This window comes from Rhinolophus sinicus, chromosome 14 (assembly GCF_057876585.1).
Source record: "Rhinolophus sinicus isolate RSI-liver-muscle chromosome 14, RSI-T2T, whole genome shotgun sequence".
Taxonomy (NCBI): Eukaryota; Metazoa; Chordata; class Mammalia; order Chiroptera; family Rhinolophidae; genus Rhinolophus; species Rhinolophus sinicus.
Genome location: NC_142514.1, coordinates 178,512,062 through 178,800,419, shown reverse-complemented (window position 1 = coordinate 178,800,419; position 288,358 = coordinate 178,512,062). Strand labels below are relative to the sequence as shown.

Here is a 288,358-nt window from a genome sequence, read left to right as displayed (position 1 = left end):
TGTGCCTTGGAAAAGGCCTGTTGGGGTTGAGGTAATTAGGTGTTGTATTTGCTTCTTGGATCCGAGGATCCAGTTCTTTCCAAAGTTTGGGAAATTCTCATTGACTATTTGTTTGAATATACTCTCTGTTCCCTTCTCTCTTTCTTCTCCTTCTCATATGCCCATTATTCTTATATTGCTCTTTCTGATGGAGTCAGAAAGTTCTTGAAGAGTTATTTCATTTCTTTTAAGTCTCAAGTCTCTTTCTTCTTCCATCGTGTCATTTCCAGATTTCTATCTTTGATGTCACTGATTCTTGCCTCCATCTGGTCAACTCTACTACCTAAGCTGGCTATTTCAATATTTATTTCTTTTATTGAGTTCTTAATCTCCAGAAATTCTATTTCTTTTTAAAAATTTCAATCTCTTTGGTAAATGTTCATTTTGTTCTTTGATTGTGTTTCTGAGTTCATTAAACTGCCTGTCTATTTTCTTGCATCTTGTTGAGATCTTTAAGAACTGTAATATTCAATTCTCTGTGGTTTAACTCACACATTTCCATGTCGTTAAGTTCATTTTCTGAAGAGTTTTCATTTTCTTCCTGAGCTGTCTTGTTACCTTGGTTATTCATGGCAATTAATGATTTATTATTTCTGTTCCTAGACATCTACAGGGGTGGGTTCTGCAACAGGTTGATAGAAAGAAGTCTTTCTTTTGTTTTCCAGTAGGTGTTGGTAGAAATGTTTTACTTTCTCTCTGACTGCAGCCTTTTATTCTCTCTCACACTGCAGTGTTATATTTTCTCTGCACTGTTTCAGTTTCTCATGTAATGGGGGTGGGGTTCCCTGGAAGGTGGGCTTCTCCTCTGTGAGCAGTTCGCCTGGATCAAAGGGTGTCTCCTCCATAGGGGGATGTGGAGAGCTTCTGACATTCCAAAGCTCTTCCTGCACCATATTCAGAGCCTGTGTGTTTCAGCAGCTCTGTTTATTCCTGCAGGGATCCACCCAGATAGGCGAGGACAGGGGTGGGACGGGTTGTGAGAGGTGGCCCAGAGCAATGGCAGCAACCACCACCACAGCCAGTCCTGCTTCCACATCTCCCTCTCCTTTGCCAGAACTAGTTGGGCTGCGAGTCTGTATCTGGGGACCACACTTCTCAGAACTGCAAATATTCTGTTCTTTTTATCTGACACAGCTACTGTTCCACTTCTAGCACTGGGTAGGTGGGGGTGGGGCAAGCTCTAGGAAGGTAGGGAGGGGGTGGCTATTTCAGAGCCTAAGGCTTCCATTCTCTGTGGTAGTGAGGGCTTAAAGCACCATTTTCAGCCTTCTTCCCTCAGTCTTTGCTCCGAGGTCTCTGCCATGAGCGTTGGATTCAGCCGTGTTATATGCTGTCCCCTCAGCCCTGTGAGCCATAAGCAGAGCCCTAGAAGCCTGAGTTCTTCCCTCTCCCACAGCTGCGGTAGTTCTGGAATGTAGCAAGCTCAGAGCACCAAGCTATAGCTGAGTCCTTCGCCTGCGCGGCTCTGTCTCTGCCATTCTCCCTTCCCTCCTCCCCCACTCGCACAATTTGCCCACCTTTAGATGATTTCAGTAGTGCGCTTCTTAGTCTTGCATGTCTGCTGTGCAGGGAGTCCTTTGTGGAGTTACAGTTATTCAATTTGTTGTAAATTCCAGAGACAATTTCATGAGGCTCACCTCATGCCGCCGTTTTCATGACATCATCTCAGGAGATTTCTAATCAGTAAAACTTCACTACATCTTTACTCAGTCCTAAATCCCTCAAGTTATTTGGTGTTGGGAGGGTCACTGTGAGATTGCCATATAACGCAGTAGCACAGAAACTCAATTTGGAAGTTTTGGCTACAAAAATCTCCTTTAGGCATCAAGAAACTAGAGAAATTAGAGAATATCTCTCTTTCTTTTATCAAAATTTAAAGATGATTATTTGGAACCTTCACCTAGACCCCCACACTACTATATTAGTGCAGTCCAATAGAACTTTCTATGATGATAGAAATGCAATATCCATGCTTCCCAATATAGTAGTCATGTGTGGCTATGGATAAATTGAAATGTAGCTAGTCCTATTGAGGAAGTGAATTTTAAATTTTAGTTTAGTTTACTTTAAATCTAAGAAGCCCATGTGACCAGTGACCACCATATTAAGTAGTATAATACAAGAATAATGTTTATAGGTTTTCAGGGGATCATATGGGCTTCTTACTCTAGAGAAGAATAAAGCACAGTGAACATGGCAGGAAGCTCAAAGATGAGGTCTTACGTGGGCTCTGACTCAGCAGCATCATCTATGCTGTAGTGAACTCTACTGTCATGAAACATCATAGCAGTCCTTTTTTGAGGTTGAAGAAGTGTGTTTTCCCAGAACAAATCTACATTATTCTAGGAAATATATACTCCAGGCATCATGACTGTTGCTGGCTATCAGGAGGCCCAGAAGCATGTACTTTAGTCATTATCTTGGGGAGTTAAGGTTTGAAAGAGTAAAATGCCCTGTCTATCTTCTACTGTGCCCCAAAGTTCCAACTGCTGAGACCCTAAAAGAAAAGGGGTCTAAATAGGGTTAGGTAGTGTTCTAATTTATAGCTATTGGGTGTGCCCTGGACCACACATGTCTATAACTACAGAAGGTCTTAATTCCCCCTTCTGTGAGTTGGGGTAGAAGGAAAGCCATTTATGAGATTAGTTTATTCATTCTCCTCACTTCATAAGTGAAGAAATGAGACCCAGAGTGGGAAATGGAGGAACTGAGTACCCAAGAAACCTGAGATCATCAAAGGCAAAGCTAGTACTGTGACCGTGGTTTTCTGACATCCAGGCCAGACCTCTTCCTTCTCCCTCACGTTGTCACTCACATATACCACCCTCTGAGTCTATAACTCTGTCTACAGCCATCTATATGTGGCCCTGGACATGGCCAACCAGAGCTGTCAAGACACAGGGCCCACCTGAGACTGAGAACTATGTCCCCGTACTCATCTGTGTGTGTGTGTGTGTGTGTGTGTGTGTGTGTGTGTGTATTTAAGAGAGGTTGTGTGCAAGGAAGAGTGAGTTGCTTCACCTACCTTCTCTGTGTGACTGATGCTTCCACAAGGGGTTTCTGAGTGAGCTGGAGGAGCAAGAAACCACATCTGCCTTTGGCCACACTCTCTTGGGGATTTTGCAGGCATAGCCTCATAGAGCCTTGCTGTCCTCCAGAGTAAAGAATGTAGGAGGGTCGGCCGGGTGGCTCGGGTGGTTGGAGCTCCATGCTTCTGACTTTGAAGGCTGCCAGTTCGATTCCCACATGGGCCAGTGGGCTCTCAACCACAAGGTTGCCGGTTGGGCTCCTCGAGTCCCACAAGGGATGGTGGGCTCGACTCCCTGCGGCTGGGGTTGAACACGGCACCTTGAGCTGAGCTGCCTCGCAGATGGCTCGGTTGGTTGGAGCACGGGCTCTGAACCGCGGGGTTGCCAGTTCAATTCCTCGACTCCTGCAGGGGATGGTGGGCAGTGCCCCCTGTAGCTAGAAAAAACAGCAACTGGACCTGGAGCTGAGCTGCGCCCTCCACAACTAAGACTGAAAGGACAACAACTTGACTTGGAAAAAAGGCCTGAAAGTACACACTGTTCCCCAATGAAGTCCTGTTCCCCTTCTCCAAAAAAATCTTAAAAAAAAAAAAAAGAAGAAGAATTTAGGAGAGCAATAGTCTCTGCCACCCTACTGAAGTCATGCCTAGGGAGAACATTTTGTTGATTCATTCACTTAGCCAAGCTTTCCCTTCTAGATTCAGAAATGTTGCTAGGCACTGGGGAGACATACAGGTTTAGGTCTATCAATTTTAGACCTTCTTAAGGGACACAGAGAGTACACATTTTTGCAATGCATTGACAAAGAGGGTTAAGAGACATTTGTTGCTTGTTAGGAGTGAGACTTACTCAGCATTTCTCTTTCAGGTTCAGAGCAGCCTGGCTGCAAACATTCTGAGCATTCTAGCTGCTCTAGTGGGTTTCCTTCTTCTCTCTGTCAACATGGCCACTTTGAGTCCTGCCTTACAGATGTGTTACTTGAACCACGAGAATGTATCATCGGAACACCATAGTTTTTACTACTATGATTCTATCACAGATGACTCTTACAGGTCCTGCCCCATTATCATCAGTCTTCTGGCTGTAAGTATTTTTAGATGGGATGTTCCAATCTTATGAGGTTTCTTAAAGACTTGACTTCTTGTTACCCCTTCTTTCGAAAATTTCTCTAATTCTTTCTGATTTGGGTATCTGGGGGAAGGCCAAGTCTGTGTAAAGTAGAGGGAACTACATAACTGAGACAAAAGGGGTAGGCTATGGGATTACCCACTAATAGAGTAGAATTAAAGAGTAAATGTTAAATAAGACTGATGATGAAAAACTAAAACTTATTGTTGCTAGAGTTTCTTACTACTCAAACTGATTCTATTGTTAGAGGCATAAAATATGAGTTCGTCAAACTGAAAATCTTGGTTCATGGAGTAGTGAATTTAAAAAGGCAAAATAACAGAAAGACCCAAGTGATCAGGAAATGCCAACAAGGAAATATGGTATGTTTGTGTGGTGGGTAGAGTATTAACTTGCTCTGAGCAGACATCAGGCCCAGCGCTGAGAAATGGAGAATAGGAAATACGGGACTTGAAGGTGAGGGCTTCTCCTCCTCCCACTGGTTACACTGATGAGTGGTATTGATCAGGTCTAAAGGCGACATCATTATTGTTTTTCTTACCACATACAGAGGCGGGATTTATTAAATTAAAAATATAGGAAGATGGAGGATGTTAACTAATAATGATTGTCATTATTGGAAGAAGAAAAGCAATGAAGTGTGGCTAACAGAAACAATGTGTCTTAAGTTGGAACATTAAGGGACATATATATAGGTCAGCAGCACATTAAAGAAAAAAACAGGTGACATAAAAATAAAGAGGATGCAGAATATTTATTGTCCTGCAATCATAAAAGTGAGTTAAGACAAGGACAGAGTGGAGGATGACCAGATAAAAGCAGAGCTGGTTAAGTTGGCCCCACGTTAATGATATAATTTAAAAAGTACATGCAAATGAGGTTGATAGTAATTGATAGAAACCAACATCTGGCAAAGCCAACTCCACCTTGGAAAATTTGCAGAGAAGTTTGGGAGGGATTTGTGTTGTAAAGCATGAATTAATTATGGTATAATTTTACATTGTAAATAAAAGAGATTATATTGAGCTTGCTTGTTAGGAAAATTTCTAGGTAATATAGACAAGTTATATTTCCTCTTTAATTGTGTATAAATAAACTAGAGTTTTCTGCAATCATGTTTTCTCTTCTGTTCTATCAAGTGGTCAGTTCTGCGTGAATGATGCCTCAGGACAAAAATGGTAGCACTTACCTTCTTGGTACAGTACCTTTGTTGAGTTGTTTTGAGTTGTTAGCAAATATGGCAGTTTACTATCTTGATTATTCTAACTTTTACTTCATTCAAGAAAGGCTAAGGAAACCCATCCCAAAGGGTTCAAATAGATAAAAGAGGGTGTTAATATTGAATTTTACAAACGGCTTGTATAGTCAAAACCTCACTGATTTTCACAAATCTCTGAGAAGGAATTATCATTATGCACATTTGATAAATGAGGAAATGGAAGCTAGAGAAGTAGAGACTTGTTCAGGCTCACTGACACAGCTGCTGTGTTTCCCTGAAAATAAGACCTAGCCAGACAATCAGTTCTAATGTGTCTTTTGGAGCAAAAATCAATATAAGGCCCAGTATTATTATATTATATTATATTATTTTGTCTTTTGGAACAAAAATTAATATAAGACCCAGTCTTATAGTATTTATAGTAAAATAAGAATGGGTCTTATATTAATTTTTGTTCCAAAAGACGCATTAGAGCTAATGGTCCTGGTAGGTCTTACTTTTGGGGAAACACAGTATTAAGCGGTAGAGATGCAGCTAGATTGGGAGCTTGCCTTTTCAGTCTTGGGTGTTATTTCACCAGTCTTCTTTTTCACTGAGTGAACAGCATAGTCAGATTTAGCTGTGTCTCAGAGAGGTAAAAAACAAGTTTATAAAGTGCATGAGTTGACTGAGTTACTGCCCAGCTTTCCTGCTCCTCTCAAGGAAATAAATGAGCAAAGGGATTAAATTGAGCCAATTATTAGGCTTGGAAGGAGCAGTGTTCTCTTCCTGATGGTGTCCTCAATCATTCTTTGGTGATTGAGGCAACCTTTGTGGCTACAGTCACCTCCCAACAAGGCAAGAAAGCTTCTGTGACTTAAGCACCACCAATCTCGTATTTCCTGTATTTTAGGGAATGCTGTCCATGACGATGATTTGTACAGTGCTGGAGCTGTGCTTAGCTGTGCTTGTGGCTGGGATTTGGTGGAAACAGGCTCACTCTGACTTCCCTGATGTGAGTGTGATTGCCGGCCTCCCTGAGTCATGCCTGCTGTATTTCTGTTTCTGGGTAGTATTGAGCTATGTCAGCAAGAGTGGCAGAAGGCTCAATCAGTTGCTGGTCATGAGATACACATGGGAGGTGGTTTGATGGTGAGGGATGACTGTTAGATAACAAAAGCAGATTGCAATTCAGTCGCTGACCAGCTAAGGATTCACTGCATGGGAAGATAGTTGAATCTAAGAAATCAACCGGTTTGATCTTCCTGTTTTGTAAATGCAGAAACCTGGGATGTTAAATGATTTGTCAAGCATTGTGCTATGAGTTTGTGCCTGTGCTCATGTCACTAGAACATGTCATTTGCCTCTCTTCTGGGCAGGAACACTTTTTGCCACAGCCAATAGTCTCTTTAACAGTCTTGACTTGGTAAAGGGCATTTGGTCCTATGGCTGGATTCAGTAAATGTCCTATTTACTGCTCTGATTATCCCTTTCTGTCATTTTAATTTTTTCCTCCCTAAAAGATATTTTTAAAAATTATTGGCTCAAATCCATGGGATACCACCCTACCACCACCAAGGATCCATGGCTTTATTTAACTGAATTAAAAACTTTTGATCTATCCAAAATTTTATTATAGAAAGTAGAATGAATAGTAAGCTGATGAATAGCAGTTATTTAAAGAACTTAATAACATGGTTTACCAATCCTGGAATACCTGAGAGTTCTATGTATAAAGTTTGAAGGAGACGGCATCAAGATAAATATATGCATTAAGCTGAATCCTAGTGAAACCTGAAAAACTAACATATTTTGTTTCTTCTAGAGTGTGCGTTTTCTGACTCTGAGTCATAAGAATAAACCTGGCATGATCACAAAGGCAACTTTCGACTCTGGATATGAAGAACTATTGACTTCTTAGGGGGAAAATATTCATCAGAAATTTGGTCTTCATGATAATGTATGAAAATCAACCAAAGAAATCCAACCGAAGAAAGCAAAGTTGGAGTTCCCTGAAATGTAGTTTTATGTAATAAACATAAAAAATAAAAAAATGAAAAACACCAATATTTGTTTCCTTGCCATTGAATATATATGTTCAATGGGGTGGGGGCTGAGACGTCTCTCCATTTGCCAGACATTGACTTTAGCAAAAGCCCAGAACTGTAAGTTACCATTGATTAAATCGGTCAAATAGACATTTCCCAGAAAACTAGGCAGAATGGTGATTCAGTAAATAATGGGGAAGTAAAGCAGACAACTTTTTCTTGTACCCCTTTATTGCCAATAGCAGTTAACTGATTTATTGTGGTGTTCAGACTCTTTTATAGTAGACACTAGTGTTTCATCATATGTATTTTACTCATTAGTGCATGCAAACAAGCCCTCTATAATTAAGTCTCAGAACCTATGTAAGTAATTAGCTTCCAACTGAAATCTCTATTTAATTACTATGATGTGTGTGTGGTTTTGTTTTTGCTTTTGTTTTTTTCCCCACCACCCAGAAATTAACTGGATTCTGACACTATCTACCTGGAGGTAGCACCAAATCCCACAGGTTAAGGGCTCAGTCCTACAAACTCCCCCCATCCCTTCCAATCCTCCAACCCCCCAGTACAAATGCCCATTAATAGGCAACTTGATGAAGTTGTGGTACACGCACACAATGGAATATTACTCTGTACACACAACAATATGGATGACCATCAAAATAAGTTTGCTGAGTAAAAGAAGCCAAATAAAAAAAGAGTACATACTCATTATACGAGATCGGACAATTAAGTTTGCGAACTTGTTGCAATGATGTTGCTAAGCTTTTTTGATATGAGGGATTATTCATTATGAATTTGTACCAACTGGACAAACAGTTATCCAAGTTTACTATTTGGAAGTGCTGAAAAGCCTGCATGAAAAGGTTAGACAAAAACGACCTGAACTTTTCACCAACAATTCATGGCTCTTGCATCACGACAATGCACCAGCTCACACGGCACTGTCTATGAGGGAGTTTTAGCCAGTAAACAAATAACTGTATAGGAACACCCTCCCTACTCACCTGATCTGGCCCCCAATTACTTCTTTCTTTACCCAAAGATAAAGGAAACATTGAAAAGAAGACATTTTGATGACATTCAGGACATCAAGGGTAATACAACGACAGCTCTGATGGCCATTCCAGAAAGAATTCCAAAATTGCTTTGAAGGGTGGGCTAGGCACTGGCATCAGTGCATAGCTTCCCAAGGGGAGTACTTGGAAGGTGACCATAGTGATATCCAGCAATGAGGTATGTAGCACTTTTTCTAGAATGAGTTTGTGAATGTGATTGTCAGACTTCATATCTTATCACACTATGACTGGGAAAGGAAGAAAGCCAAAAAAGATAATGTTTTGCAAAGAGGTTCCTCTTTCTGAAATAATCTACAAGGTCACCTTTTCCCACACAGGAAATGGAATTATCTCCAACACCATCGTTGAGAACATAAAGAAACAACATTTAAAAATAACAAAGAGTAAAGATTTTATATTTAGTGAGCAAGTCTACTCTCCCAGGTGCAAAATTTGGGCCAGACATTACGTAAAGCACTATAGATCCATAAATATAGTTGAACATTTTCATAATGACATGGAAGAAAGACAATCTTGTACCTATAGCTTATAGTGTTTACTTGCACATATACTTAACCCCTCAGTGTTAGTTCTGGAGAGTCATCTCTGGTGACAGACATCTGCTTTTACCCTAGCACCTTGTTCCAACTTAAACTTTCTTCTTCCTGGTAAAAGAGAATATAAATTCCTTTAGAGGGAAGGGAATGGGTATATAGGTTAGCACCAAGCATTTAATGAAGTTATCTTGAATATATAAGTTGGGTTTGTTTGTTTTTTTATGAAAACCAGATGAGCCCTTCTCATTTCATATTCTACTTTGAGTAAAAGGGGTTATAAGACTGGAGTCAATACTTCCCAGATGCCTTTGGTGCCAGGGTTCTGGATGCAGTTTATACCCTGCCAGTGCTATGTACTAGAATCACATTTGGTAGGAAAAGAGTTACAAATCATTATCCTATAATTAAATTCTCTCTTTGCCTTTGATTTTGGACAGTTTCATTATCATGTGTCTTGGAGAAGGTTGTTTTGCAGGGAGATTATAGGGTGATTCATTATCTTTGTGAACTTCGATGTAAAGGTCTCTCCCCAGGTTTGGGAAGTTCTTTGCTATTACTTTCTTAAACAGACTTTTTGCATTCCTTCCCCCCTTTCTCTTTCTGGAACTCCAGTTATTCTAACATTTGTATGTTTCATGGTGTCCCATAAATCATGTAGGCTTTCTTTGCTCCTTTTACTATTTTTTCTTCGTTTTCCTGGGACTGAGTTATTTCAAATTTCCTGTCTTCTAGATCACAGATCCCATCTTCTGTTTGATCTATTGTGCTGTAATAAATGCTCTCTATTGCATTTTTTATTTGTTCATTAAATTCTCCAGGTCCAGAATTTCCATTCAGATCTTTTTTAGGATTTCTATCTCTTTATTAAATATCTCATTTGGTTCATAAGTTGTTTTCCTGGATTTCATTAATTATATTTCTGCGTTTTCTTGTAGCTCATTGAGTTTCCTCAACACAGCTGGTTTGAATTCTTTATCAGCCAAATCTCAAAATTCTGTGTCTCTGAATTCAGCTGGAGGGTTATTCTTATCTTACGGTGGCAATATGTTGTCTTGATTCTTCATGTTCCTTTGATTTTGTTTTACTATTTTCACATTTGAATCAACAGACACCTCCTAACATCTCTTTGCCATATCTAGTGGGAGGTATTTTTTGTTGGTGCTGCTTATGTCTGATATTTTCTCCAACATTAGATGGATACACCTGCTCCACATTGCTTACTCTTTCCTGTGGCAAGATTCTTAAGCTTGTATATCTTTTCTGGTTCTCACATCTCACCAGGCTGGCTGCTGGAAACCTCTTTTGTTTTCTCAGAAGGTGGCTCAAGTTTGTGGTTTCTCCGCTGTTTACTGAGGCTGGTCCCTCCCTGTTACACTCAGGAGCATGCCGAAGGACCCAGCCGCAGAGTGGGGAAGGTGTGAGTTTGGCACCTGCGTTGGGGTGCCCACATGCCACGTGGGAGATGTCAGGTGAAGTTCTCCCAGCAGCTCGTGGGTGGGCTTCCTGCCAGAGTCCTAAAACCCATCAGCAGGAACCATGTTCCTTTAGGCCTTTAATATTTTTATCTATCTCTTTCTTAAAATCTTCCCACCCCCAAGTCATGGAGAGATCTCTTCCCACCCTCAGCTCTTGCCTTCATACTCAGGGTGCTACAGGAGAAAACAGGCTTCTACAGTAGTGTCCCTCACAGCTGTGGTGGCCCAGAGTCACTCTCCTCTCCCTTTCCCAAAGGACAGGTGGCCACTGGCTATTTCAGCCCCCTGTTGTGTCACCTCAAAGATGGGATGTCACTGACAAAGTTCCTTGTACCCTCTCCAATGTGTCCTAAGCTTGTGTTTTGTTTTGTTTTTCTCAAACTGAGTGCTAGAATCTCTTTGAGAGGGCTGCATTTCTACAAGGTCTCTTTTATCTGTGGGTGTCTGCCCATGTCAGCACTCTCTTGGTTTTCCCTTACTGGGGTGGATTGGGCTGTGGCCAGTTAACAAGCTCCTGCTTATTCCACAGTCTCTGTGGAGGTCTGTCTACCTATTATCCACTGCACAGGTAGGCAAGACACCTCCTGGGTCCCTTGATGTATGGTTCTGAATCCCACAGCCCACATAGAGGTACTTTGGTTCATGGATGGATGAAGAATTAATTGTTTAAAATGGGAGACAAAAAGGAGGAATGTCTTATGCTACCATGTTGCTGTTGTCACTCTTAACACTCCGTGTTTCTATATCAGGAGCAAATAAACAATCACTTGGAAGATGTGTAAACAGAAAGATCAGGTGGGAATCTTTTGTTCTGAACTGCTCATTTTCAGATGGAAAACCTGAGATCACAAAGGGAAAAGACTGTGCCAAGTTCACATAGCGAATAAATTACAGTCAGGACCAACTTGTAAAATGTGACTCATAGTCCAGTGTCATTTTAGCTTCATCCCATCATTTATCGACAAGAGATGGCTGACGATTGTCCTTACACCTGTTTTTCTCTCTGTGGGGTTATTTATAGATGTGCCATTTGATAAAGCATTAATAAAATGGAGGACTCCAGAAATGGTTCTTGGTCCTTTGTATCATTGAATTAATGCTTTCATTCTATTATTCTTGATCAGTCTCTCTCTCTCTCTCTCTCTCTCTCTCTCTCTCTCTTTCTCTCTCTCTCACACACACACACACGCACGCACACACACACACACACACACACACACAAGAAACCAACCTTAATGATTCCAATTTATTGCACAAATACAGTGATTGAGGATACATCAAGGAGATCACAAGTAGGCTAACAATAAATGATAATATACTACATCATGAGGTAAAGTGGCTATAAAGCAAGAATGAAGGCTGGATGAAAGGTGTGCATTAGGCAGTCTTCTTGGAGAAGATGAGCTTTAAGTTGAAAGTCTTAGAAAGATAATTTGGAACAAGGAATGTGTGAAGAGCATGCCAGTTGTGTGCTCAGTGTATGCCTGAAATAGGCATGTGATAAAAGACAGGCAGGGGCAGAACAACTATCAGAATGGTCTTGATACAAAAATTGTGTTGTGTACATAGAAAATATACAGTCAACAATGTGGTTACAATATAAATGGAGAGAAACTTACTTTGAAAATTTTGCTTTAATTGCAGTGTACCCACCCAACTTTTTGAGAACAGCTGAATTAAGAGGGTTTTTAATTCAACTGTGAATTTCACTTATCCAAACTGCTACTTTGCTGCTACGGCCAGTAGGAATCTTTCTCATTTGGACTAGATGTCAAGCTTGTTTTTCCTCCAAGGCAGGTAATCAGAGAATTAAACTGGGGCCTGATTAAAGTGGGCTCTTTGGGGAAAAAATGAATTGAATGAATGAAAGAATGTTGTACACTATTATACAATTGTAATGATAGACTGGGTCCATTTCTAGAGGTCCTGGTAGACCAGGCTTTAGTGTTTGGAGGTGAGTACATCTGCCATGCAAGTGATGTGATTAAAACCTATGGATGCTCAACAATGGAGATACAGCTTAGCAAGTTACACAGTGAAAGGGCATATTTTCATTCTGCTGTCAAATTTTGAGAAACAAAATTTTATTTCAGAAAAATGAAAATAGACTGCCTGAGATCCTGAGATTAGATAGGCACACCAAGTCACTTAATCATTTGCTGTATAGTTACGTGATCATGGTTATAATCTGGGGAAATTACCATCTACTTAATCACTTTTTAATTTTGGCATCCTAAATACATAAAATGCAATTAATTATTTTATTAATGAATTGTGAATAATATCCAAAACTGATTTTCCTGTCCCTCCACAGGACTGAAAGCCTAAAGATTTGAACTCCTTTTTCCTTCTCTTAATAATAAAAACCTCAACAGCAGCAAAATTATTTTGCTTATTTTTCTTCACTGCTTTCTATTCACAGTCTACTCTCATTTCTCACATCACATATACCCCCATTCTCTCTCTCTCTAAATGCCTCTGTAGATGTTTTATTCATTTACTCATCACCATAACCATTTTTAATTTCTCTGCACCTTTTCCAGTCATTCACCATTGCTATTTGCTATGGCCTGTCTCCATGCCTTACCTGGAGTTGATTTATCACGATAGACTTTTCTCTTGCTCAAGCCTGCAGAGCCTGTCTCTGAGGGTTATCTTTCCTCTTTGTCTAATTGCTCTCTACTTCAGGGTACCTGCTGTCTACTCTTTCACAATGTACTTTTCTGAATAAGTCTTGTATCTTTTACCCTGGATTTTTTTCCTTCTATTTTCCCTCTGATTATAGACATGCGAGGGTTAACTTGGCTTCGTTTTTATCTCAATATAATTCTCTTGGACTGTTAATTAATACTTCACTTAATAATGAGCTCTCTTATAATGACACTAAATCTGTCACCACATTTCAGCTGTACCAGAACTCTACAGAGGATGCCATCAGACCCTCTCCGGTTGCATTTCTCTTTGGTCTCCTAAAATTGATAATATAAAGCTGATTTAGGTCTTTCTGGTCTCTTCCCTTATCAATTCATATTTCTGACTCCCCATCGTTTCTTTCAACATTTCCAGGTGCTCTCCACGGGTCTTAGACTCAAATATTTAATGTGTTAATCAACCAACTGCTTGTCTAAGTTTATCCTTTAATTCAGCTTATTAACAAGAAGACCAATTAGTCTTTCTCTCTGTGTGTTAGATATGACTATTTCTATCCATTCCCACTGATTTCATTTTAGCTCAGGTCTTCATTAATTTATTCTTTTTTTCATTTCAAATTTCACCTTAAATAAACTTTCCACTTATGGTTTCCTTTTTACCAGATACCGAGTAGCTTAAACTCCCCATTGCCCATTCATCCGTCTGCAAACATTATTGAACAATATTGTGTCAGTGAATGTGCTGATGATTTAGGCAATATACAGATTTTTATGAGATTCTGCATATGAGATTCACAAAAAAATGTGTGATCACTGAGGGAACGTAAAATTTTGCATTTAGAAAGTTATATATAGTGTAAGAGTGTGTGTGTGTGTGTGTGTTTGAAAAATTCATCGTCTCAAGAGAGGAGCAATCTTGACTAGAAAATCTCAAAGAATGAGGTGAGATTTAAAATAGGCATTAAAGAAAGAAGAAACAAGCAAGCACAGAAGAGGGGACTGAACATTTCAAGCCAGGGTGCTGATGTGAAGTAGTCAAGCACAAAGCATAACAAAGAGAAAGTTCAAGTGGATTAGAGAGTGGGGCTTTAGAGGTTAAGTATAAAATGAACCTAGATTTTATATCATTGGAAATTAATAAGATTTGGAGATTGCATATACATATATATCTACATATATATATGAATTAAATCATTTATATAATAACATTTTTCTCTTTTAGAGCAGTGTGTGTATGTGTGTGTGTGTGTGTGTATGTGTGTGTGTGTTTGCACAACACACCTTTAGTGCTGGCAGGTAAGTTATTCCTAATATTTTAATTTTACAGATGAGGTAACCCAGGTTAAATAAATGGTTAAGTGATTAGCCACAACTCACTCAAATAATAAGCAATAGGCCTGGGATTCCAACACAGACTCCCTGCGTTTATAAGACCAATGACCCTTCTAACACACCATGTTGTTTTCTCCATATAATAAAATCAAACATAAGCAGGAAACATCATTACTAATCAGATATGGATCCACAAAATATTTAATACATGCTTGCAGAATGTCTATTCACATCTCCATCTGACTATCCTCCTAACTCTACGGCTACAAATTTGGTCTCCTTATCGCTTCCAAATTCACTTCAGAATCATTTCTTTCTCCTTTTCCATTCTACTGCTGGCCTGACCTGGTGGGATCTCCTCCCTAAACCTATACCCATCCACTCCACAAATACACTCTGAACACCCACCCTGTGTGAAATACTGGGATACATAATGTGAAAGAGACGAGTGTGGGAAACTTCAAACTCTTAAATGTTTCTCAGGATATGTTTGCTAAGTGGATTTTGCCCTCACGATGCTTACAGTCTAATAGGGGGACATATATCATGCACATCTGTAGTTCTTGTGAACTCTAAAAACGGTTGAAAACCAAACTGCTAAAGTTTAACTCAACTCTCAACCAGCCTCCCTCTTGTTTTTCCTATTTGCACAGTTATAGGCACACAGTAAATGCTTACTACATGTTGACTGCCCAGAAGAGATGGGTGTGAAATAGCAATAGAAAACAAGGGAAACGGGAGTCTATCGTATGTACAAATGGGGGTGGGGGGAGCATTTAGGTTCTACAGAAACAACAGGAACAGAGTGCTGCCGTCTGGAGAATGAATGCATCACAGTGTACAATGGGCAGATCATAGAGAGAACTGAGATTTTACCAGCAGATCCTTCAACAAATATCTTGGCTTACTGGACCATTTGCTATGAATGAGAATGTTCTGAACACACGATGCTTATGAATCAGTGGGAGAAGCTGTCTCCCCTCTTTCTTCCAACTCACTGTAAATCGGTGAATATATGTTTAATTCTTCATAAAGAACATCTTCTGGAATCTGGTAAGGGAAAAAGTATTGAATATCAATCACCCAGAATTTTCTACCATTAGAAGACTTGTTCAAGAGACACAGGTCATCATTTCCTTTCGTCTCTCCGAATCTCACACTGTCTCCCATCATGCTCTAATTTTTCCCTCCACCTCCAACAAACCCAGCCAGATTGGCTGGCCAAGTGGGACCAAAAGAAATCATGCCAGTCAATAACAAGTTGGTAGATGTTTCTGAACTTTGGTATATCTGCTGTCTCATTGGTCTTTGGAGGAAACTGATCCAAACAGGCAGCCAGACTTGAATGCTTCAGGCAAGTGAACAGAGGGAGAATGAGTTTCATCTGGAAGATGTGAGTAAGCATATGTGCATCAGCTACTGGCAATTCTTTTTCGGATGTCAAAGGTGTAATGGATGGGTAAAGCAAGTAGAAATGCAGGTGCTACTTGTGAATTAGGGAGGAAAGAAAATTGAGGCTTCAGAGCAAGTGGGAAGGTGAAAGCCAAGAAAAGAGAGAACAGGAACAAATATAAGGGAGCTGTTCTGGGAGAGAAAATAAGGCCAGATATCTGAGTGGTTCCATTACATGCTACCTGCACATTCATCTGTCATGCTCGACACATTTCAAAGTATCTGCATTTCATGAAATGATGAAGGTCCTGTTTTCCTAACCCTCTGTCCCAGGGACATCCTATGATATGTGTGCTACTTATGAGTGGAATGTGGTTTAAAACATGCGAATTGAAAACCAAAAAACTGAAACTTGGTGAAATCATTTTCTGGATAAAATGTTCCAGAAAATCTAGGCCATGTGTTTCAGCAATTAAGCTCAACCTCTCTAGCCTGTCATTCAGGATTTAGTATCAGGCCTCTGCCTACCTTTCCTTTGAATAATTCTCCAACTCTGTAGAGCGTGAGTAACACAGCGACGCCAAACCCCAGAATAGTGAGAAACAGAATCATCGCCACAATTTCCTGTTGAACAACCGAGAACAACCAAAAAGACAAGTAGAGTCCCAAGGTAAGTGACCCCAAGGTGCGTCCCCTTACAGCAGCTCCTGTTTTCATCACCCACCCCCACCCCCGGGCTCAGTCTCTATAAAGTGACACATGCACGGGAAAACCAGGAGATGGTTACTCAAGGCAGATGACTCCAACCTTGCAGAATTCGGCTGGGGTGTGGGGAGAGGCAGCCAGCAACTCCGTGCATGAACCCACAGAAGACCACATCATGTGACAGAGGTTGCAAAAAAGGACTGTGTTCATGGAAAAGGAGATGAGGGCTTCTTACTTAGATTAGGACCCAGAATCTTAGCTTTCCCACAAGAAATACATACAATGGAAAAACAAGCCGCTACGCAGAATTCATCCTCATAATCTTTCTGGCAAAAGTGGGTATACGCCAAGCAGCTCTTTAGGTTGATGACCAGAATAACGATTCCTGTTCCCGCCGCGATGCTGCTGACCAAGCTGGCTCCCAGGCTTCCTCGCATCTGATGATAAAAAACACTTAGACCCCGTCCTGTGACTGCCCTTGCACTCAATTAACCCCCTGGCGTGTCAGGCCTGGATGTACCCAGCACACTCTGCACTTACTCAAAATAGAGATTAAAAAGGGGAAATCTTGAAAATGTACTCGTTTAATAAGGATTTACAAGCTTCTTGCTAGGACTGCATTCATGAAGACCCATATGGACACACAACCTCTCTCCTCCATAGTCTCCTTAATTGGAAACAAATCATTTATTTGATCATATGTCTATACTTACAAGGACAAGGCTGGTGTGAGAATATTTTTTAAACAAGTGTCAAGGTAATTACACTTTCTTGTTTTTAAAAGACACAATTGATATTTCAATGATTATATGTTAATGGTTATATTTAACACAAAATAGACTGGGAAAAAAATCACATATCACCTTATTTTATAATATAAGAGACAATGACATGGCTCCTTCAAGACTCCTAAATTTGACCTTTCTTACCTTCTCAAGGATGAACAAAGACTTGCAACTCACCAGATATGTTGCATCTTTCTTTTCAGTCATAATTGACAAAACTCCGGAAATCGTAAACTGTCCAAAAGGGGGAGGGAAGCACAGTGAGTCTCTGCTTTTCTCTATGTCCCTTTCACCTCCTCTTCCAAATATAAGGTAAAGTTGTGGGTACTCTGTAAAGCCATCCTTTCATGTCCCCCTTGAGCTCACTGTTTTCTTATTCTTACTGCCTACAGCATGTTTCTCAAAATTAAATGTACATATGAACTATGTGAGGGTCTTGCTAAAATGCAGATTCTTACTCACTAGGTCCTGGATGGGGCTTGAGATTCCTCATTTCTCCCAGGCTCCCCAGGTGATGCTGACCCTGACAGGCCCTGGGTAGCAAGGTCCAACAATAGCTGGGGCATGATTCTGTTCTAACACTACTCTCACTGTAATTATTTGTATGTGCACCCTGTGTGTTAGACCGTCAGTTCCTTTGAGCAAGAAGCATGTGTTTGTGGCATGTATATCTCCAGAGTCTGACATGTATCAGTATAGACATGTAGTAATTATGAAAATGTACGTGGTGAAAACAGAAATCAATAGCATAAATTCAAAACAATTTCAAAGATTCAGATTGTATGATGCGTTGAGAGACACTAATAAGCTAAGTGGGGAATGAAAAGATAGAAAATTTTCAAATTAAAAATTGACAAGATTCAAGGAGAATTCTGAACAAGTGCTCTGGTCCTAAGTATTTAGCAGAGTGCCAAACCAATGTGATATTTGTTAGAGTTAAAATACATCCTGTGAATGACGTGTAGATACAAAAAAATAACATGGATTAATTGAAAATAAGTATGCTGAGTGAAGGAAGCCGGACAGTAGAGAGAACAGGTTGTGTAACTCCATTTACATAAAACTCTAGAAAAGGTGAACTAATCTATAGTGACAGAAAGCAGAACAGTGATTGCTTGAGGATGGGAAGACGGAATAGAGGGAAGGAAGAACTACCAAGGTGCATAAGGAAACTTTTGGAGGTGATTGATATGTTTATTATATTGATGTGGTAATGTTTTCACATGTCAAAATTTATCAAATTGCATACCTTAAATATGTGCAATTTAGTGTATGTCAATTATACCTCAATAAAGCTATATATCTTTGTAATCTCATTCAGTCATCTAGTCTCTAAACAGTACAATAATTAAAAGAGATACAATGAGAAAGCCTCTGGAAAAGGTTTCTAGGGCATAGTAGAAGTTCATTAAATGCCTTTGACCTTCTTCTCCTCACCTCAGTAATCTCTTTTTCCTCCCTTCACTCAAATAATGTTATTGATGAACAGTGTTAGGGACATTTTTTTTCTGGAATTGGATTCTGAAAGTTTAGGTTCTAGTTATATTGGCTAAATGTCCCTTGAGCAATTCATTTAGCTTTTATAATGTCAGGTTTCTCATCTGATAAAAATGTGTTAATGTGTTTAACTCAAAGTATTTTATAAACTGCAAATATATTTTTATACAAATAAGTATGTACAAATACATATAATATAAATATAATTATATATATATATATATACATTCTGAATACTGAACATAAACAGTTGGTTAGATCTAATCTAAATTAGAGAAAAGCTAATATGTACAGTATTATTTCACAGACAATTATAGATATATACTCACAAGTAGTGCTCCCCAGAATGGGAAGCCTGCTTTAAATGATGAAAATAAATCTCTCTCAAATTCTGAAATCTTGAGCATGGAGAAGACAAATGTTCCAAAACAAAGACATATCAACCCAATTAGAATTTGTGTTACCTGTAGAAAAATGCATAACTTTTGTGAAATGAAAAGATATTTTCCTAAAATTGCATCAATTTCCTTATAATTGAGGCCAAACATGAGAAACTGCCTTGGTGTCTTAGGCAGTCCTGAGACAGGATTAAATTGCATTATTTTCCAGTATTCTCTGGCCACTCTAAGAATTGATACAGACTGACTTAATGTAGGAGTAACCAATACATTTCTCACGTGTGTTTACTTAGATAATCATGGTGGACATCAATAATTGTCCTTTCCATCCAAGTGAAGATAAAAATTATAAATCCTTCACAACAAGATACTACATTAACCCACCAGCAACTGACAAGGGTTGGCATATCTTGTCACTCTTATCCTAGTCTTCATGAGAAAATGCTTCTCTTTACCCAGTGGTAATGCAACCAAGTATTCTTTCCTAGAGCCAGTCCTTGCTTTAATTGAGGTTGGAGGAGGCCCACTTACCCCCAGGAATTCCAGCTCTCTCTTCAAAAATGTCCGCCATGTTTGGGGCGGTGGGGGTGGGGCAGGCTTCTCCAACAGGGCGCTATCATGGAAAGGTGCTTCTGCAAGTTCAATTTCAGATACACTGTGAAGTTTAAACAGAAATTCAGTCGTGAGAAAATTCTCTAACTTCCTGTGCAATGTCCTGAACTCACAGAAAGGGGAGTTTATTTTTTCAAAACAATCCTATAATTAAAATTTTCATTGCAATGAATGAAAAATTGAGACTCAGAGGGTCCAAGTAACTGGCTAAGATCACTATCTAATCAGTGATTAGAGGAGACAAAATGGGACAAAAACTGTGTCAAGTCTTATTCTTAATTCAGGATTGATATATGAATTAATCCAAGTTCCTTCCCATTGATTTAAGCGCATGAGTGAAAATAAAAACAATCAAACACATTTACCTATGCATCTCTCAGTCCTTTTAACATAAAAATGTATCTAAAATGTATTTTAATGACACACCCAATTTCGTATGCACAAAGGAATGGCTTTGACAGGTTACTTGAATCTCTATTCCTATTTTCATCTTCAGAGGTGGTTAACTGGAAATGCTGTCCTTTCTAAACATTTGGAATATACTTAACATTTTGCAATGATATTCAATCTGATATTGATTCCCAAAACTCTGTCTTAAGCCTCTCCTAAAACTTTTAAAAGGAAAATCTTAACATGTGGTCATTTTGGGTATTCAAATGAAAACTAAATTATCCACCTCTATCACGGACTTTACTCCAAGAACATTTCTCCTCTAAACAGTGGAGCCAGATCCCGCAGCTTAAGGTTCACAAAGACTAAATTGGAAGAATCCCAAGGTCATTTTTAATAACTTCTGTCCTTTAACACACATCAGACAGAAAGGCAAAAGATCTCTGTGGATAGTATGAACTCCCTACCTCATACTCAGAATCTGAGCCTCTTTCATTAGAAAAATTAAGTTATTTCCAGTTCACAAGCTGAATAAAACCCTTCCTCCCCATAAACCAGAGACCTACTGGGGAAGTAGAGCAAATAGCTCCCTTATAGTGGGTATTTTAATGAAACCAGATGAGTCCATGCCTGGGTCCATGAATTGACGTCTCCCCAGCACTGTGACCATCTATGGCCCACTAAGTGACTGCGAATAGGAAAAAAAAATAGCTGGTACTTACTTGGATGGTTCTTGAGGGGATGGGAGAGCAAGACCTGCTCTGCCTCTACTTTCTGTGTCCATTTTTTCATTAAGCGAGCTATCCAGTGATGAAGAATATTGTTGACCAGCCTTAGTGGGTTTCCTCCCAGGGGTGCTCTGGGTGGGCAGTTAAGAGGCCCGGCTCAGGACATTGATGACTATCTCCATACTTAAGACATTTGTCAGACAGATAAGTTTACCGGCTGATTAAGATCAGCTGGGGTTGTTACAATGAAGACCAAAATTGAGTCCCTACTGAATAGGGACTAGTGTGAAATGAGGGAATTTGAGACTCCAGGAGACTAATTCTGCTGGAGACCAGCAGAATTGACAGAACCTAAAAATGAAACCATTTAATGGAGATTGAGAAGGTAAGGAAAAAACTGCAAAACAGAAAGAGATGTCCTTCTCTTCTGGAGCCTTCTCTACTTGTGTTGCAATTCAGCCATTTCTGTGCCAGAAGTTCTCCAACTGTATGTACCTTTGAAAAGCCTGTCTTCCCAGTTGCAGGCATACTGGGCTTCACATGTAAGCTAAGGCTGAAGCACTGTTTGCAAGTAGGAGTGTGTCTTATCGTCTGCATCTCTGCGTTCGCTCTGACTTCAATATTACTGTCTTTCTCTCTCTTCTCTTTTGGACACTCTTTATTTGTATGGCTCTTTGCAGCACATGGTCTCAGAAATTGGATAGGCCGAGTTCTAACTGCTGTGAACCTTTCCTGATAGACTGTGAAAGCTGAGAAGTTTTCACACTAGACACTCCATTGTCTGCGAAGACTTTAGATTGTCTGCTGCTTTTGTTCTGGGAGTCTCGGTTCTTCTTGCCTACGCACAGAAGAGTCCAAGGTCAGAGCTGATTAATATGCAAGCAGCGTTTATTAGTGATACATTCTCAGGAAAGAGAATTGGCCTAGCCAAGGTGGGAGAGAGGGAGGGGAAAGGGGGGGGGGTCTTATTCCCAAGAGCTTATAGTTTGCTGTCTGGAGTGAGAGAATTACACATTGATTGGGCAGAAAAAGGTGGTGCATGCTCTTCCACGGGAGTGCGCGACCTCCTAAGCTGGGTGGAGGTCCATTGACTCAGACACTTACCTTGCTCCAAACCACCTCTTGTCACCTGTTGTTGTAAAACCAGATACCTGGCTGGAGGCAGTTAATCAAAGCTGTTTAGAGCCTTCCCTGTAGGTACTATGGACCCCCTCCCACTCCTCCTCCTTCTCCTACATTTTCTAACCCTTTGACTTTGATGGCGATGATGGGACAGTGGAAACAGTGAGGGACATGAACTTGATGGCAATTCCTGTGAGTAGCTCTCAGAAGTATTGGGCCGAGCAGTAAGCTTCAATTAGGGTTAGAGCTAACCTAATGTGTTCATTCTAAATGCACAACTAGCTGGACCATAGCAAGGGAATATACAGGTGAGATTCACAGATTTGGGACACTTTTATTTCAACTTAATTATATAATGACCTTGAATGGCTCTTCATTAAACTGGAAGATATGACAAATTATACCTTTAATCCTCTGGACTGTCTCTCTGGGACGTGATAAAGTCTCTCCTTGTTCTCCAGGAAACAAAGATAATTGTATGAACAGACACTAAAAGATGCATTAACATCCCTTTCATAACAAAATTTATTAACCCACGTGCCATTGTCATGCAGGGTGGCATGGGGGTGGTCTCAGCTCCCGCTCCCCACACAAGAACGCAGGACATGGTGAGGCCAAAAAGGAACACCCACGGAGCCTTAGATAGGGGAGTCATATTACTATATTCTCGCTGGCGGCTGGGTTGGAGACACAGGGAGCAAATATCTGTCAGTACCCCAACAAGGGGTCTTCCTATACCCCAGTCTCGCTAGCGGCTGGGCGAGACAAACACGGGAAGTAGGATACATACACGATCTGCAATCTGCCATCCGTTTTTCTGCCTACCACCCAACCAACCAACCAACATAGCCACAACAGCTATACTAGTGGCTAATTGGCTAACTGGCTACAGCTGATGTTCATCCACCACCCGAGCCAACACCTTTCCATTTGAGGCCGAGAGCCTGGAAACTGTTCTCTGGGACTCTGTTCCCTCAACCGTGATCCCAGCCCTTGTCCAACTCAAAATCCAGCAGTGTAGACCAAAGATAAATGATATAAAAATACCAAGATGTCAGAGGCTGCTGGAACATACCAGAGGACCTATCGATTCTACCTGATAAGGGGTATGTAGAATTCAAGGAAGAGATTCCCAGGAAAAAGAATGTTTGAGCCAGGACTTAAAATCATAGCCTCAGGTGATTTCATTCCTTGCTCTCCTTCAGTGAAATTACAGCAACCTCTGCTGGGGAAAGAGTTGAAGAAATGCCTGTTTACCCTGTTAACTGGGAGTATATAATATAGTTCATTACATGTGCAGCAAATGATTAGAAATTAATCTTGAGATTTAGACAGGAAACAAATGGAGGATGGTTTTCGGTGTTTGGACATATAGCTCTTTTGTGAGAATTTTCAACAGCATCTTGAAAAATGCAAACCATAAGCCTCCAAATTGTTTCAGATCTCAATTTTCACCAGCATCTTCTTCCTACTCCCTTCTGAGATATGTATCATCTTCCGTGTCCACGATGTGGGTGCTTACAGCCATGCTCTTTCATCTTTCACAATAGTTGAAACATATGACAAAATTATTATTAATTTTTTTTTGGTGGGGGCAAAATTATCAAGATGAGTTTTAATCATGTGTCTGCCTGGAAGTAAGAGATAATTGAGCTAACATTTCTCCCCTACCACTTATATTTCCGCCTTCTGGCAACACGCACAAGTTTTCATCAACCACCACCAGCCCTCGCGCAACCTGGCTTCCTCTTTGACAAGCAAAGGTTCTTCTCTGTTACATTTATTTTCCCAAACTCAAAAGAAATTTGCTTTCAGATCTCACCTGAACAATTGTTTTCTCAAACTGAATGCTCAAATTCCTTAAATAAGTATGCATGAATTTGCATGTTACACATTGGAAGTGTGCTATCTATTAAGGGGTATTTTCTGATACTCCCAAAGGAAATTCTCGCTCTAACTTTCTGTCAGCCCAGAGTCAAGTATGGGTTACATAAATATGATTAAGAGCCCAAGACCAAGGGAGACTCAGACTGATACCAAGCTCTCAATGTTCCACGAGAAATTTAGCTATAAAAATGAAGGAAATGAAAAAATAGCGTTCACAGAACAAGATGGCTGGTTGTAAAATGCCTAGCACTGAGTTCAAACTTGGAAACTTTTGTCTCTTCATTTGCATGACTTCAGAAATGCAAAGAGAAAAATTTACATAGAATACCCAGGTACTTAACATTTCTTTGAACCCTTTCTGAAATTGGAGTTTATCGGTTGCATCCTCTGGGCCACTTAACCACCAAGCACTGAGGTCCTGTATGTGTTAATTCTTTATCTGCTTACACCCCTTCTGTCGCCCAAAATGACACTGTTCCCAGGGCAAATTAGAAGTGTGGAATATATTTGTTCTCTTGCAACCAAGAACATGTGCTTAATGTGGAGAATTCTGAGACACTCAGAATCGTACACAAGGTGCAGACATCAGCTGTTCTGTCCCTATTATGGATGATGAGCATGTTAATTTTCTTTAACCCAATCTTCCTTTCAACCATCCTCCTAATACAACTACATTTGAATGTTTGCTTAAATCCGTTTTTACTATTTTCAGCATTATATCAAACTTTTAATAATTTCCTATTCTTTACTGGCTTATTTTTGAAAACATAATTTTTTCCTCCAATACCTTACAAGCGTTGTATAAATTGCCTGTCAATCTTTCCTCACATTGCAAAGAATGATGCATCACATAGTTTTTCTGGAGTCACCTGTGTCACCTCATGTTTCAGTCTAAACCAGTTGCTTCTGAGCATGCCACACAGCTATCACCCTGGGACTTCCCATTGCCCTGTTTTATGTTGAATTCCCTATATCCTTGATCCCCCATTTTTCTCTTTCTTAGTGTATTACTACATGTTGGTAGAACAAATTCTCCAAAAACGTGCTGAAAAAGGGTATCTGGGAGATTCTAGTTTTTGAGACTTTTCTCTTCTGAACATCTACTTTTTTATATCGTTGTATTAATTGAATTCTAGAGGGGTGTGGAGTTTGAACTGGAAAATACTCATTCAGTCTATTTTCTTCTAGCATCTAGAGTTTGTTTTCAGAATCCAATGTAACTTTTAATTCCAAATATTTGTATGTGTCATGTATTTTTATCTCTGGAAACTTTTATAATTTATTTTAATCCCTAGAGGTAAGAAATACATGACGCTAAGATTTAATGTAAATCCCATACATTCATTTTACTGGACTGTCAGTAGCCATATTCAAACTAGAACAGTCCTGTGTACTTTGTTCTAAAATTTTTTCCATGTATTTTTTTAATTTAATTTTTTATATTAGTTTCAAGTGCACAAAACATTTAACCCCTCACAAAGTGATAACACCCCCCAAGTCTACTACCCCTCTGACATCATATATAGCTATTACAATACCATTGACTATATTCCCTATGTTGTACTTTACATCCTGTGAATATATCTATATCTTATCTCTATCTACCTATCTATCTATATATTATATATAATCTATATAGATCTATAGATATATAATTATTGTTGACATTCAATATTACTCTACATCAGCTTCAGGAGTACAGCACAGTGGTCAGGCATCTATACAATTTATGAAGTGACCCCCGCCCCGTAAGTCCAGTACCTACCTGATACCCTATATACCCATAGTCTTTACAACATTATTGATTATATTCCCCATACTGTATTTCACATTCTCATGACTATTTTGTGACTACCAATTTGTACTTTCTAATCCCTTCACCTTCTCCCCGATCCCCCAACCCCCTCCCATCTAGCAACCATCAGTGTTGTTTTTTTATACAATGGTTTTGGTTGGGTTTTTTTTAAGCTTTAACAGTTTATTTTATTTATTTATTTATTTTTTATTGGGGAAGGGGAACAGGATTTTACTGGGGAACAGTGTGTACTTCCAGAACTTTTCTCCAAGTCAAGTTGTCCTTTTAATCTTAGTTGTGGAGGGCGCAGCTCAGCTCCAGGTCCAGTTGCTGTTGTTAGTTGCAGGGGACGGAGCCCACCATCCCTTGCGTGACTCGAGTTGTTGAACCGGCAACCTTGTGGTTGAGAGCCCACTGGCCCATGTGGGAATCCAACCGACAGCCTTCGGAGTTAGGAGCACGGAGCTCTAACCGCCTGAGCCACCGGGCCGGCCCTAACCATCAGTTTTTTCTCCAACCACTCTGAGACACACTGTGCACTACTGCCCTGGCCCCAGCCTACCTCAAATAAAACCTGGGCTTGACTGAAGGATTTTTGCAAACCTCAGTGGAGAAAAGATAAGTAGAATCACTTTGCAACCTATAAAATAATCATTTAAAAATTTTGAGTTTTATTGTATTCAGATCCAAATTGAATATGAACCTATACATTATTAACTGTATGATTATATGATTATGAGTAAATTTCTTTCTTTCTCTGTCTCTGATCTTCCCTTTAAAATGGGAGTCATAATGCCTACTTGTAAGGGTTGTTATGATTAAATAAGATAAACATGTAACTAGCACAGAGTGAAAACTCATGGCTTCAAAGTCAATCTTAACTCCTTCCTCCAACCTCTCCTGACTTTTTATCAAATCTTAATGGTATTCTGAGGGTCAAATTAAACTGGATATTAAATGCAACACACCTAACAAAGAGCCTGAGGCATAGTACATATTCAATAAATGTTAATCTCCTTCCTTTGTGAGCTTAGGTTTTATTACTGTAAAGCTGTGTGACTCTCACTGTGCCACACTGTTTCTATAAAGAGTGACAGAAGGGAATGCTTTGTCAGAGGGATTCTAAACTAAGGATCATGTACTTTATATCACAAAAAATAGTGAAGGGCAGAATGTGGCTCCCTGTAAGAAAACAATTCCCCTGTATCCTTTTTTTCCTGAAGAAGGAGGAGGAGGAGGAGGAAGAAGAGGAGAAGAAAGAAAGAAGAAAAAAATCAACCAGGATGAAATATGAACTGTGAAAAGTGAATTAAACCATATTACAAAATGCGTGGAAATGTTCCTGAAAGAGGCAGGGGTTAAAAGCAGCTGACCTAAGTAACTGAAAAGCCACCCTTTGACAGTGTGCCTTAAGGCTAAAGATAAAAAAGAACTGTACGTATAATAAATGCCACACACTAGTAGGTAAATTTATTTCTTACAAGAATACTGGTTAGCAATTCTGGAACAACTTTCATGTACACTAAAATTAAACAGACAAGTAAATAAAATTTGGACAATTGTTACCAGGTTTCTTACATTCAGGAAATGGGTTATAAATAAGCATGATGGGAGAGGTGAGTGGTAGAATGAATCCTGTGGGGCTTTCTAAATATAGTTCAAAAGAAAGAAAGAAAAAGAAGAAATCAGGGCTCTCTGTAGAAATTAAAATTCTAGGTCTGCAACAGTGAATGAGCCTGGAGTACCTTACCGTTCTGGGAAATAAGAAAGTGCTAAAAACGGCAAGGGAGGGTTAGGGCATGTGAAAACTACAGAGGAGCCAACTCAGCTCTCAATGGCCAAAGATGGAAAAAATTTGAGCAACAAAATAAATATTTGTCATATCCCAAGAGTAATGTAAATGTTTATGAGTCCATACTGATATGAATGGATGATTTAGTAACTAAATAATGAGAGAGAAGGGACAAATCTTTTTTAAAAGAAGACTTCAAAAACTCAATGAAGAAGAAATGAGGAAAATGGAAAATCATCTTTTGAACATCACAGTAGTAATTACTGCAGGCCAATTCTACACATGAATGTTAAAATTAAGGGGTGAAACTTTAAGGAGAAATAGGGTACTTGCTTAGCCTCAAAATATTTATTACTGTGGTGGCTTTAACACAGGTCCACATTTGTTTTTATCTTCTTTTCTCCAGGAAGTGGAGCTCGTATCTCCTCCCCTTGAATGCGGACTGAAGTTATGAACTCACTTCTAATGAATAGAGAATTGAAAAGAGAAAATAGTAACTTTACAGAGGACACCCCTGGCAGACACACCCTTAATCAAGAAATCATGGTTAATCTCACCAATGATGTCATGCTGATATCATGAGTGCACCAGGTGTCCTGATAGGATGTGATAAGATCGCTTTATCTGTATGGAATTCTTCCTGAAAACCCACAAAGCTGGTCTAATCATGGGATAATATCAAACAAACCCAAACTAAGGGGACAATCTACCAAAGAACCAAACAATGCTTTTCAAAAATGTCAAAGTCATGAAAAATAAGGGTAGTCTAAGAAACCATCGTAAGTGATAAGAGACTAAGGAAACATGACAACTAAGTACAACGTGGTATCCTGGATTGAATCCTGGAACAAAACTGGGCATTAATGGAAAAACTAGTGAGACTCTAATAAAATCTGTGGTTTAGTTAATGTTGCACGAATGATAATTCCACAGTTTTGATAAATGGACTATGTTTGTAAGACGTTAGTATTAGGGGAAGATGAATAGTCTATATGGGAACACTATACTATCTTTACAACTCTCCTGTAAATCTGAAAATGTTACAAAACATGTTGGAAAGTCAGTTTAGTACTTACCAGCACGTTCCTAGGTTGGAGGGTGGGGGTGGGGTGGAATGGGGTGGAGTAGGTGGGTTGGGGGTGGGGTGGGAATGTGAACTTTGGCTTTTGCCAATCTCTGTGGTATAAACCCTCCCACTACAGCCAATTTCAAATTCCCAAAATTGACTTGTGCTCCCTGAAAATTTAAAATCAACTCTCACAAGCCAATAAAAGCCCATTCAACACCACTGCATAAATTTTCAATTGCCTCTTAAGACTCAGAGTTGCTTCTCTTACCATCTCCTCTAATGTCTACAGTTCTCTCTCCAAATTATACCTCGCCATCTGCCCCTCACACATCAAAGTTAGATACACTAGACTCTCTTGTCTGTCCCCTGAATACCCTAAGTTCTCCCTCGTTAGAGTCTTTTGCATGGATCTCCTTCTGTCTCTTCCCCTTCATCATGCTAACTCCCTGTCTTCTTTAAGACTTCAGTCTAGAAGAAAAATCTTCTGAAAGATTGCCACTGACGTGGCCCCTAACCTGGGTTAGAAATTCTTCCTACGTGCTTCCCAAGATTCGTAATCTCTCCCTATTATGGCCCTTGTTGCTCCAGGTTGTAGTTATATGTTTCTGTGGCTCAGTATGTTCCACTATGAGCAACTGCAGAGCAGGGACTGTGGGTCAGTCTCTACTGTAGGCCAAACTCCTAACAAAGCACGTGGCACATAGTAGGTACTCCCTAAATGACCATTGAATGTATTAAAACAGAAATAATTTGTATATACATATACGTATTCTGAAGAAGAGAGGCAAGAATTAGTAAAAAGTGTGGGAGAATCTTTGCAAATATGGTAAACAAGGAGCTAAGAGTAACGTGTGTGTGTGTGTGTGTGTGTGTGTGTGTGTGTAAACTAAAGACAGTGTAGACGACTCAGTTCAGTATCAAGAGAGGAAAATTAGTTTATAAATCAGATATACAAGTACTTCAGCAGTAGATTTATAAATCAGGAACCAGGCACAGCTCCAGCGTCCAACTGCCACCTTAAAAGGGAGCCACTGAAGTCGTTGGAGGGTATAGGAGGAGCCAGAGTGGAAGTGTGAGGGTTTGTGCACATCTGACCACAATCCAACCTCAGCCTCAACAATCCCAACAAACCAACAATGACAGCAAGTTCGTTGTCAAGTAGTTGTGATGCTGTTCCAAGTTTGCTTTACTTTTGTTTAACCCTCATAACAACTGATGAGATAATTGATACTACCAATAAGGAAAAATAGGTCAGGGAGGTTAAGTAACTTGCTCAAATTCACACAGGCAATCAGTGACAGTATCAGAATTTGAACCCATATCTGTGGGATTTTAAACTTTTATTTATTTTAAGCATGTTTTTTCCAGGACCCATCAGCTCCAAGTCACATAGCTGTTTCAATCTAGTTGTGGAGGGTGCAGCTCACAGTGGTCCATGTGGGGACTGAACCGGCAACCTTGTTGTTAAGAGTTCCGCGCTCTAACCAACTGAGCTAATTGTCTGCCCCCATATCTGTGGGATTTTAAAGCCCTATTCTTTGTTTTGTTTGTTTTACACTTCATCACCTTGCTTGAAGAATAAGTGTTGATCTTGCTCTCAATGTCCCTGACCTAAACCATTATTTCTGTACCAGGGTGTAAATGAACCTCAGCAGCTGATTGAAATAAAATCTTGAGGCTTGACCCTCCCACCTCAAATATAGTTAAAATTTGTCTTAATGATAACGATAATGATCTTTTTTTTTATTTGACAGTTTTTGCAATGCTGATGTCAGCTAAAATCAAGAAACGTTTTTCTGCAAAGAACAAAAATCTGACTCATTTTTCTTCTCATTGGCTGGATGACTGTTGGATTTTAGAGAGAATGCATGAGGTAAAGATTATTCTCCCTGCCTCCTTTATACTACCTTGTAAAGCAATGGAGTAGATGGGTAAGAAGAAAAAGAACCGATTTCTGGGAACAACTTTGGCGTGGTGGTCATAGAAGGTACGAGGCCAAGAACACCTCAAGAAGGATGTTTGTCCTTCAGTACCAGGACACACAAATGGGATTTATAGTTAGCACAGCAAGGATTGAGCGAATGTCCAAGCTTCTCATGACTGGTGCCATGATAGCAGGAATATGTTTCACAGCCTCGTGTTCTCTTGAGTTCTGGAATGGAGCTCTAACTCATGGAGATTTGGGGTTGAATTTCTTTGCTCTCAGACCTACTTTAATGAGGATGTGCTCCTGACTCCACAGAATAGGGAGGTGAGGAAATTACTTGCAAAATAAAACATCAATCTCCAAGAATAGCCTCATCCCTTCCCTCTCCTATCCCTTCCTGTTCTCATCATGATCGTCACCAATAATAGTCCCTCACTGATTATCGCTGTGCTAAGGTGTTATGTACATAGTCCTTACAACAAACATCAGAAATAAACAAAAACGTTTTCATATCACAGTTAAGATACCAAAAATCTAGAAGCAATTTGTGATTTTTTCCCCCTGCGTATACAACTAAAAAGGGACAAGTTACAAGAAAATAATACCTTAATTCTATCTGTATAAAAAATGTGTGCTCTTAGGTATGAAATAACACTGTTTCCTCTTGCATTTACACCAGAATTCTTTTCCAGGCTTTATTCCATCTCTAACATTCAACCATCTGTAACTCCAAGAACCCCACAGATTATTATCACACAGAAGTCTCTTTCCAATTTCAAGAGTCAGAGACAACCTCAAACCCTAGAGGGAGGTTGCAAACCATGTGAATCAGTAGTCATGGAAACAAACCTACCTCTCCTGAATGACAGCAGTTTGCTTTGCACCCACGGCTGAGATGGAGATGGTTAGGCACAATTCCAGCAAGGTAAGGATTAGCATTAGAGACACAAGGTCCTAGGGGATATGATACCTACTGAGTTTGATAGCTCACATCAAACTCAGTAGAAACATTCAGAGGAAAAAAAATGTTAGCAGGAAACCAAACTACAACATTTCCCTCCCATAAAATGGAAATGCGTAAACCATAAATTAGGTTTAATACACAGTCACACACCAACACTCTCTAAGAGACCCAATATCAATCTAAAAGCATGGAAATATTTTTCCTGGAAAGAGAGATACAGTGTATTTCTGTATCAAGGGATGGGAAGTAGTCATGGGGGAAAGAAGTTGCAGAGGCAAAATTCTGACACCATCACTACCATCTACCAGCTGGAAGAGGAGCAAACTAAGAAGGTGAGTAGGCAGTTTTTTAAAAATGCACCAAAAATGACCCCTCAACCATTTCATTAGTTGTACTTCCTATAGGTTCAGGCATTTTACACTATTTCTAAAAACTAAAACACTGAGCTAAAATATTAAATAAAAAATTACTTCTTTTATTACTGAGGCACCTAGAAGAAGCAAATACAAAATTGCTCTGGAGGGAAAATAACACAAAATCCACAGAAAAATATAATATATACATATAAACTGAGATCAATAAAATATAATGAAGAAATATAATGAAGAAAAACGAGGTCTCTAACGTCCATGAGTAGCATCAGTAAAGAGGAGAATTAGGAGTAAGTTAGGAAATAATAGTTCATATCATCAAGGGGAAATGGATGGATTTGAAGGAAAATATTAATTTCTAAGTTGACCTCAGAAAAGGGAGAATGCCTAAACACAAACGAAAAAATACTTATTTGGAAAGGTTATTAAAGATCTTTTCCTTTGAAAATATCATACTCAAATAAATTCAAAATTGAAATCATCCAAATTTTCAATAAGTCATTATTTGAAAATCCCAGACCACAAAGAAAATTATTAGGCTCCCAATTAAGTTTTAGGAAGCAAGATGGGGAATGAAAAAAAAGTTCTTAATTTAATCTCTCTGAGGATTTTAATAACAGTGGTGGTAGTAATATGGATAATAATGCAACAGTGTTCTATACACTGTTTTAATGGCTTATCAAATATTAACTTATTTAGTCCTTGTACCAACCATGTGAGATTGATACTGTTACTATTCTCACTTTAAAGATGAGAAAATTGAAATGCAGAGGTTACCTAATTTGCCCTTCATTGCAGTGCCAATAAATGGCTGAGCTGAGATTCAAATCAAGGCAGAATGGTAACTGGTATATTATTTTTCTGTATACTTTAGGTTGTTTGAAATATTTTATAATGAATCATAATGTTTTAAAACATACGTTTGATGCGGCACCCGTGTAAATGCATAAGTCCGGTAACGATGAAGACTGACAGCTCTTGAATGACAGGCTGTTAACTGCTAAATTTATTGATAGAAAAATAAACCCCACTAGTGCAATTGTAGCACTGGCAATGTTCATCCCGAAGCTGCTTTGCATCTAAAAAGCAATGATTTTCAATTAATATAGGCAGCACAATTCATTTAAATAAACATCAATTGAATGTTGTTTACACAACCAGCAATATCCTAGATGCTGGGTAAACTAAATGAACAAAGATACAAAGGTCCCCACCCTTGTGGAGCTTACATTCTACAAGCAATGATAAAGAAAACAACCAAGTATACTAATAGGTAAATTATATAGTATTTTTAAAAGAAATTAAGTGCTATGGGATAACAGAGTGGAGTAAAGAAGATGTGGAAATCCAGAGAGAGGAGTGGAGGTTTATGATATTAAATAGGGAGAGGCATTGAAGAGCTGAGGGAGGTAGCTTTGAGGATATCTGAAGGGATGTCCTCTAGTCAAGGAAATACTCAGTTCTAAGCCCTGAGGCTAGAGTGTCCCAGGTACATTCTAGGGAAGCAAGGCTGGCAAGGTGGTTGGAGGGGGAGTGACCAAATGTAAACAATGTCTGGAAAAGAAGAAAGGGAGTGACCAGATAGCAGATCAGGTAGGGAGGGACCTTCAGGTCATGGAAAAGGTTTTGGTTCTTACTCTGAGAAAAACAGGTACTTTAGAACACTATGTGCAAAGGGGAAAGACAATTAGATTTCTTTTTTTTTTTTTTTTTTTTAAGGGAACACTCAAGTGAGACTAGTTTAGATAGGGCCAAGTTTGGAAGGAAGGAGCTGATTAAGAGAGCGATGGTAGATTAGATGAGGTGTTATCAGTAGAAAGATGAGAAATGGTCAAAATTAGATATAGCTTGAACGTAGGGTCAACAGGATTTGCTGACAAATTAGATTCAAGATTGTTCAAGAAAGAAGAATAAGGGATAATTCTAAGGATTGGGACCTGGAAATCGGGAAGGACGGATCCAGTTCCCATCCACTGACATGAGGGGGACAGTGGATGGAGAAGGTTTTTGGAGGAAGATTAGGAGTTGAGTTTTGGACCTTTGGAACTCTAAGTAGATGCGATCAGATATGGAGCAGTCTTGTGCTCAGAAGAGAGATCTAGGCTAGAAGTATTAATTTCAGAGTTGTGGGCATACAGATGTCATTCAAAGCCATGAGGATGAATGAGATTGCCAAAGGAGTGAGTAGAGCAGGTGACAAAGAATTCAGCTTCGGGATACCCCAACATTAAAAGGTAGAAGAGAAGAAAAGGAACTAGGAAAGGAGATTGAAAAGGAGAAACTAAAAACATAGGAGGAAAACCAGCCAATCAATCAAGGTGCCCTTGGAAGCAAGTGAAGAAATCATTGGAAGGAGTGAGTGATGAACTGTGTGCTAAATGTTGCTCATGGGTCGAGTTCAATGGCGATTGAGAATTGACCTTTGTCCTACCGTTGTAGAAGTCTCCAGTGAGCTTATGGAGAGCAGTTACAGAGGTGTGACGGGAAAGAAAATAAAGCCTTATTGGAGTGGGTTTAATTTAAACGGGTTAGATAGGAATTGGAGCCAAAGTACAGAGAATTCCTTTAAGGAGTTTAGCTAGAAAGGGACAAATTGTGCTTGTGGCTAGCAGGAGAAAACAAGGTTGAGATATTTTTCTTTCAAGAGCGGTAAGTGGATGCTTATAGGCCAATTAAAAAGATCTAGTAGAAAGAGAATTGGAGTGTGGGGAAAAAAGGAACAAAATCAAGGATTCAAGTAGGGGTACTGGCTTTGAAGAAAATCACAGAGGTCACTGATGGTAAGAGGAAAGAATGAAAAAAATATACTGGTATGGATCTGGTCAATGAGGTAGATATTATAGTGTGGGTCTGGAAATGCTGATGGCTTTAGTTTCTCAGAATATAGGAAGCAAGGTCATCACCAGAAAGTAAAGATGAGAGAAAAAGGGTTGGTGTTTGAGGAGAAAATATAAAGGACAAATAGCCATCTAGGAAGGAGGGAGAGTGAATGGACTAAGAAAGTAATATAAATAGGTAGATGATTTAGTTAGAACATATAATAAAGACCTAGTAATTGTTTAATAGCTCATCAAAGGAATAAAATTTTTGGCTTTCAGTTGTGGTGGGAGAGTTTATACTCAAAATAATTAGAATTGCTCAAATTTAACAATACACAAAAATCAAGAAGGTTTTTCTAAGCTTCAGATTCATCAAATACTCATTAACCATCCCACTAATCATATTCACAATCTGTATGATTTTCTGATGATCTACTATGTGAATGCCTTAAGAAAATTAATTTTCTTGTGCATTAAAGAGACCCAGTGTCTCTGCTGGATTTACCAACCTCTACTCTCCTACTATTAATGGAGAACATTTCTACTCCTGTGGCCATAGGGAAAGAGGAAGAAGAACTGCTACTTACCGATGTTCTTGTGGGTTTTTCTCCCAGCTGCAACAGATATGGATCCTGAACTAATAAACTGTTTGAAAAGAGGAAATGAATCAGATAAAAAAATATTAAGCCTCAACTAGTTTTTCTAGTTCCTCCCATGATTAGCAAATATCTAGCAAGTGACAAAAAAACTTTTTAAAATTCACGTCCAGAACACAAAATTATACTTGATGTTGCTCATCATGTTATATGAATAAAATTTTAAATTAGTTTAAATTTTGAGTAAATTTATAATATTTTCATTTTGTTTTAAGTCTGGCTTTTTACAGGTTTATGTGGGTGTGCATACTTTAAAAACATAAAATAAATATATAGATATAGATATTTACTGCAATGTATTTACCTTTATGCTTATATTTATTTTAAATGTAAATAATATTTATTTACATATACATGTGTATATATATGTAATATCATTCTCACATTCTTACCCAAGCTTCAGATAAGGGTTTGATTTATTGGACTAGATGTTCTAAAAAATCTTTTACAAATATTTGAGTGTCTATATTGATGTATCCACTACTTTTTAAATTATTATTTTGCTATGCTATTGTTTCCATGACTCTACTTTTGATAAATTGAATTCTCCACATGTTCATGGTTTTCTCAAAACCTCATTGTATTTTTTACCTCAAATCTCACAACCATTTACCAATGGTTTACCACTCCTATGGTCTGAGGGGAAAGTTGCCAAAATCATGCAGAGCAAAGGCTTGCTACCTACAGTTCAATTATTGAATTCTGGCCAAACATGAAGGAACAGGCTTTGAATTCTATTTCAAATAACGCAGCGGTTATCACAGGAACCTCCTGAGTCACTGCAGCTTTGTGCTTAAGAGCGTATGCTCAGTGTTCTGATCCCATCTTCAGCTCATGTTCATTCTGTAACCTTAGAATAATTATCAAACCCTTCTTTGATTCAGTTTATTTTTCTGTAAAATAGAGAGGTGCATGTCCCCATGTTAATATTACTTACCTTATAGCTACGTGGGGATAAAATGAAATATAACAACACATAGTCAGGGTTATATATGTGCCAAGCACGCAGAAAGCACTCAAATTATTAACAATCGCTAAGGTTTTTATACACATTTTTCCATTTAATTTCACAGTGACCCAAAGAGAAGGTCCTCATATTATTTCTACCTTCCTAGTGAAGAAACTGAAGGGTGAGAGTTTCCAAAGTCACATAGTTGATAAGGATGAACAAGAAAAAGACTGGAGAAGGGAAGGAATCACACAGTCGATATATACAGCAGGGCATGTATACAGAGGGAAGGGGAGCGAGACGAGGGCTTAGTTGAAGGTAAGGCCAGATCTGAAGGGTTTTGTGCCATGTTGTGGACCTTAGACTCTGCTCTGTAGGTGAGACAGCGCCAGAAAGAAGCTTCTAGCAATGGGAATCCAATGGTCAGATTTGTATCTTAGTGTTGATGCTAAAAGAGTGCAACTCTGGCTCTTTCTTTCTTCTTTCTTCTTCTTCTTCTTCTTCTTCTTCTTCTTCTTCTTCTTCTTCTTCTTCTTCTTCTTCTTCTTCTTCTTCTTCTCTCTTTTGATAAACTGACCTCATTTTTTGGGAAAAGAAAATTCTTTTCTGGTTGAGTAATTTAAACATTTTATTATTCTTTTTTCTACAATACGGAAAATTTCCATTCAGGTAACCAGAATTCATTATGCAAAACAAATGTGTACCCTGGCTTTTCTCGAAAAATTCAGATTCTAACTATTCCATCAAAATGATATTAACTATCTAAAATTTTCAGAAATATAAAATCCAAATTACACATTTTGAACTGTATCCAGAAATAGCAGATAATCTTTTGTCAGAATATGAGATCCGATTTGGGCCAATAAATTTTAGCCAAATTATAAGCAATTTCTTTTTAAAGGAGATCAGAAGGTCAGTGATTTTCAAAAAATAAAAACATGAATAAATTAAGAGCCCAAGACTTGTTATACATTTCTTTCTTTTTCATTTGCCAATTACAGGTTCTATTCACTATTTTCAACTAAACTTTCCCATCTTAGATTTTATGGTAGCATTTTTGTTTTCATGTTTACTCAAAGACTGAACATGTATAAATTCTCAAGGTTCTAGCACCGGAACAAACAAGCAAAACAAACAAGCAAAACCAAAAAAACCATCTGGTAAGTGATAATCAAATGACAAAGCTGAATAAATAAATTTTTAAATCACCCAGATTTTAAAAAATCACCTAGCTTATTTTCACTGGTTATATTTTGACCCAAACAGGGGATATCACTCTTCTGATTTTCAGACAGTAATCAGCAGGTAAATTTCTTATCTCCCAAACCAGGACTCTCTGGATGTACTACACAAGCCAATTCATCAATACTCATTTTTCATTCAATTTTATTAGTATCCACAAATTGAATACATGGGTAGTAAACTAATGTTTGGGACTTAAATTGTTCTCAGCAAATGTAATTTCTTTTAATCAGAAAGAAAGATGTTTTTGTTTTTAAAACTTGTTTGTGTCAAGAATTACAAATCAAACCTACAGCATGTAACCTTCAAATTACCTAAGAACAATACTTCAATAATCAAACACATTGCTAGCCATGGTATCTAAGAAATGATCTATGGTCAGCGTATTTGAATACTCACAAATACAGCACCCCATATCAGATAGCCTGTGTAGAAGGTAAAAAGAAAAAAAGAAGTGCCTGAAGAGATGGGATAAGGTTTGTAAGGAACCCAGAAAAACTCCCAGAGCCAGAATTATTGCTCCATTCAGGATCTGGATGGCCTGTAAGAAGGAAAAGAAAAAAAAGCAGAATGGTCATATACTGGTGTATACTGAGAAGAGACCGTTTAAATTTTCCTCAGAAAGGAGATATCAGGAGGTCAAATATATGGTGATGGAAGGAGAACTGACTCCCACCACTTCCATTGGCAACCCTACATCTTTACCTTCTTCCCTACTTCTGTTCAATCTCGCAAACACTTTTTGAAAGTGGCAGAACAACAGATATACGGGAAAATGCTCAACTTCACTAGCTATTAGGGAATACAAATCAAAACCACAATAAGCTGTTAGAATGGCTATCATCAACAAGACAAGTAATAAAAAATGTTGGAGATGTTGTGGAGAAAAAGAGCCTTCATACACTGCTAGTGGGAATATAAATTGGTACAGACACTAGAGAAAACAGTATTGCGATTCCTCAAAAAATTAAGGATAGGATTACCAGATGACCCAGCAATCCCTCTTCTGGGTATCTACCCAGAAAATCTGAAAAGATTTACTTGTAAACATATGTGTACCACTGTGTTCACCGCAGCATTATTCACGGTGGCAAAGACATGGAAATGTCCTTCAATAGATTGGATAAAGAAGATGTGGTACATATACACAATGGAATATTACTCGGCCATAAGGAAAGATGAAATACTGCCATTTGCGACAATGTGGATGGATGTTGAGATTATCATGCTAAGTGAAATAAGTCAGACCTAAAAAATCTTAGACTTCACTCATATGTGGGATATAAAACTGAAAGCAACAAAGAAACAAGACAAGCAAACAAAGAAACAAAAACTCATAGACACAGACACCGGTTTAGCGGTTACCAGAGGGTAAGGGGGAGGGAGAGTGATAGAAGAGTGAAAAGTTGGTCAAATCTATGGTGATGGAAGGAGAACTGACTCTGAGTGGTGAACACACAATACAATATGTAAATGGTGTATTATAGAAATGTACACTTGAAACCTATATAATTTTACTAACCAATGTCATCCCTATAGATTTAATAAATATTTAAAAGGTCAAAAAAAGACATACATATGTATAATAAAAAACAAAGGAAGTAGCAGAAGAGTAAAAGAGATAACTGATAACATAAATTGAGTCGAACTATCTTCTCTGCATGTTTTGGGGTCATAATATGATGAGGGCAGATAGGCATTAAGCAACATTTTACTCAATCTTTCCCTCAATCCAATTTTTAAATTTAAAATACAGAACATGAGTTCATAGAATTCAGCCTCTTGATATAGATGGTCAGACTGGAGTCCACTGTTCAATGTTGATAGGATGTTTCTATCATGAGATTATGCCTCTACATTTCTTTTTTTCTTTTCCCTGGTTGAGGCAGTTCGTCTCCAATTGTCGGTTGGCGGCTCACAGCAGCTCATGGCGGCTCTCGCGAGCCCGTGGCTGCTGCCCCCGGCAGCTCACACTAACCTCCCGCTGCTCACGGCAGCATAGCTCCAGGGAGACCCATTGTCCACAATCTTAGCTGGAGAGGGTGCAGCTCACTAGGTGGGAATCGAACCCATGACCTCCGTGTTAGGAGCACTGCGCTCCAACCACCTGAGCCACCGGGCCGGCCTGCCTCTGCCATTCTATTCCCAGGTCTAAAATATGCAGCAGTCTTTTATTAAAGGAGCAATGCTATTGATGGCATGTTGAATAACTCAGAAATTCCTCCGTATGAGCATGAATAAGGTTTTCCATGTGATAGTTATTAATATTTTCTTTCATCTTAAGGCAATTTCTAAAATAAGGCTGACTTACCCAAGAGCTTGTAGTTCCTCTTTCTGGTAATTTTGTGATCTATCAGTGAGTTGGTAAACAGAATTATTCGCCACCTCTGGTTCCACCCGGCTTCCTGGGGTACCACCTGCTGAGGCTGTGCCCAGCTCTGTATTAACTACTTCTTGGGAAGCCATATAGGATTGGTAATTGCTGTAATAGGAAAGAGCCCCTAAAGCTTTATGTTTTCCCTTTTACCACTAGCTAATAATATTTTTGTGTGTAATAGAAAAGTTCGATTCTGGTCATACATCAAAATGAATTTCCATGAATGGGGCAGGAGGGCAGAATAACAGAGTTTTTTACATTGTCTAGTGCCATTTTGTCTTGGAGCAGTAGACATCATTAAATCATTGTAGTAGACATGGGTACTTCACTTTGGAACAGTAAGGAGCAATTCCTTTCTCATTTTTACATGCACTTATATATTATATAGTCCCTGCCTGTCTTCAAATCAATCCTGGACAACCAGACATATGGTTTCATTGAGCAGTGATCTCTTATGTGAGAAAGATGGCTTTAGTCACATTCCAGTAACAGTAATAGGTATCATTTATTGAGTACTTACTGCTATGTGCCAGGCACTGTCTAATTGCTGTGCATGTGTTAATATAGTTAATCCTCCCAACAACTCTGTGTTGCAATATTATTCCCATTCTAAAAATGAGAAAATTGAGGCATAGACAGGTTGACCAATTTACCCAAATTTACACAGCTCATATTCTAACAGAGACCTTCTACTTTAAGGTTTGACATTTTGAAAAATCATTATCCTATAGAGTACTATATGGAAGATACCTTTCTGCTTAGCAGTATAGCAGTGGAAAGAGTTTAAGCACTATGAGAGAGCCAAGTTCAAACCCAAGTATGTCCACTTATTAGTCGTATGATCTAGTAGTGGAAACCGCAGTTTTCACATCTGTAAAATGAAAACACTCTTAATTTCATATTAACACTGCAAGGGGAAACTTTGGTAATGTATGAAGTCCCTAATCTAGTAAAGAGCTGGTAACTGTGACTTTTAACTTATACTCTGCCTTGTGTCAAAAAGGACTTAAAGTATTGTATATAGAGCCACCAAACTACTCACTCATTATAGCAAAAAAATACATATCCCTAAAATATACACAGTATGTTTAATCTTGAACAATGTAACTTCCTGGTATGCAGTGTCCTTCAAGACAAAATAATTACAAAATGCTTTTACCACTGATGAAGTGGATTTTGTGAGATTAACCACAAACCCATGAAGCACTGATGAATTCTGTCAAAACTATTGACTTTGAGTTTAGAATAGTATCTTAATTTCCACTTTTCTCTGGAAATTACATGGCAGATCCAATTTCCTAATAGCGTTACTCATTTCTGTCAAAATAAACCCATGTCACTTCCTTTCAGGAAAATGTTTACCTTTCTGGTTCTTTATTGTAGGGGGTATATGTCACGCTTATTCAATCATCGAGGCACTAAAGAGGTGAAGGTCAGAACCCATTCTAACTTTATCATATTGGTAATTGCTATTTTACGCCTCCCAAAAGTTTCCTGCCAATACTGATTTTCATGCCAGCATTAAGGTAAAGGCTCTGTTTAAGCACCGGTGAATGTAAAACGACAGGAGCTCGTACCTCCCATACTCAATTCTGGGCACAGAGTCTAGGAATAAGGGAAGATCAAAACAGTTCACAACAAGCCCTATTTTACTGAATGCCCGATGTATTCTGTATTAGATGTATAATAATAAGAATGGCCAGCAGCAGAAAATCGTCTTTAAATCCTTCGCCCATCTATGTTAAACATCATCTTGCAAAGCCCAGCCTTAAACTATATCTGCTGGGAACTATGTATATATTTTAGCTGAAGTATCAAATACACTAAAATGTATGTAAGGTGGGGAGCACGGCTCCTTCATAGTCAGAGGTTACTTGACTGCTTCTCCAGCTTCCTTCCTCACCCCTCGCTATCTCACAGCTCAGTCCAGCCTTCTGTATTTCTTTCAGACTTCCCATGTGTCAAGAGCTCAAACGTCTTGAACTTTTCTCAGTGCTACGCCCCTCCTCCTGAAACATACTTCTCAGACTCCACTTGGATTATTTCCGCTCTTTTTCCAGACTGACCCTCAGCCACACATGATACTTTAATGGATCACGCACCCCGTTCAGTGACTCTCAGAATCCCCTCTGCCTCCCTTCTCATTCTGCTTACCAGTCTCAATTGACTGGTACTTATTTGTACCTCCCTGTCTTGTCACCGTAGGAACTCCAGTGCCTGGCTCGGTATCTGTCATATGGTGGACATTCGGCTACCACGTTTAATGTATCAGTGAATTTTTGGTCTGGCCTGATGTCGCCGTGACTTCCAGATGGATGATAATGAAAAATACATTGGCAAGGATTGGAACCTCTCACGCTGAAAAATTCCAGAGCAGTCCCGGACGGAGGAAATCTATTCTAACCACATTATTTAACTTGAGTTTAAAAAAAACTAAATATCAGGGAGAATTGTTAGCCTTCAGGTAAAATAAACGATGTTCTATAGCTTAGCTTTTTTTTTAATGGATAAAATGTAGATTTCCTAAGAACCCACCAGTTAGGTTCACTTATCTAGTTTTTAGTGCATGTCAGGCATTGTTCTAAGTGTTTTACTCACGTTAACTAATCTAGTTCTCACCACACCCGTAAGAAAAGGTAAGACTGCTATGATCTCCATTTTACAGATGAGGAAGCTGAGCATCAGAGGAGTTAAGGAACTTGCCCAAGGCCACGTAGCCAGCAATTTGAGGAGCTAGGGATCAGAAACTGGCTGCCTCTGGAGTATCATTACCCTATACTGTCCCCCTGAGTTTATACAGAAACTCACTCACCAAATCCCCTACCTCAGGAATGTCCAGACCATCCCTCATGACCAGAGCTGGCCGCCATTTAATATGAGTGCAGGATTTAATATACCTAAGGGGTATACATCTGCGTGTATGTGAGCCCACACCTACATTTCTCCAAATGCATAACTACATAATTATACCTAACATTTTTTACCACGGCACCAGAGTAATAATCAAATTTTAAAGGAAACTATCCTTCTAGCTCGATGTTCCATATCCCTACAAGCAACCGAGCAGAAAACTTTGCAGACATCCTCAGTTGCCCACTTGGGTGACACCTTTAAGAGACAATAAAGAAAGGGGCGAGGGACTCTGTAGGGTTTACCTTGGGGGCTTCAGAACTTGACAGACGTCTTTCCTCTCAAGCCCTCTTGTTGTGAGCAGGAGACGGTAATGATTGCTACAGTGTCTTTTCCAGAAAAGGGCAGCCTCTAACTCAGGCTTAACGTATCATTGCCTTATGCAACACTTTAGAGGGGTCAGTGAAAATGTTTTGTGGGGGGACTGACGAGTGTGCTAACTACATGTGTGTCTGAGGCTTCTCGGCTTTCACTGTGCTTTCCTGAAGGTGCAGTGTTGATTAGAAAACTGGTGCCAGGAGAAACTGTCTTCTGGCTTTGAGACATTGCCTTAGCATATTGTTGGAACAAGAAATAGAAGCAGAAAATATGGGTAGCGGGGTAGGAAAGGGCGCTGGAATGGAGGAAGAACAGTTATTGGCATAGAGAGAAGACAAAGTCAGATAGCAAGCATAATGTCTGGAGGACAGAGGAGGTCACCTGTTATCACACTCAATTCTCACCAGCGTGGAGAGGTTAATTAATCTGCCAATATCATAGATATGAAAATGATGCAAATAGTAGCTTAAATTCATTGACTGCTTACTATGTCCCAGTCACCATTTTAAATGCTTTCCACGTATTAACTCATTTCATCCTCACAATAACCCAAGACATAGGGACAACTATTAACCTGATTCCACAGAAGAAAAAACTGTGGCATTGAAATCTTAACCAGCTTTCCCAACATCACACAGTGACTGGGCAAGCTGTGTGCAAAACTTAGGTTCTGGGTCGAGTGAATCAGAGGTGTGCCTGCTGCCCCAGTGTGATTTTAATAACGCCTCCTCTCACTTTTAAAAGTGTACCAGTTTAGATGATAAATTATATAATCATTCTAAATAAATATGTGTCCTGAAATAGTTGGTGGGCAGATCAGAGCCGAGAGACAGAGAGAGTAAGGAAATATAGAACACCTGAAGATTCAAATGACAGTCCTTTAGAAGGGCACGGGGCAGGGCCTGAGAAAGAAGAAATGTTCACAACACACTGGGTGAGGGCCCAGTTTTGGAAACTGGAGCATACGTGGGGACTTGGCCACAGGAAAAGAGAGGGCCAGATACCATGACCGAAGCACAACTTGGGGAGGGGAGACTGTGAACTCTGGGGCACTGAGTACAAAGTGAGCAGGGGCCCAGCAGCCAGGAAAACTCACTGCACTGGCTCTCTGCGGCCAGGGCTGGGACCTGAGCCTGGAGCAGAGTCTCTGAAGAAGGGGCCGAGGACAGAAAAAACCTAAACAGAAGCCATGAAGAAATAGCTGGAGGATGTGGTAAGAGATGATTCTCTTGCCTCATTTTAGCCAGAGCCATTGCAAATGGAATACTGAAGAAGAAAAGGACAGAAAGTACCTTAAAAGAAAGAGGGGAAGAAATATGAGGAAGTGAAAAATAAGAGCTATCCATTCAACATACTAGTTTTTAATTTAGACTTGCAGAAAGAGCTCTGCAAGGAAATAACTTAAACCCTAAGACTTCAGTTATCGCATTTGTCAATTTAAACTCATCGTACCCACCTTCGAGAATAGTGCAAAGATTAAATGACAGAATGCCTGTAATGGTCTTAGCAACTAAGACCTTTACACAAATAGCAATACATAACTCTGTGGGTTATTAGGATTAAATAAGTTGTCACAACATGCTGGTAGTATTGCTTGACATACTCGCACATTAAGCCATACAGAAGTGTCACCTCTTAGTGTATTAACTGCAAAGGCAGATGCCCGTTATGACAACGTTTAAGTTCTTTGTTTGACTAGTAAACAGCCATAAGCAGCATTTTATTGAAAATGATAAGACAGCATTTTTAAAAACGTAATGACAAATATCTTGGCAAAATCCATTTCCAGAGGCATGTAGCATCCGAAACGTACATTCATCCGAAATGTACTGAATAATTAATACCATCATTTAATTATCATAACATATAAGAAATCTCCTCCAAGCCAGAAGTGATTTTCTGGTGTATTACATGGACAGACTCCCTCTTGAGTGAAAAGAAGGTGGCACAAGTAGGTGATAAAATGATCATCTAATGAATAACTTGTAAGTGGCAGGATGAGGCTATGCTTGACCCCCATTAGTCAATTATTTCAAGTACAGAAGAATCACATCAGGGACAAAGGAAAGCCTGACATCAAATTTCAGTTAAGAGAGTGGTTCTTAAATTCTAGAATGTAAATTTAATTTCTTCTGCAACAATTATTCAAATATGATATACATTAAGTTATTTTTAGGACCCAACTTTACTGTTTAATTAGGAGAGCACACACAAGTTAGAGTGCTTCACATAAAGGAGTTTGTCTTTCCTGGGAGTTAATATATCAAATTTTAATTTCTGCACAAATTTTAGTTTCTGGCACATTTATATACCTCTCTTTTTTAATTCTTACTAAAAAATATTTATTTTGGAGGTTCACGTCAAATAGATCAAACTAACGTCATTGAGAACATATTGCTGCTGAATTTATTATATAGGACAGAAAATAAAATTTAAGTGGGTAATATAAAGCATCTAACAGTTAACATTAAATTAATAAGCCATATCCCTAATGAATAATATCTAAAAACACATCTTCACTGAAACAGGACCTTCACTGAATTAGGGTTTTTTAGGGATCAGATACCTAAAAAAAGATCTATATCCATTATTTTTTGGTACAAAAAAATTATTTTTCCAACAAAATTCTCGATAGTAATTCCAAGTTTCCATTTTTCCTTAAGGAGGAACTCAGTTTAATTAGAACTTAATAATCCTAACTCTACACAACAGAGTGGGCCATTAGGGGTCAATCTTATAATTCTGCTTATCACATCTTTCCCTCCTGCAATATTTGTACTTTTTAATCCCTCTCCTTGGCAATCTCTCCCTGATTTTTCTGATGACTCCTTCGCTTTCTTTATTCAGATTTCTATGTATCACCACCTTAGACTAGTCTTCTCTGAAAATAGCCCCTCACCAATTTTCAGTTCCGTTAGCTATTTTTTTTCAAATGGCTCTTTTCACTATATGTCATGCTTGTGTAATTCTTCGCTTATTGTTTTTATCCCACACTATAAAGGAAGCTCCACAAGGGAGGTAACATTGCTGGTTTATCTGCCACTATGCATGCCCCAGCAGCTAGACTATTGCTTCATACTTAGGAGATGCCCAAAATCTATTTGATGGAAAAATGAATAAAAAAATTATTCTTTATCAGCCAAAAGAACAGCTGATTTCTGGACTTTGTAAGACAGCTGTTGGCAGCACGTGGCATGGTATCTAAAAAGGATGAGCTAAAAGTTTTGAACAAGAGAAAATCTGCGTGTCAGGTTTCATTTTAAAATAAACCATTAAGTCTCCTTTGGGCTCGACTGATCGCTGTACACCCTACTTTGATGGTAGTAGGAGGAAAAGCCACCACCACCGCCACCCTGCCCCTACTTGACATGTTTTTAGGAATAACACCATTAAGAGTCTCCCCACCCCCACCCAACACCCTCCCATTGGGGAACCTATTCCCCAACACAGAGAATGTTAGCTCTGATAGCCTCATGCAGAAGTTCCCAAAGACAAATCTCACGAGCATAAAGCTGGAGTCCTAGATCTTTTAAATTTTCCATTCATAAAATACATACTAGAACACTAAATTTGTTGTTTCATTGATCCTTAAGGGATAAAAAGTTTAGTAAGTTTTCCCAAAAACCATACGGTCATGGTATATATATTAAACAAGCACCCTAATTTCTTTTTAAAAAACCAACTTTTTTCAATCCAATAATGCCCATTCAAGCGTACAGGATTTATGAAAATTACCAAAAATAGAAAACATTAGGTCTTGTATAGAATAAAGAATTACACAGTGTAGGTCAGGATTAATTTTTTTAAGTGTTAGACCTTAAAGAGTGAATATTGAATGCTTTTGCTACCAGTCCTATTTCTCCAAGCATCTCCTGATCTTCAGAGCAGCAGCAAAATGGGAAGGCGTGTTTAGGTCCTGACTTGCTATCTCCTAACTACATAATATTGAGCATTTCAACCTCTGAGCTCCATTAATCCATTTTACTGTGTGAGTTAGGTTCCCCAAAAGCAAAATCTGACAAGATACAGGTGATTTACTCTAGAAGTGCTCCCAGTAAGGCAACGTGGGGAGCAGGAGAGGAAGATGATGGTAACAAAAGTGTGCTATTTCAGACAAACTCCTAGCCTCAGCAGAATCTGCAAGAGAGCTCCAAAGTCAAATCCTGCCTCAAAGTTTGTCCTAGAAGCAGGCAACAGAGCCAGGCTTTCATACTCCACACAATCGTGGCGGTGGAGGGAACTCTGTAAACTCCCAGGTCCAGGTAGGGTCACTAAAGGTCAAACTACACAAGCAAGGTGAGTGGCACACAGAAATGGTGAGGGCAACCCAAGGGGATCTGGGCAGAGCATCTGCAATGACCAAATGACACGGATGAGTATTTCATTGGACAGAGGAACTATGCAAACCAGCGTCATTCCAGGTCTCAAACCCAGCTGAGCTTCACTTTCCAAACACTTTACTTTCAACAAGTAGTTCTTAGAAAGTAAACTGAACTAGCTGGTCCATTACACTCACCTGGAAACAATACATATTAGAGGAATTTTTCCAGTGACCCCTTTGTACATTATGGTATAGTAGAGAGCGGGGGGAAAAAATCACTCCATAGGAGAAAACCTAATGAAACAAAAAGACCTTTCAATGCCATCACACACAGGAGTTTTAATGAAACTAAACAAGAGACAGATCAAGTCAAGATGTGAGATCTTTATACTAAAGTCTCCACGGGACTCTAAAGAGACGATTGCCATGGAGACCACTACGGAAACAATAAGTCAGGCTCTGGATCATCAGTGTAACTAGTTAGCATTTGTGGAAACTGAAATCATGAATTGCCAGGCTAGTAACAAGGGCCAAAACTTCTACTTAATAAATTTATCTGGCATTTGGCCTTCAAATGTTACCACAGTGCTAGGTCCCAGGTCTCTGGAAAGAGTAGACAGAGGCACTTTTATTTAAAACCATAATTGGAGATTTGTGTTTTCTGAATACATGCTTCTTGTGGAGACATTCAAAAACACTGTGTAATGGCAAACTGAAAATCTCCATCATCCAAACACAGGGATAACATCTGTAAACACATTTAGATGTACATTTTTCTATTACTTATTGTTTAAAAATGTCAGACTGGATACCATTTTCAACCTGTTAATTTAAATATTCTCATGTAAATAAAATGTTTCCAAGGTCATTTAATAGAAATATAACATTCATTAACATGGTTATTTATCCATTGTATTGGTATTGATTGTTATTTTAGTCAAGAGTCTATAAGTTGTATATAAAGTGTGGATATAGACACTATACCAGCATGCTCCTTACTTCTCATATTCAATAGTAATTTCCAATATGGCAGAGTAAGAATCACCAAAAATCCACTTCCAGGGGAAAAATAAAAAGAAAAGAAAAAGAAAAACAAGAAAACTAGCAGAAACTGTCAAATTCAACTGTTTCAAAATTCTAGAAATTAACCTAAGGCTTTGTCATGTGGGGGACCCTGCTCGCTGCGCTATTTGTCATGGGAGATGGCCTGCGGGGTCTCAGCTCCCGCTACCCACATAAGAAAGCAGGATATGGCTAGGCCAAAAAGGAACACCCATGAAGCCATAGATAGCGGAGTCATGCCACTATAGTCTCACTGTAGGCACTATAGTCTCACTAGAGGCAGGATCCACATGACCTGCAACCTGCTGTCCGCTTCTCTGCCTGCCGACCAACCGACTGACCGACTGACCAACCAACGCAGCTGTGGCAATTATATCAGTGGCTAACTGGCTAACTGGTTACAGCTGACGGCCAACTAGCCACAGCTGACGGTCATCTACTACCTGAGCCAGCACCTTTCCATGTGAGGCCGAGAGCCTGGAAACTGCTCTCTGGGACTCTATCCCCACAGGCTTGCAACAATCCAAGGAGCATGTATTCAAGAAAAATCGTGAAATTTCAGTGAGAACAATGAGCTTTGTGACATTTTAACTTGCTCTGTACCAATTCCCATCTCCCCAGCTCCACACTAGCCACAAAAACCAACAGTCTTGCAAACCCAAAGGGAATAGAATAGTTTGGAGCTGTCCAAAAGCCCCATCTCCAGAGATTTGTTATTATTTGAGCTGTCTGGCAGGTTTTCTGAAATACTGGTCTTTATTTGACTTGACTCAGAGTGTGCTCAATCTGAATTGACCTATAACAAGTAAAAAAATTGAATTAATAATTAAACACTACCCACAAAGAAAAACCCAGGTCCAGAAGTCTTCACTGCTGAATTCTACCAAACATTTAAAAAATTAATACCAATGCTTCACAAACTCTTCCAAGAACTAGAAGATAGAACATTACTCATTCTATGAAGGCAGTATTACCTTGATACAAAAACCAAAGACATAACATAAAGAACTACACAGACCAATATACCTTATGAATACAGACACAAAATTCTTTAATAAAATACTTGCAAAGTGACATACAGATCAATGGAACAGAATAGAGAAAGCCCCAAAATAAACCCATACGTATATGGTCAATTAATTTACAACAAAGGAGCCAAGAATATATAACAGAGAAATAAATGGTGCTGGGAAAGTTGACAACCACATGCAACAGAATGAAACTGGACCACTGTAGTACACCATACACAAAATTAACTCAAAATGGATCAAAGACTTGAATATAAGACCAAAACTCCTATAAGAAAATATAGGCAGTAAGCTTCTTGACATTGTTCTTAGCGATGATTTTTTGGATTTGACGCCAAAAGCAAAGGCAACAAAAGCCAAAATAAAGAAGTGGGATGACCTCAAACAAAAAAGCTTCAGCACAGCAAAGGAAGTCATTGACACAATGAAAAGGCAACCAACTGACTGGAAGCAAATATTTGCAAATCATATGTCTGATAATGGGTTAATATCCAAAATATATTAAGAACTCATACAATTCAATAGCAGAAACATAAACAATCTGAAATCCCATTGCCTCTTCTTCAAAGGAAGAATGTCAATCTCTACCAATATCTAAGTTTCAGTCCTTCTTCTGTTGGACAGCTGCATGACCTGTGGTAAATTGTTAGCCTTTTTAGCTCCAGTTACTTAATATGAAAATTAGAAACAATACCTTCTTTCTAGTGTTTCTAGATTTTAGAAGATATAGGAGTACAGAAGATTTGCAAGTGCTTGTAAAGTCATAATAATATATACATCATATAGTCTCCCCTAATGGGTCATGGGCTCTTCAAGGTCAATTCCTGGGTTCCATTGGTCTTTTTATCCTAAAAGTACCAAACTCAGGTATCATAGAAATGAGCAGGTTCTCCATCTATGGCCTTGGCTGCACCTATCTCGCACTGGCCCTAAGCACAGTGCCACTGCAATAAGATCAGGAGATTAGTTTATTATCTGAAATGGTCACAGTTCTTACCTCCTTCTGAATCCCACACTCGGTGATGAGATACTTAAACTCATATCCCTTCTCAGTTATTTTGGTTGCAGGACAGCCAAGTCCCAGAGACACTCCATCAGAATGCAAAAAGTGAGCATGGCCAAGTAGAGTCGGTTCAACCACAGCCCAGAACATAGAAGAAGTACATCCTACGGAGACTGTTGAAAGAACCCCAAAAAGAAATAGTCAGAGAGGACTTTTTGTCCTAGAAGACACTCAGAGGAAATTTGAGCATGGCCTCTTAACAAAAATAAATAAATAAGCAAACACCCCCTGGAGCACCCTTGAGAGATGCAACGTGATCATGCCGATGAAGCCGTGAAAGTTGTGCAGGAAAAGTTAACATCAGGTCAGCTTCACGGAGGCCTGTCTGGGGAAATCTCCATCTCCTCCTCCCAGCACCATTTCCTTCAAAGCTTCAGATGCAGGTGGGATGCTGTCTCTGCCTCGCTTGCTGTGTGGGCCTGTCCCTGGATTTGGGGGAGCCTCAAGCTGGTGTGCCGACTTTGGATCTACATGGCAAGACCAGTATAAATGATGGGTGCAACATGGAAGCCGCAGCCTCTCTGTGGCTTCTGGCTGCCATCCACAGTGGCCAAACACACCTTCTGAGGGTGAAGGGACAAAGAAAACCGTATACGAGAGCAGCTGCTGGTTCTGCCAATGAATGGAGATCTGTACCTGCTGTGTCTCCTGCCCTGTATCTTTCTAGAAAACAAAATGAAGGTTGTCTTAGATGAAAGCCTAGTCATGTCATTATCCACAGTTCTGGTGACCCATTAATTCTACCACCAGGAATAAATTCTAAGTTTTCAGATAGATGTGCAAAGGTCTGTCCTGCAGATAAAGCTATCCATCACTACATTTTCACAATAGGGAAATATTAGAAACAAGAAAATGCTGCGTGTACTTTCTGTGTTGTACTTCTGTCCATTTTTTTAATAAAGAAAAAAAATTAATGGTTTAGGTGAGAAAAGATTAATGTATAATAAGCCACAAGTAGGATGCATGGACAAAGTAAATGAGTTGCAAATAAAACAATAGATATTAAAAGATAACTTCATGACTCAAGACAAATAAAAAGTGAGAAGAGAAAGAATGAAGAGCTTTGTTTCCACCCCGATTTAGAACCAACACACGCTCACTTAGAACAAAGGTGATGACCAGAGGCAGATGCTGGCTTAGGAGTAGATCACGGTGGGATAGGAAGAGCAGTCTGAAACATTAAGTAGGGAAATCTTTTTCCCCAGGTGGGGTGATGGTTGTTGGGGGGTGGGGGGGACAGCCACACAGTGGGAAATACCTACCTCTAGAAGGAAGAATAAAAAATAGCTCTCTCCCAAACATAAGGATAAGCTAGATAAATCGCTTGCTTTGGGGGAAGGTAGAGGACAAAAGAGAGAAAGCATCGTGACTACAGAAGTCAGAAAAATAGAATGGCAAGTCATTTCTACTGAAAGCAGCAACCAATAACAGAGCCAGCAATATCTGAGACTCCACACCTTCAAACAACAAAACACGTACCTGACTGTTGCTCAGAAAAAGCCAGAATCATGCACAAAAGTAAAGATGATTGTAACCCCACAAAACTCTTCATGATGTCAGCTCTTGACCGATGACCCTTGGAAAACCCAGGAAATTGAAAACTCCTGACCTGCTTTGGGTCATTTTATAGCCAATGCCACCCCCAGCTGACAGCATTTACAAATCGCTTTTTGCTGATTGCTTTTATTTTTCAGGAATATGCATTGTGGTCTTCCTGATCCAAATTGCTTAATATGAGGAAAATATGGAAAGTACTAGAACAAAATAAAAACTCTTTGTCAGAGCTGCCATTTTTTACATTCTGAGAAAGACTTCTTTCCCCCTTCTGTCCTGAGTGATCAGGCCGTTGTCAGCTGGGAACTGTCCTGCTCACTCCAGTACTGAAATCATGGGTACAAAGAAAGTCGTCAGTGAGTCTTTGAGAACAGTCACTTCTCCAGGCCCCCCGAAGTTACTGGGGAACAACATGTTTGGGGAGTGCCAGTGGCTGTTTGCTGAATTGTTGGGAAATGACACTGGTGGGGGGTGGGGGGGACAGAGTCCCAAAGAGCAGTTTCCAGGCTCTCGGCCTCACGGGGAAAGGTGGAAAGGTGCTGGCTCAGGTAGTAGATGGCCATCAGCTGTGACTAGTCGGCCATCAGCTGTAACCAGTTAGCCATTGGCCACTGATATAACTGCTGTGGCTGAGCTAGCAAACGGGGATTGCAGTTAGCAAGTGAGGTTGGTTGGCAGAGAAGCGGACGGCAGATTGCGGACAGTGTGGCTCCTGCTTCCTGCGTCTCCAACCCAGCCACCAGTGAGACTATAGTGGTATGACTCCCCTATCTATGGCTCCGTGGGTGTTCCTTTTGGCCTCACCATGTCCTGCATTCTTATGCAGGGAGCGGGACCAGAGACCCCGCAGGACACCCCACATGACACAGGGAGATATTTGAAGCCTGTGGTTTTCAAACTTTAGGAGAATCAGGTCTTGTTAAAACCCAGGCTGTGCCCTGGGGATTCTTACTCAGGGCGGGCGGAGCCTGAGAACTTGCATTTCTGACACTTGCCGGGTGATGCTGATGCTGCTGGTGCCACTGACTCAGCTACTGTGCCCTTAGAGAGCACCTGTTCAGTGGTGCCCCGATTTTAGGATGATTATCAAAATTACCTGGAGCGCTATTTAAAAATACAGCTATTTTAGCCTCACGCCAGTCCAATGGGACCTGTTGTGGCTGGAAACTTTAGATTGAGTACATATGAAACACTGCAGTTTCTTGTCCAAAATGTAAATTCCTAGAGTCTAACCCAGAGGGAAGGGCCCAGGAATATGCATCTTTAACAGTTGCCCCCGCTGATTCAGGGAGGCTCCCCTTTCAAGAAACCCAGCAGAGATCCTCAGGACTGCTAACAAGGGAGGAAGCAAGGCTGGCCTCCAGTTCTCCTCCAGCTGTGTGCATTTCACCTCCGACTGTTTCCTATCAGAGACTTTTTTGGTAAACCACCAACATTATAAGCCCTCTGTGCCCTTTGATTTGAAGTCCAAGATCATGATTTTAAATAAGAAATCAGATGTGCCTAGAGGCTCCTCGATGCTCGTCATTTTTGATGAATCAATGAGGAATAAATAAATAAATCCAAATCTCACTTCTCCTCCTATATTCTCTTGGTAATTCCAAATTCTGCATGATATAAACACTGTGAAACATCTATGTTATTTGTGCTAGTAGTCATGGCCTTGGAAGGATCTGGAAAGACGTAGAGGAACAGAGAGACCAATCCAACTGGCATGACAATGGGACAAATTCCAGAATCAGCAGCCTGAACAAAGCCTCGCTGTTTTAGCTTCTTCTAGACATCCGCATATTATAACAGGAAGAAAGAGATGGGATAAATTAGCTGCCACCGTGCCATTTTGCATCACCCTCCCATGTGGAAAGAAAGAACCTTTGCTCAGGGATCCATGCTTCAGAGGCCTTCTCCACTACCTTCTCCACTTGGGGAAAAAGATGTGGTGGACCAACAGGACAAGCCCCCAGAATGCCCTGCCCGCACGGCCCAGAGCTCACATCCAAGGCCCGCATGAGACCCTTCCCTGAGTCTGTCTCCCAGGTGTGTGTCCCCTGCATCCAGTGGGTGGTCAGGGGGCAGTTGCCACTAGAAATATGAACAGAACTTGGATGTGTCATCTGTAGCATTCACTTCCTGTGTGGGAGGCCCCTTACAATGCAGGTCGTAGTGGGGTTGGAAAGAGAGGAGAAATTGGGCCATGGGCTGTGAGTAGGGGAGTGAAGTGGAGTGGAGATGGATGGTGGCTCTTACCACATTGCCATGTTCCAGCATGGAAGGACTCTGAGACTTCTAAATTAAAGTCTTCCCTTCTATCTCATTAGGAAAGTTGGTTTGTAAAAATAGGAGGGCAGAACATATCTTATACAATAGTTTATTCAATTGATTTATAACTTGTACACAGATATATGGTACACAAGATCTGACAATTAAGTTTGTGAACTTGTTGCAACGATGCTGCTAACCTTTTTTGATATCAGAGGGATTATTCATTATGAATTTGTATCAACAGAACAAACAGTTAACCAAGTTTACTATTTGGAAGTGCTGAAAGGTTGCACGAAAAAGTTAGACGACCTGAACTTTTCACCAACAATTCATGGCTCTTGCATCACAGTGCACCAGCTCACAGGGCACTGTCTGTGAGGGAGTTTTCAGCCAGTAAACAAATAACTGTATTGGAACACCCTCCCTACTCACCTGATCTGGCCCCTAATGACTTCTTTCTTTACCCGAAGATAAAGGAAATATAGAAAGGAAGACATTTTGATGACATTCAGGACATCAAGGGTAATATGATGACAACTCTGATGGCCATTCCAGAAATAGAGTTCCAAAATTGCTTTGAGGGGTAGACTAGGTGCTGGCATCAGTGCATAGCTTCCCAAGGGGAGTACTTCGAAGGTGACCGTAGTGATATTCAGCAATGAGGTGTGTAGTGCTTTTTCTAGGATGAGTTCGTGAATTTAGTTGTCCTACCTCGTATATGCCTCCACACGTCCCCTTGCTTCAGTCCCCATACATACTCGGCAGGAGCAAACCGTAGGCCATTTGTGCTTAGTTCAGAGTAACTTGTTCTGGGCCGTATCTCCTGATCGCCCTGGGAGCTCTTAGGACCTTATCTTGCTCCGCTAGAAGGACTTGGGTGTTACTAGACGTTTTGGTACTTGGCTCACTCTTTAATACTCACTGTCAGTAAGTCACACAAATAACCAGAATTACATAAATCTTGTTTATCAGCATGGAGAGAGGTGAAAGAAAAGGAGTGGAGATTATCTCAAAGTGGATCTGCTCGATTAGATAAGGAAATGTTGAGTAGATGACTGTAACATACTTGGGTGACCTTGACTCTAAAACCCCAGATGCTTAAATCCCAAATTCTGTCACAATCCTAATTGAAGCCACCTCAATCGTTTACTTCTATTTTCTAGTTTGCTCCTGTATAAACTTCTAATATTTATTTCAGTGAGATTATCTACCAATACGTGTTATTAACTTATCACTTGGCTCTGGATCTGAGGTGGTTTCTTTCAGCAAATATTTGACAACCTCTTACGTAGTAGGCATTTTGCATGGTGCAGTAGGAGATACAACACTGAATGAGAAAGACTTTCCCTTGTCTTCAAGGAACTCAGAGTCTGGCAGGAAGACACACATTAAACAAACACAGTTAAGAAATAATTCTGCAACTAACTAATTGCAATTCTGACATGTGCTACAAAGGAAAGTACAGAGTGTGAAGGAAGTAGATAACAGGGGGACATAACCAGGTCTGGGGGGTGCAGAGAGAGCATCCCTGAGGAAGTGGTATTTAAGCTGAACCATCTGAGAAAGCAAGCATTCAAGAGAGGAAAAACCACCCATGCAAATAATCCTTGAGGCAGGAAGGAACTTGGCACAAAAGAAGAACTGAAAAAAATGAGTCTGGAGCCAAATGTACAAGAGAGTGAGATAATGGGGGAGAGACAGGCAAGGGTCAAAAGTACAGATTCTTAGAGATCTCATTTAAAACGTTGAGTTTTAGTCAAAGTGCAGTGGGAGCCTTCAAGGTTTTAACTAGGAAGCAAATAATCAGAATTACGGTCTGGAAGACCACTGTAGATGCGAAACTGAATACTCAGAGCCCAAAGAGTCACAGACACATTTTCAATTCTCTGAGGATTTGAATAACTTTTTAAAAATATTACTAGGACAATAAAATATCTCTTCTGCAGGAAAAATTCAAAACTGACTTTTTCATAGATTAAAAGTCCTAGGGTACTGTAGGTCAAACTGTGTTCCTTGAGAAGTCCTTTTCTTTAGATGGGGTCTATGTATTTATCAAGTCTGGGAAATGCTGCTCCAGGACTTGGATGGAGAATGACTTGGAGGGAGACACAAGAAATTACAGTGAGTTTGACCAGAGTAATGGCAGTAAAGGCAGAGAAAAGCAGGCTGGTTCCAGAAGGTAGAATGTGTGACACTGGTGGTTGACTAGATCAGTGATTGAGGGAGACAGGTATCAGGATTAACAAGCAGACTTTAGGTAGATACAATTGAACTGATGGTTATTAGTGAAATAATTAGGGTTAACAGTCATAGACTGCCTATTATGTACTAGATATTATTCTCAGCACCCTTATGGTAACTCATCAAATTCTCACAAAATCTTAAGAGAGAAGAACTATTATTATCTGCATTTTACTGATAAGGAAACTGAGAGTCGCAGAGGTTAAGGGACTTACCTAAGGCTGTTCGCAGATCTGTAGCCAGGGCTGTGGCCAGTGAGCCTGCCTTCTCAGGACACAACAGGGGAGATGACAGGCCAGGAAGAAAAATGAGAGAAGGCTGATTCTGTGCTTCAGCCTGTATGGATCCAAGTCTCTTCACTGGTGGGCCTTCTCAATGCAGCCCTCCTCAGCAGCTCCGCTGGGGTTTCGCAACCTCCTACCTGGAACCCAAAGCTCCCACAAAGGAACTTTTGTCCCTGGATAGCTGCTAAAATTATTGTTTCTGTGGGGGAATGTGAGCGAGGCACCTCCAATTCTGCCATCTTGCTGGACCAGAGCAAACATCTTGAAGCTATATTGATAGTATTCTCTAATAGTTCTTGGAAGAACCATGATAAACAGTACTTCTCACATGTAGCATCTTTCCTTGCATGGCAATGTTTTGACCGCAGTTGATGTATATCTCTGTGGTTTTCCCCCTGGGTTAGGTAACTCTCAGGGCATCTATCTTAGGAGAAAACCATAGGTCAAAACCACTCTGCCGAAGACCAGGCTGCCCTCTCCTGCCTGCTCCAATTTCAGACTTAGAACTTCTGCTTCCATTTTTATATGTTGTAAGCCCTGGCTCCATCAAATCTAACCTCTTAGGAGACATAAATAAAACATAACCAAAGTGGAGTGGAAGAGAGGGAAACATTGCTTAAAATAGTCATTTACCTAATTTATTCTCATTGGGCTGAAGGCAAGAAATGTGAATCCTGAAGGTTTTGGCTAGAATACAAAGAAAAATTATTTCCTCATTCTCCCTGACCATACCTTGCAAGTCTTCTTCCTGGTTTATCATACTTGGACAAATACACTTGACCACACCTCCTGATATTGCTCAATATTTGCTTGAGTGAAAGAAACCAAGGCAAGCTGAAGGAGGAGCTCTCATTACCTTCTGTCCATCACCCAATAAATAGCCAGACCAGCCAAGTTCTCACCATTCCAATACCCTGCTGGAGAAATGAGACAATCACACCAGCTGCCCCTAGTGGGGTTCCTATTGTTTTCTCTTATTCCAAGCCAACTATGCACAATCTGCGGTGAGTATGCTTTGAGCTGAAATTACTCTAGTGTGATAGTCTCCTGACAGCTACTGACAGGGGCCTTTGTATAGAGTTACCTTAGAAAAGGCCCAATTTCAGTTCTATATATGGTTGGACTCTATAAGTAATGTAAAGGGTGGCAGGCGATGGTAGGGAAAGTTCCACAATGTATGTTGTTTTAAGAGGGATCATGGATTCAGTGTTAACTTGCTTAAGTGTTCTTTCTATGATCAGATGCACTCTACCACAGCAACACTACCAAGTACTGTCTAGTCTTGTTCATTTTCAGTGATAGAAAATTCATGATCCCAGAAAGTTTTCAAGATGGAAAGTTATCTTTTGATTCTGCGATGCAGTATATTTTTCTGAAGTTCAACCCATTGGTTTTGGGTTAACCTCTTGTAACTACACAGAAAAAAATAATGTTTATAATCTCTTTTAAATAATGAAGACTGCTCTCTTGTCACTGTCGATTTTAGATGTTCCAAGCCACACATCTCCCACCCTTCAACTTTTCCCCAAGGGACATGGGTACAGACCCCATCACCTCTCCTCTGGGTGTAGGCTCCAATGATTATGTGATTCTATTAAAAAATAGTAAGTAAGAGAAAAAACAGCTGGGTTTTGGTCTTGTACGACCCCTTAGTGGATGAATGATCCAATGTTTCTGGATTTCTTTAACTTCATTCCTAAATGGAGGATAATGGGGAAGGGTATTCAAAGCCCTATGGAGGCTTTGAAGTTCAATTCATTGTACAAATTAATTAACTTTGTCTTTAGTGGTCAAGGAAGCTGATTTGAGTTGTTGACCAGGAACTAAAAAGTCTGTTTCAGTGCCAGAAAATCTGCTGAACTGGATGCTTCCACAAAATATCGGATATAACTCACAATTGTCCAATTGTGCCTATAATAAACCATGACCTTTCTATAATCACTTGATTCAGATATTCCTGACTCTCTGTTTTAAAGGGAAGAAAGGTCGGCAAGGGAAATCGCATGTCCTGGATTCTCTAAGTATAGGAATAGAAGCTCCAGTTGAGCTAAAAGTAATTACATGTACAGTATTTTACAGTTTATTAAGTGATTACTTGTCCCATATCTATGAAGTAGGTGTTAATATCCACAATTTTAAAATGAGGAAACTGGAGGTCAGGAAAGTTACATAATTTACTCAAAATCATAAGTGAAGGAGCACAGAATCCAGCCAATGTCTGGCAGGATTCGGGGCTCCTGCTCTTCTCACTCTCCCACTAACCCACGAGATAACCAGGAGATGGGAAGGATTATGGACAAAACATGTTTAGAAATGTTTTCAGTGGTAACTAACTCTTCTTGTTCTCCCCCAGTTCTTGTGGGACTCTAGACTCTCTTTTTCACTTCCACGGTATAATGTGACTCCCTCTATTCTCCCCCTGGGGTTAGACAGATTATAAGCTAAAACTGGAGGGTTTCCCAAAGCGTGCCTACCGCTGAATAATGATTTTGATACCTGGCCAGTTAGAGAATCACACAATTCAGCTTTGGAGGTCAATCACCAACGTAACACAGCAGTTTTGCCTTCCCTCTCTCAGTAGTAACTGAATTGAATTAGAAGAAGATGGAGAAGAAAAGAACTCAATCCAGGAAGTAGAAAGGGCTATAGACTGGGAGTCAGAAGACGTGTATTCTAGTCTCAGCTAAGTCTCTGATTACAAAGGTTTCTTTAAAAACACCCTCTCTAAGTATCATATCCAAAGTTAGGGAATGGTAATAAATCTCCCAGGCAGAACTGATATTCTGCCAGTACACAGTGGTAAGGCTGAACCAGTTGTTACAATATTAAAACCCATTCCATGCTGGTTGGTAAAGAAGCAATACCTGCCATAGCAGGGACTCCAGAACCACCTTTTATTGTTCCAGCAACATAACCAGTGACCACTGAATTGGTCTATGTCTGGGCCATATATATTACTAAGTATTTTACTATCACCCCTGTTCCTAGCCTTACTATTTTCTGAGTATGTGTTTCTTATTTCATCCTTTCCCTGCCACAGAGGTAAGCAAAGAAAACTACTCCCGTCTAAATCCTCTAATAAACACAATGATCGATTCAAAATATAGCAAAGGCATCCAAGCTGCCAATGTCCTGTTGTCCCTCAAACTTGTTGGGATCCAGAACCAAAGCATAGAACAACAGCTGATCCAACAAGTCCACGACAATGAGGAAAATAAAGGTGAGTGCCTAAATTCTCAGCAATGTTAAGGATAACAGTTACCTATCTACTAAGATTATCTCCAATGGGTCCTAAAACTTGTGTGTCCAAGGAGGTATCCCTGCTACATCTATCGTAGCTATATAAAATTTTAGGTGACAGAAAGGTGCCTCAAAATATCAATCCCCTGCCACTTACTCTAGAGCTAGGCCTTACTTCTGGATTTTCCTTCAAGATGTCACAAGGAAAAGCAAAATAAATTATAGAGTCTTAACCGGTATCCATTAATACTGCTCTATAAGCTACCTGAGTTCACAACCAGATAGGGGTGTAGACCACAACTAAGAAAGCTGATAATAGAGAGCCAACCACAGAGCAATAGAGATGTGGCCTGGGTTCAAGTCCAGGCTCCACCTTGAGCCTTTCATGTCACTACTGAGCCTCAGCGTTCTAATTAATATAAGGAGGAAATGAAGTGACCCCTATCTACCTCTTATTGTAAGAATTATGAAAAGCCTGAGAGTTTTCATACTCTATAAGGCAGAACAGAAAAGTCAATTATTACTATCCTGGCAAGATGACACACACACACACACACACACACACACACACACACACACACAGAGGAAAATCCCAAGGTTTTATTATTTATCTATTTTTCTTCTTTTTTATTTTCATAAGGATTGCCTTATTCCAAAAAGATTCTGTGATTTCATGGGAAGGACTAAGGTCTCGCTTGCCTTTATACAATACTGCTAGAAAAGGCTCTGCTTGGGGGATAAAGGAGAGAACAATAAAATATTAGCATAGAGTGGAAAAAAAGAAAGAAATGACAGGCAACATAAGTCACAAGAAGACAGGAGGCCAAAAACGTCACGAGCATGGACCTTCTTAAACTTGAATACTTTTCTTCTTCGGATCAGATTTAACCTCGGGACAGCTCGCCTTGCTTATTCTGGCTTTGGGAGCATGTCAGAACTCTGATGAAACATTTGCATATTCTCACCTGGTCAGCCAACTAGAAAAGAAATTCCGAGAAGAAATTAAAAACATGGGTAAGAATCAAATGTTCAGAGACCCTGGATAACCTTGTCTTCTCCTCCCCTGATTCAGAACTACATGAAGTTTCCCTCCACTGTGTCCCTCTTCTCCTCGTTCTGTTCATCCCACTCTAGCTTTGTAGATCACCTTCCCTTCTTCCCTCTTTCAATTTGCGTCTTGAATTTTCTTTTCAAGTATGTTCCACTGAGCATTGGCCCTACATCAAGCCTTACCTTATATATGATAATAAACACACAGACACACAGACACACAGACACACACACAGACACACACACACACACACACACACACACACACACACACACGACACAGTTCTCTAGTCCTCCAGAAGCTTGGCTTTTAGACAAATAATGAATTACACCAGAAATAGCTGAGCAATACAAGACACTGTGTCATAAGCACCAAAGCATGCAATACTAGTATAAGAGCTAAAGATGGTCCATCCAAAGTACTTTATCACTGAGAAAAATAGGTCGGTCATGATGGCTGCTAGTGAGGTGCATTGTTGTTATTTCAACTCCTACCCAATATTCTATTATTCATTAGCTCTCTCCAATCCCATTTTCCTTTGAGATGACCTCTGTTTCTTCCACTTCTACTTGGAGTTTCAACACATCACTATTGAAAGTACAAGAGGCTTGGTGGTGGGAAATCTGTATTCCAGAATTAGCTCTGTAACCACCTGAATATCAGGATAGTATTTTAATCTCTTTCATGCTGGGTCTCCTCGGTGATAAAATGAAAGGAGTTGAGTTGAATTTGGTGGCCCTCGAGAGCCTTTAAATTTCTCAAGTTTGCTGATTCTGTGAGCGATCTCCCCTTTCCATTCCTCACCTCTCCTTAAATGTAAAGAAACGGGAATGAAGTAAGTAGGAATAGGTTGCAAATGTATTTATTACTCCAGTACCACATCCATGAGTAAGTTATTTCTTTTCTCTCTGCCAGAAGTACACCATGGCAATCCACTGACTAACTACTACCAGCTCAGCCTGGACGTTTTGGCCTTGTGTCTGTTCAATGGAAACTACTCAATCACCGAACTTACTAACCTCTTTACTCCTGAAAATAAAAACTTCTATTTTGGTGGCCAGTTCTCAGTAGGTGAGTCATTAAACCAATTCCCCTGATAGAGAAGACACCATTAGCAGTAGGTTTTGCCCTGGGAGTTTTTCTACCAGTAAGTACTTAGATTTTTTTCCTATCCTGTCTACCCTAGTCTCTTCAGAGAGAGGAGAAGAATGGATACTGGGTGGCTGTTAGGTCTCTTTCTAGATGCGCAGTGTAGTAGAAAGACCTGGTTCCTAGCCCAGCTCTTCTTTGGGTTACATAACCAATGGATGCTAACTCTTGACTTTATTTTTCCCATGTGTAAAATGAGCATAGATCATGAAACTCTTCATGTAACATTATTTTAGGAAGTATAACTGTTAGAGAAAGGGAATGTCCTGGAATTCATTTATCTTATCCCAGCCTCTTTCTCCAGTTTATTGGGATTTTGAACAACACGATCTCTCCAGGAGACGAGGCCCAATATTTTGATCTATAAAGTGTGTATTTACAATGGAGAAGGACCAGATATTTTCCACTGGGTCAGTTTAATCCAAAAAGAAGTTCCCTCTAAATAGCTACTATGGGTGCTCAGCCCCTGTGGATCCAGATGTACAAGCTCATCTTTCTCCAAGAAGCTCAATGAAAATCATCCAGTATCTCTAAGTAGTGAGGAGAATATGAGATTTCTCATACTCCTTTTCCTATGTGAGAGGGACGCCACCACACCTGCGGAACTTAGGAGGAACAAAATAACAAGTGAGAAAAAAAGACCTTAACCTCCCTTCTTCCAGTCTCTTGCCTCATGCCCTTCCCAAAAGGGGTTTATTGGAAAACAATTCTCTTAAGTGCTATTTTCTAATCAGTCTAACGAAAACCTTGGAATGTTTCCAAGACATATTTTGTTTGGTGTATCACCCTTCGTTTATTCAATTCCTTTGCCAATATGGCTGAAAGATTAAAAAAATGAAAAAACAAAAAAAATAAAACAAGATGTAAAAGTAGAAGACTGTTCATGTGTTTTTATGACCAAGAGGGATGATTGCTGTATCTTAAAGTCCTTCTCTCCCATCATTGACTAGCATAACCACCATCCCAGTTTGCCCAGATCGCTTCCTCTTTTAGCACTGAAAGTCCCACATACCGGGAAACCCATCAATTATGGGCAAACTGGGATCGTTGGTCACCCTGTCACCAAGGCTTTTCTTTTCTGACAGATACTGGTGCAATGGCTGTCCTGGCTCTGACCTGTGTGAAGAGAAGGGTAGTAAATGGACAGACTGAAACAGATGAAGAAAATTTCAAGCATCTCAATAATCATGCAAAGTCACTGGTAAAAAAGCTTCTGTCTGAGAAAAAAGAAAATGGTCTCATTGGAAACATATTTAGCACAGGAGAAGCTATGCAGGTAAGTCAAAGGATAAAAGAGGAGACAGAGAAGAGAGTCATGGAGGAAAGCAATATTGTTGTCCTTTTTTATTGGCCTCCTAAGATCTTATCATCTATTTTCCTCCCTTATACTACTTTTGATTTTACTCAGATAATTCCTCTCTCCTGCTTGAAATGTATTCTCCTCACCTTCAATCTTTACCTTTCCATATCCAATGCTTCTATGAAGCTTTTCCTGACTGCAAATTTATTTAAGAAATTCTAGAGTTTACTACAACTACAACCTATCTTGTTCTTTACCATATACCGCTGTTTAGTGCTTTCATCTAACCTCCCAGATGACATTAGGGTTGTAGAAGTGGTAGTGGCAGTAACAGGAACTAGTGTTTGTTGACATTAACTCATTAATGCACACATTATGAGGAAAGAATTATTACCTCTGTTTCCTATGATAAGAGCATGAGTCACGCAATATCAGTAACTTGACAAATATTACAAAGGCAGAAAGTGATGCAAACAGGGACGGGACCTACACAGCTGGAAACTCACACTCAGCCCCTGCACTGTCCTGTGTATGTTCCTTGACGTCCAGGACTTTATTCCTGCATGGATTTGCTCAACTCTAAGGGATCAATACGTGAGATCAAGGAAGGTTTAAAGAAAAAAAATTTTTCACTTAGTCTTTGGTATGCATAGGGGTTTGCCAGGCTGACTCGGGATGAGAGGACCTTCAAAGGGACAGAGGACAGCAAGGACAAAGACCAAAGGCACCAAAGAACATTACACATTTTAGGAAGGTCAAGGTGTTTGGCACGGTCAGTGTAGGGTCCTTGGGGAAAATTACCAGACAAGGCTGGTGCTGTGAGCTGGGCTCCAACCTTGAGGCTGTTTGAATTCTTCATACTATGTGTTGTCTGCCTTGCTAAGTTTGCGTTTAATAGAAAACAGTGGCTTCCCATTCTGGCTGCACTGTTGAATCACCTGGGGGAACTTTTAGAAAACACTCATATTTAGGTTCCACACCAGCCAGTTAACACAGAAACTTAGGGGTGGAGCATCGGCCTTGGTCTTGTTTAAAAGCCCCACCTACAAGTGATACTAATTCACAGCAGGATCAAGGGCTTCCTGCCTACAAGGTAGTTTTTAAGAGGAGATGTCATGTGATCGGTTTTGCTTCTCTTTAACATCCCACAAACGCTTGTTGACTAGCTGGGTAACTTTAAGTGTCTTCAAGAAAAGATGAAAGGGGGGGACTGCTCTTCCCTGAGAAACTATAGAGCAGCATCTTCAAGTGCGACCCGTTTTACTGCTGGAGTTGCTTGCTCTAATACCCTCCTAACTATTCTCGCCCCGTAATTCTGCCCCTTCAATCCAGTTTACATCTGCTGCCTAGATAGTTCCTGCTCAAGCACCTCCTATACTTCCCACTGTCAAGTACATAGTGTCAGACACCTCTCCCTGAAACTCAAGGGTCTACCAATCTGGCCCCAGCCTTCTCCAGGTTGGTCTTCCACAATTGCCCTGAGTGTTCCCTACGAACCAGTCTTTCCAGACCAGGAGAAATCCTCTGGGATTTTGCTAAAATGCAGATGCTCTCATCACAAGCAGACCATGCCCCGGCCACTCCTACGTTAGCAACTTTGGTCATGCTGTTGCCTCTGGGTACAGTGCACCCCTCTTTATGTCACCTACTGAAATGCTGTCATATCGTAAGTCCTACCTCAAGTACCGCCTTCTCCAGCAAGCCTTCCTCAGCCCCCCTAAATGTTTAGAGCTCTTCCTCTCTTGAAAGTCCTTGCCACTAGGTGCTTCTCCTAGAGCAGCCACCGCAGGGGCTCCTTCTCCACAGTTTGTGAGCAGGACTTATTGGGTGCCTCCTACATGACAATATTATTCCAATGCTTGCACCCAGGGACAGGACACAAGAGTGAGTATGGCAGAGAAAGTCTGTTCTTATTGGTACTATTACAGTTTTTAATATTAAGCAATTCTCTACCTCCCCACCCAAATAGTTTATAAGCTTCTTGATAGCAGGAAAATTATCTTAGTTGCCTAAGTTGCTGCCTATGTAGTTAATGTCCAATAAATACTTACTGAATTAGTTAGATGTAGGCTTTCCCCTAATTTGAAGTTTCTCATTCGTTCTCATGTTCTCTCTCTCTCTCTCTCTCTCTCTCTCTCTCTCTCTCTCTCTCTGTCTTTCTCTTTCTCATTAGGCTCTCTTTGTCTCATCAAATTATTACAAAGAAAATGAATGGAATTGCCAACAAACTCTGGGAACAGTGCTCAAGGAAATTCCTCGGGGAACATTCCGTATTCCAACTGCTGCAGCCCAGATCTTACCTGCTTTGGTGGGAAAGACCTATTTGGATGTTACCAAACACTCTTCTTGTGTCAGTGGTTCAGGTATATCACTAAAAAGCAAATTATTTTGCCTTCCAGCGTAACACCCAAAGCGCATGAGATTTAGGTGTCCTTAAGGCACCAAAAGGGACCAGATAAACCTCTAAAGCATAACACTTTCCAGATAGAACTCAGTCCTTGATATGCCATCAGAGATTATAACCACCTGAGGATTTGTTCTTAACAGGGTAATAGATGTCGTTCTTGGTTCCAAGACTGATGGACAAGGCAGACTTGATTAGATGATGTCTGTCTCCAAAGGGATGTTTTCTGATTGCTGGATACGGAGGGAGGGTCTGAGTATCATCTGCGTCCTAAACAAAGTGTGTGTCTCTGACTTTCCATTATGCACAGTGAGTGATCCCTCGGGGAAATAAGACATCTGTGTGGATGGAAAATGGCAGTACTGTAAGAAATTGCATCATCAATCACTGATTCAGACCAACGATTGTGCAACAAGGCAGAAGGAAAGGAGACTTTTCCTTCTATGTCATTCATTCCTGGCTCAGCCACTGACAGATTTAGGGACCTTGGACAAAATGTTTAACCTCTAAGTTTCAGTTTTCTAATATAAGCAATGCAAATGATAACGGTATCTAGCATAGGTTTTTGTAAGGACTGAATGAAATAGTTCATGTAAAATGACTAGTACAGTGCCTGCACATAGTATTTTTTCAATAAATGTTAAGAACTGAAAAGGTAAAAATAAAAAAGGACACATTATTGTATGCTGTACCAAGGGGTAGGGGATGAGGAGCCTCTGTGAGAAATGGGAGAGGGGGCAACTGAATCGCTTAAACGGCTGGGAGTTGAGCTGAACACAAGCATTCACACGGTGGTGAGTGTCTGGTTTTCATTTCTGATTTAGTCACATGAGAGATATGCCCCTAGACTGATGACAGTTGCTCCCAGTAGCAAATCCCCTTCTGCATAAAGGAGTCCACAGGAAGGGGTTGGATAGGCATGCAACTCTAACATTGTTTTGGTTAGTCCGAATCATAATTCTCCTCTGCTTTTTTGTCTGTGCCAGGTAACTTCAACATCTCCACTCAGGAGCCTGTATCTGTGGCACCTACTAGTTCACCCTCACATATCTTAGTCCATTATTCTGTGCAAATCAATGAAACATATTCCACCGATGTCACTGTACCAAAAGGTTCTGTCTTCCTAGATGTGATGGAGGAAGCTCAGAAAATAAATGAGACTGCATTTCGGTATGTCTGTACATAACCTAAAGTTACGGTATTTAGTGTGGCATTAAAACACATCTGCATGTGCCTACAAAGTACATTTAAAACACTTCTCAATCAGTGCCTTTGCTGTCCATTTACGTCTCACAGCAGGGGTTAAAAAATGGAGGTGAGAACTTAATGGATCAATAAGTCCCAGGGATCTCTGTTCTGTCAGTAAATCTCCTTCAATTAATACAACTTCTTAAGTCAGACATTTTGTGTCTAGAACAGTGGTTCTTCATGATCTTTGAATCACTGACCCCTTTGAAAATCAGACGAGTGGGATGCTCATCCCAGAAAAACAAACATACACACAAAAAACATCCTTTCGGTCAGAGGTTTCACAAACGCCCGGAAGCTTGTCCATGTCCCCCACCTTTGAGGAGAATTCATGGACCCCTAGATTTAAGTTCCCTGGCCTAGAGACGTCAAATACTAAAATTAAGATATTGACTTTGTCTCTGAAAAATATGGTTGATTTGGCTTCTGAAACCTAATTGGCAATTGTTTATTGTGTCTAGTAACATGATGTAAGCTGGTACAGAGAAAATCACACATATGAAAATATCTACGTAGGTATATATATTTTGTACTATCAATATATGTATATAATTAGAAAGGTCCCTATCAAGTGTCCCAGGAAGGTAGAGAAATGTGACTAAAGAATGTGAAACAGACATTGATCATATCACTTTTTAATAAGCAAACATGAAATATCATTTTTCCCTGTTTCTCTTTCTGAAGAGAAAACCCACTAAATTATGACTTATGGTGCCTCTAGGACAACAGGTTAATGCTTCCATCTATCGTTTTAGTGTCTTTGGCAGTTACCACCTTGGGGGAGATTAGATGTTGCTGACTGCAAAGTGTCCCCATGGCAGGAGGAAGGGGTAGGAACCCTGGGCATCATTTTTCTAATTTAGCATGGATTGTGGAATGCCTACCTCAGAATCACCTGGAATGCTTATAAAACGTGCAGATTCCTGGTCCCGGCCTTACAGAATCAAAGGATAGGGCCAGGAAATCTGCATTTGGGGGGAATATCTTCAAGATTTGTAGGTACATTAAAGTTTTATAAATGCCCTATAGAGTTGTCTTTGAAAATTGTAAGTTTCTGTAACCCATTCACTGTCCCCAGTTTCACAGTGGTGGAGAGCTCATGGGGTCCCTACATCACCTCTGTTCAGGGCTTGAAAGCCAACAATAACCACAGAACCTACTGGGAACTTCTGAGTGACAGCAAACCAGTGAGCCAAGGTAAGCGAGAGTGTGCCCAAAGCCCCACAGCGGAAGCGCCCAGAGCACTTGGATGTGAGGGTGTGAGCTTCTGTGGGAAACGAGCCCAGCAGTTGGGAGAGTGACATCCACTATTTAGTGATTTGGTGGTCAGATCCATTGACCCACTTCTTCTTCTTCCTTTGCAGGAGTTGGTAGTTATGTGGTCCAAAATGGCGAAAAGTTGGAGGTTCGTTGGAGCAAATACTAATAAACTCAAACCTTCCTGAGCTGGATCTAATTCTTTTTGCAGTGGCATTCCATGTGGAAATTGGCCTCGTGCCTTTCTTTTCATTTATCTCAATCGCAATAGGAGAGTCAATAACCTCCCTTTCTCCCTTCTCATGTTCAATAAATATCAACAACTATACAAAAAGAGCATGTTCTAATCATTTCATTTTAAAAGGGGATTATTATTAGAGGGAAGACCATCTCAAGAAGAAGTGAAGTGAAAGAGACTGCACCACATATCTAATAAGCTGAGTTCTACTCAAGGCTCCCCTGCTAACTATTTGTGTGACCTTGGGCAACTGGGGGACATGGAGATAAGGCTCTAGGTCAGATGTTGCAGCCACAAGCAGTGAGATCAAGCAGAGAGTTTGTAGGGAGACTGAGCTCTCTGAGACCCAGACGAAAGAGACACATGGAGCAGACATATGGCTCGTTTGGGCAGTGGATGGAGGAAACTATTGCTCTGCTCAAAGGGGGAAATGTGAGGTTTATACATGAAAAGTCAATCAATAAAGTTCGAGGAAAAATATCATCCCCTCCTCCAGCTGCCTCCCTTGGGTCCCACTTATTCTTCTCACATGTTTTCTTTTTTTCCTTTTACTTCCCCCATAAAAATCACCCTGATATTCATTTCATTAAAATACCCATATACAAAAAAAAAAAAGTCATCTCTGATGTTTATTTCAGAATTCACATTTTTTTAAAAAAAAGTTGACTCATGTCTCAGCAGCATGAGCTGGGTTGTACCTTATACTGAGGATGTGAGCCACACACACGTCCGGTCAGGAACCAGACATGCCTTTAAGATGTCAAAGGGCAAGAGGTGCTTCAGATAAAGCGTAAAGTCACCCATTTAAAGCGACCCCCAAAATGAAAACGCCATCAGGCAGAATTAGTTAAATTATTTTAGCAGACCCTCCCTTGTTCCTCCTCTGCTTTCTTCATGGAAATATTAGTTTCTTCCCCTTCACCAGCAACCCTGCATCATGGGTTTGAACCCTCTCCACACACTGCTTTCTGGTTCTCATCCATGACTCTCAGGTTCAACTCTGCCTGGACCTCCATTAATTGGGTGTGATAGATGCCCTCACAACTAGACAGCAACACATTCTACCCTCTTGGGTCTGTGCTGCAGACGGCAGGGGAGCGGGGGCTGGGGGTTATCTCTTCCAGGACTCCATAGTGCTGTTAGCATGGGCAGCAGTTGTCAGATCTGTTTGTAGACTATACAATCTCTGGGAAATTGAAGGATAATAGCTTAAGGTGACAAAATATGCAAAATGCTAGAGTTGGTATTACTGTCCATAATCAAATGTGTGGCCATACAGTTTCTCATCCAACCACAACACTGTGAAGAACGAAAGTGAGCATTGTTAATGATTACATTTGAAAAAACAGATTAAGAACTGGGCCTATCCTGGGAAAACCAATACACATGGTCAGTTTTGTCCATAAGAAAAAATAAGACAGCTCAAGTAAAAAACATAACACAAACATGTCAAAGTAACAGACCATATTGACCCTGCAATTGACCAATGAAATTAAATCTTAATATAACAAGGTTGGAATACTGTAGGTTCCTTTGAGATCTCTCTCTCTCTCACTGTCTCTCTCTCTCTCTCTCTCTCTCTCTCTCTCTCTCTCTCTCTCTCTTTCTGTCTCTCTGCTTCTAGCTCACTTTCAATAATATTTAGTTAATACCAGTAAAGCACCCAATTTGTCTTAGACCTATCTTCCCAAATGTGGTTTTAGAATAATAAGAGATTATTCTAATTGGTACACTGACATGGAATCAAATAAGCTGCCATCACAGCATTAAAAAGTCATTTTCAGGGTGCCCACAGGTCTCAGTTGGTTAGAACGCAAGCTCTAAACAACAGTGTTGTCAGTTCAATTCCCACATGGGCAATGAGCTGCACCCTCCACAACTAGATTGAAGACAATGAGCTGCCAATGAGCTTCTGGAGGGGCGGCCGGATGGCTCAGTTGGTTAGAGCGTGAGCTCTCAACAACAAGGTTGCCGCTTCAATTCCGACATGGGATAGTGGGCTGCGCCCCCTACATCTAAAAATTGAAAATGGCAACTGGACTTGGAGCTGAGCTGAGCCCTCTACAACTAGATTGAAGGACAACAACTTGGAGCTGATGGGCCCTGGAGAAACACACTGTTCCCCATAAATCTTTTTTTTTTAAGTCATTTTCTTTGCAATTCTTATTTAAATTCTTCTGATTGGATCAAGCATCAAATCTCACTTGATGCCACTGTTTCCTAAAACTTCCCTATAGCACAACTAGCTTCCATTTTTAATGGAGACAGCTGAGTTTCTCCCAGCCAGCGGTCTCTAAGTAGAATGTAGTAACACTGCCATCTGATAGAAATGTCATTAATCTCAGAGATAGACATGAAGGTGAATGGAATCACAGTCCCTTAGCGTTCCACTAACACGGGCCCATAAAACCCAGCTCCGGCCACACTTGCAGTCTGAGAAGCTCCTAAGGCTTGGAATTATTACAAAACCCACACGGAGTCTGAGGCATGAAACTTCCATCTGCTGCTACAGCAAATAATCAACACAAACCTTTCAGATGTCCAGAGAGAGAGTCTGGGTGCTTTGATACCAGAAAAGTAGGCACCGGAAAAAACAAGCAAGCGAGCAAGGAAAAAGAAAAAACAAACCAATCAATCAGTCAACAAGCCCAGTCAATAGTTAGCCAAGGACTGTCAAAATCTATTATGCAGTTAAGAAACACATGGCCTGCATGGTTCCGGTTCTGCAAGCGATTTGCTAACTGAAACAATTGTGTCATAATCAGTCTTGCAGCAACCATGACCGTAAGTGGTAAGTTACAAGGAAGTGTATGTTTAAACAGCAGGGAAAACCAAGGTGTATTGATTCTCTCAGGATGGTCGTGAATAGGCTCTGGAACCCAAGGTCGACACCACGCTAGGTTCCTATTCCTGTATTAGATTCTTACTGCTGCTGGGACGGACTGCCACAGATTTACTGGCTTAAAACACATGTATTATCATACAGTTCTGGAGGTCAAAAGTCTGAAATGGATCTCACTGGGCTGAAATCAAGGTGTGGAAAGGGCTATAGAGGTTCTAGGGGAGAACCAATGTCCTTGCCTTTTCCAGCTTCTGGAAGATGCCTACACTCCTAGGCTCATGGCCTCCTCTGTCTTCAAAGCCAGCAATCATATCACTCTGACCTCTGCTTCCATCACCACCTCACCTTCGCCAACTCTAACTGCCCTGCCTCCCTCTTCCGCATATAAGGACCCCTGTGATTACATTGGTTCCACTCAGATAATCCAAGATAATCTTCCTATCTTAAAGTCAGTTTATTAGCAACCTTAATTCCATGTGACACCTTCAGTCCCTTTACCACATAAATTAACACACTCACCAGTTCCAGGGATTAGGACATGGGCATCTTGGGGGGCTGTTATTCTGCCTACCACTCCTTTACATGGCATATACCCCTCCACCATGCAGACACAAACTGTCGTCTTTCTGGTCTCACCTCCCATCAGGTGCCATGTGTCAGTTATATGTTGCTGCAGAATAAGTTACCCTAAAACTTCAATGGCTTAAAACAACAACATTTATTATCTCACAGTTTCTGTGGGTCAGGAACCCAGGGATGGCTTAACTGGGTGGTCTGGCTCAGGGTCTCTCACGAGGCTTCAGTCAAAATGTCATGTCAGTGGGTGCTGCTTTCATCTCAAAGCTCAACTGGGGAAGGATCTGCTTTCAAGTTCATTTGCATGGTCGTGGGCAGGATTCCTACCCCCTGCCCCCAACGGTTGGCTGGAGGCTGCTCTCAGTTCTTTGCCACATGGGTTTCTGCATTAGGCAGCTCACCATATGGCAGCTGGTTTATCAGCGCAAAAAGGGACAAGAGCTAAAGAGACACTACAAGCAAGAGGGAAGTTGGTCTTTTGTAATGTCATCTCCTCACTTTTGCTGTACATATTCATGAGCAGTGAGGCCAGCCCACAGCCTAGAGAAGGAGACTATGTGAGGGTAAGAATACCAGGAGGTGGGAACACGGGCCATGTTAGAAGCTGTCTAGCACGTCCCAGCACCTACCCTGTGTTCTCACCTCACAAAACCACCGACATTCCCCAAGAAAGAAAAGAACGCTTTATAACCCAGGTCTTATGTTTGTCCATTAATTCACTCATTCAAACAGCATTCAAGTGACACCTACTGTGAGCTAGGTAGGATCTCAAGTGCTGGGAGCAGAGCAGTGAACAAAACAGACAAAGCCCCTTCTCCCTTGGAGCAGACATTCTAGTGGGGAAAGACACAGACAAGAAATGAACTACACAGGTGTGTGACGGCCAGCAGGTGAGGAGCTACAGCAGGTAATGGGCTCAGTGGGGGGCGGTGGGGGGTGAGCCTGTCTTATACACCACCATCTGGGAAGGCCTCTCTAAAAGCTGACCTCTGAGCAGAGACAGGAATGAGGTGAGGGAGCCACCGTGAGAATACCTGGAGGAAGAGAGTCCTGGGCAGAGGGGACAGCAAGCGCAAACGTGGCTGAGCAACAAGAAGTTCAATATGGCTGGAGCAGAGAGAGCGTGGGCGAAAGTGGATGGAGGTGAGATCCGAAAGGAAACCAGAAGCCAGGTCTTACAGGGCCTTGGAGGTCATCAAAAGAACTTTGACTTTTATTTTCAGGTGGGAGCCACTGAAGAATGTCCCCTTAAAAGGAGCTGCTTTTACAGAGAACAAAGTGATGGTCATAGGTGGTGGTGGTAGGGGGTGGTGGGGGGTGGTTGGGTGAAAAAGATACAGGGATTCAGAAGTACAACTTGGCAGTTACAAAGCAGTCACGGGGATGTGAAGTACAGCATAGGGAACACAGTCAGTAATATTGTGACAACTGTGTACGGTGTTGGCGGATACGGGACTCATTGAGGGGATCACTTCGTAAGTTATATAAATGTCTAATCACTATGCTGTACGCCTGAAACTAATAGAATGCTGAATGTCAATTGTAATTTAAAAATAAAAATTTAATAAAAAGTAAAAAGAGTTGCTTAAAATCCAGTAATTAGAAAAAAAATTAGCCCCTCCTCATAATCTCGACATTATTTCCAGCTCTCTGTTATAGGGGGTATGCTTTGCTTTATAGAATAATATTTAACTACATTTCTAAAATATATGTATATACTTAACACTTAATGCAGTTCATCAATCCTGCATTTTCTAATTACTTAATTTTTTTGTATTTTTATTAGTTTCAGGTGTACAAAACAATGTAATAATTAGAGATTTTCACCCCTCACAAAGTGATAACCTCCCCCTAACCTACTACCCCTCTGACATCGTATGTAGCTGTTACAATTCCATTGACTCTATTCCCTATGCTGTACTTCACATCCCCTGATCATATATACATACATATGTACATCTAAGGACATTCAATATTACTCTACTTCAGCTTCAGGTGTACAGCTCAGTGGTCAGGCATCTACACAGTCTATGAAGTGACCCCCCTGATAAGTCCAGTGCCCATCTGACACCCTACATAATGTTTACAACATTATTGATTATATTCCCCATACTGCATTTCATATCTCTGTGAGTATTTGGTGACTACCAATTTGTACTTTCTAATCCCTTCACCTTCTCCCCCTCCCATCTAGCAACCTCAGTTTTTCTTCTATAGCTCTGAGTCTAATTACTTACTTTAAAAGATAGTATCTTTTAAAAGCCTGGGGTGTTTGAAACTGCTTTCACCCCTAGATAAGGAAAGAAAAATCAAACAAAACAATTTCTGGGAAACTGGTCCATTGCCTGCCTAAAGTTAAACAACTTCAAAGAGCCTAGGCTGGAACCCAAGTCATGTCAACTTAATTAACTGCATATCACCTGGCAGATCCTCACCTGAGAGCCCAAAGGGGCATATGGTAAAGCTCAGCCCTTGAACCATAAAATGAGGTAGTGCCTTAGGAATCACCCAAACAGCAACGAAGCGATTGCTGATAAATGGAAGTTGTCTGGGTGTAAAATGGCCTCGGAGGAAGTCTCGTTTATACTCACACATTCACCAAACCGCCCGATGTAACGACCCAGGATTTTGGTAAAGGGCACTTTATCATCGTTGCCTGCACTGATACCCAGCCCAAGTTTCTCATATGATTGTGTTGCCTAAAAGTCACCTTCAGTCACCTTGGAGGGTCTTTAGTAGGTACACTTAGATAAGCAAATGAAAATTAGTAATGTCAGGGACAGAGAGGTCAGCACAGCGGTTAGGACTGGCTGGGAGCAGGGAGGAGGGCAGACTGCTCCACAAAGAGAAGCATATATAAGGGACAGAAGAGGGATATTCCACTTGCAAACACTGGGATTTGTGGATGGGACACGTGCACAGGACAAGAGAGAGAGGAATGGCCTGGTTTACCCTTTACCTCCTGAACCTTCTCTGGGCTATGGCTGGGACCAGCACCCACGCCCGAAGCTCATGCTGTGAGTATGGTGTGTTTCCCAAGCAGCTCAGGGAAGCAGAAAGCCCCGACACTGGGGTCTGCTGATGAGTGAGGAGTTAAAAATAGCAGTCACCGGAGGAGTTCCAAAATGGGTGAGTCAGGCTGCGAGTGTCTATGGTTCATCTTTCCTGACTTAATAGCATAAATTTTTTGCGAGGCAAGTCTATGTTTTTTTGTTTGTTTTGTTTTTTGGGTTTTTTAGTGTGTGTGTTTTTACAAACAAAAGGAATGTACTCTCTCACAGTTTGGGAGGCCAGAAGTTTGACACCAAGTTGTCAGTTAGCAAGCTTGGTTCCTTCTTGGGGACTCTGAGGGAGAAGAGGTCTCCATGCTCTTAGCTTTGGTGATTGCTGGCCATCCTTAGTGTCCCATGGCTTGTGGCAGCATCACTCCAATCTCTGCCTCTGTCGACACATGGCATGCTCCCTGTATCTATGCATTTTATATTGAGTGATTGAAATACTGGTACAGGAATGATGGTGGATGATACACAGACAGACACTCAGTGGTTGTTCTGACCAGGTACCGCTACCAGTGGGAGTTTGGGGTACTCACTGAGGACAGGACATGTCCCAAATCTTTAATATTCATCATGTAAGAGAGAGAGAAAAAATGGATGCAAGGCAATCAGTGATTTCTAGGAATGTGCTAGAAATAACATGAACTGTGAGCCATAGTGCTTGAAATTGTTAAACGAGAAATCACTTTCTTAAAGATAAGGGTTATTTGAGAAGATGTAGGGACTAACTGGCCTCAAAAGCAAATCTCAGCGTTTTCTCCATTTCCCTTTAGTCATCGTCCCTAGAGGGGACATCCCCGGGGGGGACAGCAATGCTAACCTTGTCTCCTCCTAGAAGACCCAGCAAATGTGTTTCTGAGAAGAGGGATTGAGGGGTCTTGTAAATGGCTGTCTCTTCGCAGCTGTTCCCCCAGCGCAGAAGGCCTTAGTTAATGGTTTACAAGTGCTTATGGAGAGCTCGGTGACCCACTCAGCCTACCCCAACCCCAGCGTCCTGATCGCCATGAACCTGGCCGGAGCCTACAACTTGGAGACTCAGAAGCTCCTGACTTACAAGCTCATGGCCAGTGACACAGCTGGTAAGGACCCAGACCCCTCCCTGCACATGCTTCCTGAGTCTTGTCCACCCCCAGATCCCAACTCCCTGCACCCCCACCCCCGTGCTGCCTCTGGTCACACCTCAATCACCCAAACACCTCGGCCGACATTTCTGGAAAACACCTGGAAAGAAATATGTGTGAAGTCAGGTCATTCATAGAGGAGGGTGGTAACATACAAAGAGCTCTAGACTCGATGTGAAAAGAATGGGCTTCCGGTTCTCGCTCTGCCACTTAACCCCGTGACCTTGAACAGGTCTCTTGGTCCCACTCAACCTCATTTCCCTCATTTGCAAAATGCAGATGATTCTAATAACAATAACGCTAAACGTAATAATACCAAGGATAATAATAATCATCAAATCCCTGTCCTGCCTACCTCACAGGAGGTGACTTGAAGCTCAAGTTAGATAATAAAGTTGAAATCATCTTGCAACTGTGAATTTTCATATATGAATTTGTATGGGTGTTCTTGCTGCTTTTCTAAACAAACACCAGGGATTCTTGGGGGAGTCGTCAAGTCACACAGCGGCCACTAGATTCAATGGCTTCCTGAATATTTCAATACTCCTATTGAATCTAGTATTGAATACTAGATTCAATACTCCTGAAGTATTTCTCCATACTTCTTTCCTTAAGAAGTCTGATCAAAAAATGATCTAATCACATTATTAAAAAACCAAAATGATCTGGAAAGAAGCAGAGAGCTCAGCCTTGGTCCCTGGTGCTCTCTTCCCTGAAAATACCTTTAACTATTTTGTTCTCTGCTCTACAGACCTGACCATTGGTCAGCTAGCCCTCACCATTATGGCTCTCACCTCCTCCTGCCGAGACCCTGGGAATAAAGTATCAATTCTACAGAGACAAATGGAGAACTGGGCACCTTCAAGTAAGAGCTCATTGGAAGGGAAGGGAGAGTGAGGCAAATGCTCCTTCCTGAGACTTTTAAACCTGAAAGAAGAGGATGGGAGAGTGGAAAGTTAGGGAAGAGACACAAGGTCTCTTCCACTCAGGTTCCCTAAGCTAAGCCCCCATGGGAGATATTCACTTCCAATTGAAAATACACTAGAGAGGTGGCCGGATGGCTCAGTTAGTTAGAGCGCGGTGCTCATAACACCACCGTCACCGGATCAATTCCCACATGGGCCAGTGAGATGCACCCTCCACAACTACACTGAAAACAACGACTTGACTTGGAACTGAAGGGTCCTGGAAAAACACACTGTTCCCCAATTTAAAAAAGAAAAGAAACGAAACTAGAAAAGACCACTAGCCTAGGGCCAGAAACTTACCATGGCATCACCTGCCTGAAGACAGCGTCATCCCTTTTATTCCATTCTCATGTCAGATGTTTTTATTCTGAGAAATATTGATAGTATCTTTAGCCTGGACAGGTTTTCTAGCAATGTCTATTCAAAAGGTTTGGCGTTTCTTTTTGTGCAAATGTCCTCACTATGGGAAGTGTTAGTCTTATGAAGGCCCTCTGTCCCCTTCCAAGGCCCCAATGCCGAGGCTTCAAGTTTCTATGGACCCAGCCTGGCAGTCTTGGCACTGTGCCAGAAGAACCCTGAGACCACCTTACCGATAGCAGCCCGTTTTGCCAAGACCCTACTGGCCAATTCCTCTCCCTTCAATATAGGTGAGTATATAGGTCACCACTTTCAAACAGCCCTGAGCTGACAACGTCAAGGGCACTGAATGATGGAGCTGGTGGGGGAAGTGGGAGTGGGGAGGAGGCGGAGAGCACGAAAATGTCTGTAGAGGGGAGCTATTTAACAAATGTTTGTTGAACACATGAATTCAGGAATAAATGAAAGGGAGATAGTAAAACATAGGCACCAGAACAATACATGTCTGGCAGGTACAGAATCTCTACTGGGGACAAGAAACATGTTACCAAGTCAGTTCTTCCCAGGCAAATTATTAAATTATTAAATCAATGTCTAGACTCAGCCCTACCTGAACCCTCTCTTTTATCACTTCTGATGCTTCCACGCTATTCTTCTCAATGCTTCTCCTTAGAGCGTCCAAATATTCTGTATTAAGCAGCTACTCTCTGAACACTAAGCCCATCAGTCTCCCCTTCCAGGAACCACTGGAGCCATCCTGTTCCTTCATTCTGCAAGGATATGGAGGCTTTTTCCTCTACAACACCACGCCCTTCCTGCATCTACTGATCCTTTCTCTGTATAACCCCCTCATTCATGGTCCCCGTTTCTCCTCCATCACTCTCTAAGCAGTAACGTCTTCTCAGGTTCCCCCCCCCATACGTGCCTCATCAGCAACCTCTCTCACTTTAGGCGTGTTCAGGACAAGTAGGTACATATTTACTTGAGTACCTTCCCTGTGGGTCAACAACAGACTGGCCTCTGTTTCCCATCTGGGGCATCTCTGCCACTTCAGGGAAATTTGCACATTTCTTACAACACTGGTATCAACAATTCTGTCACTTTTCATGAAGCCATGCAACTTTCAGATAGAGATTGCGGTGGGGAAGGGAAGATCAATGAAAGAAAAGATGCCGCCTGGCAAGCCTTTCACTTGTTCTGGTCTTGTTATGCCAGAGTTGGCGCATTCAGCCCACACATGTTCTCCCATGCAAATAGTGGAAAGGCCCCTGTGCTGGGTACTATGGGGGATGCAAAGTTTGCACCATCCAGGAGTTCACAGAGCACAGTAACACAAACAGCAGAGAGTGCCAAGATTGCACACAGGTACAAACAGCAGATGCTACAGGAGTTCAGAAAAGAGACTGCACCTGTTGTGCTGGGATGGCCAGGGAAAGCTTCTCTGACAGGTGGTGACGGCTGAGCCTTCTGGAACCAGTGACATTTTGAAAGATAAACACTGGGACAAGAGAAATGGGATTAAATATACTGCCTGTCTATGTTAATTAAAAGCATGAACCATGCAGTCCTACAGATCTGGGTCTATTCAGGTCCTGGCACTGCTACTTACTAGCTGTGTGGCCTTGGGCAGTTACTTAACCTCTCTGAGCCTCCATTTTCTCATCCCTTATTTGGAGATAATTATAGGTCCTATTTCACAGGTTGTCCTGAAGAGTAAAAGAGATAATGTACCTGGAACACAATAAATGTTAGTTGTTCATATCATTGGTGGTGGTTGTCTTATCCCCCTGTGATTCACAGACACGGGAGCAATGGCGACCTTGGCTCTGACTTGTATGTACAACAAGATCCCTGTAGGATCAGAGGCAGGTTACAGAATGCTGTTTGGGCAGGTACTAAAGGATACTGTGGAGAATATCAGCATGAGGATCAAAGACAGCGGCATCATCGGGGACATCTACAGTACTGGCCTCGCCATGCAGGTAAACACGTCACTGAGGCTCCTCGCTGGCTCCGTGCCAGTAAGACTGGGTTGTGGGCTCAAGAGACCAGGCTTCTGAGATCTCTGCGAAAGACCAGCTGGTGTACTTGAGGTAGATTCCTTGTGTCTCCTGTGCCTTGATTTCCCTACTGGTAAAATATAAGTAAGTGTTAATTCCTTCCTACCTCATAGGTAAAGTGTGAAAAGAAATCTACATGAACTCTTCCCCTTCCTTGGGAAAAAAAAAAGAAAGAAATCCAAAAATGTATTGGTTTACTATTAATACTGACCAGTTTGTTCATAAAAAATATAGACGAATGAAAGTTTGGTATATAAAAATTAAGGATATTAAAGTAGGTCCTCAAAAAAAATATTGAATTGTCTGATTCCATCTTACTGGTCAGGTATTCTTTTTTCAGCCCTTTATCTTGATCCAAAAAAGAAGGGGCTTGAATTCAAAATGCTTTATGAAAATCATCTAAAGCTGACTGGACATCTAATCTTCATCAATCTCTGTTTCAGTCTTGACCTCATTTCAACCTCACAAGGAACCCTAATAAATGGCAGAGCCAGGTGTGCCTGGGAGCCAAGTCCGTACTCACCCTGCTTTTCCTTAGTGTAGCTTCCCAGGCTTGGATTCTATAAGATGCTGCTTCATACAGCTCCAAATACATCCCCCCGCTGCCCCCCGCACTGATTAGGGTTGATGAGGGCAGCAGTCTCCAGGGAAGACACACCAATGATAGTGGGAAGAGATAACCAACTAGAATCAGAGACTAAAGGGTCATTGTGGCCCTTCCAAGCTAAGAAAGTATTTGTGCTCCAAAGTCTCAAAATGTCCCATGAGATTAATAGCAAAACTACATCATGACCTTCTCAACTCAGAAAGCCCAGGAAATAGAGACTCATGGAGTTACAATGCCAGCCTTAAACCTAACATAGCTCTGGACTAATGTTATTAATAGGAAAAAAAAATCCTTTTGGGGGGGGTGTGGGGGAGGAGGGTGGATGGAGACTCATATTTATATTCCACACGTTAAAAATTAGCAAAAGGTATAAATGGACTAAAAATTAGTTCATGCTAAACATAAGAAAATACAAACTCCCCACTCCAATGTGCCATGTGTAGGAGCAACTAATGAGAACAAAGTCAGTTTCTATGTCGTGTGATGGTCAATGAAATTTTGCCTTGGAGCAAAACTCTTTTGTTACGATGGCTGAATCATACACGATTCATGTCCCAGGGCTCAGGTCTAGAAAGCTTTGTGGAGGAACAAAGGCAGTCTGAAAGGGACATCAGACAGGTTGTAGTTATGACTCAATTAAAATAACCTTGCTTCACCTCAGCGCAAGACAGAGAATTGTTTGCTTTGGCTGATTTGGTTTGTGGATTCTGTCCAGGTTTTTATCACCTGCAAGATACACTCTGATAAGCTGTTCATGAAAATTAAAGCTTTGCCTATGAAAAGGCAGGACCTTATCCATATCCAGATATCATAGGCTATGTGGATTTCTTGTCAGTTACAACACAAAGCCTCTCCCTAACCTCTTACGGCCCATATTCAGAGTTTACCCAGGCAGCCTAAAGTCTGAAACTACCCAATGTCTAATATATAACCTTTTTCTAATCTAAATGTTCTGGTGTAGAAAAGCAAATGGCTCTGGAGCTATAACAACTTGAGTTTGAATCCCAGATCTGCACCATCTTAGGCAAACATTGAATTTATTTTAATTTCATTTCCCCTGTAGGAACAAGGTTGCAAAGACATAAATCAAATCACAGGCACAATGTGGTGCTCAATCATTGTTCACGGCCTCTCCCAGTAGAGTGGTGACATTAACCTTGAATGTCAGTCTTCATTCATCCTCTTCCAGGATGCGTAGGTCTTCACGTGGCCTAGACCACCCACATTGCTTCCCAAAGGCATGCATGCAGTATTTCCTCTGTTCCAGGATTTCTCCTGTTTTTCCATCAATAGTACCATGTATTCACGGTTCCTCTAATAGGAACTTGGAAAGGGGCCTGATAAACGTCTTTATGAGAAGTTACTAACGACTTCTCACAGCTTTATGTGTCACTCCTCTTTAGTGTTGGTGTTGGTAGTGTTACCCCAAGGGGGTACATCTCACTCAGTGGGACTTGGGAGGTGGGTATGGCAAGTGGACAAGATATGGTAGCTGACGCCCCTAAACCAAAGTGCCCTGTAAAGTGTCCTCTGACAAGAGCCATGGTTCATGGCTGCCAAGGTAACAGTGATGGCTGTGCCCATCCGCAGGGTCCAGCTGCTCACAGCACTGCCTCTGCCGCACAGCGCCATTTCTGACTCCCCCTCTCCCTTCTTCCACTTCCCATCTCCAGCTCCAGAGAAACTGGTCATCAGCAATCTCAGCCCATTAATATGCACTGGGGGCCGTGGCCAGCACAACCCTCCCAGGAGGGAGGTGAGGACCACATCTTACATATCACACATTACAAAACGATTTTGCACACCATCCCATGTGAACCTCAAATGACACCCCCCAAAAGTGGGCAGAAATTATTATTTCTATTTTACCTATGAGACATAAAACTCAGCAGAGTGAATTCCCTGTGTACTAACCAAGTCTCATTTTGCAAATAACAGAAACCCAAATAATTTTTGCTTAAGAAAAATGGAGACTTACTATTTTACATAAACTGGGGTGTCCAGGGCTAGATTAAGTAATTTCAGGATTAATCAGGAAAAAGGGCTCAAAGCACGATATTAGGACCACTCTCGATTTCATCTCTCGGGCCTGGTTTTCCTCATTCCCTCCTGCTCCACGCCTTCTTCAAAGTGGCTGAGGAAGATGGTCACAAGGAGCTCAATGCTGACTCAGATGGTCCCAGCTGAGTAACCCCCGCAGGGAGGGGGATGCTTCTCTCGCCCCATGTCCGTATATCAGGGAAGGACTCTATTAGTACGTGTGCCCACCAGTCACTGTCACCAAGAGGATGGCACTCCGTGATTATCCAGTCTGTCCACCTGTGGCCAGAGATGTGGAGCCTCTGGCTGACAGTCTTGACACGATCACCAAGTATGGGAGGAGCCCACCAAAGGGAGTGCGGGACGATGCAAACGATGGCCAGGATGTGCTAGGCCAAAGCTCCCCGGAGCTCGCTTTGCCCCGCTCTCATCCTCATTCTCCAGCCAAGGACTCTTATTAACACAGCAGCCCTAACAGTGTTCCCTGACTCTGAGCGCTGCACAGGTATTTGTTGCGTCACTGCACGGAGCTAGGCGGTGGGGATGCCGCAGAGAACAGGACTGCGTTGTACCGATGCAGCTGCAGGTTGGACTCTGGGTGATCGAGTCGACACCTTAGAAGGCATGTGAAGGCCAACTCTCAGCTACGCCGCATTCCTTCTCTCTCCCCAGGCTCTCTCTGTGACTCCTGAGCAACCTAACAAGGAGTGGAACTGCAAGAAGACTGTGGATACAATACTTAATGAGATTAAGCAGGGGAAATTCCACAACCCCATGTCCATTGCCCAAATCCTCCCTTCGCTGGAAGGCAAGACATACCTAGATGTGCCGCACGTGTCTTGCAGCCCTGGTAAGAACTCTTAACCTCTGTCTCTCCTTATGTCATAAAGTGGCAACTTATGCCAGGAATGATCTGTGGGTCAATTTTACGTGGCATATAGGTTTTCTTATGTCTGTTACATCCATTGTAGGCAGAGCCACATCTGACTTCCAATCCCCAAGAATTGTGGGCTAACACACAGCCATACCGTCCTGCCCTCAGAATGCAGGCCTCATGTCTAGTTCATTCAGGACACATTCACTGAGCACCTGCTACAGGTAAAGCATTTTACGGGATGCTGATGGAGAGGGAAGACCCATGGTCCTAACAATCAAATAACGTGTAACTTCATTCATTCATTTAACAAATGTACCAAACATAGTACATTATTTTATGATATCTGCTCTTTACAAAGTCAGGAGACATAGATGTAGGCAAAACTCACAATATTTGGAAGAATGAAATAAGTATTAAATAGAAATAAAAGCCGTATACAGTGCAAAAGCAAAGGAAATGTGAGCAATCGTTCAGATTGCCCGGGAGGCTTAGGAGAAGAAGAGCCGACTTTTCAGTCAAGCCTTGAAGACCTAACTATGAAGCCTTGGTGCTTGCAGAGCACCACAGGGATGGGGTGGAATCCTGGCGCACAACCTTTTTATTTGAAATATCTTTATTTTACCCAATTGAAAATATAACTGAGACTCTTAAAATTCAAACATTGCACAAATATGCATTTCAAAAGTGGGAATCCTGCGTAAAACCTTTCTCATGTCAGAGATAACTTGTCTTTGGTATAGATTCCTCCAACTCTTCTTTCTAATCAAATACTACTGTAAAGTATTACCTGCCTTACGTTGCGCGGACTTCCTAAGACAAGCGGAGATGAAGGAGCTCCTTGCCTGCCTCAGAGCAGCATCCACAAAGACCACTAGCAACCTGCTCCCAGTCATACCAGGCACGGCCACATCACCTAACTCCTTAGGCAGCTTCCCAGGGATTGCCCAACTTTAAGCAGGTGGCCACGGGGTCCTTCCTAGGAAGCTACAATAGTGGCCTAGGCGCTTTGTCACATGGTTGGTAACTTACTACCTTTGCTTCCAGATTCTTAGGGGAAGCAAAGGAAATGTTCGTTGTAAAACTAGCTGTCAGTTCTTCAGCTACGATCAGTTGTCTAGACTGGTAATGAGAGCTCCAGTTCCGCAGAGTGAGCCACAAAACACCAAAACGCATTGCTACTTCTTGAAATGTTTCTGGGATGGGTTGCCAACAACAGACACTACAAAGAAGCTTCTACACTATTGATAATCTTTAACAAATTGGGTCTCTTTGCTCTTCACAGATCATGAGGTGCAACCAACTCTACCCAACTCTCCTAGTCCTGTCCCCCCCTCTGCAGCCAACATCACTGTCATTTACACCATAAACAACCAGCTGAGGGGGGTGGAGCTGCTCTTCAACGTGACCATCAATGTCAGTGTGAAAAGCGGATCAGTGCTACTTGTTGTCCTAGAAGAAGCACAACGCAAAAATCCCATGTTCAAGTGCGTGCTACAAGTGGCATTAGCATTCTCCCCAAGCCTAACCTCAATTCCCATTTTCTTTCTCTCCTTCCTTCATTTACTTACCTTTTTTTCTTCTTATGACTTAACCGATATCTTGTATGTAATAGTCCCTTAAGAGCCTGCAATCTCTTATGAAAAATGAAATCATACAAGTCAATACGTGATATAGTTTTAAAAATAGGAACTCAAAGAAGAGAGCCCACTGTGGATTTGAATAGTCAAAGAAGGCTTGTGGCTTTGGACCATCTTCAAAGCATAGGTACTATACAGGAAAATATGAGAGGGTGGTATCTAGGAAGAGGGAAAAGCTAGAACAAAGCATTCAAGACAGGAATGAGCAAGGAATTCCAGATCAGGGAGTCAGCCAGAAAAGAGACTAGAGAAGAGAACGCAGGATTTAAGGAAGTGAGTAATTTCTGGAAGGACAGGTTGGGTGATATTGTAGAAAGCTGGAAGTACCAGGCTAATATTGCAGGAAAGCTCTGCAAGTTTTTGAATAAGACACGTTATGCTGTAAAATGTTGCTTGGGTTTGAGAACGGGAGACAGGAAAAGAGCTAGACAGGAGAAATGACCACAGTGGTGAAGCTGTGACGTGATGAGGACTTCACCCAGGAGAAAAGGGCTCGTGCCAGGGAAGATGTGCCCAGGTGTGAGCACTGGATGGGGGGGTCAAGACAAAGAAGCTGCAACACTATAGATAAGCACGTCAGGAACAGAGAATGTCTTTTAGAGAAGACAACATAATTCCTCTAGACATGTTTGATTGTGGGTATTTGGAAGAGAAATGTTAGGAGCTTTTAGAGGTAAAACGGGAGTCCTAGAAAAGACATCAGGACAGGCAAAAGAGACTGGACCGTCGTCTGATAAAGGTGAGGATCAAAGTAAAGGGACTGTGCAGAAGGTGGCAGATACAGTGCCCCCAACAAAAGCAGGAGACACGTCTAGTTATTCCAACTTTACAGACAGAACCACGTAGGTCCAAAGACGTTAGGTAATATTCCTAAGGTCACATAATGTGTAACTAATAGAGTTGAGATAATTAATAGGTTTGAATGACTCTGAAGCTCATGTTTTCCACTGCCCTGTTGGGAAAGGGCAGAATACAGAAATAAATAACAGAGAAAGTTAAACTTTGGGGACTGTCTATAGTTTGCAAAAAGAGGAAGCAGTAGAGAAGTATGGAGAAAACTAAACTATAGGAGTACAGGGAAAATGCTAGCTCATGGAAAGAAAAAGAGAAGGTACTTTCAAAGGAAAGATGACAGGACCCAAATTCTGTAGAGAGATGTCAGGAGAAAGATTGACAAAGGCCAAGGAATTGACAATTGAGTGACACGTGGGATCTATTCCACAGGGATAGGTTAAGTCACATGTCTGCTGCCCACAGCCCCGCTCCATAACTTCCCTAATTTCTTTAGACAGGTCAGGATAAAAGTCGCATTTCAAGAATACATAATTTGCAAATAACCCTCTCAGTATACTTTCCTTCTTCTTGAGCTTAGCTTTAATTTTGCCTGATTTTTCTTTTTCTGACTGGAATGTAACAATATACATAGTAGAAATGTTGAGGGGGAAAAAGCATAAAGAAGAAAACAAAGCCTCTATAATCCATCCACAATATAATCACTATTGCTATCTTTTATCATTTTGTAGGTGTTCTCTCTGTATTACAACTAGTTATGATCTATCATACACATGGGATAGAGAGGTTTCATAAAATTTGTATCCCACATTTTTGCTTAACATTATTGCATAAGCCTTTTCCCATGTCACTGAAAATTGTTGAAAAATAGGATTTTCATAACTGCAAAATATTCAGTGTTGGATATTCATTCCATCACTCACCTAATTATTTGCCCATTGTTAGACATTTACATTTTTTAAATTTGCTTATTGACAGTTTTCTTCTAAATTAATGCATTTTAATTTTATTTAATTCCATGTGATTTCAGATTTATTAGTCATTTGCTTTGTCTCTTTTAAGCATGATTTTATTGGATCTTTAAAGCATTTAAATGTCCCTGTCCCTTTATCTTAACTCTTTATTGCCTGACCTAAAGTGACATATTAATCATATATGATTTTATTCTTACAGATTTGAAACCACAATGACATCTTGGGGCCTTGTCATCTCTTCTATCAACAATATAGCTGAAAATGTGAATCACAAGACGTATTGGCAGTTCCTTAGTGGCAACACACCTTTGAATGAAGGTAAGAGAAGAAAAGCAATGTGGGCATTTCCTCCATAGTCTGAAGGCTACATTCTTCTGTTTCCTTATTTCATTTGTTCATTCATTTGATAAATAAATAATTGTGAGATTGTATGTGTATATATACAATGGCTACATATATATACATACACAAATATATTATAAATATATACAGTGATTAGATAGATGATAAATGATTGATAAATGACAGATAGGTAAAGATAGACAAATAGATTATAGATACATAGATAGATACATAGATACATAGAATGTATGGGGAGCTATCTAAAATACCTTTTTTTTTTCAAATCAAGAATCCTGACTTCACTCTGAGCCAGTAGGAAAATATCCAGTGAACAACAAAAGTGGATTGATTTACTTAAAACAATAATGCTTAAAGAAGCAAAAAGCAGATAATGAAAGAGAGACAAAAAAAAACAGACAGAAAAGTTAGTATGTGAGCTAAGAAGATGGCCAGGTTGGGGTTAAAAAATTAAATGTGTAAAACAAAAGCACAGTGAATTCATAGCCAGTGGGAAAACAAATGTGAGGGATAAGAATAGCTATTTGTGTAGTGCTGTTATGTTTTATTCCATATATCAACTCTGTAGATAATAGTAACTCTCTTTATACAGAGAAAGAAACTAAGCCTTAGAGACATAAAAGGGACTTGTACAAGACACACATCTAGCGTGTGACAGAGCAGATAGACAAGCCCAGGATGAGAGAGTTTTCTATCACAGCCTCACTCTGTTCATTCTTCACCTTCTTGTGTTGTACATTCTTCAAAGAGAGGAATGTTTGTACGTGCATTTTGTGTGGGGAAAATGGGAAGAATAAATCTCAGAGTTCAGGAAAACTAACATTCTTTAAAATTTTTGCACAAAAACTAAACTATCCTCCGACATAAAGGCCAATGGCATATGGTTTTGGCTAAGGATGGTGTTACCTAATTAATCTGATGTTAATTGTCACCAAGCAGAGAGATATGAAGCCAAAGAAAGTCACAGCAGAGCCAAGACTGTGGCTTTGTAAAGATGCTTCAATAACCAGATTACAATGGGAGAGAAGTTTTTCTTAGAGTCTACATGTATTTAACAAATTCTGGCCAGTCAGAAGTTGTGGAATTGCATCATATAAGGACCTTGCAGTCACATGGGCCTTGGTTAGAAGCTCCTTGTCTTATTTACTAGTTGCATTAGGCAAGTAATGATTCTTCTCTGAGTCAGTTTACATTGCATGGGTTATTGCGAGGATTAGAAATAATGTGTTTAAAATGAGTAAGTACAATGTCTGACGCATATATAGCATTTGTTCAAAAATGCTATTCATTATTATTAGTTCTTCTACTGCCTTCATCTCAAAAATTGCTTTGGGAACTTACAAGTAAATCAGGCTTATTCTCATGTCTGCCAATTACTTTTATTTTCTGAAGGAAGGAATGGTAAACAGAAAGGCCTCTGAGATCCAAAAAGATCTGGAACTGGCATTGTCATTTTTCTGACGCCTGGTGACTTGCAAGCTGGTCACCAATACTACCACCGTCTATCTTTCCTGCCCTGAAAAGACAAGCATTTTCAACCCACTGCCCTTCCTTATTTCTTACAAAATCTTCAAAAGTGAACACGAGCTCCTGCCTTGAACGCTCTAACATTGGCTTAAACAAGCCATTTTAACAATAACCATCATTTATTGCACATTTATTATGTGTCAGGTACTGTATTAAGCAGCTGGCAGTCTTTATTTCTAATCCTGAAAATAATTCTTTGGGATAAATATCATTAGAGCAATTGTACTCACATATATGAGGAAAAGGAGGCTCACACAATTTAAGGGGCTCACCCAAGACACGCTCCACGTGGCCACCTCGAGCCTGGAAACAAGGACTCCCTAAATCTCAATCACGTGCTCCTTCCATACTCACCAAGCTGCACACTCCATGATCACTTAACTCCTGTAACGATGGGCTGATCCTGTGGGAAGTGGGGGTGCTCATATGTACCATGGTCACCTCGTGTTTCTCTGCTTGTTTCCAGGAGTTGCTGACTATATCCCTTTCAACCATGAGCACATCACAGCCAATTTCACACAGTACTAGGGACGAGGGGGCCGGTTTCTGGTGAACTTCTCCAAAGGATGGCTGGAATTTTTCATCATTTCAAATCTATGCAGAACAGTGGACATCTACAGTGGTACCAAACTCCTGGTAAAAACATGGAAACCCCTGTGTTGAATAAATGATGTAAACTTCTCCAGAGTCTCAACATCTGTGACCCACCCATGAAAAAAAAGTCTGGCTCCTCAAGGCAATGACTGCCAGTCGTCACTTAAACTGAGGGTGACGGGAGATGGGAGAGCCAGGTTGATGTTTTTGGAGAGCGTTCTGATCTTCTCAATTAATTAACCAACATACTCCTTTATTTCTACAAATGAAATATTTTAAAAACTCCCATTTTTGTTTCTTATACCAAGCACTTCTTTTCAAATCACTTAGTTAAACATATATACTTACATATATACATGAAATGGCCAGTATTACTTCATATGAGACCCACAGATCGTTCAGGACTTGGTAAATGATGTTATGCCATAACTCTCCCCTTCCATTTCCAATATTCGTTCTGGGTAAAATCAAGTTTAAAATGTATACTTTATATAACATATATAAACATATATTTAATATATAAATATAATTTGTATTTAATACGTAATATAAATATTAATATATTTTACATACTAAATTTTTTATATATCGAATATAGATCTAGATCTACAAACCCACTAATAATGTATAAGTGACAATTTTAAGCTAATAATGTATAAATGACAACTCTAATCTCTGTTAGTAGGAGTCAACACTGGTACGAACCTTCTAGGGAAGGATACGGAAATTTGTATTAAAATACCTAAAATACACTCAACTTTGACCCCCTAAAAGCCCCAATTCTGAAAGTTATACAAAGGGAAGAATCCTATGAGGACATATAAGAATCAAAGATATATAAGAATCAAAACGTCCGCTGGTGCAACATACAGATGATGTATTATAGAATTGTACACTTGAAACCTGTATAATTTTATTAACAGTGTCACCCAATAAATTTTTACAAAAAAAGAAAAAATACGTCTGCTGGGACAATTAGAGAATGAACCTTAGATACGCAGCCTCAATACACTTCCTAATGAACCCCAGAAGCAGACCAACTTAACTGCCCTGTCACAGGTTGCGCCTTCTGGCATCTCAGAGCAGGAACCAGCTCTCTGGTAACAGTCTGGCTTCCAGAAGAAAGAGTTGTGAACCACACAGGCCCAGGTTCCCATCCCAAACATACCTATTGTACCCTAGAAAAAGGCCAGGACTGTTACAGTAGTGGAAGGAACCCTTAGGGCGTGGTGAGTGCTCTCTCATAATGTTTATAACACAGAAAAATGGAAAGAATCTATATGTCCAACAGGAGAGCAATGGATAGGTAGACCCTGGTGGACGCATATGATGGGGTATTTAAAAGTCACCAAAATTCATGTTGAAGATAAACACTTGCTGACATGAAGAGACATTCATGTGAAGGAAGCAAACAACAAAACTTTGTAATGTCACCCACACCAGAGTGTTATAGTGACTCTAATAATATGTTTATAAAGGCCAGAAGTAGGGATCTAACAATCTACCTCTGCATGATAGAATTATTGGTGACTGATTTTGTTTGTTCACTTCTGTTTTCCAAGTTTTCTCCATTAGATACATAATCATTGAGCAACTTGGTAATGGGAAAAAAGCTATTTTAAACAAAAATAATTTTTTCTTATTTAACATAAATTGGGCAATGAAAGGGGTGTGTGTGTGTGTGTGTGTGCGTGTGTGTGTGTGTGTGTGTGTGTAAAAGAATCCCACCCCCAAGTTTTGCTCTAATGATAGAAATTAGAGGAATGAGAGCTCCGTGGAAGACAGTAAAGAGAGGGAACCACAGGGTGGTTTCATGTATGAAAACCTCAGTTTAGCTACCTGCCTAGTAATTAACTGTGTGTATTCATTTGTATTGGCAGGCTTGGGGGGCAGAGACATGAGGCTGACATTAGATCTGCTATGACAAATTGCAATTCCGCTTTGAGTGTAGTCTGTCTCTTTATTACATAACACTCAAAACTGCATTGGGTTAAGGTTTCAGTGACTATAATAAGCACTTTTGTGACCTCTACTGGCCATGGCTGGTAAAGCCTAAATTTTCAGGGGCGTGTCAATTATGCAAATTTATGAAAATGTAGGGAAGATTAATACCAACTACTTTTCTTCCATTTAAAAATTGTGTGCGATTGTACTTGCATTTAACCAGACAGATGAATGACCTATAGTAAGTACATGATTGAAGAGAACATGATTGATAATGAAGTGGAACTGAATACATAATTCCTATAGCCCCTTCCAACTGAGACCCTATAATTCTTTGAAATAGCAAAGAATTTAGCTCAGAAGTGCAAATGGCTATGAGAATTAAAAGAAGAACAAGAATCCTGGCTGAGAAAATAAAAATGGAAAAAGAGAAAGAATGAAACTTAACGAAATGATTCTAAACCTTGAAGACCAAACACAAAACATAACAATGATTTCTTTTTGTAAAGTGAACTTGACCAACATATACAAAAATATGTAATAAAGTGACAATAATTAAAACAGTATAGCACTGGTTTCAGATTAGGAAGAACACAGGAATGAAATAAAATGTCAAAAGTTACCAAAACAACTGTGTGGGAATTTAGTACATTATAAAGTCACATATTAAATGAGAACTTTCAACTTGGAAAAAGAATTATGTTGGATTCCTACTTCTGGTCTTTATACGCATATTATCAAAGTCAAAAACTCTTAAGGAAATTAGTGGCAGATTTTACTACATAATAAGTGGTCAGACCTCCAAAAAATGAAAGAACATATTGATTTATTGCGGTGGAACCATTCATAAGAATACCATGGATATATATAGTCTGTGAATGCCAAGACAAAAACAAGAACAACAGTTGACACTGTTCCTTCTTCTTGGCCAAACAATTAAGAAGTTGATCCATTCTTTGTGCCCATTGACTTACTCAATGAGAAATGCTGGAAATAGCTCTCCTGTAATACTAAGTCCCCATGTTAGGGCTAAATCTAAGTTAGCTTTAAAGCTCTGGAATATGTATAGACACATTAATTTTTCTCATGGTAGTAAAGTTGACGCTCAATAGATATTTGTTGAATGAGTGAAGACTTTTTTGTTCGTCATGTTCACCACTATTATCTATAAAATAGGACTCAAATAAGATAATCTATGTGTTCATGAAGGCCCTTTGTTAACAGCAAATCACTTTAATAGTTAATTATTAATATGTATTAGAGGTGTTTTTTGTTGTGGAAAAACATATGATACCATTGTCCTTTTATAAATGCTCTACACCATATGGAGGCTAAACTGATGAAGAAAGTAATATTATCTAGCCCCTTAAGAAGGTTTTGTGAGCTTCCTGGGGCAAGGAAGTTCCATGGTGATTTATTACAATATGATATTATAATTACCGTGTTTCCCCGAAAATAAGACCTAGCCTGACAATCAACTCTAATGCGTCTTTTGGAGCAAAAATTAACATAAAACTCGGTCCTATTTTACTATACTATAACATAATACCAGGTCCTATATTAATTTTGCTCCAAAAGATGCATTAGAGCTTTTGGATTGTCTGGCTAGGTCTTATTTTCGGGGGAAACAGGATGGGATCTGATAAACAAAACCCCAATCTGTTAATTAAAATGAGATGGCACTCACCCGTGTGTGCACGCACGTGCCATTTATGTCAACAGCCAGACCTGGAACTAGACCACAGGTTTAACTCTGGATTTTAAACTAAGAAAGATTTAAAAGTGAGGTGCTAGGTAATTTTTACATAGATGGAAAAAAACATAAATCCCAGTGGATGTAGGCCTGAATTTCCAGAAACAATACCTTGTACTTATACTCAACTCACTAAAATTTCAAGGTGCTCAGAGCTGATTGTCAAACTTGAACAGGCATTGGAGTAACCTGCGGAACTAGTTCACAAGAGGAATTAGCCTCACTATGCTGGTTTATTTGTACCTATAGAAAGTCCTTCCTTCTATTCATGCAATTAATTATTCCCCTTCCCTTTCTCATAAACACCCCTTGTCTTCACCACCTAATCGTTACACTATGTGGGTTTCTTCATGAATCACTGCTTCCTAGAATTACACTTCTTTTTGGATCTCAAATAAAGGTTTGTTGCCTCTTACCTTGACATTTTTATTTTTAGGTTAACAGAACTAAGTAGCTACGTGACTCCTGCCTGCCTCAGCATCTACTCCGCGGAGAAAACTTCCCCGCCTGCCGCCGTCACCTAGGTAAAAACTCCAGATCGGACGCGGTCGCCAGAGGGCCGACGGAGCGCCTGGCGGACGCGCAGGAACGGGCACCGGAACCCAAGCGCAGAGGCTCGGGTTTCTTCCGCTTCCGTCGGACTCTGAAGTGCGCCGGCGTAAACGCAACTTCCGGCTCTGACGGCCTAGTCCAGCAGGGCTCTAGGGCGCCACACGCCTACCTGCATCAAGGTAACCTCCGTAGCGCCGTGGGGAGCCCCGCTGGACACACGTGACCATGTGGCGCTTGCTGGCTCGCGCCAGTGCGCCCCTCCTGCGAGTGCCTTTATCAGGTCAGGAGTCCCCTTGGTCCCTCAAGGCCTTCACGTTTATCCTCCCCGCCCCCAATCTTACGTCTCGCAAACTCAAAGAAGGCTCCGCGTATGGCTGCTGAAGGACTCATAGGGGCTGCGCTTTGCTACCGCCCCTCCCGCCGTAAGAGAAGATTTGTGCAAAAGGGCCACAGCCGCCTATGAGGGCTGCGCCCAGAGACCCCGGCCGGTCTCTTTCGGGGGAGGGAGGATGGCTTAAGCTTGTGAGCCCATTTAATGGAACCCTCGTCCCACCCCTCAAGACACCTCTGTTAGGAGTATGTTTGGCCCAGAGTGTACCAGTCCCTGGTCTGTCGCCTTCCTCGTTTCACAGGATTTGTCTTTGTAGATTCTTGGGCAGCCCCGCCCGCCAGTGCTGGTCTAAAGACGCTGCTCCCGGTGCCAACTTTTGAGGGTGAGAGCTTATTTGTCGTTGTCATGTTTGTAAGTCTTTTCTCTGATGGAACCCAGCAGAGGGTAGGTGAAGATATAAGAGTGTTCTTGTGCTTGCTTCCTGTCCCCATTCGCTCATTCAGTAAATGTGTATCGGGAACATACTATATGCCAAGCAGTTCTCTGAACACTAGAGATAAATCAAAGAACAAGAGACCCAGAAAGGTCCCTGCTTTTTTGGAACAAGTGTGTAGTCGGATTGCCACCCTCTGGCCTACCACTGGTGTGTGGTCTATGGTCCACCTGCAGCTATGGCTAATTGGCTTCCCATTTAGACTTTTGATGTTCTCTTCAAATGAGGTTATATATAGAGGGTGCCAAAAAAATGTATACGCATTTTAAGAAAGGAAAAAACTGTATTAAAATTACACTGATGGTAACCACTTTGAGAACCTCTTATAATTGCAGAAGTCAAACGTGACTTGTATTCATCTTTTGTTATCGGTATATATTGAGTATTACAATTTTAATACAGTTTTTCTTCTTAAAATGTGTATACATTTTTTGGCACCCTCTGTATATGTCGTCATTTAACAATATTATGTGAAAAGCATTAATTTGTTAAATGTAAACATTTAAGGTAAGCCACAAGTTTATAAATCTAACTTACCATTTCTTTTTTTCTTAATATATTGGAAATCTCAACAAAGTGAAAGGGGACCTTGACCTCAGAGCCTTGTCTTCTACAAATAATTGTGAAACTACTATATGCTCCAGAAGTATATATGGACTTGTATGCTAGAGAAACCATTACTAAGTTTCTCTGTAGCTGCTTATAAAAATGGGGGCAAGGGGCAGTTTCTGTAACCGAATAGCCCATTAATAATTTGATATTTCCTTGAAGTCCCCTGTTTTATATTTGACTCCATTGTGGAGCCATGCTTGTTTTACTTCAGAAACATCTTAGATAACTTACAGGTTAATTTTTTTCCAAATTGTCAACATATCAGACGTGATAAAGATGTAGCGTGTCTGACCTGCATTTCAGCCCACCCACCCTCACCCAGCAAGCTGTTGCAGACTGTAGGATATGTGAGGTCTCAACATGAAAAGCCCCTATATATGTAAAGGAAAGCACTGATCAAAAGAGTCCTAGGTTGGAATTTTTCCCAACAAGAATGAGGCAGAGCAGAACTTAGATATTTTCATGTAAAATACAGTTTTCTTTCTACTACCACCATTAACCTCCAGAGAGGCAGTGTAGCTTTTAAGTGTCATACTGTCTGGCTGTGTTTTAACTGGATGGCCCAGACCGAATTATAAAATGTCTCTAGGCCTCAAATTCCTCTTCTATAAAACTGAGATTAAAACTGTTTACCTACCTCATGTTCTGTTTCTTGATCTGGGTGATAGTTATGTGGGTGTGTTTATGCATTCACTTTGTGATAATTCACTGAGTGGCACATTTTTTTATTTGGCCCTTTGATATGTGTAAAACTTCTAAAAGTTCAAAAAATTTTTAAAAGAATCCCTAAAAAAATACCAAGGCTATAAAGTTGTTTTCAAGAGTAAATGAGATAATTCATGTAAAGCAGTCAGCTCAATTCCAGCACTTAGTAAAAATTCCAAACGGGGGGGAAAATGTTAGCTAGTGTTATTCTATGACAGTCTTATATCTTTACCATCCCAAACTGTTCCTTTTATAGTGTTATGCACAGGGTAAGCATTTAATAAATGCATTTTGGTTTGAAGGTTAAAACTTTGCTATCTTCAAAGGTTCAAAAACATTTGCATTAACATTGTCATAACCAGAGGATTCCAACATCAATAAAAGCATCGACAAGAAAAACCTAACATACTTTTACAACTATTGTTCAGTGGTAACTTTTATGTAAGACTTTCACCTGATTGCTACAAATCTTTCAAGGAAGAAAATGAATCCTTTAAGATGTGTAGTTTCACTTATTCTTGGTTGTCCATGCTCCTTTTAGATGTTTCCATTCCTGAAAGGCCCAAGCTTAGATTTGTCGAGAGGGTACCACTTGTGCCAAAAGTAAGAAGAGAACATAAAAACTTGAAAGACATACGGGGACCCTCCACTGAAGCGACTGAGTTCACAGAAGGCAATTTTGCAATCTTGGTGAGTAAGTTCAGTTTCAAGCAGCTACACAATAGAAGCCGTGGATTAACATAATCTCATATTCATTGAATTAATTCTAGTTTCTTCCTTCACAGGTATCATTAAAACTGCCACCAGTTGCTCTTTAAACTGATGTGCATTACCCAAGTAAACATTTGAGTTATGTATCTTTTCCATTTATATGTAGAATGAAAGTAATGTAAAAGCGGGGGAAGGGAGAGGCTACCTAATTTACCCCATAATCAGAGTCCGAGATGTCAAGCCTCTGAAAAAATAAAACTGTCCAGCTGTTTCCTTACTCATTGAGTAGCTTCCATGAAGACTTGATGTCAGTAGCTACACAAATGGGCGTGGACGGGGGTTTATTTCCCATCAGCAGCCATTGTGATGTTTTCAAGTCCTTCCCACAGCCTGCATGAGCCGGTCTGCTTCTCAGAGCCTCATGTCCCCCCGTTCCTCACTCTACTCCAGCCACACTGACTTCTGCTCAAACTCACCAAGCCTTCACCTATGCTATTCCTCTACCTGGAACACTTGTCTCTTTTCCTTTGCCTCGTTCGTACTGTACTGGCCTCAGCTTTAAATGTCACCTCCTCAAAAAGGCCTTTCCACTGGCTGTCCATTGAAGTGGATCCACCCTTGTTCTTATTTATTACTCTGCCCTAGGCGTTTCTTCTGTGGTACTTATTAGAACTCTTATTTTCATGTGTATTGTTGAACTAAATCCCCATATTTCTAATTCTTCCATTCACTTAGGCACTGGGTGGTGGTTACCTCCGCTGGGGCCATTTTGAAATGATGCGCCTGACAATCAACCGCTCTATGGACCCCAAGAACATGTTTGCCTTATGGCGAGTACCAGCCCCTTTCAAGCCTATCACCCGCAAGGGTATGGGCCAGCGCATGGGGGGAGGCAAAGGGGCCATTGATCACTACGTGACTCCTGTGAAGGCTGGCCGCCTCATAGTAGAGGTGGGTGGACGTTGTGAATTCAAAGAGGTACAAGGTTTCCTTGACCAGGTTGCCCACAAGTTGCCCTTCCCAGCAAAGGCTGTGAGCCGTGAGACTCTAGAGAAGATGCGGAAAGATGAAGAGGAACGAGAACGTAACAACCAAAACCCCTGGACCTTCGAGCGCATAGCCACTGCCAACATGCTGGGGATACGCAAAGTACTGAGCCCATATGACCTGACCCAGAAGGGGCGATACTGGGGCAAGTTCTACATGCCTGAACGTGTGTAGTGAGAATGTGAGAAAGAAATGTGCAAGGCGATTGAGGGGGAAGGAATCTACATTGTTGTTCCCCAACCCACCCTCTGATGTCAACCAAGGAGCAGCATGAGTGCTGCAGATCATTTCTGAAAAATGACGATATCTGTTGATTTTTTAAGTGCATTATATTTATATTAAATAAAGTTTGAGTACCACTTCCGGATGTAACTTCTTATTGGTCACTCTTAATCCCTTAAATGATTAAGGAAATGGCTCGATTGACTCTTGGAGGCTCTGGTCCTGCTTGGCTATAAGATGAAGCAAATGTTTGCATCTCCCACCTCTGATGCAAGGCAGACTTAACACCTTTCAAATGTACACACTTCAGGATCTAGTTTCTATCACATTTCACTAGGTAACAAATGCAAACAAACATGTTTGGAAAAGCAAAGGAAAAAATGACAGTACATAGATAAATTAATTCAACAGATATTTATGTCCAGCTACCCATCTTCTCTCAATCTTGGAAGTGGGGATGTTGGACAATATGGCAAGGAACATACCCTTGCCTTGTAGCAAAAGGAACTGATTAAAACAAAAGTTGAAATTGTGTGGTCTTTCCCAGGTCTGAAATTCTTTGAGGAAGAAGAGTGTCTGGCTCTATCTTTGTGTCCCAGCAGGTTCTAGTGCAATGTAGAACCTGTAGAACACAGCACTTAAATAGTTATTGGGGGACAAATGAGGGCCCCGTAGTTCCAGCTCCCCATTTGCACCTAACAAGGTTAATCTATTCTTCAGAGGCTAGCTCACAGTAGTTTCCTATCCCTTGTTCAAACTAAAGGAAATGAAATAGAGAAGTATTAAAACATTCGCTTTTTTTTTTTTTTTAAGATTTTATTGGGGAAGAGGAACGGGACTTTATTGGGGAACAGTGTGTACTTCCAGGACTTTTTTCCAAGTCAAGTTGTCCTTTTAATCTTAGTTGTGGAGGGTGCCGTTCAGCTTCAAGCTGTTGTCCTTTCAGTCTTAGTTGTGGAGGGTGCAACTCAGCTCCAGGTCCAGTTGCCATTGCTAGTTGCACGGGGCACAGCCCACCATCCCTTGCGGGAGTCGAACCGGCAACCTTGTGGTTGAGAGCCCGTGCTCCAACCAACAGCCATCCAGGAGGCAGCTCAAGGTGCCTTGTCAATATTAGTTGCAGGGGGCACTGCCCCCCATCCCTTGCGGGACTCGAGGAGTTGAACGTTGTGGTTGAGAGCTTTCTGGCCCATGTGGGAATCAAACCGCCAGCCTTCGGAGTTAGGAGCACGGAGCTCCAACTGCCTGAGCCACCAGGCCGGCCCTAAACCATTCACTTGAAAATGGGAAGTGGCTAGAAAGCACACTGACTAAAATGTCCAATTTTTTTATCCCACTTTCTTAAAAAGTAAGATCTCCAGCAAAGAAAGTAATTTACTTTCAAAAATACAAATTTATCTGAACAGTTGTGTGGTCCTCAAAAGCTACGTACTATTTTTAATGTATTTTTAGTGAATGTCCTGTAGTACAACTAATCACTAAATTGCATTGGAACAAACCTGAACCTTGAATTGGGGATAGTATTTGGAACACTTTTTTGTACAGACATTGCTGGCCAACAGTTTCAACTAGCAACATGAATCGGGTAAGAAGGGAAGTGATAGCCTCATGTCACCTTTCTGACCTAACATCTTCATCTTCGTTACGGTTCGTAGAGCATGGTATTGATGATGGTTAGGAGTGCAATCACAGTATAAACCTGTTACTTTCGGATCCATGTTTAGTTACTGACCCACCATCCTGGGGCCAGCCATCTGAGAGTGAGAGGCTGTTCATAGAACTCCACCATCATCACCCATAGAGAAAGGACTAAGGTGTAAGTTGTAATGGGGGAGGGAGGGCTGTTGTATTTTTGCGTAAGTGGATTAACTCTCTTCAGGCATTTTACATAGCTTCTGATACTAACAAGCCATTTTCCACTAATGCCTTAAAGGGTTTGAGTCAAATGCCTGTGACCAAGCACCTGTGAGTGGCACAGCAGTGAGCAAGACATGCATGGTGCCTACCATGAGACACACCACTTGAAGACTAGTGGAGCTCACGGGAAGGACGTAGACGTAGGGTTGGTCAAAGGTGAGCCCTAGAAGAACCTGAAGAGCAGAGGTAACAGGTGCCCGACTGGTAACTTACAGCAGTTACAATAAGATCTGATGAACGGTGTGCTACAATATCTGCCTTGATTTACTGAACAGGCACCTGTTACGCCTTCTTCTCAACCCTGCAGTCCATTCCTTTAAACCATCTTCCTGACCGGCTATGTTTCTGTACCGCTGGTCCTTCACCTCTGCCCGCCACCCTGTTCTGTATTGTCATAAGTCTCCCTTTGCACAGCTTCGGTAGGTAACTGATTGGTGCCCTTTGTCATAAGAGGTTTCATAATGGAAAGAGTATCTGTTGTGGAATCTGTAGTGGAGAAGTGATGGCACCAGAGGTGGGAGCAGGATTAAAAATGCCCGTCGAGGATCCATCTGTAAGGGCTAAAGGAGATAATAGACAAATGGAGGGGAAATCAAAGATTATACAGCAGGACCTTTCAAGGTCACGGTTACTAATCCCTCTTCTGCAGGGGTAAGGGACTATTCACAGGCTACGTTAATTTGTCCTGACCTTGTAAAGGAGAATATTTACCTCAGGTTTACTGTGTGGCTCTGTTCCAAAGAGTTCAGGGCGCTTCTAATGCAAAAACTAACTCTCCTTATGCCATTCCCAGGTGCCAGGACCCAAATGTTGCTGCAGGAGGTCAACACCTTTACACAAAGCATTCTGACCCACACATTTGCTACCTGACCTGGGATGGAACAGAGGAGCGTCTCTGTCTCCCTACCTGCTCCTACAGATTCATTCCACACTCACTTTTCTCACTATGAAACATCTCTTTCCTTAGTTTCCTCCAACATTTAACCATTCCAATACCTAATGCCACCCAGATTAGGGCACCAGGTGACAATGAATGCCTTTGGGACACAAGAGTTTCAGGTAAGTAGCAGGCCTGACCCTCCCCACACATGGCTCACCTTTTTCAGGCAAATATGCCCCCAATGGTAGAAGCTAAGATGATTGCAAAGATAACACAGCAGATCATGATCAGGATCTTCTTCTGCTCATCCAGACAAGGAAAGAAAAGGCACATGAGAAACATCACTGCAGAGAGTCCCAAAGAAAGGGAGACGAGTGCATGTGGACGGGGAAGAGGATGCGCAGGAAAAGGGAGATGGATCTGGCTTCTCGATACCCAGAGTGTTATCAGAAATGTTCCTTCTGCGTGAGAGACTCAAACTTGGATCAACAGCTATCTCGGAGGACGTTTATTACGCTCTTCTGCCTTCTAGACCCCATCACAGCCCATGTACCCCATTTCTTCCTACAGCCGGTACTCAATGAGTGAACCAAATTCTTTTGTGGGCAGCACCTCAAATCTGAAACGCAAATACAGTTACATTGTATTCCTTGAGAGTTAAACTATTTCCAAAAATTAGAGCTTCTGATCCATGTGATCCAGCACACGTTTGAGAAGATTTTAATCCCTTTCCAAACCCTAACCAAAAACCACCACATGGTGGCACCCAGTCACTGTGTTTTGCAGAGAAATAGAGCCAGAACTGTTTCACAATCAATATAAAGTCATTTATTTTTTAAATAGCAATAAAATAATCAAGTTTACATTAAAAAAATACAAACAACAACAACAACAAAACCCTTCACTTGTATTCCAAACTACAAGCCCCAGGCCTCAATCTCAGGAGAGCAAAAGCCTATGATTAGAGCTTGTCTGGCCTTACGGCTGGAGTCAGTCCACTGTCAACTTCACAGCCATGGGCAAGAGGGCCTCCCCTAGGCTCCGTGTGAGTGTGGCGATGACCGGAGTAAGTAGCCTTTGCGCAGGAAGCCAATGGGCAGTGCCTGGACTAGGGTGCTCACCCTATCCTAAAAAGCGTGAAAACCAAAGGCTGAAATAAAAATCAGGCAGACTGGCAGAGACGGGCAGGGAATCGGAGAGGCTCACCAGACGCTCAGCACAGTCCTGCACTTGAAAGTTGATCAGCCATGACTTCCTCCATGACAAGAATTGGAGGAAACAAAGAACCTGTCAAGCTCATTAACCTGGTAGAAGAGAGAGCTACTCAGTGGTCCCTGGTGTCCCCCAGCTGACTCAGCCCTGGAGACAGCATTCCAAAGGTCACACAAATGATATCAAGTTGCCGTGGGACGGTCTCAGGACAAGCCTAGCCAAGGCAGCAGGGGGGGTGGGGGCGGGAGGTCAAAACTTGTCACGCCTGTCTGCTAAGCAGAAATCCTTAATGGAGATCAACTTATCCTCACCCAAAAGATCTACGATTCTCCCAGTACTCATCCCGAAACGGCAGGTTTCTCGATGACATGGGAAGATCATATTTCTATGATTCATTTGCAGGTAAGCAAATGTCTCTCACTTAAGTATTAGCCTAGCTCAAGGTTATTTTTCTGAGGTTGTAATATCCTCCACTTCTAGCTTCCTACTTCATGAGAGACACACATATATATGTACATATATCTCACACACAATTATAAAAATTCATCTGGAACACATGAGATGGGTGAATGCTCGCACCAGTCTGAGACATTTCCAGTGCCTGAGACTCAAGCACCTTGCCCCTGGCCCAACTTTAAGTACTTGGTTATTTCTGGCCTCAAGGCAATTGCTTCCTAAAGCGTCACTCGAACAGTGAGCAACAAGTTTCCAAGACTCAGCCATGAAGACAAATATTCCATACGCTCCACCTTCACAAATGGTAACCTCAGGTGACTGTATCATGCCGGCACCTCCTTAAGTAAACATGAGAGAATACAGCACAAATATCGAAGACAAATATCGAAGTTGGCCACGAAGCTGAACACACTAAGAGCTTAATTTAAGGCTGAACATCAAACAAGTCAGCTTCCCAGACCAAAATGACATCTGCCAATCCCTCATATTTTCAGGAGTTGGGGACAACAAACTGTGAGGACCGGGATCCTGCCAGGGAGAAGACCCAGGTCCAAGCCTTATTGTGGTCAAACCTGGAAGAATCCTTTTGCTTTGTTAAAGAACCGCGCCCCCCCCTTAAAAAAATGCATTGCAATTTCTGGGAGAAGAATACTCCATGAGGTAGAAAATACAGCACCTTGGGGAGGTCTCAGATAGGCTTTCCAAGGTGCGAGGCAAAATTTGACACATCAGAGGGAAGCAAGAGAAGCTGGGTTGGTTCAGACATTCCAGGAGGGAAGGTACTTCAGAGCTGGTGGGTAGGGAAGGTTTTGAGGAAAACTCAAAGTTGTATCAGGCAGATGAGATTCCTCCAGGACCAGATGGTTTGCTGGGTCAGGTCCAAGGATGGTTACAAGGAAACAAAGGAATGGGTCCCAGTCTGTCTCAGGAAGGCCATTCAAACTCCGTTCCCATCTGAAGACAAGGTGGCCACACCAGGCTGCAGGAAAATCGGGTTCTAAGGGAGGCAGGGGAAGGAGGAGCTGATCAGTGCACAGGATGACGGTGGAGAACAACATTCAGGATCAGCCACAATCCTAGAAGGTGGAGAGGAAAGTCAGAGACACCTGGAAAAGGAGACTGATGGGGAAGTCAACGCTATGCCTGAGAAATCCAATATATGTACCTGGAATATCCCACGGTACAAGAAACAAAGCCCTACTAGGAGAGGGCAGAGATTTTACATCTCTGGGCCTTTTATAACCTTCACACAGGCTGTCACACACCCAAGGAAGGACTTGTGAGTGGGAGACACAATCACTAGAAAACACCTGTACTATCTGGCATCGTCACCTTTCAAACACACGCTTCAGAAGCATTCTGGTACTCAGATCTCCATTCCACCCCCACCCCTCGCCCCCATTTCTCTTAAAAGACAGAAAAGCACAGTGAAGAGAATATGGAAAAGTTCAGGGGTCATATTATGGCTCCTCCACCTTATGAGCTGTGCAGCCTTGGGCAAGTTTCTTAATTTCATTGCGCTTCAAAGAGCTTTCCTATCTGAAAATGGGGATAACGTTATGCTCTTAGAACAATAACTGCCACACAAGTGGAAAGGATAAATGTAGGTTGTTCTCCTCCCCTCCTGTTCAGAGACCTCTCTCCCTCGGGTCACATGGAGGGAGAGGGGAGTCCAGATCTGAGTAACAATCAGTCCCGATGTTATAGGGAATATGGAATACACTACAGTAAGCAACTCAACAAATGTTCAGCATCTTAGCATCTTAGCGATTGGATAAGTCAACTAAAAACAATATATTAATTAGTCTCCTCATTAAAAAAACATGATTCATTTACATTTGAAATACCTAGAATTAGGAATGGTAAGGGACGTTATGAATTTGCAAAACATCTTTCATCTAAGGATATGGAAAGGTTTCAACTATTATACCTTTGCTCAATTGTAAGATCCTTTCCAATGAGAGTTAAGAGTCAGAACAAAACTTGAACTTTGCAAGCAAAATAAATATCAAGGACTAGACCCCAAATACCAGAAAAGAAAAAAAAAGAGCCAATCGATTAATTACTTATGACAAGTGAATCACCTCATTGCTGCTTCTCTCTAAAGAGAAGGTGAGTGTTTAGTGCTGTGATCTGACTTTCAGACCTTCTAGTCACGTGGAAAGAGGAGGAAGGAAGAAGACACACACTGAAGCAAAATAAAGGATCGCTCTGGATAGCAACATGGCCGAATGTACCAAGTCTTACAGATATTTCTATTACCTCAGTAACCCAATTTCTGTAAATTTATAATAAAGAGAAAATAGAAACGAGAAAACTATTATGTAAGTCAGTCATACTGTTAGTAATAGCCAAACAATAACAAACCTCCAACACTGGGGAAATGTTAAATAATTGAGAGTATATTCACCATCTTGTGTTGCAAATTAGATCTACCAAGAGATTTCAGTGATGTGGAATGATGCTTATGATTTGGTGACTGGGTACAAAACTATAAATAACACAGTCTGAACTATGTAAAACGACATCTGTGTGTGTGTGAACATGCCACAAAGTGATCAGCAATAATACTAAAAGTCCATCCTGTTTATGTTTTCTGTATTTTATAGGTTTTTGTAACAATACATACTATATTTTATTCAGAAAAATCATATTTAAGAAGTCACGGACTTAACAGTTTGACATTTTAACTAGCTCATTCTTGTCATGCTACTGCTACACACAGGAAACCCTGAATCAGGGCTCAACTCTTCTTACCAGAGTGTAAAGAAATTGACAGCCTAAATTTTAAAGTCACGATCCTTTAAGGTTCTCTAGACTTTGTAGACAATGATAAATGGCTACCTTGTTTACAAAGAGAAACTGAGATGTAGTGAAGAACTCTCCTAGGTCTACCGTTAGCTGTGTGTTTGAACTTGGCCCTGTTACTTCACTTCTCTTTAATAAAGCCAGAGTGTCTTCATCTGTAAAGTGTGGATAATCACAGCACCTGTCTTATAAGGGTGTTGTGAGGATTCAATTGTATGTGTATAAGGTGCTTAGTACATTGTCTGGCAAAACTCAACATTCAAACATGTTAGCTACTATAACATTTGTGATCCAACCACAGACAAAACCCTACAGACCCAAATCCCAGTGCAAAGCTTCATTTACATTGAAAAGGAGACGAAAGCAAAGCCCAACGTCCAGTCAGAATTCGGAAGACAAATCGCAGATCCAGAACATAGATTGTACCCAGCTTAGGAGCATACTTGCTGGGTAAGGGAAGTGAAAATGAGGTGCTCAGAATGGCCAGGAATGGTGGTGAAACATTACCAGACAAAGAGCAGGGACAGAATCCACAGGATAGGAACAAACAGGAGACCCAACCCATGGATTGCAGCCAGAACCCAAGAATAGAATTGTAAAGAGATGAAAGAATTCACAGGCTACTGAAAGCTCAGCGTGTCCAAAGACAATCACAAGGGGGAAAACATGGAATTTGAAATCCCAGGCTAATTTCTCAAGAGGGAGCCAAAAGAGTCCCGAGAGCCTTCCGTTTACTTACATTTCAGTGCAGCAGCCTCTCAGGCCACCCTTATCACAGCCCAACGGAAAGTCCAATAATCAATGCTAAAATGGCCAGCAACACAACTACTACCACAATGATAATTATCAATTTCTGGAGAGAGGGATGAGAGAAACAAAAACAAGTCATTATTACAAACAACCAAAAAGCAATAATAACTCAGGCAAAACCCAACCCCTCTCACCTCTACATAGAAAGTATCTTATCAATTCAGATTAAAAAAACCTACATCTCCACATGAAGACATTCTATTAGGATATTTGTTAAATTACTTCTTGACTGGCAATGTATTCCAGATGGAAATACGGAGTTTCATTCAGCTCTTAGCTCACATTGCAGTCTTGCATACGTGGACAGACATAAGAGCAACCATCACGGGCTCTCCAAGCAGCAATAGACCAAGATACAGAGCGACTGATTTTTTCCGTTTCAAGCAGTGTAAAGACATTTCTGACATAGTCCTAACTTCAAACTCCTGTCCACCTCTTCCCTACAGTACACCCCCACCTGTCAGCCCCAGTCGGTGACTGGGGATCAGAAAGCGTGATTAAGGTCCTGTTGTGAACCCGCCTGGATTCATCATGTAAAACAACTCCCCAGCTACCTAATTCCCTGTGCAAGCAATAGGTAAAGTGGGAAGAAAAACAAGGAAATGAAGAACAAAAATCCCAGAGCCCAGGAGAAACAGTCAGAAGAGAACAGTCTAAAAAGCACAATCCACAGAGCTGGCTACCAGTCGGTGGGCAAAGATGCTCGAAGGCCTCAAGCAAACAGGGCACCAGAAGGAAGAGGGCTGGTGGCGGGGGGGGGGCTGGCATGATGGGAAGAGCATGGTTACAGTCTGAATTTGAATCCCAGTTCCTATTGCTTACTAGGTGGCCTGAAGCCAATTACTTTACCGCTGACCCTCAACTGTTTCATCTTTGAAGTAGAAATAATAGGTGCTCCTTAAGATATGAGATAATGTTTACTACATAGCAATCGACATAGCACTGGGTTTGTGGCAGAGAAAAGGGGGGCCACGGGGCAGGGCGTGGGCTCCTGGAGTGGAAGATGATGAAGAGAAGGTTTCTGAAGACAGAGGAGTCAAGTGTAACTTCTAAGAGGGTCATGAGCTCTGTCCCGGAGAAGGGTAGCAGCAACACCCAGGCAATACACCCATCCTACACAACTGCCTCCAAGTGTGTGTTCTTGGGTAGAGAGCACTGAGCCAGATCCATGCAAGGCACACCTGGGAAGGAAGGGCAGCGTCTCTAGGAAAGGCTGACAGGTACTAGATGAGGCCAGGACTGAGAAGGAAGGCACTGGCTCAAGGACACAGGTGGGGATGACCAGAGAGGAGAAGCAAGGAAGACTGGCTGGGACGAAGGCGCTCACCCTCCGAGCTTCACTCTGATACTTGACGGCCTTTTTGGTATCGGCCACGGCCCGTTCCACGAAACCCACTGACTGGTCCATGTTGTTCTCAATACGGTCAATCATGGCTCCCTTTCCCCAGATGCAAGAGGTGGTGGCAGGAAAAGAGACATGGAGAGGAAAGAGAGGACGGGCAGAGACAGCACACTAAATGGACCCTTCTCTGAAGGGAGCAGGACAGTCTCACCTTCCGGGCCTGACCCTGGTATTTCACGGCTCTTTTAGTTTCATCTCGTGCCTTCTCCACATGGTCCACTGTGTGCATGACATTCAACTCTATGTTGTCTAACATCTCACCCTGCAAAGAACAGACACTAGTCACACTCACTAACCACCCACCCCCTCAGGACAGTCCTAGCTATCCCCACATTATAATCTTCAATGCCAAGAGGGATGTCCAGAAACCCTGACATGCAGCCTTCCCGAAGGCACATTTTCACCTTTCCACGGGATCTACCCACAGTTCCCCAATCCTTGGTGGTCGCTCATTCAAGAAACAGTCACTGAGTTACTTCTCTGTGATGGCACTGTCTATATACCTGGTAACGACATGTTCTGACGGATCCTACCAGCACCGTGTTTTTTTAAATAAGCATGTGAGGAGAGGAACCCAAATCGGACTATCTCATGTACTTAGGGCCTTACCAGGACCGTGGCCCCTTCCTGCTCATTCGGACCTGAGCTGAGTGTGTTCACTACTAATAGAATGGTGCCTGGCACACATCTCAGGCGGGGAACATGTGCTTCCTCTAAGAGACATTCCCAGGCCCCTTAAGTGCCAGACTGGGTTTCCCGAAGCTATTCAGCAAAGAGACAGTGGTCTCCTGACAAGACTCCCAACCCTTTCCCAGCTATTACTTCCTGACGGCAAGTTCTGTCATTCCAGTTAACATCTGGGCTTCTTAGGATGGGCACGCCCCTCACCTACCCAGGCCTTCCTCAAGCCGACCCACCACTTTATGGCAGTCTGTAAACAGAGAAAAGCACTTACCACCACTTGAATCTCAAACCAGTTCCTCGGCAAGGCAGTGTGGGGGGAAAAAAGAAGAATGGGCATGGAAGGACTAGAGAAATGACTCAAAGGCCAGGAAGGGGGTGCCCTGAGCAGGGAACTGATGTCACAACCAGTGACCAGTGCTCGGGCTTCAGTTAGGTTTTGCAGTCCTTCCCCAAGTGGCAGAGCCGCTGGTGGGTCACAGTACTAGTGACACAAGCCGTGGCACTGGTGTATCTGAGGCACTAGGAGCCATCTGACTATGTGAAACTAACCCCATGTGCAGGTGGTAGAGACTCACGTCCCTGAGAAGTGTCCCCAGGGACGAAACAAGCTGTCAAATTAAGCACCACGCGTGTTTCAAGTGTTTCTGTAAATATTATTTTGCTATTCCTTCACTCATTTTGTTGTCTGCTCTTGCTCCTGAGCAAAAAATGTCAATGTTTTGGAAAAATACCAAAAAAAAAAAAAAAAAAAAAAATTGAAACCTCTGTTAAACCTAACTTTTTGCTGTGAGCTATGTTTTCAATGTCACCAGGGAAATAGTTCATATCAGGAGACTGTTTAAAGGCATCATCGTCATTAAGAAACCATATCTCTCATTTTAAAAGACAAATAAAAAGATCCTCAAGCCAGAGGGAACTAGGTACTTGACAGAGCACATGAAACCTCGTGTTAATGAGAAATGACTGCAGCCTAAGTACCAGGCAGGAATGACAAGGCTGAGGCTGCCCCAAGCGTCAGCGTTCAAGGTGCATGGTCCCTGGGAGGCTGGGGTTCTGTTTCTCCGTTAGGCACATTCCCAATGACTGTCCCGCCGCACCTGGCTTCCAGCATTCCCTTCCTCAGGGCTCTCAGGGGAACCTGAGCTTTCCTCTCCTCCCCCCAGTGCTCGGACCACTGCCGGTTACCTGATTCTCCACCAGCATGGCGATGTCCATAAACATGTCATGGAGCTCCTTGATGCTGCTCTCCAGCCTCACGATGTCCTTGTGCCGTCCCTCGATCTCACTGAGGGCTTGCTTGGAGATCTGGGAGTCAATGATCTACGAGAGGCCACACAAGCCCCGCCGTCAGCCACCATCCCGCTGCAGCCCTCACACACCCTCCTGCCCAGCTCCTTGCTGCTGCCCCACACTTGCAGCCCACCCTCCACTCGCCACCTGCTGCCCGACTGGAGCTCCCCAGTGGCTTCCCTCCTCTGTGGAGGGGCGTGCGTCCCAGCTCCCGGGTCACTCACCCCGGAAGTGAAGATGGCAGGGTTCCCACTCTCCAACATCTCCTCCAGCTCCTCATCTGTTGTCTTTTTGCCGGCTTTATAACAAAAGAAGGAAAGCATCAACTACAAGATCAAAGCACACCATTTCACACGTTCCCTGGAAATTAGGAATGCGGTCAGTTCACCATAGCACGGTGGCCCTCACAACACTCCCCCAACAGCCTCCCGCCTCCTTGGAGGTCTTCTGATTTCTCCCCTAACCCAGCCTTGCTTAACATGATCAGCAATTACCTTTCTGAAGCACATACCTGATCCCGTTCTTCCTAGTCAGAATGTTTACTGGCCCCATCACCCCACCATGGAGTCCAAGGCCCTCAGGGCCAGGAGCCGTTTCCTGAGAGAGCCCCTTCTCCACCCCGCTTAGCCTCACACTGTTACTTCCAGATGCACCCTTTCCCAGGCCCTGCACAACCTTGTACTGAATACACTTGCTTTCTTCTGATCCGTCCTGTTCCTACATTCCCCCACTGACAGAGCTTCCCATCCTGCGACGCCCTGCCTTCCACGTTACTAAATCCCTAAAGGGCACGGCTTTATTCATTTCCTTCCTCCTCACAGCAGTTAGCAACACGCCTTTGATTTCATAAATGCTCTTTGCTGTCACAAAGATGTCCTGAGTCCCCAGGAGGGCAGATGTTGAGCAAGTGCCTCCCCTCCATGTAGAGGAAATGCTGGCCCTCACGAGAACAAAATCACTGGGGCCTGGGAAACACGGTGCCACCTTTCAGCCCAAGACGTAGGAAATGCCGGTGCTGTAACGCCTGCCCTGGGCTTGGACACAATATGAGACCGAAGCCACGAGCCACGCTGCTGCTCCTTCCCCCCAGGTCTCACAACGGGGACGGACAACCACGTGTCAGGAAAAGGTGAAGCGGCGCCGCGGAGCCTCAGACACGTACTGATTTCGAGCTGCCGCTGGATTCGCCCTTTGCTGCGTTCCCGGAAGTCCACCTGGGCCTCATTGTATTTGGTCATCACCTCCACAAACTTCCGGGACAGGACGGAGTGCTGCGGGAACAATGTCCAGTGCAGTGAGGCCCCAGGAGGTGAGGTGAGGGAGGTGGTGGAACCCCCCCTCAGCCCGCCCCCACATAGCCTCCTCTACAGCAGCCCTAAAAGACCAGGTGTCATACTCAACTTTTTGGTTTCCTAGCTTTACGCCACCCGGAGAGTCCATGGGCCTTTCCAAAGCATGTATCTGGCACCTGCTTACCTGCACTGCTGACCTCAGATGGTCATTGTGAAGCCAGACGAGGTCACCTCTGTGAATCTCACAGCTCTGCCTTCACACAGATGAGGAGCATTTTTCTGGCACAACCCTTGCCTGGCTTTCTAGAGCTGCCAGACTCCCTTCCTATGTCCACTACCTGCCATGAGTTCTTACCCAAACTGAGCTCCCTGACTGCTCTTGCTTCTAACTACATGCATTCACTCCACAGCCATCAATCACTACTGGTTTTGAAAAGTTCCTGGTATTGATTGTTGTTTTTTTTTCAAACCCGCTACCACCATGCAAATTCAGAAAGAAAATCACTGCAAAAATCCAACCAGAGAGCCACCTGCCCTTTGCCTTTTCCCCACTCTGATCCAGCCTCCAAGTGGCTACCAGATTCTCTTCCCGACAGACTGTGGCCTGAAGTAAATGCATGTGGGCCACTCGATCATCATCAAATGCCCTGCACAAGTAGGCAGAGACCTCTGGAATACGGCACCACATTCTCTACCAAGACTCAGCATCCACTATCCCACAACAAACGTTTTTCTCCAAAAGGGCTGTTCTTTTCATGCCTGCCCTTCCTCCCCACCCCCACCCCATCACCACCACTGCCACACACACACACACACACACACACACACACACACACGCACTCCCACCTCCTCGCCTCTTAGGAGAACCTCTTTCTTCCCCTGAGCCTGTCCATGTGGGCACCTTTGCCCGGCCAAGGCCCAGCCTCCGCTGGCCACCCCCATTCTTCCTGAGATCTTTTAATGCTGAGAGCACATGCATTTGATTAGGTCTTCTCGCGCTGCCCTGCTGTTGGGTTTCACATACTAGTTTCCTTACACTTGAATATCATGCTAGTTCTCTAAGGACAGGACCGTATCTTTGATGACCACCACAGAGCCTAACTCCAAACTGGACATCTAATGACAAACAATCTTTAGAGAGAAGACTTCAATTCCTCACCTATAAAACAAGGAGGCATACAAAACCCTAAGCTGTGTTCTGAGGAGCCCTAGGAAGTTCTTCAAGGGCATATTTGGAAAAGGAGCGTGTGAGAGAGGGGCCCAGCGTGCTGGACCCTGGCCCTGTCCTCTGCTTTTACCTGGGCAGCTCCCCCTTACCACCTCTTCAACTGAGTTCCAAATAAGAATTGCATTTAAAAAGAAAAAAGAAAAAAAGAATCCTCAGCCAAGGGGGGAGAGAATGAAAAGATTGAACGTCCTACCTGGGATTTCCGAATGCGGAGGTCTGCTGACGAGCGGACCTCGTCTTCCTCAATGTGCCTCTCCATGCCTGGAGACGAGAGTCAGGTAGGTTATTCTAGCGACACATCGCTGCTCTCTTCCAAGAAACGCACACCTCGCTCATTCTTACACACGCCGCTCAGATACAATCTCAAAAGGTCATCTCACGTGTGAGCCACAGACGTGCATTCCACACCCTTCCCTACTTCTGCGTCTTCTCTGAAAACATCTTAGCACAGCGGCGAATAGCGAGAGTCTTTGTCACCAAGAAAATTAGCCTCAAGTCCTTGTCCTGCCACTTACTAGTTGTGTGACTTTAGGAAAGACACTCCACCTCTCTTGGTGGTCCTGTTCCTTCATCTGTAGGATGGAATAAATAATAGTACCTCCCTCACAATCCTGGTGTGGAGAGTGAGTGAGAACACACACCGAGCACTTGGCACAGGGGCAGGCACTCTGTCATTGCTATTGTTGGAAGCTGCGACTCACGAAAACAGGTGTTAAAATTTGTTTTGGGGGAAGAAATGATAAACTGGGCTGAGCAATGCTGCTTTCACTTTCTGACCAATAAGCATTCACTGAACACACTGCGCAAGAATGCAGACCACAGCCATGGAACTGAGAGACCTTCTGGGTCCCCGAGGAACGGAACTGAATCCATGACAATGGCTTCACTGAACAATGCTTAAACTGAGGGGCTGGAGCTGGGGTAACGGGAAAGTGACATACCTGAACCCCCAAGAAATGTCTATAGACTGAATAGTATATTTTGCATCTATATATCTCTACCATTACTATTCACACATACGTAGGTGCCGAGGAAACAGGACCAGCAAGAGAAAAGTCGAGGAACTAAGTTAAAGGACCAGGTCACACAACTACGCAGCAGCTGAGAGCACACGTCAGTTCCCACCTCCTACTTCAATTCTGCCCTCGTTCAACTACAGGCATGACCAAGAATAGGTAAAATGTCTGGGGCTATAATAGGTCATTTCAGGGACCAAACCACAAGCAAAGATGGGACAAGTGATGTCACTTCCATGAGGATTTGTTCCAGAAGAGGTAGACCCTGCGGACGTGAGACAGATGGTAGTGGGGGCTGGCTTGTTCCCTTTGTTCCTTTCTTACTCTTCAGTTTGTTCCGGACGTTGTTGGCCCTTTTCTTGATCTCAGTTGTGAGTTGCTCTAGGTCATCTTTGGTTTCTGAGTAAACAAAGGCAGGGAGAATCAGTTACAAAAGACTAATTGCTTTGTGAGATAAAACATCACCAGAGGAGGGTGGGGGCTTTCTCAGGCGCCCATCACCCAGAGCAGTATTTATCCAAGAACAGCTGACTGTGGCTGGGCGGGGTGAGCTCAGATGGGGCAAAGGAGAAAGGAAGATGATATAACACGTACACTGGTGTCATGTAGTGCCACTGACTCAGCCCTAATGCCAAGGGTCATTGCTGGCTGACTCAGTTCTGAGTAAACACTCACTCGGCTCTGGAATTGGCGCAGACAGGATGATACTGTAGAGTTTCTTAGCCTCCTCCACATGCTCCGAGATCTTGTCAATGTTGAGCCGAGTTTCCTCGATCTATAACGAGAGACAACAGCTTTTGTCATCACAGGAAGGCTATATCCATGCCCGATGTAAAAGCTTAGCAGAGCTCCCTGGTGGAAGTTGCCGACCTTCTGGGTTTGTGAAGATGATAATGACTAAATGTCTCCTCTGCCCAGTGAGTCCCCTTTCTATAGTCAGATAATTAATGTCCACAGAGCAGTCACTGAAAATCCGTAGCCATTTCTCCCTGCAAGGAATGTATTTACCCACCTTGGGTGGGAGCGCTCAGGCCAGAGTCAAGGAGAGCCAAGCAAAGCCAAGAAGAAGAATCAGAGGGAAGGGTCACACAGCTGATCAGGCAGGTCCTTGAGCCCCTGACCCCAAAAGTGAGAACAGAAGAGAGTGAGGATGGGAGAGAAGGAAAAAGAAAGGAGGAAAGAAGTGAAAGGGAGAGAACAAACCTAGAGAGTGAAAAACAAAGAGAGAAGAATGAAAAGAATAGCAAGACAGAAAAGAAGAACAAAACAAAAAAAGAGAGAGAGAACAAACAGCGACCATCTCAGGAGATAGCCCGAGCTTCTCTCCGACACGTGTTCTGGAGAAAGGCCTCTTACGACCTTGTTCCTCAGATGATCAAGACCCAGCAGCTCGAGCCACGACTGTTCCTGCCCATTTCTAACGTTCCTGGTTGTACAAGGTGTGTATCATTACAAACATCCCATCAGCACTTATTCCCAGATAGAACACCATCACGAGACACAGGCGCGTGAGCATCAAGGCAGCTTCAGCTCTGTCTCCAGCAGCACCCCCGGCCCCGGCGGCACCCCGGCCCCTGCTGCAGCAAAGCAGCATATGCCAGGAGACCTGCAAACACACTGCGTCCATCTGCCTCCCTTCCAAAACGAGGGGCACATCAACACCGCAATGATTCACAAACAGAAATCTCGTCAAGTGCCATACAGGAGAATCTGGACATCTAGATGCAACAGAAATACCACACGATATGCAGCTTCCAGCATCCCTTGGTCTACAAATTCACGTATTTTAACAAGCCATGGACCTTAGATTTTGCAAGTTCGATGGATTGGATGTTTTAGAAAATAGATTCTGGAATATTATTTCATAAACTGAAGAGCATGGTGACCCAAAGTTTGGTTATTGGTAGAAAAAAAAAAAAAAAAGAGATAGGAAGCTGCTAGGATGAGACAGCTGGGCATCAAGCTCAGAGCTGCTCCAGACAGGTGGAAACTGGATGGCAGGTGGCTCCACCGGCCCTGCGGTCTGGAGAACTGGGCCCGGGGTGCCCCATCGTCAACCTGCCTGCAGGACTTCCGGGCGCAGGGAGCATGTGCCCCCACTCCCAACTCCAGTCATGCTCCAGGGGTTGCAGCTGTTCTCCTTCCGCTTCCTCAGAAGCCTCAGCTTTTGGAGGCACTGCAGAAACTGACTTCGTCATTTATTTAGTCAGTTCACCAAATCATCACCCTTTAGGACTTCCGGATGGGCAACTAGCCGGTCACAAAGCTTTCATTTTTTGAACTGTGTGTCTGTTTTTTCTTGGAAGTGTTGGTTTTCCTCAGAGGTGACTTTCTGAGTATTTCATGGTGGCAGCTACATACAATTAATTTCCTTTTGTGCATTTTCCAGATAACCAAGGAACAAGGGAGGGTCGGGGGAGGTTGCACAGGAACCAGGAACCTAGGAGGAAATCTGCAAGCGCTGAATCAAAAAGCTCAAGGCTATTGTCTGCATGGTTGTTTGCAGTTGTTTTGAGCATACTGATATGACCTGCACAATAACATATTTAGGAACTAAAATTGATTTAACATATACCTGTATCAGAAACAAGGCCTTTCACAGTCTGTCTAGAAAGACACCATCACATCACCCTTTCATGCATGAGAAAACTGCTGCTCAAAGCAGAAATTCAGTCAAGGTCATAATGCAGAAAGGTGAGATCCAGCTTTGAACCCCAGAAACTGTTAGACATCAACGATGTCTCCCGAACCAGGTAAAGGGTGCAATGGGAGGCTCCCGTCCTTTCCCCTACCTTCTCTCCCAGGTCCATGCAGAATCAGCCTGTTACGTGCATGTTCAGCTCACTGTTCTGTGACAATAACTTAGTGGCCTTTCACTGAGATCATGTGTGTATTTCTTTGTTCTCTAACCAAGGCTCCCTATAGAGAGCTTTTCATACAAGGAGTGCTCAAGAAATGCTGATTGAAGGAACCAACCCAAAAGACTTTTTTAATCACCACGCTAAATTGGCAGCGAACGTATCCTCGATACCTGCTTATTGTGTGTTACTTTTTAAAGTGTATTTTTCAATGATTTGTCAGCCATGTGGCAAGCCAGATAGTACAGTTTAAGAAAATCAGTTAGAATCGAACAGACCAGGTTCAAGTTTCGGCTCCACCTCTTAGCTGTTTTATGACCTTGAACAAGCCACTTACCACGCCCACCCCCACCCCCACCACAGGCCCCAGTTCTCTCATCTGTGAAATAAGGTTTATCATAGTTCCCACTTCCTAGAGATTTTGTGGGAATTAAATGAGATAATACACGCCAGATGCTTAACACAAAGTACATGCTCAATAAACGTTCAATGATGATAATGATAAATACTGTCTTTCCCTGAAAATAAGACTGGGTCTTATACCATATTTCCCTGAAAATAAGACCAGGTTTATATTAATTTTTGCTCCAAAAGATGTATTAGGGCGTATTTTCAGGGGATATCTTATTTTTTCATGTACAACAAGTTACATTTATTCAAATACAGTCATGTCATCTTCTTTCGGAACATCGTCATAACCTACTAAATGCGTCTGTCTGGCTGATGATCTTAACTGGGGCTTATTTTCGGGGCAGCTCTTATTTTTGAGGAAACATGGTACAGACTTAGCCAGCAGTTACTGCACATTTATTATACACCAGGGACCATGCTGTGCCTTTACACGCACATCTGATTCAATTGTCACAGCAATCCTAATGTTAACACACGCTCTGTGATGTCATCAGAAGCCATTCGAGGAAATCAAGCAAGGATAGCAGGTCAACTGCTCTTCACATTGGGCGTCTGTGTCATGGAACAAATTACAATGACCACAGTACACTAATCACCAACATCTTACCAAAAGGAGGGAGTTATTTTCCAGGCAAGGATGGCCTCTTCCCTCTGGATCTAAGTAGCCAGCGGAACTGAGGTAGACAATGAAAGCAGAGAAAGTACTGCCTTGGAGAACCAGTGGCTATCACGTAGGGTAGAAGGCTTTGTCCACTCTATCAGGTTGGTGCGAAAGTAACTGCAGTTTAAAGGGCTAAAAACAATTGCAAAAACCGCAATTACGTTTGCACCAACCTAATACCTAAAACGTCTCTGCCTCCCCTAAGTTTCTATGTACCTTGTGTCTCTAGTTAGGTATTAGTTCCTGCATATTTATTTATTGAAAACATATTATGTGCCACCCCTTTAAGGTGACAAAAGTAATGGGGTTATAAGAGTCAAACGAATGACTCCTCCTTTTCACAATTCATACACCCTTCCTTTCCCCCAAAAATAGCATAATCCAAAACAGTCCTTATATTAGAAGTTCTCAGTCCAGTCCTCTTTGTTTGCTTCCTTGCTTTGGAAAATAAACATTGATGAGAAGGGACGGAGAGAGGTCTCAGTCAGCCAAGTGACAGAAGTTAACCTCAGGGGTTTTATCAAAGCTGGGACTAGTGTTTCAACTCTCCTCTTCGGAATGAAAAGCAATGAATGATCTCAGAGTTATCCTGACCATTGAGAACCAGTATTCTTAGGCAATAATCTCAAAGCAATTCAGTGTATTTGGGCTTCGTATCACTCAAAATTTAGTCAGGAAAACAAAAATCTATCTAGTTATTTTAATTGAAGTAGAACATAGGGAATTCTTTACAGAGATGGAAGGGCCAAGAAGCCAGAGGATGGTGAGACACTCTGGAACTTAGCAACAGCAGGTTGGAGGGACAAAAAAGGAGGGCAGGGTCAGCAGAGCCCCTCTGAGGGGGGCCAGGCCATGGTGGAGTTGACCAGCAGAACGGGACCGTGGAGTGAAAGTTGAGGCATGGAGGAGACTTGTCTGGGGAGGAGAAGCAGGGCCATTTACCTCCTCTCTTAGTCTCTTAGTCTTCCCCAAGGTCCAACACACCGAAAGCCCAGTTGGCAAGTGGAATCTGGGAAATGAGTTCCCTGCGATGCAGCGCAGAGCACAGGAAGGACGGGAATGGACCTGAGAGCAAACATGCAAATGACTGGCAAGGGCTTCCTGTCCGCCTACTGAAGAGCCGGAAATGCAGAACCTACCAGCTCTCCTGGTCATCCAAACAGTCTATGGAAAGAAAGACTCAAAAGGGTATTTCACCTGCTAGATGTGACTTAATGCCTAGCTTTCCAAGTTGCATTCACTTCGAGGTTGTTCGTTATAACAAAAGTCAAGCTGACCTGGCAAATCCCTCTGCTTTCATGACTGCCCACCTCCCAGTTCCTGTAACCAGGTGCTGCTCCACCCTCCAAAGCTCCACAGCACTGTGGCCCACACCCCATCCACTCTCTTCCCCCAGGCCTGACTCAGATCTCCGCAAGGGCTGGGCCTGTCTTGTCCCTCATAGACAACGTGGTATCCATCATTGTGCTAAGCACGTGGTGTCCCTTTGTAGAAGTTTATTCAATGAATAAATAAATGGATACAAGTAACCTCAGGAGACAAGCATGCGTCATGCACCACTGCAGAATTGTCTCAGGCTTTTGTTAAAGCACATCCGAAAAAAGAAAACGTTATACTAGCGTTTTCCAAAATGTAATCACTCATCCTTGTTAAGAGAAGTTACATGTCAGAAAGGGTTCTATGAAAAAATAATAGGCAACTTCAGCGGGTTTCTGTATTAGAGAACTTCTTGAAGCTTTTAATAACATGCATTATAAATCCCTGTAGGAGAAAAGAGTAGAAAGCATTTCTCAAACATATTTGATCCAGAAGTCCTTTAGCACCTATACTGCCACCCATGACCAGCACTCGCGCCACCATCCCCGCCTGCCCCTGCGGCTCCTTGTGAACAGAACTCTGATTGTGCACGGGCAGGGACGCTGCCAGCCCAGAGGATGGAGCATGATCGGTTCTATGGCAACTCTGCCCATCCTGGCCCTTTGCGAAGTGCTCGCTCTCCTGGTCTCCCTTCCAGCTGAGAGCTGCCATGACCACGTTATCCACTGCTGGCCAAGGGGCCACAAGGGGAAGTCAGCTTGGAGCATTTGGATAGTTTCCTGCCCTGACAAAAGGATTTATGAATCTTTCCAGCTGCCCCCTTTCTTATTGCTTGTGATGCTGGCGTAGGGTGATGACATAGGGAGCTGTGACTAGGGTTTCCAGGCGGGAATTCCTGCCCGTTCTGAGAAATTCTTTTCGCTTTCCCGTTCCCGAATCCCGAGATATAAACCGTTTTCTGTTCTCCACGATGAATCGTTTCCACAAAGTGACAGCTGATACTACCAACCACCTGGGTTCAAGGAGCCAATTTCCTGAATTTCCCAGCCAACTTTTCTCGGGATTTGGGAACAGAAAAGTGAAAAGAAATCCCAAAATGGGTGGGAATTCCCACCCGGAAACCCTAGTGATAAATAGAAAAAATGTCTAAGAGATACATTGTGAGTAGTACGTTTATTTCCCGTTGTGGGTATTACTGGGTTCAAGGAGCCGATTTCCCCAATTTTCTGACCAATTTTTCTCGGGATTCAGGAATGGGACAGCAAAAGAAATTCCTGAGAATAGGCGGGAATTCCCGCCTGGAAACCCTAGCTGTGACTCTGTGGTGGTTTTAAAACACGGCACAAATCCTTTAATGCTCTTCCCATTGAAAGATGGTGTCTGTGTATATTGCCCTCTTGACTCTGGCAGGCCTGCAACTGCTTCGACAACAGAATACGGCAGAACTAACTGATGGCTGTGTGACTGCCATAGCGGGAACACTTGCCTTGGAGCCCTGAGTCTCCGTGTACCAAACCGACACCCCTGACTTGGTCACGCTGAGATGCCCAAGCCACAGAAAGAGGTCAAGTGTAAGCGGTGCAACTGACAGTTTCCGCTGAGCTTTCCTGAGTCGCTGGAGTCCAGGCACCAATGTTAGAACACAGAAGTCTCTAAGATTCCAGCCTCTGGCTGTTCACATCTTCCCACCTGCACTGTGCCTTGTCTGAAATCCTACTCCACAGAATCTGTCAATATCGCCCAAGGGTTGCTCACACCACTAACTGTTAGGGTGATTTGCTATATAGCGACAATCAGAATTGACTCTCTCAATCGCAAGGGAGAAGCCCAGGGGATCAGAGCGATGCTGACCTAGAACCCCAACACCTCTAGCCCGCAGCACCACCCCTCATGCTGGACTTCTTCGTATGTGAAATAATCACATATCTTTATTGCTTACGCCACAGTTACTCGAAAGCATCCCTACGTGATGTGCCATGTGGCCACTCAGAGACCCAGATGAAACTCAGAGCTCTGATCCTTTTCACACGGGTCGCTGCATCAGCCAACATACTGATCTTGTCATTTCTGGCCTCTCCCACCTTCCACACACGCCATACAGAACAATTTTTCTGTACCATACTCTGATCCCACCATTTCCTTGCTTAAAACCTTCAAAGGCTCCCCATCACTTTGCAGAAGGGCAGGAGGCAACAGAGTCATCTGGAAGAACTTTATAAAAATCCAGAAGTCTGAGCCATTCCAGGCCCTCTGAATCAGGCGTGTGTCTGTGCCAACGCTGCCCGGGGATGCTGATGGGCAAATCCAGTGAAGAACCACTGAAGCCTTCTCTCACCAACCTCGCTCTCCCTCCCTCCAGACGGCACATAAAGCTTCCTCTTCTGTGTTCCCACAGGACTGCTTTGTTGACATTTCTACTATCATGTGACTTTTAAAATGTCCTATCACCCTCACCAGACAAGGAGACAGCAGAGGGCAAGGCCCCTGTCACACAGACCCTGTGTCCCCCAGCACCTGACACATGTCTGGAAAACACTGAGCCCTCATGGAATTCAGTGACTGGATGAATAAACATGGGACAACGAACTCTTCATGTTTCTGCCTTCTCAGCTAGGTTCTGTTTCCTCTGAAACTTTGCTCTCTCTGCCAACTGAGCAAACAAACCAGGGAAAATACAGACAACAGCAAATTAGACACAAGTCTGAGGTTTATCATTTACTAGACCCTGGCTTAACCGGTCGAGGAGGCCTGAAAACCCAAGGGCCAATTCTTTTCGCTAACAATCGAGAAGCTGGAGAAATTAAGAGTTTTACAGAGCAAAGCACATTTTGAAACCATGCTGGCCTGTGACTTCACCTACACCTTGCAAATGCCTTTCTGACCATGCTGTGATTCGTCCCACTGGTCCTCAGCAAACAACCAAGGGCGACCTACTGGCTGGAACAAGTCCAAACAGCAGGTTTTAGCACAACAGTGCCTTCCCAAGAAACCAACTTAGCTATATCCTGCAGGATGTACTGGATGTGTTTCCGCAGTCGCAAACAGCGGGAAACCAAACCCCGCATTTCCCCAACCACCCTTACCTGGGATGTACTTTATCCCATGGTCAAGGATATTTCTGTAAAACCAACTCTGGGGTCTACTTCATCACAAACACACTGGGGAACACCACAGTGAGGAGGGCTAGCTTAGAGCAGACATACTTAGTGTCTGCCAGGCGCTGGGCTATGTACATCACACACTCTCTCATTTCACATGTACAACAACCAGCAGGTAATATCACTAGTCCTGTTTTAGAGGAAACTGGGACAGTTAGACGACTTTTCCAAAGTTATACGGGGAGTAGTGGCAGAGCTGAGGTTCAGACCAGGAAGGAGGGGCGGAGCCTGCATGATCTCGGTCATGGGCCCCTCCCTCTTGCCTTGCTGCACCCCAATACTTACCCTCTCTGTGCTCTAGCAGGTGAGAAACAAGGAAAGTAACCTTTTCCTAAGCCTACACTAAACACTTTCTCAACGTTAGCTCCTTTAATCCCCAGCCAATATGGGAGGTGAATATTTCTCTCCCCGTTTCATAGAAACCCACTGAGACTCAGAGAAGTTACGGAATGTCCCCAAGATCACAGTTAGTGGCAGGTAAGGAATTAACAAAGACCGTGCTCTTTCCACCCCACCTTGCTGTCCCCTTCTCCACCCCAAATATGATAGGGCTTTTCTGTTTTCCTTAAATGACAGATAAGCATATAACAAAGAGGAACTAATAAGAAAAGCAGCAGCTCTTGAGTTCTTAAGTCTCCAAAAATAACTAGCATCCATCCAGTGCTTCTCTGCTTAGATAACGCTTTCCAGATGTGTGAGCCTCACTACAACCTTCAAAGGTTAAGTACTAACAGTCCTGGTTTCCAGAGCGGGAGTTAAAGCCCAGATGGGTTAAATAAGTGCCTTCATCAACGTCAACTGCTATTCAGTGCTTGCGGACGGACTCAGACCACGTCTTGGAAGCTGAAGGCCACCATCTCCCCCGCCACACCCTACAAGGAGCACTGCCTCTCAGGGCCCCTCCTAGTGGTTTAAGAAAAGAGGTAGAAAGAACACTGTTGTGGGAGAAGATTCCTTAACTCCTTGGATTAAGTTCTTTAATGTATCTGGCTCTCCAAGGCAAGCTCAGAGCGACAAGCTACAATGATGTCCACGTCTCCTTAAGTCCACCCCTCCGCTGAACAGACAGACATTTTCCTTCCGTGACCCACACTTGGAGCGGCACTAGACTCACAAAACTCAAATGTCTGACCACACCCTGACTCCTGACCAAAAGGACAGAGCCACCCCCGGGGAAGGAGGGGATCTGTGGACCGTTCATGGCCAATCAGGCAGCACACACTCAAGTTCGCTCTGAAAGCCGCTTATCACTCTAACGGGTGAACGGGCCTGGCCGGCAAGCCTCGCTCCACTCCGTTTAGACCACAACTAGAGGGTGACTTCTCCGCATCCATGAGCGAGAGGGCATTCTCCCTGCAAAAAGAATGCGATGCCGCTTGTCTTCTTTCCAAAAATAATAAAAAAATCATAGGATGGTGGCAAAAATGTCAGCGGCTGAACTTTCTGTGGTTTTGTTTCGTTTTTTTTTGAAGTGTCGTTCACTGAGCACATACATCTCAGATGCGACACTGAATGTTTTAGAAACATCATCCCATTTAATCTTCACAATAACCCTCTAGGGAATTATATTACAATCCCAATTTACAGATAAGGAAACCAAGCGTGCTAAGTAACGTTCATAAGAGCAACAGTTGGTCGGAAGCAGGGCTGAGATTTGAACCCAAGTTTGCCTGGCTCCTAAGCCTGGGTTTCGGTCCATCACACACCACCCCCGGCAAGCTTCCCACCACTCACTGTCGACCTTAGCACCTTCCCCATTTCCAAACCAAAAGGCATGTGCACGTATAGATAGAGGCAGCCCACCTTTGTCACCTGTTCAACTTCAAAAATATAAATTGGTGGTTTCTTAGTTTCTCCATTATCCTTGGAATTAAGTCAAAAGGACTGAATTTTTGGAAATAAATCTATGTGAATCATAGGCCTAATGATACAGTGTGTTTTCTACGCATGGCTGGACCCCATGGGTTGATTCTGTATTCAAGTTATGTTATTTAGGCAGGAAGGGATATCATTAAAATGTTGTCATGTCGCCTAAGACTTTAATTATGTATAATTTACTTTCTGCTGACTTTCTCCATAAGATTAAAAACCTACATCCTCTCAAGCTAAGTGTCGGAGAGACTCTCCCTGTAACTTCTTGGTCTGGCCAGCCCACCCCAGCAAAAGATTGACTTTCCTCTGCGACCCTCACAAGAGCTGAGGCTTTATCTTTATAAGGAAGCTGTTTCCTGACGTACATTCAGGAAAAGGTACCAGAAGGCCCTACCTCAGAGAAGAACTCGTCCATGAAAGCTGTGTTGTCAATGGCGATCTCGACCTCACTGGAGTCGTCATCCTGTGTCAGCTGCTTCTAGGAGACAAAAGGAGCAGGTGAGACCCAGAGCACAAGAAACAACTGCTGACAACATCCAATGCCCTGTGGGGACCAGGCGCTGTATCCGTCTTAAGCATTTCACACACATAATCCCCTTTAACGCTCAGAACAGCTCAGTGATGTGTCAAAGTCTGCTGTTACACTGTTGGAATTTAAATCCTAGTTCTACCACTTACTGATTTTTTGTGGCGTGGGGGAGGGGTGGGCAAGTCACTATCCTCTCTGTGCCTCTGCTTCCGTATCTGTGAAACGCTAATAATAACACTACCTGCTTCATTGGGTTGTTCAAAACATCGATGAGAAAATGAATATTAAACACTTCTGCACAGTGTCTGGCACACTGTAAGTACTCAATAAAGTGCTAGGTTTGGGTGGTGGTGGTTGGGATTGGTGACATTACTGTAACTCATACCAGTCAGAGAATCAAAAACAGAGAGGTTAAGTAACTTGGCCAAAGTCACATAGCTAAAATGTGGCGATGGGCAGATTCTAGCTAGTCTTCTGGATTTGGAGCCCACGTTCCAGCCCCTTCTCCACACTGTTCAAATGCAGGATCCACCCGACCAGGGATCCATCCATATTAGAACAGATTCCAGCTATAATTCATCCAAAACACTAGCTTCCAATCCTCACCGACTTTCCTGTTTTCAGAAACCACCTATTGCAAAGGAAACAGCACTGTGTGATGTTCCCTGTCGCAGTTCATGTTTATAAGGAAAAGGAACCTCTCCCCCACCACCTCCGGGGACCCCAGCTTTCTTAACCTCATTCAACTTCCTCTGCAAAATCACCAAGTGACTGTCCAAAGGAAGGGCTTCCCTCCGGCCGAACACAAAGGCCTCAGCTGTTTGGACGTTCTTCCACACCCTCTTCACAGGCCACTGCTGCACTGCACACGCCCCATTTTGAAGCACAGAGGGAGAACTGGTTGTTGGCGTGAAGGTGGGGAGAGGTAAACCCCCTACGCCTGCTTCTTCACAACCTTCAGTGGCCTATGGCCTTCTCAGCCAAGACACACCTGTCTCAAACACCCAGAACACCACGGGCCATGAAAGCCACCAGGGACCTCTTTTCTTCACCTGCTGCCATCCCCCTGATCCGCAACACAAGATAGAGTTACTGGGAATTCCCACTGAAATTTGGGGCTCTCCCTCCTTTCGACTGGCACCCCCATCATCTCCTTCTCTGGTTTGTCTGGAACTGTCGGCCACCCAAGCTTAAAAGACACATTCCAAGGAGTTGAACTTGAGGGAACCGCGACAGCCCCCATAATCATCTTCCTAAAATTTAAAACTGATCAGGTCCTTCTGCCACTTAAAGTCCTTCAATGACAGCTCACCTCCTAGGACTGAAAGCCCCAATGCCTACGAGCCTGTGGGGCCCTTTAAGGTCAGACCCCACATTTCCCTATGACCAGACTCTTGGAACTCCTGGCCTTTCCTGGACACACCATTATTTCATATTGCTGAACTGTCACATGAGGACTTCCTCCTGAAATGCATTTGTCCAGCTGGCAAAATTTTACTTAGCCTTTAAAATTCAATCTCGAACAACCTTGTCTGTCAACCTTACTCAATTGACACTTCCCTGCCTGCAAAGTTTAAAACCTCCCTATGCTCCCAATGCCTTTTGTGCAAACTTCCATAGCAGCCATCACAGCCTGCTATTCATGACCCCGTCGTCTATCCTTCCCTCACAGGCTATTCGCTCCTGGAGAGCAGCGTGGCTTTATATATCAACTAGAGTAGCTCCTTCGAGTGTGTGCCTGCCTGAACACCTTCCTTTGTGGAGACACCTCCTCACCTTCCCCATGTGAGCCCAGGAAGGTTCTCCATCACGACCCAAGCCCCCTGAAGAATCTGAAATGTGACATGAACAGAGCTGAGTCTGCTGCGGCAGCACCCACCAGAAATCTGCTAAATCCCCAGAGCTGTGCTCGTTTCTGTCCTTCCTAGGCCAGACCTGGCTCAGAGCAGGTTCTGCAGACCTTCCCCAGTATTCTCTCAGTGAGTGGAACAGTATCCTAATATATTGCCATTCATTTAGCCAGAATCAGCTTTTGTCGCTTGGTATTAAAATTACCTGTGCTTGTCATTAATTCATTTATTCCACACGTATACTGAGCACTTACCATGTACTAGATATATTACAGAAATTCAGTCAATTTTAGATGAATAAATAACTAGCTTCCAGAGAGTCTGGCAGCCTACACTCACCCAGCAGTTTCTAAAGTGTGAGACAAAAGGCTCCCTTTATCAACTGTCATGCCCGCTTGGGCCTCTCAGTGGCCTCCAGAGGCTGTTTTGCCAAGAAGGCTTTCCGTGATCCTCACTAGAAACAGGAACCCATCTTCCTTTAGGAAGCGTGTGTTGCAAGTTTCCTGACTTCGAAGATCTCCTCGAGACCCACCCTGAGGGGAGAGACCCCATGAGTGCGTGTGCACCCACAGACACACACGAGTGTGAGCTCAGCTTTCTTCACACAGGCACACGTGCTAAGGAAGTGGGATGAGGCTACCACCACCATGAGATGGACTAAGCGTAGTTTCCGGAAGCTGGGGACAAGTGTCCTGGGCGTGGGAGGCAGACACCTAGCTCTGCAGCATGTCACAAATTTGTGAGACCCCTGGAATTTGTCCAGGGAGTCCCGTTGACAGAGCCAGCTCTTGGCTTCCAGCAGGCTCTGGCGGGGCAGCCTGGTCCATCTCCAGGGAGACAATGCGTGAATGGGGGCGGGGAAGTGTCTGGCAACTCGCAGCGTAGGTCCAAAACTTGTTACAGTTACTGGCTGAGACCCCCGTCGCGTCCCTTACTGCTCTGAGTGTTTAACCTGTAAATGGTCCAACACCACACACCTTATCACTCTCAGGAGGACTGGGAGAGATCACGTATGGAAAGCTTCTAGCACAATCCTGGGCACACACCGGGGCCTCATAAATGTCAGTTTCCTCATCATCTGGCCACAAAGATGTGAAACCTAAAGGTGAGATCTCCTCCACAAGTTCCCACACTAAAGGCTAAGATCAATTCTACAGCGTCATTGACGACCAGGGTTCTAGAACGTGCACTATCCCGTACTAGTCACTGAGGATCTGGTTTAACGTCTCTGAGCGTCCATTTCCTTATCTACAAAGCAGGAACAATAGTGCCTACTGGGGCCGTTGTGAGGGTTATACAAGATAACCTTTTAAAGTTCCTTATGCAATGAATAGCACACAGTAACAACTTGATAAAACAGCTATCTATACGATCTTGCCAGTCAATGTCTCTATAGCTTTAACCTGAGTCTAAGTACTTTTAAATAGGAAGGGGGAGGGCGAGATACAGGACGTGTAGAGCTGCATGCAACCTTACAGATTTTATCACTAAATCCTCTCACGTAGAGATGGGCAAACCAAGGCCCAAGACCGAATAATGAGTTACTTATATTATACAGCCAGGACTAGAACCCCGGTTTCCTGATTCCCATCTTCCATGCAGTTTCTCCTACAGTAGTGTGCTGCTTCCAAAAATATAAACCAACAACATCAATAACAACAATACACTGTAGATCAGAAAATTCAAGGCAGAGGCCATTATCGCAGGTTATCTCGATAATGCGGTTATCTGGAGTCACGTGACACTGGAACGGCCAGGCTTCTCCAAAAGGGGTCTAACAGATCCCAGGGCCAGGGTGCTCTTACACCCTGAGGTCTCTCGAGCCTCAGGGACCCCGGGGCTAAGGGAAGCACACAGGGCCCTTGATCTTCAGCCCACATGTCTGAGCGCAGCCAAAAAGAGAACTTCAGCATCTTTATCAAAGAATCAAGGTGTGTGGTAATAGGAACGTTATAGTAGCGGCAACAGCAGCCACAATAAAAACGTGTGTGAGAACCACAAGCTCAGCCACCGGCTTCCTCTCCCCATGCCCCCACCCCAGCCTCCTGCTGCCCCTCCCACCAGGAGATGGAAGATTTGGCCAATGACTCAGGCAGCATTGAGCTAGAACCGAGGGCGGGTGTATCACCAACTCCCACCTCTCAAATGTGCCCCCAGATTCAGTGAGAGCAGCCAGGGCTACAACCATCTCTCTGGACAAAGAGTGGAAAGAGTTCAGGGGCCCAGAACTCAGTATAAAGTGACTTGACCTGCAATTCCTCTCACTCAAGCTCACTGCCTTTCTTTCAATTGCCTTCTCTGTCATCCTTCGTCTATTTTATTGTGGGTCCCTCTTCATAAGCTCCCTTAATAAAAACATTTGCCACCTATAGAGTCCCTACTAGGTGCTAGGTGGCCACAACACTCTAGCGGCTTCGCATACACTATATCAATGAAACCCACCTAGATTTTGAGAACCTGCAGGTCAGAGAAGTTCTGAGTTATTCAAGGTCTTCCCCTATTGATTTTCAGACGCGGGGCTCAAGCGTCGGCTGTCCGTCCTAAGCCCTTGCTTACTGCACTGCACGCTGTCACACAGCCCATCACTGAGAGCAGCCTGGAGCCAAGCAGAGCAGCAGCCCAGGCCTGCAGGACGCACACAGGCTGGGAGAGAGGGCCTGGAGGCTCTGGGCACAGCACTTGTCTCCTTTAGGCTTTGGTTTTCCCACCAAATAAGGAGCTCAGCTTTCCAATGAGGCTTCCTGGAACCCCACTCAGGGAAGTCAGGGAAGTGGGAGTCAAGCAGGTGGGTCAGTCTGCCCAGCTTCACTTTTATCTGCTTTATACACTTAAATAACATTTCATTTTAAGAAAGAGTCCTGTTGTCAAGAGAGGAAAGAAGGGGGCGGGGGGGAAGAAGAAGGAAGGAAGCAGGCAAGTTTGGCTACCTAGCTGGAAAACCACTCAAGTCAATGGATGATGGATGGCTTCTATAGAAAAGAGGGACAATAGGGAGTGCCCTCACTCCTTTCCAAAACATGGCTGCAAACAGGTTATAATCATCAGCAATTCCATAATAAGGGGCATTACAAATCAGAATAGCAACACAGCAGGAAAGGACAAAGAAGGAAAAGGAAACTATCCCAAAGGAAGAGATGCCATTCGCTGGCTCCCTGATTCTCTCCCTGCCACAGATACCACACCCCAGGGAAGACCAGCGGGTCCCAGGACAAGACAGAAGGTCCAGGAGCTCTCTGCAAAGTTTCGAGGTGAGGGAAATAAAAACAGAAGGGAAGGAACCAGCAGTCTGGACTGGAAAGGGACATCTGGTCCTTAACTTCCCACGGCAGGGGTATTAAAGAACTGTGGCTGGTGGGGGCAGGGCCTCCTGGCACAAGCAGGTGACCACACATTCTTACACCTCATCTGGCCTCTCCACATTTAAACAGCTCTTTGCTCTGGAGATACATACTCTTCTTTATAAACCCAGATTGGTTACCAATACATTTGATTCAAAGAGACAATGATGTGATTTTTCTTGCCCCGCCTGCTCACTTCCCCCATCTGCCTCCCTCTAGGATGAGGTCTGTGGATTCCCAAAGACGAATACCACCATTTCCAGAACTTCCACTCACATAAACATACCAGCGACACACAGAGCTGCCCAACATCTGGTTTTTCCAGTCCCTCTTCTTTGAGTAAAAGAAGGCAGAAATTCTGAGTAAGCCTGGCAGCTCTCAATAGGCACAGTGCTCTCTGTTCCCCATTTAAAGAGTCGGACGGCCCGTCTCCAATGCCAGCTCCCCCTCCTCCTGTGTGTTACCCTTCCCGTGAAACCCTCCCACAGGGAACACTTCCCCTTTCTGCTGAACTGCATCTTCCCCAACACTCTTGTCAGATGAATCAAGAGGAAATACACGGCTGAAGATAACCTCGGTGAGCCTCACACTTTTACTTTCAAGACGTTATTCTCGCTGAACAATCTGAGGCAAGAATTGGCCCTATTTGGAAGATGAAGACGCTGAGGAATAAACTCGCTTCCAAATTAGCCCAAGGCCAGCGAGTTGGTGTGAAATGGGGCCCAGTTGGCAGCCCCATAGTGGAGGCCTCTCCACGTCCCTGGCCTCACCTTTCCTTGACCTACCTACAGTTTAACAGTAGATCATCCCCCTGCTTCTTGAGCTTGGAATATCCCTTGTCCCACCCAGTTCCCTTTTTTAGGATATTACCCAGAAACTTATGATTAACATCCTTAGGCTTTTGACCACAATCTCTATGGTCTAGCATTCTTTCCAGGCTCCACCAGAGAATCAGTGGCCAGAGGGAAGGCTCCTTGCAGACCCCCTCACAACCACCACACAGCCTTTGGAGGAACGCCCAGATTTTCCCTTAAATACCCCAAGCCAGATTGATAATGTTAAGGCAGATTTTGGAGGTGTTAACCCTCTGCCTTCTCAGACCACCAGTGCTCCGATAATAAACATCTGTTCTATGACCCAACTCCTGTGTCGGTTTATTGGCTGAGCAGTGCAGGCAGCATGAGTCCCGGAGTCGTCTGGCCTCCGGTTTCACGTGGACGACTGGACAAGAGCCAAAGTTCATGATGACCCCACTCCATGCTTTTTGCCGTAACAAACATACTACTAATAGATAATATGTGTGTATTTCGTTGCAAGCACTCATGTGGTTTCAAATATATTATTTGATTCTCACATCAACTCTAGGAGGGACAAATATTACTTTCCCCATTTACAGATGAGGCAACTACTTAATTGGGTTAAATAACTCGTCCGAAGTGATTCAGCTAATAATGGTATCCTTAGGACTCAAAAGCAGGTCTGTGAGAGCCTGGGCCTGTGTTCTTACCCTCTACACTTCAACTGAAGATGCCCTTCCACTCTGCTTGGTACACGGTAAGTAGCAGAGATGTGAGAAGACGACATGATTGTATTTGAATAAATGTAGATTGTTGTACATGAAAAGAATAAGACATCCCCTGAAAATATGCCCTAATGTGTCTTTTGGAGCAAAAATTAATATAAGACCGGTTTTATTTTCAGGGAAATTCGGCATAAGACCCGGTCTTATTTTCGGGGAAATACGGTAGTAGCTGTATGATCTTAAACAAGTTACTTAATCTCTCAGTGCCACAGTTTCCTAATTTGAAACATGAATAATCTATTCACAGAACTGTTGTGAAGATTAGTTAATGTATGTGAAATGTTTAGATCAATGCTGGGTACATATCAAATGCCCAAGCCCAGGCCATCTAAAGCAGAGATCAGGCCTTGTTTTCTCTAAAGAGAGTTTTTGCTAAAGATGCAACTCTAAAGTCAATTCTCAGAAGGTGACAGCGGGTCCCTCAGAATGAACTGAAATTTAGTTCATTTATTTGAATGAAGTAATTTCTCTACTATATGCATTTTAAAAAATAAAGCTCCCTGTGAATTCTGCTACATTTCTCACAAATTTTGTTATTTACAACTCTCATTATTATTCGTTTCTACATAGTTTGTCATTTCCATTTTGTTCTCTTTTTAACACTCTTTTATTTAGAAAGGGTGTTTTTAAATTTCCAAAGCAGGAATACCAGAGAAGGACTATTATTATATTGTTAATTTCTAATTTTTATTATGTCTTCATCAGGGAACATGGCCTATATTTATTGAGACAGGTTAGTTAGTATGATTGCTATTGGGGGAAGGGGGTGGACTGATGAAATAAACAAACAAACAAAAAAAACAGCCATAGCCTGAAACTGGAGTATCTCCTTCACTCCAGGACAGAGAAATGAGAATATGCCTTGAGGTTAATAATCTGGCCGGACAAAGGAGCAGATCTGACAGATAGGAATGGGTTGGTTCGTTAATCCCTTCAGGATGAGCAAACAGGACAAACCTGATAGAAGAATTCCATTAGAAGGCTCCAGCCCCCTTCCCTAAGCAGGCAGGGGAAGGTATAAAAGTAAGAGCTTTTGCCTCAGTCATTGGGCTTCCCAGTTTCGGGTACCCCTCCTGCTGGGAGCTGCAACCTCTTCTCCTGCTTCTAATAAACCATCTTCCTTTACAACTTTTTGCCTCTCCCTGGTCGTGTGTCTATTCTTCGGCTTCAGGAGACACGATCCCGGCCCCCACCCAGACACTGTCGGCAGATCCAACCAACATCATTTACATCATTTGGGGACTAACAGGAAAAATATTCTGGCTTCAATATGACTTCACATTCTGTGGAATTTGACATTTTCTTGTGTCCTAATACATAGTCAATATTTTTAAATCTTCTATGTGTATCTGAAAAGATCTTGCATTCATTTGCTGGATATAAAAATCATCGAAGTTTCACCCCCACGTGCCAAGTTAATTCCTACCCAAGTTAATTCCTACCTGTTTTTGCTTCAGGATCTGCGCTAGGTCTAGAGAACAAGCAATGAGTGAAAAGGGATGGAAGTTCACCTAAATAAAGGAAGGAGCAAAAAAACAAAAATGCCCGCCGGGTTGGCGTTATCTATACTGAAGAGTAATCTGTGGATAGGTAGGTTAATTCATCCAGAATCACACAGCTTGTAAGGAGTAGGGTTTCCAGGTGGGAATTCCCGCCTGTTCTCAGGAATTTTTTTCACTTTCCCGTTCCCAAATCCTGAGAAAAGTTAGTGGGGAAGTCGGGAATTGGCTCCTTGAACCCAGGTGGTTGGTAGTATCGGCCGTCACTTTGTGGAAACGATTCATCATGGAGAACAGAAAACAGTTTGTATCTCGGGATTCCGAAACGGGAAAGCTTAAAAAATTCCTGAGAACGTGTGGGAATTCCCACCTGGAAACCCTAGTAAGAAGCAAAGCCAGGACTAACTGCTTGGTCCAATAGTGCACACTGTTCACAGTGCATTAACTTAGAGAAGGATCTTGGGGTCTTATAATCGACCACGACACCCTTCTCCTTCTCACTACAACGTCCCATCCAGAGTAACAGATTCATTTGTTCATTCATTCACCAGGCAGCATTTATTACACATCTATCCTTTGCCAAGCAGTAGTACAGACCCTAGAGATACACAGACCCAACTCAGCAGCCCCTGCTCTCCCAGGACCACACACTCTCAGATGGGCAGCAGACAGGCACACAGGTCATTATAGTTTCCCACGTGAGTGATGATGACACTTGTACAGGAACCGTATACCCAGGAGCAGATGGGGTGCCCAGCATGACCTGAATTCAAAGCAGAGCCTGGGGAAGACGGAAGCCTATTAAAGAATGTGTGCTGTGACTCCTTGGGGAAATATCGAAGGTTGAGCGGATTTACCAAAGAATACCTACAGGAGGAGGGTCATTGGGGTGAGAAGACCGTATCTTTCTCTCTCCTCCCAGTGCCGTCTCCAACGCCAGCTCTCCCTCCTCCTGTGTTACCCTTCCCGTGAAACCCTCCCACAGGGAACACTTCCCCTTTCTGCTGAACTGCATCTTCCCCACACTCTTGAAAGATGAATCAAGAGGAAATACACGGCTGAAGATAACCTCGGTGAGCCTCACACTTTTACTTTCAAGACGTTATTCTCGCTGAACAATCTGAGGCAAGAATTGGCCCTATTTGGAAGATGAAGACACTGAGGAATAAACTCACTACCAAATTAGCCCAAGGCCAGCGAGTTGGTGTGAAACAGGAGAGCTCAAGTCCCCTTTCATTCCTTCCTCCCCTACCCGAGCCTTCTTCACCCTTTTCCGACTTCCTCCTCTACACCTCTCTCCCCCACCCCCCAACACCCCCAAAACATCGGAGTCTCCAGGATACAGAAAGGAGGCAGGAACTAATAATGCCTTCTCTCGTCCATCCTCACTCAGCCTTCTCCTCAACCCTTCCTTTCAGCCTGTCCCACCAGGCCCCGCCCCATCCTGATCCTTGGAGGACACTTCATTAACAGGTCAATAGATAACATTTTGCAAGCACCCCACACGTGCTGAGGACTCTTCTAAGACATTCTTCTCTGCTCTATATTTACCAAACCATTTAATCTCACAACAATCTTCCGGGGACGCTCCCCATCTGACAGCTGAGAAAACTAAACATAAAGATGACGAGTAGCCTGCTGAGATCACACAGCCAGCCGGCCGGTGACTGAGCCCCGAGGGCCGGCGTCACAGGCTTTGTTCTCAACCCCGGCGGAGCGAAGCCTCCTGACGGCCACGCCCACCCCGCTGGAGCAAGCCCGTCCGCCGCGGGAAAGGCTCTCCCGAAGCGCTGCGGGAAAAGCAGATGCCGCGAGCACAAGGCCATGAAAAGCAAGCAAGGAGCTGTCCCGACCAGAGGCGGCTAAGGAAGCGTGACAACTAACTGCAATGTGGTGTTCTAGGCTGGATCCTAGAACAGAAAAAAGAACATGCGTGGAAAAACTAGTGAAATCCCAATAAAGTGTGGAGGTTAGTGACTAGCAACCTACCAGTATCAGTTTCTCAGTTTTGACAAATAGAGGAAACCGGGAGACAGGAACTCTCTGTACTGTCTTTGTAACTTTTCTGTAAATCTGAAATTAGTCTAGAATAAAAAGTTTGTTTAAAAGAAAGTTAAATCTGATGCCACACCAAATTGCCGTAACCCAGACAGCTAAACATACCCAGACAGTATACGGTCCACTAATCTCTTTATATGGGGTTGAACTTCACTCTGTCTCCAGACTGGGGACGGGGAACGTTGCTGTGGAAACGGCTCAGTGCCAGAAAACAGGCTGACCTGACCGTGGAGATGGTGGTGAGGGGAGGATGTCGCTGGCAGAGGGGCCTAATAGAAAAGTGGCTGGAGACAAGGCCACTCGGGGCCTACAGTCTCCAGGTAAATTCATTTGCAGAATGCCCCCATTCACCCACTGATGGTATACGGTTTACAGCTTTCCTGGCTGTGGGCTGGGAAGTGAAAATGCAGGGGGAGAGGGATGCAGGTTCTGCGCTGTCTCAGAGAGCAGGATATAACAGGACAGGTAGCTTCTGAAATTATAACCTTATGTGTCTGCTTTTACATATCAACGAAAATAAAGAGCCTGTGGAAGTCCCAGGGAAGGCAGAGTGAATGCTGTCAGCTCAGGATCTGGACGTTTCCTTGCAATGACGACCTTGGAACTGAGCCTTAATCGATGTGTGAGATATTACCAGGAGGAACTGGGGCTGCTAGATTGTCACTGTGATATCCACATCTTCTCCTTCATTTTCTTTCTGAATAAGGGCAGCCTTCCATGATGCATTGGGCTGGGGGTTTGGGGAGCCTTGGCACGCATCCATCCCTGTCCTTGAGGGTGAAACCAGTGACCTCTGGCTTCTCTAGCACATGTATGGGTTCCCTGAGTTAATGTTGCACTTCAGACTGGTAAAGATTCGCCAACCCACAAGGAATGGGAGTGGGAAAAGTCAGTCATAATAATGAATAAGGGACGTGTAAGAGTCAAGCTGTTGTTGATTAGTCAATAGACAAATGTTTAACAGGTAACTGACTGCCACGCAGAGTGCTGGCTAGGCCCAGGGGCCCCAGAGGAATGTCCAGTCTGCCACTGCATCAAGGAGCACACAATGTGTGTGGGGAGATGACCAAATACAGTGTCGGGTGGTAAAAAAAAAGCAAGAAAGATATGCTCCATTCTTGATCCCATCACTTCCCAGCTGGAGATCTCAACCAACTCTGAGCCTCAATCCCCTTACCTGTAACATGGGAATCATATGTAACAGCCTTGTAGGGTTGAGAGGATTCAAGACAAGGTATGTAAGGCACCTAACACAAGTCCCATCCAATAGTAAGTAGCTGCTCAATAAATGATCATTGTTACTGTAGCTGAAATGGTGATAACAATTAGTAATAGAACCATTGATCTTAAAGACAATAGGACCTAGGACACAGAGTCCATCTCATAAAAAAAACAAATGGGAGGTGGTTTCAAGCCCACTCCATGTTAACAAAAAAAACCCACTGACTTATTAGAAGAATGGTATTCCTCTACAAAGAAATATGCAGCCCATGCGGGTGGGGGGAATGGAGGAAGAACATTCTAGGCTGCAGTTCGAGAGCATTACCTGTAAAAAATGAGCTTTGGAAGATGGGTAGGAATTTTGACAAAAGGGGAAAGGAACACTGAAAGGGAGAGAGGACACGTGAACAGCTCACGCCAGTCCCCCAGCCTCCCCTTCACCCACAGGAATAAAAATAAAACTAATCCCCTTCTCTCATCCAAGCATTTTCTCTTCTGGCCTCTGGCTGATGGGTCTGTAATCCCTACTAAGTCTCTACGGCTCTCATCTCAGCTCTGCTTCTCCTCTGCTCACAGCAGCAGCTGTGCCAGGGAGAGAGAGGAGCTAAGGAAGAACTCACTGGCTGGTAGAAATCTTAACCACTGAAGGATGGAATCTCAGTGAAGAGATTCTCCAGTCAGGGTGTGAAGATGTGGTTGTGACCCAAAGCACCTGGCACACAGCAGGGGCTCTCGGTGTATTTATAGAATGAATTAAGCTTTAAAGCAACATGGTCCCCAGGAACTCTGATCCTGCAGACACACTAGAACTTCAAATGGGGAAGGAGGCCAAAGACGAGACCTTTATTTAGGACACAAGACAGAACAAAAAGAGCAAAAAGTAAGGCGGGCCCCTAGAGCCCCAGGAGGTCAATTTCATGAGGTGCTGGCCTGGGAGGGGCCAGTACATCTCAAGTTGTTTCCAGTCCTCCATAGATCAATCACCCACAGGGTTGAGGGTCCTTCACCTCTATTCATACATCAGAGGCTTGTCTATTATCATTATCTACCTTTGATTGGGGGGGGGTCTCTTTTCATGAAATACAGCCTTTGTTTTCCCCATGTGACCATTTACCCTTTAAGACCAGGGCTTTGCATAATAATCCTGCCTAACACCATGCCCAGGAGGCTGAGGTCAAAAAGAATGAGGAAGAGCATGCCTGCCACACAGAGGTCAAACAACACTGGTCGAGGTGTGTACGTGACGCACAAAATCCAGGATCCTTGCCTTTCTTCTCAGGGGACTTTACATGCCCCTGATTTTAACCAGGACTTGAAGAGGGACCTGAGGTCAATCGTCACTTCTGAGAAGTGCCCCCACTCCCTAATGCCCTGTCCCCACCGCCCCGAGGCCGGCCAACAGGGTCTTCCTCCAACTGCTTCTCTCATAGGGATGGTAGCATTGTGTCTGTTTCTTGTGTGTCTCCTGATCTGACAGGGAACTTAACACCCAGGAAAATGCGTTAATCACCATTACACCCCAGCCCCATCCCAGGGCCTGGGACATAGCAGGTGCTCAGTAAATGCTGAATGAAAAGAGGGCCAGGTACAAGCTTCCTGGACAGGTGTTACCCGGACTCGGTGGATCCAAAGTTCAGCGAGTGAGAAACAAGCAAGAACCGCCTAGTGAGACAGAGTGGGTGTAGGCGCTGCACATTCCTGGCTGGCCTGTCCGAGCCACTGAAGAAGCGGGCTTCTGAGACAGCCCCCGGGAGAAGCACGCAAGAGATGGGTCAGGTCTTGTGACCATGGCCTCGGGAAGGTATGCCCTAGGGCGTGGATGCTACTCCCAGCAGGTCAAGTTTGGGGAACTCACATTTACTGTGGTGGGTGATTATTCCGGATTATCTCATTTCACCCTCTCAATGACCTTAGGGGAAAGGTATGCGATCCACGTCACAGGTGCAACTCTGAGACCTCAATCCTATGGACTCCAGAGCCTAATGGGTGCTCGGTCCAGCCTCACAATGAAACAGTCTATACAACCACATGTACTCAGGGTTGATGGAGGCCTTAACCCTCCTCATCTGCCTTCCCCCACGCCCCCACCTCTCAACGAGATTCTCAGATCCCTACAACATCCAACATCTCAACAAGCTTCTTGTTTCCCTCCCACACTTGAGAGTTCACAACCACCCACGCCCATCCTTGGGCAGCTCTGACCACTAAAAATGCTTCCTCCCCATCACCTTCACATCTTCTCGTGGTATCTACGCAGAGCAAAATTAATCTGCACATGACAGCCCTCCAGCTATCAGGAGGCAGTTATCACCTCGCCTCCCCCAGGGTTTAGAAAGATGCCGCAGAAAGAGATTGCACAGGCTGCTCAGTGTGAAATTGGTCTCATGCAGATTAACAAGTGTCTTTCCTTGATAAAAGGAATCAGAGAGAAAAGACAGTTATCTTGTTGCAGTGAGAGCTATCTATCTATCTCCAGTGGCAGGGAAGGAACTGGACTAGAAACCAAAATTTATATAGACCTTAGCAATAGTGTTCACCCAAAACATTACCATTGCCAGAAGGGGCTTCTGAGATCAACCAAACTCCTTGTTTTATGGAGGAGGAACAGAGAAGCAGAGAGGGAAAGTGACACAAAGGAACACAGCTATTAATTAAGTGGCAGGGCCACAATTAGTTAGAACCCTCTGAACCTGCAGCCCAGCCCTCTTTGCACCGAGTCACCACCTGTCTCCTGTTCCAAAACACTGGGGCACCCTGCTTTCAGAATAGCACTCTCATAATGACAGCACTCTCACAATACTGTACAATTTACAGTCTCACTTTCACCACAACCCCAAAAGGTAAAGGGAGGAAAGCCAGCATTAGCTCCATGTCACAGAGGGTAACAAGGAAGCTTGGAGAAGCAAAGGGACTTGATTGAGCTCCCAGGCTAACTGATTTTATACTTGGAATTCAAAGCTCAGGTAAGGCTCTTTGCTGTTTATTGAAAGGGGCCGTGGGGTATCTTCCTCTAGAAATGGATCCCTAACTAAGGGAACAGCTGCTTCTGCCTGCTGTTCAGTTTTGCATTGTTTATGACTGCTGGGTGTGCTGGCAGGGGAAGACCTTTAAAACCATCTCTCTTCCCTTTCTGCCTCCCCAACCAGCGTGCATCAGAGAAAGCGCACGGGGAAAGAGGTCTGGAGCCTGGGCGCCTCTCCTGGTGGGGCCCTGACCAGCTCTGTGGCCTGTGACATCCCCCCTGCCCAGGCTGAGCTCTAGTTTCCTCATCTACAAAAACAGGGGCAATACATTCTGCCCTGCTGGTCACTGGGATGTTGCAAAGCTCAGACAACAAAGAGCAAGTAGGAGGCAGGGAGCCTCACTCCTACAACAGTTCCTTGGCTCCTCTCACTTCCCCATTGCCCTGCCTCCTCTGCAATCCTTCCACCCCGAGCCGGTGAAACGGTCACGAAGGTCTCACCCAAGACAAGGGAGGAGAAAGAAAAACAATTGTGACATCCTCCTAGCAGTCTCTCACACTTGTATGAAGTCTCTATTTTTCCAAAACGGTTTAACAGTTCATAGCATTATATTTACCACTTATTAGTCCTCGATATGCCATGCACCACACAAAGGGCTCTGCATGCTCTCTTGGGGTTAATCCTCACAACCACTGGTGTTACAGATGACAAAACTTCGCCTCAGAGATTAAGGGATAGCTAGTAAGCAGTGGGGCCACGTACGAGGTTCCTGGACAGGTATCTGGACTCAGCCCCAGTGCTGTCCAGGCCCTGCTTCCCAAACGTTAATGTGTTCATGAATCACCAGGGAAGATGTGTGAATAATAAGATTCTGATTCTGTAGGTCCAGACTAGGGTTAGGCTTCTGCACATCTAACAAGCTCCCAAGTCAATAGACTACTTTGTGTCAAGGGCTAGATTTTAAATTCCATTAAGGTAGAGCCTGTGTCACCCAGTCCCCGGGGCTTAGTACTGGGCCTTCCCCTAGACTGCACTCAATAATTATTTGTTCAATGAGTCAATGAAGATCTGACTCAAAAACCTATGGAGGCTTTAACACGTATCTATTTAAGTCTCATTATGTCATCCGATCTCTTAACAATCTCCAAGGTATAATCACCCCCATTTGACAGATAAGGCAACAGGTCCAAAAGAGCCTGTAGGTTTTACAGCCTCCGTGCAGCAGGGCTGGAGGCAGGCTACCCTCAGATCCTTTGCCCCGACCACAGCTGTCCTGAGGACGCAGGGGAAATTAATAATTATAGCCTGCTGGATGAAAAGGAGTTGGACCCATCCTGGCACATAACTAGCGCACAGCTCGCGAGGTCACCGAGGAGCCCTGAGCTGCTCCCCGGGATAGGGGGCAGCCGGCTCGGCTTCCCGCAGGAGGGAAACAAGGAGGGTAAGAGGCAGCGGGGGCAGGTGGCGAGGTGACCCCGACCTCACAGAGAGCTCCTCTGGGCCCAAGCACACCCCGCCGATCCCAGCTCTGGACTCGCGCTGTCCAGCTTGGGGGTGGAAGAGGGAGGGGAGGCTAAAGGCATCCAGGGAAATCGCAGCCCAGCGATGAATCACAGGCACATGACCTGGGTGGCGAGGGGAGGGTGCGGAACCGGCGCGGGATGCGGCTGGGGCTTGGGCAGCGCAGGCCTCGCGCCCGGCCCCCCTCCAGCCTGGATGTGCGGAGGGATGGGAAGCCCCTCTCCCGCGCAGCTCCGCCCCCCGCAGCCCCGGCCCGCCGGGTTCCTGGGGGCAGCAGGACTCACAGCCTTCAGCTGCTCCAGCCGGTCCTTCATTCTGCTGCCCAGGCGCCCTGAGGCAGGTGACCGCGTCGCAGGTGAGCGGCCGGAAGTGGCGACCGGGCCCCGCCGGGGCGAACCAGCTACAGGCCCAGGTGGAGGCGGGCGGCGGCGGCCGGCTAGGAGCAGCGTCCGTGGCCAAGGGAGGCTCCGCCGCGCCGCCCCTCAGGCCCCGCCGGCGCTGCGCGCTCCAAATCCGGCTCCCGGGCGGGCGCCGGCGCGCAGCGCTGATCCTCCCGCGGACCCGCCCCTTACCTGGGCCGCGCCCCGCGCTCCTCCTTAAAGGGGCCTTGCCCCGCTGCCGCCGGCCCACCCACTACGTCTCACACTCCACCTGCCCTAGCTCCGGGTCCCTCCAGGGATCCGAGGAGTCCCAGGACAGGGCCGAGTACTGGTAGATCCCCCGCAAGGCCCACGAAGTGCGAGTGGGTGTGTTTGACCTCAATTCCATCCTTTCCATTCCACAGCCATTCGCTACCTGTGCCAGGCTCTGTGCTACCTTTCAGCCCTCGACAGACTCATTCACCGCGAGGCGGGACGACGTTCCACACGGAAGTCTAAGACAATGTGATGTGTGCTAGGAGGGAGAGGGAGCAACTAATTCCGCCTGGGGGAAAGGGCACCCCCAACACGGAGTTTGCACAGGCTAGGGGACTGATAGAGGGTGTTCCTAGAGGAAATAACGAGATGAGGCGGGAGAGGGCCGGCTCAGGTGAAGCGTTCGGATTTCACGCTGCTGGCAGTCGGGATGGTTCAGAGAAATACAAGCAGTTCAACGTTGAAGTCAGGACACCTGCCACTAACCATTTGTATAACTTTGGGAAAGTCATTGTTTCCCTAAGGGACTGTTTTCGTATCTATAAATCAGCGATAACAGTTTGCTGTGAGGCCTGTGTGACAGAGGAGGTATGGTATGACTGATTCCTAAGGCATCGGTTCTAAGATACAGATGTTTGTATTGGAAATCTTAAGCCGAATCTCGATGTGGTGTAGAGATGCCCAGGTGGGTTGTATCTTCTGAAAAGGTGGGCGGCTTCTTCGCACTGCCCCTCCTTCTTCGATCCCCTCTCCTCCCCCCACCCCCAGCCTCTCTACCCTCATTCCTATTGGTGATCTTTCTTGGAAACAAACGATACACCCAGCAGAGAGTGGTGCTCAATACACGATGGGACTGACAACCCGAAAATTCAATTCTCAAGTCAGGAAAAAAATCTGCTCTATGCTTTCAGGTTAAAGGGCTGTAAATACTTTTCGTCATTCTAGCAGACCTTTGCCCTCTTCTGCGATCCTAGGGCGTGCTTCAAGCTGACTTCATCGCCTGTTATAAAGATACGGTCTGCACGCGGCCGGCTGTTTCAACTCTGCGATTCTCAGCCCTGATCCCCCCTCTCTGGTCCTAAACACTTCCGTCTACCGCAGGCGTTCGCTAGGTGGAGTTTTCCTCTAGCACAAGGAACGCGTCTGCGCCCCCTGGTGGTCATAAGTGGAAAAGGCGAGTAATTCAAAAATACATATACCAGATCCTTCTCTTAACAAATTTTTGTTGGGATAGCTCGGTCCTCGCGGTCCGGGAAAAGAGGGTCTCCTGAAGAAGACAGATATGTGAACAACTCTTTACAATAGAAGTTTGAAAAGGACCATAGAAAACCAATTGCACCGCCACCAGAAAAAAATTCATTTCATCTCTATGGACAAAAATCTTTTGCGTTACTATCAGTTTTCTACAATTTACAGAATTGTAAAATAGCTGCAAGACCATAAAAGACAAAGACTATTATAAAATCAGATAACCCAGAAACGTGCATTAGACAAGGACTAGCGTGCCGGTAATTTTTTTTTTCCATTTAAATTTTTTGAGTTTTTCCAGACACTCCCAAGGAAGCATCTTCCCTGAATGAACAGTTCCAATTGTTGCTTAAATATTTGTTACACAGAATTAAAATTTTCCTCCCTGAAAATTCCACCACTGTTTCTTGCTCATTTCCTTTGTCCAAACACTTAAGAAATTTAATCTGTCCTTCGCAAGATGGGCTTTCCACACAGAAAAAGTTATGGGGCAGTAGAACAGTTGCTGACACATAGCCCGGAGGCGTAAGCTCTAGACAGAGTTGCTGCCACAAAACAGCTGTCAGCTGTCACACAGTCTATTTTCTCACTTTTCAAATAAGGGGGAGGATCAAAACTAATGATACCCAAACTTTTCAAGATCGAGGATATCATATACTCATATTCTTTATTTTCACTTGCACATTTTGAAAGATTTCATATCCCTAACAAAATATATTTACTAGGTAACAAGAAAGTTGGTTTCCTCAAGCTCATAGATACGGAGAACAGACTGGTGGTTTATAGAGGTGGGGTGGGGGCAAAATGGGTGAAGGAGGTCGAAAGGTATAAACTTCCAGTTATAAGATGAGTAAGTTCTGGGGATATAATGTACAGCATGGTGACTATAGTTAACAATACTGTGTTGTATATTTGAAAGATGTTAAGAGAATAGATCTTAAAAGTTCTCATCATAAGAAAAAATTGTAACCATGTGAGGTGATGGATGTTAACTAAATTTATGTAGTCATTTCACAATATATACATAAATCATTATGTTGTGAACCTTAACCTAATACAGTGTTATACATCATTTATATCTCAATAAAACTGAGGGGTGTAGGATTTGGTTTCTAGGAGACGATGTTGTCATGAAGAAAAAAGATGACCTTTTGGTTAACCTATGTGGCCATACAGAAATGACTACACGATTTCCTTATTTTTTCAAACACTGAAAACAGTGTTTAAACAGAAAGGGCCCGCTTAACTGAAATTGGAGTCCAGAAATCCAGGAAGGGAAGCATCAGCAGAGTTTTTATTGTGTCATTCTATTTGATGGTAGTTGTTATAGACTTCCAGCCTTCTTTAAAACTACTAGTAGGTATGAACCCTATTTTGTTCATTTTATATTAACATTATTAGTATTTGCTCTTTCCTGACAGGCAGAAGTCTGGATTCCACCTGCTAGTTGGGTACAAGAAATAAAAAAAAGTCAAGTAACTGCTAGACATGGGACTTGAGCAAGGGGAGTCCCTGGGCAGGTGAGGAAAACTTGATATTGAGCCCAAGTGGACTATAGGGTCTCCATGTGGGTGGCCAGTGACTTATGGTTCCAGGTTCAGTAGGGGTCCCTATTTCTAATGTAGCTTCACTTTTCTACCCCACAGTGGTACTCGGTGTCCCACCCACCAGATCTTAGTGTAGTGTCTTCCCCATTAAACAGGGTCAGGATTAATTCAAGTGTTTGCATTTGGGTTATAAATAAGTCAGCCAACACTTAATTTTTACCTTTATAAACAAACCAAAGATAGAATCCTGGGACTTGGGGTTCCTCTTCCCTCTCTCTCCTCCCTCTAAGTTTACTGCATTCCCACTGGAGAGAAAGACTGAGCCTTAACCCATCTTGACCTCCAGAGCCTGTTGTGTAACAGGTGAGACCACTCTCTGGCTGGTGTACCTTGAGGCGGTGTCTCCAAGGTGTGGTGTTCAATAGAAAGAGATAAGAGGAGCTAGAGAATTAACTGGAAGATTCTTTCTATTTCCCCATACCAACTCTTCCCCGCTGCAGGAAGGATGGAGAATAACCAGGATGGAGAATAAAATTCCTGACTTTTAGTTTTCGCCCCCTTATAGTTTGTATTAGTTATTTATGGCTGCGTAACAAATTGCCCTAAAACCTAGCAGCTTAAAACAACAAACTATTATCCTATAGTTTCTGTGATCCAGGAATCCAGGTGCAGCTTAGCTGGGTGCCTCTGTGTCAAGATCTTTCACAAGACTGCAGTTAAGGTGTTGGCTGGGCCTATAGTCTCATTTCCTGGCTTTCCTGGGGAAAGATCTGCTTCGAAGGTCACTCAAATGGTTGTTGGACTGAAGTTCTCTGTTCCTCCCTGGCTGTTGGCTGGAGGCTATCCTCAGTTCCTTCCATGTGGCCTTCCCTTGGGGCAGCCCACAGCATGGCAGCTGGCTTCCATTAGAGCAAGCAGGTGAGAGAGAGAGAGAGAGAATGAGAAAGAGTAAGATGGATGGAAGCCACATTGTTTTTGTCACCTAATCTCAGATGTAATATCCCATCACTTTTGCCGTAGTCTATTCATTAGAAGTGAGTCACTAGGTTCAACCTGCACTCAAGGCAAAGGCAGGAAGACCAGGAGCCATCTAGGTGGCTGCCTGGTACATAATTCAAATCCCAGTTAATGCCAGTTATGCTGTTTCACCTCGCAGAGATCTCCTCCCCCATATCCGACCGGGAAAACTCTAACCCATCCTCCAGGCCTCACCCTCAGGACTGACAAGTTCCCTCGAGCGTACCTCTGTGACACCTTGGACTTCTCCATCATAGTTGCCACCACACCAATTACCTGGCCACAGGTCTATTTCCTGCCCCTTCTGTAAGTTCTGTAAGGGCAGCAGCCTTGCCTCCTCACTGATGTGGACCCAGACCCAAGCATAGGGCCAAAAATGTACTAGGCCTTCAGTATATGTTTACGGAATTATTAACTGAATGTTCTTATAATACGACTCCGTTAATGTCTTTCTTCTCATTACAAAGAGTAGGGAGTCCACATTTTCCTTAGAATGGCATTCAAACCCTTGCCCAATCTGGCCTCAGTTCCACGTACTGTCTGTCACTCCCTGACACACACAGCCCCACCATCAGCCTCACCAAATACCCACCTCTTCTCTGAACCTAACGTGCCCAGGACTTGTCACCTACCTCTGCCTGCGACGACGTGCTTTTCCCATTTCAGGGCTGGCAAATCCTGACGCCTCCTCACCCAAGACTGAAGCCATCTCCAGTTCACTCGGGTGGTCTCCTGGGCCTGTCTGCCCACCGGCCCCCAACAGTACTTGTTCTGATCTCTTTTTAATCATTATTATTAGTTTCAGTTGTACAAAACAATGCAATAGTTAGACATTTACACCCCTCACAAAGTGATAACCCCCCACTCCCAATCTATTGCCCCTCTGGCATCGTATGTAGCTATTACAATTCCATTGACTCTATCTGATCTCTTTTTAAAGCGCACCCTGTGCTGTCTTGTACCTGGTTGCTTACACATCTGTCTCCCTGGCAGACCAAGGAGTGCTTGACAGCAACGACCAGTATATTATTCACCTGCCAGAGCTACTGTGAAGTAGGTGCACTGCAAATATTTGGAGAATAAATCAAATAGCTGGCTACTAACACACACACACACACACACACACACACACACACACACACACACACACAATCTCTCACACATACACACACTACCTAAGGACCCTTCTCTCCTCTCCCTAAGGAAGAAAGAAGATCCTTCCTGGATCCTGGCTCTTTAAATGCAATTGTAACTCCACGTGTCTTGAAGGATGAACTCTGTCATTGAACTGAGTGTTCAACATAATAAGTTTTGTTTATAAAGATGTTTTATAGCATGTTGTTCAGATGCTTTTCTAACATGAATCTCCACATCCACATACCACATACCTATGTCAATGATTTAACAATATAAATAATTTGCACCATGTAAATTTTTTTTTATTTTTATACAAACTTCTCAATCTGGGGAGCCAGAGATCATATGGTCCTATTTATGTGAAGAGTGACTCAGTGGGAGCCTCATACACGGGAGCCTGCTGGCATTCTGAGCTACAGAAGACATGTTTGTTTCTTACAGAACCTTTGAAACACCTGTCAAAAGTAACAGGCTCAACATAGTGGATCACAGGTGAAAAGCAAATGAATAATTATGGTTTTAAACTTTTGTAATTTTAAAAATAAGCCATCTATTGTATTTATCTATTTGGATGCTTGAATAACCGTGCTGAATCTTTTATTATACTTTTTCAGTTTTTCCTCTCTCTCTCTCTCTCTCTCTCTCTCTCTCTCTCTCTCTCTCTCTCTCTCTCTCTCTTTCTCTCTCTGTCTCTCTCTCGGATCTCACAGTAACTCAGGGAAGCAGTTAGAGCAAATATTATTGTCCTCACTTTATTATAAATTAAGTACAGAACATGAAGTGATTTTCCCAAGTGCTCATAGGATACTGACAGCATTCTGGGAGAGGTAGTGGTTTTGTGCCCAGGCTTTGAAACCAAAATGCCCAGGTCAAATCTCAGTTCTGCCTTTCCTGGCTGAGTGACCTTGATTTAAGCTCCCTGTGTCTCAGCTTCCTTATTTGTAAGCAGAGCTAATGATACTACCCATCTCATGGGTTTGGGGTAAGATAAATGGGTTAATATATTGCAATCATTAATTCCCTTATTCAATCACTTGAAAAGGACCCTAATCACCAATGACAACCACACTTCTTTTCTCAAAGAGCACAGAGAATTGAAAAATGCCCGGAATATTTCAAAAGTGAAATAACCCTCTTGATACTCAGCATCAGCTAATGTAGCATTTTCAATGCAGGGTCAACTGGATAAAACATTTCAAGAGATACTCCATGGGATAAAAGAGTTTGGTGGCCACAGAGTTCAGAACACATGGCGAAATGCATCCCTCATCTTGGGGGAGTCATGACTGCACGTTGGCATGTCACAGCACTGAGTAAACCACCAGTTTTAGTTTGAGCAGCACAGTATCCCTCACACTTGTTGGCCTGCATAATGTTTATTTGCCCCCAAAGACCTAATTTGGACGTGACCAGTGTCCTACAGATAACACTGACCTCGGAAAATATTGGGTAGGACACAGGAGAGGCAGCAAGTGTCTGTAAGTGAACCAAAGAAGATCCCCAAAGGGTTCTTGTCTTTCAAAGGAAGAAAGTAACACTTTGGTTACATATCATTTGAATTCTGGTCCTGGTTTCTGACTCTTAGGCCTGTGATACATTTTCAGAAAAACATAGAAGAAAATTTTTGTAGCCCACTTTTTATGCTTTTTCCAGCTAAGGAAACAGAGGCACGGAGAGCTGATTCCCTGTTCTCGTGCCCCTCCAGTTCCTTCCTTTAGAAATGCCCCTCTTGTTCCGCTTTGTTCACGCAGAGACCTGGAGGCCTGTCATGGTGCAGCTCAAATGCCACCTTCCGCATCGCACTCGCCTGATTCCCTTGACTGTCCCTCCTTTGGAAGCTCATAGTATTGTATCACGTAGCCCTTGGTGTCATCAGAGTTCATGTTCTTAAATCCCACTAGGCTTTTAACTTCCTTCGAGGCAGGAGCTGCCACACACTTACCTTTCCAGAGCCTGCTCCACCTCCCACAGGTATGTACGTAGTACATAGCAGAGTTCAAGTTCAATGATTGCTTAGTGTCTTGTGGAATGAATAAACCACTCGATACGCAATGGGTGGAAGGGTGAAGGAGCTTCCTCTACCCTACCAATAGATAGTAATCACCTCTGCTCTGATGCCCTTGCCGTGAAACGAATGGTCATGGAAATGACTGCCCTCCTACTCAGAGCCATGTAGAGTCCCTTCCCCTCCTCACTGTATCCCGTCAGTGTCTGTTTGCGCAGAAGTAGCTTTGCTCTACCCAAATCAAGATCCGAGCACCACCTCCTTCCTACAGACAGGCTCAGTTACCAAAGCAATTTTTCCATATTATACATACTTAGCTAGCGTCTTAGTCCACTCGGGCTGCTCTAGCACCATACCACAGGCTGGTGGCTTCTCAACAAAAGTAATTTATTTGTCACAGTTCTGGAGCTGGCAGTCTGAAATCAGGGTGGTTGAGTGAGGCTCTTCTGGGTCGTGGGCTCCTCGCTGTGTCCTCCTGTGACAGAAGGAACTAGGGAGCTCCGTGGGGCCTCTTTTCTAATGGCACTAATCCCATGATGAGGGGTCTGCCCTCATGATCTAATCACCTCCCAAAGGCCCCACCTCCTAATACCACCCCCTTGGGCCTTAGCATTTCAACAGATGAACTGGGGTGAAGGAGCACATACAGTCAGACCCTAACAGCTAGTGATAAAGAATATGAGGGTGTGAAGGTGTGTGTGTGTGTGTGTGTGTGTGTGTGTGTGTGTGAGAGAGAGAGAGAGAGAGAGAGAGAGAGAGAGAGAGAGAGAGAGAGAGAGAGAGAAAGAAAGAATGACTGAAGAAAAGGACAGGGAATAGAAAGGAGAATGAACAGGCATGGGGAGAGTGATTTAGAGGCAGACTAACACAGAGACAGATAGAGTTGGAGACAGATTAGCTCCGCGTATCGAGGTAAGAAACAAGAAACTACCAAAACTTTTAAACTCCAGAGCTTTTCCTATCACCTTTTCCTGGAAGAGAATTTAGGATGAAAGATAAATAATTCAAACGGGTATAAACTCAGCATTTACACCATGAGAATCATGAGAGGATGGTTGGGATGGTCCCAATTTGGTTTCTATCTTATTCTTGGCTCTGCCCATGCTCAGATGTGCTAAGAACCTGAGCACTACATCTGGAGAGAAGTCCAAAGTAGGATACAAACTTTACATGTGACGGTGAGATAGTAATAATGACATTCACTACTGTATCTCCCTTTGTCATAAAGCATTTGCACTTGATGTATCTTGGTCCTCATCACTACCCCAGAATTTGGGTCTTGTGGGCACTTGAATTCCCATTTTAGAGATGAGGAATCTGAGGCTGAGAAAAGGAAAATGACTTTTCAAAAACAATATAACCAGGAAGAAATAACAGGACAAGACCAATGACCTCCTAGCCCCAGGTCCTCATCTTTCAGGAAGCATACCCATTGGCGTTTGCCCACAAATGTTGTAGTGGACCGCCCAGGGCATTTGTCGTGTTTAGGACAATGGGAACCCCCTCACTGCTCCCTTCAAAGCACCCTCAAGCCCTCTGTTCCTCAAGCTGTAGACCTAGGGGCTTGGCACAGGGACGATGAATGTGTAAACCATAGACACTACCTGGCCCCTCTCAGGACAGCAGCTGGAGCTGGGGCACAGGTGGGTGAGGCTTCCACAGCTGTGCTGCAGCAGGACCCCAGTCAGGTGGGAGGGCAGGTGGAGACGGCCTGTGCCTCCCTCCGCAGAGCAGATCCTCGGGATGGCAACCACAGTGACAATATGCGCGCGAGAGAAAAACAGGAAGAGGCTGGTGAGGACAGTGACACTCACCACAAACAGAGTGGCTTCCTGTACCCAGGTATCTGCACGGGCCAGTCCCATGGCAGGGAGGACATCGCCACAGAACAGGCTGAGTTCTCTGCTGCTGCAGAGGGGAGTCAGAACTTGAGCACACTCAGCTTCCTGGCCGAGACCCCAGCTCATGATGAGTGTGTAACACAGACGGTGACAGATGGCCACCAACCAGCCAACAGAATGCAGTCAGTGCTGCCCAGGAAGATGAAAAAGAAGGCCTGGGCACCACAGCCAGGCAGAGCGATGGGGCTTCTCTCCGTGGTCGGGATGCTGGCCCGAGGCAGAGGGCAATGGTGGCAGAGGTGCAGACCTCCAGAGCAGCTTAGGTGGCCAGGAGGAAGTACATGGGGGTGTGGAGAGACGACCCAGGTGATGAAGGACATGGAGGCACTGCCACTGAGGCTGACCAGACACAAATAACCCGGAACGTCACAGAAATCAGTGTCTGCTCCGCGGAGTTTGGAGAAGGGGCGGAGGTGGTCATGGATCATCCGTGTTTGGTTTGCCTCCTGCATGTAGTCAACACGTGGGACCTGACAGAGGCACAGGCGCTGCCCCCTGAAGGGACACAGAGCCTCTGCAGTGACCCATTCAGCCCCTAGCCTCACCCTTCCTGGATCTCCTCCATTCCAACCATCGCTACCTCCAGTCTAAATTCAACAGCTCACTTCTACAACACGTGTGTTTGCTTGTGATCACCCAGAAGTACTTCTCCACTGAAATCTTTTTTTTTAACTGTGGTAAAATATACATTATGTAATATTTATCATTGTAACCATGTGTAAGTGTACAATTTGTGACATTAAATACATTCACAATGCTGTGTAACTGTCCCCTCTATCTATACCCCAACTTTTGTTATAATCCCCAACAAAAACTCTACCCATTAAACAAGAACTTCCCATTATCTCCTCCCCCTGCCCCTAGTAACCGCTCTCCTACTTCCTATCTCTATGAACTTGCCTATTCTAGGTATTCATGTAAGTGAAATAACACAGTATTTGTCCTTCTATGTCTGGATTATTTCACTAAGCACAATGTTTTCAAGGTCCGTCCACATGGTCGTATATATCAAAATGTTTGCGTTCCTTTCTATGGATGAATAATATTCCATTGTGTGTGTCTGCACCACATTTTGTTTTCCCATTCATCTCTGCATGGACACCTGGATTCTTCCCACCTTTTAGCTACTGTGAATAATGCTGCTGTGGACATTGGTGTACAGATGTCTGTTTGAGTCACAGTATGCCATTCCCAGACCACAAAGCCCCCTATTCCCTGAATCCCCTGCCTGGCTGTCAAGAGCACAGCCTCTGGGGTGAGACCATTTAGGTCCTAATCCCTGATCTGCCATTGACCAATGGTGTGATCTTGAGCAAGTTATGGAAGCTTTCTACTTCAATTTCTCCATCTATAAAGACAGCAGGACACAACTTTTAAAATTGTTGTCAGAAGTAAATGTTTCTGCCCCCTCCTCAAACTCTCCATAAACGTTAGCAATAGTCATTAATGTGATTCTTCGCCCACCTTTTCGAGACCACCTTAATGCCTCCAATTGTCCCAAATAAGCCTCCTTTGGGCTTTACTCCCTGCCCCATCCAACCAAGACCTGTCTATGGTCCATCTCTTCCATTAGTCTTTGCCAATATCATCACCATTCTTAGCTCATTGACCTTTTGTCAACCCTGTTACCTTCTATAATATCCAATATCTCTATTCCAGGCTGAACATAACTGAAGATCACACAATTCTACTGACTGGTACCACAGCAGAGATAGAGTGACATTACCAACCCCAGCACTGTCCCCAGTCTTCTGAGCCATTCCTCCTTCTTGTCTCCACCAAGACTAGTGCAAATTTCCCTGGTCTCTTCAGGTCCTTGCTTCTGCTGCCCCCTCTCTCATTGACAGTAGTCGACCCAGCTTCCAACTACACAGAAAAGAATAACAGAAGCTACCTGGAGGCAACTCATTTCATTCTCACTAGCTCTGGACCCATAACATTCTCTGACTATCCATATACCTGACAAGAAAAAAAGCCTGAGATGTCCTAAATCAAATTAGGCTGGAGGGCGGAAGAGACAGGAGAGGTAAATCAGTTAACAACTGCAGGGCACAACCAGCAAAAGCTGCTCACATTCCTGAATGCAAGTTGGAACTTTGCGTTAACTTCCAGGTGCCTTTTTCTGGGATTATCTAGAGAGAACAGATGAGTAGCCGACCACCAGGTGCCACCGCATGTTGCTTATGCATGAACTTTCTGGACTATTGCCCACCACCAATCCAAAGGAGAAAGCACTTCTTCCTACGGACTTTGCGCCTGTCCCAGAACGAGTCCCACGTCATCTTCTGCCACCTCCTTTATCTATAGCAAATGTAAATTCTTTCAAAAGAACTTACATCTTTCTTTCCCAAATTGTTCACATAAAAGAACCCCGTCAATCCCAGGATGGCAGACATGTTTGTCTTCTCCCAACTAGTCCTGCTGCTGGTGGTTTAGATTGTAGGCCCTAGGACCCGTTCCTTTTATGGTTGGCATTTGGCTCAATAAACCTTCTTTTAGAAAAGATTTTGGTCATGAAGGTGTTTTTTGTTGAACATACCCATAATACATTCTCAATATGACTATGTAGAGTGTCCCTTCTCCTCTGCAAAGCTTATGTTCTCCGTCCCTCCTGCTTCCTCTGGGATCTTTCTCCACAAGTTATTCTCTCTCTCATCCAATATCTGCCTCTGCTCCCCGCTCTACATCAACTTTATCTGCCATGGTGAAAATACAGATTCCCTCAATCTTACATTCTCTTCCAGTGCTGCCCTGTCTCCTTCCATCCCAACCATTTCCTGTTCCTTCTTTAGCACAGGCAGTCTGGTTTCCATCTTACTCCCTGAGACCACTCTACTGAAGGTCACCAATGACTTCCATTTGCTGAATCCAGTAGAGACTTTTGACTTGAATGTCTGTAGCATTTGAGGCGGTTGGATACTCCCCTTTCCTTGGAAGTCCACACCCCGGGCCTCTGTGATACTGTTCTACCCAGACCCTCCTCCTAGCTCTCTGGACTCTCCATTTCTGTCACTTTCAGAAACTGCTCCTCCTCTTAGTGATTTGGAAAAGGGAGGTTTTGTTGGTCCTTCGAGGTCTGCCCCCGAGATTCACTCTCCACCCTGCTCTGCCCCAGGGTTGGCTGGTCACTAAGGACTACCTCACCCCATGGCTTCTGCTTGGGTTTGGCCAATGAGAGGTACTTGGAGGAGAATGAACAGTAGCATAGAGAGAGAGGGTATTTTACACGCACACTACTAGTAGTAGTACTAGTGCTACTGGAACTACTACTACTACTACTGCCACCCCCTTCTCCCTCTACCATCATATTCTATGACCACAGCTTTGGTTGGGTGGCCATCTTCCACGGCTCCAGATTTTGCTGGGATCCAATCGCACTGTCCTGTCACTTTGTCATTTCAGGCCCAACAGTGGAAACAGCTTCCCAGCATTATTAGCCCTTGCATTCCTCAGCATTCCTCCTAGGAACCCTTAATCCTGCCCTCACCTCCATAAATGGTCCCGACATTAAACACCAAAAGTCCTGTCCACAAGGACTAGCATAGATGGGGTTTTAATAGACAATTGTTGAGTGCATAAAAGAAAAGAATCTTACATTTTAATTTATTTTAGAATCTCTCTGCCGTTTTCTTTCCACTGCCTGTGATTGGTAGGAAAGAATTTCGGGCAGGTTTGTATAGAATCCAAAACAACATATGCCAACGACACACAGAGACGCCCACCAGACCGCATCTACTACAGAAACAAAAACGGACACTTGGCCTTGCTTCCAATCATTAAGCACTTCACATACCACAGTAAGGGGGGACAAAACAATTTGCACCCTGAGTTAAACCAAAACTAACAGGATCACCCTGGCTGGTTTTGGACCCCCAGAAGAATGTATTTTTGCTTATTTTTCTGTGATGTCTGAAGATACGTGATGACCTTTGTGAATATGATAATCATGTAAGGATGCTGTTGTTTTTCACCATAAACAGAATAATGCAACCTTCGTATTCTTGCTAATCGCAGCTTTTCCCTTTGAATATTTGTTTTGTTCTTGCTTCTGGCAAGCCAGTCCTTTGAAAGGAAGGGAAGCCAGTCTGGCTCCCTGCGAGCTCTTCAAGAAAAATTTTTCTTTCCTTTCCTAAATGCTTCTGCCTCTGCCTTGTCATTTGTTTGTCACAGCCTTATATAGGGTAGGAGAGTTGGAAGGTGGTTAGCATCATGGTAGGAAGATTCTCATCTGGAAGTTTCTAGAAGTGCTGTTCCTTGAGAATTTTAATTCTTGTCTGAGAGCAGCAGCAGGAGGAGCACACAGCCAGCTGCCTCTCGCTTCATGCAGTGCGGCATGAGAAGCTACGCAATGTGCCCTCTGCTCTGAATATTTGAGCTCCGTGAATGGAATACTAAGGTACAAGTCAGCCACAAGAAAGAGGACTATTATCTATAACCAGGAGCCTCACTGCTCCTTTAATATGTTTGCTCCTGTGTTCACTTGTTTATTACTGTCCCCTCCACAGACTCTAAGCTCCATGAGGGCACGGGCTGGTTCCACTCCACTCTAATGCCCAGCCCAGTGCCAGCACCAGCACCACGTAGCTTTGTATCGACGTGAACACTGGAGAGTTACTGAGGCTGTATCAGCACCAGTGACCCATAGCCAGTGCCTTTAAGTAGAAATAATACTCTTCATTTTAGTACTCTGACATGACAGGGGCATGTGCTTTCCGGAGAGATAATAAGCAGTTTTGAAGAAGAGCTTTTCAATGTTATAGGCACCGAATCAGTACTCTCACACAGAAGGATCTGTCGGAAGGAAATGGTCTGGAATATGGAGCCAAATGCATCAAGATAAGTGCGGCGTGCTTTCATAATCATTTTTATAAGGAAACAAAACAAATACTTAACAAAAGATAACATTCCAGTCACTTAAGGTGTATTCACATGATGAAGTCTTGTATGGCCACTAAACCTGTTAGAGTTAAAAGGTTTGATAAAGTGAGGAAGTGCTTACAACATCATGTGAAATGAAGACGAGGAAGGGCACCGTTGCGTGCCTAGTGTGACACCAACTATGTTAACAGTCTAAAAGGAAACAACAAACTCGCACAAGTGTTTTCTGAGAGAAGCGGGAGATCATTGGTTTCTTCATACTTTTTTTTTTTTTTTTCAGTTTTCAATTTTTCTGTAAAGATTATGTTTTTGATTCTTAAAGTTCCCATTTGAGAGGCGAGGAACCTGAAGTCACGTAGCAGGCCCTAGTTATAGAACCAGTGGTTGTTGGCGCCGGAGTGAACACCGAGAGATGGCCACAAAATCTGTGCACTTACCAATGATGCAGCCCAAGACTGTGCTAAATCTGTGTTTGTTTACTTCCAGACATATCACACTCTTGACTTGGGCTGAGATTTTTGCTGTGTATGTACCCTTCTTTCCTTCCTTCCTTTCTTTCTTCCCTTCCTCCTTTTCTTTGCTTCTCTCTTTTTTCTTTACCTTCATCTCTTAAAGTCAACCTTTTCGGTTTAGCTCATCACGCCAGCCCAGTGAAATGTTATAGTGAATTCCAGTTCTTTACTCCAACAAATTTCTCCCTATTGTCATCTACCAATTTAATGAACATGTTTCCCAAAGCGATAATTGTGCATTAGACCAGAGCTCCTGGAAGCCACGTCTTTCAAGCACACTACACTCAACATCATTCACATGTTTCTTTAAAACATCCATCCATTTTCAAGTAAGACTAAAAACAAAAGGCTCTCTGTGCAGAATGTCTCTGGAACACTTAAAAACCACAATGAATTCCATTGCAATAAAAAAAAATCACATTGTTTATATAAGAGATGTTTAACATTCCTTAAATAAAGATTCATCTGAGCCCTTAAGGCATTCCCCACACCCTCACCCAGACACACACATTTCTCTCTTAAGGAATACACACATATGTCATCCTACTTGACCATGAGAGCTAAGTAATTCATGTTTCCCTTTTTGCCTTAGCTGCTAGGAAGCCCAAAACTATGTTTTATATTCCATTGCTTAGCATTCCTCAGCCCCAATATCTCCGTTGCTATTTATCTTTTGCCTTCTATTTTGTGCAAGCTGATTTTGATCTCATTGTAGCTAGGGTTTTATTGTAAGGCACTTTACTTAGGAGCATTCAAAGCATAATAAATATATTATACAAATAAAAAATTGCGCTTGCCTTTTGTGTCTTTATCCAAATAATTGACGAGGGAATTGGAAATCGCTCCACTCTGCACTCCCACGTTTGCTCCTCCTCTGGAGTCTTCCCAGTGAGATAAAAATGACAATACTGTGAGCTTGGTTGTAATTAAAATTAAATGCTCTGTTCCATTTCTGCATTATTCTGCCTTTGCTGCTGCGCAATCCCTTGCTACTTGGAGGTTGGATGGGAAAACTCCAGGTCTCTTCTTACCCAGGAAATATAAACCCTCAGTAATGCTGCCTTCCCGTTGTTGAGTCTCTCTTGTGGCACCAGCACCGCCTTCAGAGGTAAGGTGAACATTCCCGTGGAGACCCTTCCTTGTCCAAAATGACCTTGGCGCATTCTTCTTTCTCCCCTCACAGGGTGTAATTTCTAGGTCTTTCACTCATTCACTCATTTAACAAGTGTTTGTTGAGCACCAACTATCAACTAGACATTGGGTGTATGACCTGGAAACTGAGCAGATTACTCTACATTTTCTGGGTGTCCCAACAAAGTATGTACTTCTCCTACAGGGAAAGGGGACAACTCTTTCTCACCACTCCTAGGCAACCCAGGAAACTGGGCACATTCTTGGGGAGAGACAAACATCCTTCTCTCATCCTCAGCAGTGGAGTGTCTGTTTTGAAGACTTGTTTGCTGTTAGTATGTTCAGCATAAATAGTGTCACTTCATTAGCTTCAGGAAGTATTGTTTCAATTCATCTGTAACTCCACACCAGGAAACCCTTCACAAGATCAGGAAATTCCCAAGGTCAGTAGGGGTCAGTGATCCATTCTGCACGGTCTGGACCACACAACTCAGTCAGCCTGGTCTTCCCTTTACCCTCCTTACCTTCTGCCTAAAGTGGCTGGCAACCACCTCCCTGAGGCTGAGTGAAGCCCAAGGTGGAATCCTCTTCTTAATATCTTGGGAACCATAGAGACTGAATATCTGAGAAATGCCCAGCCCTGAGGGAAGCACACATCTAGATACCATTAATCCTACCCTGCTGCCTCTTCTCAAGGGAAGAACATGGGACTTTGGCACTTGCACAGACAAAATTCTGGGTTCCCTCTCAACTCTCACGCCTTCTCATCTCATTTCTATAGAACCCCAAGAGGCTAACTTAGCTGTAACTGGACCATCCCTGTAGGTCAATGTTTGCACACAAACAGGAATCGTTTGCGGACGTGATATTCTAAACTGGTTTAATTGCTAGTCAACTTAGCTATGTATTTAATTATTGCTTAAATTTTTATTCTCCAAGTTTGAGGGAGCTGAGCAAGACACACAGTTTTAGCTTATCCAAGTAGAGGGTAATTTTGTGCACCTAGACAAATTCTAAGAATCCTTCAAAACTCAGCCATATGTCACCTGCTAAATGAAGCCATATTCTGATATACACACCTTCCTCAACTCTCCTCCAAAAAGGAAAAGTCATTCCCTGCTCCACGCTCTGTGCTGGTCTTGTGCCCATCTTAATTATAGCACTTATCACTCTGTATTGTGTTTATTACACTACTTGCTCTTCTATCCCTACTAGGATAGGACCACCGTGGTGGCAACTGACTCATCTAAGTATCGCACTGCATTGTCTAGTTTGGTGCTCTGCACCTGACAAACGCCCCGCAGTCACTGACTGCAGAATGCTACAGCAGCGGGCCTGCCTTTCATTTTTCACCAAATGTGCTGAAGACCCTACCGCACTCCCTAGGAATGAAGTGTTCTATAACAGCGCTTGAGAGTGATCCTGGTCAAGGCTATCATAAAAATGTAACAACAACAACAAAATCCCAAACTTCAGTCGTTAATGAACAACCTTCATGATTTATGTTTTATGTGAGTTACTGGTACCGTGTGTCCCCCAAAATAAGACCTAACTGGAAAATAAGCCCTAGCATGATTTTTCAGCATGACATCCCCTGAACATAAGCCCTAATATGTGTTTTGGAGAAACACTTAATAGAAGACCTGGTCTTATTTTCGGGGAAACATGGTATTATTTACTTTATGTGTTTCTAGACTTAAATTCAACTCACTTTTTGTTATATAACAACATGATTGTGCCAGTTGTATTTTTATCTCTCACTTTTAAGTAAATATGAAAAATGTTTAAATGCTCATTGGAGAGCCAGTAGCTCTGAAAACATTGTTGGAATAAAGGCCTATAGGGGTGTGTGTGTGTGTGTGTGTGTGTGTGTGTGTGTGTGTCTATGAAGATAGACAGAGAAACAGAGAGAGAGAAAGAAACTTGGCAGGAGTTTGTCAAAGCATCTTAAAAGAAAAATGCAAAGCAATTCCTGATGAAACAATCACCAGCCATTTGAAAGTCTAATTATATGAACAGTATTCCCTCCTTATCTGCGGGGGTATATATTCCAAGACCCCCAGGGGATGCCTGAAACCGTGGATAGTACCAAACACTATGTATTTCCCATACATACATACCTGTGAAAAAGTTTATAAGTTAGGCTCAGTAAGAGTAACAATAATTAACAATAAAATAGAACAATTATCAATATGCTGTAATAAGTGTTATGTGAATATGGTCTTTCTCTCAAAATATATTATTGTACTGTCGTCACCTCTTCACTTAAAGAAAGCTCATTACAGCCTCTCTCTGGCATATCTGAATTGCCAGCAGCATGACTCTTGTGCTTTGGGGCCATCATTAAGTAAAATTAGGGTGACCTGAACACAAGCACTGCGATACCTTGAGAGTCGATGTATAACTGCGAGGGCTATTAAGTGCCTATCGGGTGGGGAGTGTCTACAGGGTGGAGACACTGGACAAAGAGATGATTCATGTCCTAAGCAGGACAGAGCAGGACAGCATGAGATTTCACCATGCTACTCAAAGCATTGCACAATTTAAAACGTATGAATTGTTTAAAACGTATGAATCTTCTATTTAACATTTTTGGACCGTGGTCAAACACAGGGAACTGAAACTGCAGTAGCAAAACTGCAGATATGGGAGGACTAGTGTACACTGAGTTGTAATAGACTTCAGAAGGGATAAGTGGTCAAGTGTCCACTCAGAGAAGACCAAACAGAACCATTCTATTGCTCTAGTGCAGAAGTTGCAAGCTTCCGGCCCACATGCTATGTACAAATGGGCTGTGGACAGGCTTTCAGGTGGGTTGTGCTCAGTGATTTTGTTATACTGCCCAAAGCTTCAGGATGCAACACAGCAGAGCGGCTGCCATGCATGAACCCAGGCCATGACAGCGAGAAAGAGTAGCCAGACCCTCCCACAGCCAGGGAGAGAGGCAAGCGGCATCCCCGTGCAAAGGCTGCCAGCCAGCCAGGAGAGCCACGCTGGTGGAGTAGCCAATCTCCAGCACGTCCACTGAAAAAAGGACAAAGTACACTGGTATATGTATGAAAAGAGTGATCTTGCCAGACTGTGAGCCCAGTGGTGACGTTTCCAATGTGGCTTCTTAGGTACAACAGCAAGAAGACCATAAATACGAGGGAAGCGACTGCTGGGTCTATTGAGAAAGGATGGAACTGTATCACTCTCATGTGGTCTTCCTCTTCCAGTAGACCTGGTACAAGGAGAGAAATCATGAGCAAAGTGACTCTCCTGTGGCCTTGAGCTTGGAACAGATCCAGCTGTGCTAAAAACACCGTGTGCAATTACTGAGTACTTATCCTCATTGCTTCCCTTGGAGTTCGGTTCATGTTATCTGGCCTTCCTCTCTACCTAATCTACTAGCCGTGTGACCTTGGAGAAGTACTGGGCTTAGGTATTCTCATTTTAAATGTGGGAAGAGTGTAACACCCATTCAGAGTTGTGGTAAAAATTAAATGCGATTCCCCTGTCTGAAAGAGCCAATCCCAATGCTAAGCATGCAAGAAATTCCCAGTAAGGTTTCCTATTTTCCTGTTTCCCTTCTTTCCTTGATCTTCATTCCCCCTTTTTTTTTTTTTTAAGCAGTCACTCCTGATCATTCTCATGCCTCTTCATTACTAGGATTATCAAACGACCCCAAGAACACTGCATTTACAATGAATATACCTGCTAGTCAAAGTACGCTATGGGGACCAGCAGAAGCAGCATCAGCTGGGGTACAAATGCAGAACCTCAGGCCCCACCCCGGCCCTTCCCAATTTTCGTAATAAATACATTAGTTTTAAATTAAAATTCCTTACATTTTTGAGGTATAAAATCATATCATCTGAGACCACTTGTGTCACTTTCTTTTCTCACTGCATTCATTAGAATCTCCAAAAAGTGCTAACTAACCACGGTGGTGGAAGCCCTGTCTAGCACCTGGTATTTTATGCACATGGTTTGGTTATTTCACATGTAAAATGGTGCCTCCGGTGAGATTTCAATGCAGTCTTTTTATATGAAGAGTCCGTGCGTGATAGAGGGCCACACTCTATCGCAGGGGTCAGCACATTTTTTCTGTAAAGTCCCAGAGAATTTATATTTTAGGCTTTTGTGGGCCATGCAGTCTCTGTCACGGCTGCTCAGCTCTGCTGTTGTAACGTGAAAACAGTCGTAAACAGTAGGGAAATGAACAAGTGTGGCCACGTTCCAATAAAAATTATTTACAAAAACAAGCAGCCTGCAGATTTGGCCCGTCTGCTGTAGTTTGCTGATTCCTGCTTTAGCTTGGGACAGCATAGGTTTGGATTTTGGTGCCATTGCTTGCTAGTTGTATGACCTTGGGTAAGTCACTCAACATCTTCGTCCTCAGTCTCCTAATCTGAAAAATGAGGTTAATAGTAGTTCCTCCTTCATAATGTAATTGTGAATATTAAGTGACACATGTGAAGTACACGGAAGGGTGCCTGCTTCAGAAAAAATATTCAAGAATGTTATCATGAGAGCAGAAAACTTTTCTGACTTATTCACCATTGTACTGTCTTTCCTGGCACAGTAAATACTCAATAAACACTTAAAGAATGACTACAAGTTACCTATTACATATTTAAACAGTTTATTTCTCTTCCTATTTTATTCACAGCTTTTATAAAGAACCTCTGTTGAAATATATCAAGTAGTTTTTCAATTTGCTACTTTTATTCAACATAATACTGAAAGTCCTAGCCAGAGCAATTAATCACGAAAAGGAAATAAAAAGCATCCAAATCAGAAAGGAAAAAGTAAAATTATTTCCAGATGACATGATCTTATACATGGAAAATCCTAAAGACAAAAACACTGTTAGAACCTATAAACAAATTTAGACAAATTTAGCTAAGTGGCAGAATACAAAAGCAACATACAAAATCAGCAGCATTGCTAACTTACACTAACAACAACTATTTGAAAAGGAAATTAAGACACAATACCATTTATAACAGCAGCAAAAAGAATAAAATACTTAGGAGTAAAGTAAAATAAAAAGGTGAAACATCAGTACACTGAGAATTATAAATCATTGATGAAAGAAATCGAAGAAGACACAAGTAAATAGAAAGATACCCCATGTTCATGGATTGGAAGAATTAATATTGTCAAAATGTCCATACTACTCAAAATTATCTGAAGATTCTTGTAATTCTTATACAGATTCCAATGGCATTTTTCACAGAACTAAAAAAAATCCTAGAATTCATATGGCCACAAAAGATCCTAAAGAGCGAAAGCAATCTTCCTGATTTCAAATTAAATTGCAAACCTGTAGTAATTTAAACAGCATGGTATTAGCATAGAAACAGACACGTAGACCAATGGAACAGAAGAGAAAGCCTAGAAATAAACCCATACATGTATGATACTTATCTTGGCAATAGTTTTCAGAGATGACCCCAAAAGAACAGGCAACAAAGCAAAAATAAACAAGTGGGACTACATCACTAAAAAGTTTCTGCATAGCAAAGGAAACAATCAAGAAAATGAAAAGACAACCTACAGCATGGGAGAAAATATTTGCATACCATGTATCTGATAAGGGAATAACATAAAAATGGGCAAAGAAACCTGAATAGACATTTCTCCAAAGAAGACATACAAACGGCCAAAAACTATATGAAAAGATGTTTAACGTCACTAATCATCAAGAAAATGCAAATCAAAACCCAGTGAGCTATCACTTTACACCTGTTAGGATGGCTGTTATCAAATCGTCAAAAGGTAACAAATATTGGCAAGGATGTGGAGAAAAGAGAACCTTTATGCACAGTTGGTGGGAATTTAAATCAATATAGCCATTATGGAAAACAACATGTAGGGTCCTCAAAACATTAAAAATAGAAATACCATATGATTCAGCAATCCCATTTCTGGGTATATGTCCAAAGGAAATGAAATCAGTATTTCAAAGAGCTATCTGCACTGCATGTCATTGCAGCATTATGCACAATAGCCTAGATATGGGATCAAACTAAGTGTCTATCAACAGATGAATGAAATTATAAACGTCTAAGTTTTGCTTTGTCTTGTGCACCTGAAACTAATTAAAAAAAATAAATTAATTAAAAAAAAACAAAAAAAAAGAAAAAAACAGATGAATGGATTTTAAAAATGTTATATACATACATATATGTATATATATGTATATATGTGAGTGTGTATATTTATATATATGTATACACACACACATGCACACACACACACACACACACACACGCACACACACATATGGCTGACATTTGTGAAAGGATGGACCTGGAGGGATTATGCTCAATGAAATAAGCTAGGCACAGAAAAACAAACACTGATCAGAGGGTAAGGGGAGAGGAGGGTGGGAGATGAGGGTAAAGGGGATCAAATATATGGTGATGGAAGGAGAACTGACTCTGGGTGGTGAACACACAATGGGATTTATAGATGATGTAATACAGAATTATACACCTGAAATCTATGTAACTTTACTAACAATTGTCACCCCAATAAACTTTAATTAAAAAAAAAAAGAAAAACAAATACTGTAGGATATCAGTTATGTGTGGAATCTAAAAAGGTTACACTTGACAGAGAAGAAGGGTGGTTACCAAGGGTCAGGGAGGGAGGGAACTGGGGAATTGTTGGCCAAAATGTACAAGCTTTCAGTTATACGACAAATAAGCTCCAGAGATGTAAGGTACAACAGATGAGTACAGTTAATAATAATGTATTGTATATGTAGGGAAGATGTTGAAGAAAACTGGCCTCCATTGGTTGATGTGAGTTTTTGTTAGCTTTTCTCTGTTCCTACATGTGAGGTGATTTCTGTACTATGATCAGGGTTTGAGTAAATTCCCCCTTTGGTCTCATTCTCCTGAGCAGGGGAGACATGAAATGAGGTTTTCTGTTTCATCTCATTCTCTTGAGTAGGGGAGATACGAGATGATGTTTGCTGTTCTGTTTGTGCTGTGAGGTGATGGTTAACTTAGGGTTAAAGAAATTCTTGATCAGGGGCTGAGAGAATTCCCTCTTTGTTGTGTCTGTTTCGCCCACATCAACAGATGAAGTAAAGAAGAAGCTAAGTTGTATCAGGACGATGTGACAGGCACGTTGCCAGGCTTTGGAAGACCTTGGGCTGATGGTCCCGAGCAACAACAGTAGATATTGCTTATCCGTATGAATTGGCCCTTCGGCCAGATGGGCAGCATTCATATCAGTAACTGCCGGACCCTCCCAGAACTGGCCATTCCTAGAGGGGGAGGCAGGAACAAAGAGACTGGCTCTAAGGTACATTTTTGGAAAAAATATATAGATAAGAAAGACCTCAGTTGACAGTGTAATTATTATTATTGTGTCATTTGGTCATTCGTCATTGGTGATTTCTCATCATTCTAACATTTTGAAGACTTCCGGCAACATGCAACTTACAACACCAGGGGACGTCCTGACTTCCAGCTGCTAACCTGTTGAGGGCCAGCTGGTTCCCAGCCTCTCCAGTGTTGTTAGTCTTCTAGAAAACTTGTATGCAGCTTGCAGCTTAGAGCATCAGAAGATGCCTTGATTTCTAACAACAACAACAGCATTCTTGGGAACTAACAAGCAGTGGTGTCAGAGACGCCTGAGTTTCTCTGAGCTACAGACCTGGCAAGGTTTTGATTTATGACTTTTCCAGTGCTATTCCCCGCTGGTTTGGTGAGCTTTTGGCATCTACTGTGATAGTTACTATCCTACAGAGCTTATTACTGCTTTTGGATACGCCTTACTGATGTTATTTGTGTATTTAGCCAAGTGATTTTGGATCAATAGTAAACATATGTTGGGATCTCTTAAATTTACATGTATGTGTACTCCTTTGACATGACGTTGTTATCAATGTATATAGTTTAGTCTTAACCACCTTTACTTTCTGACATCAGCATATTCTATTAATTGCCTTTGTCTTTTGCTATTGCATATTGCTGAACAAATTGATTAGACATTGCTAAATAAATTCATTAGCCCCATTCTAGCGTGTGTCCCTCCACCTTCTTTTCCCGCTCGTCATTACAGTATATTTGAAATTTTCTGAGTAGATCTTAAGTATCCTCCCCACACACACACAAAAAGTAACTATATGAGGTGATGGATATAGTTTCCAGCTTGATTGTGGTGATTATTTCACAGTGTATACACACATCAAACATGCTGCACACCTTAAATGTATACAATTCTTATTTGTCAATTATAGCTCAATAAATCTGGAAAATAAAACACTGGGAATAAATATCTGTATTGAAAGTAAGTGAATAAAATCAGTAGCTCTCAACATTCTCTGTACCATATGGATTTTACAGTGTTTTCTCCAGGAATCCCACAGTAATCACTGTAACGCTAATAAAGGGTTGAACAGCACGATAAACACTGTACATGCACTATCTCATTCAATCTCCACAACTACTCTATGAGAGACAAACAGTACCATCATTCCCTCTTTATAGATACGGTAACCAAGGCTTAGTAAGTTTAATTAACTTACCCAAGGGCACACATCCAGTCAGTGGCCGAGCCAAGGCTTGACTCCAAATCTGTCTGAATTCAGATCTCCTCTTTTAACCATTCTTATGTATATTACCCCCAATTCTCATGTTTTGAAAATTACTACCTGCCTAACTCTATCTTTTAAACAAACGAAAAATAAACAAATAATAATAATAATAATGAATGTGTAAAATTATCCCAGGAAAATGTATAACATATGTCAGGGCTTTTGAAATATTAAAGTTACCTCGAAAACTCCACTAATAATCTTGAGATATAGAAATATGAGATGACAACCACTAGAAGACCTCTAAAATCCTTCCCAGTTCTATGATTGAATGAATGACCTTTAAAAAACAAAAAGAAGAAGGTCTAAATGGTCCCTCATTTCTCCAAGGGATACTAAAAAAAAAAACCACCTCTTCTGATGTTTTACATGAAATTAATGAAGCATTAGTATATGTTAATTTCAACAATATTATTGAAAGACTACTGTCAGGATTTGAATGGTTTAATACATAACACCCAACTAGATGGTGTGTGAAAAGCTCTGGTTTAGAGATCTTAAGTGTAAGATACTTATTAGTGAACCAGCTAGAGATATGAGCTAGACAGTGGAAATACAACTTCAGGGATGAGGTTAGGCTGGAAATAACACATCTGTGAGTTAGCCTCATGTTTGTATTTAAGGCCAAACCACTAAATAAGATCACCTACCAAAAAAATGCAAAAAAAAAAAAAAAAAAAAAAAAAAAGAGGACCTAGGACCAAGACCCAGCTTGAGTAGAAGTTAGGGAAAGAGGAAACGTCAGCAAAATGGACTAAGAAGAAATACCAGAGATATGGGAGTAAAATTAGGAGAAACTAATTTCCTAGATGCAAAGAGAGCAGGGAATATTGCAGAACATGGTGCGCGCGCACACACACACACACACACACACACACACAAAGAATAATGCTTCATGTGGAAATTTCCTTTTTACAAATATGATTCCAAGGTAAATCAAGTGAAAATAATAATATTTCTTTCTCCCAACTGACCTCATCATTGAACTCATCAGCAAGTTACTAAAAGATAATCCCTAAGGAAGATGTACCAATGGAATAATCCTGATGCAATCTTAACTGTTAGGAATTGTGTTTAATTTCATTGTTTTATACTTCCCAAGCAGACCTCTGTCATCCCAGGGGACCAAGAATGTCACTTCACCTAGATTATTTATGAATGTCATTATTTGAGAATGATTTCAAATCTCAGTGTCAGGGGGTGTTCACCGATAAGTTCCAGGCTACAGAGATGTGATAAGTAAAACCCAGATGTTACCTTGTACAAAGAAGAAAGAAGAGGGATGGACTATTACCTCAGTGCAAGAGATGGTCAGATAGGAACCAGGTCGAGTTTGAGAAGTGTTTCCACATAGTGCCCAGAATCAGCGAGCTATGTGAACCGGGAGGCGGTCAGCATGCCAGCCCAAGGACCCTCTGAGGACAGAAGGAGCTTGAGGCAGGCCCCTGACGTCCTCCTCCGTGCTTAGCAAAGGAGCCAAGTAAATCTGCGAAGGCTGGCAGACCACATGAGCCCAGGAAAAGGTAAGACTCTCCTCCCAGACTCTAGATTTTAGAAGATTAGGAAAACTCCTCACTTGTAACTAGGCCAAGCCTTGTAGTGGACATTGGCAGGGAACAGAAGCTGAGTATGGAGCTTTTCACAGAAACAAAGTATAGTTCCTACTCAGGATTTATTAAAATAAATTACTGTTGATTAAATGAGTAATTGGTAAGAGAGGAAGAAAAGCAGGAGCAAAAAAGAATGAGAGAGATTACAAATTAGGGTAATGAGCCACTGACTTTGTAATGACCTGAGAAAGGCTTGTGGTACTTCACTTTACGGTGAAAAAGTTTACTGCTAAAGGGTAATTCAAATTAAGGGACTTTGTCTCTCTAGGACACCTTTCTATCATTCAACCTGAAACATAGCGCATTGCTCAGTGAGGAGCAATTTATTGTAATGATAGAAGCTTAGATTTGTTTCCAGACTGACCTCGGAATTAAGTGCTGCTTTGCTATTTACTAGCTGGGCAACTTAAACTTTTAAGAATTTCTTCATCTGAAAAAAATGTGGACAACAAAAGTACCTGTTACACAGGACTGAAGGGCCACTTAAGTGAAATGACGCCTGTAAAATGATTAACACAGTGTACAAGTAGCCAATAAATGTCATCCACTATTATGCTGTAGGAGAAGAATGACTTTTTGTTGAATGTCTGAAACTTTCATCTAATATATTCAAAGTATGCCTGTAAAAGCGTTATGGTGAACCATGTGAAACTGTCTATATGCTACAATTACTGACTTCCAGAAATAAATTCCGTATCATTCAACATATTAGCAGCAAATGGGCACACCCTTGACTCTCCTTTCCAGATGCTTCTGCCAGAAAATACTGATAGGAATCTCTTTCAGAAAGTATATAGTCTTTTTGGGCATATAATCTCTTCAGATATATAGACATACATAAAACTTGAATTTCACATATTCAAAAAATATTCATTTTTACAAATATTTATGAATTCACATCTTCACATGTGAAATTCACAAATATTCAGACATATAGAAAATGGTATTCAAGAATGTCTCGCAAGGGAAAATATATCTTTTGTTTTGGGAACATCCAGTGTTGGAAACTTTTCTTTGAATACATATGAATATGCTCTTGCAGCTCCTATGAGTATCTCCAGAACCCACAAATGCTTATCTCCAAACAGGGCTCTTCCCCATGCGGATGGTGGTTACAACATGTGCTTCCTTCTCTGTTCATCCCACAACCCAAACTCCCAAGTTAAGCTCTGACCTGCCTCTTCAGGTGAATCCAAATTTGTGCTAATAGATATCCCGATAGGTCAGAAACCTAAATTATCCTTTAACTGTAACAACCAATTTATAAGTAGATGAAACACTGATCATTCTTCACCCTATTAAAGACAGATTGTGCAATATAAGATGACATAGGCAACTAGTAGTAAAAGCTGGTATGACATAAAATCTCTCCCAGAATATAGTATTAGATAGGCCTGCCAGGCATTCCATCCACTCAGCAATTTAAATCTCTTTCAGTCTCCAGATAAATCATGAAGGACTCAATGAATCAATATACTTTCGCACAGTTATTACTTGCCGGCATTCCAGTAGGCTCTTTTGTGGCCTTTCATTTGTAGCTCACAATAATCTTGTAAGGTAGTGAGCTATTATTCTGAGCAAATGGGGTCTTAGAAAAAGCAAGTGACTTAGCAAGATCACAAAACTAATACGTAGCAAAGTTGGAATCTGAATACATGTGATTCAATTCAGAGCATCTTTTAAAATGTTTTCTAGTTGGTTTCTTCTTTGTAATAGCAAAAGCACTTCATATAACCTATAAAGTTGATATAGCTTCAAGATAGAACCTAACTTACATTTTTTTATCTTGTCACAATAAAGAGGTCACAATGAGTGGGAAATGTCTGCATAAAAAAATTAAGAGAATCGTTGGATAGCATAATGGATAATGTGGTACTTGGGCTTCTTATGCAGTACCCTGGGTGTCACAGGGTTTCTCCATGTTTGATTTCCTATTCCCTTTTCTAGAACATGTAATGAAATGAAGCCAATGCAAGCGATGCATTGCATTGAGACACAAGTGCTTTGAAGAGATTCGGTGGATTTATGCCCAAGACGTAGGGTGGACTTCTTGAGCTCAAGGAGGCGGTAACTTAAAAGGACATGAACCGAAGGCAACATTGGGATTTTTTATTTTTAGTGTCCTTATGTGTTGAGTAATTCATTTGTATCCCCTCTATACCCTTGGTTCAACCCAGAGCTACTGTCTTGGTCTTGGGACTACACTGAGCCAGCAGGAGGCAGGACATTAAAACTACAGGCTCCTTTGAAAACTTGGAGCATCACTCAGGACTTCCGGTCCTGGGTCACGGAGGATTCTGCCTCCTCTTTGTTCCCATCCTCTCTCATGAAGGATAAATTAAACCACGCTCCCTCCACTGTCACCCAAAACATCACAGTTGTTAACCAAACACTTTCCCCTACTCCTTGTGAGAGAAAGGAGATTCTTTTTGTTGCATTAGCAGGGGCAGCTTTTACTTGATAATAGTCGAGATTGTAATTATGCCTCTCAAGTACGGAAATACTCGAATCCAACACTTCTGGTCTCAGATCTTAGGTGCTCTTTTTCCACGAGGCCATCTAGAGTCTATATGTGGCTGAAATATAACCAATCAAATAACAAAAGCCACTTCAGAGATACAAAGGATAGAGGCAGGCACTACAGTATAAACCAAAATGAAGCACAAGAGCTTTGTAGTTAAACAGACTGTGTTCAAATCCTGCCTCTCCTCCTTCTTACCTGTGTAACTTCAAAACATTTCTTAATCCCTTTAAGGCTATGTCTTCCTCTGTAAGATGAGGATGATAATGGTACATGCCTCCTAAGGCAGTTTATGGATTAAGTGAGCAAATACATATGAAGAACTTCTAACTATACCTAGCACGTAACATGGAATAAGTAATTATTTGTCATTAGACAGAGCCCCTGTCTTCAGGAAGCCTAGAATATAACTTGGGACAGGACATACAGACACAGTAAAAGACAGTGTATTCCTACTAAAATTCTAACACCGTGAGCAACAGAGATTTTCAGAGGAAGGACAGAGAGATATAAGCTGGAGTGGCCTACGAGGACTTCGTGATAGAAGAACATAATCTCAAATTTGAAAATTGGGCAGGATTTGGATTAGGCAGAAGAGAGAAGACAAGATTTCTAACTGAAAGGAGAATAGAAGTATATGAAGTAGGAAGGAGAATAATGGGTAAGGGGCCAATGAGTAGACCACAGGGTACATAACAGGGATAAGCGAGGACTATAGAGTGACTCGTCTGAAAAAGTCAGATCCAAGACAGACTGGAAGACTCAGCAGAGGAGGTTGTCATTGAAGCAATAGGAAGGCCCTGGAAAACGTCTAAGCGGATGAATGACATGACAGTGGAGAGTAGGATGCGTTATAGAGGGAAGAGCCGGGAAATGGGAGATCAGATAGGAAGCCAAGAATCCACATGCGAGATAACAATGGATAGAATTGACTGGGGCAGTGGGAAAGGACCGAAGCAATAGATATGAGAAACTTCTTGAAGGACAAACTCAGTATTGACAAACTGGAGAAGGAAGCAGAATGAATCAACAAAGTCCCTAGGTTTTGAGCTAAATTACAAAGTTTGTGATGCAGTATCACAATGTACCAGAAGCACAATTTTGTTTAAATTATGACATATACCTATTTATACTCTCCTAAAAAATTGTATTTCAAGGTTCACATAATGAATTGATGCCCAACTTTATCCATTTGGTAACTTTGAACTTTAACTTGCAATTGACTGTATTCATTAATTCATTCAGCAAATACTTCCTGGAAACCTTTCTGTATCGGGTACTGTGTTAGGTGTTAGAATTAAAACAAAGAACATAAAAAATCCCTACCACTGAGTAGTTCGCAGACTTTGGTACTTGAGGGTAGAGGAGGAAAGGCAAGGGGGGTGGCAAATGTATAAATTATGATACGACACGATCTGCTCTAAAACGAAAGCATGGCACCTCAGAAAGTGGAGGAGTTGTGAAAGCATTATATTAAATGAGATGCCTAGAGACTCATATCATCTTTCCTCTTTGTAGGTCCAATACATTACTCATGGAAGAAATAAATAAAACTGCAAAGATACAGTTCTTCTTTCGTCCATTCTCAGCTGACCCTAAGGTACAGGTGGTGATTTTTGTGGCCTTCCTGGTGATGTACTTGACCAGCCTCAGTGGAAATGCCACAATTGCGGTCACTGTCCAGATCAACAACTCCCTCCACACGCCCATGTACTTCTTCCTGGCTAACTTGGCAGTTCTGGAAATCTTCTATACATCCGCCATTGCCCCACTGGCCTTGGCAAACCTTCTTTCAATGGGCAAAACTCCTGTTTCCGTCACAGGATGTGGCACCCAAATGTTTTTCTTTGTCTTCTTGGGTGGGGCTGATTGTGTCCTGCTTGCAGTGATGGCTTATGACCGATTTATAGCCATCCGTTACCCTCTGAGGTACACTGTCATCATGAGCTGGCCTTTGTGTGTGCAGCTGATGGCAGGGTCTCTGGCGCTGGGCTTCCTGCTGTCACTGCCACTGACTATTTTAATCTTCCATCTCCCATTTTGCAACAACAATGAAATCTACCACTTCTACTGTGACATGCCTGCAGTCATGCGCCTGGCTCGTGCAGACACACATGTTCACAGGACTGTCCTGTATGTCATCAGCTTCATCGCCCTAAGCGTCCCCCTCTCACTCATCTCCATCTCCTATGTCTTCATCGTGGGAGCCGTTGTACGGATCCGGTCGGCACCAGGGCGCCACCGAGCCTTCTCAACCTGCTCCTCTCACATTTTAGTGGTCCTTCTGCAGTATGGCTGCACCAGCTTTATATACCTGTCCCCCAGTTCCAGCTACTCCCCTGAGATGGGCCGGGTGGTGTCTGTGGTCTATACTTTTGTCACTCCCATTTTAAACCCCTTAATCTATAGTATGAGGAACAAGGAACTGAAAGATGCCCTAAGGAAGGCACTGAGAAAGTTCTAGGGAGCGTCATCCTATGACTCATTTAAATCGAGATGCTTTTGAGAGTGAAATGGGGTGTTATTAATAATGATGATGGGATGACATGCATGAGCCAGGAGTGTCTTCAGCAAACCGAGGCATGGCGCGCTATTCTGGGAGCACCAGAGGAAATGAATGCTACTGTCTGGCTGAAATAAAGCTGTATCACAGAGGGCAACATGCTGCCCTGGGCATGGAAGGAGGGGCTTCAACATTTACTGGACACCCACTATATACTAGGCATTTCACATGGATTATCTCACTTAGCCCATAGTCGGTATCACTGCCCTCATTTTCTGGAAAAGAAAACTAAAGAGGCCAACAAAAGACATATCAAGATGAGAACATAAATATTTAGAAATCTAAAGACTAAGCTGTCCTCACAAATGCCACTTCCCTTGTTCTAGGCTTGCTCTGCCAGGAGGAGTACATGGAAGCCCGTGCAAGTCTCTCTATCTCTCTGGGCTTCATGGTTGTTTTTATTGTTGTTGTTTTATTGTTTTATTTCTGAAGTGGTAGCACTGGACTAGAAGAGTCCACGTGTTCCTTTCAAAGTCATAACATTATGTTCTAAATATTGGCCAAGCAGGCCCTGAATAGCAAAAAAAAAAAAAAAAAGGCTTTGCAGTTAGCCAAAGGAAGAAATTTTTTTTCCATTTTTTGCTTTAACCAAAATGAAAACTCGTGATTCTGCTCATAACTTTTAAAGAACATTCCAGTAATGAAAATAATAACAATGGAGGAGCTTCCAAGGAGACAGATCATTAACTTGTAAGACACTCCATTCATTGCTGGGCAACTGGAGTCGTTATCTTAAGCTAAAGTCTATCTACAAATGACTTCCCTCCACTCATACTTCCACCGTCTTGAGCTTTCTTCTGCATGACAGCTCGTCAGATGTATTTGGACAGATTTGGTATCTTCTGTAAGTCTTCAGTCCTCTTTTCTCTAGAGTAAGTGCTCCATCAACTTTTCTCCAAGGAGATTATATTCCAACCCTATCATCATACTAGTCACCTTCTTGATTTTTCCCTAGTTCCATATCCTTCTACAGAACTTCACCGAGAGATAAACACAATACACTGGGAATATTTTATTCTGGAGAACTGTTCCTTTTCATGACTTGTGAACTATATTTTCATTAATTCATTTGATCACTTTTGCCTTATAAGTTTGGTATCAAATAAAACCTCCATGTAGTTTTCATATGACTTTCACTTCTGCCTGACCATCATTCACTGTACTAACATACATGCAGGACTCTTCACTTAGCACTGATAGTGTGTTTTTCTTAGTTTGGGCCAAGTGATTCAAACAGCCAAAGTCACCTTCAGGATTTATTTTATTCATCATAGTTTTGCGTCATGGTAAAAATTACAATCATATTTCATTTCCTCTGTCCAAACCATTAACAGATCTCTAAGAGGACATCAAGGATGCAACATCAATGGTAATCCTCTTTGGGAACTGTTGTCCAACCAGAGAGAAATCTGCTCAGTTAATCCCATCTCTGGTACATGGTCACAATTACGACTCCCCTCCCAACCCTGGGATCCCATCTCCCTGTATCCATGCCTTTAGGTGATCGCCTCCCCCCAAGGCTCCATGACTTGCTTTGGACAACAGGACGTTAGCAGGTGTGTTGCAAGCAGAAGCTTACACTTACCCTTTGGTGCCTGTCCTCTCTTGGTGTCCTAAGTCTGCCACGTGAAGAAGCCGAGGCGAGGATGACACCCTGTGGAGCAAAGATAAGCCATCAGGTTGAGGCTCCCCCTCCACCTCCCATCAATCCATCAGAGGACTGCAGCCACACTGGGGACCCCGGTAAGACCAGCTGAAGAATTGCCCTGTGAGATAGCCCAAAATGCTGACCCACAGAAACATGCGCCAATACAATGATTGATATCTTAAGCCACTGCATTTGAAAGAGTTTATTTTGTAGCAAATAAATAAATTCACTAGCCAATCTATAATAAAGCTTCTATCCAAGAAGGATATCATGGGAAGCATATCATACTATCAAAATACACCACAGCACTTGTATACACTTTAAACGTTTCGAAGCCTTATTTTAAAAGTGAGATACATTTGGCATGTACCTTAGGTCACTTCATATGGGCTCTTAGTGGTCACCAGGCTTTTCAAAATGCTTACCTATAATCTGTTCAATCATGCATTTCCAGACTTTCACTAGGGATTGGCATTAAAATGACTGTCTTATTGTTTTGAAACTCAACTAGTACTTTGTAATTTTTTTTGTATCTGTAGCATCATCTGGATGAAGAAACATTTTGATAGTTGTACCTTGCAAATGGAGCACGTGGCATTCATCTTTGAATTTCCAGTTCTAGTACAGTAGGCAACACTTATTAGATGCATTGATTCACAATCACGATACTTTATATCTAGGGAGGGTGTCTTATATGTTCTTTGTACAAAACAATTGTGTTTCATCCTTTTTTCTATCCTTTATATTACTTACTGCTCCTTTCACAGAGATAGTACTCCATAAACATTTGTGGAATCAAATAGGAATTTCTTTGGAGGTAAGTTTTTTCTGGTTTTCAGATTTTTTTAATGTCACGAATAAATGTACATTTTCATTAAAAACTTTTTAAAACTTTTGTTGTCATTACTAATTTTTAATGTTTTAGTTGTTTCTGTATCTGTAAATCCTACGTTCCCTAAGAATTACAGAGGACAAAAAATATAAATGGGAATTATAAAATATCCATTTGAAGGAAATGGGTTGTTACTATTATTGTATATTAAAGGAAGATTGTATACTTTGCTATACTTAACCCAATTTTAGCAAGGATAATTTTAAACTTCAATCACTCATAGAAAAGTTCGAGAATTTGGACTTTTTCACTTGCTGCACAGCATGAGGCTATTGACGTTGCTCCACTTTAACAGTTCTAGAAAGCTAGTGGACCGGAGAACTCTGCAATTACACCCAGAAAAAAATCCCAGGCAGACTCCCACTTTTCTTGTTATGCTTTCATGGTCCTGCAGTGTTTAGAAACAGAGGAAACAGGAGTTCTATTAGCAAGAGTGGAGAAGGGATAATGAAGAAAAGGTGAGTCAGAAAACACACAAAAAAATCAGGTGAGGATATGGGGATAGGGCTGACAGCGGAAAACAAGACATTTGGGGACTTGCTGGGAGGGTGAAAAGATGAGAGGCATTATGGGTTATTACTACAGAGAGCAGGAAATGGAGCGGTCACCAGAGTACTGACCATCGCTTCTCTGGAAGGAACACTGAGATCCAGGAGGCATGGTTTCTAGAAGCTGTAAACTGGAAAAGTCAAGCCTCAGTCTCAGTATCTAGAAAAGCAGAGGATTAAACTTGTTAACATCTTCAGGCACTGACTTTGATTCATTACTCCCACTTTGTATTTACTTCTGTCAATGCTCTGGTCGGTTCTTCTCCCATTGGACAGGCTGCTGCGGTGCAGTCCAACTGCCAGATCAGCAAGTGAAATAGAGCAGCCTGGGCATGAACAAATGGGACAGCAGCTACCCTTGTCTTCTCCCAAGTAGGACAGACTGAGGATGCGGTGGGCATCTGATTCGGGAAACACCCCTCCCCAAAGTGGTTCTGTCCCGAGGTCTTTTGAAAGTCAGATGTTGCTGTGTGGCTTTCTCACCACTTAAATAAGTGCTCACTTCACAGCACATTTACTAAAACTGGAACAAGACTGAGAAGATTAGCATGGTCCCTGGGCAAAGAGGACGTGCATGTTCATGAATTGCTCCATACTTGTAAAACCAGAAAACGGAGCCCACAGATACAGAGAACAGACTGGTGGCAGCCAGGGGTGGAGGGTAATGGGCAGATGAAATGGGTGAAGGGGGTCAAAAGGCACAAACTTCCAGTTATACAATAAATAAGTCATGGGGATGTAATGTACAGCTTGGTGACTACAGGTAACAATACTGTGTTGTACATTTGAAAGTTGCTGAGAGAGGAGATCTTAAAGTTCGCATCATGAGGAAAAATTTTTTATAACTGTGTGTGGCGATAGATGTTAACTGGACTTGTGATGATTGCTTTCCCCTCCACCGTGAAGCCTTCCCTGACCCTTTTTTCCCTCCCTCCTCTAACTATGATATATCCCTTTCAAGGGACAGTCTCACATTGGATTTTATTCATAGGAAACATTTCATGCCTGTGTGTGTCATCTCCCAGATCAGATGCTGACCTCGCTGATGGTAGAGACCATGTCCATCTTTGAATATTTCATAAAACTTGCCACAACCAATGGGTGATACTCAAACAAACAAACAAAAATCATCTGGAGAAGTACAGGTTAAGTAAGCTAATGGAAGACACTGAACACACCAATCAAAGCACAGAAATACTTCAAAGACTAACCCAGACCACATAAAATACTGTCTTTCTTAGCTGCCCCCCACTGCTCCTCATTACACATGTGGGCAGACGCACTATGCCCAGGGCCTAACTGTCAACTCTTCTTCTAGGACTATCTTTCAGGTTTTCCCAGCTGCTTTCTCAGGACGTGGGAAGCCCCCAGCCGTGCTGAGAGGGAGACTCCCTGGATCCTTAGCAGCCAGGGGCTTCTAGCTCAGTGACAGTCTCTTCAGAGACAAAGCCCGAGTCCCTACGGTGTACTTCTGTGATAATATGTATTTCTTCCGGTTGACGTAATTAAGGAACGAAAAGTGAGGAACTTCCTTCCATGGACAAATGAACATTAGCACTTACCTACGCATCTTCCAGGAAGAAACTCCAGGCAATATCTTGTTACTCATACTTCACAGGATGCTCCAGATATTATTCTTTTTATGAGAGAGAGAGAGATAAGGGAGAGAGAAGGGAGGAGGAAGAGGAATCACAGGGGGAAGAGGAAAGGAGAAAAAGGAGAAGTAGAAGAAGAAAAGGAAAGGAGGATGACACGGAGCCCAGATCAAGGGCACTTTCTCTACCTCTCTTTAGAGAAGCATGAAGTATGGTCTATTTATCGTGTAATGTAATGAGTACATTCTGCTCCAGTTGCAATGGTCCTACAAGTCTTGGTTACAACTATCAATAATTCATTTATTACACAAGATGGCTACGGGGTTTTGAAAATTAATTTGGGGAATGTAATCAATAATGTAGTAAAGATTTTGTAGGGTATCCGATGGACATGTGTCTCATTAGGGAGACCACCTCAGGGATGATGTAGATGCCTGATCACTGCACTGTACACCTGAAGCTGAAGCTGAACAATAATGAATGCCAACTATAATTATATATATGTATATATATGTGTGTGTGTGTGTGTATATATATATATATATATATATATATATATGTATATATATGTATGCATATACTTATAAGAAGCAGAGTACAGCATTAGGAATAGAGACAGTGGAAATGTAATGGCTGTGTGCGATGTCAGAGGGATAGTGGATGGTGGAGGGGGCTTCACACAGTGTGAGGGATATAAATGATAAACGTCTAAGTATTACTTTGTCTTGTGTACCTGAAACTAATAAAAAACATTCATTTATTCATTCAGCGGTTATTTATTGAGAATCTACTGTGTGTGGCAATCTGGAACATACTGGGAATGAGCAGTGAAGGAACAGAGATCTTTGCCCTCATGTAGTTTACAATCTAATGGGAGAGACATACAGTAAACAAATAAAAAAGGTAATTTTAGACTGCGGTAATTGCTATGAAGGCAATAAACATGGTAACCTAACAGGAAGTAATTGAGCGGAGAATAGCTACTTTAGATAAGACTGGATGTGTATACACTGTTCTCAGTTTCCCCATCATTAACTTACTATCCTAAGCGTATTGATTTTTCCAAGGGACCAAGAATCCGAGGGATAACCAAGAGGCTATGGCTTTGTAAGACGTGAGGGAAAAGAACGTAAAATTGTGCAGAGTCTTAAAAATGAGTTGTGCCAACGCATGAAACAAGAAAATATCTCTGAACTATTGACCCCAACATTTGGGAACCGGCGTCCTTTAGGTAGATATGTAGTGAGTCTTTGTTTCCAGTTATTATCTAAGTTCTCTTGGTTAGAGTTAATTTAATACAAATTCAACTTTATTCTTGAGCCTGAGGATTATGCCTTAAGGTCACATAGTATCCTTAGAGAATTATTACATCATGCCCATGGGTGTATCCCTGAAGGTCCTAACTTCATGTAATAAGGCCCAGGGTGATGAGTCTGGAGAGTGGGTGCTTATTAAACTGAAGCCGGGGTCTCCTGACAAATCTCTTGCTCCAGTGTCAACATTCAAAACTCCAGCTTCCATTTCTGGTCCTTGTCCAGGTTTTGAAACTAATTATGTCTTTTGTATCTTTTATTTTTTTCATGTCCATGGCCTTTGATTATTCATTCCCTTTCCCAGTTTCATTCATTAAGATGAGTGAAAACAGGCAATGTTCTATGTTTAGATGACTCACCCCTTTGAATGTCAAAGTAGAGACATTACATGTACATAGTACTTTTCTATGTACAAAGTTCTTCCAAGAATATCATTTTGATCCTTTTAACAGAATCCCTATGAAACTGAATGTTCTGTCTGCTAACCCCTCTGGCCTAGGTAGGGTGTAGCTCCCCTCCCTTGGGCATGGTGTTGTGAGGGGCTCTCACTGGCTCCCCTTTTATTTCAAGGGTGGGAAGTGCAACCTCCTCTCAGCCAGGTCCATTTATTTAATATGGGTGAATATTTCCTATGTGGGCTCATATACGGACTCCGGTAGTGATAAAGGCACATGAAATTACAATTTTTATGCAACGTGGACATGTCTTGCTTTTGTAAATATTGCATGTAGTTGCTATGATTTCAGAATTAATGTAAGTAGTGAAATTAGTTTTTGCCTCACGTGCTCTCCCCAGTGTCCAGTGTGGCACCTGGAAAGTGGTTTATCCCGTAGTTCAGGTCTTAGTCTTCAGTATGCTGTTTGGAATCATTTCCACCAGTAGATGGCTGTGAAGTGAGCCCCCGAGTTCCAAAACAACTTGATTGGGTCACTTTCCAGAGCTCCATCCTCTCCTGAGTCTCCCTGGTCCTTCCCTGACGTTCTCCTTTCGGTCAGAAGGCTGAGGCTTTATTTACCCTCCTCAGAAAGAAGTTTCTCAGGACTACATCCATGTCTGAGTCCAGGTATCAGGAAGACAGGGCAGAGAAAAAAATAAACAGGGGTTCACCCTACTTCTAGAAACAACAGTTCCTTTGGAGAAGGTACCCTCCCAACGAGTTTTAGGTGCCTGTAGGAACCACTGCTGCCTTCGTCACCAGCAGGAGATCCCTGTCTCCATCTTCAAGTCTGAACTACAGGGTTCCTCTTGGAGCCCTGTCTATCCGTGGCAATGCCCACTGCTGGGTTTCCGGCTGCCTGGAGGCCAGGCCAGGGGAGACTGGAGAGGGAACCAAAAAAGGGGGTAAACCAACCACCACTGCAGTTGTAGTTCTAATTCTGGTCTTCTTCCCCAAACTGTCTGTTACTGTTTGCTTTTCAGAGTCCTCGCATGGCTGCTCCTTGCTTTCTGTTCAAGTTTTATAACAGCATTCAGTGGGAGGGACAGAGGAGATTCTGCTGACTTCATTTTACCCAGAGCCAGAACCAATCTAGACATTCCATTGTCATTGTACTAAGAGCTACCTCTCTGTAAAATTTCTTCTTCTTGGCTTTTGTTTTACATCCTGGGGTCTCACAAAATCTTATTTTCTTCTTCCTGAAAGTCCCTATACATCTGCAAGTTTCCTGTTCTCAAGGCTAAAATTAAAAGTGTAGAGGTATAATAGAGCTTGGATTTCTCATAAATAGTCAAACCACAGATTGACTTGGTGGATACAACGTATGGAGTAGCCAACTTCAGTTGCTTTTTTCATCTCCATTTGAAGTCGAAAGGACATTGCATAGTTTCTTTTCTACCATGAGATACATCAGGACGGGCAGAACTCCCACATTTGGAGATAATCTTAGGCCCCGCCCTCCTCCCCCCTTCTCCCCCCCCCCACCCAATCTGCTCCTTATCTTGGTTTAGACACGATCACTCACTGTGGTCTCAGTGTTTCTCCACACAAGTTCTGCAACAGCTCTGGTCCCTGGTTCTTAGTCTCCTGGAGAAAAAGACAGTGTGCATTCTTCATGACTTTTGGCAATTCTATATTGACCTTTTACTGATTTTTATCTCTACTGGAAGCTTCAGTGGATCTGGGCTCCATGTAGGCCAATTCTTACATCTGATTTGTTCAATTTGCCTGACATGTATTTGCTAACTGTTTTTTTGAGTTGTTCTAATTCTTACTGTCATTTGCCATGTTCATCTTTGGCTCTTCTACAGTATCTACACCTAGTCTCCCTAGATTTTCCTATTGTCTCTAATTTTCTCATTAATTGATGCCATTTTCCCATAAAGTTTACTTCTTTTAAAATCTCTGCTCTCACCAAGAGTAGTCCCCAATTTTTTCTGTTTCAAAGTCCTGCTGCTTTGGGGGACAGTACCTCTAGGTCCCTGTTTATTGTGTCTACTTCTCATTTCAACTGCAAACTTAAATGCTAATACATCATCTGGCACAAAGAAAACACTCAAAACAGATATTCATTGAACAAGTATCTACTGTGAGTCTCATGAATAATCAAGGCTTTCAAAAAAAGTAGCTCTTCCCATATCTCCTGACCTTCTTTGATGTCTCACCATTTATGTGTCCGAGAAGACAGACTTAAGTTAACTCAACGAATATCTATCGAGTAACTGTAAGTGCAGAATTAAAAAAAAAAAAAATAAGTTCACCATTGTACTTGTCCTTAATCAGACATGTAGTGTAATAATTTTTAAATACACAATTAATAATTTTAAGTACACGATTACCTGTAAGACAGAATGCCATAAGAAAGGTTTATATAAAGAACTACAAAAGTTTAAGGAAGAGCCTATTCCTAATTATGCTATTTGGAGAGACCTTGTAGAGAAAATACATCTTTAAGTAAGAATTTTATGATAGGTGGGAGTTTGACAGGAAGAGATCATAGGGTATGTTCTAGTAGAATAGAATAAGATGAGCAAAGGCATGGGGGTGGGAAAGTGTGGACTTACTTAGGAAATGGCTTGATTAAAATGCAGAGTAAAATTGAGATTCTACCGGGAAATGAAATGAAACTTAAGCAAGAAAAGAACTTATAGCGTGTCTTGAATGGCAATTAGGGATTTTGTTTTTAAACAATCAGATAACAGTGAACCATGGGACAGAAAAATAACATGAACAATTACTATTTAACATATAATAAATCAGAATATGGAGAGATTCTATAATTGGATAATTAGAGGTACTATTTTTTGAGGACCTACCATATAATAGACGTTGTGCTGGATGCCCTAAGTGGACATTAGCTTTCTTTTTTTTTTCTTTTCTTTTCTTTTTTTTTGTCTGCCAAAAAGACCTAACTCCAGATAAAAATAATTTGAGTGGATGTGATTGATATGTGACAATGGTACAATTTGTATGGAATGCATAATAGATTGAAGATCCTCTAAACATTCCAGACCGTTCTATAGTGAGCAATGTAGCAAAATTCTCTTTCAATACCAGTGAACTGCATATCATCCAAAAGACATACAACTATTTTTCAATTCCAACAAAATCCTAGAACCTACTGAGGATACATTTACCAAATATAAATTTGGAGCTTTGTCAAATACGTAATAGAAAAGTTGAGTTTGTCATGCTTCTAAAAACACGGTAAAGCGGGAAGGTTATGAGATCTTGCTTCCTGGCAATTGTTATCAGTTTGGACTCAAATAAACTCATAAAAATTCTCAAGTAAATAAATAAGTACACAGTAAAGGAAGTATGCAATGCTCTTTAGAAAATTGCTGATGATATAAGTAAGGATATAGTTTCTAGAATGCAAGCCAAAGGTATACTTTAAAGAGTACCTACTTTTGAATTTACTTTTCCAAGTTATAATTTGGTACAATGTTCTATATAAATTAGTCTTTTAAGCAATATGATGCAAACGCCAAAATTCATTATACATAATGCCCTTGGAAACAATTAAAGGAACCAATAAGTTCTTTAAAAAACAAAAAGTGACATTGACAAAATATATTATTGATGCCAAGTGAATTTTTCAGTCTCTAAGTCTGATGGCAACTTCTCCAACCTAGAAAATTAAAAGAAAGAAAGCGCAACACTCATGTCAACTGTGATTTATGAATCTTACATCAGCTCTTTTCCTATCTAAATGTAGTTTCAAATCAATTTTTTCTTTTTCTGTATTGGATACAGCAAGATTATGTTTCAAAGAAAGGTTTATTCTACAGAGAATTTTGTGGTCTTTTCAGTATCCTAGCTCACACCTATAATTTAAAGAATTATGAATAAAATACACCTGTATAGTCATACGTAAACATTTATAATTGAAATTAAGTGATGAACACAATAAGGAATGTGACATTGACGTAAACTAAGTTATGGAGAATTAACAACCTTAAGTAGTTTTCTAAACTGTAGTATGAGGCTCCTGTTTTAATAGCGTAATATATTTACAGTAATAATTTACTAGACACATTTTCAAATACTATCTAGTTCTCAGGATTTTTTAACTCCTATTTTTAATTTTGCCAGTATCAGTTACTAGAAGAGAACATAGCTTCTCAAATTTAATATTAAAAACTTAAGATCTACAACAGCATTTGAAAGATGACTGTCAAATCTAGTGATAATGTCTATACAAAATGACAATATTAGAACTAGTTAGCATTAAAATACTCATAAAAGTTTCATTTCCATGAAAGCAAGATGTGTAATATTTTATAAGAAATGATTATATCCTAGTAACTTTTTGTACATATTTATTGTAATTAAAAATCCAATTTTCCTATTATTTGTCTTTAATAATTTGATCTGTATACTTTATACAGATGGAATTCATGTTTGTTCTAAACGTTACTGAAAAATAATTTGCTGAGTTTAATTTTTTAACTTGAAAAAAACATTTTTTAAATTCAAAGATGGTTTATGAGCTAGGTAACCGTGAAAATAATCCTCTTCTAGGGGTTATATGACCAAGAGAAATATGGAATTGAAAAGACAAAGGGTAGAAGGAGAAAAGATCACTAGAAAGAAGTGTCAATAGAATTAAACTTATAGAGCTTAATGTCAAAAACAAGTAGGAACAATTATTATAGCCACACTAACACAGACGAAAGGCAACTTCATATAATAAAAGAAAGGGGACTTACATTACGCAACCTGGATTTCTGCCCTGGCTCAAGCACTGTACATCACTTAGCCTGGGTGAGCGTCTACTGATGCGTCTGTAAAATGGGAATGATAATCTCAACCTCACAAGATTGTGTTAGTATACAAGAGGGATGCAAAAGCCCTTAGAAAACATTATATTTTACATATTCTGATGTATGCACATTTTACATTATTTTTAAATGAAAATTTTTTAAAATCCACAAGAATTTGTTCACCTATTTTTCTCCAACTTCTCCCTCTATAATAAAGGAAATTTTCATTCCCTTGAAAATAGTGGTGGCATTCCCCTGTGGTGATAGCGATATCAAGCCCATTTTAAAACGAAGAAATAATGATTGCAGAAGTTTAAAGACATACCCTAGAGTTGTGGCTACATAACTTCATAAATATCTGAACAGCAATGAAATCATCAGTTAATCCAAAATTTTTCCTTCATCACATAAAGTTTCAAGGGGCTTGCATCAAAATAATCATGTGTTTGACTCAATCTCTCAACCTTTATCTAGGTAATATCATATTATTTAATATGTTTTGTAAAAATGACCCTAGCGATCTTACTCCAGAAGCACAAACCATTCTGGTTGTTGTTTTCTGGCTTAATGACACTATCATAGAAAATAACGGAGAAAGGGGATGACATCCTCAACAGAAAGGAAGTCTACTCTTTAAAAGCTACTAAACAGTGGCTAATAAGTTTTTTTGTTTGTCCTGCTTTGAATTTCTAAGGGCTCTAAACTACTGGTGGAGATGTAACTTCACCTGTGGGTTGTGAAACAATTCCTAGTGACCAGGTTCTGAAAGGTCACTGCCCCACGTCAAATAAAAGAGAGCAAGATGCAAAACTCCTGAAGAGACACTTTGACTGACAGAACTTCCTGGAGGTGAGTCTGACTTCAGAGAAGGAGCGGCAGTGACAGGTGTGTGCCATGACCTGGCACTTGGTGGGAGGCAGGGATGTAGGAACAGCTGCAAGGCTGCAGGAGTTGCAGAGGCTTAGGACTCGGGAAAATCTTCAGAAATAACACTTGCATTAGAAGATAGGGTCGTCCCTCCGGAAGACGGTAAGTGCTCAGCCAATTCCAGCCTCTCTCTTAGCTGCCTTTTAGGGTGTCAGATTCCTTACCTCTGTACTCAAGAGCTAACTGGATACAGATTGTAGGAAAGGAAATATACCATCAGAGTTCTTGATAATAACAAAGTGATCCTAATTATCCCTTAGAATAATAAAAAATTCAGTCTTTGTCTTTGGTTTTGTGTAAAATCTGCAAAAATCTGGAAGATAGCCAGCACCACAGAAGTTTGATCTACATTTTGACTTTCTACCCAGATAATCAGTGACTTGTAGACCTGCCTGTTATCATGGGACCTTGTTCTCACAATTTAGTCCAAGTGAAGACAGACAAAGGGGATCAGAAAAGTTTTACTGTACACTGAACAATTTCCAATTTGGGTTCACAGCAAAAAAAAAAAAAAAGAAAGAAAAGAACATCTCCTAACTTCAAAATGAAGAAAACTGAGAGGCCATGCATCTAGTCACGATGATAGCAATGATCATCTATTTCATGGGTAAAGAGGCTAACTCCTCAACCTGCCATTATTTAACACAAACCTGTGTGGTCCGAAGGAATCAGATGGAAATTCTTTTGGCTCTACCTCCAAGATTCAGGATGTTCTACATAAGGTGCCTACTATTTTTCATTTACTAGGATCAGAATAAGACCCTACATTGCACTAGTCCTTATAAGAACCTCAAAGTCTCCCAAACTATACTGGATGTTCTTCCTCTTCCTAGCACACACTCTAAGAAATCATTCATTCATTCATTCATTCATTCATTCATTCATTCATGCATGCATGCATGCATGCATGCATGCACTCATTCTTATGTGATTTCCTGTGTTCTGCTGCTATGATAGATGCTGGGTGTACAATGGTGCACAAGATATGACAGCCGTGAAGCCCTCCTTTTTGGGAGAATGTGAAATAAGAGAAAATATAAAATAAACAGCCTAAGCTGTCAATTACAGTCATTAAAATCCAGAAAGGTAAAGATATACTAGAGACGTCTGACAGAGTACTTTTATGGTCACCGGAGTCCCTCCTGGGACTAGACTGTCCCGGTTCAAATTGGAGCAGTAACAATGCCGCACCAACATACTTAGATTTTCTGCTGTGAAGATAACCAGGTGCAGAAAGACACGAGATTGTACAGGGAGAACTGGAAGCAGGAAAAATGATCATCAGGGATGTTACATCAGAATGAGAACTCATATTGTCTATGGCAAGACTCATAAAGCACCATTAACACAGTTTTTGAAAAATCAATTCTGGTAACAGCCAGCTTGTTATAACAATACAACCAGACACTGCACAAGTCACTTTATAGGCATTACCCCATTTAATCTTCACAATAACTTTAAAGGACAGATGTTAATATCATTTGTACTTTGAAGATGAAGAGACTGAAGTGTATAGAGACGAAGTTGTCAAGGTCACACAGCTGGTAAATAGCGAGGTGACGGTCCCAGGTCTGCTCGACTCCAGCACTCAAGTTCTTAATCCTACTAGGCTTTACTGCCAATTTTGTGGGCCAATCAGTATGATTGTGTTTTCAGAAACCAGAGATCGGTGCTTTTGGTGTCTGTAACCACAGCTTTAATTCTGAGCATACCTGAACTCTTTATAGGCTAAGCCAAGTGTCACCCATGTAATTTTTATTTGAATCAGCAAAACTGTTAGAGTTGTCCCAACCACAGAAACCTGGTAGATTCAGAGAATTAGCTAGAAATTATTCTGGGTGGAATTCTCTTTTTCCTTCTAGTATCATTGAGGTCATTCTTCCATATACTGAGGGTGCCAAAAAAATGTATACAAATGGACACTTTGGTCAACGTTGGTCAAGCAGTAGTTCGCCGTAATCAGAAGTGTCTGGATGCTGATGGTAAGTAACCATTTTGAGCACCTCTTGTAATTGCAGAAGTCAAACGTGACTGGTATTCATCTTTTGTTATTGGTATATATTAATAGTTTTTTCCTTTCTTAAAATGTGTATACATTTTTTGGCACCCTCTGTATATAAGAAGCTTGACCTGAGAAAAGTCATTTACTGGTTTGTCCTGAGTTCACTGGGATTGTCAGTGACAAGATCACAACTGGTTCATGGTCCTGTGACAAGAAGCAAGCCGAGACTTATGTAATCACTGATAAATACAAGGAGATCTAAGTGCTAGCCTCTCTTCCCTGCAAGATAAAGAGACAGTTCCCTTTTCTGTGCCTTAGCCACATCATGGAGGAATTAATAGCTAGATTCCTACCTACTAAAGATTTTAAGAAAATTAAATGAGATTGTGGAACATAAATACATTGAAAAAGCATAAAACGGTCTATAACAAATTGTCCGAGTTGCTATAAGACATCTAGTCATTCCCCAAGGTTTACGCCTGGGTTATGTCACTCTCTCCTCTCACATGCAAAGTACTCTAAAATGTTCCCTCTTTCCAGGGCCTGAAACAGAAGCTGTTTCCACTTTTAAAATAACATTTTCCAATTTTAAATATAGTGCATATCCATTTTATAAAAAATTGAAAAACAAAAAAGTAGAAAAAAAGTGAAAAATCAATTTTAACCCTACCAATTAAAACAAATCTCAGATAATATTTGGGCACTTTATACATTATATGCATTACACTGTTAGAAGCTTTTATACCCTGCTTCATTGTGATACAAACATCTGCCTTCTAAAACATGATTGTCACAATGTATCCATTTATCTTTGATATTTAGATGGTTACCAATTTTTCATCATTGTAAGTATCACTGTGATAAACATGCTTACATATAATTCATTGTGTGTAACTTATTACTTCCTTAGGGTTAAAATATTTTAAACCCCTACTTACACATTGCCAGACTGCATTCCAGAGAGAAAGCCTTCTAATTTATATACTCGCACAAACTACTTACAAAAGTATTCACCTTGTAATTTCATGGTCAACACTGGACTGTCTTCCTTCCTTTCTTCTTTCCCTTCCTTCTTCTCTCCCTCCCTCCTTCCATTTCTTTCTTCCTTCCGTTCTCTTTTGTTCTTTTTCTTTCCTTCTTTCTCTTTCCTTCCTTCCTTCCTTCCTTCCTTCCTTCCTTCCTTCCTTCCTTCCTTCCTTCCTTCCTTTTTCTCTTTCTTTCTTTCTTATTATCTGTGAATTTGATAGTTTTACAACAGCAACTATTTGTTTACATTTAATTAGATAGATCTTTATCTGTATTTTATAGCCATTTGAAATTTTTGTGGGTTTTTCTGAGTCTTTGTATTTTATGTTAACACTTTCTATAACATGCAGAATTATTTTTCTAGTTTTTTAATGATATGCTATACATATATTTGTTATCATTATGAAATTCAGTATTAAAAGTTTTGCTTTGTGATTTTTCCATTTTCATTTAAATTCTGAAGTTTTATGCTGAAATCACACAAATAGTCACCCATATTCTGTTCTTGCAGCTTTATGTTTTACATGAACTTATTTATCATGCTGGATTTTATTCTGGTGTATGCTGTGCTATAAGGCTTTAACTTTTCTCCCAAAATAAGCAACCAATTGCTTCAGCATCACTTTCAAATCCTATTCCTTTTATACATTGAATTAAGATGTTACCTTTATCATGTTCTAAGTGCACGTTTATGCTAAGTTCTGTTTCTTGGCTGCTTACTCTGTTCCATGAATCAGTCTATATATTCCTGCACCAATACCACCTTATTTGCATCACTGATATTTAATAATCACTTCCATCAGAAATTTGCCATGGTTAAAAGGTTTGGAGTTTGCCTTCAAACAGGCTGTGGTGGTTTTAAAATATGTTTATAATTCTTTGATACTCCTTCTTTTATAAGGCTCCCTAATCTCCCTCTTTTTCTGCATGGACTATACTTAGAAACTTATTTCTAGCAAATAGAATGTGGCAGAAGTGATAACATATGATTATTGAGGTTGGGCCATAAAAGACATTGTGGCTGCAGCCTCTCCCTCCGATTACTCACTCTAAGACAAGGTGTCATGTCCTGAGATCAAGAAGCCCCACAGAAACCTCCACGTGGGAAAAAGGAACCCTCATACACTGTTGGTGGGAATGCAGATTGGTGCAGTCGCTATGGAAGGCAGTGTGGAGGTTCCTCAAAAAATTACGAATAGAATTACCATATGACCCAGCAATCCCGCTCCTGGGTATCTACCCAAAAAAATCTGAAAACATTTATCCATAAAGACACATGTGCTCCAATGTTCATTGCAGCTTTGTTTACGGTGGCCAAGACATGGAAACAACCAAAGCGTCCTCTGGCTAGATGACTGGATAAAGAAGCTGTGGTATATATACATAATGGAATACTATTCTGCCATAAGAAAAGATGAAATAGTGCCATTTGCGCCAACATGGATGGATCTTGAGATCATAATGCTAGGCGAAATAAGTCAGACAGAAAAAGCAGAGAACCATGTGATTTCACTGATATGTGGTATATAAAACTGAAAACAACAAAGGAACAAGACAAACAAATGAAGACACGAAAACTCATAGACAGAGACAATAGTTTAGTGGTGACCAGAGGGTAAGAGGGGAGGAGGATGGTAGATGAGGGTAAGGGGGATCAAATATATGGTGATGGAAAGACAACTGACTCTGAGTGGTGAGCACACAATGTGATATATAGATAATGTATTACAGAATTGTCCACCTGAAACCTATGTGACTTTACTAACAATTGTCACCCCAATAAACTTCAATTAAAAAAAAAAAGGTCCATGTGGGGAGGAATTGATGCCTCTTGCCAAGAGCCATGTAAGCGAACCATTGTGGGCACAGAGCCTCCAGCCCCAGTCAAGCCTTCAGATGACTGGAGCCCTACGGGACATTTTGACTGCAACCTCCTGAAACACTCAAAGCCAGAAACACACAACGAAGCTGTTCCTAGATGCCTGATCCTCCTACGCTTTGTGAGATAAATGATTTTTGTTTTTAGCTGTGTTTTGGGGTAATTTTTTGTGCAGGAACAGATAATAAACACAAGATGTTAGTGAACATAGCCCCATTATCTTAGGATTGGAATGAACATAGCAACCACCGTCAAGCTGAATTTTTTTGGGGGGGCTTCACATGCACATAGCCTATACTCCACCATGGACATCAGGGCATGTCCTTACCAAAGATTTCATACACCCTGACATTACAAAGATTTCCCAGGTCTCCTCTAATTCTGTCCCGTCCTCACACACCATTATATACATAGGTGGTGGTGCTGGTGGTGGTGGTGACTTTTTAAGGGGTGAGAGATATTTACAAGATCTGACTTTGGTTTCAAGAGGTTTCTTGGCCTGTCTTATCCAAAAAGTCTAGTCTTCCGCTCTTTGGCTCCCATGGCAGATGTAGGTTCCAAAAAGGACTGCAATGACATATCCCTTCCCATATGCTCTCCTCACATTGTGATGCTGGCAATCCGGAGGTGGGGTCCACCTTCCCTCCCCTTGAGTTTGGGTGGACCTGTAACTCCAGCAGAAGTGATGCTATGTCACTTTCGAGACTAGGTCATAAAGGGGATACACCTCCAACCGGCCCTTCTGGGATACTTGCTCTTGGAACCCAGCCACCATGTTGTCAAGAAAGAAACCACATAGAAAGCCCACATGTAAGTAAGTGCTCTGGCTGAACATCCCACCAGGTCCCAGCCGACAATGAGAACCAACTGCTAGATAATAAGTAAAACTTCAGATGATTCCAGCAACCAACCATGGAGTCACGGAGTCACTCCCAGGCTTCAAGCAGTCCCAGCTAAAGCCCCCTGCAGCTGAGATGAGCTGTTCCCATGGTGTCCCGGCCAAATTAGAGATTCACTAGAGAAATAAATCATTAGTTATTTTAGTTCACTAAATTCAGGACGGTTTGTTATATGCATTTGACAACTGCAACATCCCCAATTAACCAGCGAAATCCTAAATGCCTTGTGTTTTACTTTATAGGTACCCTAACTCACCTAGTAGGGAAGAAACGGAAGAAACCCTTCATGCAGACATCCCCTCAATCAACATTTCCCTGTCTTAAATATCAGTTCATAGGTGAGGGAAGCAAGTATGCCTGAGTTCCTAAATATCCTTGTACTTTTTTACATCCGGCTTCTGTATGATTTGTTAATAGAATGCCTCAAGACTTTTAAGTGTTCATGGAATTTTGACTAAGTTTCAGACTTTGTTGAACAAGCCTCTCTTCCTTTTGCAAGGTTTGTCCAGAGATACAGCCAAGGTCCCTCCAGTATAGAAGTCTCAGCGAACAGTCTGATCTCTCTTTGCTTTTCCTAGTTGCCCCAGGAAAAGACCAGAAACTAGAAGCTAACCTCCCTTCCCTCACTTGGGTGTGGGGAAATACAGAAGTCCAACTAATGCCAGAAACACACCACCAGTAAGCCCTTAAGCACAGGGAATGCCAGGGTATGAAACGGGGAGTTAGGCAGAGAGGCTGTTTAGGCTTTTACAGGATTTCTTCCCTTACTTCCTACCCTTCTTAGTGTTCCCCCTCACCCTCCATTTCTTTTTTTTTTATTTTTCCTCACTCTCCATTTCTTTAGCACCAGCTATTGCCAGTAAAATGGGCAAGGATATATATTGAATGGGATGCTGCCGCCCAACCCTGTTCTGGTGCCTCTACAGCAACAACAAGAAACCAAGGCAGGGAGATATGAAAGGATACTTGAGGAGGACCTGGGCCTACAAGGTATAGTGTATGAAGACACTTCCTATGAACTAGTAGGTCATTTTTCATTTTGTCATTTTTCTATATATTGGTTTATGATTAAAAGAACTCAGAAATGTTTGAACGATTAACATTAAGTGTGGAAGTAGATGATGAGGTGAGAAAATGTGGAATAAGAAATACTATATAGTTTCTGCCCTCCATCACTTCTTCTCAGTGGGACCGGCCCAGGAAGGAGGGAATCATCATCCCTTTCCCGGGTAATACAGATAAATGACGAGAGGAATAGTTTCTTATGCCCCCATCCCAGCCCTGCAATGTCAGAGAATCAAAAGGAAATAATGGAAGCCATGGCACTATAAGAACCCCCCCCTCCCCACCCAGCAGCTCCTCTTACCAGTTCAGTAACAGAAATATGTGCTAAAAACTGTCTTTCTGCTTTTATCTTCCAATGCCATGATCTACCCTGGAAAACCACATTTCCTCACCTCTAAGTGACAACCAATCACATAGTAACACAAGAGGGATGTTCCTACAACCTGTTCTTACGATCAAGGCCTGGTCAGCACTGGGCTGCCCCTTCTGGGATCTACGGCAGGAGGGTGGGCCTCTGTTCTCATTCATTCATGATTCTCCTTTTATGACCTTCCATAGTTTCAACTAGTGAAATCTTCTATTTTTCGTCTTTAAATAATACACAAAACAAATAAACTTTAAAATGTTTTCTCACTATACCACCAAAAATCATTTTGGATACCCCCCAATAATTCACACATACAGATAGTAGCTGAAAAATGCCCCCAACGATATCCATGTCCGAATCCCAGAAACTGTGAAGACCACTTTATCTGGTAAAAAGGGATTTTGGACGTGATTAAGGATCCTGAGATGGAGAAATTACCCTGAATTATCAGAGTCTTTATAAGAGGGAGGTAGGAGGGTGAGAGAGAAAAAAGTGACAACAGGAGAATGAGATAGGGAGAGGGAGAGAGTTTGGAAGATGCTATGCTGCTGGCTTTGAAGATGAAGATGGGGCCAGAAGCAAGCAACATCTAGAAGCTAAAAAAAAAAAAGTTAAGAAAACAGATTCTCTCCAGAAGGAACCTAGTACTGCAACCCACTTTAGACACCAACCGACCTCCCGAACTTTAAGAGAACAAGTCTGTGCTGCTTTAAGCCACTAAGTTTGCAGTAATTTGTTACAACAGCAACAGAGAACTAATACACTACAGTTCAGCACTAACTCTGACCTTATAAACAACCTAGGCCTTGCTCATGACTTTTTGCATAACAGATTCTGAACATTTCACATAATAGATTTTCAACAAATACATACTGAATTGAATCCCCTAAAAAAATTAATGTTCAATATAAATAAGTTTGCCAAAATAAATAAAGTTTCCAAATTAAAAACATGACTCAAATATATTATGGGCATGTGTCACTTACTTATCACATTGAGAGAACCAGCAGGATGATAAAGCTGGTTCTTACATTTTCAAGAGAGAATACAAGAAACTATGAACTATACATAGAGAGAAAAAAAATGCTGTAATAACACTCAAAAATTAAATATAATGCAAGTAAATGTCTGCCAGGGCAATAAAATGTCCCCTTTGGGATTATCCTTTCTACCAAAATGAAATCATTTCCACTGGACAAAAATAATTTGCAACTTATCGTCTACAAATTAATATCTAATTTTAATGAGTCTGGGACCTCATTAATAATAAATACTAAGTTAAAATCACCTCCCCTAGAACGTCAACAAAAGGCCCTGCAGACTTGTTGGGTAACGCTGAAAGGGCACAAAATAATCCTTTTTCCTTATTTTCAAATTCTGTAGTTTTTCTAAACAGATTTATTCTCAGTGAGTAATAAACTGCTCTAAAATTTTGTGGCTTAAAACCACAACCATTCTATTATCACGATTTTATGGTCAGCAATTTGGAAAAGACTCAGTTGAGTAATTCTTCTGATCTATATGGTGTAGAATCACTTGATACTTGGCTGGTAGCTGAGCTGGTCTAGACGGTCCAAGACGGCTTCACTCACACTCACGTATCTAGTGTCTTGAATGGGATGTCTGCTAAGCTGGATACAGTTGGACTCCTCCTTCTCTCCATGAGTCTTAGGGCCTTTCCATGCGATCTTCTTCAACAAGGCAATTGAGCATCTTACATGGACTTATACAGTAGCCCTCATTTACCCGCAGTTTCACTTTCCAGTTTCAGTTACCCACGGCCAACAGTGGTCCAAAAATATTAAATGGAAAATTCCAGAAATAAACAATTCATAAGATTTATTTGTGCACCATTCTGAGTAGCTCCGTCATCAATCTGCGACATTAATCATAACTTTGTCCAGTCTCCACATTGTATGTGCCTCCCCACCCATTAGTCACGTGTCAGCCAATCCAGTTTTCACATCAACTGTTGCAGTATCTCAGTGCTTGTGTTCAAGTCAGCCTTATTTTACTTAAAGATGGCCCCAAAACGCAAGAGTCGTGCTGCTAGCAATTCAAATATGCCAAAAAGAGGCCGCAAAGCACTTCCTTTAAGTGTAAAAGTGAGTACAGTACAATAAGATATTTTGAAAGAGACAGAGAGACCATATTCATGCAACTTTTATTACACTAAATGTATTATAATTGTCCTATTTTATTACTACTTATTGTTAATCTTACTGCACCTAATTTATGAATTAAACTTGATCACAGGTACGTATACATAGGAAAAAAAATAGAATATATAAGGTTCAGTACTGTGTAGTTTCAGGCATCCACTGGGGGTCTTGGAACATACGCCCTTGGAGAAGAGGCGACTGCTGTACTGCCAATCTTCTTAAAGACTAGAGCCAGAACTGGCATAGCATTGCCTCGCCCATACTCCACTGGTCATAGCACTCACAGTCTAGTACAGATTCAAAGAGAAGGAGAAATAGAACCCACCTTGATAGGATTCTTTAGCGTAAGAATCTGTGGCTATGTTTAATGCACCCCAAGTTTTGCCTTGTAAATTTTTATTTTTATTATATTACTAATCCTTGTGTCCTAAGATTTGTTGCACCAATGGTTCCCGCAACTGTCTGGGATGTCTGTCACAACTACGTGAGAAATGACCCTTCGGGCAGCCCACCATTCTCTCTCTCCCTCTCTATAACCCTCTGCAAGCACTTGAGGAAAATGTCTTGAAGCGACTGCTTTCAAAGTATAGTCCCAGAACCAGCAGCATCAGCACCATCTGCGAACTTGCAATTCTCAGGTCCCACTTCAGACCTACTGAATCAGAAACGGGATGAGTGAGACTCATCAGTCTGTGTTTTAACAAGCCCTCTGGGTGATGCTGAGAACCACTGTTTTAGAGCTATATGTTACTTAATGAAAATTAATACTATCTTAAACTAGTCTCACAGGAAAGTAAAATTTATGTGGTTTTTACCATAATTTTAAAAAACAGAAAGATGTATCCAGCCTGTAAATACCACAATGGATTACTTGCAGCTTCCAGAGCAAGGACAGGCAATGTCAAAGAAAGCCCAGTAGCTCTCTCTAACTGATATCCTCTCTCAGCTGTCAAAAGCCTCTTCCACCTACCCGGCATACAGGAGAGATTTTCTTCCACCCATGGAAGGGATACTCTCCAGAGACATCATACCATATTTCTAACGGATCACTTGTGAGAAGAACTCTTACCCACTCCATCTTAATAATGGGCCTATTACACAGCTAAAAAAAAAAAAAGGGGTAATTTTGTTGATCCTCTCTATGACACCTTGTTTTCTGTCTCTTTCATTTTTGCTCTCCATTATTTCTTTCCTTCTATTTTCTTTGAGTTTATCCTATAGTTCACTTACATTCAGGCTTTCCTACTTTCTTATATAAACTTATACGTGCATCCTAAAAACATTTTCTGCCTTCCACTATGTTTTTTTAAGTAGCCCGTGGCTTATAGGTGTGTTTTCTTGTAAACTTCTGACTTCTAACAATAATGATCAGAAAACATGACCTGCACCATCAAGGATCAGCTAACTCTTTCTGTAAAGGGCCAGGTAGTAAGCATTTTAGGATATGCTAGCCCAACGGTCTCTAAGGTAAGAACTCAACTCTGCCTTTGTTGCCCTATAGAAAACAAAGACAGTATGTAAATAAATGAGGGTGGCTGTACCCAACAAAACTTTTCTTACAAAAACAGGCAACTGGCCAAATCCAGCCAAGGGGCATAGTTTGCCCACCCTTGGTCTATATGGCAACAATCCTTTGGTCACTGTTAAGACATGCTGTTCCCTGACATAAGAAGTTTTATAATATTCCATAAATGCTTGAAAACAAATTATCATCTTCTCCTTGGCCTGCTCCACTTCTTTAAGGTTCAGATCTGGCTTATGTAAATATTTGCTTTTGTTAAACTGTCACAGTGATTAAGAGATTGGGTGTTTGGAATCGGACCTCAGTTGCCAGCTTTGCCACTTATCATTGAGTGGTTGGGGGGAAATTATTTAACATCTCTAATCCTCAGGTTCCTCATCTATAAAGTGGAAAAAATAATAGTACCTACTTCATGGGGTTGGCATAAGGAAGGATTTGATCAAATAATCCATATAAAGCCCCTAGCAGATTGCCAGGCAGACTTCCATTATCATTATTAGTAGTATTGGCACGATCATGCCATTGAACTACTAGTCTGTGAGGCAGGTTTCATTAAACCCATTTAAAAAAGAAAATTAAGGCTCAGACGTATTTAGATAGCTTGCCCCAAATGAAAGCCAGTGACACAAGCACTGCTTCCCACCCAGAACGTCTACTTCCAAATCCAAAGTTTCCAGCACTCAGACTCGGATTAATCCAATCACACTAACATGAAAGGAATTTACAGTACACCATTCTAAGGCGAGGCTGCATTTTAAGACACCCGGAATAAGGAGTTGCTGCGAAAGGCACAATAATTCCTTCTTCCCCGTGGAAGTGCAGTCCCTAGGGGGAAAGAGATAATTCCGTGAGCCTAACGGTCTGCAAGGGCATGAGAGGACCCGCGCGGACGTTAACAAACCATCAAACAGACTTCTGGAATCAGGATGCCAAGGCTTACAACCTGGGCAGTTTTCTGGGCTTGATCCACTAAGGAAGTGGTGTCACCCAGCGGCGCGCTCCGGCTGGCGCTTCTCAGCCTCTGTGACCTTGCCGCCCAGGGCTGTGCTGCCCTTTTTGGCTCTCCCGCTCCACGTGCCTTGAGCTCCTGGCGCCTGAAAACATCACCCTGGTAGAACCTTCCGGAATAAGCCTTCGACTTTTTCAAAAAACGGACGCCGTCGCCACTTTGGGACACATAAATCACAGCTCTGACCTGCTGTTGATTCAGCGGGTGACGTGCCGCTGAAAGTGGCGACGAATGCAGCCCCTTTGGATGACCTGAACTTTAAAATTATTTTGTCCCTCTACTTGGCGTATATTATTTATCGTGAGGACCGCCGAACAGCCCGAAGACCGTGCTAGACGTTGGAAAAATAGCCCAGGAAGCTCCACTTCTCCTAGCCCAGACTAAGCCTGGGACTCTTCAAAGCCATATCCTGTGACAATCACAAGGCTTTTCTCCACCCCGACGGTGACGGAAAACTCGTGACTCAAACCTGAACGCCGGGGCGGGCACACAGAACCCGGGGGCGGAGCTGCAAGGCCGAAAGCGAAGAAGCCCCCGACGGGCAGCGCGTGCGCAGTCCCCCGCCACGGGACCTCCTTCCCGCCGCGGAGACTAGGAAGCGGACGCCAAATCTGTCCTCGCGCAGACGCCGCGCCGGGCGCCGAAAGAGGCGGACGCCCTCCCCTAGGCGCGCCTGCGCACGTTCCCACGCACGCTCCGGCGTACGGCGGCGGCCAGGGGTCGCGAGCCGGTGGAGGACCCACGCGCGGAGGAGCCCGGGGAGTCAACGCTTCTTCCCTCCCTCCCCACTCCCCTCCCCGCTCCCTCCCCCCCCTCCCCAAGAATGTTCCGCTACGAGGTGAGCTGTTGCGACCGGAAGTGGCCCCTCCCTCCTTCACGCGCCCCTTCTCGTCGCTCATCCCCCGCGCGTTTTTCCCGTGCTCCTGGGGAGGGTGGGGGCAGGCGGTGAGACCCTGGGGGCCAAGAGGAGTATATTGGGCCTAGGCTCGTGGGTTTAATCCGAGAGCTGTGAGCCGGCTTCAGGGGGCGGGACTGTTCTATCAGTTGCCGCTGGGGAGAGTTGGCCTCTGTTTTGGGGTGGGGAGGACCCGTTAAGTGCCGTAACCCGACCACCCGCCAGCCCCACCCCGGGAGGAGCGGCGCAGGGGACCACATTGCACCCATCCCGTGGCTCTTCTTGAGGAAGAGTCACCCGGGAAAGCCCAGGACGTTTCCCGCCCGGGACCCGGAACCACCTCCCTTCCAGTTACACACACCCGTACACACGGGCAACCATCGGGTCAAGGGGGCCTGGACTTGCCCTTTGACTGGGGCCGTAGACTGTTTACTGAATTGGGCTCCGAGTTGGGAGGGGGCGTGTCCAGCAGAAGTTCCTTCTGAGCGAGTGGAGGGAGATAAGAGTTTGGTGATGGTCCCGGTAATGGAGCAATAGTTGAGAGTCCTGACCCTGTCACTAATTCACTATATGACCTTGAGCGACTCCTAGTCTCTGGACATAAACTTTCTGGATTTGTAGAATAAAAGAGCTGATCTGGATAATCCCGAAGAGTCTTCCCAATTTAAAAACCAGTGATTTGTTTAAGTCGATCTATGTGATTTGGGAAGGAGTGCTGCTGGGTGCTGCCTTTTATGTAGAGGCAGTTGCATGCCTGCTTTGTGTAAATTTGGACTTAAGGGGGGTAGAATGGCCCTTTGGGCTAACCTTTCCTTTGGGAACAGCCTCGCTAAGAGGTAGCTAGGCAAAGGAGATCGCACTCTGCCTACTGAGACTGGAATGCCGATTCTGAGTCTTTGAAAATTGCGGCCACGTATACTTGATAGGAAATGGTTTAAAACCCAACTAACTTCATGTAAACATGGATAGAGATGAGATGCTGTAGGCAGTTGCCAAAAAAAAAAAAATTCCTTGGCAAATCAAATTGGAGGGGAGGGGAATGTTTAAAATAGAACCCACCTAAATTGTTAGGGTCATATTTAGCATTGTTCAGCAGTCCACACTCTGCCTAAATCTGTACCTCATTTGATCCTTGCAACTATGAGGTAGATGGTATTGTTCCTGTATTACAACTTAAGAGACTGAGGCTGAGAGCCTACCAAAGCCTGAGACACAATAGGTGCTCAAGAGGTAATATTTAATGCATTAATCTCAAAGAATGACTTGCCCAAGTTCACACCACTTGTAAGAAGGGAGCCAGAACTTGAACTTGCCATATCACAACTTTTTGAGGGTTCACTTAATTGTGGTTGAAATTCTACCTTTCTGTTTTATAACCAGAGTTTGGACCTATAGAAAACAGAAGGGAAGAAAGATGGAAAATGAAGAGAAAGCTTTAAAAGGGAATAATAAAATAGTTAAAAAGATGACCTGAACATGGGGAAGATGAGAATTTTGTTGAAAAATACACATAAAACTGAAATAAAATAATAAAGTGTTCATTTTCTGTTGTCATTACTATTCTAACCAGTGATGTAAAGAAGTTGGCAGGCCATCAGGCCCTAAAGAAATGCTCTTATTAGATTCCTGTTAAATAGAGAAATGGGATGTTTTAGGGAAAAGGTTAAATGAAATAAGGTATAGGAAAGAGAAACTGAAAGAAGATACTGAAATTTTCCAACATTGGAGAAATTGGGGGATAGAAAAAAAATGCCATCTTTACAGAAAGTCATAATGGATTTAGAACATTTTTAAATGAGGTTGTGAACTTCATGAACAGCTAAATCTCTTTCTTTAGTCTTTGGAGGATTGTCCTCTGGATGAAGATGAGGATGCATTTCAGGGCCTGGGAGAGGAAGATGAAGAGATTGATCAATTCAATGATGATACATTTGGGTCAGGTGCAGTTGGTAAGTGACATCTTTCTCTTGTAATATCATCTTGATCTCTTGCACTTTTCAAATGTTCTCTTTTTTAAGTGCTTTGTCTTATTAGAAGTAATCTTAGTCACTGATTTAGCAAAATATTCTATTCTTGGTTTTAGAATAGTCTAGTCTTGACTGGGATGCTGTACCCTTTTCCTCTGGGCCTCTTTTTGCCTCACTTATAAAACCAGGTGTTCTCTAAGCCCTGTCTCTTCCAGCTATGTGATCTATTGCTGTAGATTGACACTGGAAGGAATTCAAATGGTTATAGAAGTAGACATTTTACAAAGGTTAAAATAATCCTTGAAGAAGAAAATTTTTATTTGTGGATCATGTAACTTAAGGAAAACTAGTGGACTAGGAGAAAACTCAGATGCGGATATGTATGTGTTAAAATTCAGTTGATCAATAATGTATATCGTATGGCCCTGCTATTATAGTATCTTCAATAAAATAAAAATCTTTTTCTTTTTTTTTTAATTTATTGGGGTGACAATTGTTAGTAAAAGTACATAGATTTCAGGTGTACAATTCTGTATTACATCATCTATAAATCCCATTGTGTATTCACCACCCAGAGTCAGTTCTTCCGTCACCATGTATTTGATCCCCCTTAAAAATCTTTTTATTCCAAGAATTTTGGTTATAATAAGTCTTCATAAGTTAGAAAAGTGCTATGCACAGATGAAATTTTCCCACCCTGAATATAAATAAATATTCTAGGAATTGGAAAAGGTTATAAAAAGTTAAAGAGCCAAACTATACTTAAGAGGCCATAGAGTTATCACAGAGTTATGATTACTGAGATGGGAAATTTAGAGAGCAAGCTTATATGATCAAGTTTGAAAATTAGAGATCCTAGAACAAGTACACTAATAAGTTAAAATTAAACTGTACTTTTTAAAAAATGAATAGGTAAGACTCAATGCAAATATTTTTGCTGTGACTGTTGATATTGAAAATAGCAACAGCTCTTTTGGTTGGGATGTGTAAATGTGTATGATTTCTTTAGAATCAAGCACTCTGTCTATGCAATAAATATTCAAAGTTAAGTAATAAGAAGAGGAAATTTAGCAGTAGTGGGTAATCCCCAAAAGAAGAGGTCTTAAAACTGTTATAATGGTTACTGGTTTTACAGTGGCTGAAACAGCTTAAATTTATTAAAACTTGACTGAGTTGAATGAACTGGCAAAAATGAAAGAGTATACTATTGTTGGTCAGAGTTTACATAGTTCAGTGAGCTTGAAACTGCCACTAAGCAGGGAGAGAAGTGTTTAAGGTAGAAGATAGACCCATACAGAAGGGGAACCAAAGACCTTTTGTATTATAGCCATTGTTTAAGAAATAAGATTGTCCAAGAGGATGATATGATCTAAGATGCAGCTCTCTCTCTATGGAGATCACAGGGCAAAGCAATAGAATCGAATGAGGAAAGCAGGGAACCGATGTGAGCTGCAAATTGTTTTTGGAAGTTAGTAATAACCTATAGAATACAATAGAAGCGCAAGCATTCTGTACTTGTTTCTAGAACTTTTTCTTTTAAAATATTGTACTGAATGTTACCATTTTTAAGAAAATTCCTCAGTATTAAGATGAAGTTGATGGAATTGCTTTATAGATATTATATTAAGGTGAGGCAGCATAGCAATATGTCCTCAGTTTTGAACCTGAATGGAGGAGGAATAGTCTTTCCTTCTCACTGATTTCCAGAGTTCTATAGACAGTCTTTTTTCCCTGAGTTTCTGTGTTCCCCACAAGATGGGGGAAATACTGCCTTAAAAGGATGCTAGAGTGTGCAGAATTGTGTTTTATATGATAGAAAGAAAGAAAAGTCCACATGCATTGAAAAAGCCCCTGGAGTTACACAGCAAAGGACAGGTGGTAGAAAGCAAAGGCAGTGCAGTAGCACGTGGTGAGCCCACTTCCTACCCTGGAGCCTGAAGGTGAGTAAGAAGGACTTCTTGGTCAACAAAGTTCATAATGCAGAAAAGACTTCCAAATGTGATCCCTTTAAAATTCAATATACTTGAATTGTAAAGTTCAAACCTTAATTCCTGGTGACATCTTGATCTAAATACTATAAGAGTTTGTGAAAGGGCAATTGCTTTTGAAGTCAACCCTTGACTTGTGTAATACACCTCTACAAGTAGCCGTACAGCGGGTATAAAGAGTTTAAACCAGGAGATGAAATGTCAGGCCTTTGACACATGCTTTGGTTTGATGGTTTCTAATTCAAAGAGTGACCGTCTTGAATGAATCCTGTTAGTACAGTAGTTATTTTAAGTCACTGGCTACAAATGCTCTGATGTCACCTTTCCTTAAGAAACTAGTCACTGTCTTCTGCGTGGAAAAATGTTTGCATCATCTTAGAGCAATAAGTGGGCCACAGTAATCTCAGCTCATTCTCTAAAAATAAAAGCTTACACTTAACAAAGTGCTTACTACTTACCAGGCGTCACTCTAAATGTTTCACATATAATCCTCACAGCAACTTTGTGAGAGGTAGGTATTATCATTAGGAAAGTGATAGAGAGGTTAAGTAAGTATAAACACAGTGTAAACTTCCAGTTATGTTAAAACAGTCTTCGAGGAATCTTGGGGAATCTCTTGCCTCCGTGTGGAATGGAAGGACTTCCCATTTGATCTACTTCCCTTTTATTGATAGCTGCTGTAATCTTTAGGGACTGCGATTACTTTAAAGTTAAATCACTTCTACTACCTTATCATTTTGTTCTTATTCAAAAATATCCCTAAGAACAGACTTGAGGAGAATTATTACAAGTGTGAAATGATAGGAGCAACCAGGAATTCAGTAACCCACGTACGTGTATGGGTTAATGAGTTGAAGGAAAACAGCTATCCCTTGCCCTCCGTTTCTGTTATTCTTTTTCCTACCCTTTATCATTTTAACCAGTGTGGCTTGAGATCCAGTGTTGGCATATCTAAGTCCTATATTTTTAGGTCATTTGAAAAAAATGCAGAGTGAAGGAAGTATTCTCTTGCAGTCAGGGCTTGCAGTCTCTGACATTGATTTTTCACAAAAGCAAGAAAAGCCTGAACCGATGATGATGGTATTCTGTGGCATAGATTTCTTTGCTTTCATATTTGAAACAATAACACTTTGCAGCAGAGCCATTCTCACAGAATGTGGCTATTTAACCAGTGTTTTTAAAATGTAATTATTAAGTTGATCTTTGGTAGGAGCTGGTAAAGTTAGTAAAGGTGAGCATGGGAAGTGGTGAATGAAAACAATGCAAATTAGAACTCTTCTGCATTAGACTCAATCCATTAACAAATTAACTTCTTAAATTTAGAACATAAATGTAAAAAAATTCCTTACTTGGGATTATAGACTCCCATTTTTTGGTATTGCTGAGTTAGTAAAATTACGAAAAAGTAATTTGTCTTTTAAAAACTTTCTCAGTTTACTCTTCCTCAGCAAACATGACACAAATATTAATCTCACACTTGATTTTTAATTACACTATTCTTTAAGAATTTTTTTCAGATAAATGATAATTTAAATTAATATTATAATTTTCATCTAAGGTGGATTTTTTCCTTTACCACAAATAATACATTCAAATCTACCACAGTGCCCAAAGACTACACAGTGGTTCTGAACACACCAAATCATAAATGTGGAAGTCCCCCTTCCCTTACGTTTTGGACCACTAGTGTTGTGTGATGTGATACATTGTTATGTAATCAAAATAGCAAATTTTAAATGTTTATAATCTGACCTTGAAAGGGACTTAGCCTACTTAAATATTTGCTTAAGAGATTAAGATGTGTGTAATATTCGTTACAGTTATTAATTGAAAATTTGCAAATAATCCAAGTGTCCATCAGTAGGGGATAAGTTAAATTAGTTTTATCGATAGAATAGAATCTTATATAGATATTGAAAAGAATGAGATGATATTCTCAGTAGTTACGCATGTATGAAATGATGTCCAAGGTATATTGCTTAAGTAAAAAAGAAACAAGTTAAACTTTATAGTTTGCAATTTAAAAATTTTAACATGGAATTATTGGAAACTCACTTTCTTCTAAGTCACATATTTGTGTGATGTAACATGTTGTTGTTTTTTTAAGTATAACCATTTATTATACTCTTAGTGTATACCATGCATTTTTTTTTCTTGTCATGGTGCCTCCAGTTCTTCCTTCTCCTTTCTTCTAATGAGGTACATTGGAAATGTTTCTGTGTTATAAAGGGAATCACCTGTTGCCGCTCTGTTGAAATTTATAAGACATAAGAAACAAAACAACTTAGGATACAATATATAACATACGAAAGAATACATTTTTTTTTTTGTGTGTGTGTGTGTGTGGATTAGAGAGTAGTGCGTGTTTAGATGAGGTGAAGGTAGAATTAAAATGGAAAGATTATTTAGGGAAAGCCTCGGTGAAGAGGGAAAGGTGTCTGAATTTGAATACTGAGAGGAGCAAAATAGTGAGTAGAGCTTTTATGATGGAAGCAGAATGGTATAGTGAGATTGAGGAACCCTGGAATAAGAGAAGTGATGGAAGTAAGGTCAGGTTCTAGAGAAGCTGGTGAAGATACTCATCTATGCTGTAGCGGGACTCAAAAATAATGCTGTGTCACCATAAAAATGAGCCAGCGACCGAGTGCCAGTGCTACAGACCATACAGTAGCGTGCAGGAATAGCAGTGACATCATTACAACAGAAGAGAGGCTGACCCCAGGCCAACTCCCCATCACCTTTGCCCTGGCGTATTTCATTAGCCACCTGGCTGGCCTCCGCGCTTCCAGTATTGCTGCCCTCCCCCACCCTATTCCAATCTGTTTTCAGCACAGCAGCCAGAGTGATTCTCTCAAAAAGTTCAAGCCACATCAAAACCTCCAGTGACCCCTCATTTCAATCCATGTTGTCCCACGAGGCCCTGAGGGAGCTGCCTCCTACTTCCTCTCTGACCTCATTTTCTTTTCCTCTCCTCCCTTGATCATTCCAATCTAAACACGGTCCTTTATGTTTCTCAACATTGTCAGCCTCTCATTGTAAGACCTTTATACTGACTCCCTCTGCCTGGAACGTAGCTAACTATCTTGCTCTTCAATCTTTTGCTCAGATGTCACCCTCCCAATGAAATGTACCTGTGACCATCCTATTTAAAGTTTTCAGTCTGCCTGTCTTCATATTTCTGTAGCATTTCATCTTCAAATATAGTATCTAATTATTCATTATGTTTATTGTGTATTATCTGTCTCTTCCCTGCTTGAAGGAAAGCTGTAGGAGGGCAGGGACCCTTGTCTGTTGTGTACACTTATGTATCCTCTGCACCTAAAACACTGCTTGTCGCATAATAGATGTTCAATAAATAGTAATTGAAATGAATGGATTCACGAGCTTGTAAAGAAAATGGCAGTTTTAATCTTAAGAGAAAGTTGTGTGATAGTGCAATGAGCTTTAACTTTAAAGACTTTGCCTGAAATGTCATAGAAATTCAAAGTGAACAGTTTAGAAATGGGTTTTAGAATATAGTTTGGACACCGTTGATAATGTATTAAGGTATTACTCTAAATGCTTGAATTTTATTCCTGGTACGATGTGATTTGCTCTTAATAATGAAAAGCCCACTTTAACATGCCCCTTAGTTTAAACCTTATTTCCTATCTCTAAGTGGAAATTTAACCTTTTACCTATCTTCTGGAGTTGAAATTATTCACTTGGTTAACGGAAGAATTTTATATAACTTCTTGTTCCAATATGAACTATATTTCTTTTTTATGATTTCCTTACAGATGATGATTGGCAGGAAGCACATGAGCGACTAGCTGAATTGGAAGAGAAGCTACCAGTGACAGTCAACGAACAAACAGGCAATGGAGAAAGGGATGAAATAGATTTGTTGGGTGACCATGAGGAGAATCTGGCAGAAAGGCTGAGTAAGATGGTGATTGAAAATGAACTAGAAGATCCAGCTATCATGAGGGCAGTGCAGACCAGGCCAGTTTTGCAAGTGAGTAAGTTACTCTGGTTTGAGCACTGTAGCAGACTAATAGTAATTAAAGTGAAGTATTGAGCTTTGCCATTTTATTTCATCTGCTATAATGAGAGAATTACATATGCCATAGAAAATTGTTAATATAATTCCTGATAGCAGTTCTAGAGACGAAGTTGGGAAATAGTGTATATCCTGGAACACTATAATTTCTTATTCTTAAGCAGTTAAGGCTCTTTTGGAGCCTTGCTCACCTCTTAAAACCACATAAGTCATGCAGGGGGCCCACAGTATTCCAGACTTTGTATATGTTTTCCTTTTTTGTTAGTCCCAACCAGGAAGTCTCAATTCCAGCATCTGGGATGGATCTGAAGTTCTGAGGCGAATCCGAGGACCACTGCTTGCTCAGGTATCAAACATTTTATATAAAATTCCTACTGTGCGAAAATTTCAAGTTGGCCCCTGTTGTCATCCTTTCCTTACAGAAACATAGAATTGGATAGCATTTGCCAGTCTTATGTGGATTACTTCACCCAGCACTCAGTGTACTGGTTGGTTGTACCTTTCCAGCCTCCATGGTAGTGCTTGCTTGACTGTGCTTTACTTTGAAATGGTTGAAAAGAAGCCATTGGAACTCGAATTTTTCAGCTTAAGATTCGAATTACTTCAAAAGTCATTTCTAGGCAAAACTGTAAGGATGGAGAACAGATCAGTGTTTGCCAGTGGTTGGGGTGATAGGAGAGGGGGACTACAAAGGGACGATATGAAGGAAGTCTGGGGAGTGATAAAACGTTCTGTGTCTTGATTGTGGTGGTAGACCCACGACTTTGCACTTATTAAAACTTGGAGAACTATACAGAGCAAATTTTACTAGATATGAAATAAAAATAAATAAAATTTTAAAAAATAGTTTCTTGCTATTTTTGGCCACTGTAGAGATTATTAAAACATTGCAAGTTAGCTAATGTGTTTCCTATTGCCTCAATTAGGAGATGCCTGCGGTGTCTGTATTAGAATATGCCTTGCCTCAGAGGCCCCCCCAGGGCCCAGAAGATGATCGGGACCTTTCTGAGCGTGCACTACCAAGGAGGTCCACTTCACCTATCATCGGGAGTCCTCCTGTTAGAGCTGTCCCCATAGGCACCCCACCTAAGCAGATGGCTGTCCCCAGCTTCAACCAACAGGTACCTCTCATTAACGGGCACTCAGCCCAGGATATTGGGAATCTGGGCAAAATTATTTGGGAAATTGGTGATGCTGGGAGGAGGGTGGAAGTTCGGGTAGGCATTAGATTAGAAAGCAAACTAGCCAATTAGAGGAGAAGTTAGTGCCAATAAGAGACACATTCCCTAATGCCCTTTGCTGGTGCTGCTCCTGTCGCTGCTGCTTTTTAATTGGGGGAAAAAGGGTAGTTAACCACATTTAGTGTATATACCTTTTAAAAGTGTTTTGCTGGCTGCCCAAAACATTGGCAGAGAGGTAACTGAAAGCTGGGGGGAGTGGGAACACACAGCATTGTCCACATCCCTTTTTACCCTTAAGATATCCCTGCTTTCCCTAGAGCCTGTGCAGTCCTGTTCCATAGACTTTCCTCCACCTGAAACCAGCAGCTGAAAAGGAAGGCCAATTTGGAAGGTATGGGGGGAGGGTGGTGTTGGTATGGCCTAGTTAGGCTCAGTATCCTATGAAATGGTGGAGTCACAAAGTATCACACAAGAGCTGAGCATGGCGGCCATATCACAGGGGCTTCAGAATAGGACTTAGTTAATCCTCCAGCTTTCTTATCATTCCTTCTCCCTCACTGCTACCAAAATATATCCTCTTGGAGAGAATTTGCAAGTCCGAATATCTGCTGGTACCTCCCTCAGATAGCATGGAAGGGTGGGGATAACTGGAGAATTAGCTAAATCTTCCTCAGTTAAAAGTGGCACATTGCTTGATATTTGTGAGAGGAAGTGACCAGAGGTTGTGTATGTGAGCCCATAGCCATAGCAATTTGCTTAGAAGTAGGGCTTTGCATTGAGTTCTGTGTCTGCCAGTACTCGAGGGGAGGGACTGTAGGTGGAGGAAAAACTGACCTCATTGAGTGTAGTTGTACATATGTTTGTCCTGATAGATTCTGTGTCCGAAGCCTGTCCATGTTCGGCCCCCAATGCCACCACGGTATCCTGCTCCCTATGGTGAGAGGATGTCTCCAAACCAGCTCTGCAATGTCCCGGTATGTCACTCTACAACCTGATTACAGTGTGCAGTCTGTATTTTCTCATCGCTACCTGTGTGATCACTATACTAGTATATTGGCGTTTCCTAAATTATACATATTTTTTCTATCTCCCTTCTTGAATTTCTGGAGCTTCTGGTTCCCAGGTCAGAGACATGGTATATCATGTTCAGTTGTTTCTTACCTCAATTCTTTAAAAAATCTAAATTCAGCATGGTCATCTGGTTTCCTGCTTTTCTGTCCCTCATCCTCCTCCTTTCTTTTTCATGTTGCATTATCATAGTACTTCATAATTTTCATAATTACTCTCTTTTATATTTCTTCAGTGGACAGCTTGACTGTACATTTCAAGAGTTTTTATATCTAAGTTTATTCTGCATTTCTACTGAGTTCCCTTATTACATTGATTTACCTGTTTCATGGTGTGACTATAATTTTTTCCTTTTTTTTTTTTTCCTAGAACTCTTCCCTCCTGGGTCACCCCTTTCCTCCTAGCGTTCCTCCTGTGCTCAGCCCCCTCCAGAGAGCACAGCTTCTTGGAGGAGCACAGGTAAGCCTGTGATTAGTCCAACCCATAAAGAGCTCTCTTACTTTCCAAGGTTCGCTACATAGCTTTTCTTTGCTCTTTGATCAACCACTACTGCCTTGTATATTTTCCTTCACCTTTTCAAACAAAATTATTGATAGATACAGTTTTAACTTTTCTGTGGATAAAAGTAAGGGGACCTGCTGATTAACTAAATCTAAGATTTTGTTCCTCTGTGTAGCTACAGCCTGGACGGATGTCTCCCAGCCAGTTTGCACGGGTCCCTGGATTTGTTGGTAGTCCGCTTGCTGCCATGAATCCTAAGTTGCTGCAAGGGCGAGTTGGGCAGATGCTTCCCCCAGCACCAGGCTTCCGTGCCTTCTTTAGTGCTCCACCCCCTGCTACACCACCTCCTCCACAGCAGCACCCCCCTGGCCCAGGACCTCACCTGCAAAACCTAAGGTATGCAAAGCAAATGCCACTGTTTGTTTGTCCATTGTCGGCCAAGTCTCTTGATATTTGCAAGTGACGTGTTTTGAGCTGTTACTGGATCCTTAAGTTGCCAAACACAGACATGTCTGACAGTCTCCACGTTCTCTTATGACTCACACTTCCCTCAAGTCACATGCTTCCTATGTATGCTTGCACATTACTGGTTAATCACTTCCATTTCCTCTCAAGTTTATGTCTCACTTTATATTCATTTCACAAACACACAGATAGGTACCATACATACATATATATGAATATATAGTATATAAATTAGTGATATATACATGCGGAATAAATATATATATATATATGCATATGTGCAAGTAAGTACTCATCATTCTCCTTTGGTTTCATTCAGCTTTTTTTAAAGATTTTATTGGGGAAGGGGAACAGGACTTTATTGGGGAACAGTGTGTATTTCCAGGGCTTTTTCCAAGTCAAGTTGTTGTCCTTTCGGTCTTAGTTGTGGAGGGCGCAGCTCAGCTCCAGGTCCAGTTGCCGTTGTTAGTTGCAGGGGGTGCAGCCCACCATCCCTTGCGGGAATCAAACCAGCAACCTTGTGGTTGAGAGCCCGCGCTCCAACCAACTGAGCCATCCGGGAGCCCAGTGGCAGCTCAGCTCAAGGTGCCGTGTTCAATCTTAGTTGCAGGTGGTGGATCCCACCGTCCCTTGTGGGAGTCGAGGAGTCGAACCAGCACCCTTGTGGTTGAGACCCCACCGGCCCATGTAGGAATTGAACCGGCAGCCCTCGGCGTTAGGAGCACGGGTCTCCAACCGCCTAAGCCACTGGGCTGGCCCCTAATTCAGCTTTTAATTTTGACAGTGTAACAAGGTGCTTTTATATATTGAAGTATAAGTCTTTAGTCTGAAGTTTGTAGGGTAGGCTGGCAGGCTGAAAGCTCAGACAGGGCTTCTGTGTTCCAGTCCTGTGGCAAAATTCCTTTTTCTCTGGAAAACCAGTTTTTGTTCTTAATGCCTTCAACTGATTGGGTGAGGCCCACCCACATCATCAAGGGACATCTCTTTTAAAGTCATCCGATTGTGAATTAGTCACATCTACAAAATACCTTCACAGCAACATCTAGACCAGTGTTTGACCAAACAATGGGACCATAGCCTAGTCAAGGTGGCACATAAAATGAACCATACATGCGTATTTTCAATGTCATTCTCAAATAGTTGAAATTAATTACATTATGTAGAGACTTCTGTTTAACAGGAACAAAAAGGAAAAGAATTATACTCTTTTACTCAAATTTTTTGATGATCATCTTCAGAGTTGAGAATTGGCCTTTGTGGAAGACATGCAAACATGACTATCTTTTCCTTCTACATGGTTTCCTTAGAATAGTTTTAACTGTCTCTTGGATGAACCTGTATGTATCTTCTACTGACAACATTTTTGAAAACTTCAAATCATCAAGACAGCAGAATTGAAAATCTCTTCCCTTTTTTCTTAGATCTCAGGCCCCAATGTTTAGACCCGACACCACTCACCTCCATCCACAGCACCGTCGACTCTTGCATCAGAGACAGCAACAGAATAGAAAGTAAGTGCTCATCCTCCTCCTTTGTGGTTTCTTAATTCAGCTTTTCATTTTGACAGTGTACCAAGGTGCTACTAATTTAGCTTACTTTTTTTAGTAAATTTAATTAGTATTGAGCTTGTTTTACTGGTAAAGTCAGATCATATGTTCTGTCGTTTTATGTTTTTGATATACTAGCTTTAAATGACAAAATTTTATCATCTAATTTCCCAGAATTGCTATAATTCTTTTGATCCTAAATCAGAAATAAGTTTAGGTCTGATCTTTTTCTTAATTAATACTTTATACTCACTCATTACCAAGTTCTTACCATACTCTTAACTACCTTTTGTCTACCATCTCAGCTCTGAGGTAATCTTGAAACACAGTGGATAGCCTTGCATTAGATTCTTAGGTAAAGCCAACAGTCACTCTTTAATCTTACCTATAATTACTTAATCGTCATGCAACAATATAAGTATATATTTATATATGTGACCCCAGCTGTATACCAGGTACTGTGGTAGATTTTGGGAATTGAAAGAACCAGACATACGAGTAGAAAACTCGTGCCTTCGTGGAACTGATATTTTATGATCATTCATATGTATATGTAAAATAAGAAAATAAAAGAAAACCTTGGGGTTTCTTCAACCTTCAGTTTTACAGTTCTCAATGTGTAATTCCTTCTTTCAAAGAAGTTCTAGAATATTTTTTATAGGGAAAAAGCGGTATGGGCTCTTAAAATATTACTTTAAAAATATTGTATTAAAATACTAAAATTCTAGTACCTATCATTAGCAGTATGGGATTGTACACTTCAGAATTTGTTAAGAGGATAGATTTTATGATAACTGTTCTGTATAATAAAAGACATCATGCACAAACATACAATTCCCAGTAGATCCTACATAGCTCGTAAAAAGGAAGAGAATTTCAAGCTCACTTGTAATCAGAAAAATACAGATTAAAATTAGGCAACCATTTTATATCATCAGACAGGCAAAGTTTGAAGTGTCTCATCATCATTGTTGGCAAGAATGGAGTATATAGCCTCTTAAGAGAGAATTTGGCAATAAATAATAAGGTTGAAAATGTGAATACACCCACATCTTAGCAGTTCTACCTTTTAGTATATATCTGGGTATATTATCAACATGGGTAAATATGAAAAACATGGTATGAATAAGAAGGAGAATTACATGTCTAGTACCATTTATGTAAAACTGAAAGGCACACAGAATAAGACTATATAAAATTCAAAGATGGACACACAATTACTATAAGTATAAAGACACTTCAGGGAGGATACCACAGTCGCTCCTCTAGGAAGGGAAGCTGGAAACTGGGATCCAGAGCAGTGTAAGAGGGCCTTCAGCCTTAACTGTAACACTGTGTTACTCTGATACTGCTTTTTAAAGATGAAGCGAATTTGGTCAAATACATTTTTTTCATTATGTCTAGGTGTAGGTAAATGGATGTTTATTACAGTATTTGCTGGGCTTTTGAAATGTTTCATGATTTTTCAATAAGTTTTAAAAAAAAGTGTATTGATGAGGAGTCAAATTGGCCTGTGTTCAAATCTCTTACTCTGCCACCAGGTGTATGGCTTTGGGCAAATTACTTGATTTCTTTTGGCTTTGGTTTGTTGTCTTAGGTGGAGAAAATAAAACCACCTACCTCATAGGGTTATTACAGGGCTTGTGCAGAAGTCCACAGGTGAAAAGTACTTAGCATATACTAAGGAAGTCAAATCTTCGTTTTATTTCCTCGATTATGTGTTGCATAGCACTTTACTGTCAAATTCTGTTAAGATTCAGCTCGTTTTCACTTCTGTTTTAACAAAAGCAAGGGGGAATTTTTTTTTTTAATTGGCCTGGTTTATCCCTGTGTTATAAGGCATAAATAATGCACCCACTTGGAGTGAATGTGGCATGTTTGTTTCTCAGTCAGCATCGGAATCTCAATGGTGCAGGGGACAGAGGAAGTCACCGGAGCAGTCATCAGGACCATCTCCGAAAGGACCCATATGCCAATCTCATGTTGCAGCGAGAAAAGGATTGGGTCTCTAAAATCCAGATGATGCAACTGCAGAGCACTGATCCCTACCTGGATGATTTTTATTACCAGGTGAGTAAACACTGTGCTAGTTTTCAGGATAACAGTTTAGTCCCTTATTCTGGTAAAGGCACTCATTTAAATGGTGGTAGGATTAAATATTGATAGAAGTTTCTTTGAGGTAGTCTTCAAGTGGATAAGAATTGACTCAGCAAATTCTTTCCTCTTTTCAAGCTGGAGAGCCTCTCACACTGTTCACTAAAAGTTTTGCATATGTGCCTTTTATTTTTCACATGTAGAAGCTCTCAGACGAATGTTTTCAAATTCCTTTGGAGTCAATAATGTGGTTCTTTCGATTAAGAATAATAGCAGTCTAACTATAAAGATGTTTCCATGAATGATTAGCATTTTGGAAGGCTGGCATTTTTTTATAAAGTAAATTTATAGCAGTTTAACAAAAATTAGAGATCAATATATTTATGAGAGTGCAAGTTGTTACAGACACTAGTGCAAGTATTTATTGCTAATTGTTTAACGATAAAGAACTGCCATATTCTGTGCTTGCGTTGCAACTGAAATCATCTTCCCACACTGCAGAATTACTTTGAAAAACTGGAGAAATTGTCAGCTGCTGAAGAAGTGCAAGGTGATGGCCCCAAAAAGGAGCGCACCAAGCTCATTACCCCTCAGGTGGCCAAACTGGAGCATGCCTATAAGCCAGGTGAGGTCCTCACCACGGGCCCTAATAAGAGGAATTTGACAGGTTGCTGATGTGATACAGTATGAATAACTGTAGAGATGAGTGGACAGAGATGTTTGGAACTGATTTGTAAAGTACCATTGTCCTTATTCAGTGCAGAGACCGGCCTTATTGAAGCATGGAATTAATGGTTTGACAGATGACCTTTTAGATCATTTTCTACTTGAGAACCCATAACTTTTAAAACCTGTTGCAATTTCTAGGATCTCTAAAATAGATAAGGGTGAAACACTTCAGATTTTTATTTGACTATTATTGCAACAAAAAAAATGGGCAAGGGTAGATTTTGATAAGATTGCTTTAGATAATACATGGATTTTTGTAGTAAATTGTTAGACTATAAATAAAGAATAGAGAATAAAACTCTCTGAAAGCTGCCTGCCTCTACATTGCTAAGTTTTTGTTTGTTGGAAATTTTTTGTCCTTGCAGTGCAGTTTGAGGGCTCTTTGGGAAAGCTTACTGTCTCTAGTGTGAATAATCCTCGGAAAATGATTGATGCTGTTGTGACATCGCGGAGTGAAGATGATGTAAGTGTCAGCAAAACTGCATAGTTAAGAAATTCTGTGTCATCATTAGTGCTTTGGGGGTCATTGTGGAAGGAATCGGGCATAATGGAGCCAGGTGTAGTCTAAACTAACCTGGAGCTTCTGAGCTGGCCTGTCATGCATTCTCGTTCTCTTCAGGTATGCTGACACTAACACCTTCATCCCTAAGGCAGCCAGGCAGGACCCGGGGTGGCAGGAGTCTGTCAGCTAGATAGCTGGCTGTAAACATGTGTCAGCTATTTACTCTAGTTCTCTAAATTACCATTTTCTATGTGTTTTGAGATGTTTCTATGATATCTTCATCTTCTGCATTCTACGATTGCCTTTTTGTTTATGAGGTTCAGTTCAGTGGTTTGTGTGTGGGTTGATTCAGTCAACTCTATGACCTCTGACCACGTTAGTGTTTTTAAATTAACTTTCACAGAGTCAAGATTCTATAACCGAAGTATTGTCACAAATGAAATTACATACGCACTTAGAAACTTATTTTTACAAAGCTAAAGAGTTCACGCTAAATAGTCTTTTCTTTTTTTAGGAGACAAAAGAAAAACAGGTTCGGGACAAGAGACGAAAAACGCTTGTCATAATTGAGAAAGTAAGTTATAGAACTTGTTGCTATAGTTAGTTTCAAATAAGGAACTCTCAAGTGTATATGTACCCAAGAAGTGAAAAAGTAAGCAATCAACCAGTGTTCTGTGATTTTAATTAAAGGATATATTCTGTTTAGGTGCCCATCGTGTACTGGAGCACAGTAGAAAGGAGTGTTGTATACTTCACATATGGCCTCATGGGAAGAGCACTGCAGTTATGGTTAGAAGTGCTGAGGTTTTGTCCAAGACGAACAAACAAAAACTCATAGACAGAGACAACAGTTTAGTGGTTACCAGAGGGAAAGGGAAGGGGGGTTGAGGTAGAAGATGGTAAAGGGGTAAAATGTATGGTGATGGAAGGAGATTTGACTTTGGTTGGTGAACACACAATAGAATATATAAGTGATGTATTACACAACTGTACACTTGTAACCTGTAGAATTTTACTAGCCAATGTCAAACCAACCAATTTAATTTTTTTTTTCTTCCCCCTTTCTTCCGCCTCCCCCCACTCCGGTTCAAGCCGTTGTTTCTCAGTCTAGTTGTGTAGGACACAGCTCCCCGGCCCATGCTGGTGTTATGAGCCTTGTGCTCCCCCTGGCTGAGGCAGTCAGTCAATCAGCCGCTCACAACAGCTCACGGCAGCTCTCGCCAGCTGCCGGCCACTCATGATGGCTGCCGGCCACTCACGCTGGCCACCGGCCACTCATGGCAGCCCACGGCAGCACAGAGCCCAGCAGCCTGCAGCAGCTCACACCAACCTCCGGCTGCTCACGCCAACCTGGGGCTGCTCATAGCCAGGGAGAGCTGTTGTTCACAGTCTTAGCTGTAGAGGGCGCAGCTCACTAGCCCATGTGGGAATCGAACGGCGGCCTTCATAAGGAGCAGGCGCTCCAACCGCCTGAGCCACCCGGCCGGACCTATCAATTTAATTTTGAAAAACATTAAATTAAAAAGAAGTACTGGGGTTTTGTCCAAACTTGTTCAGGTCACAGCTGAATGCTTTGGGTAGGTCACCTTTCTAAGAAAAATGAGAATAAAAATTAGATTGTTCTGCTTATGAATTAATTTAATCAGTTAAGTCTGTTCACATATATTGGGTACTCCCTGGGTGCTGGACACTGCTGGCTCCTAAGAAAAACAAGGTAATATACAGGCAGTTACTTTGTAAAACATAAATCCCATGTGGCAGGGCCATAGAGCATAGTGGTTAAGAGCACAGACTCTGCAACCGCCTGCAAATCATGTCTTTTTTATTTTTGAGTCAATGACTTGAGGCAAGTTAGTTAACCTTTCTGTGCTGTCCTCAGTTTCTCCATGTGTAGAAATGGCAATGTCTCTTTCTCACTGGGCTGTAGTGAATATTCAGTGAGTGAATGTGTACGTGCAAAGTGCTTAGAACAGTGCCTGACACAGTAGGAAAACGATTCCCATTTTTCTAAATGTAAGGTAGAACTTGGAGGGGTGACACAGACTGTTTATATTACAGTGCTGCTGTTGCTGCTGGAAATTTTACAAAGTGTGTAATCATTTCACTGTCGTTACCTTCTGGATTAGAGGTCAAGGGGGGACAAAGACCGGTGTTTGAAGAATTGTTTGTCCTTCCACCATGTTTTATTGGATTTAAAAGAGCACCTTTTTTTCTCTCAGCCTTACTCCAATGAGTTTTCACTTGATCTTTATAAGTAGTCCTGAACTGTGAACTCTGACCCTGACCTACCTTGCTGTCCTGCTTTGTGTCTCACGTAGACCTACAGTTTACTCCTTGACGTGGAGGATTATGAAAGGCGTTATCTCCTAAGTCTAGAAGAAGAGCGACCTGCCCTGATGGATGAAAGAAAGCACAAAATTTGTAGCATGTATGAAAACTTAAGGGGGAAATTGCCTGGACAAGAGAGGTAGGAATTGTGCACTTGGAGGAAAACATGGGACTGCCTGGACTCCTTACTCTGCGAAACTGAGCTTTATACATTGCTGCCTTATAGATAGCCTTCCTTACCATCTCAGTAAGCTGAGTCTGTCCTTTTGTCCTAATTCAAGTGCCACTTCATATAAAACATTTCGGAATCTGTCAAGCAGGGAAAAAACCACCTCTTCATTCTGAATTCATTTTTCAACAAATACCTATTCAGTATCTACTAGGGAGATGTAGTGGAGAACATTATTTCTGTTTTTGAGCTTACAGATTTTACCTGGTTTATGCTTATTAGCATATTCAACCTTGAAATCTTTATGTACCTTCTTTCCTACTAAGCTGAAAAGTACAAACATTTAAACTTCCTTGGGATTCTGTAGAATACTCAATATGCTACGGAAACCAGTCACTTTCCAGTGGAGACCGAGCTCCTTAATATATCCTTTTTTCTATATCGCTGTCATCTCTCCCCCACCTAGTATCTGGAACAGAGTCTTGCTAATGATCAATATTCTGTAAATCCCAAATATTTATTTGCTGAGTGTAAGAGGACATCTACTGATAACTCCGTTTTTTGTGTTTTTTTTGCCCCTTCAAGAAAACTGATGATTTTTCTAAGCCAGGACATACACAAAACAGAATGTAAAATAAGCACCTTCTTTCCAACGCGCCTTTTCTGGAGTTGGGCTGGCAGGGAATTGGTTCAATAAATGTGGGTTTATCCATAGATTGCAATGTTATGCAGTCATTAAAATGTATATCCTTGAAGTATATTTATTGATGTGGAAAAAGGGTTCACAAGAAGCTGTTGGAAAAAGTGAAGTAAAGCCATCTGAATTGTTTCATTTTGTTTTTAATGAAAGATAAAAATACACAGCAAAAATTTGTTCAAAATGGTACCACTAATTAAGTCTGAGAATATGAGTATTTTTATTTCCTTTTTGCTTATATATTTTTTCAGATTTTGCTGTATTAACCATGCTATTTGTATAGTTACTTAAAAGCTAGTAAAGGAAATTAGTGTATATGTAGTTTGACCAAGTTTTTTTGGCATACAATTTTTGAAATGATGTTCTACATTTGTGAAACTTGAAAAATTACGTTTTATTACTTGGTTGAGAGTTGAAGTAGTAGTTCTCACTATTTTGTAGTACAGATAATTGTAGACTGCAAATGAATGCAGTACATTCATTCAATAAATGTAACATTCAATAAATTCAACAAATTGTTCTTGCTGACCTAAGTTAGCATTTTTCTTCTCCTGCAGGCCAAGTGATGACCACTTTGTACAGATCATGTGTATCCGGAAAGGGAAGCGAATGGTCGCCCGTATTCTTCCTTTCCTCCCCACAGAGCAAGCAGTGGACATTGTCCTGACAACAGTCAGGAACCTCCCTTTCCTTATCAAGAAGGATGCACAAGATGAGGTGACCGAGCATGTGGAACAGCTTTCCTTTGGGTCTTCGTAGTTATTAATATTTCTATGATCCAAATTTCTTTTCCTTCCCTCTTCCTTTTTGTGTTGTGTTGTCTAACCTTTGGCAGTATGATTTGATGATTTAAAGCCAAACTTGACTCCAGGCCTATATTTTTAAGCCCAGGTTTTGTCCAACAGACTGTGTTCCTAAACATGAGGAAAGCAGTAATTCCATTTTATTTGACATAGTTGTAAAGCTGTGGTCTCTATCCAGATTATTTGGGAAGCAGTAATTCAGTCCTACCCCAAGCATGCTGAATCAGAATTTACAGAGGAAGGGTCAGGGCTTCTGTATCTAGAACAGGCCCCTAGCTGAATATGATGCTCACTGACATTTGCAAATTTGTGCTCTTGGTTAGTTTTCTGGATATAAAGTATCACTCACTGGGTTGTTGTCAGTAGCTTCATGTTCACCTGTAGACTTAGTTGAATGGCATCCTGCCCACAGGAATCGGGCCAGTGCTTTTAAATAACTTTTATCATGATCTGAACTAGGCTGGAATTTGAAACATGGCTATCAAGTTTACAAGTTAACTCTTGGTAACAATTGCTCTCTGCTTATCTCTGTCATAACACTTGAAAGAATAGCAAAATTCAGAACAGGCTTAGAAGTTTAAAGCAGGAAATTTATAAAGGTAGCACAAAAAGCTAGTATTAAGGGTGAGATTCAAAAAAATAGAATTAATGAGAGTGAATCTGTTAGACTGCAAGTTGAACATTAACCATCTGGTAATAGTCCCCAGGAAACAAACAATCCCAAGATGTCTTATCAGTGACTTGAAAATTATTTCTTCTGAAATATGAGTTGAAAAAATTCCATCTTGTAATTTTAGCGTCTACAGAAGTGAATGGAAGTGTAGGCCTCATCCTTGGAAAAAGTGAAGTGGGACAAGACAAGTACATTGTTTTAAAGATGTCAAGAATGGAAAATGGGTTGGAGGAAATATGTTGGAGGTTAAGGATTTAAGGTTTATCCTAGAAAATAGAAGACGACTAAAAGGAACAGTTACCTTACAGCATGTAAATTGTTGTAAGCAATGAGACAGGTGCTCACGCATCATAATCTCAGAGGAACTCATCAGTGGAAACAAGTTTGGGAAAGCTTTATTCATTCAGCAAATGTTTACTGAACAATTCTATGTACCAGGCACTGTTCTCGGTTCTCAAAATACAGCACCCAATTCTGAGAGCTAGGAGTTAGGGATCCAAACAAAGATGCCTGCCGTAGTGAGCTTACCTGCTAGTGAGGAAAACTTGGTCAGATACAGAGGCTGTTTTTAACCAATATGTATTAACGAGTACTAGACCACATCTTTACCATTTCCTTGAAGTAATAGCTAGTTCCAGGTCTGAGGCATAAAATGTACAAGATAACCCTGGAATATCTTGTGCCAGAAAGCAAGGAAGCTAAAAGATTACTAGGGTCTTCTGTAAAAGATGCACAAACCAACTTGAAGGGGCTTCCATTGGTAAAAATGAGATTATTTGCATCTTAAAGAAAAATTACAACAGTGGATTGAAATATATCAAATATATTTAATGAGCTTATGATGATACCAAAAATATTTTAATCACCTTGAGAGATTGCTAGGCCATCAACAGATTATTCTGAAAACGTAAGTAAAGGAAGAGTCAAGCATTTATTCTGTCTTTCCATTACAACCAAATGTCATGGTGACCAGAGAGTTGATAATATAAAGTTTTTTAGAGAAGAATTTCAGAAAACTGCTAAACGCAAAAAAATATGTTAAAATTAGGAAATCACCATTTCATAGCCCCTAATGGAAAAGCAGTTAATCTGGACAGCAGTCATCACTGGTGCTAAAAGCATTATGTCAAAGGTGGGTGGGGAACTTGACAGTGGTCGGAGCAGCTAACAGCACCTGGACCCACTGATCCCTGTTAACACCAGTAGGAGGACAGCCAGACACTGTGCATCTTGGTGTGATGCAGTAGAAAGCACGCAGTTCTACCCATCAAGTTGTCTTGCTCTCTGTCAGCCTCTACCAACCCCCAGCTCATTGAACTTGAATCTAATCAAACCTCTAATTCTAACTATCAGTTTTTATGGGGAACAAAAGAGGACAGAGGAACCTGTTAAATGACACCACAGAGGTGCAGTTAGCCAGATCCAAACTGTTGGACAAATGACCCAGTTTCTTCAAATAGAAGGTATGAGAAAAGGAGATGGACAGTGACAAAGGACCTGTTAACAGATTTTAAAAGCCTTACCAGCCAAGTACAATTAATGTGTGGATCTTAACTTGAATCATGATGAGACATTTTTAAGACAATTGGAGAAATTTAAATTTGGAGTAGATACTAGATCTTAAGGAATTAAATTTTGTTAGGCATGACAATACTGTGATGAGAGATTTTGTTGGAGATACAGAGATTTATAGATGAAATGATACAGGAGGAACATAGATTTAATGAGATTGGCAAAATATTGATTAAATAATTGTTGAAGTTCGGTGATGGGTACATGGACTTCATTATACTGTTTTTTATAGTTTGTGTGTGTTTAGAAACACTTTAGTTTTTAGAACTTTGTTTATTTAGAGTAGTGAATCATAAAAAGTAGTCTACTCTCCATCCTTGGATGCTATTTAAAGTAAAAGCAATCAATCATTTTTTATACCATGGGCACTGAGTGCTGGAAGCATGTTTGATTTCCTTTCATGTGTTATTACAACCTCATTATATTGGTAGCTCTGCATTTTAACTGCCAGTCTGGGCCTTACTGCAAAAAGGAATGAATGACAATTAGGCTAGAACCCAACAGCCTTGGATTCTGGTTCTAGCTACTAGCTTTGTAACTGAACACTGAGCCTCTGATGATTTGACTTTAAAATTGGTGTGGGCCGGCCCGGTGGCTCAGGCGGTTGGAGCTCCATGCTCCTAACTCCGAAGGCTGCCGGTTCGATTCCCACATGGGCCAGTGGGCTCTCAACCACAAGGTGCCAGTTCAACTCCTCGAGTCCCACAAGGGATGGTGGGCTCTGCCCCCTGCAACTAAGATTGAACACAGCACCTTGAGCTGAGCTGCTTCCCAGATGGCTCAGTTGGTTGGAGCACGGGCTCTCAACCACAAGGTTGCTGGTTTGACTCCCGCAAGGGATGGTGGGCTGCGCCCCCTGCAACTGGCAGCACCAACTGGAGCTGGGCTGCGCCCTCCACAACTAAGACTGAAAGGACAACAACTTGAAGCTGAACGGCACCCTCCACAACTAAGATTGAAAGGACAACAACTTGACTTGGAAAAAAGTCCTGGAAGTACACACTGTTCCCCAATAAAAGTCCTGTTCCCCTTCCCCAATAAAATCTTGAAAAAATAAATAAATTGGTTAATCAGTGCTCCATTTCCTCATTGAGATTTTGTAAAGATAAAACAAGATAGAATTAAGCCTGAAAATCCTTCTCAGTAGTTCTGTGGTACTCAGAACTTACCTATCTTAGAGTGCTGCTCATAGTATATTGAAATTGCCAATGTACTCATCTTCCCCACTGTTTTAGATCCCTGAGGGGCTGTCCTTTTAACTTTTGTTTTTAGCCTACAATGCCTGGCACATTGTAGGCATTTAAATATTTGTAGAATAAATTAAAATACTGGTGTTTTATCATGATTCTTGTGTATTTGAGAAGTGATTTTATACCCTTGGTTCACACAAGTCATGATTCCTATGCACGTGGAGTTGAAAAAGGTCTCAGTAGATCCCTTAGAATTCATTGTTAAGACTCTAGTAGTGCCTGCTAGACTTGTCAGCCCTTTTTTGTTAAAGCCTCGGGCAGTTGCATGACAGCTCATCATCCTTACATCTGCGCCCACTGATGGAGGGTCACTGGATAATAGTTGCCACGATCTAATGCCTTTATTTCTTTTTTGTAGGTGCTGCCGTGCTTGTTGAGTCCCTTCTCTCTGCTCCTCTATCATCTTCCATCAGTGACCGTCACTGGCCTTCTGCAGCAGCTGATGAACCTACCTCAGAGTGCAGCCGCACCAGCCCCCTCCAACCCTCACCTCGCTGCTGTGCTCCAGAACAAGGTGGGTTTGCCCTTCCACGTCCCTGAGCTGCGCACGGCTTCTGAGTTTGAGTTATAGATAAACATGGCTGCTGTGGCCGTGGCAGCTTGTAAATAAGGTGTCCTTCAGTCAGGAGGTACATTGAGCTGCTTAGGCTAGAAAGAACAGTGGTCTCAACAAAATAGAATTTGATATATTTCGTGTGGAATAAACCTGGTCCAGTGGCTCCACAGCATTGTCAGGCACGCAGGCTCCTTCGGTTTGCTCTCTCTGCCACCTTAGCAGGTCCTGACACGCTCAGGACGCCTCAGGATCAATGATGGTCGTAGAATTCAAGGCCTCACCTTGCATCAGAAGAGAGGTGTGTGTGGGAGGCCAGTAGGTGTGGATTCGCTGTCTGTCTTCGTTATTTGGACCTTTTCCAGGAGTTCTAACCAACAACTACTTAATCTCAATGGCCAGGTCTTAGCCACACTTAGCTGGCAGGGAAGGCTGGAAACATCTTTCAGTTCACACCATTGTCACCACAAATAAAATCAAGAGTCCTGATAGGAGGAGGAAAGCATGTTAAGTGGATAAGTAGCAGTCTCTGTTTTAAGACTGTAAATAGTAGAACATCCCATTTCATATTTCATTTGCATCAAGCTAAAGAGCCAGAGACTCAGGGGGAGCATAATACGGGAGAAAGAACATGAGCTGTTAGAGCGAGTTTTCATTCCTTGCCTGCCACTTTCTAGGGTTGTGACCCTAACCAGATTATTTCACTTTGCTCAGCCACCGTTTCCTGATCTATAAAGTAGGGGCGATGATGTTGATGTCACAGTTTTCCTATTAGATGATAGGACAGCTATGAACTATTCATTATAATGCCTGGGAGCCAGAGGGCTCTCGTTAGGGGTCACCTGCTACTTGGCAGTGAGCAAGTAGTCTACTGCCCCTGAAAACCTGCCAAAGCATGACTCTGAAGGGCAGTACATCAGCAGCTGACAGGTGGGTTCTGGAGTGATCAGTTAGTGCCTTCCATGTAATTTGGTCTCCTGGTATTAATTTGGATAAAGGCAGAAAATCATGAGGTCAAACAAGATTATATAGCCCCGTGTTTTCTGACGCGAAGGGAACTTATGAAAAGGCAAGATTACCCTCTATGAGGGGAATTCAGAAAGGTGGGATAGAATCCTAAAATATCCCCACCTTCTCTTTGTGATCCATTATAACTGTGACTCAGACATGAACCTAGTAGTTTTTGTCCCAATTTGTATTTTCATTCTATGACCCCTTTAGCTTTTGCTACCGACTAAATGAAACAAATGTAATAAAGCAAATCTTTATCTATTTCAGTCTCTAAATCATGTTGCTACATATTAATCCTAGATAATGATTATTGTCTGTTTATCCTTTCACTTTTTATTTTTTTTAGACTCTTATTAACATCCTATACATACATGCCTTCATATTTCTAGATAGGTGTGTCCTTTTTTAAGGAATTTTTTTCTTTGTATCCTGATCATTCCAGTTACTTTTCTTTGTGCATTTTCTCACGGGTCTGAACCCCTTTTTTCTTAATTCAAAATATTTTTATTTAACGTTTTTTATTTTTTCCATGAACCTTAATTTTCTATAATAAGTCTTCACTTAACTTTCGTTTTTAATCTATTTCTGTTCTCATAAATAGGGGGAAAACTAAATCCCACATTATCCATGGCAGGGGACAATTATCTTTTTATCACAGGGTGGGCTGGGGAGCGGAGGGGACTGTTGGACACTGGGACTTCCCATTTCCACTGATTGTGCTTTTTGCTGCTGTGCAAGGAGACAAACAGCCTCCCCACTCGTGGTTGTCTGATCTTTGCCCAGTTGCACAGAGAAGCACAGCGGTGGCGTCATTTGGATTTGGTGCCACGCCCATCCAATGCTGGAGGAGGATGCGATGCAGTATTGACTTTGACACCTTCTGTCCCCTCTTGTAGTTCGGCCTGTCACTGCTCCTCCTCGTCCTGAGCCGTGGGGAAGACCTTCAGAGTTCAGACCATGCTGCAGAATCAACGGAAAACAGCCAGTGGTCAGTCTGGGCTGTATTTCTTCTTTTGTTTTAAGTTTTTTCTGGTAAACTTTCCATTCGTTTTCTTACATTGTTCTTACCGGTTTTCCCTGTCAGGGCGGAGGTGATGTTCATGGCCACCCGAGAACTCCTGCGGATTCCCCAAGCAGCCCTGGCCAAGCCAGTCTCTACCCCCACAAACCTAGTATCCCTCTTTTCTCGCTATGTTGACCGACAGAAACTGAACTTGCTGGAGACAAAACTGCAGTAAGTTTGCAGCAGGAGAGTTCCCCATCTCACTAATGTTGGCACTTTAGAAGTTGTGATGAGGAGGTCTGGGGGCATGAAATGGAATTATGGTGGAAGAGATTAAAGACTCGTATCAAATATATGTGTATCTGCTAGATATAAAACACTGTCCTGGGTGCAGCAACACCCTCATAGCCGACTGAATGCTAAGGGTAGAAATATCTTAGGAGTTTTGTTATAAAATTCTTACAAAGATGTGATTTTAATGCAAAAGATTGCCTTCTGTTTTAATTCACTTATACAAACAAGTTTCCTTTCTCTCTTTCTTTACACCTGTAGGCTAGTTCAGGGGATACGATAAAAGATCTGCAAGTGTGTCCTGTACCTCCTTTTGGCTGTCACCTGCACTGCTGCCATCATCAATGGAGTGTTTTTAATGAGGGAGGGAAGGTAGCTTATTCCCCAAAGCACCTGTGGGACCGATTCCTGTTCACAGGGGTTGTCTCTAAATGCCAGGTATTTCCCCACTGCTCTGTGGAATTGGCTGGGTGATCCTTCTGCTGGTTTCTTCTTACCGTCTGTGTTACAATTCTGCATGACCTATTTTTATTCAGTTCTCAATTTTGCATTTTCTTTGCCCTAGAGATACAAATGTAATCTCTCCCTTTATCCCACAACCACTACTCCAATTCAGAGGAGACTGTAGCCTGCCAAAGTGTTTCTTCCTTCGTCCTGTTGAAGTCATCTTCATTGCCCCATATTAATACGACTATAGGAGAGCCAATTATATACAATTAATATATACGTATGTGTGCGCACACACTCCTCTACATATGTTTATGTGGTCTCCAGAGGATCCTTAAAGAATGGGTTAGATTAAGAAATCTTAGCGTGACGCATCCCTCCTTTGGACACAAACCAGCTGATGTATTTTTAATGTTTCTGGTCCATTTTGTAATTAATTTGGTGGGTTCTACTTGTTTTAATATAAATACAGGATATGCAGCACATTTAAGTAAATCAGAACTCTTAATTGGCTGATGCCCAGCTCTAGGCTGGGAAGTCGTTTTTCTCCTCCCCACTTGAATTTCCTTTGTTTCTGTCCACCTCAATGGAAACGGCACACAGTTAAACCTTTTTCCTGCTATAACTACGGTGTACTTGAGCCTCTCCCCTCAAGCTCATGGAAGATTGCCCAAGATGATTCTAACATAGAGTCTGTTTCCACAGTGTAGCTTTTGTCTTCCTGAGACCACTTCAGTAAGCCATGCTTTTACTTCTCTCTTCCCGTTTTTATTTGGTGTCATGGGTCGAAACCTCCAGATGTAACCATGGAAGCTAAGTTTGGCTTGCTTTCCTCTTCAGGGTAGAACTGCTGCCCTTGCTACTTCATCTCACCCAAGTCCTGTCTCAGGAGCCAGGGGCCTGGGTGTGAATCCTAGCAGGCACAGCCATGACCCCTTTCACTTGTCCCTCTCCCATCCAGCACTCAACCAGGATGAGGGGTTTTGATCCCTAGTGATTACAGAAAATTAAATCTGAATTCATTTTACATGACTGTCCTGATATACTTTCTACTGTTCTCACCTTTGCGAATGTAGTCGGGGGTGGGGGGTGGGACACAGACTATGATATTTAAAGAGAATAAACATTTTGCACATACAAGTATTGTACAACAGTAAAGTCCTCCTCCATTATAACCAGCTGTCGTTGTTCTCCATTTCTTCCCTTTCTGTAGCCCCAGGCTTCACTAGCTGTCCCCCAGTGATATACCTAGCTTACTTACCTCTGCCATTACCTACTGACTCTTTCCACTACGGGACTTTCCTGCCTTTCCACTTCACAAAAGATCAAGTGAATACTTGATTATTATTTCTTCCTTTCTGTGCTTTTATCTTTTTTGTTTGGTTCTAATAAAAACTAAAGTTTCTAAATTTACATTTTTATAGGGTATTGTAAATAAAAACAAATTGTATACTTGAAAAAAAAAATGTGTCCCTACATTTCTCCTTTCTTGTTACTTCTGAAAATGATATTTTTGCCCCCCACCCCCACCCCCCGGTTTTTTTTAAGCGGTTGTTTCTCAGTCTAGTTGTAGGGTGCAGCTCCCTGGCCCATGCTGGAGTTATGAGCCTTGTGCTCCCCACTGCTGAGCAGACAGCAGCCCCTGGCAGCACACAGCAGCTCACAGAGCTCTGGCTGCTCACACCAACCTCCTGCTGCAACCTCCTGCTGCTCACCGCAGCCCAGCTCCAGGGAGAGCTGTTGTTCACAATCTTAGCTGTAGAGGGTGCAGCTTACTGGCCCATGTGGGAATCGAACCAGCGGCCTTTGGCTTTAGGAGGACAGTGCTCCAACTGCCTGGACCCCTGAACATGACTTTTTTAATGTGTTTCAAGCATAGTTAGGTAGACTGGCAAACCTATTGGTGAATATTACCTATGAACGTTTTTACCTTTTTAATTATGTTGTAAGGGAGATAGATAAAGATCTTATGTTTACATAGTAAATTTCTTTTAAAAACCTAGAGTGCTTTCAGTTCCCCTCCCCATTTTAACTACAAAATGGAATTATGAATTGCGGTAGATACACTGCAGTTCATCTCCTCCATCCCACCTATCGCTAGGCATATGTGACCTTTTTAAGAGACTTCAGGTGGCCTAGTTTGACCTTAAGCTGCCCTCAGGGTCAGCTCTAACCTAACATCTCGCAATTCATCTGAGGAGATGGGGAAAAGTTGGTAATTCTTTATAGTAAATTTATGTTATTTGAGACTTGGGTATCATTTTTACTCTCAAGTACTCAAGAGATTCAGCTCTCTGTCCCCCTTTCTCTGCCATTGTAATTAACTCTTTTCCTCACCATGCCTTCTCAAGACTTTCAGGATCAAAGGATCAAGCAATTCCTGGCCAAGAAACAAAAAGCAGAATCATCCCACCCTCCAATAGATTCGGATGAAAACTGGTAGTAAAATCCAAGGACACACTAGGGAAGAACCAAGGTGAATCTGTAGGAATCACATGAGATGGCACACATTTATGCTGTAGCAAGCTCACTGGCATCTACCATATCAAGCTGAAAACATCACCACTACCTGGACACTGGGCATGTTTTACTGGGAAAATGATTTTTCTCTGTTTCTATGCTTCTGCACTAGTTGATTGGTTCAATAAGAAATATGCGAGACCTTTTATTTGAAAAATGATTCGGCAAACAAGTAGAGATAGGCAGAAAAAAGTTAAGAATGATCAACGGGGAGCGAGATAATTTAACATTGGGTACCCACTTAACATGGAGCTTATTTTTTCCTAACGAGTGGACAGGCTCCTTGAGGTTAAAGAACTTGCCCGAGGTGACACAGCTAGTGAGCAGCAGAGCAGAGGACTCATACAAGGTATTCTTATTGCTGTGAAGGAGTTAAACTATGTCCTAGTGAAAGATGTAGCTCTGCTTGGCTGGGAAGGAACTGGCTGGAAGGTGCCCTTGCATTCCCAGAAGGCTCGATTCAGAATGTCAGTAGTGAGGAAAACTTGAGAGCCGGTGTCCACATGCAAAGGAGCTGACGCTCTGGCTGGGAAGTGACTTGCAGACGCGCCCATGGCTGGTTAGTGGTAAGGCCAAGAAAAGAATGTATGTTCTGCTCCTCTCTAGGTCACAGTTCTCTACCTCAGTTTGAGAAATACTGGTCCTAGTCCGGAAAATGGTAGTATTAATGTTTCTTGTGAGGAAAAGACTGAGTTTAAGAAGTAAGAGCTTCTGCTTTCTGACTATAACAATAGCATACAGTAACTACCAACTGATTTTGAGTCGTGAAGTATACACAAGATACTGTTTGTTTTGTTTAAGACTGAGTAACCAATGAGAGCAACATTAACCTCCCTGCTAATGTATGTCAAAAATAATCAAATTAGGTGATGCGCTAAAATAATTTACAATATAGCACAGTTAAAAACCTACATCAATGTGTGTAATCATATATAAGAAGACCCTGATAAGTAATAGGTAACAGACTTGTAAATAATTTTCACAAATGAAAATGCAAGTAATATTAAGAAGTTCACCCCCACTAGTAATGAGAAAAAAAGATTTTTTACTTAATAAATTAACAAAATCTTTAGAAATAATGCTAGTGAGAATTTGGGGCTGCCACTCACACTGGGGGGTTAGTGTTTACATTTCTGGAAAGTACTTTGGCAATGTGAAGAGCTTTGGAATTAGTTGTAACCTTTGACTTATTAGTTTGGCTTTAGAAATCTAAAGAGATATTCCAAAGTAGTGATACATCACAGCATTATTAATAATAGAAATAACCTAAATGACCAACATCACAATAATGGTTAAGTAAAGATAATCCATTTGTCATGGACAAGTAGAAAGGCAGAATACTTAAGCATGGCAAGTGTTTATGATACAGTATGGGGAGAAAGCATAAATGTATATGCTTTGAATCCATTGTTTAAATAAATGCATACATGGTGATGTAAATATGGGGACCTTTTCCTTTTTAGTATTTTTCAAATTTTCTACAGAGAAAATGCATTGCTTATATGCTTAGAAGAAATATTTTTAAAGACTAATTGTTTTTGAAAATTTTAGTTATATGGGAAAATACTACTAAGAATATAATGTTAAGCATAAAATAGGTTTTCTCTATGTATATGACTTAATCTGTGTGGAAAAAACAATGGGAACGAGAATATAATCAAGGGTGACCAAATAGCAGTGATTGCCTTTAAGGGGAGAGGTTGTGAAGGATTTTATGTAGAGGTGATTGTTCCTGCTTTTCCATTATTTTCCAAATTGTCTTCAATGAGCATGTATTGCTGTTATTACCAAAACGGGGGTTATTTTCTAAAAATTGAAAATCGCCCTCTATTTCAAGTGAGAAAGTAAGTTTTAGCAAAGCAAAAGTGACTAGTTGCGCTTGACTTCAGAGCCAACGCACTTGACTTTGTAACAGAAGAACGTGCTAGGGGTCTGAAAAAGTCATGTGAAAGTAACGCAATTATCCTGAAAAATGTCAGTTATTACATTATTCAACATTTAAAGTAATATACCACTTGAGAGATCAAAGAACCACTTTGATAAGTCCAAGCTGTATCTCCCACTAAGCTTCTGTATTTACACTAAATTCCAAACTGACAATTTTTTCCAAACTGACATTTGAATCAAGATGGATCCCAACTCCATCTCCAGAAAGATCTGCTTTGGCCTAAGTGTCAGTGGTCACCTAGGTTTCTTTCAAGTTGCCCTGTCAATCATTAGGACGACCAAGACATGACTGAGTTTGATCCAGAGAACTGGGTGCCATCTAAAATACCATCTACTTTTGAAGGACCGTGAAGTCCACTATGTGAGAAATAGAAGTGGAGAGGTTGAAGGCACCTTATATTTTGTGTAACTAGGTTTTAAAATACTGTGATCCTGAAGAAATATGTGGGTTTTTAGGAAACAAGTAACCTGAGGAATCAGTATCTTAATATCATTGTTTTGGCCCTTTTCCTGGCAACAGAGGCAAAGTTGTGATTAGATTGCTGATCTCATAACAGCCTCCACTTTTTATTTCCCAAATGTTGCACATCAGGCTGTTTTAAGGAGCTTGTCATTTATTTATTATTCATTGTGACTCCCCAACTTAGCCAAGTTCATTCTTCAAGGCAATATTAACCTAAATCAGACCTCAGAGCAGGGAAATATCTATAAGGGAACTAGGTAATCAGTGATGTGTGTACTTTTGCCAGTTGTAAATAGAATACCTTAAATTGCTTAGATTTTATACCAATCTAAAGAACCAGAGAGAAATATGCATATAACTTACAAAGGTATCGCAAGTTCCACCCCCCAGAATAACCATTGCTAACAGTTTAGTGTATTGTCCTCCGAGTGATTTCTGTATGCATATGCACACATAGTTACAATTATAGATATTTTCACTTTTTTCCCCCTCAATACACCATGGAATGGGATTAGGATAAAGATGTATGAAACTGATCATTTTTGTATTTTTTATACAATATTGAATGGTGGATTAATGGGTATTAGTTTTACCATAGTGCTTCATAACTCTCATATATCATAGGCATCTTGTGTATGTTACGAGCTGAATTGTGTCTCTCAAAACTCATGTTAAAGCCCTGACCCCCAGTACCTCAGAATATGACTGTTTGGAGATAGGACTTTTAAAGAGGTATTAAAATGAGGTCATTAGGGTGGGCTCTAATCCAATATGACTGGTGTCCTAATAGATTAGGACACAGACATGCACAGAGAGAAAACCACATGAAAACACAGGGACAAAACAACCATCTAAAAGTCAAGGAGGAAGACCTCAGAAGAAACCAACCCTGCCGACACCTGATCTCAGACTTCCAGCCCCCAGAATTGTAAGAAAATAAACTTCCATTGTTTTAAGCCACCCCATCTGTGGTATTTTGTTATGGCAACCCTAGCAAACTAATAAGTATAGGTGCCAAAATATTGCATTAAAATTTGTAAATTCTTAAAATCCATAAGATAGAAGAATACAGTGGTACCTCGGTTTTCAAACATAATCCTTCCCGGAAGACCGAGTTCTGAAACGTTCGAAAACAGCCTACAGCTAGGCCTCAGGATCTTGCGCTCAGTGGCAGCCACGCGACATGTTCGACTTCCAAGGCGTGTTCAAAACCGAAGCATTTCCGGGTTTATGGCATTCATAAACCGAAGTGTTCGTCAACGGAGATGTTCAAAAACCGAGGTACTACTGTATGTGTCAAACTATTAACTATGGTCACTCCTAAACATTTCTCCAAATTTAAAAGATGTGTTCCTTCATATCCATCATACCAATATAGTAAACAAATGTAAATAACTGTTTCATGTAATACAAATTTTCAAATTTCCCACTTATCCCTAAAATGTCTGAAAAGCTGGGTGTTTTTTTTTTTTTTCAGAACCAGAATCCATCAAGCATTTGGTTGGCTTTTAAGTTTTTTGAAATTTTAGATCACCCCTTGATCTTGTTTTATGACATGAGTTTTCCTTAATCTTGTCTTACCTTCTATAAAACGGGTTGTCTTACAGAATGTCTCATGTTCTTGATTTATCTGATTGTTTCCTTGGGGTGTCTAACGGGTTCCTCTAAGCCCCTGTAAATAGGAGGTTAAATCTAAAGGCTTGATTAGATTTAGATTGAACATTTTTAGCAAAAGAAACTTCATTATGTGGTGCTGTGTACTTCATGCTGCAGCATACCAGTCACATCATAAAACAATTTGGTTGTCCGAGGGTTAATGATGCTACATTGGGTAACTGGGTTAAGGTAGGGACAGCCAGATTTCCCCATTGCAAAAATGTGTTTCACCTTTCTGATTGGCAAGTAATCTGAGGAGTGTATTTGGTAACTCACATTTCTGTAGTTTGCAGTTTATCAAACATATTCAAATACATTTAATCACAACAGCATCCCTGTAAGATTTTATTCCTATTTAACAGAAGTGAAAACTGAATCTTGGAGTGCCTAAATTAATGACTTTCCTTAAGTCATAGAACCAGTAAGTAGCAAAGGCAGGACTGAGCATAAATGGGTTCACTGTAGTTCAGTTAAAAAAATAAATAACTCAAGTAGCGGACATTTAACTACAGTTTCAAAGTGTATTCTCTCTTCTGAATTCAATAAATATTTCCTTTTAAAAACATGGTCTAAAAAGGGATCTTTTACTTTCTTCATACCGGGGAGCACATTGCCAAGGAAAAGCAATTTTACAGTGTCTAACAGCTGTTTCTATTACCTGTCTTAACCAGCAAAATGTAACAGGTTCCCCGAAGCTCCATTTTAACAGTAGTTTACAACATCTAAATGTTAAATGAGGGTCTGAATTTGTTACTTTCACAAATGTGTGAACAAAGTCAATTAGTCAAAAATCACATTAGTTTCTGTACAGTTATGCATACACTTGGCGCTTATGCCAAAACCCACAAGGGCATTTAAAAGGTGGGACAAAATTAGGTGAACCATATGACAGCCTAGAATCGAGATAAGGGATATGGTGCGATGATGAGCAAGCCAGAGAAGGGAATTAGGAGAATCTTGGATCCAGGAGGGAACTGGGGAAGGTAAGTTTGGGCTCCCCAAAAATCTGGGCCTCCAGTTTAGAGTCAGAGGCTGGAGAGGGGCCCTAGAAGGGGCAGAATCAAGCAGAGCCTGATTGCTGAGAATCACTCTTCCCAAGGAAACTGGGGGGGTCTTAACTCAGAAACAGGGACTCCAACGCTGCACTTAACATCAAAAACGCTTTTGCCAAACTGCCTCGCATTTATCTCCCAATCTCCCCAAAACTAGAAGCAGACGGGCACGCCCCCCCACGGGCTCATCCAGGATTTTATTGGCTGCCCCGGCATGCCCCTCTCCCAGTAGGTTTTTCTTTTATTAGTCAGCATGGCTTTCACAGACAATTTCTGAAACCAATCATTGCTCCCAACATGTGAGTGATATGCACGCCAACCAATAAGAAATGAAAGTGAGGATGCGACAAGACTCCTCCTCTTCTTCCTCCACTCGTTCAGTCAGTGGTAGAAAAGGTTGAGCAGCTGATAACCACCACCAATCCGTAAGGGCGGAAGAGGGACGCTGAGAAGAATGATGGGAGGGGGTGACGTGGCGGTGACGGCAGCAGAACCTGAAATGAGTGGCGGAAACACTAGCCAATCAGCGATCGGATTGGCCGGGCAGTCTACTTTCTCGAGCCCTCCCAGACCCCGGGCTCTCACTGGGCACTATGGAATGACAGGGCCCAGAGAAATGCCAATGGCCTAGGGTTCTTCCGCAAGTGACAAACAGCAGCACCAATCGACTTCCTCCTTCCCGGGACCAAGCCCTCCTCCCCACGGCGGGCCCGGAGAGGCGGGGACGCTGCGCGGCGGCGGCTGATGCGCTAGCCTTGTGGGGCGCTTCGGGAGGCGACGCCGGGTCTCGTAGGAGGTTCCGGTCCTGTATCTCCGGGCGGCGGCGGCTCATGGCGGCGACGGAACTGAGAGGAGTGGTGGGCCCGGGCCCGGCAGCTATTGCAGCTCCGGGCGGCGGCGGCGGCACCGGTCCCCCCGTGGTGGGTGGAGGCGGCGGCGGCCGCGGAGACTCGGGGCCAGGCTCCGGGGCCGCGCCGGGCACCGTGGCCGCGGCGACTGCGGGCGGCACGGGTCCTGGGGGCGGAGGAGTGGCGGCGGCGGGCCCAGCCCCTCCGCCGCCGGCGGGGGGCTCAGGCGGCTCGGGAACTGGGAATTCGGGCTCGGCTCGAGAAGGCTGGCTCTTCAAATGGACCAATTATATCAAAGGCTACCAGCGGCGGTGGTTTGTGCTGAGCAACGGGCTCCTGAGCTACTACAGGTAACTGCTTCCGGGGCGCGGTCTCCTACTGTAGCCCACAGCCCCCGCGCCGTCACCCTCCAGCTGGCACCACAGCCAAGGTCGCCACAGGCCCTTTTTCGTCACCTGCGCGCATTGACAGCCCGCGACACGAACCCACCATCGCGAGTAACTCCACCTGGGTTACCCACTCGTGGTTCTGTACCTTCCCTTTCGGTCCCTGGCCTTTCCAGTTGTTTGAAGAGCATCTCCTCTTCCAATATGTTTGCACGAGCACATCGGTGCAATGATTAATTCTGCAAGGAAGGCACTGTTGTAGGTGCCAAGGGGCGCACATGGGAGAACAAAGCACAGGCACTGCTCCCAAGGAACTTATAGTAAAAGTCCCAAGGCTTAACTGTGCCCAGCCTCCAAATTTCAAGGTTATTAGCAGCCCTTGATGTACCCGCCTTTGCTCGCTCCACATTCAGGCACAAGGACACCACACACAGGGTGGCCTCTGTATCTGTCCTGTCTGCCTTATCTCTCCAAGAGTTGTCTATGCTTCCCTTCTAGACAGCTCAGAATGGATATGTGCCCTCCAGTGCTGCTTCTGTTTTTGCTTCCTCACCTCTTCCCATGGGAATGATGAAGTGTCCTATCCAGTATTTCTGGGGTCTCTGGTTAGTTAGGTTTCAGTTTTGTTAAAAGAAGAATCCATGTCTTTGGAATGATTACTTCTGTTCAACAATGTGTGTTTTGGTGGAACGTTTAATGTGTATTTATGGTGTCTCACAATCTTGCCATTAACCTAACATGCTTTTGGCTACTCCTGTTAATATAGATAGAGGGGTTAAGATACCGGATTTGGGGATAGGACATAAACATTTTCTGAGGCCTGAACAGTTTGGATCGGTGTTTTACATACAGTATTTTGTTGAGTCCCAACAATCCTGGGAGTTAGGAGATATTCCCATCTTACTGATGAGGAAACTGAGACTTAGCTTGGGCAACATTCCCAGGGTCTTGAAGAGTCAGGATTTGAAATTAGTTTTGTTCACACCAAAATAACCTAAAACCCAGGTTAGTGTTACATGAATCAGATACAGAGATAATTACTTACCAATAGCAACTAAGTTTGTAGATCATGGTTACTCTGTTTACTTTATACAAATTGTATAAAAGTCTCCTTTAAGGGAGACTTTGCTTATTATAATGGCATTTCTAATTGAAGTATTTTTATAAAGACCATCCTATTTGGGACCCAAAACACTGTTGTTAAGAGCAGCTCACTCTATGTTTCTTTTCCTCTGCCAGTAGTCACTCTGCCACCAGGAGAGTTAGGGTGAACAAATATCTCTTTTATCAATTCCATTGTATTGACTCTTATTAGAGAGTTTTGAGGGGAAGTTGAAGGTGGGAGTTGCAGATTGTTGAAATAGGAACAGTGGGAAATGCTTTAGTGCATCTTCACTGCTTAAGCAACGTTAGTTGTGAACAGTTGTGTATATCATTTGCATTATTATATTCAGAATTAATTTTAGTTTTAACCCCTTCTAATTACTTATCCAGGACTTGAAGATCACAAATCTAAAATTTTAGTTTGCTCCAAAGCTTTTCCCCAACTCAGGTTCATTTTTTCCTGTTATATCGACCATCATTCTAACGTTCAGTTGATTCATACTCTAACTTGGCTTGTAAGTTACTATTACCACTGATTCCCCATTTTCAAAGTTGTGTATCAGCTGAAGGCCTTACTCTGTGATCATTATTCCTCATCCAAGTTCTTATCAGATCCGCTTTCCAGGCTGGTTGATTGTTTGATCAGTACCAGTCTTGATCAATGTTATCTTCACTAGACATTAGTAACTATATGTTGTCTCTTCAAGTACTTGTAACCACTTTTGATTTCTCTCTTACAAGAACTATTGGTATCTGTCTGACTACAAATAAAACTACTTCTAAAACATACCAAAACCACGTGTTGGGAAATATGCCATAGGCCTGTCCTTGCCTAGTCCCACCCACAAACCACACAACAGGATCCAGAGTTATCAAATCTATGCTCTATCCTCAAAATCACATTAAAGTGCTTCCGACCAACTGTGGTGGTAGTTTATTCTTCTAATAGAATTCTTCGGGTCCCCATGTCCCTAGCGTTAATTGAGCCAAGTTGTCATTCTTCCAAAACCTGTCATTTCCTATATATGCCTTTTACAAAATACTGTTTCCTTTTTAATTGAGATCATGTACTTCCAAGACCCATCCTCTGATGAACTTTCCTAATGGCTTTGACAGTACCATTTCCCTCTTTTTACATAACCTGTTCTTCATTACATACCCAGTTACATAGATGTCCAGTTACTTAAAACCATATGTAGAATCCCAGCTCTCCCAGACATATCGTGACAGGCCCATGGTATTGGTTTCCCTGGCTAGCTTCTAGAGATTGAGTTACTGTTTTGGCTGGCCTTTTCAGGGAAGAAATTTCTAGCCAGAAAATACCAGCTAATACTGCCACACCTGAAGAACTTGAATCCTGAAAATCATCTTTCCAGCTTTTGAACTGAGCACTTACAACCATTGGTGTATTTTGCCCAAACCCAAGAGCTCCGAGATCAAGCCTGCCTTACTCCCAGGCAGGGTTCCTTGGTATTTTTAAAACTGCTACAGACTTTATGTCATTTGAGAAACTTCTTTAGTTCATGAAGATGACCAGGCAGAGGAGATTCCTGGGAAGTGATCTGTGAAAAGTACCAGCACGTTGTGAGGAGTGAGGTAGAATACCCAGGTGGCACCTTTGGAGTGGAACGCAGGGCCAGTGTGCGAAGGGTGAGCCGCCTGGCAGCGGGGTTTGTAATTATGCTAATGTAACCGAAGCTTGGAGTGGGGGAGGGGAGGTAAGCACAGAAAAAATGGATTCACATTACAGTGTGGCAGGTGCAGGGGATGGAAAATGGCCCAGTCCATTGAGACCCCCTGGCCATCCCATACAGCTCATTTGTGCATTTGAGGAAGAAAAACCAGTTTCATGTGACAAACTGAACAATGGCAAATCTGTCTTCCCAAGCACAGTAAAGCAACTTTCTCAAACATACCAAATTTTAATTTCAGGAGATGGGGTGTGTGTCATTTCTGGCATGCAGGAATTGTGGACGTGCCAGGTGTGTTTGGCTGCTCGGCTCCGGTGAAAGGGAAGTGGCTCTGCTTTGCACTGTGGCAGTTGGCAAAAGACTTTGACCTCTTTATGTTCCAAGTTGGTCAGGGAAAACTGCTGTCTCAACAGGCGGGTCCCTGAGCATAGCCAGCAGGTGATGGGGAAGCAGGATTTGCACTGTAGCCTCCGAGGTGCTAGCAGCTTGATGTTTTATGTGAAGTCTCTTGCAGCTTGTTGTCACCAAGTTGTGCTGTAAAGTTCAAAAGTTAGTCTATTAATAGAACTGTCAGTCAGTAGAGATGGGGAAAATTTTTACACCCAGTCCTCTGAGAACAGATTTGCTGAATCTTTCCTGGCTATTAATAGGATGGCTTAGGAGTTCCGCCCAGTAGAGGTCAGTGGACCTCGGGGAAAAAACATACTCTGGAAAGATTATACCACCTGATGATTCTTTTATGATTCTTCTTTCTTTGCTCCCGCAGAAAGCTAGTTATTCCTGTTTCATATCATTTGTGCTGTAGTCAATATTTAACACTCTAAACAGCTAAGTGTACACTTCTGCAATACAATTCTAAGCATAGTGTGACAGTTCTCATTTGGGCTGGCTTATAGTTGGGGAGGGGGATTATTCAGTATATGTAAAATGGAACTATTCTTTCTCTTAGGGAAGGAGATTGTTATAGGAAATTTTGTTGCATGAGTTTATAAAGCACTATTTTATAATTATAACTTGCTAAGTAAAAAGTAATCCCTGACTGTGAAATGTCACGAGGGGACTTTTTGGGGTGATGGAAATGGTCTACCTCTTGATTGTGACGGTCGTTAAAACACAGTTATATAAATGTGTCAAAACTCAGAGTCTTACACTGAAAATTGCTGACTTTATATTGTATGTAGTTATAGTTTAGTGAAGTCTCTCTTTAAAAAGCTAAGGGTGAGAGGAGCAGCAGAGCAATAAAATCTGACTCAGAAACAACATTTAGGCTCTGAAAGGAAATCCCCACTGATTGTTTCTTGAATTTTAGGGACCCATTGAGGGAAATATTAAAACTTGCTCATTCCCAAGACTACTGTATTTTCAAAAGACTAAGAGTTATGAAAAGCAATAGAATGCGATCAAGGATAAACCACCCATCCGCTTTCTACTTAGCATGCCTGTGTCCCGTTGTTACAGGTCAAAAGCAGAAATGAGACATACCTGCCGTGGTACCATCAACCTCGCCACAGCCAACATCACTGTGGAGGATTCCTGCAACTTCATCATTTCCAACGGGGGTGCTCAGACCTACCATCTGAAGGCTAGCTCGGAAGTGGAGCGGCAGCGCTGGGTGACAGCCCTGGAACTGGCCAAGGCCAAGGCTGTGAAGATGCTGGCAGAATCGGGTAGGGAGCAAAGAACACTATGTCTGGGAAAGTTTCCACTTGCCCCTCTTATGCACAAATCTTATTTTATGCCTCATTGTCATTTAATTACCAACTATCTCCTTGATGCCTCAGTATTTCTCGTGGAGGGGTGCTTTTTAACTGAGGGCGGTTCTGCTCTGCAGGGTTCATTTGGCAACATTTTTCTTGTCACAGCAGAGGGGTGGTGGTGCTGCTGGCATATAGTGAGTAGAGGCCAGGGAGGCTGTATGTGTAGCAGCCTCCAAAGCAGAGGGATAGCTGCCCACAACAAAGAGTTATCTGGCCCAAAATGTCAGTAGTGCTGCAGTTGAGAAACTGTCCTACAGGAATACACAGTTGTCCTTTTGGCTTTTAACACCAATTGACTTAGAATTTTTTTTTTTAACTTTTTTTTTTTTTAATTGGGGAAGAGGAACACGACTTTATTGGGAAACAGTGTGTACTTCCAGGCCTTTTTTCCAAGTCAAGTTGTTGTCCTTTCAATCACGTTCAGCATCAAGTTGTTGCCCTTTCAGTCTTAGTTGTGGAGGATGCAGCTCAGCTCCAGGTCCAGTTGCCGTTTTTTTCTAGTTGCAGGGGGCACAGCCCACCATCCCTTGCGAGACTCGAGGAATTGAACTGGCAACCTTGTGGTTGAGAGCCCACTGGCCCATGTGGGAATTGAACCGGCAGCCTTCGGAGTTAGGAGCGTGGAGCTCTAACCGCCTGAGCCACCGGGCCGGCCCTTAACTGAGAATTTTGAGAAATGATTATTTTTATTGCTAGGTCAGTCTTGGGATTATTACAACTCACAATTTGGATTTGTCCTTAGTTTTTTTCTTTTCTCCTGACGTCTTCTTGCTTAACTATTTGAAACAATCTTCATAGGCTATCAAAAACATTGTATGTGATGTTTTCTATGAAAAGTCATCACTTTGCTGCCTTAGTTTCACTAATAAAAGCTATCCAATTATGTTTTGATTTTTCTTCAAGAAAAATGGTAGGATTTCCCCCAGATGTTGATAGTTTAATCATACTGAGCTTGTTCACTTAGAGCTGACCAAGATGGTCCCCTGCTGACTTTTGTTCATCTGTTGTTTTTCTTGTCACCTGTTATTTCCCATACTGTATTTAATATCTGTTAATTCATAAAAGGAAAATTCACTGCTTTGTAAATTTGTCTGTAACAGGTTATGTTTTCACTTTGGCCCTGCCTCTCTGTCTAGCAGATAGGGCAGGTCTCTTCTTATTTCTTTTGTTTGATTTTAGTGCTGATGTTACCTCCCCCAAAGGAGGTGACACTGCTGGAAAAGCACTTTGCAGTTACAAAAGTGTTACGTACAAAAGTGATAGCGAGAGGTACAGCATAGCTGTCTGCTAGACTGATTATTGGAGAGTCATTTACCAGAAGACCTTGCATTGCTTCAGGTAGTGGTGGCTTTAGTGTCAGATGAGCTCATCCTGAAGTTCCTGAACTCTCCTTCAGAAAAGATAAGTTAATGAATCTTTTGGTGATGGACTGTGCTTCTCAACCCATTCCACACGGGGCCCAGCAGTCACCCAGCAGGTGATGATGGATTTGCAGTAATAATCAGCTTGGACTGGATTGGAACCCTCAAGCTAAAGTTAAAAGGCTTGATAATTCGTTCCCAACCCCAAGAGCCAGCTGGCTTTCCCATCCTGTTCTCTAGGTCATTGGTTCTCAGCCTTCAGTGTGCATCGCGATCGCCTGGGCAGCTTATTCAGATGCAGAGTCCTGCGCCTTGCCTCACACCAGCCAAATCAAAGTCTCTGGGGGTGGGGCCAGAGACTGCACCTGTTCTCTGTTGTTTGTGATACAGGTGGGCTGTGGTCCACACTGTAGAGAAGTCGTCTGGTAAATGCGAGCGCCGGGCAGTCAGAATGCACAGTGTGTGAGGAGTCACGTTGGTGGCGGGCAGAATTGGTAGGGTTCAGACTCTCCTTCCTGGGCCTGGAATCATGTAACTGACCTTCTGCTTCTGCAGATGAGTCAGGAGATGAAGAGTCTGTCTCACAGACGGACAAGACAGAGCTGCAGAATACGCTCCGGACCCTGTCCAGCAAAGTGGAGGACCTGAGCACGTGCAACGACCTGATAGCCAAGCACGGCACCGCGCTGCAGCGCTCCCTCAGCGAGCTGGAGTCCCTGCGGTTGCCTGCCGAGAGCAACGAAAAGATCAAGCAGGTCAACGAGCGGGCCACACTCTTCAGGATCACGTCCAACGCCATGATCAATGTAAGCGCAGATGCTTCCTGTGTTGCTCCCGATTCTTTCCCTCTGCGAGTGTAATTCTTCCCAAATGTGGGGACAATTGTAATGGATAACACGCAGAACCTTGGGTCCTGCTTCGCCGCTCAAGGGATTTTGGTTACATTGTTTGTTGCATGAAATAGAACAGGGTGCGCAGATGGAGTGACTGTCGTGCGCTGCTCAACTGGTTAGGAGGACACTGCTCCAGCCGGACAGTTAGTTAGGAGTCCAAAGTTCCAGCCCTGTGTCTGCAACCAGCGGGGCTTCTGATGGTGACATTAATTGCGTCCTTTAAGCTCTCTGGTTGCAGGTGTGTTTGTATGTATGTACGTATTTATTTATTTTTAATTTATTTTGAGCTAACTTGATCTGTTAGAATTAAAAGATCTCATGGGTCCTTTCCACTGTCATGTTCTTGGAGCCTTAAGTTGGAGTCTGATCCTTACATTGCTAACATATTCTGGCCTACAGGCTGGATCAAATACTAGTGAGAACCTTATCATACTGTTTAGTCCCATCCTTAGTCCTTGATTTCAGGGGTCATTTTGGGTGATACAGAATGTTCAGCTTTGGGCATTTTCTGCTTAAAAAGAAGGGGCCAACATTTCTGCCTCCTTGGGACTGCTTCCTCGGTGGCTGTTACTGGTTTGTGGAGTACTTCCGCAGCTTGGGTGCAAGGCTCTAAGGAAAGCCAAAGCATCACTGGCATTAGTGATGTATCTCAAAAACTGGGTGATGGGTATGAAATGATATATCCCGTATAAACCATGCTGTTTTTCCTCTACTGGACTGATTCTCACCTGGCAGGTTGTTTTAGTAGCTTCCACATGAGAACATGAAGGCGTTACATAATGCAAGTGAGAAGGGTACTCTGAGAGACCGCTTAAGCAGGGGTTTATTTCTATCTTGTTAAACGGGATGAAATTACTTCACTAGGGCCAGATTTTCCCTTGTTGGGCGAGTGATAATAAGACATTTGCTTGAAACCGGTTTGGCTCACGTGGGTCCTAGAGAGCAAAAGTTTCTCCCTGTGCCCACGGGGAAACTGTTGTCCCCTGCAGGGAGATGGGCTGTCTCCAGGCTGCTCTGCTCATCAGCACTGATGCTGTGTTTCTGACATCTAGTCGTGTGCCCTTTGTCCAAACTGCCGCACGTCTCAGTGACTGTGTGCCTGCTTCTCCGGTCCTCTCGTGAGCAGGGAAACCTCGTAAATCATACAGCTCCATTAATCAATACTGAATAAGTATACTTTTTATATAGAACAACTCAGGACACAACAGTCTCCTGATAGCGGACTTTGCTTTTCATTCCTGTCAGGTGAATGCACCCTGCTCCATGGTAACTTTTTTCTACTCTTGATGTGAAAATTTTGCCAAATAAAACACCTCTTGATTGAAAAGTTCCTCATACCATAAAACTGGAACTTTCATATGGACTTGACTCTTGAAAATATGTTCCTCCTTCTTCCTTGGGGCAGTTCTTCCCTAAGTCTTGAGTGTCCAGAGTTTGGTCTAAGGGAGTGATTTCTTGGAAGTCAGAGGAGACTTTTTTCCTTCTGTTCTCTCCTGGTACTCTGCCCATACCCCTTTCATAGCTGGTTGTTGCCTAAAATTTTTTTTATCCCTGCTTTGTTTCCTTTATACCTTGTAGGTGATGATGGCAAGGTCTTAAGTGTAATGTGCATGTTAGAAATTAACATGGTAGCATGTTACATCTGTAAAGGGGCAGTTATATCAAAGGAAATTTCATTCAATTTCTTGATTGCTTAGGATATAGCTTTTCTTAACTACCACACTAACCAGGGTAGTAAATTTGACAGTCTATCCATTTGTGAACATTTATTGAGCACCTTCTGTGTCCTAGGCACTATGCTAGGGGATAATAAAACAAATGCAGATGTGGTCCTGGCCCTCGGGGAGATAACTCTCTAATGAGGGGACAGAGAAGGAACCAGATCATTATGGAGTGTGCTAAATATATGATGAAATGAGCACAGGCTGCTGTGGTATAGTACATGGGAGGTGTCTGGCTCATAGTAGGAAAATTAGTGAAGGTAACACCTCAACTAAATTCTGAAAGACCAGAGAGAGTCTCCCCATGCAAAAAGGCAGTAGAGAGATTGGGGCCCGGAAGTCCAGCTGCCTCCGTTATAACCTGGGCAACCTACTTTCTCTGTGACCTCAATTCCTTTTCTGTAAATAGTGACGATACTGGTAGGCAGCCGCTCACAAAGTTGTTGAAAGGATTTTATTAGCTAATTGATGTAAAGTGTTCAGCCAAGTGCCTGACGTATAATAGCCGCTCACTAAATTTGAGTTATGCTCAACATCATTAAGAGGAAGTGAGGGAGCAGGTGGAGGTGAGGCATGCGGATCGCTCCCTCTCTCCTAAAGTCTGGGAACTGCTGGTAATTGACTGGTAATTAGTAAAGTAGTAGCTGGAGTTGAGGCTGGAAAGGAGCTAAGTGTGGGGAGGGGGTGGGGTGCAAATCATACTGAATGGGTTGGTAGTAGTGGATGAGAAGAGGATACGACCGGTTTCGATGCAGGCTTCATATAATAGCTGACACCTTGTTGAAAGCTGACTGTGAGTCCATATGGTTCTAAATGCTTTACATGTAAAGTGGCAACTCGGAGGTGGTTACTGTTGTCATTCTGTGTTTCCAGATGAGGACTATGAAGCACAGGGAGGTTGTATCTCTTGCCCAGAGTTTCACAGCTAGATAGTGGGATGGAGCTGTGAGTAGAGCCCTAATAATCCAACTGTGGGTGTGTGTGTACTCGGCTGCCTGTGAGTGCGAAGGATGAAAAGCAGTGCGCAGAGTCCAGAAATGCTAAAGAAGAATCCATAGGACTTCATAAGTAGGAATCGAGGGTGCCTGTCAGTGTTCTGGCTTGGGCAGGTGGCAGGTGGCAGGTGGCAGGTGGCATGGGGGACACCAAAGGAGAAGCAGAGTCAGAATGGAAACACAGTGAGTTCCGTTTGGGACCCACTGGTTTGGAGATTACTCTGAGCCACTGAGTAGGCAATAGGACAGTCTGGTGTGAAGCTCCATGAGCCCAGAGCTGGAGTTGCTGATTTCGTAGTCAGTGGCCTATAGGCAATAGTTGAAACCGTGGGAGTAGATATGTTATTTACCTTACAGTTTCTCTGTAACAGGGCATTGAATTTTAAGATTACATTGCTTCCTTTTTTCATTTATTTATTAAGCAAACTTTACCAGGCTCCTAATCTATACAAAGCACCTAAGTTAAGAGCAGGAGATATGTATGCAAATGAACTATAAACTGTGTCTTCAGGTTGCTTGTGATCCATCTGGAAAGAGAGAAAATCAGTCACGATACTGCTGTGGCTGGTGTAAAATAGACTCATGTGCCAAGTGCTGTGGAAATGTAGAGAAGAGACTGGCTGCTTAGGAGACTGGGGGAAGTGTCGCAGAAGTAACATTTGCCATAGATCTTAAAGAATGAAGAGGACTTGGCCAAATAGAGAAAAGGGGGTGGGAAAGGGCATTCTAGGCAGAGCGGATCTATGGCGAGGCAGGCCTGAAAGAAGCCTGTCAGTCCACGACGTGGTGACAGCTCAGTGTGGCTCCGCTGGAATGTGCAGGAGCAGGTGCTGGGGAGGAGGATGCAGGTGGTGGCCCGACTGTGGAGGGCCCTTCACGTTCATAAGCAGTAGTTAGGATTTGGTCCCAGTACCCGCAGGGAGCCAGAGAAGGGAATGCTGTGATCAGATTTGTGTTTTGTCTCCAGAGCCCTTCTTTGATTTCTTCAGGTAGGCTTCTAATTTTTAAGGTCAGTTGTTTCTCTTAGTGACTAAAATAACAACAAATTAAGTTTCCTCACATTTGGTCTAACTCAGTACAGATTCTCTGTTCTCAGTGTCCGAATTCCTCAGCTTTAGGTGACTTGAGTTTAGTGAAAAATTTTTTGAAAGCAATTACCCTATGCTTTTCCTCATCTCTTAGTCAGTAGATTTATTTTTTCCTTTTGGTGCAGTTCCCATAGCTGCCCTTTGTGATATTGCCACAAATACTTTGTCTAGGTTTACTGCTCACTTGGCATTTGTTTGGTCCTCATGACCAGGAATAATATAAAAGAAGCGTGACAACCATGCATATTTTTTTTTCTGGAGTTGACCTTGATTGCATCACAGAGCTGGCTCTCCCAGATTCTGTGGAATAACAGGGAAAGTCTTTCATTTATTATAATCTGCCTGTTAAAGTTCCCAGAATAAAGTTACTTAATGGGCCTGAGGGGTATCTCTCACTAGTTGAGTTGATGTGACACATCTTAACTCTTTCCCCCTATAGGCCTGCAGAGATTTCCTCATGTTAGCCCAGACGCATAGTAAAAAATGGCAGAAGTCACTACAGTATGAGAGAGACCAGCGTATCCGGCTGGAAGAAACCCTGGAGCAGCTGGCGAAGCAGCATAATCACCTGGAGAGGGCCTTCCGAGGAGCCACGGTGCTGCCGGCAAACACACCTGGCAGCACAGGTTCTGGTAAAGGTAAGGTACTACCTCGGGGGAGCCTGTTCCGATAGGAGCCAGGTGGTTTTCTGCAACTGACAGAACTCCAGATTCTCTAGAGTCAGTGACTCAGCAGGAATGTAATTGGAGCCACTTATTTCTTCTGGCTCTTCCACCACTTTCTACCATTTGTAGCTATCTTTGTGATTAGGACCGAAAAGATCCTGCAGTGCCAGGTTTTGGTAAATATAGCCAAAGGTAACGAACGAGGCTTTTCTCCTTGTAGATCAGTGCTGCTCTGGCAAGGGAGACATGAGTGATGAGGATGATGAGAATGAATTTTTTGACGCTCCCGAGATCATCACCATGCCTGAAAATTTGGGCCACAAGTAAGTTATCCTTGGCTCCCTGAAAAAAAATGAATGTATCTGACCATCAACAGGTTAGAAATGTTTCAATGGGAGTACCATAATTGTCAATGTTTATTGAGATCTGGGCCCTTTTCCTTAAGTAAGTACAAAACTGTTAGTTTTTTACCTGAGCAAGTTGTCCAGAGATATTTAAATGAACACATATTCCAGGGGTCATTCCATCGCCCATTAATAAGTTTGTGGAATGTGCTTAGCAGTCTGCTTTGTAATGACATGGTGGGGACCACACTCTAGTTCAGGTCTCTGTTCTAATGCTCATGTTTCCCATCCGGGTAGGCGTACTGGCAGCAACATCAGCGGAGCCAGCAGTGACATCAGCCTTGATGAACAGGTAACTCTTATTCGGGTATTATCAGGAATGAGGGACTTGGGGTGTGCCTCCCAAGGATTTGCTGTTAAAGCGCTAAGAGAAACAGAAAATACGGATTTTTTTTTTTTTTTAGCATGAGGAAAGGGACGGTTATAAATACTGGGTTTTCTGTTCTTTGTGGGAGATTGAGTGGCTTTGTTTTTGTTCTTAGTCCAAGCAGCAGCTGGAAGAGACCAAGAAGGAAAAGAGAACTAGAATACCGTACAAGCCAAACTATAGCCTCAATTTATGGAGCATCATGAAGAACTGCATCGGGAAAGAGCTCTCTAAGATCCCCATGCCGGTGAGCTTCTGGCACGGCCGGGCTGCTGCCAGCAGGCCCTCCCCTCCTGGGCCTCGGTGGGAACAGTGGTGCCGTGACAGCCCCACACACACGTGGCAGTTTGTGGCATGGTCTTTGTTACACTTAGCATCATAAACTATTCCTTAAAATGAGCTGCTTTCATGTGGGCTATGGGTCTGCTACGTTCCTGGATCACATAGGGCCCAATGTATTTATTCAGTAAATTACTTAAGAGCAGATTCCTGAGCTAGCTGTGCTGGGGGCGTGCAAAGACAAACACGGCATAGCTTCTGTTATCAGGAAGCGTGTAGTTTAAAGGAGACAGACATGAAAACAGGTGGAAAACATTGTTTGCTAGGATAATGTTTGAAGTACTGTACGGGAAAAGGTTTGGGGAGCACAGATGCAGAAACAGGTCATTCCGACCCGGAAGATGAGGTCCATCTCCATGGTGTAGGTGGTGTTTGGGCTGACTTCCTGCCGCCAGTCTTACCATGCCAGTCTGTCCACACTGTTGCCAGCGTGATCTTTTTCAAATTGAAAGTGTAGTCGTGTCACTCCAGTAGCTTAAAATCCCTTACTGGACATTTATGGCTTTGAGGGTAGACCAGATTCCTTGGTGGGCTTGGTACTTTCTCCCCATGGACAAGGCTGTGCCCACACATGTCTAGTGTTTTGGTCATTGGGCGTTACCTGCAGGCACTCAGGGCATTTGCACACACTGAACTTTCATCAGCTTACCACCCACCCTTGCCATGGCCAAAAACCCTTTTTTCAAGATTCACCTATAGTACCATCTCTTTCAGCAGTTTCACCCCGGCAGCCGGTCAGGGTGGGATATCTGCCCTGTGCTCCAGCAAGTTCCATTGTTTATGTCTGGGCAGTGGATATCACTTGCTCATTCATTCCACAAGCATTTCTGAGTACCTGCTATCTGCCTAGTGGTGTACTAGTGTGTCGGTTGGGTATAGGTTCAATGTAAAGAAACGAATTCAAAATATATTGCTTTAAACCAGGGGGCAGCAAACTATGGGCTTTGGGCCAAATCTGGCTACTATCTGTGCAGCCCTCAAGCTAACAGTCATTTTATTGTTTTAAATGATTGAAAAAAAAATCAAAAAGAGGATAATATCTTGTGACATGAAAATTATATGAAATTTAGATGTTAGTGTCCATAAAGTTTTGTTGGAACACGGTGACATTCGTTTATCTATTGTCTGTGGCTGCGCTCATCCTACAAGAGCAATGTTGAGTGGTTGTGACGGGGGCCGTATGGCCCTCAAAGCCTACATATTCCCTATCTAGCCTTTCACAGAAAGGGCTGACCCACCCCTGCCTTAAACAAATACTAGCTGAACTCCTTCTCACGGTCAAGTCCAGAGTGTGTGGCTCCAGGCTGGCTCTGTATTCTGCAGTGTCAGGACCAGGCTCTTCTGCCTCTTGCCCTGCTGCCTGTGGTCTCAGTTTCTAGGTCCGAAGTGGCTGCTCCAGTTTGGGTCATTAGGGTCACACTCTAGTCAGCAGGAAGGAAAGAGAAGGAGGGCATGCTTCTGCCTTTTACGGGTGCTTCCTGGAAGCTGCATAAACCATTTTCACTCCAATCTCTTTGGCCAGAATGTGGTTATACGGTCATAGCAAGCTGAAGAAAAGGCTGGCGATGAAGACTTCTATTCTGGGTGGCATCACCTAGTTTAAAACGGGGGGTTCTACTACTTATAGAAAAAGGGAAGAATCGCCAGTGGAGGGTGGCTGCAGGTTCTACCCACAGCCGGGTACGTGGCATATAGACACACAGAAAGCATTCTCCCCTCTGGGGGCTTATGGCCCAATGTGTGGTTTCTGTTTCGCCATAGACTGTTCCTTGTGCGCAGAGAGTGTCTTAGTGGTCTTTATAACCTTGATGCTTCCCCAGGGCCTGGTATGTATATACCATGCAGCAAATGTTGAAGTAATTAGTTCACTGGTTCTTGGAAAACAAATAGATTTATATGTAAGTGTGTAGGACTTGTGTTAGAAAAGTCTTGACCTCCAGACAAGGAAAGCCCATGAGTAAACACACTGCAGAAACTTAAAATAATTGGTTCACTGGGGTCTAAAAAGACACCCCACTTCGCTGGCGCCTTGCAGGAAGTGCCTTGGGAAGGTAGTCTGGAAAGGCAGGTCTCTGCCGCCTCGGAAATGTGGACGCTGCTTAAAAACAGCTTGCGTCTAGGTGACCTCTCCATCCGCCTTTACCATTAGTTCCTTGTTGACCTTGTCCCTAGGAATGTACAGTCCTGTACCTGTTTGCCTCAGATCTAGTCCTCGCCCTTCCCCTGCTCTGTGCTGCGTCACAGGAAAGCTGGTCCCTCTAGGCTGTGTTTCTTGGGCTTCCATGGCTGGTGGCATCTGGCTGGGCTCCAACAGTGCAAGGCACCAGTAGAAGTTTGGAGCGGGGAGGAGGGGAGAAACCCCAGGGTCCTTACAGGGATTTTCGCTTCTGCTGAATGCCTCCAGCTCTGGGCTGCAGTAGTCGTATACTTTGCCCCTCTAGCTTACCTGGGGTTATGGCTTCCTACTATTGCTAATCTCTAGATTGTCTTTTCTGGCTACCCAACTCTCCATCAGGTATATAACTAATTTCCTGCTTCCTTCCCTTTTAAATTCATAGATTCATTTGTTTGCCTATTAGTCCTCTGAGTGATCAAATGACCGATAGGAAAAGCTTGGCCCTTTTAGAGAAACTGCGGTTCCTGGAGCAGTTGTTGGGGGACAGGGCTGTGTGTGTGAAAATCAGTGGTAGTGTAAGGATGCACTGATTCTAGTCCCAGGCGGTGTTCATATGTCTTGTAGTCACCAGTGGGGGACACCACCCATCCTCAGTTTTCCTCAAAATGTATGGAAATATTACTTAATGTTGCCTGAAATTCTCCCAGTAATAGGTTTTGTTGGCATGGTTAAATAAGCACCCTCTTTAAAAAAAAACTGTTGAGGATCCAAGTTTTATCAGTCTATTCCCCCTCAGACAGCATTTTTCTTATCGTAGTGCTCTCCTCTCAGTGTCAAGAAGATGGCTTGGGAGTGTGGCACACTATTTTGGTTGAGGGACGATAGATCCTACTTCCCAGTAAGTGGGATATTCTAATGTTTGTCCTGTGGTTCTGTCTTAATTGGGAAATTTTCACAGAGAAATGCTTGGTTTATTTCTCAGAGCAAAAGCAGGCTGTAGTACATTTTTATTTTTTTTAGAAATGTACAAATGCATAGAAACAAACATGAAAATCTTAATAATGGTTATCTTTGGGTGATAGCATTTCAAGTAAATTTTTTCCTTCATACTTTGTGTTCAATGTTTGTTATAGTGAAAATTACAAGATATTTCATAATTGGGAGGACAGTAAAAATTAAGGGAGTATGTGACGCAGGGTTTGGTGGGTAGGAAGTTGGACAAAAATGCAGAAAAAGAGATGGGACCATAGGAAAGAAAAGTGTTTTTGTTTGGTTTGTTTAACTGAAATGTTGCTTCAGGCCAGCACCATTCAACAGAAAGGAAATTTTTTTCCCCCTTCCTCTGTTATCTGGACTCAGAACTCAGGCTAGTGAAATCCAGACCTGTTCAGCTGTATTGCAGATTAAAGCTTTAATGGGTTAGCCTGGAAACCTAACCTTTTTTATAACATTTTATAAAATATTAATGTCATCTTAAATTCTAAATAGTCAATTGAGAGGGTAACTCTTTTTAAGGGGCAGGGGGCAGAGGGTGGGGAGACAATGTCTCTTTTGTTCACTTCTCTATACCCGGTGAGTAGCTAGGGTCTGGTACACATGAGGGCTTAGTAAATATTTGTGGAATGAATTAGTGAGTGAATGAATGAATGAACATCTTCTCCCCAACAGAAGCTCACAAATACCCAGTGGTTGAGCGCCGTAAGCTGGCCCTGAACCTTGAAAGGTAGAAGCACTCACAGCCCGTCTCAGTCCTCATCATGAGCCCTCCAGGTCCAAAACCCAACCGTCCAGCCTCAGAGCTAAGAACTCAGAAACCTGGCTGGCTGGAGAAGTGAACTGACACTTAGCAGTCGTCTAGTCCAGGCGTGGGAGCTGACTTTTGTAATGTTTTCGTTTCACTGGCCAGGACATGCCTGTACTCAAACGTTACTGCCCTTCCTTTCCTCCCTCAAGAATTGTAAATATTTAACTTCCTCTCTGGGTGTACTTGTGCTAAAATATATTCCCTCTCTTATTCATTTGTTCAGTACCTATTTGCTACGGTGTCCTATGCGAGGCATTGATGACTTTTGCCTGTGCGGTGATGAACAGAAGAGGCATGTTCCCATCTCAAAGAGCTTATAGTTAATGAAGTACATGAACATGGCAGTGTAGACCACTCACTGACATGAGCAGTTGACCTGCGAGAACGGATTGCTTGCAGATCTTCCAGCTGCTCCACTGAGCAGAGGCCTCTTCTCTTCCCAGTGATTTGCTTTCATCTCCACACCTCAATATGTTTCTCCACCTGCAAAAATTAAGCTGTCTCTTGTAGCTGTGTGGGCAAAGTTTTTATATCTGTTCTTTTCCTGACAGGTGAACTTTAATGAGCCCTTATCCATGCTTCAGCGCCTCACTGAAGATCTGGAATACCATGAGCTGTTAGACCGAGCTGCAAAATGTGAGAACTCTCTAGAACAGCTCTGTTATGTTGCAGCTTTCACCGTGTCCTCCTACTCCACCACTGTCTTCCGTACCAGCAAGCCCTTCAACCCACTCCTTGGGGAGACCTTCGAGCTGGACCGATTAGAGGAGAATGGGTACCGATCCATCTGCGAACAGGTAACGGCACCTGGGACTGTGACACGTGTCCTTTTTGGTGAGAGGCGTGAGTTTTTGGTTGCTCCCCCAGGTGTTATGTTTCCAGTCCCTGTGGCCCCGACTGCCTTTTCGTCCCGGGCTTCCGCACTGGCGGCCCTGCCAGTCACCTACTGTGGTGGGCGTGGAGATGTCAAGTGTGATTTTGGGTGCTTATCACCAATTAATGAGCAGTATCTTTTCCTTCTCCTTTTCTTCCTTGTTAATTTGAACCCCTGATTTCTTCAAGGTGAGTCATCATCCCCCTGCTGCTGCGCACCACGCCGAGTCCAAAAATGGCTGGACGTTGCGTCAGGAAATCAAAATCACCAGCAAGTTTCGAGGCAAATACCTCTCCATTATGCCGCTCGGTAAGGCCGCTGTCTTTGTGAGAGTTAGTGCTGCAGGAAGGAGCGCTTTTCAGCACGGTAGGGGGGCCACTGGCTCTGGGGTCAGGAGGCCGGAAGTCTGACTGGGGCAGCCTTCTAGCTGACTTTGTGCCAGTCATTTAAGTTCTCAGTATCAGAGTGAGGCGGCATGGGACTCTTGAAGGACCCATCCAGTCATCAGTATTTTGTTTCTTTAGCTATATGTAATGCATCTTTAAGTAGTAGTTTAAAATATAAATTCTAACTTGCAAAAAAACAAAATTCTATCTCTTAACTGATGTTATTTCTCCCATTACCCTAGAAATCAGGTTCTCTCTATAAATCAAAACTCTGGTGATTACAAGGTTAGGTTTCACAGCTACCCTTCCCCCTTCCCCTCTCCTTTCTCTCTCTTCCTCTGCCGGATGCATCAGGTATCATTTATGTAATGGCTGAACTCCAGGTAAGGTGAAACTTTATTTTTAAAGATCTTATGGGATTGCAAGTTAATTTTGCAGCAACATCAAAAAGATCGATCCTGATATGCAATGTTAGAGAGTCTGTAACTTTAAGGGAAATGAGATTATTCAAAAAGTGTAGCAGAGATTCTTGATACTCTGTTGAACTAGAGCAGCCGCATTTGGCCATGTGTGTACTGAAGAGTGAATGCTGGTCTACAGAAAAAGAAACACAAAGCAGATAGAGAGAAACCAAGTAGCTCCCTAGAGACAACTGACAGTAACTGTCTGAACTCCGATGGCTTTCTGTTTCCTGGTTCTGGTCTTTCATGAGGCATAGCCGTGCTTGATTGTTGCAGTATAGTCGTCGTCTTTAATAAATTTTTCTTTCTCTCGGAAACACAAAATGAAGCAGGTACAGTGCAAACTAGAAATTAGCCAGAAAAAAATCCAGGAATGTTTGCTGTTACAAAAGGAGAAAAGAAACTAGAGTGTTAACTTCCAGTTCATGGTTAATATGCAGAAGGCCCTTAGTTGAAAAGGAGACTAAGTGATTTTTGGTCTTGATCTTGACTGAGGAACTAAAAAGTTTCTAATTCCTTAACTATCTTTGAAGCTAATAATTTCATAAGTACAGAGGGTGCCAAAAAAATGTATATACATTTTAAGAAAGGAAAAAACTATTAAAACTGTAATACTGGATATACACTGATAACAAAAGATGAATACAAGTCATGTGTATACATTTTTTTTGGCACCCCTGATATTAGGTTAAGAGCAGTCAATGCCTGGGATGTTGACACCTAATTTGCTTAACTAGGGTGTCAGTGGTCATATTGCAGTATGATTTCCACCCGTGGAGAAGAGTTTCAGAGGCTGTTTGAGGATCTCTAAAGAGAGGGATTATATTTAATTGTAAGGAGGGTTGTATATACATTTTAAAAACAGCAATAAACCTAATTTACCAGTGATGTGCTGTACATTTCTCTGTCATTTGACTAATCTACAACTCTTTGAGGGGTAAATAACTGGATGAACATAGTCATAGTGGTGATCTAATTTTACAGAGTTAAAAGAGTCTGGTAGGATTTCATTCCTATGGTTATTTAAAGGTTCGGGTCACTGGGATGTGTTGTCTGAAGTCCCTTCATCTGTTAGACGCTGAGTACCTGCCTCGTACCAGGCAAGGCTCTGGCTGCCTGGAAAATACAAGTGAACAAAACAAAGATATCAGCCTTATAGGGAGATTGAACAAAGAATTGACATAGTGACAGGACACTGAACACAGAAGGATAAAGAATGGGATTTCCAGACTTTAGCCCTGGGGATGGCTGTATGGCATTTTTTTGGGTCAGTGACTTGGAACAAGAATCATGTAGTGAAATTTTTACATTTGCAGTGGCACTCATCTCTGAGAGGGTAAGTTGTTAAACCAGTTGATGTTGCTGAAGAAAGATACAGGAACAAGGTTGCGAGTGATAGGCAGATAGATGGTTTTTTGAGGTGGTGGCAGGGGATCTGAGTCTCCCTGTAAAATAGACTGAACAGGTTAGAAATCTTGCAATCTGGAAAGAAGAATGCTTTTAGAAAATATGATTGAAGTTTGCAAAATAACGAAAACTATGCTAGAGGATAAAATGAATTTTCTCATCACGTTCCAGGGTATTGGAACTAGGTGATAGCCTTGAGGTTTAAAGAGATATATTCAAATAAAAAATTATTTTATAGTTTTGGAATTCTCTGGCCCAAGAAGAATCACAATTTGAGAATATGAATAAAACAACCATCCAGCCTGTCCATCTCTGTGTCAGTGACACTACTGGGCGCCAAGGACCTTGAATTTGCCCCTGAGTGGTACTTTAGTCGAGAAATTCCCCTCATATACTTTATTGATTATTCCAATTTCTAAGTTTGTTTGATTGGAGTCTTTAATCCATTTGTATTTATTATTATTGATAAGGAAGGATTTACATCTGCTTTTTTTTTTTTTAATTTATTGGGGTGACAATTCTTAGTGAAATTACATAGATTTCAGGTGTACAATTCTGTATTACATCATCTGTAAATCCCATTGTGTGGTCACCCCCAGAGTCAGTTCTCCTTCCCTCACCATATATTTGATCCCCCTTACCCTCATCTCCCACCCCCCACCCTACATCTGCCATTTTGGTTTCTGTACATCTTTTGTCTTTTTTGTCCCTCTCTTCCTCCATTAGTGCCTTCTTTTGTGTTAAGTAGATGTTTTTCTACTTTATCATTTTAGTTCTCTTGTTATTTCTTTTACTATATTTTTTTTTTTTTTTTTTTTTTTCAGTTTCGTTCATTGATTTATTTCAAGTGCCTAGAATGATACCTGGCACATAATAGGAACTCAACAAATATTTATTGAGGAGATAAAGAACAGAAATGAATGCAATGGGAAAAAAAAAGAAAAATATTAAAAGGATTTTTAAAAACCTTTCTTTTACTATATTTTTAAAGGTATTTTTATAGTGGTTATCATGGGTGTTACAATTAACTTCTAATCTAGTGCAGATTAATACCAACTTTTTTCAATAGTATACAAAAATGTTGCCATTTATATGGATCCATTCCTCTTTCCCTCCTTTGTGCTTTTATTTTCATACAAATTATATTGTTTTATATTATAATTCCATCAGCATAGTTTTATAACTGTTGCTGTATGCAGTTGTCTTTTAACTCATATAGGAGAAAAAAAGAGTTGCAAGCAAAGAATGCATTTATAGTGTCTTTTATATAGTTTAATTGTAGTTTACTAGTCTCTTTATTTCTTCGTGTAGATTTAAGTTACTGTATAGTGTTTCTTCATTTCAGCCTGAAGAACTTTAGTATTTCTTAAAGGGCAAATCTGCTAACTGCATTCTTTCAGTTTTTGTTTATCTGGGAATGTATTGAGTTCTCCTTTGTTTATGAAGAATAGTTTTGCTGGGTATAGAATTCTTCATTTGACAATCTTTTTCTTTCAACATTTTGAATGTGTCCTCCCACTGCCTTCTGGCCTCCATGGTTTCTGATAATCTTATTGAGGATCGCTTTTCTCTTAGTGCTTTCAGGATTTTCTCTTTGTCTTTTAATAGATTGATTATGATGGATTTTGGTGTGGTGCTCTGAGTTTATCCTCCATGGAGTCCATTGAGCTTCTTGGATGTATAGACTAATATATTCATCAAATTTAGGGACTTTCTGGCCAATATTTCTTCAACTTCAACTACTCCCACCATTATTACCACCTTATGCAGCTACTGTGTTAAACACTTGCTGTGTTAAACACTTGCTGTGTAAACACTGATGGTTTTGATAATAGCCCCGGGGGAAAGGCTGTTTGCCATGACCAGGTGCTGAGTCAGGACAAATAAAGATAAGCCCTGTGAGTGGGAGTTTACAAGGAACCACCCCATAGGTCACATAATGACAATTCTTTGAGGATGGAGCTTTTGGGGAGCTTTATACTTGCTGGTGAAGTGTGAAGCTCCCTAAAAATGTTTGCGAGGCTGCTTGCTGATTTTCAAGGCTACGGCCAAGTGCAGGAAAAGAGGATGGGAATAGAACAAGTTGAAATGCCTGCCACAAAGTTCATTTTTCTTACTGAGATTCAGCTATTATTTATTTATTTTTTAATAAATGCCTCTGGGATTCTTGTAAGCCTTTGGTTAATGTCCAGAGTTCTGAAAAAGTTGATTCTGATCATTTTTGTTAGTGTTGTTGATTTTATTGAGGGGCAGATATATGGAAGTCTTACTCCACCATTCTGGAAGTGTCTGTCTTCCTTCCCCTTCATACATTTTAAATGGCTCTATTTTTAGATCTTTAACATAATGTCAAGTTTTCAAGACAGAAATAGTATATAAAAGAAGGCAGTCATAAGGCTTTCTTTGTTTTTCCACTATCCCTGTGAGCTGGAAGGGACCCTCCAGAACAACAGGTACATCATCATGGTGAGATACAAGGGTTACGGTATTGGCTATACAGATGTTCTGATCTTATTTTGAACTTCACCTCTGGTACTCTGTAGCTGTGTGACCTTGGGCAAATTACTTAACCTCTCTGAGCTCAGAGTATGCAGTGGTAAAACAGGCATCAACAGATAAATTTGATTGTCACTATATGCCAGAAAATATTCTGGGTGCCCTGCGTACATCCGTGAACAGAAGCCACTTTGCTCTCATTTAGTTTGCATTCTTTTCTTAAGTAGACAACAAAGTAAATATATAAATAATTTAATTTTACATAGTGGTAAGTCTATGAAGAAAATAGAGTAAGTGGAGATAGGGGTTAATGGAGAAACCAAGTATGTGTGTGGTTCCTTGGGTGGGGTAGTCAAGGAAGTCCTCTCTGAAAAGTTTACATTTGAGCAGAGACCTAAATAACAAAAAGAAACCAACCAAAAGATATGTTGAGGGAGAGAGTTACCCAGGCAGAGAACCCTGAAGGGAAAGCCCTGAGGGTGGAGCAAGCCTAGCATGTTTGAGAAACAGTAAGGCCACAGCAGCTGTCTCAGTGAGCCAGGAGGGCCGTGGTGGATGAGTTCAGAGGGTGTGTATTCTAACTACAGCGGGAAGTAATCGAGAGATTTTATGCAGTGCGCTGAGTTGATACGACACATTTTAAAAAGATCATTTTGACTAGAGACTTTAAGGGAGCAAAAGTGGAAGCTGGGAGACCAAAAAGGAAGTTGTTACAGAGGTTCAGGCAAGAGATGGTGGTGCTGTAGACAACAGTGCTGGAAGAGGTATTGAGCCAGCGATACATGATATATTTTGAAGGTGGTTGTGAAGGTTCAGTGAGATCATGTGTGAGGAGGACATAGCACAGTGTCGTGCACAGCACTACTCTCAGCCCCAGAGATGCTATTATTATTGTTAACGTCACTGCTGTCGACATCGTCACTGCTGCTGCAGCTGCCAGGGCCTTTAATCTTTGGTGCAAGAAAGACAACCTAAGCCACACTGTTCTTTTCACTAGTGGGAACAGAGGGAGCTTAGAGTTATAACATGACTGGAATTGACTGTTTTATATAGAGTATATATACGATCATATATCACCTCTGTTCAAACCACTGATTCTGGTTTGGTGTTCATTTGAACATGTTCACAGGAACATGGGAAGACTGTATCTCCTGAGTCCCTATTATTTTTCAAGCATTTTACTGGGTAAACAAACAGACATTTAAGGCACAACAAGACATGGTTACCCCAAGTTTACAGATGGATAAAGAAATACAAATAAATAAATTCAGGGGATTCCACAAATCCTTTGTGTTCGATAATTTCCTATAATGACTCCCAGGACTCAGGAAAATGCTATACTTGCTGTTCCAGTTTTATTATAAACGGTACAAATCAGGACCAGCCAAAGGAAGAGAAACATAGGCTGAGGCCTGGGAGGGTCCTGAACATAGAACTTTGATGCCCTCTCCCCATGGAATCGGGGCATATCACCCTCCTGGCACACTGATGTGTTCACCAACCAGGAAGTGCCACCAAGCTTCGTTGTCCAGAGATTTTATTGGGGTTTCATTATATGGGCACGAATGATTGAATCGTTGGCTACAGGATTGAACTCACTATCCAGGCCACCTTCCCTGCCTGGAGGGAAAGGAATATCATTCCGAGGAGGTCCGGAGGTCCAGCCCCTATCAGGTGACTAATTACATGGCTGGTCTTTCTGCTGATGCTCATCCTGACCCATCTTGTCCGCATACCTATCTAGGGGCCCACAAGGAAGATTCACTGGCATAAACTCTCAGGGCCTCTGTGAGTATCAAAGATATTACTGTCGCTTGGGAAATTCCAAGAATTTAGAGGTTTCCTCCCAGGAACTGTGGACAAAGAGCAGACAAATTCTTTGTTAAGCAACACAGAGTCACACATCTGATGAGTAGTGGAGGCAAGATTGAATCCAGTCCTGTGTGATTGCAAAGCCCCTTCTCTGTCTACTACTGTTTTATTGTTAAGGTCCTTAGATAAGTGGCCTTAAGGTCAGACAGCTAGTTACTAAACACAGGGCGTGGTCCCCAGTACCACGGAGTGCTCCTTCCCACAGTGCAGTTCTATTTTTTCATACTGGGTCAGGTTTGACCTGTTTCTATAAATTTTGCAGCTGGTATGGCAGGCATAGTTGGCGAAAATATTGAAAATCTTGCTTTCATTTTTTATTTCTACAATTGCACAACATTGCCTCCTAGCTAAGCTGTATCATTTGTCAGTGTTTGCCATCATTTAGTTATGTTTTATTCATAAGTTTAAAAATCAAATTCAGTCTGTACTTCCAACATTTAAGAAGGTTATAAATCCTTTTTGACTTATTGTTTTCCTTTTAAAAGTAAGGGGGGCCGGCCCGGTGGCTCAGGCGGTTAGAGCTCCGTGCTCCTAACTCCGAAGGCTGCTGGTTCGATTCCCACATGGGCCAGTGGGCTCTCAACCACAAGGTTGCCAGTTCAATTCCTCGAGTCCCGCAAGGGATGGTGGGCTCTGCCCCCTGCAACTAAGATTGAACACGGCACCTTGAGCTGAGCTGCCGCTGAGCTCCCGGATGGCTCAGTTGGTTGGAGCCTGTCCTCTCAACCACAAGGTTGCCGGTTCGACTCCCGCAAGGGATGGTGGGCTGCACCCCCTGCAACTAGCAACGGCAACTGGACCTGGAGCTGAGCTGCGCCCTCCACAACTAAGACTGAAAGAACAACAACTTGAAGCTGAACAGAACCCCCCACAACTAAGACTGAAAGGACAACAATTTGACCATTGTTCCCCAATAAAGTCCTGTTCCCCTTCCCCCAATAAAATCTTTAAAAAAAAAAAAAAAAGTAAGAAATATCGAAAGAAGAAAATCAACCCACAATTTCCAGCTAACATGGTCCTGTTTTTTTTTTAATATTTGGCTTAATGTGTGTGCCTCTCGCTGCTTCCAGGTAGCATCCACTGTATTTTCCACGCGACCGGGCACCACTACACTTGGAAGAAAGTCACCACAACCGTGCACAACATTATCGTGGGCAAGCTGTGGATAGACCAGGTGAGCAGGGGTGCCCAAGGGGCTTCTCAAGTTCGGAATACCTTCTTAGGTACATCTTTGCAGTACTTAGGACATGGGAACTGGCCCCAGACCATGGTTACTAGCTTATCAGTTTCTCCTAAGGAATTTCTCTCAGGCAGTACCCCTACCCCAATCTCCTTGAGTGTCTATGGCACAGATTATTATAAACGACTAAGGTATAACATTCATTCAGGGACACGAGGACTGTGTTGGACACTATAAAGGATACAAGGAAATAATAAACATGGCTCCTACTCGTCATCCTTTCGTTGTTCATTAGACATTTACTGCCAGGCAGACATTTACTATTACACGTTTACTGCCAGGTCCTAGGGATACAAAGTCAGATGGGACATTGTCCTTCAAAGAGAGGTTGTATCATTGGAGACATGTGACCTATACGTGTAAGTTGAAAAGTATTTAACAAAATACAGTAGTACAAGAGATGTACTAAGATAATATCTATTTAATTATCAATATGCTCTCATGACAGTGAGTGCAGAGGAGAGGGAATGTCTGAGCAGTCAGGGAAAGCTTCCTGGGAGGTGTGGGAACTAAGCTGTCTCTTCAAGAGCGGTTTGCGTTCAGAAGAGAGAGAGAAAATGAAATGAATAAAGTGCAGAAAGGCCTGCCATTTGCAGCCTTGAAATAATGAGTAGAGTACTTTGATTTAAGCAGAGAGTTCCTGAAGGGTACTAGTGGAGGACTGTTTTACAAAAGTAAATTATTATGTAAATATCACTGTGTATGCTGACACACAATTCAAAAAAAAGTCATTGGTCTTCATCCCAACCTGGGAAACCAAGATTACAAAGGGATTCCACAGTCTCTCAAGTTTGGCAAAGACCTGAATATTAAGCAAGGGAGTGCTAGAATGTAAGACTGAAAAGTAAAGAATCACGAGGCATGGATGGGGTTGGCAGATATTCTGGTCATTCAGTCTTAATAAAACTAATCCATGATTCTTTTCATTTTAGTCTGGTGAAATTGATATTGTGAATCACAAGACAGGAGACAAGTGCAATCTTAAATTTGTTCCTTATAGTTACTTCTCTCGGGATGTAGCAAGAAAGGTAAGAGAAGCTGGAATTTAAATATTTTCATTTAGTGTGTATCCCTTCAAAAGGAGTGTCTTTGGGGCAGGGATGGATGGATGGATAATCTAAATATATATACAGAGGGCGCCAAGAAAATGTATACACATTTTAAGAGAGGAAAAACTGTATTATAATTGTAATGTAGTGAATGACGCTGGCATTCGATTAATGCCATCTTTTGAGCGAACATACTACACATGGCTACCATAATTCAATTCAAGTTCGAAAAGTAATACATAGATAGATAACATGTCTTAAAATGTGTACATTTTTGGCACCTCCCCCCCCCCATATCTATACGATGATTTCAAAAAAAGGAGCGGGAAGGGAGAAAGTCAGCAAGAAAGGAGACTGTGTTGTATTACTAAATCATATCCTTCTCTTTTCTGGGAAAGAAGTTAGAAAATAAGTCAAGAGCAATGAGACTGAAAATGGAAGCAAGAAGGACTAAAGGGATGACAGGAAGAGGCGTGGTCACTCTGACCTGTGAATGAGTCTGAGAGCTGTGTGTTGCTCCACAGTGGGATTGACTGTGCCATGAGTTTCGTCTGTGGGAGAGTGAAGAATAGTTGGGGATTTAAATCTGTTTGTGCCTCTTTCTGATTTCTGGAGAAAAGAAAATACTGTAATTCTCAGTACCAGTCAGATCCTTACTCTACATATCATTGCAACAAAAACTCCTATACAACAAAATGATAATGAACCCCCCAACTCATGGTTCAGTTATTTTAAGCATCTCAAGAAAATTTAAATAATTTGGATGACTCCATGGTGTTTGTCATAACAGGATTTAACCAGTATTGGTTTCCAGAAGAGTCAGGTGAGCTAGCCCACAGGGACTCTGATCTGCAGTCCAAAGCCATGTTCTTCATCCTTACAGGTGACAGGGGAAGTGACAGATCTATCAGGAAAAGTTCACTTTGTCCTGCTGGGGACATGGGATGAGAAAATGGATTGTTTCAAAGTACAGCTGGTCGTTGGGGAGAACGGGGGTGATGCTCGACAGAGAGGCCATGAAGTGGAGGAAAGCAGGGTCATGTTATGGAAAAGGAATCCTTTACCGTGAGTATGAATATGCATGCTGCCCAGATAGTACTCTGGCCTCAACCTCGGATCAATATTGACGGCACTTCTGCTTCCCTTTCCATTTAATTGTGTGAGGGATTGAGCAAGAGAAACCCAGACCTTTGGAGAGATAACCAGGTTGTCACTGTATGATTGAAGTTGTAATGTGCTTTGTCCCAACAAAGTTCAAACTGATCAAACTACATTTGGTGCTTTCTGTCAGGTCCTTTGGATTCAGAAGGATATTTTCCTATAATTTAGAGCAAAATTATTCAGAAGGGTCTAGAGGAGAAAGATGCCACCACCTGTTAACAGTTTGGCCTAAAGGCCCAGCATCAATGTAAAGCTTCCTGAGATAATGTACAGGACTTCGGAAATAAATTAAGATACAGGCCATTTGTCTCCCATCATCATTTAACATGTTCAGTCTATAGTAACAGCCAAGGTTATCCCAGAAAGTGGTTAAAAAGAAAGCGAGGATCCAGGAATAAGGAATTTTCATTTACTAGAATGTTTCATTCTTCCTAATGAGTTTCTCTCTGCTTTCAGCTGAACATAGCACAAGCCCAGAAAACTATGGAATTGAGGATTCTGGGGAGAGGATGAGGAATGGTTCAGTTTGGGTCTTTTAATTAGGGGAAGGGGATGTGGTCCCTGAGCCTTTGCACTTGTAGAACAGCCTGGGTGATGTAATCTGTCGGCAGTGTGCTTATTTGTTGCTCCTTAACTAACTGGGGCCTGGGCTCTGACATTACCCTTTCTCTTTCTCCTCTTTTACTTTTAGGAAGAATGCAGAAAACATGTACTACTTCTCAGAGCTTGCTCTCAATCTCAATGCCTGGGAAGCTGGCACTGCCCCCACAGACAGCCGGTTACGGCCCGACCAGAGACTGATGGAAAATGGGCGCTGGGATGAAGCAAATGCTGAGAAGCAACGCCTAGAGGAGAAACAGAGGCTTTCCAGAAAGAAGAGAGAAGCAGAAGCTATGAAAGCCACAGAGGATGGTAAGGCAGCTGCCCTCTAGTCGATTGCTTGATGTGTAGGGAATACTGCTGTGCTTTGGGCTCTGAGTCTGTTTTTCTCTATGCTCTTTCCCGTTTAGGCACTCCCTATGATCCTTATAAGGCACTGTGGTTTGAGCGGAAGAAGGACCCTGTTACCAAGGAGTTAACCCATATTTATAGGGGAGGATACTGGGAGTGTAAAGAAAAACAGGACTGGACCTCATGCCCGGACATTTTCTGAGCTGGCAATAATGAAAAGGAGGAGCCAAAGGCGAAGAGGACAGAGGATGCGCGGGAAAGCTGGCACTTGGGACTCCCTTACTGAGTGCTTTCCTCAAATTTGTCTGTCTTAACCAATCATTTTTTCCAAATCAATCACCAGAAGCAGACACCAGTGGTGGTGATTGGCTGGTTGCCTTAGCTGATTGAAACTGAAATCGACATACTAGATACCTATGTTTGTACGGGAAAGGTTTAGTGGCTGCAAGTTAGTGTTACTCCACTTCTGCAAAGTCAAGCATTCTTGGCTCTTCCTTCTCCCTCTGCCCCCATTTAAGATGATGTCATTCACCTTCCCCTTTTAGTGTCCTGCTCAGCCAAGAGCTACGCAAGATTATGAATCGGGCATTTTGGTGCCGTTGACAGCAAGAGCTGATTTTAGAAGTTCCTTTGAAAAGAAGCGTGTAAGACTTACCAACAGGCATCGTGAAAGACTGGTGGAGCTTAGGCCTGAAATATGAACTATGTTTACCAGTGGGGTCGGTTTCATGGGGAGTCCATACATAGACAGCTGCGTGTTGGACCACTCACCAGGGGGATTGTTCTGTACAGTTGGAATATTGTTACATTCTTGGAAGTTTTTATCTTCACTACGTAAAACACCCTTCTGCTGTTCTCTGTCTTCTTTGACAGCAACCAGAGGCCACTTGGGTGGTTGGTAGGAGGGTTGCGGCATCCTCACAAAGGGGTTTTACGGACTTGCTCAGGCAAAGAACTTCTGAGAACACAAGGCAGGATGGAAGAAGACTGCTGGCCACTTTGCTTTCCCTCTTTCCCCCTCATCTCCTCGTCCCCATCCTTCATTGCCTTTCTTGCTTCTCTTCTCTTTTGGCGCAATACCAGTTGGGGTCTGTGCCCCAGTGGGGAGCAAAGCATTACCTGTCCCGTTCTGATTGACGTCAGAATTTGAGAGAAGGACTTCATCTGGAATATAAGTTGTCACCATCTCTCAAGCCCCAAGGACTGGAGCCACCTATGGAATAATGTGTTAAATATCTGTATATTATATATATGTAGAGAAAAATCTAATTTTTTTGTTTGATTTTCCTTCTTCCCATTAAGAATCTTGTTTTTTGATATCACTTGTCTCCCCGGGACTCTCTTGGATACGTACGTTCATGTGGATCGCAGCCTCGTCTGCTTTCTGTTCTTTAGGGCCAGACGGGTTCAGACCCTGATGAGGATCGTGTCTGGCAGCTACTGAACGCGGTGTGTATCACGGGCGCCCACTGCTGTCTAATGTCTGCTCTCCTAAGTACCTGACTCTCGGAAATGAAATCCTAACCTCTTTCCTGCCTTGTTTCCTTCTCTTGTTGGAGAGTCTGGGTCGAAAGTCAGGAGGGTAATTTCCAGTTTAACGTGGAAGCAAATGCAGTCCAAATCACAGCACTCAGCTGATTCCCAAAAGAACCTTCTTCCCAGAATATGGGGCTGAAAGCACCGTCACTTGGGGTCAGAGAACTGCTCCTGTTGGGCCCTTGGCTGCCTTCGTCCTTCGTTCTGCTTTTGTTTTAGTTGTCTTGTTCAGAAATCTCACCCCCCTGCAGCCACCCTTGGTTGAGGATCACAGACTGAGGTGCCTTCCTTGTATGCTTTCCATTCGTATTTTTTTGTTTCTGTTCCTTAACTGCTGAGCCTCAGCCAGTGTGGGTCCTAGGGGGCAATGTCATTCCAGAGGAAGCCAGCCCTCCAGGGAAGTTGGATTTATACTGGGTAAACGCGTGCTCCTTAGGCCCTCCCACCCTCCCTCCCATCTCAGCTGTGATGAACTTGAGACGGGCTCTGGAATTTTCTCCTAAGAACCAGATTCTATTCCCAACATAAACAAGGGACTGTGTTGGGCTTCTTTCAAGGAGGCCCATAAAAGCACGACGTGATGAATTGAGGCTTTAGACAGAGTGGGAATCCCCCAACTGAACAACTTCCCTGCTTTGTCTTCCCCTTTCTTACTCCACCGTCTGCACTACATTTCCAGCCTGATCCCCAGTCAGATTCCTACTAATGGAAGAAGCTTCAAGCCCTTCAGGTGAAATAAAGTCAAATCAAAACAAAACAAAACTATATATTTTCAGTTTTTGCCTTACTGTTTTTTTCCAAGAAAACTACTAAATTAAATAATTTTTAAAAAGTCATATTGTTTGTCTGATTCACTCCTACTAAGTAGGAAATGGTGGTGGGAAGAGGTGGAGAACTGGCCCAGTGGGGAGTTCTTGGCAGTCTGGGAGGCTGATCTTTGTGAGACACTGAAGGAAAAACTGGGCACAGATCTCCAGATGTTTCAACTGTTCGACAGCATCTGGAGGGCCCATGTTCAAAAGAGTAGTTTGAACAGCACCTATCGCTTCAATGTAATGTAATCGTCAGTGTCCCACCTTGGTATACGGAAATTGTATCTAGTGTTACTGATACTGGGCCTGTTTCACCTCAAAAAATAAAAATCTTGAATTTAATTCCTCTTGCCCATTTGTAGTCTCCAATTCTTAGCTGCTTTTGAATCCCTACGTGAATACTTCCTATGTTGAGTACTGACTTGAAGACCTTGGAGAGAAGTAAAGATGGTAAAAATGGCTGTTTAGGTCTCTGTAGAGTTCAGCGGAGGGAGGCGGGGGCAGCTAATCAAAGGGGCTTGAGAGGCCGCAGATCAGCGCGAGCACGCCGCCGGGTGGGAGGGCCACGCTCTTCCTGAGCATCTGCTTCTGTCCAGGAGCTGGGGCAGGAGCTCTGGACGTTGTCTGGCTTACACTTAAACAATCTTAGGAGTGTTAAATCGTCACATTGAATATGAAGAAAGGTGCAAACAAGTCACCTAACTTAAATTGACTCAAGGTCACATAGCTGATTGGTTAGTCACCCTGTTGGAATTCAAAGCTGGGTTTGTTTAACCCCGAAGTTTGTGACCTCTCCAACCTTGTGTTCTGGGAGAAACTGGGTTGGAAGGCAGCTGATAGTTAAATTGTTTCCTCCCGGGTTAGTATATCACATCACACAGAAGTGTGCATTTCTCTTTGCAGAGGCTTATGAATTCGGCTAGTATTGTTTTGTGGGTCCACCTGAAGGAAGGAGCATTCTTGAAGTTCAGCCTCCAGGCTCCTTGATTTCTCAAGGTTCTCATGTCCACAGACAGCTCTGTGTTGTCAGGGATTGTGTTTCCAGCCTGTTTCTTGGGCAGGCCACTTGACCTATTCGAGTCATTTGCCTGATCCCCGTTGCTGGGCTTGGTGTTAAGTTTCAGCAATGTTTTTTGTTTTTGTTTTCTGGCAAGCTTGACATTTGTGAGTGCTTATCCTGCAATCTTGAATACCACTGTGGTTTATCATTTCCTCCAACTAGGAGCAGTCAAATGTACCTGAAACATTTTAATAATCCCTCCTTTAGCCCTTTAATGGGCCACTGTGACATGATGGGTCCTGAGGGGTCAACCACATTCATGATAAAAAATTATGAATTATGAATTAGCAAAATTATAAATTACTATACTCATCAGGACCTCTGAAGTCCCACAAAAATGTTAACATTACACCTATACATTACAAAGGTCTGTTCTACTTTCAGCAAGATGAGTGAAAATCAACCTACAGTCTAGTGCTAAAAGGAGACAGAAAAATCTTTGGAATTTATTCACTATAAGGTGTATACCTTGTGAAACTCTTTAAGATTGTGATCAAAATTTAGAGCTCGCTTCTGTAAGTTCATAAAGCTTTTGCACAGGACTCTGCCCTGCCCTGCAAAAAGCATTCCAAGCTTTTCATGGCTTTCTCTTCCAAAACTCATAATCTGTAGTTATATTCTTCTCAGGCTTTCCTCCCTACCAGCTTTTCAGGTAGCATGCTCCTGTTTTAGTTCACATTCATCCCTCAGGGAAAGGAGGCAGGGTGGCCAGATGAGGCATCTTTAAAGGCAAGAACTAAAGAGCTCAGAATCTTCTATATATAGCCTTGCAGAGATCACATCTGAGTTTGACCAGGCGATTTTAGAAGTTCGTAAAGAACTAGTTGGCCCTGACATATGGCTAGACATGTTTTCATTCACTCATTGAACATTTACTCCAGCCTGTTATGTAACATACATATGGATGCAAATGGCAAGAAAGAGCTCAGATAAACAGGCAATTACAATCCGGTTTGATAAGTGGTATGAAAGCCCTATAGAGGGGCAACTAGCCTATAGGAATGGGGAGAAGATTTCTAGAACTTAGGAGAAAGTATCTGAGTTGAGAGTTGCACATTTAATGGGGGTGTTGAAAGGGGCAGTGTCAAAACTGCTTCATGGGCAAAGATGAAAAGTCAAGTCAAGGAATGCATCCTGAGTGTGGGTGCCTGCATGGATGGTGAGAGTTTTGGGTCAAGGAGAGAGCACTAATAAGGTGCTGGAAAGAGGTAAAGCCCAGGTTAGGGAAGTCTTTATATATACAAAGAGGCCTTGATTTTTGTTTTCAGCTAAGGAGCCAGTGAAGGATTTTAAGTAGGATGATGGGTTCCAGTGTGGAATATGATTCATACATAGGAAGCTCAATTAAGGGGTTAGAAACGATTTGAGAATGAAGAGAAGTGGAGGGATTCCAGAAATAATGAACTGGAATGACCAGCACTTAGGTACAATTATGGGTGAAGAACAGAGGGACGGAGGAAGGAAGTAGTATTTTTCTGGCTTGGGAAACTTAGATGGAAGGTGATAGTAAGATAAACAAATTTAGAGAGAAAGATTCCTATTTGGACATTCTGAGTTAGAGGTGCCTATGGACAGATTGAGTAAGCAATTTGAAACGTGTGTCTATATGTATAACTACACTTTTTGTGAGAACTGAGAAATGGGATGCTGAGAGAGGTTGCACGTTAAAATCACTTGATCAGCTTAATATATATATAAATATATAAATATATATATATATATATATATATATATATATATATATATATATATATATATATATATAATCCTGACCCCATCTGCAGAGGATTCTGATTCAATCAAGGCTAGGACTACTGCAATTTTATACATACATATATATATATATATATATATATATATATATATATATATATATATAAAATACACACACAAAGAATGCAAAATTATGAAATGGGAGGAGGTAGGAGACAATCAGGATATTAGGGGATATTATTAAACCAGAGCTTGCTTCTCAGAGTTTGAGAGAGGCCTGAGCTAATTCCACTTTTTAACAATGTCTACGTATTTCAAAATGCCAAGATGGAATTACAAAAATTGAGGTATATTTAAAATATTTACGTTTAGCAAATCAATACTTTTAACATACACATACAATATTTATGTATACCTCTTCTGGAGGTAACAATGAAAGTCCACATTTGAAGCCTGTACAAATAGTCTTGCTGTCCTCTTCCATGCATTTCTTGAGTCCATTTTGACACTATCTGAAAAATTCAAAATGTTCATATCTTTGACCTTGGAAAATCTGCCTTCTCACAAGAAAAACAAATAAGTACAAAAGGATAGTCATTGCAATATTTTTTTAAATAATGAAAACTAGGGGAAAATATCAAAGTGTCCATCATTAGGAATCTGATTAAATGGACTGTTATATCCATAAAACCCCATACTGCGCATAGGTTAAAAAGAATGAAATAGGTCTACATAACTGACAGGAAAAGAAGTCCATGATTGTCCATGATTTATTTTTAAATGAGAAAAGCAGATTGCAGGGCAGTTAAAAAATAAACTGAGAAAAGTAAAATTAGTTATCATTTCTAGCTTATAAACTGTGGCAATGTCTCATCACTTCCATAGTATTTATTGAATGCCTACTTCCCGCTGAACCTCTGAACTGACCTATTTTGTAATGAAACAAATATTAACTCACTACAGATATATGGAAAAAGTTTGCCCCACACCCCAAGAGTTGCTGAAATAGCTCAGTTGGGAGAGCCTTAGGCTGAAGATATAAAGGCCTCCGGTTTGTTCCCGGGTTTTGGCCGCAGTTTTAGGTGCCACCACCAACTGCCCTTTCAACCGGCCGAAACAAGCCTCTTTACTATAAAATCATGTCGCCACCCTGTGGACATAGCATTGCCACTCACAAGTGGTTGGTAACGTGTTGACACGGTGGACCGATCTCTTTTTTTTCCCCTCTGGGTGGGAGAAAACTGAAAACCGAAAAGGGATTTTTGTTGTTGCTTTTAAACTGTTTCGTGTAAAGTCAGTATCCCTTCCTGGATCTTGTGTCTGGGTGACACAACTCGCCGCTCACTTTTTTCTAGATCCTCTCAGTCCTTCTTTCCTGTTTCCGAGTCCACGTTAGGGGCTCAGGGCTACACGGCCTCCCTCCGCCCGCTTCCACCTGGGGTGGGCGCGGACTCGCCTGGGGTGGTGACAGCCTGGGCCCCCCTCTCCACCAAAGAAATCCTCGATTTCGGCCGGGTCCAGCTGGTTTAACAATAACAAGGATTTGGGACAGCTTTTGGTGGTTGTGGGGGTGAGAGTTGAAAGCCCTTTCTGGTTTATGACGAATATATTTTTAGTATATATGTCTCAAATGTTGCACGGAACATACAAATTATATATTCATTGTTTCTCTGAAATTCTAATTTAACTGTATTTTTATTTGCTAAATAGCAAACCACTACTGTTCATGGTGTCCTCCAACCGCTCTGAACTCGATGCACCCCTTCTTACCCCCCACCCCCACCTGGGACAAAGATACTCAGAAACTCCACTCAGGACCAACTGGATTTCACAGGGGAGCAGTAGTTTTTTATTCTTACCATCTGTCGGTTTCCAAAACGCGCATTTACATACATCAGCTGATTTGTTCTCATCACCACTGGACAAGATGACAAGACCATGGGGGAATCCCCAGGAAACCCCTGGAATCAGTCATCCTGAAGGAAGGCCTGGTTGTGACCCCGGTAGTAGAGCCCTGGCAACTTTCAGGCCTCACCTTTCCTTGACCTATAGTTTTGTTTTGTTTTTGTTTATTTTGTTTTGTTTTACCACCTTTCAGAGGCATTGTTTGAGAGAAAAGAGTCAACATTGTTTCATATTCTCTTCCTTGACTTAGTACATTCATTGGGCAAAGGGCCCTGTGCCTGGCTTTCTAGCTTCCTATAGACAATTTGACCCTTTTTTGGAGGGTGAGTGAGAAATCATGCTCTTAATATTGATGTAGTCAGATTTGGCCAGGTACTAAAAATGACTGTTGGTGGTGACGCAGTGGATGAGGTGGTGATCTCCTTGACCTATAGTTTAACAATAATAAATCATCCCCCTGCGGCTTGAGCTCGGAAGGTCCCCTGTTCCAGTTCCCTGCTTCAGTAAATTACCCTGAAATTTATGATTAATACCCTTGGGCTTTATTGATCAGGATCTCTCTGGTCTAGCTTTCTTTCCAGGCTCCTCCCATCATTGTTCTTTAGTTGCTGACATCACTGGAGAACCACATTGCCAGAGGGAAGGCTCTGTGCAGACCTCTGGAAACGTCACAGAAGCCTCTGGAGGAATGCCCACATTTTCCCTTAAATACCCTAAGCCAGTCTGAGAATGTTCAGGCAGTTTTTGAAGGTGTTACCCTGCTGCCTTCTCAGATCACCGGTACTCTGACAATAATGCTTATCCTATTCCTATAGCTCAACTCTGGTGTCTGTATATTGGCTGAGTGGCACAGGCAGCATGAGCCCTGGACTCTGTTGCCCTCTAGTTTCAATCCCACCTGTCCCCAGGCTTCCAGAGTTGTCCACACTGGTCGGGAATGGTGATACAGGAGAAGAAAACTTGGAGACTCTGGACTGCATCCTAACTAAAAAAAAAGCAAACAAACAAAAAACAACCTTGTTAAGATTATGAGCCACTCCACTCAAGGTACATGCAATGGAACACATGCCTAGGGAATGCCTTCTCTCCACCTCCAGGCCAGGTTGGGCCTGGAGGTGGTGGTGGGGAAGGGAAGGCATGAGATCCAGTCCTCACATTCTAAAAATGTGGTATGGTGAAAGGCAAAATGGAGAAACATTGCTTTTGGACCCATCATATACCCTCCCTTTTCTGTTAATCTGTGCCAAGATGCTAGCTGATGAGGGGCTCCATCCCCTAAATCTTTGGGTTCTTGGGTGGAAGGATGCATTTTGATAAGGGACTCTTGAAAAACCCACTGGTACCGTGCTAAGGGTCCAGCTGCCTGCCGCTTGAGAAAGTTACAAATCGAGAGACAAGGTTGGTGGAAAGAAAAGCAGGTTTATTCAGTATGCTGGCACTCTGGGCGGATGGCAGACTCCTGTCCAAAGACCATCTCCCTGTTCCTAGACTGGTCAAAAGGTTTGTAAGTACACAAGAAGAACAAAGGAGAGGGGGAGTCGGTCAGGCAGGTCCCAGGGCTGACATCGCTTTCTGGGGTCTGGTCTGTTTTAAGATAATGTTATCTATGAACTCCGCCACTACAGCCTGGGACTTTATGCGTTACCAGTGAAAATTGCAGGTACAGTAGTTGCAAAATGGATTCCAGTGTCCTGGCACCTGAGGATTAAGAAATGGCTCTTTTCAGGTTTGGATTCTGCTAACTAAATGGATTAGCGAGGTATATGTAGCCTTAAGAAAGAGAATGAACAAAACACAGTTCTTAAGTCCATCAGTGGGGGGAGAAACAATGAGAAAATAGCTGAATATCAAGGTGGATCTAACTGCAAACTAGCTAGGTCTAACTACCATATTGATTCCCCGAAATTCACCCTTACACAATGATGATCAAAGGGAAAAAAAACAAAATGGTTGATTAAGAGATTAGGCAGTTCAAACTAGGCACGATGTATGTCAGCATGTATGGTGGTGAATTTTGTGTGTCCATTTGTCAAGCCATGGTGCCCAGTTATTGGTTCAAACACCAGTCAAGATGGTGTTGTCAATGTGCCTTTTAGATCTAATTAACTTTTAAATCAGTAGACCTTGAGTAAAGCAGATTACCCTCCATAATGTGGGTGGATCTTATCCAATCATCTGAAGGTTTAAGAACAAAGACTAGGGCTTCCTGATGAAGAGGAAATTCTCAAGACTGTAACCTACAAAACCTGCCTAACTCTCCAGCTTGCTGCCTTGCTAAAGTTAGACTCAAGTCTGCAACATCAACTCTTAACCTGAATTTCCAGCTGTTGCCCTACGCAAAAGATTTGACTTGCCAGCCCCCACCATCCAGTTTCTTTATCTATCTATCTATCTATCTATCTATCTATCTATCTATCTATCTATCTATCTATCTATCTATCTCTATCTATCTATCTCTGACAGCGTGTTTTAAAGTGTTGCATACAGGTAAGAGAGATGGGTGAGATTGTTATTATTGCTCACCAGGGAAAAGTGCACTGAGCAAAGGTCAACTACCTTGGGACCATGAAGGTGGGTGGCATACTCTTAGGAAATGTTGGGCCTTTGCCGTGAAAGAGTGAACATTTCCCAGATTCCAGCCTGAAGAGAAAAGGGGCAATCCCTGTGGAAAGTACCTAAGATACCAGGAAGAAGCTCCGAGAAGACAGGGTGTCTCTGCTTGAATCACCATTCTTGCCTGCCTGGCATACTCCTATCTTTCAAGGCACAGTACTAATGCCTGTTTGTTTGTTTTTTTTCCTGCCAGGTTCTACTCTGCCCGCCTTCTAGTCGTTCATCTGTGTTACCAAATCACTTGAATGTCTCTGTATTAAAGCGTTGGCTACAGGGCTCTCAAAGGTTTGCTGCTCACACCCTTGCCTGCTCCACCTACAGATCGACAGTGCCGGGGAGAAGGTCAGGAGCTTCCCAGGGAGGGTGACAGTTAGGCTGAGTTCTCAAAGGTGCTTGGGAAGGACGACAGGGAAGAAGTGATAGGGAGGTGGCCTTACAGTTAGAGGGCAAAGGCCCAGAGGATTGAAAGGGCTTGTACCAGCGACAAGTAGGGAAAGTGGCTTCAGCCAGCTAAGAGCGGTGTGAGCGCGCGTGCGCCGAGGCGGGGCCGGTGGGGGCGGGGCTGGCGAGGGGCTAGGGGTGCAGAGCGCTCTAGGAGCCCGAGCCAGTGGTGGTTGCTATCGCTTCTGGGCGAGAGCGGAGGTGGTCTCTTCCAGCGAATGTGCTCCGCGCTCCTTCTTGAGGTGGGCACCTGGAATGGGGAATAGAGACTGCGAAGTGGTGCTTTCGGAAGAAAGGGCAGCTTGATGCCATTAACACTGAACGGTGGTCGCCGACCCGGTGTGCTTTTGGTTTGGGACAAAGAAACGCACAGCGGTGATGACTGGGAGCAGGCGGCTTCTCCCTTCGCAGAGTTTGGCAGAACTTGGATTCACGTTTGCCAAGGGATCTCTAAATGAAACGGGGCGTGTTTTATTTTATTTCATAAATCTGCAGGTGCCAAAGAACGACTCACTACCGTCCTCCCAGACTCCTCGGATTGGAACCCGATTGAATCACACCACGCAGAGGAAACCGGGAACTCGCCCAATAAAATATCCGTTATCTTGCGGCGCAAAGGATCACACAGTCTTCATTGATTCAAATGCACCTCCCCCTGCGAGCCCGGATAGCTCAGTCGGTAGAGCATCAGACTTTTAATCTGAGGGTCCAGGGTTCAAGTCCCTGTTCGGGCGGAGCTTTTTTTCCCCCCTTTTTCAGTTTAATTAAAAAAATTAGGCCCAGCTTTAGGGCGCTACCCTTTTCAGCTGGTTACCTTTAAAGAAAGGAGTAAAATCCTGGCGCTTGTATGCTTCCTGTCCAACCGCTTTCCGGGGAAAAGACGGGGCTCTCCACGAGGACTGATACCACGGTCCTTTGTGCAAAGCTCTCCGGAAAAGGCTGCAAGTGGCTCAGGAACTAAGTAGGCTGATTTATTCTGCAACCACCGGCCCGCCTGCGGGGTCGAAACTATAGCCTGTAATTAGGGGAGGGGAATAGAGACACCTTCAGGAAGTCCCCGGGTCCTCCTAACCCCTGTGTCCGCCCTTTCGCTCTCTGTCTGCGGCTACTGAGAGCTCTTCCTCCGGCTAGGTGCCTGCAGAATATGACACGGATCCTGCACCTTTGCACCCCACCTTCCTACGCTTCTAGAGAATATTTCTGCACTCTGAAAAGGAAGAGATGACCAGCTAGAACCCGAGCCACCAAACAGAACCCACTCCCCCTCTAAACGAGGTCAAATCTCTCCCCCTCCCCCCAAAGTGTGACCCTGAATACTCTCAAAGGAGTTGAGGTTGAGATGGCAGCTTCTGTTGGTGGTGTGGGGGAAGGGGATACGTATCGGGGAAAGTCCATCCAAGGGATGAGACAAGTCCCAAGGTTCAGAAAGCAAACAAAAAAAAGTTCCCGAGTACAAATTAATAAAGGAAACATTCGGCTCCTGAGAGGTTTTGAGAAAGTTGGGTTGTGGACATCAAGAAGCTGGGTTCCCCAAGACTAATTTTCCCTGTGAAGTGAAGGGACCATTCTTTCTTAGCTAGAGATTGAGCCTTCCTTCTTCCTTGCTTCTGCCAGGCAACAGAAGAAAGTGGGTCTTGATCTCCCCATTAATAGTATGGGGGTGTGGGCTGATGCCCTTCTAGCTGAGGGACTATGGTACCCAGGGGATCCTGGTGAGTGGGGCAAGGCCAAGATGGATGTAGTACTCAAGTGGGTGGCAGGGCCCCCATCGTCCTTGTAGGAATGTCTTGCTCTGGGCCCACACAGACCCACAATTACCCCACCCTCTCCCGAGGGCAGTTTCCTCATCAGGAGAAAGGGAATAGTACTAACAGCATCCATCTCATAAACTTGTGGTGATTAAATAAAATAACATACATGTACTTAATAGATTCTTTGCCTAAAAGTAAGATTTCCATACATTGTAGCTATTATTATTAAATAACTTTCTAGGCTGTGAAGGAAACATACAGATTGAAACAGGTAAGGAACCATTTCAAAGAAATGTATTCCCAATATGTCCAAGATCATAAGCCCATATTCGTGGGACTTGTGTTGGTTGGTATATATGCTCAAGGGACAGCCAAGGGTCACTGATCCAAGGATGAGTGGGCTGGTTCGTTCAGACCGGCTTCTTTCTTGAAGAAAGTGAAGCATTCCAGGGATGGAAACAATATTTAAGTTCTGGCAAACAGTCTAACTTTTCTTCTTCCTGAAGGAGTCCCTTAGAAAGTGATCAAGTACACTTTTGACAACCTTGAAAAGTGAGTTTCTTTGCTCCGTTTTCTGATTGAATGACAAAAGAACCGGCACGGGCAAGAAGAGGACAGTGTGGAGAGCATCGAGGCCTCCTAGCTCTTCTTCCTCTCTAGTGGTTCACTTCCACTCCATCTATGGTTTTCACCCTTTTGTGAAAAGTGAGAAAAAAACTAGCCTGTCTCCCCCAAGACCTTTCCAGCTTTGGAGCTGGATATGTAGCTCTGGTTCAATGCTGGATGATTTGGGACAAATTAGTTATTTCATTTAAAAATAGTCATATTGTCATATCAAGCTGGCCGCGGCGGGGGTGGGAGGTGGGGGGGACGGATTGAATGCGACCACGTGGATCATGTGCTGGGCCCACAGTAGGAACATGTAGTAAGTGGTTGTCTTTATTCTTATTAGGCCCCTGGGAGAGGTACAGAAAAGAATTAGGAAGACAAAAAAAGATAACCTGGGACAAGGCAGAACGCGAAATTCTCCTCACATGGCAGGAATTTTCTCATTCACGGCCCAAATCGCAGGGCTAAACACAATGCTATTTGGAAGGTGAAATTAAGAATTAAGAAAGTGGAGAATACAAAAAAAAAAAAAAAAAAAAAATGGAGGCTACGTCTTTTTTCCCCTCTTCTTTTAAATTGCCTTAACAGCCTAGAAAGCAGTCTCCATCTCGCCGAAATAGCTCAGTTGGGAGAGCGTTAGACTGAAGATCTAAAGGTCCCTGGTTCGATCCCGGGTTTCGGCAGAGGTTTTGCTGACTCCATTCCTTTCCTTATACTAGTACATATAGCTTCTCTTGGCTCCCCTCCTTCCCCATTCCCACTGTACGCTTGTACCTGCATCACCTACAGTCAACATCTTAGTGGGCACGTGACGACAGTGTTTAATACAGCACTATGAGGAGAAAGATCTTAAATCTCTAAAGGAAATCATAGATCATGTAACGATTGTCACCCGTCCCGTAATCACTCCATCTAGATAGACTACTGGATATTAGGTTGTAACGTGTGGCGTGAGATTTCCTAGCGTGGCGGCCAATACGTCTGGGTTACAAGCAGAAGATCTTGGGTTCGGTTCCCAAAGTAGTCTCACCCGCGACAGACGTAATAACGTCTGTCTGTCTATCCAGCAGAGACTCCAAGGCCAGGGACCCGCTGGCGCGTTGAAAATCTGCTGACGGATGGTTCCCAGCTGGGGGCGTTGATTTACAAGCACGTGTCTCGGTTTGAGATATTTCTTGGAAGCTCCGTTTTCTCACCGCGGTTTTAATAAAATGTCTGAGCTGCACAATTACTGCATTACTGTCATGACTCTGATGACAGGTGTACCATTTTCTTGGTTATGCGTTTATGGACGTTTTGGGTTTTTTTATTTTTTATTTTATTTTTTCTCTTTCTCTTTTCTTGTCGTGTTTATTGATGTTTTGAATAGAAAAGTAATACATGTTAGTTTTAAGGAAAAAATATCCGAAAACAGAGTAGCATAGGAAGATTGAAAGAGAAAGGAAGCGGTGGTTACTCAAGCACTTTCCTCACCTTCCACCTTTTCAAATCCACGGGAGATCCGGGTTACCAGCTCCTTGAGAGCGGAACCCTTGTGCGTTTTGCATAATCTCACACCTGCAGAGTGAGAGTGGTCTTGACACTTAAATTTATTTCGCAACTTAAAAAACCTTCACCTGAGCAGAGACTCGAACCCGCAACACTCAGATTGAGAGACTGCTACTCTACCCTCTGAGCTAACCCAACTCACAAAAACTGGCTTTTCTTGCGCCAACCCGTAGTAAATAGGCCAAGTGGCCGATTATTCCCTGAGGTGAAAGTGCAAAATCAAGGTCGAGCAGGTGTTTGGTAGAATGGTCTTTATTTCTCCTTTTTTTTTTTTTGCCGCATCCACATCCCGCCCCCGGGCAGCGTCCCAAGCCCCGCTGTCCTAAAGGGAACAGACGGTTTACGAGGAATTCTCCGCATTAAGATTTTAGCGGGCCTCTGGTGAGTAGCGGGATTTCTAATCCCAATCTTGGTCTTTGAAGAGCCCCGGAGCGTCTTGTGGGTGGGGAGCATTACAAATAATTGATTAAGTTTCAATCATCACCCATTTGAGGGTGGGAAGCCGGCCCCGGCCGACGCCAGAAGTCAGGGGCCTCCAAGTCTTCCAGCGGCTGGTGATGCCTAACTGAGATGTGCATGGTGACTGCGCCACTGAAGGCATGCAAAGAGAATCCTGAGCAAACGCGACAGGACGTTCTCTAGGGACTCTGAACTTTTTCCTGAAGCTTCTATTTGGAAGGTTTTGATCAGGCAAGCTACAGGCTGGATTTTATGTTTTCAGGAGTCCTGTTAACCTGGGTAGCTGTGTCCTGTACATAATGGATGAGTCAGCTTTTTCATTCGTCCTGCTCCTTCATTTCCATGTCATCCCCTTGAGGCATTGGAAGAGAGAGACCTCTTGAAAGGAAGAGAGTCCTATGGGGCGGAGCCTCACAACCATTCCAGCCCTTCTGGAGTTCAGGACCCCGCTATATAGGGGAACCACGAGCTGGGCATTCTTTTATGAAGACATGTATTGGGAAGTATGAGCAAAGTTTAAAAAGTGATCCGTTATGGAAAGATATCCATGTTACGTTAAGCAAAAAACAAAACAAGGTGCTAAACAATATGTATGATAGAACATGCATGAAAAATTGAAAGAATATGTATATAAATCCTTAAATTATGTATATTTGTACATTTGGCATTTGCATATATATCAGAGATGTTTGAGGATAGAAAAAAACCTGATAAACATTTTGAGGAATGATGGTGAAGTGCGAGAGGAGGATCTTATCATTTCCTTAGCTATTATACATCTGTATTATTGAATTTTAAAAAAAGCATGTATTTTTTTGTAATAAATTACATGAAGAACAAAAACTGATATGGTGTGTTAAATTATTCCACCCTCTGGTATCGCATATCCTGTGTTTTCTACAGATCCCAGCAGAGAAGGTTATAAAAGCACAAATTTCCTTCCCAGCACGCCTCAGTGGTTTTGGAGGAGAGTTGCTGGTATTGAAAAATCACAAATTACTTAGGTACGATTTCACAAATGAAGATGTGGAACCCTAAAAATCAGATGACAAGTCTGGGCTCAATGGAGAACACTAAACCAAGCTGTGCCCGCCCCAAAGGAACCTCCTGTACCATGAGGTCAAACCTGGGGGGAGTTAGTGAGCCTTTAGCCTAACCTCAGCTCTTTACAACAGAGCTGGGGTCACATTGGCTGCCGAGTGGAGCTGCAGTGAGCAGAAACACCTGTTTCCTGTTCTCCTAGGACAGACTAGATTGACAGGCACCACACAGAAGAAAAGTCAAATTATATATAATCAAAAGTTAATAGTATGGCACAGGGCCTGCTTGGTATAAAGAGAGTTAACCAGAGATGTTTGTATTTCATTTAACACAACCATAGTGCTTTCATTTCTGTCCTCCCCCCACCCTCATCTTGACTTGCCACGTTATCCCACTTTCTAAGTTCCTTTGGTTTGGGAAGTTCCTGCTTACCTGTAAAGATAGGAATCTGGGACTAGTCCCAGAGATTCCTGCTTGATCCTCTTCAGATGGAGTTAGTTACTGGGGGCTCTGAGCCTGTCTCTGCACCCACTATAACCAATCTTGAACACCTGTTTAATTGGTCTGTCCTCTAGAATGTTTCTGCTTTGAAGACAGAAACTCCCTGTATATCCCCAATGCCTGGGTCAGCGGCCAGCACAAAGCTGTTGCTGAATGAATAAATGGAGAGTTGAAAGAGGGCCGTAGATCTGGGAAGGCTTTTAGTGGAAAACATAGGGCAGAATTGGTCCTTGAAAGTTTTTGTTTGGGAAAAGGAAAGAACATTCCGGTTAAGGTGAATGATTTCCATCATCAAATGGAATAAATTTGTCCTGAGAAAGTTCTATGCCACTCAATCGTGCCACCCCCTTTTATTTTCTTTATAGAGCTTATCTCTGAAATTCTATTTATTTGCTTGTTTAGAAAGATGTCTTCCCTCTGCCACTCTGGAAGTGTCACTAGGCGGTAGCTTTCTTGGTTAGGACCTTGTCTTTTTTGTTGCTATTCTTTGTTTGGTTTTACATAAAAATTAAAAAAATTTTTGCAGTCCCACAATCCCAGGATATAGAATACTATTTGACCCATAGGATCTTAAGAGATAACTGTTGACTAATTTCAGAGTGAACGTTTCTACTGCACAATGTGCCCCCTGTGCCCCCCATCCCAGTGCCCCTTCCCCACAATGTAGTATCGTTTTATGCAGACCTTTTCTTTGTAATATTTTCCAAACCATCAATTCTGAAGTTGTTGCTGTACTTTCCATGTCTGGCAAAAAGTCATTAACTTGCAGATTTCATTGCCATTTTAAACATTCAGGTTCTTTTTGCCACTCTCATCTGGCCGCCTACGGTTGCAAGATAGAGACCCAAACACTTCACCATGGTTACATCTTCAGGCATTTGGAACCAACTGTTCCGTTACTGCTTGGAAAAGCAAGGGGAACCCCTCCCAGAAGTGGGATGCAAACCTACCAGGTATGAATGTACTGGATCGTAAATTCAACACTGTAACCACTCAGCTATTCTGATACTTGACATGTCCAACCTTATTTCCCAAAAACCTGAGCACTACTGAGCTACTGAAAAGTTTCAGAACAATTAAAAATTTTTATTCCTGATGCAAAAGAACAATACTGTATAGGAACAAAGCATTATTCCGTAGTATTTATCACATTCTGCTAATTTCTTCATCTCCAGTTACCAGAAACTCTGGAGCCACGTGAAAGTGATTGAGAATATTCATGTAACGGTATTCTTCACACCTTTCCAAGTGAGAACAACGGCCTGGAATAAGATTCTTTCCTTTTCATAGTGGGCAAATCGGATCGGAAATTTTAAATACGTTTTTCTTTTTCTTTTTACTTCCTTCCATTCTTTTTTCCCCCTCAATCAAAACAAAAGCGACTCTGGTGGGACTCGAACCCACAACCTTTGAATACCTCTGGTTTAGTCTAGAAGTCCAATGCGCTATCCATTGCGCCACAGAGCCACGTGTTCGCAGTTTTTCCTGCGCTACTTACATCAATGCAGGAACGGTGTCTGTCCAGTGGATCAGGTCATTCTTTCTCCGAGAAACTATGTTGCCCGTATAGCCAAAGAGAAGCGTGGATCGAAGTGCGCTTGAGAATCTGAAATTCTTTTGAAAGTTTCTGTCGGTGAGTGAGCATCGGGGATCAATTCTCAGCTATTCTAAATCGGAAAGAAAAACAGTCTTTATGCAGAGATACCGTTTTCTGAAAAAGATTTTAAACATGTGGTTCCATAGTGTAGCGGTTAGCACGTCTGCTTTACACGCAGAAGGTCCTGGGTTCGAGCCCCAGTGGAGCCAGAAGACAGTGACGTTTTCTCAGAGCGACGTTAAGCCTCGTAGGGGATGTGGTTTGCTTTTGCCACCCAGATCTTGCGTTTTGCTTCGGGAAGCGGGGGCACTGCGGTTTGGACCCGGGCTCCGCGCTGTGCCAGCGGTGCCAGTCCCACTTGCTTGCCCGCCCTCCCAGATTGGTCGCTGAGGCTGCCCCTGTGTGGAGCCCCTCGGGAGGTGCAGGCAGCCCCCCCGACTCCCGGGAGGTGCAGGGTCCCCGCGCACGGCCGCGCCTGCGCCCTTCCGACTGCTCAAGCTGCTCGCGGGCTGGTGCTACGGGGTGCGTCCTGGGCCCTCCTCCTGCTCCTTCCTAAACTCTGCTTGGGGCTATTTTTACTAAAAGATGCTGCCCCCACTTAGTTGAGGAATATCCCGAAGTCTACCTCACTCCTTTGTTGATTAACTCCAAGTCCACTGACCTCGTACTTTATTTAAATTAAAAATACCTCTCCCCTTCTCGTTATCACCTTTACAGAACGGTTACTCCCAGTCCCAGACGGTTTGGATGCAACTTCTGCAAAGCTTTCCCGCCTTCAGCCTCAGCATCAGTAGAACTGGAAACGCCTCCCAGCCCCCATTCAGTTTTGTGGTGTTAAGACCCATGAAGTCAGGGCACCTTGTTCATTTTTCTATCTTCCCCTGCCGCACCCCTAGGTACTGTTAAAGGCAAATTTTTTCCAACACTTGTTGAAATGGTAAGGAAGACTTTACACAGGACTGTTGCAATAAGTGTCCAGACTATTGCAATAGAGGAGATAGACTGGGCTCAAATCTGAATGCAGTGAAGTCAGCTGGGGATTTATAGCCAAGGAGCAGAGAGCAGAGTTAGGGAGGCGGGGTCAGATGGCAACATCTAAGAACAGATGTCACGGTAGTGGATTCTTGCGATACCATACCGACTTAACAGGATTCTTGGTGAAGGCAGGCAGGGTGATCAAATTCAACGGTGGGGAATAAGGAATTTGATGTCTATCAAAGGTGATTAGATGCCAAGGGTAGGGAGACTCTTTCTAACTGACTTCATAGGATCCTTGCTAAAACTGGGTAATGCAGGCTGAAGACAGGATGCGAGCCAAGGTCGAGGCCTAGTGGAGCAGAGGGCTCAGAGGAAACTGACTCAAGTTTGGTCAAGGACAGAGTCTCAGTGAGTACCCCACCCAGTTCCTACTCTGTAATAGGCACATGATTCGTGCGTATTGAATTTAATGTATGAAAAAAGGTCTTTTTAAATAGTGGTATTTAAAATTTTTGATCTCCTTGTGAAGAAAATTGAATCCAATCTCTTTTGTATTAATTGAATGATATCCAGGAAAGAGAAAGATCAGGCTTTTTGGAGTTCATCTTTCAAGGTTTACAAACAGCACACACTTTGCAGGGGAAAGGGGAATGTCTTGCCAGAGATTTTATATTTTAAGCTTCAAAAGGGCAAGGTTTATCATAGACCAAAATGTAAAACCTGAAACTACCAGATATTTCTTCTAGAAGAAGATATAGGAGAAAACCTTTGAGATCATTGGTTAGGCAAAAATTTCTTAAATACGATGCAAAAAAAAAAAAAAAAAAAAAAGTAGTAAATTTGACTTCATCAAAATTAAAATCTTCTACTCTTCTAAAGACACTCTTAAAGGAAAAGACAAGTCCCAGATTACTAGGAGAAAAATATTTGCAAAAGGCTTCTCTAATAAAAGTCTTGTATGTTGAATTTATTTTATTTTATTTTTTAAAAACCTCTTATGGTGTAATAGCAACAAACAACCTAGTTAAAAAAGGGGGGCACAGATCTGAACAGAAGATATACCAAAGAAGATACAAAGATGGCAAATAAGCACATACAAAGATACTCAACATTATTAATCATTAGGAAAAGGCACACTAAAATCACAATAAAATACCACTACATACATTTTCTAACGTACCTGTTAAATAACAAAAGCATAAAACCAATAATACCAAGTGCTGACAGGCGCGAGGAACAACTAGAACTCCCATATATTGCTTGTGGGAATGCAAATGGTATAGCCACTTAGGAAAAGAGTTTAGAAGTTTCTTATAAGAGTAAATTCTTACCGTAGATGCAACAATCCTACTTCTACCCAAGAGAAATGAAAGCACATATTTACACAAAGACTTATATGTAAATGTTTATACCAAGTCTGGTCATAATCTCCCCAAATTGGAAACAATCCAAGTGTCACTCTTTGGTACCGCTTTAATAACTTGCCCTGCTTCACCAACCTACCTCTGAGCTTTGGGTCTTCAGGAACTACCTTCCCTTTAACAAGTTGCAAGTTGTGTGTAGAAATCACTGTTTTAAAATGGTTTGGTGCAAATTTTCATTTCCTTAGCAAAGGTGCATGTTTCCTTTGACTTCAGTTGTTTCTCAAAGGCACATGGTTTTATTATGTGATTTCTCAGGGCCATGAGGTTGGTTCAACACATGGTGCTCATGAAGGTGTGAAGGCCCTTGGTCCTTGGGGGCCTCACCTTCCCCTACTTCCTTAGACTTTTAGATTGGTTGGAATCATCTGGTTTATTCATAGAGGCCCACAGGCTTTCAGGATCCAGGACATGGCTCCTTTTGGTGGCTGTTACATGTTTCCTGAATGTTGACATTGGACAGATCTAGGAAAGGTGCTGGAACAGAGCACGAGGCATGCTTCTGCATATTAAGGGGATTGAGGGCATGATAACAAGAGAGTACGTCTTAGCCCAGTGTCCTTCAAACGTTTGTCACTAGAGCACATGCTAATAAATACATTTTATTTACATCAAGACTACTGTACTCATGTGTATATCTGAAATAAAGGTTTCAGGAAATAATACTTTTAAATACATTTGATGAGTTGTGTGCTTTTTCTATTCTACCTCAGACTATTCTGTTTCATTTTTAAGAATGCATATTCAGACCTACTAATGACATCACAATGCTTAGAGTTTTAGGATCTTCAGTTTGAAAACACTGACCTGGAGTAGCGTTTCTCAAAGTGTGGTGTTACACAGACCACCCACATCAGACGCACCGGAAGGGTGGGGGTGGGGGTGGGGTGCTGCTGGTTAAAAGTGGAGATTCCTGGTATCCATGAGAGAAATATTGAATCTACTAAAAATGGTGTCTGGGATATTGCATTTTGATTAAATCGCTAGGTGGTTCTTATGCCCACTGAGGTTTGGGAACCACTGGCTTGGCAGCATACGGGGTGCCCTAGCAGAGGTGTTTCTATCTCTGATCTGTGGAGTCCAAGGGGACTATACCAGAAGCACCCCAGGTAACCTCTACAGGCTGCTCCTCTTAATTTGTGTAAGAGTTCATGTGTAAAGAAAAAGATCTGAAATCTTTGGGAGAGAAAATGAACGTGAAATGGGTTTCGAGGCTTCATCTCTGGAAATCAAAATCTCAGTTAAGTTTTTAAATGTCTGTCAAAGGGAGAAACATGGAAAAAGAATAACTCTCTCTAGTGGTAAGGAAACATTACAAAACATTTTGCTCAGTAGACATGGCTCCTAATTCAAGAGGGGGTTCATTAGAAATACAATAGTCCCCCTTTATCCTCAGTTTTACTTTCTGCCACACTTTCAGTGACCTGTGGTCAACTGTAGTCTGAAAATATTAAATGGATAGTTCCAGAAATAAACAATTCATAAGTTTAAATTGTGTGCTGTTGTTCTAAGTAGTGTGATGAAATCTCATGCTAGTGTGGGAACAGAGTCCCAGAGAGCAGTTTCCAGACTCTCTGCCTCATGTGGAAAGGTGCTGTCTTGGTTAGTAGGTGGCCATCAGCTGCAACTAGTTGGCCATCAGCTGTAACCAGTTAGCCATTGGCCACTGATATAACTGCCATGGCTATGCTAGCAAGGGCGGATTGTTAGCAAGTTGCTTGGTTAGTTGGCAGAGAAGTGGATGGCGGATTGCAGCTAGCAAGGGGGGTTGGTTGGCAGAGGAGTGGACGGCAGGCTGCGGATCATGTGGCTCCTGCTTCCTGCGTCTCCAACCCAGCCGCCAGGGCGAATATAGTGGTATGACTCCCCTATCTATGGCTCCGTGGGTGTTCCTTTTTGACCTCACCATATCTTGCGTTCTTATGTGGGGAGCAGGACCAGAGTCCCCGCATGACACTACTCTTCTCCATCCTCTCCTGAACATGAATCATCCCTTCGCCCAGCGTCTCCATGCTGTAGACGTTCCCCGCCCGCTAGTCACATAGTTGCCATCTTGGTTATCAGATCTACTGTCACGGTATCGCAATACTTGTGTTGAAGTCTCCCTTATTTACTTCACAATGGCCCTACAGTGCAAGAGTAGTGATGCTGGCAATTCAGATATGCCACAAATAGGGTTTCCAGGTGGAAATTCCCACCCATTCTCAGGAATTTTTTTCTCTTTCCCATTCCCAAATCCCAAGACACAAACTGTTTTCTGTTCTCCACGATGAATCGTTTCCACAAAGTGACGGCCGATACTACCAACCACCTGCGTTCAAGGAGCTGATTTTCCCAATTTCCCGACCAACTTTTCTTGGGAATTCGGGAACGGAAAAGCGAAAAAATTCCTAAGAACGGGCGGTAATTCCCACCTGGAAACCCTAGTGATAAATACGGAAAATGTCTAAGAGATACATTGTGAGTAATACGTTTATTTCCCATTGTGGGTATTACTGGGTTTAAAGAGCTGCTTTTCCCTATTTTCTGACCAATTTTTCTTGGGATTCGGGAATGGGAAAGTGAAAAAAATTCCTGAAAATGGGTGGGAATTCCCACCTGGAAACCGTAGCTAAAAAGAAGCCTTAAAGTGCTTCCTAAAGTGAAACGGTGAAAGTTCTCAACTTAATAAGGAAAGGAAAAAAAAATTGTATGCTGAGGTTGCTAAGATCTATGGTAAGGATGACTTTTCTATCCATGAAATTGTGAAGGAAAAAGAAATTTGTGCTGGTGTTGCGGTCACACCTCAATACTGCAAAAATTACAGCCATAGCGTGTGATAAGTGCTTCGTTAAGATGGAAAAGTCATTCAATTTGTGGATGGAGGATGTGGACCGAAAACGTGCTCCAACAGATTACAACGTGTTGTGCTAGAAAGTGCTGAGCCTATGCAAAAACTTCAGACGGGATCTCCTGAAACGAGTGATGCCCAGCCATTACTACAAGTGAGGAATGTTTACACAGATTCAGGAGTAGGTTTGGCATTGTATCATCTCACATCGTCATCAGAAGAAGAAGGGTGAGTACAGTACAATAAGATACTTTGAGACGGGGGGGGGGGGGAGACACCATGGGCACTTAACTTTTATTACAGTACATTATTATAATTGTTCTATTTCATTATTAATTATTGCTGTTAATCTTTTACTGTGCCTAATTTAGAAATGTAGCTTTATCATAGGTATGTATGTATAAGAAAGAACAATATATACAGGGTTCGGTACTATCCATGGTCTCAGGCATCCATTGGGGGTCTTGGAACATATCCCTGTGGATAAGGATGGACTGCTGTACAGCTTCCCAATGTGGGAGATGTTGAACAATTAACAAAAACCTAAATAATCTTGTATTAAAATTCATATGTTAAAAGATCGTTGTCAAAACAGATGCTCTCATCACCTTGAAGAAGAAGGAATATGTTCTCCTAGGAAAAGGATTTCAGTGTATACTACTTGTCTCCAAAATAACATAGTCTTTTAGAAACACCATAATCAATTAATTGCTCTTAAAACTAAGTGTGTGTGTTTTAAAATTATCTATATGCTATATATTTTCTCATATTAAGCAGTTTATATATAAACAAACATGTATATACACAGAACACACACGCATAGTATATTTTCTAGAACTAAATAGTCTCTTGTGAATCCTCAATTTATTATTTACCGCTAGAAAGGGAAGACTAAATGCTAAAGAAAGGAATAAGCAAGTTTAATTTTTAAGCAAAATATGAGTTTTTTTTGTAATAAAAATGATTTACAATGAAGAAAATATCTGCTGCTGTTGATAGATGGACAAACATCCTGATTACGGCAGAATGTGATTCTGTACTCGGTTCCAAGGGAAGTTTCAATTGTTCTTGATGTTTTTGTTACACTGGTAATTAGATACTTAAAATTCAAGGCTAAAGTCAGAAGTGTGGTGAATGATTTTAATTCTAGGCAGGAAGTAACAACTCAATAGAAGCTGTCGTGCAGGGAGGCCTGCGGGGTCTCTGCTCCCGCTCCCCATACAAGAACGCAGGACATGGTGAGGCCAAAAAGGAACACCCACGGAGCCATAGGTAGGGGAGTCATACCACTTTATTCTCTCTGGCGGCACTATACTCTCACTGGAGGCTGGATACACACTGTCCGCAAACCGCCATCCACACTTGCCAGCCCAGCCGCCATCTTCTTGCTAGCCCCATTCTTTTTTCTCCTTCTCTTCCTCTCTCCTAGCGTAGCCACAGCAGTTATATTAGTGGCCAATGGCTCACTGGTTACAGCTGACGGCCAACTAGCCACAGCTGATGGCCATGCAATCACAGTTGGCCATTTACTACCTGAGCCAACACCTTTCTATGTGAGGCCGAGAGCCTGGAAACTGCTTTTTGGGGCTCTGCCCCCATACTCCACCCCTACAGGCTCTCGCCTCACAATCTACGCGACAAGCGTCTTCCGCGAGGGGACCTGTGCGAGGAGCCTGGGGGTGAATGCAATATCCTGGACACAGCCAGGCTCTCTGGGCACAGCCAGGGTTTCTCAGGGCACCACCAGTGCTTCTGGGCACGGCCAGACTTCCTGGACTTCTTAGGGTACCACCTGTCTTCCCGGACACAGCCAGGGTTTCTCAGGGCACCACCAGTACTCCTGGGCACTGCCAGACTTCCTGGACTTCTTAGGGTACCACTAGTTTCCCCGGGCACAGCTAGGATTTCTCAGGGCACCACCAGTACTCCTGGGCACTGCCAGACTTCCTGGACTTCTTAGGGTACCACCTGTCTTCCCGGACACAGCCAGGGTTTCTCAGGGCACCACCAGTACTCCTGGGCACTGCCAGACTTCCTGGACTTCTTAGGGTGCCACCTGTCTTCCCGGACACAGCCAGGGTTTCTCAGGGCACCACCAGTACTCCTGGGCACAGCCAGACTTCCTGGACTTCTTAGGGTACCACTAGTTTCCCTGGGCACAGCTAGGATTTCTCAGGGCACTGCCACTTTCTCTGGGAACAGCCACACTTCCTGGACACAGCCAGGGCTTTCAGGGCACTGCCACTCTCTGTGGGCACAGCCACACTTCCTGGACACAGCCAGGGCTTCTCAGGGCACCGCCACTCTCTGTGGGCACAGCCACACTTCCTGGACACAGCCAGGGCTCTCAGGGCACCGCCATTCTCTCTGGGAACAGCCCGACTTCCTGGGCACAGCCAGGGTACCTTCAGGGCTCTACTACTCTCTCTGGGAACAGCCCGACTTCCTGGGCACAGCCAGGGTATCTTCAGGGCTCAGCCAAACTTCCTGGACTCAGCCAGGGCTCTACTCTCTCTGGGAACAGCCCGACTTCCTGGGCACAGCCAGGGTATCTTCAGGGCTCAGCCAGACTTCCTGGACTCAGCCAGGGCTCTCAGGGCACTGCCACTCTCTCTGTGCCTCTCAGGGTACCCTGCTGGAACAACAGCGACTCACAATCAAGGTGCTTACATATTCTCAATGGTGGCCAGTCAAGAGACAAAAGCAAATATCCCCCAGTTCCACTAACTACAGTTCCCAAACAAACAGTCAAGCGGTCCATTAAATTAGGGATGGAAGACAATTCCCCATAGTCCATAGTCATTCACCAGGGCTGTCCTGGGGGTGAGGGATGACCTTGACCTCACCCTCATCTCCCACGGAGGACTCAGCAAGCGTTACCTCCTGGGACTATAAGTCCTGCATCCAGGCTGCCTGAGCAGGAACTTCCCCGGCCCACAGGGCTGCAACGACCTTCGCTTTCTCCGGCCTGTGCTGGTTGGGGAACCGTCCACATCTTTCCACCTCTCCGCGGGGCTCCATCTCTGCAGCAGCTGCATGGCTTTTCCTGTGCTGGTGGGAGAACCGTCCACATCTTTCCACCTTTCCCCGGGGCTCCATCTCTCCAGCAGCTGCATGGCTTTTCCTGTGCTGGTGGGAGAACCGTCCACGTCCTCCCACCCCTCCACGGGGGTCCAGCTCTCCGGCAGCTGCTCCTCCTGGTCTTCCTCAGGCTGGGTGTTCACATGCACAAACTGCTCCACCGTCCTTTGGAGAGCTTTGGCTGGCACCATATCCTGCCGACTACGCCATGTGTCATGCGGGAGACCCTGCTCGCTGCGCCATTTGTCGTGCAGGGAGGCCTGCGGGGTCTCTGCTCCCGCTCCCCATACAAGAACGCAGGACATGGTGAGGCCAAAAAGGAACACCCACGGAGCCATAGGTAGGGGAGTCATACCACTTTATTCTCTCTGGCGGCACTATACTCTCACTGGAGGCTGGATACACACTGTCCGCAAACCGCCATCCACACTTGCCAGCCCAGCCGCCATCTTCTTGCTAGCCCCATTCTTTTTTCTCCTTCTCTTCCTCTCTCCTAGCGTAGCCACAGCAGTTATATTAGTGGCCAATGGCTCACTGGTTACAGCTGACGGCCAACTAGCCACAGCTGATGGCCATGCAATCACAGTTGGCCATTTACTACCTGAGCCAACACCTTTCTATGTGAGGCCGAGAGCCTGGAAACTGCTTTTTGGGGCTCTGCCCCCACAGAAGCAAATGGTAGATTTTTAAAAGATCTTCCAACTTTAGTAAAGCATCCATGTGCCCTGGATCAGACATAAGCGAATGTAAGTTTTGTCAATAGTGTCTGCCTTGCTTTGCCTAGGCAACCATGCTGAAATATTCCACCCTTCTGTACCCATGTCTCTTGGGCTACCTTTTGGTACTGTGCTAAGGTAGGCTGCTTGCCACTTGAAAAAGTTAAAAATCGAGAGGTTGGTGGAAAGAAAAGCAGGTTTATTCAGGATGCTGGCATTCTGGGAAGATGGTTGTGCGGACAGAGTCCCCAGGAGCAGTTTCCAGGCTATCGGCCTCATGTGGAAAGGTGCTGGCTTGGTTATTAGATGGCCATCAGCTGTAATCAGATGGCCATCCGCTGTGGCTGTGTGGCCATTAGCTGTTACCGATTAGCCATTAGCCACTAATAAAACTGCCATGACTAAGCTAGCAAGCGCGGATTGCAGCTAGCAAGGTTGGTTGGTTGGTTTGTTGGCATAGAAGCAGACGGCAGATTGCAGCTCTAGCTTCCTGTGTCTCCAACCCAGTGGCCATCAAGAATATAGTGGTATGACTCCCCTATCTATGGCTCCGTGGGTGTTCCTGTTTGGTCTCACCATGTCCTGCGTTCTTGTGCGGGGAGAGGGAGCTGAGACCCCACATTACAATGGTGGACTCCTGTCCAAAGGCCATCTCCCCATTCCTAGATTGGTCAGAAGGTTTGTAGGTACACAAGAAGAAGAACAAAGAAAGAGGGAGTTGGTCAGGCAGGTCCCAGGGCTGACATGGCTTCCTGGGTCTGGTCTGTTTTAAGATAATGTTATCTACGGACTACAGACTTGGCCACCGTGTCACCCGTAAAAACTGCAGGTAGTTGCAAAATGGATTCCAGTGTCTGGGTACCTGAGGATTAAGAAATTGTTCTTTTTAGGTTAGGATTCTGATGATTATGTGGATTAATGAGGTATGGGTAGACTTAGGAAAAGGAACGAAAAAACAGAGCTCTTAATCAGTGAGGGGAGAAACAAAGAGAAAACAGCTGAATATCAGCGCGCACCAAACTATGAACTAGCTAGGTCTGACTACAGACGGCTAGATAGCGAGCTAAGAGGTGAATCAAACTACAAGCTGACGAATCAACCACATTATTGCTTCCCTGAGTTTCACACTTACACTTGGAAACCCCAGGCTTGAAATGATCTCCCTCAAGTCCGCCACTGCAGCTTTCCTGTTCTACATCTCCTCCGTTGTGGGATGAGAGATGAGGCCTTTGACTGGTCACCTAGACCATCTGAAATTAATCTCTAGGAAGGACTTAGTCATGTGCCCTCCTCACCATCACCACCCCTAGATTGCTTTGGCCTTACAGAGATGTATCTAACTTCTGAAACGATGGCCTTGTATAGTCAAAAGCAAGAACTGTAGGCCAGTACCAAGGGAGGAACAGTAGGCAATGATAGGGCTGGAATCTTAAATGCATTTTGCTGAGTGAAAGAAGACAATCTGAACAGGTACATGTCATATGATTCCAACTAGATGACATTCTGGAAAAGACAAAACTATAGTAAAAAGATTAGTAGTTGCCAGGGGCTGGGTGTGGAGGTTGGGAGGGATACATAGGTGAGACACAGGGAATTTTTAGGGTGGTGAAACTATTCTGTATGACACTCTAATTGTGGGTACACGACATTATGCATTTGTCAAAACCCATAGAATGTATAACTGTGGGGACAGAGCCAGGAGAGCAGTTTCCAGGCTCTCGGCCTCACGTGGAAAGGTGCTGGCTCAGGTAGTAGATGGCCATCAGCTATAATCAGATGGCCATCTGCTGTGGCTGGGTGGCCATCAACTGTTACCAGTTAGTCATTAGCCACTAATATAACTGCTGTGGCTATGCTGGCAAGGGGGTTGGTTGGCAGAGAGGCGGACGGCGGACAGCGGATTGCGGCTAACAAGTGCAGTTAGCAAGTGGATTGTGGATTGCAGATTGTGTTGATCCTACTTCCCGTGTCTCTCCCGGCTGCCAGAGAGACTGGGGTGCAGGAAGACCCCTCTTTGGGG

General features: G+C 42.4%; 10 protein-coding genes, 4 long non-coding RNA genes and 5 other non-coding genes across 30 annotated transcripts in view; 12 read left to right on the top strand and 7 right to left on the bottom strand.

Annotated features, from left to right (window-relative positions):
- LOC109459497 (membrane-spanning 4-domains subfamily A member 6A-like) overlaps window positions 1-7,461 on the top strand; it is an 18,052-nt gene extending 10,591 nt beyond the window's left edge. The window contains exons 5-7 of one of the 2 annotated variants that reach the window (XM_074336437.2): window positions 3,936-4,151; window positions 6,308-6,409; window positions 7,220-7,461. In XM_074336437.2, the coding sequence (XP_074192538.1) occupies window positions 3,936-4,151; window positions 6,308-6,409; window positions 7,220-7,315 (414 nt within the window). In that variant the 3' untranslated portion in view covers window positions 7,316-7,461. The remainder of the gene's footprint in view (window positions 1-3,935; window positions 4,152-6,307; window positions 6,410-7,219) is intronic. The other variant, XM_074336438.2, reaches the window with a different exon arrangement.
- Window positions 7,462-11,764: 4,303 nt separating this feature from the next.
- On the bottom strand, window positions 11,765-21,814 carry MS4A2 (membrane spanning 4-domains A2). Its single transcript, XM_019753993.3, has 7 exons — window positions 21,017-21,814; window positions 19,824-19,947; window positions 19,224-19,358; window positions 17,575-17,631; window positions 16,894-17,049; window positions 16,436-16,531; window positions 11,765-15,565 (listed from the first exon to the last, which is right to left on the bottom strand). Exons 1-7 carry the CDS (start codon window positions 21,076-21,078, stop codon window positions 15,467-15,469), a joined length of 729 nt encoding a protein of 242 aa, XP_019609552.3. The 5' UTR covers window positions 21,079-21,814; the 3' UTR covers window positions 11,765-15,466.
- Window positions 21,815-30,111: 8,297 nt separating this feature from the next.
- MS4A3 (membrane spanning 4-domains A3) lies at window positions 30,112-40,081 on the bottom strand. The gene is given in 7 exon segments (XM_074337168.2): window positions 30,112-31,499; window positions 31,502-31,568; window positions 32,870-33,020; window positions 35,352-35,413; window positions 38,015-38,059; window positions 38,061-38,156; window positions 39,923-40,081. Coding segments are annotated over 7 exon segments (630 nt in total). The 3' UTR covers window positions 30,112-31,449.
- A 17,797-nt stretch (window positions 40,082-57,878) lies between these two features.
- On the top strand, window positions 57,879-69,018 carry TCN1 (transcobalamin 1). The gene is made up of 9 exons (XM_019754077.3): window positions 57,879-58,039; window positions 60,076-60,255; window positions 61,158-61,289; window positions 62,242-62,397; window positions 63,561-63,751; window positions 65,949-66,138; window positions 67,166-67,349; window positions 68,506-68,624; window positions 68,792-69,018. The coding sequence occupies exons 1-9, from the start codon at window positions 57,961-57,963 to the stop codon at window positions 68,851-68,853; spliced, it is 1,293 nt and encodes a 430-aa protein (XP_019609636.3). The 5' UTR covers window positions 57,879-57,960; the 3' UTR covers window positions 68,854-69,018.
- A 5,604-nt stretch (window positions 69,019-74,622) lies between these two features.
- On the top strand, window positions 74,623-89,287 carry CBLIF (cobalamin binding intrinsic factor). The gene is made up of 9 exons (XM_019754079.3): window positions 74,623-75,357; window positions 76,299-76,475; window positions 77,269-77,382; window positions 77,992-78,132; window positions 79,643-79,824; window positions 83,222-83,399; window positions 84,709-84,910; window positions 87,029-87,147; window positions 89,183-89,287. The coding sequence occupies exons 1-9, from the start codon at window positions 75,246-75,248 to the stop codon at window positions 89,242-89,244; spliced, it is 1,287 nt and encodes a 428-aa protein (XP_019609638.3). The 5' UTR covers window positions 74,623-75,245; the 3' UTR covers window positions 89,245-89,287.
- Window positions 81,536-93,598, bottom strand: LOC109459541 (uncharacterized). The gene is made up of 4 exons (XR_012497597.2): window positions 93,424-93,598; window positions 89,659-89,767; window positions 89,071-89,349; window positions 81,536-83,273 (listed from the first exon to the last, which is right to left on the bottom strand). It is a non-coding gene; the product is annotated as an uncharacterized LOC109459541 (long non-coding RNA).
- Window positions 93,599-93,654: 56 nt separating this feature from the next.
- Window positions 93,655-97,817, top strand: MRPL16 (mitochondrial ribosomal protein L16). Its single transcript, XM_019754080.3, has 4 exons — window positions 93,655-93,839; window positions 94,207-94,272; window positions 96,242-96,390; window positions 97,147-97,817. Exons 1-4 carry the CDS (start codon window positions 93,785-93,787, stop codon window positions 97,630-97,632), a joined length of 756 nt encoding a protein of 251 aa, XP_019609639.1. The 5' UTR covers window positions 93,655-93,784; the 3' UTR covers window positions 97,633-97,817.
- A 658-nt stretch (window positions 97,818-98,475) lies between these two features.
- STX3 (syntaxin 3) lies at window positions 98,476-140,063 on the bottom strand. 11 transcript variants are annotated; one of them, XM_088789607.1, is made up of 11 exons: window positions 139,798-140,039; window positions 123,347-123,430; window positions 113,351-113,450; window positions 113,000-113,074; window positions 111,853-111,920; window positions 110,302-110,410; window positions 109,364-109,437; window positions 109,035-109,169; window positions 107,091-107,201; window positions 100,695-100,777; window positions 98,476-100,157 (listed from the first exon to the last, which is right to left on the bottom strand). In XM_088789607.1, exons 1-10 carry the CDS (start codon window positions 139,825-139,827, stop codon window positions 100,700-100,702), a joined length of 864 nt encoding a protein of 287 aa, XP_088645733.1. In that variant the 5' UTR covers window positions 139,828-140,039; the 3' UTR covers window positions 98,476-100,157; window positions 100,695-100,699. The 11 variants fall into 11 exon arrangements, with proteins under 11 accessions (XP_088645733.1, XP_074192537.1, XP_088645735.1 ...); XM_019754050.3 differs by lacking the exons at window positions 98,476-100,157; window positions 100,695-100,777; window positions 107,091-107,201 and adding exons at window positions 101,283-103,221; window positions 105,693-105,806; window positions 107,317-107,427; XM_074336435.2 differs by lacking the exons at window positions 98,476-100,157; window positions 100,695-100,777; window positions 107,091-107,201 and adding exons at window positions 101,283-103,142; window positions 105,693-105,806; window positions 107,317-107,427.
- Window positions 139,606-141,793, top strand: LOC109459527 (uncharacterized). Its single transcript, XR_002139406.3, has 2 exons — window positions 139,606-139,868; window positions 140,298-141,793. It is a non-coding gene; the product is annotated as an uncharacterized LOC109459527 (long non-coding RNA).
- A 27,998-nt stretch (window positions 141,794-169,791) lies between these two features.
- Window positions 169,792-170,721, top strand: OR10V1 (olfactory receptor family 10 subfamily V member 1). The gene has a single exon (XM_019754055.3). It carries the CDS (start codon window positions 169,792-169,794, stop codon window positions 170,719-170,721), a length of 930 nt encoding a protein of 309 aa, XP_019609614.3.
- Window positions 170,722-172,084: 1,363 nt separating this feature from the next.
- Window positions 172,085-178,691, bottom strand: LOC148755971 (uncharacterized). Its single transcript, XR_016018373.1, has 3 exons — window positions 173,981-178,691; window positions 172,406-172,474; window positions 172,085-172,206 (listed from the first exon to the last, which is right to left on the bottom strand). It is a non-coding gene; the product is annotated as an uncharacterized LOC148755971 (long non-coding RNA).
- Window positions 174,403-174,508, top strand: LOC141572505 (U6 spliceosomal RNA). Its single transcript, XR_012497835.2, has one exon. It is a non-coding gene; the product is annotated as a U6 spliceosomal RNA (small nuclear RNA).
- A 53-nt stretch (window positions 178,692-178,744) lies between the features above and the next one.
- On the bottom strand, window positions 178,745-195,485 carry LOC141572273 (uncharacterized). Its single transcript, XR_012497598.2, has 3 exons — window positions 195,346-195,485; window positions 181,965-182,039; window positions 178,745-178,839 (listed from the first exon to the last, which is right to left on the bottom strand). It is a non-coding gene; the product is annotated as an uncharacterized LOC141572273 (long non-coding RNA).
- A 77-nt stretch (window positions 195,486-195,562) lies between these two features.
- Window positions 195,563-224,118, top strand: PATL1 (PAT1 homolog 1, processing body mRNA decay factor). The gene is made up of 19 exons (XM_074336430.2): window positions 195,563-195,714; window positions 197,609-197,720; window positions 203,506-203,723; window positions 204,034-204,114; window positions 204,695-204,889; window positions 205,822-205,923; window positions 206,387-206,476; window positions 206,694-206,914; window positions 208,405-208,494; window positions 210,420-210,600; window positions 211,126-211,249; window positions 211,719-211,816; window positions 212,370-212,429; window positions 214,174-214,322; window positions 215,607-215,766; window positions 219,706-219,861; window positions 221,808-221,899; window positions 221,996-222,145; window positions 222,467-224,118. The coding sequence occupies exons 1-19, from the start codon at window positions 195,700-195,702 to the stop codon at window positions 222,486-222,488; spliced, it is 2,316 nt and encodes a 771-aa protein (XP_074192531.1). The 5' UTR covers window positions 195,563-195,699; the 3' UTR covers window positions 222,489-224,118.
- Window positions 224,119-230,987: 6,869 nt separating this feature from the next.
- On the top strand, window positions 230,988-262,416 carry OSBP (oxysterol binding protein). The gene is made up of 14 exons (XM_019754061.3): window positions 230,988-231,488; window positions 235,778-235,986; window positions 237,993-238,243; window positions 242,574-242,772; window positions 243,020-243,122; window positions 243,441-243,495; window positions 243,686-243,817; window positions 248,381-248,626; window positions 248,892-249,012; window positions 256,396-256,499; window positions 257,498-257,593; window positions 258,498-258,679; window positions 259,467-259,687; window positions 259,786-262,416. The coding sequence occupies exons 1-14, from the start codon at window positions 231,121-231,123 to the stop codon at window positions 259,926-259,928; spliced, it is 2,430 nt and encodes an 809-aa protein (XP_019609620.1). The 5' UTR covers window positions 230,988-231,120; the 3' UTR covers window positions 259,929-262,416.
- Window positions 262,417-270,467: 8,051 nt separating this feature from the next.
- Window positions 270,468-270,540, top strand: TRNAK-UUU (transfer RNA lysine (anticodon UUU)). Its single transcript has one exon. It is a non-coding gene; the product is annotated as a tRNA-Lys (tRNA).
- Window positions 270,541-272,776: 2,236 nt separating this feature from the next.
- On the top strand, window positions 272,777-272,849 carry TRNAF-GAA (transfer RNA phenylalanine (anticodon GAA)). Its single transcript has one exon. It is a non-coding gene; the product is annotated as a tRNA-Phe (tRNA).
- Window positions 272,850-277,094: 4,245 nt separating this feature from the next.
- On the bottom strand, window positions 277,095-277,182 carry TRNAR-UCU (transfer RNA arginine (anticodon UCU)). Its single transcript is given in 2 exon segments — window positions 277,095-277,130; window positions 277,146-277,182. It is a non-coding gene; the product is annotated as a tRNA-Arg (tRNA).
- Window positions 277,183-277,448: 266 nt separating this feature from the next.
- Window positions 277,449-277,521, top strand: TRNAV-UAC (transfer RNA valine (anticodon UAC)). The gene has a single exon. It is a non-coding gene; the product is annotated as a tRNA-Val (tRNA).
- Window positions 277,522-288,358: the final 10,837 nt, after the last annotated feature.

Bases quoted from the DNA above. Each gene is read 5' to 3' on its own strand.
- MS4A2 (XM_019753993.3), bottom strand. From the start codon at position 21,078: ATGGACACAGAAAGTAGAGGCAGAGCAGGTCTTGCTCTCCCATCCCCT. The intron at 19,359-19,823 runs GTAAGTGGGCCT...ATTTTTCTACAG, and splicing joins GAGAGCTGGAATTCCTGGGG to GTAACACAAATTCTAATTGG. The intron at 15,566-16,435 runs GTAGGCAGAGGC...TTCCCTTACCAG, and splicing joins GAGAATTATTCAAAGGAAAG to ATTCCAGAAGATGTTCTTTA.
- TCN1 (XM_019754077.3), top strand. From the start codon at position 57,961: ATGAGACAATCACACCAGCTGCCCCTAGTGGGGTTCCTATTGTTTTCT. The intron at 66,139-67,165 runs GTATATCACTAA...TGTCTGTGCCAG, and splicing joins TTCTTGTGTCAGTGGTTCAG to GTAACTTCAACATCTCCACT. The intron at 67,350-68,505 runs GTATGTCTGTAC...CACTGTCCCCAG, and splicing joins ATAAATGAGACTGCATTTCG to TTTCACAGTGGTGGAGAGCT.
- CBLIF (XM_019754079.3), top strand. From the start codon at position 75,246: ATGGGACACGTGCACAGGACAAGAGAGAGAGGAATGGCCTGGTTTACC. The intron at 76,476-77,268 runs GTAAGGACCCAG...TCTGCTCTACAG, and splicing joins CATGGCCAGTGACACAGCTG to ACCTGACCATTGGTCAGCTA. The intron at 79,825-83,221 runs GTAAACACGTCA...CTCTCTCCCCAG, and splicing joins GTACTGGCCTCGCCATGCAG to GCTCTCTCTGTGACTCCTGA.
- MRPL16 (XM_019754080.3), top strand. From the start codon at position 93,785: ATGTGGCGCTTGCTGGCTCGCGCCAGTGCGCCCCTCCTGCGAGTGCCT. The intron at 93,840-94,206 runs GTCAGGAGTCCC...TTGTCTTTGTAG, and splicing joins CCTGCGAGTGCCTTTATCAG to ATTCTTGGGCAGCCCCGCCC. The intron at 96,391-97,146 runs GTGAGTAAGTTC...CCATTCACTTAG, and splicing joins AAGGCAATTTTGCAATCTTG to GCACTGGGTGGTGGTTACCT.
- STX3 (XM_074336433.2), bottom strand. From the start codon at position 139,827: ATGAAGGACCGGCTGGAGCAGCTGAAGGCT. The intron at 113,075-113,350 runs GTGAGTGTTTAC...TTGTTTACTCAG, and splicing joins TGCGCCAATTCCAGAGCCGA to AAACCAAAGATGACCTAGAG. The intron at 109,438-110,301 runs GTACGTGTCTGA...TTTGTTATAAAG, and splicing joins CCAGCGGCAGCTCGAAATCA to CCGGCAAAAAGACAACAGAT.
- OR10V1 (XM_019754055.3), top strand. From the start codon at position 169,792: ATGGAAGAAATAAATAAAACTGCAAAGATACAGTTCTTCTTTCGTCCA.
- PATL1 (XM_074336430.2), top strand. The intron at 212,430-214,173 runs GTAAGTTATAGA...TGTCTCACGTAG, and splicing joins CGCTTGTCATAATTGAGAAA to ACCTACAGTTTACTCCTTGA. The intron at 221,900-221,995 runs GTCAGTCTGGGC...TTTCCCTGTCAG, and splicing joins TCAACGGAAAACAGCCAGTG to GGCGGAGGTGATGTTCATGG.
- OSBP (XM_019754061.3), top strand. From the start codon at position 231,121: ATGGCGGCGACGGAACTGAGAGGAGTGGTGGGCCCGGGCCCGGCAGCT. The intron at 231,489-235,777 runs GTAACTGCTTCC...CCGTTGTTACAG, and splicing joins GGGCTCCTGAGCTACTACAG to GTCAAAAGCAGAAATGAGAC. The intron at 235,987-237,992 runs GTAGGGAGCAAA...CTGCTTCTGCAG, and splicing joins GAAGATGCTGGCAGAATCGG to ATGAGTCAGGAGATGAAGAG.